Genomic DNA, 288,358 nt, shown 5'->3' with positions numbered 1-288,358 from the left:
GAGGGGGCCAGGGAAGGACCGCAGACGGCCTCGCAGGGGACAATGCGTAATTAGGACAGTGAAACGTTATTACCATCAGCACATTAAGAATAGACAATAGTGACTAGGCTACATGATGAAAGATCATCTGGGATTCAGTCATTGGCATCGAGATCCTCGTTTGCATTGTGAAGTGGTATCTGAGATTCTATGAATTTCACGGCTTCCTCTGGGACCGTGAAGAAGTATAGTTTGTCCTTGAAGGTGATCTTGAGGCGAGCCGGAAAAAGGATTGCATAGGGGACCTTGCGTTCCCGTAGTATTTTCTTGACGCCAAGGAACTGGCGTCTCTCCTGCTGCACCCCAATGGAGAAGTCGGGGAATATCCGGATGGTTTGTGAATCAATGCGAAGGTCTCCCTTCTCGCAGGCCAGGCGGAGGATGAGGTCTCTATCCCTATAATTAAGGATCCTGGCAATTATAGGCCTGGGAGCGTGGTGATAAGGCACGGTGGGCTCGCTCGACCGTAAAGTACGGTGACAGGGCAGGATCACCCAGGAGGTCCTTAAGAAGAGTCTCGACTGCCAGTTCCATAAGCCCTTTGAGGGCGTTCTCAGGAACCCCGATAATGCGAAGGTTATTCCTGCGTGAGCGGGATTCGAGGTCATCACATTTTGCCTTTACAGTTTTCATGTCCCAGGTCAGAGTGGCCACCATATCTTGCAGCGAGTGTAAAGTATCTTTGTTCGCCCCAATGCGATTTTCAGCCTCCGTGATTCCGGTTCCCGCCTGGTCGATACGAGATTTGAGGGATGCTACATTGGCATTAATGTCATCAAGTTTTTCGTGAAAAGAGGCAACATTTTTGGCCATGGATTCCATCATTTCCGTGAGATCCGGAGCAAATGCGCTGGAGGAGGGCACGTGATCAGAATCCTCATGAAGGGGTGCATCCGACCCAGCCTCTGCACGGGGGGTTGTCCTTGCGAATTTGTCCATTGCGCCCACCTTGTTGTTCCCCCTAGACTTATTGGGCATTGCTGATGCGATGGAGGGGGCCTGACCGCTCAGACCTGGCGTTGTGTTGGTCACAGGCGTGTGGTAACAGGTATAGTTCCCAGCTGAGAAGCCAGGAGAAGCAGTTAGCCCACCACTTGCTCTTGATGTAACGGCACCGTGGTGCCTAGGTGCAAGCATGTTGGTTGAGGATGTAGCCCACAGTTCGATTATAGCTGGTAGCAGAGGGTCACGCTATGTAGCAGCCAGGGTAGAGTCAAGGGCCACAGTGTAGGTAGGGCGCCTGCCCGCCAGGCAGCGGAACGCCAGAGGGGTGATGCTGCTGGGGCCCCCCAGCGGAAACAGCAGGGCACTCACAGCCGCCTCAGGTGTCAGGCCGCCTATGGGTAAGTGTTTCCAGGCCAGTGGCAGAGGGGCTGTATGGTGGTTACTGGGCAAGTTAGCTGTGTCCCGGTGCCCCAGACGTCCAGGCAATCCCAGTGGTGGTGCAAGGACCCCACCGTGGGGCTGCGTCCCTGCAGGCGAGGGCGGGCCACGCAGCGGTCAGCACAGTTCAGGGTGGGAGGGGGGGGCATACACAGCAGTGGGGAACCCGCCTGGATGTTCTGACAATTGGATTCGAAGCTGCCCCCCCAACTCCTCACCTGCTTGTGGTGCGCTCGCAGAGTGCAGGGCACGCCTCTAGCTCCGGGGCCACGCACATTAATCACCCGGCCCAGGGCGCCATCCCGGCCCGCACAGGGCAGCCGGCAGGGCGAGGAGTAGCTGCAACCGGGGCCCAGCGCCACAACACACGCGCCGGGGCACACCCGGAGAGCAGCAGCCGAGGTCTAAGTACCCACTCCCCGCGGCCAGGCACAGAAGGGGCCGCGACTCCCGAAGGGAGGGGGGAATCCACTCCCCGGCATGCGCCGCAGCACAGCAACGGGGCGATGAGGGCCAGCAGTCAAGCCCGCTGCAGCTGATGGTCCGGGGCGGAGTCTCTGCCAAGGAGGCCCGCCGTCAAATCCACAGCAGCGCCGGGGAGCACCCGCGCGGCCGGGTCGCGAAGTTGAATGCACTGTTGTGGGTCTCCCGGAGCCCGATTCAGTCCAATATTCGGCCCGGGTAGGCAGTAAGTGTCCCGCAGTAGCCCAGTAAGTTTATACGTTGATGGCAGCAGAATGAACCGCCGATGAGACCAGATTACGTTCCTCGCTTCACGGAGCTCTGCAACTAGGCAGCCATTTTCCAGCTGCTCAACAGCGCCTCCCCAATTTGTCGACATACTCTGATGAAGAATGCTATACTCGAGACAAATTAACTAACCCTTCGACCTCTTTAAGGAACATTGTTATTAATAATACTAGACATATTGAAGATGGAGATATAAAGACTACCCCCAAATTCACAACTGGTACTCTTAGAAATGACTCAAACAATAGAGATGACACTCATTTTGAGACATTGGAACAAAACACAAATGCTGCAATGAAGAAAACAGTATCTTCCCCAAAGCAGATTTCAAGAACGACTGTGGGAAAAAACCAATGAGCAAAAAGTCAAGTTTTAATCTAAACACCAGAATCTACAACCATTGACTGTAACCAATGAGAGATTATTACCCTGTAAAGACAGCCTCATCCTAAATCGTTCTCAAATTTATTGAGATTATTGCACGGTTGTCCAAAATTACGAGAAATTGATTCCAATGACATCCGTATCGTGCAATTTGCTACCGAATCTCGATCGGATTGGGTCGTTTTTACATCTTAACTCTAGATTCATACAAACTACTCTGTTAGCTGCCACAGGGGATTTGCTCCATTTTGTCTTTGAGATAAGTGCACCGACACATCAGACTCGAAATCACTTAGAGATCGACAATGCTCAAACAACATTGCAAACTACACCTAGAGAAAACCCAATAAGAATAAACTTGCACAACGAACCGTGGATCTCAAACAATAGAAAAATACCAAATAAAACAAATAATCATTAAATGAATCCATGTAATGAATGGGAAATAAGTGAAAAGTAACAACAGTCACAGAAGAAATATAATAGATGACCAACTAAAAGATGTGTCAAAGGACCAGGAACAAGACTGGTCCTGGATTTCAGCAGCCCTGACTAATAAATGTATGAAGTAACAACTACAAAAAAAGAACAAAGAGCGCCAAAATTGGGGTCCTGGAACACTAGAGGGTTCACTCACCTCTTTAACGAAGATAAGCTAAATCTCAAAACACTTGATACCATATGCTGCCAAGAGACATGGCTAAAAGAAATTCTCATCTATGACAAATTCAGTGTTTATCTAAAACAATCTCCAAAAGGACCATCAGGGCGAACATACTTGGGATTGCTGACATTAATAAAACTAGGACCAAGTTTGACATTTCTTGATGAGTAAAATCCGAATTCATTTTCACAACGATTAGCATTTGATTGGCAAGATCCCTTTACAGCAATAAAAAGAAACATTGATTACACTTACTCTGATTTCACCAATCCACATATGATTATATGCGGTGACCTTAGCATTAAACCTATAGGCATCAACGGTAAGATAATTCAAATATCTAAATTAAAGTCTAGAGCAGCCTAGTGGGAGCGAGAATTAAGTCTACGTGATTTTTAAATGCTAAACAGTCAGACTAAAGGAGATGTACCTGCCAATATTACATGACTCCTAAAGAACAAAGGGCTCACTTAGACTACTATTATGTTTCCCGAAACATGAGAAAGTTAATAGATACCCTTACAATTAAGTCGACAACGAACAGCGATCACCATCTGCTAACGATAACTTGGAAAAATGCACAATTACATAATGATGTTCGATCACTACCTCCTCTTCAAGTTGTGTATGGAGGTAACAGACTAAGAATTAGCTCATGAGATATTCATCTTTTCACTGAGATCTATCGCACAAATTCAAAGATGACAAACATACTGCTAGGCATCAACATGACGCTGAACAAAAGTTGAAATGCATCTGCTCAAAGAAATCCAGAGACTTATGGGCATTGCTCAATAATAGCACAATCTTTCAATTGGCCTCCTTACGAAATGGAGTATCTGACGGCTACAAGATTCTCTCCGCTCCCAGGGCCAACCGCTCTGAGGGTGGGGGGGTGTAGCCATTTTCCTCAAGATGATTCCTGCCTCTGTCACTCCAACGCAGGCCTACTCCTCCTTCGAATGCCTCGTCTGCAGGCTCTCTCTCTCCCCTAGCCATTCTCTTACTGTGGCTACTATCTATCGGCCACCTGGTCAGATTTCCTCTTTCCTCTCTGAGTGGGCGGACCTCTCCTCTTCCCTCCTGGTCTCGACTACCCAACACCTCCTTCTTGGTGACTTCAACATCCACCTGGATGCCGCCTGTCCTCCCTCTGGACTCTTTCGCGACCTCTGCGACTCTCTCTCACTCACTATTCTCCCCAACTCACTCTGCAGGGCACACTCTGGATGTTCTTATCTCCTCAGACCTTCCCCTCGCTGTCCCTATCACTACTCCTCTCTCCTGGAGTGATCACTTTCTCCTCTCCTCCCACCTCGCCCTCCCTACCCCTCAGGCCAAGCCAATTCCATCACTGCCACCCACCTTCTCGTTCATCCGACCCATGAAGCGCGTGTCAGCTGAGGCTTTCGCTGCCACCGTCTCACCCTCCTCCCCCTTTGGCTGACTCTCATCCTGACACAGCCCTCTCCACGGTCCACTCTGCTATCTCTGATACTCATGATATCCTTGCCCCTGTCATGAGAATCCGCTTGAAGCCCAAAGCCAAGTGCAACTCCTGGTACGATTCCGACCTCGTCACCCTAAAACGCAAGTGTAGGGCGGCCGAGAGGAAATGGCGTGCTTCATGTGCATCCTCTGACAAACTGGCCTGCCGCCTGCTGCAAAGGCAATACCGGCTCTCTATTCTATCCAAGAAGAGAGCGCATATCCAAGCCCGCGTCTCTGTGGCATCTAACAACTCGGCCGAACGCTTTAAAATCTGCAAGGAACTGGCCAATCCTGCCGCAGTCTCTACCTCTCCTGTCCCCTTCCAGGCCCTCTCTACGGCACTGGCTTCACATTTCATCTCTAAAACTCAGGTCATCTTGTCCTCTCTCTCCTCCTTTCCACCCCCTCCCCCATTCCTTGCTTTTCCTCTGGCCACTCTGCAGCCACCTCTCCTCCCTCCTTCTCTGCCTTTCCCCTGTTCTCTGCAGACGAGGTTGCTATACCAGTCCGATCTATGAAAGTCTCATTGAAACAGGTTCACCCCTGTTCCTCCAAAACCATCAAGGACTACATCGACTCCTTTGCTCCTGCCCTGGCTGATTTCTGAAATCACTCCTTCGCCACTGGAGTCTTCCCATCCCCCCTGAAGCACTCCCTTCTGCACCCCCTTCTCAAGAAACCCACTGCCGACTTCTCCTGCCCGAACAACTATCGCCCAATCTCCATCACTCCCTTCCTGGGCAAGCTCCTGGAGAAACTGGCCATCTCTCAACTCAATCTCCACACTGAATCTGTCGGCTGTCTTCATGACCACCAGTCTGGCTTCAGAGCTGCCAGAAGCATGGCTACTGCTCTCCTGAACATCCGTGAAGACCTGCTCTCCAACCTTGACTCTAACACCCCCTGCGTTCTCATCCTGCTTGATCTCTCTTCTACCTTCGACACAGTCAACCATGCCATCCTGCTCAACCGTCTCCGTGATAACCTGGGTATAACCGGTCAGGCTCTGGCATGGCTGACTTCTTTCCTCTCCGACCGACCATACCAGCTCCAACTTAGGTCCTTCCTCTCTGCTATCTTTTTCTCTACCTGCGGTGTCCCCCTGGGGTCTAAGCTCTCTCCCTGGCTGTTCAACCAATACCTGGCACTCCTGGCCCACCGCATCGCCGCTCTCTGCCCCAATTTTCAGTGCTATGCAGATGACACCCAGCTCATCTTCAGGCTTCCCTCTGCCTCCTCCTCCACTTCCCTCATCTCTGACTGTCTGTCTGCTATCCAGGAGTGGTGTGCTGCCAAAGCCTCTCCCTTAATGCCAGTAAGACTGAGATTCTCCTCATCGGCACACCCAATCCCTCCTTCCCTTCAGCTCCCTTGGCCCTCTTCCTGCTCCCACCTGCAAGGCTAAAAACCTCGGGGTCATCTTTGACTCTACACTCTCCTTCTCTCCTCACATCTCTGACATCTCTAAGAAGTCACACTACCAGCTGCACCTCCTCAGAGGTATACTTCCTTTCCTCTCCTTCCCCCAGAAGCTCACTGTCTCCAGAGCCCCGATTCTCTCTAAGCTGGACTATTGCAACAGCCTCTTTCTAAATCTGCCTGCTTCTACTGTCCGCTCTCTGCAACTTATCCAGAACAGGACCGCGAGACTTGTCCTTGGCCTCAAGCCCAGGCATCGTATCTCTCCAGGACTGAAATCTCTGCACTGGCTCCCAGTGGCTGTGAGGATTAAGTTCAAAACCCTCTGCATCGTCCATAAGGCCTTCTGGGGCCTGGGGCCTCAATACCTTCAACTCTCTCTCCCTAAAAACCTTCCTTCTCGAGCTCTTCGCTCATCTACCTCAAACTCCCTCAGAGCCAGTCGCTTTTCCAAGCAACAAGTTGGTGGTAGATCTCTTTCTTCGGCTGGTGCCTCCCTCTGGAACAGCCTCCCCACCTCCCTGAAATTTGAGGAGAATCATCTTCGATTCCGGAAGCACCTCAAAACCTTTCTCTTTGCTTCTGCTTTTTCTCCTCCTCTCCCTTGCTGACTTCCAGGCTGATAGTGAATTTGCACTGGTTACCTGGTCACCCTCTGATCCCGGGCCCAGGTCCCTTCCCCTACCAGTCACACTCCTGCACTGCCTTCCCGGCTTCCCCGGCACTTGGGGACTGGTTCTGTATCCCTACAGTCCCAGCACCGGCACTTGACACCTGATGGCTGCACTTTCCTTGCACTTGCTACCTGTGGACCGTACTTTTACGCACTATATATCTTTATTTATTTATTTATTTTGTTTGGTTCTTGTCCCATGTACTGCACTGTCCCCTCCCCCTTCTCCCTCGCACTTCTCCTCCTTCCCCTTCCCATGCACTTGCGGGATCTGAATGGCACCTGGCCTAGTAGGATCGTTATCTGTCCTCCCTTGTTCCCCCTCCCATGCCTCGTCGCACCTTGAAACACTTGTGTATAGGCACGTTATAAAAGCCATATCATATCATATCAGAAAAGCAATGGCAGTCAAATTTCACCAAACAATTTGCGGCGCCGCAAAACCACAAATTGTCAGAACGGAAGCTGCCAACTAATCCTTGGAATATCAAATTTGATAAGGATGATTGCAAAACAAAGCTAATCGCACGCCCAAGGCCCAGATGGTCTCTCAAACGCCACCTTGAAACAAAACCCAGAAGCATAGGCCGACTTCTGCATCTTGCTGTTTAATGAGATAAAAAAGTGTAAGGTTTAAGTAACCTGGAAAGAGACTGTGCCTAATTTTTGCAAATTTGTTTTATTTCTCAAAAAATGTGCCCTTATAGTTGAAAACACGTGTTTCGGTCCTCCAAGGACCTCTTTTAAATCAGGGCTATTGTAAAACATAAGCAAATAGTCACATTGGTATACATGTGTATATATCCAAAATAAAGTGATGATAAAAAATACTAAGATTAAGTATGCATTGAAAGAAAAATACATAAACACATAGGTGCATGGATGTTAAAAATAAACAGCCAGACAATAATTGGATGGGGAATAGGGGTTGGAGAAAGCAGGGATGAGATTCAGAGAAAAATAAATGCAAAGTCTTTGTTAGTTATGATACATGATGCATTTAGAATAAAAACATTATTATGGTCATTCATATTCTTTCATGTCACAGAATATATGGAGAAGCGTGTTACCTTGTAGTCATGTACGATGCCCCTGTCAGATAAACAAATTCTCATCTTACCCTAATATGAAAACTAGATAGTGAAAAATGCACTTAATATTGGGTTTCCAACTCCAAAATACACGTAACCTGCATATAAAGTGTGCCAAAGTTGCACGTATTCTTAAATATCAAAGTCTGTTAAGTGAAAATTACACGTAAAAAAGTGTTCGCACTCCTAATAACTCAAGGTGCACTTTCGCGTATGAAATTACACGTAGAAAAGCGTTTACACGTACGAAGACTCAAAATGCACTTTCGCATGAAAAAATACACGCATAAACGGAGTTCTGGTCTGATCCGTAAAGGACACGCACATACGCGTGCGAGAAATATGTAATCATTAAAATAACGGGATCCAAATAAGATGCGACTATCTTTCGTCACCCACTAGTTTGTGCACGCGTACGTGCGTTTATTACTTACTCTGTTTCTTATATGCCGACGATCTCGTCCTTTTTGATCAGACAATAATAGGACTGCAACGAAGGATCAACGCTCTAGAAAACTACATGAAAAACGACGACTTGTGACTTAACATTAAGAAAACGAAAATAATGATATTACCAAGTGCATCATGCAAACAAAAATCAAGAGAGAGATGGTATTTACGGGAACAAAGCTTCAATAAAGTAGATTCAATCACTTATATAGAAATTTACATCACCTGTAACATCAACGAAAGTGGATGGACGATGATATTAAGATCTAAATGTAAAAATGTATCTTCACAGGCAATCTTATTGAAGAAGAAATATGGCAAATACACTTCATCCCCATTTGTCACCGTCAACAAACAAAAAGTCATCCCAATTTTAATCTATGGGGCAGAAACAGCACTAAATTTACAGTGACAATCTTGGGATCTTTTAGAAGGTGTCTTCTGGAAAAGGGTCCTACAACTCCCCGAAAGTCTCCCAATAACCCTATTGAGATACGAATGGGGATTACAATCTCTTCAATCAATCGTCCTATGGAAGACCCTTGCTCTATACCGTAAATGCATCATGCAGGACAACCTCCCACCGTTTGCAATCTTGCGACCTGATGAGCCTGCAAGATGCGAATGAGTCCTCACCAAATGGAAACCACATGCCAAAACTGTATTCCGTAGACCCATTCGGCTCTATTTATCCACATTTCTTTGTTCTAAGCTACGAGATCTTTTCATGTGTTTACGCTTAAATATTCTACCTACACGAGAAGTATTAAGCCAACAAGGCCAAATTCGGAAAACCGAAGCATATTGCAGATTCTGTCAAAAGACGACCATTGTTGAATCTGCTAAATGCTTACTTACGGAATGTAAAACCCTAACCCCATTAAAAACTACATTTCTGGTGGCCTACTGTGAAGACTTTGACTCCTTGTCCGCGGATGAATGGTGGAACATTTCTCTTTGATCCTAGCAGGAATGACATTTTTGAAAGAAGTTTGTAAACTATGTGAGTGAATGAACTTTTAGATATGACCAAGAAAATGATTTGTCAATATAGAAACATAACTGAGATCCAATGAAGGAAATAATATGCCAAAAGTTTGTAACAAACTAAATCAAATTAAAAAAAAGAAATAACAAAAAATATGTTGATTCATAAATGACACCACCAATTAAAATTACCAACAACGCAGCCGGAAACTGTTTGAGACAGTGTAAAGCAGATGGCTGCCTTACAACACGATTTGGAAAATAAAGTAAAAACTTTCAGAAATGGTGTTAAAAAACAAAAAAGGATGATCCATCTGACGAGCGTCCATCTCGGAGAAAGACAACCACTTAGATTTACTTAGGGCCTGATTAGGAGTTTGCCATATTTCCAGTGCATATACCACTAAACAGAATTACTGTTACTGCATGCGGTAACTTGAAGGTTCCACATGATTCCGAGTCATGCAGAACTCTTCCGTTATCCCCCATTTTGCAGTCTTATCAGTGGAAAATGTCATACTAACACATAAAATATGACGGCATCAGTCAATACATTTGAGTTTAGGTACTTACCTGCATTCAAAAGCACTCAGAATTGAAGAGTTTTGGGTTTGAAACTCAGAATTTGGCAGAGCCGTAAAGCATCCATTATTTACAAATACTGCCTGTTTTACCGTTAACGCTGAAACTCTTAATCAGGCCATTAGAGCTAGTTGGACCAAAACAAGGGAACCTGAGAAACTGCCCTTTCTGAAACAGACGAGGGCATTTGGGGTGGGATGAGGGGGGTAAAAACTAAACCAAGAAACAGAGGCTGAATGAATACTAGGGATCTCAAGCAAGCATGTGGTACAAGCTTCTGTGTCACTGCACCCACCCTGTGGCATACCCTCCCCAACCACATCAGAAAATCAACCTTCAAAACCTGTCTTCAAAAACCTAGTTATTCAACAACATGCTTTTGTGACACACACAAACACTGGGCCTCATTATGAGTTTGCCTGTCGGGGAACTACGGTATGGGTAAGCTTGCTGGTACCGTAGTTCCCGGACCGACACACTACGAGTTGTGCTCGCGGGGGCCTTTCTGCCTGTCGGGCGGAAAGGCACCCGCGAGCCCAGCATGTCGGATGCACAGGCACCGTTACGAACGGTGCCTGTGCATCCGACCTCCCCATTCCCATTAGGCCCTATGGGGCCGAATGGGAATGGGGAGCATCTTTTTTCCGGCGCCCGTGAATGGGCAATTACCGGGTCTGGCGTTATGGGGCCGAATGGGAATGGGGAGCATCTTTTTTCCGGCGCCCGTGAATGGGCAATTACCGGGTCTGGCGTTATGGGGCCGAATGGGAATGGGGAGCATCTTTTTTCAGGCGCCCGTGAATGGGCAATTACCGGGTCTGGCGTTATGGGGCCGAATGGGAATGGGGAGCATCTTTTTTCCGGCGCCCGCGAATGTGCAATTACTGGGTCCGGCGGGGCTGAAATGCCCTGGTAATTGCCCATTCGCAGGTGCTGGAAAATATTGTAAGTATAAGTTTTTACCGGCAAGGTTCCCGCCAAACTTGTACTGAGGCCCACTGTCTTGATATATCTTTACTTACTGTGTACAAGCACTGTGATACCTCTGGGTTTGGGCACTACATAAATGTAATAAATGAATAAATAAAATAAATAAGTCACAGCCAGCCTCCTGGTGATCACCTGGATACTGGCAAAGTGAGTTCCTAGTCTCCAAGACCATAAGGATTGTATCACGAGGCTGCAATGACCTGTGGAGAAGGTCCTTAGGCAATGAGTCCCTAATCAGTGGGTCCCCAGGATCTGAGTCTGTAGGCAGTGGTGCATAAGGATACAAGTCCATGAGTTCCAAGGCCGAGAGTCTCTGAACTTTGAGCCCTTTAGAAATACCAAAGGGATCCATCATGAGGCGCCAGTGCTGTCATTCTCACTCAGTGATGCAAAGCCAGTCCCCCCACCATGGTTCTTAGTGATTCTTCTTCCATGTATCGTTGCTGCCGGTGTTTTTCCTAACTCCCCAATCACTGACATTTCTTTCCCTTCAGCCGAGGTTCAGAGTGAGATCGAGCGGATATTCGAGCTGGCCCGGACCCTGCAGCTGGTAGCCCTCGATGCGGACACCATTAACCACCCAGCACAGCTGGCCAAGACCTCGCTAGCCCCCATCATCGTCTACATCAAGATCACCTCACCGAAGGTGAGGTACTGCTGGAGGATGGGGCAAGGGTAGCCTTGTGGGAGGGGAGGAAGGGCTGGAAGGGAGTGTAACCACTAATCACCGAGCACAGCTGGCCAAGATGCCACCCACTGTTTACTTCAAGAGCACTTCACGAAGTTCAGAACAATGAGGGTGGTGGGGTTTGAGAGGTTTTTATTTCCCAAAATGAATGTCAGAGGTAGGCGCAAACATTGCACAAGTTAATTGCCTGTAGGGGAATGGACATCATCCAAGATGGCGGTCTGCAGCAGGGGATGCAGGGAGGGGTACTGGGTGGGGTTACCTGAGTTGTGCAGCAAATGCACTTTTGAACATGTATGCAGCACTGCAGTCAATCCAATGACAACTGTGTACTATACAGGACACTATTGACGTTGGCAAGGGGGATGGGTCACCAGTAGCCATTGTCCCTGCTTTGGGATAGATCCACTGAGCATTGATGCCTCTTGCTCACAAGGATGGGTGACATTCTGTGCATCCTTTGTTTGGACATTGCACAGACATTTGAGAGAAATTCACTTATTTTGTCCAATTTCACTTCAGTCAATGATAATATGCATTTTGAATGCAAAATGTGGTGCAATTTTAGTTGTGGGAAACACACAGCTTTGCCAGGGGACCTCAACAGTCAGTGCCTGAACTCAAAGGGAAACATCCATGCAGTGAAACAAAACCTGAACACAGTAAAATTCCAGAAGGCATTTTAAAAGGTCTGTGCCCAAGATGGGCACCAGCGGGGGAGGGTGTGACCAGCAGGGGAGGGTGTGAATGTCATTATCCAAGGTGAGGGAGTGCAAGAAGAGATGAGAATAATATCACCCTTTGTGGGGTAGGGCCACGGGGTAGGGGTTCACCTCACCCAAGGCAGAGGTCTGGAGGTGGGGGATCACATCACTCAAGGATAGAATCTTTCTAAGAGGGCATCCACAACCCCCAATATGAGGGTCAATGGGGGTCGTGTACCCCTGGCATCAGCTCCACTGTCAGCCACTAGCAAGGTCGGCCAAGACCTTTTCCATTCATTCGCTCAAGATGGTGCTTGTCTATGGAGTGGAGTGTCTTTTCAGTTGAGGCAACTCTGGCAGTGAGGATTGTATTCCTCAAAGTGAATCCGTTGCTGTGGGGCTTTGTATATGTGTGTGCGGGTGGTGGTGGGAGGAGAGGGCATCCGTGCATTTCACCATTTGCTGACTGTTTAGTAATGTTGCTTTGTGGCTGACGGTCTGTTCCAAGGGTTGGCACAGCATTTTGCTTTAACTGGGGATAGATAATAGGCGATGAAGGGGGGGGCTTTGGGCATGTAGAGATGCTGTGTGTACTGGTGGTTGGCATGCGAAGGGTCAGGTAGGAAAGAACTAAGATTGGAAGTAGTCTGTATAAACCACAATCACTTTCCACCGGCCTTGAGGAATAAACTGAAGACAGTACTTCGAATGTGCTGTTGCAGCCCTGTGGTATGTGATCCGAAATCCAGCTCTGAGGAGAATAAATTCCAGGGAGAAGAGCATTCCAGTGCAGACCAAGAAGGAGCCATGCGAAAGGGCAAGGATGTTGAGAACTATACATAGTGGGGACTTGTGGGATGGGCGATGCAGAGAGAAGCAAACAGAAGGAGTGGGTGGAACAGGGACAATCGAACCTCTCATGACTCTCATCCCATCTCCGGCAGGTGCTTCACCGACTCGTCAAGTCCAGAGGGAAGTCCCAGGCCAAGCACCTCAATGTCCAGATGGTGGCTGCGGATAAGCTGGCCCAGTGTCCTCCGGTGAGTAGAGCATCAGTGTGTGTGGTGTGAACTAATGCTCCCTAATGTGGTAAGGGCAGAGATGCGTGATGTGATGGTATGAAAGCCTGCCCAGAGAATGCATTGAGTGCGGTGAATCACTGATCCTCTGCAGAGCACAGATGTGTATTGTATTGTATTGTATTGTTTATTTATTTATAGAGCGCACCGGGCCATTAAGCAACTGGGCGCTTGCAGGAAAAGTAGAATCTTAGGTTACAGGTACATAGGTATTATACATTGCTAATGTTATAGTTTCACATATACAAAATTTCTTATGTTACAGTGTCATATAGCTTACAAATAGGATATGTTGCAGTTTCAAGTATTTTACATTAAATATACAGAATATTCGGTACCGTTGAAGCTTTAACAGTCATTGGTGTGAAGCCAGAGTTTGACATTAGCTTTGAACACATGGAAGGCAGGAGTAGCTCTGAGTGAATCTGGGATGGAATTCCAAAGATGAGCTGCTAGTACTGGGAAGCAGGACCTTCCTGTTCTTTCCATTTGAAGTTGGGGACCTTGATACTATTTGATTGAGCCTTTCTGATGGGTCGTTCAGAGGTGTACTTTGTGAATTTCTCTGTGAGGTATGCAGGAGCTTTATTATTCATACAGTTGTGTGTGATATTCAGAGTTTTAAGTTTGATACGGTCATTGATGGCCAACCAGTTGACTGCTCTTCTTTGGTCAGATATCTGTTGCCCTTTAGGAATGCCTAATGCTGTCCTAAGGGCATTGTTTTGCAGGGTTTGGCGTTTGTTAGTATTGTGTTTACTGGTGCCTAGGTACAGTGCATTGCAGTTGTCTAATTTGGAGAGGATGAGGGCTCGCACTATGGTAGTACAGCCGTCTGTGGACAGGTGTGGTTTGCATGCATGAATGAGTTTGCAGGTGTAGCTAGTTGCTGGGGCTGTAGTATTTACTTGCTTGTTGAGGGTGAGAGCTGAATCTAGGTAGAAACCTAAGGTTTTAACTTCCTTGGCTACCTTGATTTTGATGCCATCAATAGTGATGAAATTGTAGAAACAGGATAATTTGTTAAGTTTACTAGTGGACCCGATGATTAAGAGCTCAGTCTTGTCGTCGTTATGACATAGGCTGTGTGTGGCCATCCAGGTTTGGATGATTTGGTAGACTTTATTTATGAGGTTGGTGTCCTTGTCATAGTCTCTTTGGATTGGGATAAGGATCTGGGTGTCGTCGGCGTAGTTGGTATATGAGACCCCTAGTTTGTCCAAGATATCGAACAGAGGCTTTGTAAAAATATTGTACAAAGTGGGGGAAACACATGACCCTTGGGGGACTCCACAGGGGATGGGGACTGGATCAGCTGCTGATGTAGGTGAGAAGACTCTTATAGTTCTCTTATCCAAGAATGAGTTTATCCACGCAGTGGCTTTTGTGGAGAAGTTGGCAGTCGATTTGAGGCGGTTACAGAGAACCTTGTGATCTACCAGATTGAATGCGGCTGAAAGGTCTAGGAGTAGGAGAATAGAAATGTCTCCTCTATCTTTACGCTCATCTAGTTGATTTTTTAGATCAAGGAGAGCCGTTTCGTTTCCCTGTCTCGGTCTAAATCCTGATTGTCTTGTGCCTAGTAGGTTGTTGATCTCCAGGTAGGATTGGATCTGTAGATATGCAGCTTTATCTAGGATTTTGAGGAGGAACGGGACAGTTGTTATGGGCCTATAGTTCGTTGGGACATTAGGGTCCAGGTTTATTTTTTTTCTGAGAGGTAGTATCCAAGCATCTTTAAGGTTGGTTGGCACAGAACATGATTTGAATGATGTGTTGATAAATGATGTGACGAAGGGGGCTAGTTCATGTGCAGCCTCTTTGATAATAGGGGCTGGACAGGTGTCACCAAGACATCGCGAGGGTTTAAGCGACGTAATGATATTCTTAGTTTCCACAATAGAAATGGCTCTAAAGCTGAATTGGTTAAGAGGTTTGGTTTGGTGGGCGGCAAGTTCCTGAAGGATGGTTTCTTGCGTTGAAAGGGCAATGTTGTGGAGGGAGGTTTTGTTTGCTGCTATTTTGTCTTGTTACATTGTGATTTTGTTGCATAAGGCATTTTGAATGTTTGTGCACCAGGCTTTGTCTTTGGTGCTGGAATCTATGGATGCAATAGGGGATTCTAATTCTCTCAGGATGGAGAAGATTTCCCTGCTATTAGAGTTTGCTTTTTTTATTCTGTCGTTGAAGGTCTCTTTTTTTGCCTGAATGATTTGTTTTTTGTAACTGTTGGTGAGGTCAGTAAGGAGGTTTTTGTTGTGGGGAGAAGGGTTTTTTCTCCAGCATGCTTCTGCATGTCGTTTCTCTTTGCATAGGGCTTTTAGCGGAGGCGTGAACCAGTCATTGAGATGGGCAGGAGGTTTAGATTTGGTGAGCTTCAGTGGCGCAATGGCGTCAATCGCTGAGTTGATGGTGTTATTGTACAGGTCAGCTACATCCTTAGGGTTGGTGGTCAAGCTAGAATGATTAGTGTTCGGTTGGATCAGCGGGAGGAGGTTTGATAGTGTTATATTTTTTTTGCAGCGGGTGAAGGCCGGAGGAGCATGTGGTTTAGTAGATTTAGGTTGGGGAAGATCTGAAATGGTCCATGAGATCAGATAGTGATCAGTCCATAAGAAAGGTTCAATTGCCGTTATGAGGGAAACGCAGTTGATGTCTGCGACCCAGTCCAGGGTGCGGCCTTTAGAGTCCGTAGGGCCATTGTCGCGTATGGTGAGGCCTGCCTCCAGGATGGTGTTGACTATGGTGGAAGCATTAGAGTCTTTTAGGTCATTGTAGCCTAAGTTGAAGTCGCCTAATAGAATGATTGGTGTTCCTGGTTTAGCATCAGTGTTTAAGAGGGTAGTTAAGTCTTCTTCAAAAGTGCCTAGTGGGCCAGGGGGTCTGTAGATAAGGTGCACTGTGATGGTGCGTGAAGCTGAGATTTCTACTTTTGAGGAGAGTAGTTCAGCTGACGGCATAGCAATGCTATCTATTTTTTTGATGATAAGGTTGGCTCTGCAGAAAAAAGCTATGCCACCTCCTTTGGAGATTTATCTCTCTTTTCTAAAGATGGTAAAGTTTGGGGGTATGGCTAACATTAGGGCAGGGCCAGCAGCTTTGTGCAGCCAAGTTTCAGTAATTGCTAGGAAGTCGAGTTGATTGCAGGTGATGATGTCAGCAATTTCGGAGGCGTGGGCCATTAGCAATCTAACGTTAATGAGACCACCCTTGAGGTTGTGTGTTACATTTGGATTATTGAGAATGTGGGCTATGTTGGGCAGGGTTTCAGGCCTGGCCTTAATCAGGGCACCTTTGATAAGCGGTACTTTGGGTGGGTTGTTCGATGTTAGTGAGTGTGAGGTGATGCTGCTGCGGTGAAATTGTGGAGATGGAGGGCTATGAAGGGGGTGAGAGGGCCTCTTTGGAGACCGGGTGTGGCGCGGAAGTCTTGAACCCAGTCTTGCATTCCTGATGGTTGCTGAGCAAGGTTGGTTGGGCATAACCCTAGTGGCGAAATGTTCTAGTCTTGAGCCCAGTCTTGCATTCCTGATGGTTGCCGAGCAAGGTTGGTTGAGCATAGGCCTAGTGGCGAAATGCTCTAGCCACAGCACAGGTGAGTTCAAGTAGGGATTGTGTGGGGGCAGGGGATGAGTCGACATGTTGGCAGGGTGTGCCATGAAAAGCATGGGTGTCATGGCTGGTGTGTGTTGGGTTGTGGGGCTGCGTAAATTGGTGATGGCTATGGTGGTGAGTAGGAAAAGGAGCCAAGTGGTGTTATAAGTTGGGAGGGGCAGGCATGTAATGACTGGCGGCTAGGTTTTGGTTATATTTCTAGGTAGTTGCAGGGTGCACGTAGTTGGCAGTCACTAGGTTTGGGTTGGGCACAAGGGCTGCAGATGCTAGGTATTGGTGCCTAGGCTGCAAATACGAGGCAGTACAATGGCTAGGTGTGGGCAGCACAATGGCTAAGTATGGGCAGCACAATGGCCATAATGCACTAACAGGCTACATGCAGCTATCAGATGGCATTTCAACTATCAGATGGCGATGCACTAACAGGCTAAATGCAGCTATCAGGTGGCAATTCAACTATCAATGCACTAACAGGCTAAATGCAGCTATGACATGGCAATTCAACTATCAATGCACTAACAGGCTAAATGCAGCTATGAGATGGCAATGCACTAACAGGCTAAATGCAGCTATCAGGTGGCAATCCAATTATCAATGCACTAACAGGCTAAATGCAGCTATGAGATGGCAATGCACTAACAGGCTAAATGCAGCTATCAGGTGGCAATTCAACTATCAATGCACTAACAGGCTAAATGCAGCTGTGAGAGGGCAATGCACTAACAGGCTAAATGCAGCTATCAGGTGGCAATTCAACTATCAATGCACTAACAGGGTAAATTCAGCTGTGAGGGGGCAATGCACTAACAGGCTAAATGCAGCTATCAGGTGGCATTTCAACTATCAGATGGCGATGCACTAACAGGCTAGATGCAGCTATCAGGTGGCAATCCAATTATCAATGCACTAACAAGCTAAATGCAGCTATCAGATGGTGTGAAAGCCTGCCCAGAGAATGCATGGAGTGTGGTGAATCACTGATCCTCTGCACAGCCGTCAAAACCCAGGTCAGTGCATCCTATAAAGAGGATTTAGTTATGTGGATATCTCTCCCTTTGCCCTGTCACAGGGAAACATTGGTTTGCATTTTAGCCACAGAAAAATAACCTTGAGAAAGGTGTTTCCAAGTGTGTCCTAGCATGCTTCCTCAGGATCTTAGTAAATAAGCAGCTTCTCGGCAGGATAGGAAGATTCCATCTCAGGTTTTTCCATCGAGGGAGAATGTGTCGATTTTTCTCAAATGCATTTTACTGCAAATGTATGTGGGAGGGTGGGTTAGGGTAATAATAAAGGGAGGGGCTTTTGGGGGGTCTCCCCCTGCATACATTGCGGTAAAATGTCCTACAAAATATAAAAATCAATCAATTAATTCTTCCTCGATGAAACAAAACGCTGAAATCGCAAAGAACCCTTCTCAGCAGTACTGTCAGTGATATCACTGTGTCTCGCTGCTCTGCCAGGGTTGCACAAAGAAATGTGTTGAGGTGTTCCTCTTTATTGGAAATCTTCAACAGGACCAGTTCTGACAGTTTGAGTACAATTTTGCAGGAATAATTGGAACCACCCATAGGACAGTGCCCACAATGCACAGCCACTCTCTTTGCTTTGTCAGCTGGATGTGCTGGAGTACGCAGGATGACCTGGAGAACAACATCCCGGATAGTTACTGTAAAGAAGTGCAAGGGGCACTACTATGTTAGTAATATTTAGGTACGCAGTGTAATAGGCACGAAAGCCTGAGCACCGGTCCACAATAGTATGTTGTGTCAATTGAACGTCTACTGACAGTCGTGCGTTCTTTTTTTAGTTATATGTTTCACTTTCCTATTCAATGTTTATTTCCCACTTTTCTTTCCAGTTGGCATAATGCTTTCATTATGTTAGATTCGATTAAGCATTTTAAATGCTGAAGAAGACACTCCGTCACTCAGAGCATTTTGGTTCAATGAAGAACTATCTTGAGGGGAACAAACGCTATGACTAACAAAATTAACATAAAATCAAAGCAGTACCGCATTAATGTGTCTTTGCGACTTCTACTATAGATTATATATTTGAGCCCACCACATTTCTAGCTTACCTTGTGAGTGTCTCCAGATTTGAACATATGAACATCGCTATCTAGTGCGTTGGCATTCTACTAACGCAACATTCCGAACTCTGAACCTAGCCCTTTTATTCTCGTTCATATCCAGGTCACTTTTCCATGCTCGCAATTTAACAAAACTTGTTCTTCACGTTTGTATCTGTTCATAGTTCTGATGTTCACCAACACCCTTCCCCATGCTACAATATCCTATAATTGTATTAGTCTCCTTCTTTTCAATTAGACAACAAACCAAAATAGATTATATATGTTTATGTTGCTGGAAATAGCATTTTATTTTTCCATCACATAATGTTTCTCCATTTATCGTAGTTGGATTTTCTGTGTTTTTGTGGATATGTTGCACAAAAACTTTTATATAATAATCTTCTAAGGTTCTTGAAATAGTATCAACTCTAAGTTTTCCAATATTAATAGTTAAATCGAGCCTTGCATATAATAATCCTTTGGGGATCTTGAGGTTTGTATCTGTTAAACATGTTCTTATCGATAAGATCCGTCCGGGTTGTGGCATGCCATTGCTTCATTAATCCCATTCTTTTTGTATAAGTATTCCTTTAGTGTTAGTATCGATCTCATTTTTAAAAGTATGTTATTGAAATGTATATAACTTTTTCCAGATGGTTCGTTTTACCGCTTAACAAACTGTTGTAGGTTGTTTTGGTTGCTCCTATAAAACAAGGTAGATTGATTTCTTTGTTCATTCCATTGGGCATACGTGAATGTAACCAATCGATCCAAAATGCTGCTATTCATAATAACACATTTTGGGTATCTCCTCCCCTCATCAGCATCTAGGGATCCTCAGCAACCTCTGTACATCTCCTCCGGGTAGACTGTTGCTATCTTCTCCTAGTCGTCAAATCTATCCAAGAACATGCCTACTCCATCTATCTCATCTGCCTAACTCTATTTCTTGCCACTCAGTCCTCCTTTCTGTGATTCTAAGGTCTCATCAACATCTATGTTCCCCACCCTTCCTGTAATATCTTTTGTTTTTGTTCCTTCCTCCTGCTCCTCTGTCCCCACCACTGAAACTACCCCCCAACATCATGTCCATCCGCACTTTGTCAAGCTTCAAAACAGTCATAAAAGTGTATTTATCTTTCTCACCTGAAGGAGTGCCTGAGAAGGCGTCTGGTGTTTCCCCTTCCCCTGATCCATTATCAACCCTTGCATATAAATTTATAAACAGAGTATGGCAACCCATGGCTGTACAAAAATACCCTAGACTGCCAATATTGATCTCTGCATGTCCTAATCGTGTCTTTGCCATCCTCCCTTACTGTTCAATTGCCTTCCCACTGTACCCAGTTAATGTATCTGCCACTGCTACTTTTTTGCTAAAGCTCTTTCCTATCTCAAAAATACAATAAGAATTTTAGAAATATGTCCAGACCAACAACAACATACACAAGATGCAACATGTATTCAGATCAATGAGGGGGAATCGAATCAACACTATTATCAAATGAGACACACTACAAAAGTAATCCTGATGCTGAGGCACTACACACCCTCTTCTGTCCTGCAGATCTCTGCAGCACTTGACAAAATCAGCAATGGAATTCTCCTAAAAAGGTTTTCAGGCAAAGGAATTAGATGTTCGATGACATCTTTCCCTTCGCACAGAATGGAAAAAGGTGCATGTCTCCTTTCAAATCCGTCCCCACGTTATCACCTGTAGGGAACCACTAGGCTCCAGCCTGTCACCTCTACTCTTCACCACCTGTATTGCTGCACTAATAGACGTCATCAGTAACTCGGGTCTCACGGGCTAAAGTTACGCTGATGCCTCACGGATTGTCTACAAACTAAGAGAACACTCAACCGAAACACACACACGTCTGCAAAAGCATCTCACTAACAAGACCCCCTGATGACCGCCAGCTAACTGAAATGCAGCCTGTCAAACCCCTGATCTGGCTTCAAACCATCACACCCTGATGCTATCCATAACCACAAGAAATGGGAGTCAGTCATGAGTCGACTCGTATTTCTCATTGACAATTCCCTCACCCAAGAACCACCTGTTAAAACGACAGTCAAGATCCATTCATCATATTGTCGTTCCCACGCAGAAGCTTGGCCATCATCGTCCTAGTACTCACAGGACTTAACTACAACAGCCTTCACATAAGCCTTCCGGAGAATGTGCTGAACTGTCTACAAAGACTACAGAACTCTGCAGCCTCATTCCTCCGGACACTGGAAAGGAAGAAACGCATCACCTTGGCAATTCCGGATCTTTCACTGGGCCAGAGTGAAAGGCGGGATCCAGTTCAAACCCTCTGCACTGTTCACTGAGCCTTCCAGAAGGCACAGCTAAAATATTTATCACTCACGTACCTGACAGGACGCTAAGATCCAGTAACGTGGCTCTAGTCGCAGTCCCATGCTTCAAGTGGCAAAGCCGTGGAGATACTTTCTTCCCAATCCTATCAAACCGTCCTATAGAATGCCATAGCTTGGCAACTTTGCATACTAGATGACCACCTAACTTTCAGGAAATCCTTCTGGTTATATTATGTTAAACAGGCTTATAACGTGCTTCAGGTCCTGGAGCATTAAAGCACTGTAGTACCGTATTGTAAAATATAGAAGATAGGCCTCAGAATGAACCAGACATTGAAACTAAAAGTGGAAATAATTTTTAAAGAATTTGGTTTTTAGTTGCTCTTGAACAGGGGTAGGTCAGACTGTGATCTTAAAGTGAGGGGTAAGCACTTCCAGATAAGAGCACTTTGGCCTGTGAAAGTTTTCCCTCCATCAAACTTGAGGTTATATTTGGGGACCACCAAGAGATGGGGGTCAGCTGAGCTCAAATTTCTTCTCAAGCTATACATAGTGACCGCTGAGCTCAAAAACAAAGGAACATTGCCAAACAGGCATTTGTGAGTGACGGATGCAATTCAATAACTAATTCTGCGTTGAAGTGGGAGCAACTGCAAGCCATACAGGATAGATGTCATGTGGGCAAACCGAGGGGCGGCACTTATAGCAATCCAACCCACATGCCTGTGCAGTATTTGGAATCTGCAATTTGGAGTTTGGTACGGCTGGATAGAAGTGCCTTACAGTCTTGAGTTAAGATCCAGTAATGGCCAGGGTGATGGGACCTCACTGTTGTTCCTGCAAAAAAAGTCCAGATAGGTATAGATAATAAGAGGAAGAACTAATTAATGAGCTGAAATGTGCATCACAGGATCTAAAAATACTCCTAAAGTTTCTATCTTAGAAAATATAGGGAGATACAGGTTGTCAATGGTGAATTAAGGGTTGAGGCTAATCTAATGTTTTAGGTTTTTTGAAGTACCAGAGATGGTTATTTTAGTTTTTGATGCGTTAAGGCTGAGTCGCTTGCGGCCTATCCAATACTTGATGGTATTCAGCAAAATAGAGACTGGAATAATTTGCAATGTTATCCTGGGATAGTTTCAAATACAATTTCACCAATGTAGCAATGAAAGCCTACATTCAGATCAACCAAAATGTCATGCAGGGGTTAATGTACATGTTACAGAGGAGATGGGACAAAGAAGAGCCCTGGTTTACCCCCGCATAGACACTGTGAAGTTCGGGGGTAACAAAGTCATTTAAAGTGATACAAGTAAATCTGTTTGTTTAAAAAAGAGGCAAGCCAGCGGAGAGCAGAATCCGACACCTTGCCACCTGAAGCAAGTCTACAAGAAATGAGTTGGTGGTCCAACTTGTCAAAAGCCGCTGATGAATCCAACATAACCAGCCAGGTGTTTTCGTGGTCATCTTCACTCCCTATTGTTCACCAGGCCACCAAAAGGAAAATGGCACCCGCCTTCGCGTTTCGATGGCTGGACCGAATCGGATAGAACACGTCCAAGTGTCCTGTACAACAGATCTGAGATAACAAGACTTTCCTGAGAAACCCAGGCCCACACCTAACACTCTACTGTGACCAAGCAACTGCACCCAACGGAAAATCAGGATCTACGAGCCAATTACCTCATCTTATTTTACATATTCTACAACTGCTCACAACTCAAACTATATCACGTTCACCATGATGGGCCAAGAAAAGGCAACTAGAATATGCCCGACATCTCGTCCAATACAAACACCATAAGAATAAACCAAGGAGAGCCAGGACCCTTTGGCCTATTAAACACCCTCCATCCAGGATTCTACATTTCCCTCCACCCCACCAACCTGCTCATCATTATTCATTCTGTCTTACACGATAGACCGAGGCCTGCCACGGATATCGCAGATGAATGCCTGCTCACTATCCCCAGTTTAGCTCTGCATAACTCTGTGCCCCCAAACCAGCCCACCAGCAGTCCCCAGTGCTGTATACTTGCTCAGCAGACTTCATTAGTAGTGTATTGTGCAGGATGCTAACATCTGAGCTTACTCTATTGATACACACATCCCAAGCACCCTCTGCCAACAATCGCCTAGAAACACACCTGCACACAGAACACTGTTCCTGTGATCTGCACTCACCAACAGTTCAGGTTTTGCATGTTCCTTTCCTTCGCCAACCAACTTTACAGTCATCTCCCCTCCTTTTCTTCCAGAACCTAGTGGCAAGGGGCTACCAAAAGGGTACAAATCATGATTCACAAGACCCCTTTACATTACATTAGATTCCTATTACAAAGAGGCACCTCTCCTGGTATACTTATTTTGGGTCACTTAAGCAGTGGTTGTCTTTGGGTGTCTCTTTGGTTGTTTCTGGGACTCTCTCTGGCTGTCTCTTTGTAGGTATGTGTACCTGTTTTAGAGTGGCTTTCTCTGTGTTTGGCTCTTGGTATCTTTAAACATGCCTCTGGGTGTCTCCCCCTGGGCATCATTCTGTGTGCCTGCCTCTGGCTGTCTCCATCTGGACCTGTCTCTTGGTATCAGCCTATCTGCACGTCTCTTCTTGCATCTGGGTGCACCTGTATCTGTGTGTTACTTGCTGTGCATTTCTCCCCCCACCCCCATCATCGTCCTCTGTTTACCTGTATCTGTCTTTGGTTATCTCAGTGTGTGTTTCTCTCTAAGTTCCTCTCTCAGTCTCTATCTGCATGTCTCTCTTTTTCTCTGTGTGTCTGTCTCTTAGGCATCTTTCTTTGCGACTGTCTTCAGGTGAGTCAGTGTCTACCTCTGTCTCAAAGTGTCTGTGTATGTCTATAAGAGCATGTCTACTTCTGTTCATGTCTCTGAAGGTTTCTGCTGGTCTCTGAGTGCCTTTCTTGTTTATCTGTGTCACACTATATGCCTCATCCCTGGGTCTCTCTCTGTCTCTGCCTCTCTCTCTCCCCGCCCACCATCTCCCTCGCTCTCTCTCTCGTATCCCTCTACACTCACTCATTCGGAGTAGTCTGCTCCCTGTTGGACTGAACAGAGGAGGGTCGAAGGGTCTAGCTACTCGATGTCCCATTGGCTTCGACCAAAAACACCCATGAAGAGGTGACAGTCTACAAAATAGAAGGTTTTCTTTGCATTAAGCAAGGGAAACAGAAAGGTAACCGAGGATTTCCAGCCTGGCGGCAGGGAATATTCACAGAATGTGAATGTCTGAAAGATACCAATGCTGGAGAACAGGAGTTACAGGTAAGCAACATACTCCTTCCCAGGACCAACACAGAGGAAAGCAGTGGAGTAATTCTGTAGTCTTTGTCTATGGAGCTCTAATGGGCGTGCCACGGTAGCCGGATGTACATTGTTGACATACGGTCATTCAATGCATGGGTGATTAAAAGTCAACATTAGTCTACTTGCCCTATAATTTGCTCTCATTGCCAGACAGCTCTCTACGTGATGTGCCTCACACATAGCTAAAAATGGCAAAGCAAGGAAAGACAAAATGAGGGAGGGCAAGGCAGCATGAAATGTAAAGAAATAGAAAATGTCAAGATTGGTATCAGAGGGAAAGGAAAAATGGCTCCAAGGAGAAACATATAGATATTGAAATTGATTAAGTTGCTTAAGAAAGTACATTTTCAATGTTTCTGGATGTCTGTAAAAGAACTGATTGTCGATAATTCCTCCCTTAATGTCAGAAAAAGGAAACCGGGATGACCGCTGGATTGCTTGGGTTTCCATAGCCTCTATCAGGCCACGGTCACTGTAAATAGTGGCAAGGATAATATGATACAAAGAATGCAAATAATGAGTGACATGACCCTGTATAAATGACATGCCCTGCCCTGGCAGGGAATTTCCTGTAATGGCGACAGTCACTCTGTCAGTGATATATTAAAGCGCTGATGTATTTTCTTGCTTGCAGGAAATGTTCGACATCATTCTGGACGAAAACCAGTTGGAAGATGCCTGCGAACACCTGGCCGAATACCTGGAAGCCTACTGGAAGGCCACCCACCCCCCCAGCAGCAATCCCCCGAACCCGCTCCTGAACCGCACTATGGCTACGGCCGCCCTGGCCTCCAGCCCCGCCCCCGTCTCCAACCTCCAGGTACAAGTGCTGACCTCTCTCAAGCGCAACCTGGGCTTCTGGAGTGGGCGGGGAGCAGAGGAGCAGGGTAGCGGCTCTAGCCCCAAGGTGGAGGAGCATGCAGTGTGAGCGGGCGATGAAGAGTAAACTGTGTGAGGGGGACGGACATAATAGAGAGAGATTGGGTAGCTGAAGGATCCGGCACACAATCTTGACTGGCTATCTTTGTGTCTACAAGTAACACTGTTCAAAAAAGGACAAGGTCCTGGAATTCTTGGAAGTGCCACTCCTTGAGGTTGGCCAATCAAACAGCCTCCTTCCTTAAGGCTTGCCAATTAAATGGCTCCATTCCTTATTGTAAGACATTCAAACTGTGCCATTAGTGAAGATTGCCCAATCACACGCCTCAGGTCCTTAAGGCTAGCCAATGAAATGGATTGATCCTGCAATGCAAGTCAATCAAATGGCTCAATTCCTAAAGGTTAGCAAATGTAACAACTCGATTCTTTAGAGCTAGCCAATAGAACAGCTATGTTCCTCAACACAACCCACTACTAACGGCTTGTGTCATTAGAACGCAAAGCTGTGCTGATTTACAGCAAAATGGTCAACTTGACGATGCTCCATTTTGATGTAGAGCTATGCTACCAAAGCTGCCAACATTTCCTCAAAAATACAATCATAAAATCCCCAAATAACTCCTCTTGAGTTGTGCTTTGGACTGTACCGGTTGTCAAGTGAAAAAAAGAGAATGTTTTAAAAAATGCTTTCTTTTGTGTTTCTTTTGGTTTTTAAGGAGAGAGTCTTGGTTTAATCTCTTTGCACATAGGATGTGATTCTGGAAATGTCAGCCCTCCACAAGAAGCCTTGTACAAATCTTTGGGAGACCGCACACATACGATGCTTCCCTTTCATGTCATGGAAGTTATCCATATAGTTAGCCGTTATCCCGAAAACCTGGTGCAGTTGGTGCTTTCCAAGACCGGAGTTGGAGGACCCGTACATAGAGTGGTCACCTTTTCCTGAGAAGATTCAGAACACTAGAAAAAAATCTTAAAGTATGTCCAGTAACTATAGTATACTTATAGTTGAAAGATATAAGTGCCTTATCGCGCCCTTTGAGGTATTGCCAAAACAGTTGGCGTTTGCAAAATGCAGCTTGTTTTAGCACCCATCCCATTACAGACATGGGGCCTCATTCTAATTTTTCCGTTCGGGAAACAACGGTGCCGGTAAGTTTACTGGCACTGTTGTTTCTGGACCGGCAAACTTTGGGTTTGCCTGCCGTAGCCGCTGTGCCCGACAGGTCTGACCCTGCTAGGCACAGCGATCATGGCAGGCAAAGCTGTCACGCAAGCACCGACACCATTAACAACGGTGCCGGTGCTTCCTTGTCCCCACTCCCATAGAGTCCTCTGGGACTCTATAGGAATGGGGATTAACGAAATTACAGGAGCCTGACTTCCCGGCTGCCGGACTTGGAATAGCCCGGTGACACTGGGAAGTCAGGCGCTGGTAATTTACTACGGGTCCAGCGGCTACCCGCCGTTAGCCCCGGCACGGTTACACCAGAACAAGTTATTTACCTCAGGGAGTATTCCAAGACAATGAGCCCGGAGTTAAATACTACTATATTTCTAAGTAGAATTTAACTATGAAAATCTGCCTATTTTTATCATCACCCCAGTTGTGGAGGTAAATATTGTGTAAAGCCTGAAAACGTTTTATCCCAAAGTGTTTTACCTGCACCAGAGGAAAGCACATGTTTAACTTAAATAAAGGGAAAAAACATTATGAATGGGCACTTTGGAGGGGGTGAAAAAAGTGGGCATCTCTGGTGCTCCCCCTCTCACCGCCTTTCACATGTAGTGCACAGAAGGGTGAAAGTTCACCCTTTTGTTCATTGCCAATAATGTGTAGTAGTGGTAGGAGCCCCTGCTGTACACTTTCCATGTTCATCTTTACTTTGAGAGTGGATAAGGAAAGGTAAAGAAATACCAGTGGTTTTCCCAGAATACCACCATTGATATTCCTGGAAAACCACGACCATTTCCACCCACTAGTGCTGGGACTGGATCAGATTAGCACTGATGCTAGTGCTTTTTCCTTCCGCTGATTTATTGCAGGGAATACCTCTGAAAGTAAATACAATAATTTCTAGTTCAAAATACCTCTGGGGGCCAATACAATAATTTCTGGTTCAAAATAAGCAATACAACTTTTCAGAATAACCAAGTAAAAGACAGGTTAAAAAATGCAAACACAGGTTATGGATCACAAACTAAAAAACATATATTTTAAGAACCTTTCTAAACTCCAGAAGGGATGGGACAATGCGAATCGCAGGTGGAAGAGCGCTCCAAGTACGTGGGCAGCAGCTGAGAAACCTTCATGTGAAAAACAGGAGTATTTAAATCAGGCAATAGTAAGATGTAGAAGACTGTCAACTTCCCGTTACTCTGGCACTGCCAAAGATGGTCACTTTCTCAGCAAGATAAGGGGGTATTTAAACCTGGAAATATCAAGACGTATAATATTGGCACGTCTCGTTACTCTAGCACCGCCAGAGATGGTCACTTTCTCAGCAAGATAAGGGGGTATTTAAACCTGGGAATATCAAGACGTAGAAGATTGGCACTTTTCGTTACTCTAGCACCGCCAGAGATGGTCACTTACCGAGCATGATAGGAGGGTATTTAAACATGGGACAATCAAGACGTAGAAGATTGGCACGTCTCGTTACTCTAGCACTGCCAGAGATGGTCACTTACCCAGCATGATAGGAGGGTATTTAAACCTGGGCAAATCAAGACGTAGATGATGGGCAATTCTTGTTACTCTAGCACTGCCAGAGATGGTCACTTACCCAGCATGATAGGAGGGTATTTAAACCTGGGAAAATCAAGACATAGAAGATTGGCACGTCTCGTTACTCTAGCACTGCCAGAGGTGGTCACTTTCTGAGCAAGATAGGAGGGTTGGTCAAGCCCTCCCCCTTGTAGCTGATGCAGCAAATCTTGACTAGTGTACGAAGGTGACTAGCAAGCCAGTGAAGGGAAATTAAAAGACGAGTAATGTGCTCAAACCTCTGGACGCCAGAAATCAAACGGGCCAGATAGGCGACCTCCATTATTGTTTCCTAAAATCTTGGATTTGATTAATTCCAATCAGAATAATTTTTTTTAAAATAAGTTTAATTGGCACGCAATCGGTTTAGTCTAGCCGGAATTTTGAATTGCGTGGCCCCATCTGGTCCGCAGGCATAACTCGGTTAGGTTCATGTTACTTTTTCCATTTGGAAACTACAGGAGGCAAAAAAATGTGCTTTAGTACCAGTGGCGGACCATCTGCAGGTAATTTCTAGATGGGCTTCTGCCATAAAATGGGAGTAGGTTCTAGGGCACAGTAAGTTGCATGCCCAAGCCTCTGCGGCCTTTCACGGGTCCGGCCTCTTTGCAGAATTGCTGATTACCCAGCAGGCTGTTCAGGTAGACTTCACTCATCCTGAGGTCTCAGAAGAGGCCAACCTCTTCCATCTTCATTTACATCCTGTGTGCTCTTGGGCTGGTCTACAGTCTTACCTTTGTGGGGCAGACTGCCAGCACTGGTAGGGGTCCATCAAAAACCAGACCACATGCATTCGTGCAGCCATTCAGTGTGCTGTTGAGCAGTTGTGGATTTTCACCTTCAGTGGACGTGCTGCCAGTCCTTCCTTGTGCCCCTAAAGCGTGTAGGACCTCAGATCCTCGTGAAAGAGGCACAGAGAAAGGAACACAATGAAACTCTGCACACACTGGTGAGTGGGTGACTTTAGTGTTTAGTCAAATATAAAAAGGGCAGCTACGAAATGTAGAAAGTTAGAGTTTACACTATGAGGAATCTATGTAAGGATATATATGTGTATGGAAGGGTTGATCTATAGCGCAAACCTCAAGCTGGAGTGAAACGGGTTGTTTTACAATAGAGGATGGGCTAAAATATGCAACAGGGAGTTATACCAAAATCAACAGCTAATGTTTTCTAGAATTTTCTTTAAAAACGTTAAAATGTTGGAGGAAAAAGAAAAGAGGCAGAAAACATAATTAAAACTTGTATACACTGCAGACCTTTCAGTTCACTGCTGCTCTAGAGGGAGAAACCTAGACAAGTAGCTTTTGGCATGTGCATGCCGCATAATCTGGTTTACTCCAACAGCACACTTGTAGGTAGTCACACTCCATTCTCCCTTTGAGTTTAGCCACATTTCACTTGACACATCATCCAGAATCCATTGGCCACTCCCAGTGCAGATTGTAATTCGCTTTGGGTTGCGGTTCATTTGAGTATATGGTTTGATGCAAGCTTTTATATGATAAATGCTCCCAAATAGGTACTGCATGTGGGAATCTGCTGCTCTATGTGTGTGTGAACACTTTTAACCCTGTGATCCTCCAATAGAATTGCTAACAGATTTGTTCTCTGTTTTTGTCTTTGCATGGTGTGTGAAACGCTTGCTTCTACTAACCAGGGGCCTTACTTGGTGCACGGGGACCAGCGGACTGACTACACCCTGGACCAAAGAATGGGGATGCACGATTACCAAGGAGACTTGTGCAAGAGTGCCCATCTGTGCTCCGGCCAAATACATGGCCGCAGTTTGACCCGCGGCTTGATCCGGCAGGAGACCTTCGACTCAGAGACACAAGGCAGTAGGGATTCGGCCTACACTGAGCCCGGCGACTCATGCATGGACATCGAGACGGACCCATATGAGGATCCCGAGCCAGACACAAGAGGTTCTGGAGCTTACCGAGGTGGGCTTGTCCGTCACCAGCGTCAAGGCTCCTGGGATGAGGTGGGGCCTGACCAAGAGAACCACAACCGGCAGCCAAAGGGACGCAGCAAAGCCCGAGACCGGTATTGCCAAAATGAGGAAGACGTCATGGCGAGGAATAAAAACGACATGGATAACTGGGGGCGGGATGTTTACATTCGTTAAGGGGTGCCCTGGTTTCCTTTGGGATTCCCTTTGTACAACCCAACCCCTCAATTGGGGTGAGACCAGCATAGGAAGAACAAAGGAGTTGGAGGAGGCCCCTAAAACATTCTCTCCCATTCCACTCCTCAACTGTTCTACCCAGCAAATCTCTTTCCACTATCCTTCTCCGTTAGCAGTTTCTTCGCCGTCACCTGAGAAGCTCTAGGTATTTCGCAAGCAAAGGATCTTTCATAGATTCATGTGTGTGGAACTCCTGTTGGGGGAACTCAGAACATTCTACTAAATTTCACCCAGATGTTTTACAGCATTTCAGGAACCTCTTTACTTTGCCCATTCTGTTTCCCAGCCCCGGTCCGTTCTTTTGGGGAGACAGGCCTCCTTTGCATGGCTGGTTTGCTTAGTTTTCTAAAACATTTTTTTACAAAAAGTATTATATCCATATCAGCATGCTCGTTTTCATTTTCTGACCTGTATCCGATCCTGTCCTTTGACCTTTTCTACCCAATCGTTTCTACCCTGTCACGTCCCTTGCCAATGAAAATGGAAAAGAACCTACGCATCGCGCTCCCCCCTACTCCGATGCCATGTGACAGCCTTTAATGTAGCGATTTGCAGTTTCACTGTAACTGATTCACCTTGATTTCATCCCCCTGGGATTAGACGTGGCTCTTTGGTGGACAGACAAGCCACGCTTCACTGAATGGGTCATTGGGCGTTGAGACTTTCCCATTGTGGTGAGCTGCATGAAATGAGGACTTAATGAAAGCATTTTTTTCTAAGACCTGGGCACACCTAGTGCTTCAAGAGAAGCCGCCGGTGCCAGGCTGCCACATCAGCAGCAGTGCCAAGGGCCAGGGAGGAGCAGGGCCCCTCGTCTCTCCAGTGCCTGCAGCTTTTTGCTCATCCAGGCAAACAGAGCTGTACATGCCAGACACTTTTTACAAAGAACTTAACAAAAACCCACTACCTTATGAAAAATGAAAGCTATCCATGTGTGCCCAGAGTTACCAGTCTGCCAAGTGGGCACAATCGTAATGGTGCCCTTTATCTCTCTCTCTCCAGTGCCTCACAGCTCCGGATAAATTTCAGTTTTCAGAACCAAGGAAAACAATGAACTGTCAAGGGTGCAAGTGTGTAAAAATTATTAATTATTTGTGTGTGGAGGCCCCCCCAGATGGTTTCATTTTGGTGCGGGTCTATGCTTCTTTTTTGGACGGCGAAACAAAAACATTTTCCTCTTCTGGTGTTCTTAACAATGTATCCGGTGCCGTTAATCTGTATGGGTGTTGATGGCATGTTCCTTTTATCACTCTGTAAGCAAGCACGCCCCATGCCAAATTGGCTAAGGCTAATCCCTTGCCTAGGGTGGCAATGGAATATGTTGGATCGTTGTCAATAAACGAGACAGGCACTCAGCAGAGCGATGCTGGGGCTGCATGTGCCAGCATGCATTGGCCGCATGGAGGTGTGGGGCAGTGCATTCCTTTTCCTGCTTTTCCTTAATCCCATTGATGCCACTGCAGTGATGCTCATGTGTTTCCGGGTTTGCGGCACCATCCACCAAGTTGTACATTGCACGCCGAGTCAGCAGAAGTATGTGCTGGATTGCATTGGTGCAGTGAAAAAGTACTGGTTTTAGAAACATGTACCTGTTGAAACCAAACAAAAGGATTTTTTAACATTGTGTATTGCAATGCAGAACAGCCTTTCTTTGACTAGTCCACTAGGTCAAGGGCCATTTCATCTTTTCCGTTGCTAGGGCCAAGGAGTATATTCAGGGTGGGAGAGATGTGGCCCTTTTGGTGCCACACGTTTGCAAAGCCGTAGGAGTTGGTCTTCTTGTTTGGCCCAAGGTTATGATCATTCTACTTTGCTGCTATTTTCCGATTGACTTTTGTATCCATCTTTCTTTGGGGTCAGGTGGTGAGGGGGGGAGTGGGGGTTTTGTTTCGATCTGTTTAAGGCATTGTAGTTAGTACCCCTTTTGGGGGTAATTTTTTGGTGCTGACATTAAGCAATCCTACTTGAATGTGCCAACAACTGGTCCCAGGGGAGCAGAAGTGGAGTCACAGTCAGTTGGACTGGTGGCACCAACACTGGGAACAGAGGTGCAGCTGGCACAGGAACAGACATTTTGGGAGAGCTGGAAAAAGAGGAAGACAAAAGGGATGTCTGCTGCATGCCCTCAAGAGAAGACTTTTCATGCCAGACCCCAAGGAGTTCATCAAAGCGCGGTTCTGGCTCCATCAGATACGCACACTGTTTGATTTGAATCATGAAGTATGTACCATTGTCATTCATTACATTGTAGCCACAGAATAAGTTTGTCAACACCCTTCAAGCTCCCAGCGCTCTTTCTTTTTGCAACAATGACCGAAGTTTACCCTTGTATGTTATGAAAATCCTGCCCACCGATCTCCCTCTCGCCACCAGTTGTGGGAACTCTGAATTGGAAGACTGGCAGTTAAATATGTTACAAAGCCTGAATTTCTAATAGTAAAGGAAACAAATATTGCTGTTTAGTGCAGAAATGAGCCTTATACATCTATAATTACCATGTGTTATTATTGACATTGACGTCATAGACGGTGAACAATCATAGTATTGTCATGCATTTCAAAGGCGGTGTCACTTCAGAAGAACATGAATGTGGGCCTTTTGGCAAGCTTGCTGTTTTTTTAAAAGGTACGCAAGGTTTCAAATGATGTTAACAGTTAGGGCTGTGGATCAGGAAGGGAAGCGCCAGGGCTTTCAAAATCATCTAGCACACTCGCATTGGCGAGAAGATTTTATGAAGGGGCGAGTACCATCTGCATGGTACTCGACCTTGCTGGTGAGTGTGGGGCTGTTGCAAACATTTAACATTTACTGCAAAGAAACTTTGTTTGCAGTAAATATCAAACAAAAGTTTCACTGTGCAGGCCTGGCCTTTGGGTGTCAGCATTGCACCAACTCTGAAGTGTGCTTATGGTGACATGCACCATTTCACAGATTACACCGGTAAATATGTTGTCACCCGTCACCATGCAGCGAGTGCATTTCTTTTAGGTTGAATATGTAAACTCATGACTCGCCCTGGTGTGGCAATAGGCCTGGAAAGATCTGCATATTATACAGAATGAAATCCCCCAATATGCAGAAGAAAGGTTTTAAATCGCCACACCAGTGATTCCGTAACCTCAAGGCCCTCGTTTTGTGAGATCTTCATCGTCGAGGTCCTGATATCCCTCGGTGACTTCGTTTTGACACTTTCCGTCTGTGACGTCTTGGCATATGTTTCTCTCTGTAAGGCTCCTTAAGGAAATGCACTTCCTCATCTTGGCTTGAATTGCAGCTGAGAAGCTTCATTCTTTGTTAGGGAACTCTCTGAAATATTGTTCTTTATCCCATTTTAAAGGTTCTGACTGCTTGGTTTTGCTCCCTATCTTCCATCTGCACCAGGGCAGGTATCCAAGCCTTAGGGGACCCTTTTGATACTGGAAGCAAACTTCAAAACATGTTCTTTTCTTAAATGTTTATGTGTGACCCAAACTCCCCCGAGGCCTGCTGTGTTTCTGTTCTGTGATGGATTGAAGAGGAATATCCACTCTGATCACACACACTTTGCCATGGACCTTTTAAAGCCTTTCATATGTGGTTTATTTACACCATTCTTTCGGGCCCACCTGTGTGCCCCCGAGCCCTTTCCTCCCATCCAAGTTGGTCAAGAGGAAGTCTGTTTCTGCTTACTCAATGCCAAATCGTGTTACATGTTGTAGTCACTTTCCAAATGCTAGGAGCTTGCTGAAGAAATTATCTTTATTATCTGTTCACAAAAAGCAAAATTGGATGGAACTTTAAAAAAAAATGTATCACTTTGTGTGTGTGTGTGAGTGTGTGGTCCTTTTTCCAGATCATATGATGTTTCGCGGACAGACTGCTCTTTGTAAGACGAGGTCCATTCAGAAGCAAGATTGAGAGTAGTGACCTCATTTTTGGAGGTGCAGGGACATATTTTAGCCACTTGGGATGCTGTGAAGGCACAGGTTAACGTGCAGCTGAACCACGGCTAGTCCTAGCACAGTGGGGTTCCCAGGGATTGGCCCCAGCAGTTTAGACTTGTCAGTGCCAGTCTCTGCTGCACTCGGCTGGCTCTGGGTCCAACCCTAATGTGACATCTATTTCTAAGCAAGTTCCTCCAGTTTGTGGATATTATAATAACACTGATCCTATTTATTTTGCCAACCGTTACCATTTGGCCTGTGCCTTGTGAAACTATTTCCTTTTTTTGTCCAAATATTTTAATTTATTCAATTCTCTTCTGCCTAAAATATGTCCTGCAAGGTTGCTTTCTGACGCCAGGATGAAGGGGCTTTCTCAAGTGTTTCCCAGCCCCATCTGTTTGATAATAACATATTGAAATGCTCTATTTCTTCTTTCGTTGTGTCATTCCCCCGCAGCAAGCCATCGGGACTGTCAAATACATTTCCCCCAGTGATGCTTTATGTAATTGGATAGTGTACGAGCTCTTATAAATTTATTCTGTTTCATAGTTGCAAACTTTCCAAACATACATTTTAATTCTGTATGACAGAAAGCCCGGCCAGAGGTGCACTTGACTGTATTGCGTATGTATGTATATAGGGGTGTATGGGGGTGCAACCCCCATTATAACATTTTGAAAAATGAATGACAATATTCACTCAATCTGAGGCTGGAGTACCTGAGAACGAAATAAGCACACAGATCCGACCGCAAGCAAACAACAGCGAACCCGTACGTTGGAAAGCAGGTTGAAGGGCTTATTTTTGGGGTGGGCTTTGGGCATGACAACAGCAAATGTGTCACTTGGCATGAACACGGCTTGGAAGCTACTACCACTAGATCTGAGCTTACGACCTGCCAAGAAGCTCTTTAACTGCCAGGCCTGCTGTACAAACTCCCAACTGGTTTCGCCCACCAGAGACTTTCATCCCGTTAACCTAACTGTGGGAGTGGGCGGAGCTTACAATGATTCCTTGTGGGAATTCCGGACAAACATACTCTCCCTCAACACTTCAAGGGTTAAGGTCTCTGCCTTCCCAGTAAGGGTTGAAAGTTTAAGATAGCTTCTGGCACTCGTGTCCAGGCACAGTCCCTCTTTTCTTTCTGATCCCAGTCCTCTGCAGGGCTGGTGAAAATTCCCCCGGCCAGCTTGCTTGTGGGAGATTTCAGTGTGATTTTATTACACAACCGCACACTAAAAAATAACTGGTGCCGCTATGCCTCCCACGCTCGAGGTTCAAGGAGGTGTACCACACACACTGTTGCTGCTTTCTTCAAGCTACTCATCCTTTCATGTTATTTTCTCCTATGTCTTCATATTTGGATCATATCTTTAATTTCTGTGTTTTCCTCCAGGTTAACAAATAACCCCACATCAGGCCAACCAAAACCTTTTGTGAGTAAAGAGCTACTCTAGGAGTGGGATCTAGTAATTGACGAAACAGGGGCTGGTGGGCCGTAGAATTCATAGTCATGTCCGGTTTCATGGATAAGGAAACCTTCACATAAGATGCCGGTCCGGGAACTACGGTACCAGTAAGCTTGCCCGTACCATAGTTCCCAGACCGGCAGACTACGAGTTGTGCTCGCGGGTGCCTGTGTGCTGTCGGGCACACTGGCACCCGCTAGCACAACACGTCGGATGCACCGGCACCATTCACGGATGGTGGCGGTGCATCCGGCTTCCCCATTCCCATTGAGCCCTATGGGTCTCAATGGGAATGGGGAAGAAACCCAATCATTTGATTTATTTATCAATACGCTATATTCGGATAAAATACAAATATCCATCAAAGCATATAATACATATGAAACAATATATATGAACCATCACATAATGAAAGCATTATAATAACATTTTTAAAAAAAGTATTAATACATCCCATGAATGAATTTGATATTATTTTTATCAGCCAGCTGAGGAAGAGACTAGAGGAGAAATATTTACCCAATATGGTGATCTACGCGAAAGTATAAACTATGCAGATGAAACCCTTGATCCAAAAATGAGGACGCAGAACAAATATAATGAAAGAATGTATTGCATGAAAGAAGCAGCAATGGTGTGTGTCAAAAACTCAAGCGCGGGAGGGACAAAGCACCAGTTATCAAAAAATACATGCCCCATTTTGTCTAATCAGGAAAAATCATCGGGTGCTACCTCGAGTTGTGATAGCAAAGATCCCCTCCTCCCAGGCCCTTGAGTGCCCAGAGAGGAGCAGGTCTCCACGTGCCTGTGTGATAGTTCAGTGTGCTTTCAGTGCCCCTCCTCCCGGTCCCAGGCTCCTGCATTCTTAGCTCGCTCTTCTGAAAGCGGCTCCAGTTACGGTTTTGTAGACCCCCGGGCACTTCAGTGCCAAGTGCGCAGGTCTCTGCTTGCCTGAGAGTGTTTAATGTTGTTTTCCTGCAGCTCACCCTAATGCCTGGGCCTGTCTCCAGCCGCCACCCGCCCGTCATTTCCCTTGACGTACCACACCGATTTTCTTTCTAACATAATGCTACCAATTTCCTGATTAAACCCTTAGAAATGTGGGCATTCAGCCTTAATCAAACGGCTGTATTTTACTGAGTAGAGCTCTGGCTGCCCCAACAGCTGGACCCCATTGGTTTAGCCTTAGCATTACTGCATGCCAATGGGAGAGGCTCGTAAACTGGTGGAAAACATAGCGGTTTATCGACAGGCAAGTGTCTCTTAAAGTCTGGTAAGAGCCAGACCAGAGTGGGTCACATTACCCACAGGCCTGTTGGAAGGGCTGATGAAGAGTTGGTTTTGTAAAACTCTGCATGACATGTGATTGACTCAACCACGGGCTTCTACTGGTGATTGACTCGTCCACATGCTTCTCCTAGTGATTGACTCATCCTCAGACCTCTGGTGATCGACTCATCCCCATACTTCTTCTAGTGATAGACTCAACCTCAGACTTCTCCTGGTGATTGACTCACCCACAGTCTTTTCCTGGTGATTGATTCATCCTCAGACTTTTCCTAATGATTGACTCACCCACAGACTTCTCCTGGTGATCAATACATCCTCAGCCTTCTAGTGATTGACTCATCCACAGACTTCTCCTGGTGATTGACTCATCTGCAGACCTCTGGTGATCAACTCATCCCCATTCTTCTTCTAGTGATTGACTCATCCACAGATTTCTCCTAGTGATTGACTCGTCCACAGATTTCTCCTGGTGATTGATTCAACCACAGACCTCTCGTGATTGGCTCAGCCACAAACGTCTCCTGGCCTTTGAAGCACCAACCACTCAAGAAAATCCCTTGATTTCCCAGATGGCCAATCCCCCACTAGAACGACTCCCTCAAGGCGCCAAATCTAACGACACAAATCTTGTGCCATTGTTTGCCTTGTTTACTCCTGCCAACGCTTTGCACAGGTTTCCTTTATCAAAACTAGCACATGAAAACCAATTCGATTTAAGCTTAGGTTTGGAATATGACTTTCACCTCCTAGGCAGGGGGCAGACATGGCCGGCAATAGCCCGCCAGTCTGAGCCATGGTAGGCCAGAGCAAAGCAAGGGCCTCGGCTTGGGGTGTGGGCCATTACCGGTCTTGTCCACACACCCACCACGGGGGTGAAAGCCATTCACACCCTGGGATTTAACCGGGGTACAAACCTTTTTTTTCTTCATCAAGAGATGACCTCAGCATGGAGTGCGCAAGCTCATCTCCTGGGGAAAAGACAAAAGAAGTTTAAAAATGGCCACCACCATTAAAATGGAAAAGGGACTAGGTCTCTTTTTGAATGACAGCAGCCATAAAAAAAGTAAAGAAATGGCCACCGCCATTTGAAAATGGATCCAGTCTTTTTTCCGATTTTACGCCGCGGGTGCAGGCGGTGATTACAGAATCGTGCCTGGGAAAGACAGATTCTGATTGGATAATCTGTCTTTCCACGGGTTGCGAATTCTGCATCCTTTTTCTTTATAACTTCAAGTCCTTCCCAATTGTGCAGCGAGGAACTCACATTTTAATAAGCGCAGCCCAAGGAATTGCTTCTGTTCACTCATCGCTTCAGCCTGCTATCCAGCATACCCTGTCTTTTTTCCTGCATTTTGGGGACCACACTGCAATGTGTTCAGAGGGCTTGTGATTTTTTGGGAGTGTTTGGGGGACCCCGCCATGAAATGATACTATCCTCTTTCCTGTGAAGTTCCAGAAGGACTCCCATGTGTCCTTTCCCCACATCCAGCCCAGACCTCACCCCGTGTGGAAGACTTTTTATTGACATGTAGCATCATGAACTCTAAATGCATTTTGCCTAATAACGTCTGTGTTTTTTCCGATGTCTGTGCTAAAGATGTAAGAGAGATTTTCAGAAACAAAATCAAATGTATTTATGTAATTTTAATTAACAAAACAAAAAAATCTGACTTAATGAATGTTAACTGTTCTGCCTTCATTACTCTTGTCCTGGTTTGTGCTGTTAATGTGTAAATGGTGTACGGGTTGACATGTGCAGTATTTCTAGAGTCAAAGGGTGACCCGTCTTTTGGGTACTCTGGAAATGTGAAATGGGCTGGGGCATCTAAAAGGTTGGTAAACCAGTCATGTTTACAAGCCATTTAGGGGCAGTTGTGGTGCCTGGTTGGGACAGGCTCTTTACCAGCTACACAGAATTGTCAGGTAAGATTGGATAAGAATGAAACAAGTGACAAAATTCAGGGCACCGAGAACACTTTCCCCCAGAAGCTCACTGTCTCCAGAGGTCTCGTTCTCTCTAGAATGGACTGCTGCAACAGCCTCTTCTTAAATCTACCTGCCTCTACTCTTCATCCTCTACAATTTATCCAGAACAGGACTGCAAGACTTGTCCTTGGTCTCAAGCCCTGGGATCGTATCTCTCCAGCTCTGCAATCTCTCCACTGGCTCCCAGTGGCAGCAAGGATCAAGTTCAAGGCCCTCTGCATTGTTGCGTCCCAAGCTTTCTGGGGCCTGGTACCGCAATACCTCCAAGTCTCTCTACAGAAATATCTTCCTACTCAAGCTCTTTGCTCTTCCACCTCCAACTCATTGAGGGTCAGTCGCTTCTCCAAGCAACGAGTCGGGGGCAGATCTCTATCTTCGGCTGGTACCTCCCTCTGGAACAGCCTCCCTACCTCTCTGAAACTTGAGCAGAACCATCACTGGTTCCGGAAGCACCTCGAGATCTTCCTCTTTGCTTCTGCCTTCTCTCTTCCCCTTCTGTCCGATACTGCACTGGTCACCTGGCTACCCTCTGAACCCAGGCCCAGGTCCTTGCCTGTCCACCTGCATACCCGCACTGCCTCTCAGTCCCCAACACTTGTGGTCTGTATATGTAACCCTACAGTTCCCTCTCTTGCCCTTATCTGACACTTGCTGTGTGCACTCCTAACACTCGCACTTGCCACCCGTTGGCTGTACTCCTTGTTTTTCTGTTTTTCCTTGTACTGCACTTGTCCATCCTCCCACACCACCCGGCACTTTTCCCCTCCCCTCTCCCCTGCACTTGCGCGATCTGAATGTCACTAGGCCTAGTAAGATCGTTCGTGTCTTCCCTCGGTTCCCCCTCCCTTGCCGCGCCGCGCCTTGAAACCCTTCTGTATAGGCGCATTATAAATGCCATATCATATCACTAAGTGAATTGTTAATAAAAAATAATCATGGCATGGCCTTGTGAGGTATGAGATGGCTTCTTATATTAATGATAAATCAAAGAGACTTTCCATAATGCTCCTTAGAATACTATGGTCTGTGAATGTTCATATAATTGAGCGCCAACAAAGATCAAACTTTCCTGAAGAAGACTCGAACAAGAGATGGTTGAAACATGTTGATGCATTTTACAATCTGTGCTCTATGATGCATATACAACAATGTATGAATGCGTGAATGATAATGATTGTTTAATCTAGCATCAAGTTAGAATACAATGTAACATTTTTCTTTTAAAATTATGCAAGGGCACGCACAACATAGCACTAATGGAGGAAGACTTTGAAAGAAAGGAAAGTTCAGGCAATGACAGTGGCTATTGGAGAAGAAAATAAAGATAATGGCCCCGATTCTCAAAGCTCTCTTTTGTCACAAGTGATGAGATACACTAGCACATTTCATGACTTTCGCCAAAAGAAGGAGCAGTCCAATTCATAAAGGACATCTGAGAATGTGCTCATTCAAATGCCCCCCCCTTGCATATTTGCGCAAATCAGAGGGTGTTTCTACACATTTAAAATCACATCCCGAACGGGATGAACTTTTCAATGCGCAGAAATGAGGGTCACCCCCTGCACCTGTTGGGAACAGGCACAGAGAGTGGGTGGGGGGTGCAAATCGTGACAGGGTTGTGTCTGACCCTGTCGTTTTTTCTTTAAGTGTCACAGACACAGATTAAACTGCGTCTGTCCCTTTTGCAGTTCCATTTTAGTCATACAGAGACTTGACACAGTTACATCAATTATGGGACATCATTAAAATACACTTTCTTATAGAACAGTGCTATTCCCGCTATCTTAACATTGTGAACAAGGAAGATTTGCATTTAAATTTAGATTCCACCTACTCTGCATTGTAGTGGAATTTCTATAAAATGCTGTTCATTTAATAATTTTAAGAGCTCAATAGACAAAAAATGTATTTCCTTCCCAGCTGATAGCCTGTGCCAAAATTCTTGAGTACTGGGCCACCAATGGGCCTCATTACAAGTATGGAGGTAGCCATGCCGCTTTTAGCGGCAAGGCTACCCCCATACCGGGTCCGGGTTCCTGAAATGGGGAATTACCCGGCCATTCCGATCTTGGAGGGCCCAGTAATTCCCTTTCCTGGGACCCGGACCCGGGAAATCCCCATTCCCATTTGAGCCCCCATAGTGCTAAAATGGGAATTGGGAGGATGCTAACAACGAGCTCATTAATGACGGGCCCGTTGTTAGCATCCCGGTCTGCTAGCGGGTCCCGCTAAGGATGCCTGGTTTTACCAGATGTCCTTAGCGGGACCCGCGAGCAGACCTCTTAATGAGGTGGTAGAGGGTTAACGGTGCCGGCAGCTGTACCGCGCCGTTAACCCTCTAACGCCTGGGTCGTAAAGAGGCCCAATGCTATGTACAAATCTAGAAAAATATTTTACAACTCTGTGCTAGTGTGAATGTGCAAGAGATCAAAAGATGTCTTACGTCTTGGGGATACCTTTCTCCGCACAAATTGCATTCTCCTGCAGTATGATCTAGGTTTTGCCAGATTCTTAATGTTTCATTTATTTTGATGACATTTAGGCGAGAACGCAAGAGTTCGGCACGCCAGGTAGGGTTATGAAATGTTCATATATACGGCAGCAGATATTTGCTCGATTTCTCACAAGCACTGACATTTCTAGTACTTTTCATGTCGCAGAATGAAGCTCTGGTTGCAATCCAGTCTGTTCTCATAAAGGCCCATTTTACCGTCTCTGAATTTGCCACCAGAACTTCTGTTGTTACTTAGCAATTTTGAAGGATTTGTTCAACAGCTTTTTGCAGACTTAACAGTAATTCAATCTTTTGTGACTCTTTGTGATCCCTTATGTCCTCGTATAGAGTTCTTACCTGGATCTAAAATAGATCTATATGGGAGGAGGAGTTTCCAGTTGAAATGCGATTGGAGAGATTGCCATCCCAGTTCATATCTTAGTCGGGCAATGGGTAAAGACATTGGTAGAGTCTTTTTCCACACTCAACCTTCTAGACGAGCCCAGTTAAATTTATGGGCACTAGGATTGATTTCCATACCATATAGGATTGCCGGGATCACTTTCCCTTTGTAAAATTGTAACAAGAGTAGGAGCGAGAATCTGCAGAGTGACTTCAATCATTTTTTCGATTGACCTATATAGTGTATTATTTTACTCTCCAATTCTAAAGTCAAATCTTTTAACAACTAGGTTGTGCTTAATTGAAAGCCTAGATATTTTGCTTTCTTTACGACCGGCAAGGTTTGTTTATTCAAGTTCCATTCAGGTTGATGTTTCCTATTGGCGTGCTGACCAAATATTATTATATTAGATTTGGAGAGATTGATTGCTAGGTCATTTTCACATGCATACATTTCCATTGCTTTTATTAGATGTTGTAACCCAAATGGAGTATAGTCGATTAAGGATATATCACCTGCATAGGCAATATAGTGAATTGCACATTTGCCTTTTATTGGACAGACAAGTGTGTGTGCATGTAAATATTCTGCGAGGTCTGCAAGATAAAGATTGAAAAGAAAGGCGCCTTGTCTTACCCCGTTTTCAGTAGGTATCTCTGGGGCTAGATCACCCTTCAAATTCAATCTGACTTGGATTGTAGAGTGTTCGTGCAGAGCAACAATGATTTCCAGCAAGCCCTCAGGGATGTCCCATTTTTTCACTTGCACCATAATTTAGCCCTATTGACTAGATCAAAAGCTTTCGATAAGTCAATAAGGGCTATATAACTAGGCTTTGAATTTGTCTGCATACTGTTCTTTTATGGTGTTCAGGAGTAGTCCATTAAGTATGGCTGATAGCCCCTTTCGGAAGCCGGTCTGTTGTTTAGACAAAATCCCTCTGCACTCGACCAATTTCTGTAGTTCTTGTAGCACTAGGCCTCAGAAAATCTTGCTATCGCAATCTAAGAGGGCAATGGGGCGATAGTTGACTGGCTCCAATCTGTCGCCCTTTGTATTAATGGGGACTATAATAGCCCATTTCCAGGAATCAGGGAGGCGTTGGGTGGGGATAATATTTTCGAAGAGACCGAATAGAACCTCGGACCAGGTTTACGTGTCAGATTTTAAAATCACATTTGTTAGTCCATTAGGGCCAGCAGCCCTGGATCTGGATGATTTGGTGTTGAGTTTCTCTATGTATTCTTTTTCTATACAGAGGTCCTATTTTGCTTGACTCTTTACAATGCCTAGGTCCGAGGTTGACATCTTTGGGGTCTCTGTAAACTATTTTACCCAAGCACTACTAGATATTGTGGATGATTGTTGCGCTCCTTGGAACAATGTTTTACCATTAATTATCAACCAAAATGTTTTTGTATGTGTTGGTAGTAAGGCTTGAAGCATGGTTTCACCATCATGGATATTGCGCATTAGTCTGCTTCCGCGAGACTAATGTCAATATCGTTTACAAAGTTCTTTCTTTTTTGCCTTGTAGGTTTCATTATCAAGACATTCCGCGTTTAGGGCATGCACATTTTTACTGAGCTGCATGTTTTCTAAATAAGTTTCTTCGTCAAATCTATGCAGGTGGATCTTTGATTTTGGAGCATTCTTGAATTTTTCGGGAGCTCGAGGTCCCATAGAAATTCAACAAAAGTTCTAGGAGAACAGAGATTTTGCATTTCAGATTCAAAGCCACATACAACAATGTTATCCAATTTAGTATTTAATTTTGCTCCTCGTTTAGCAAAACAGACGACTCGGTTGCCTTGTGTGTTGACTTGTAATCTGGGGGAGTATAGATTAGGAATTTTAAATCTTTCCAGGAAAAGCAAAGCTTGTAAGGAACTATGTTCACTATGTTTCATTGTAACAACACTAAACTGAGTGCAGCACTAATGCAGTTCAACAACCAAAAAAGTGATGGGTGAAAGGTTTTGAATAAATGCGAACCACTGGCAATGCTCTGGACAACCTTCCACACCACCGTTATTTAGCCCGTCTGCGCCATTGCAAAGGGGTCCAGCCATATGCAAATCAGTCAGGTACTGCCAGCAATGGTAGTAGTCCAGTCCGAAGTGCTAGGCTAGGCCCCCTCTGCATGGAAACACAAGCAACCCCAGACATGTTTCGGCTTTGTTGGGCCTATTCAGTGAGGTGAAGCTTGATCCCTATGGCACAGCGAGCAAAGGACCCACGTCTGGGCATACCCTCTCTCACATAGTGAGACCTCTCTCACATAGTGAGACCAATGACAACCAAATAAGTGATGGGTGGAAGGTTTTGAATAAATCTGAACCACTGGCAATGCTCTGGGCAACCTTCCACACCACCGTTTTTTAGCCTGTCTGCGCCATTGCAAAAGGAGTCCAGCAATATGCAAATCAGTCAGTGAATGCCACCAATGGTAGCAGCCCAGCCTGAACTTCTAGGATAGATCCCCTCTGCATGGAAACACAAGGGACCTCAGACATGTTTCGGCCTTTTTGGGCCTCCTCAGTGAGGTACAGCTTGTTCCCTAAGACACAACGAGGGGCCACGTCTGGGCATACCCTCTCTCACACAGTGAGACAAATGACAACACTGATACAGTTCTGCAGACACTATTTGGTAATCAATTGTGGATTTGACCTTACCATTCGTCCATGTTGGTGCTGGGTCTATGTAGGGTCGGACTGGGCCATAAAATTGTTTCGGGCACCAATGAAAAAGTCGCCCACCATTGCAAATGGCTATTAATTCCTTTTGTGACACGTTTTGAATAGTACTCAAGAGAGAGTTTTCTGATAAATTTGTGATGCAAATTGTGCATTTTAAAGACTATTTATTCAGCATCACTGGTCAAAACTACTAGCCACATAGTGAAGTAACTCATCAAACTGACCCATTGGACCAAAAAAACTGGCTCACACCAGCATTTTGTGTTTTGGTTCGTCCATGGGCCTATTGCCCTATGGGCCAGTCCGAGCCTGGGACTAGGTCACCACGTAGGTTACCATTGATGATCATCAAGCGCCAATCAAGAAACATCTTTTCCCACACAACTCCATAAAACCTGTTGGTGCCAGATTTCGAAAGTTGCTTAACAGTAGGTGAGCAATATGCATTGGCATCGCCGCCTAGTAGGATGAGGTAATCGCTAAAACAGATATTTGTCTCAGTAAGAATTGTAGACAGATCTTCAAGAAATGACAATAGACCCCTGATAGCGACGGTTCAATATATGTTGATCAATATCAGGCCCCTTCTGATATTACCCCACCTTACAACACATCTGACGGAGAGAATACTGTAATGACGAGCAGGAGCCAGGTAAGTAGAAAACAACTTTAATATCTTCAACCTGAACAGCCGTGTCCTAGCCGCTCTCACCACGTCTCCTTTCCACCTCCCAACCGCCAACGACCCCCGCACGAGCGTAGAATTCTCAGGAGAATTCCACGCTCGTGAAGAGAGCACAACCCGGAAAAACCATTATAACACTTCTCCCCCCGTCATACACACACACACACACACACAGGAGAAGAGCGCGAACATGCCTCAAACACCACGTGAAGGAACTGGAAGAACTGGAAGAAAAAAACAAAGGGAACACAAAGAAGGACATTGCTTAGCAGGAATGAGAAGAAGATCGGCCTAAAGGAAGACATAAATAAAATCCTCAATCATCGGCAAACTCTAGGATAAAGTCCTTATACCTAGCTGGCACTTTCTTCACTCTCCTTGGGCAGATACTTGTGTCATTGCTAGCCTCCCCAGAAGAATTATGCTCAGTAGGCCCCACTTCCCTTGGAAACAGCACAGAATCCTGCGAACTACTTTGGAAAACTTCATCAACTTCCCCACCCAGAGGCGCAACACCCTCACATTCCGGGGAAGAAACCCTCATACTCTCACGCACACCTGCACCCATCTGTGCTGGCACTACCACCTTACTATTGGCCCCCGTGGACCCCGGAACGGACGTACTACCATCAGTCGCATCATCACCAGACCTAACCGTTCCCTCGCCACCTGCAACCGTACCAATCACCACTACTGTCATTCGTGGAACCACACGATTCCACACAAGGAGCAGCTGTCCAATTCCCATCAAAACTCCTATCCTGCCCCCCCGCGTAGGGGGTATCTTCTTCCCGCCAGATGCCACCATGATTTTCCACAGGAACCACACGTCTCAAACTCCATCTGGTACCGTCCTGTAACTTTACATAGCCACGACCAACTTTGGTCACCACACATGGCCGCATGATCTTGCTCAAACCCTTGGCCACAAACCTGGGATTCTTCACGACTACATGGTCACCCACTTTCACACGCAAATGCCTCCTCCTTTTAAGTTGACTTTGCCAAAACGCATCCTGCTTGGCGCGAACTCTTTCGAGAACTTCTTGCATGTTCACCCGACTTTGAACACCACCACCCAAGGCAGCAACTCTCAGTTTGGACCCAGGCTTCCTTCCCCTCATTAGCTCAAACGGAGACAAACCCGTAAGGAACGAAGGGCTAAGCTATATGCCTTGAGTGCTTCGGACACCACGCTGCACCACGGCAACCCATTAGCGATCGCCAACTACAAACCTATTCATGCGCTCCACTAACCCATTGGCCTCTGGATTGTACAAAGCCACTTTGTGGTGACGAATCCCTAACTTAGAGAAAAATTCTTGCATGGCACTTGATACAAACTGAGGACCATTGTCGGTGACAACTCCTGCAGGTACACCCTCCCTGTCAAACACTGATGCCAAAAACTCAATTACCTTTTCCGTAGTTGCGGAAGATAAAGCCGTGGCCTCCACCCACCTGGAGGTGTAGTCAACTAATACCACAAAAAATCTCAACCCACCTCCCAAGGCGTCTATGGGCCCCATGATATCCACTGCTACCTTGGCCCACACATCTTGGGGCACCTCCACGGGGTGGATTGGCTGCGCTAGGGTTGTCTTACTTTTATCACTGACGGAACAGGCTCCGCAGTCCTTAACAACCCTTTCAACTTCCTCATCCATCTTGGGCCACCAATACCCCTCTCGGAGCCTCCTTTTCGTCATAGATCTTCCGATGTGACCCTCATGCGCTAACTCCACAAGCCTACCCTTTAGAGACTCTGGCGGAACTAACCTAGAACCTCTAGCGATGCCCCATGGACCTTCCGACAACTCTGACCACACTTGACCAAATGACTTACTCAAATCTTCCTTGCCTGCACCAGTCACGAGAGCTGACTTAATACTGTTCAAAACGGGATCCCGACCACACTCAATATCCCACTCCTGCTCACTGATTGCAGGAAACACTTTGGCCACCAAAGTGCACTCATCCCCTGCTACATTCTGGACCGGATCCCCAGCATACGAATCTTGGCATGGGAAACGAGAGAGACAGTCCGCCACTGCATTTTTCTCACCAGGCACATACTCGACCTTGAAATTGTACTCCCCCATGTCAGCCATCCAACGCATCACCCTGGAAGATGCTTGGGCCAATACTTTTGTTGTTAAAACGTGCACTAACGGTTTGTGATCGGTGCGCAAAGTGTATTCCACACCCCACAAAAACGTCCTAAAGTGCTTCGATGCCCAGACAGCAGCCAGGGCCTCCCTCTCTATCACGGCGTATCTGCGCTCTGTCTCACTGAGTACCCTGGAAGCAAAGGCAACAGGGCGAAAAGCCCCCTCAAACCACTGCTCAAGTACAGCACCCACACCATATTCACTCGCATCTACGGTCAATACCGTCCTCCTAGAGGGACAAAAGGAAACCAAAGAAGGAGCTTGATCGACTAGAGCCTTCAAATGTTCAAACTCGTGCTGGCACAACTCAGACCAGTCAAAACGAACACCCTTTTTGAGTAACGCTCTCATGGCAATAGTCTTGTCAGAGTACGTGGGAATGAACCAGCTGTAATATTCGGCCAACCCTAAGAATGATCTCAGCTGGTCCTTGCTGGCGGGTGGTGACACCTCACACAACACCTTCACCAAATCAGCCTTGGGATGTATCCCCTTAGCATCTAAGGTGTGTCCTAGATAAGTGACGCACTCCACTCCAACTTTACATTTACTCATTTTGACTGTCAAACCACTCTTCTCCAATATGCCAAGAACTTGCAAAAGCCTCTCATCATGCTCCCTGCGCGACCTGCCCCACACCAAAATATCGTCCTGAAAATGCTCTACGCCTCCCACACCGGAGAACAACTTCTGCATCACTCGCTGGAAAACAGCAGAGGCGGAGGCTAAACCAAAAGGCATTCGCCGGAAACGAAAGGCCCCAAACGGGGTGATGAATGAGGTGAGGGGGCGCGATTCGACATGAAGGTCCACCTGGTGGTAGGCAGAGGATAGATCAAGGGTGGAAAAATGAGACGCTCCGCCCACCAGAGAGAGCATTTCGTTGATGTTAGGCAAGGGATGTCTGTCGATCCAGATACTGCAATTCAAATCCCTGAGATCGACACACATCCTCATGCCTCCATCAGATTTGCGCGCCAATACAATAGGAGCCAGCCACTCTGAGGATTCCACCTCTTCAATCACACCAGCCTCCAAGAGTTTGTCCAGTTCTGCCTTGAGTGGCTCCCGTGCGACAATGGGCACCCGTCTGACCTTATGCACCACAGGGATAGCACCCCTCTTCAAAACTATTTTGTGGGAGAAACCACGCAACTTGCCCAAGGTAGAGGAGAACACCGAGGGAAATTTGGCCTGGAGAACATCAGCTGTCAATGGACTAGCATCCTTCCACTCATCCCCACTTTCCTTGCTCACACACAAGACTGGGACCGCCTTACCCGGGCGAACCTCGATATCAAGAGCTGCCTGTTCATCCCAACCAATAACAGGATCCCCCTTGTGAGCCCCATAAAGTTTGCCTCTAGTCCTCCGCCCGTGGAACTCTATGTCAACCCAGTCATAACCAAACACTTTAATGGGGACACGCCCATAAGCACAAGGTTTAATGTCAGGTGGAATCAAGTCGGACACCTTTTTCTGAAACTTAGCCTTATACAACTCGGGAGAGACCATGGTATAAGGAGAGCCAGTGTCAACTAATACACTAAGGGGAACCCCATTCACGCTAAGGGTAGCCCACGCGCTCTTCTTGGTGGGTCCCACACTCAATAGCGCCCCCTCCTTGGCGCGCACACCCGGGACCTGCGAAGGGCTGACGTACCCAACAACAGTTACATCCTCATCGGCCCCGTCGGGGTCCACCATGCGCACACTCTCCCTCTGCGGACCACCCCTGCACATGCGGGCGTAATGCCCTCTCCCCTTGCACTTCCTGCACACAACCGCAGAAACAGGACACTCCTTGGATCCTGCAACATGTCCTCGCCAGCCACACTTCTTGCAAAGTTCTCTGGCGCTAAACGTTCCTCTTTGGTCCTTGTCCCTGGCACGATTATCCTCTGCCTTGCGTGGCTGAACCATGTGTACCACATCCACTTTTTCAGTCATCTCCTTGACGCTCTTCCTGGACTCCTCCAGGGCGCGGGCTATCTCAATCACTTTATCCAACGGAGGGTCCTTTTCCGTCCATAACCTCTCCCTCACCTTGGAATCGCTTGTCCGCATCATGATCTGGTCGCGAATGTACTCCTCTATAAGACCCGTGAACTTGTAGGTCGAAATAAGGGTACGCAAGGCCGTCACGTAGGAGTCAATACTTTCACCAGGACCTTGCGCTCTCGAGAAAAAGTGATACCTCTCCAACACTATGTTGGCTCTCTTGCCGAAATGGGCCTCCAACTTCTTGAGAGCAGTTTCATAAGCCAACACCACCGCCTGGCCCCCTCCCCTTCGCCATCGCCAGTGGACAACGCAAACACGTTATTTCCTGGAAGATGTCTGAAGATCCTTAGGCCCTCCGTGCCGAGACAGTTAAGTAGGGCCGCCTCCTTATCGTCGTCTGACAACCTGGAACCCCCTGAGGCTCTCAGGTACACTTTGAAACTGTCCACCCAAAGCTCCCATGCAATGGGAGGCTCACCCAGGTTAGGTAAAAAGGCGGGGGGAGGACGTGCATTGCTATGCTTCATGACTGAACAATGCTGTAGAAGACAAACTTGCAACGAGGAACTAGTAGAAACTCAGCAGTACAGATGCGGTCCAAGGACACTTGAACTGGGTTAATGGCAATTTCAGCAAAAGTAGTAAGAGGAAGAAAACAAAACTATTCTGCTGATGGAGCGTGGAGAGTTAGTTCAGATGGGCCTGTAGACACTCCTGGGACCTTAGGGGTTAACTGTGGATGGAGACAAGACAAATCCGCCCCTTTGCAGTCAATAGGGTGGAGAGAAGACAAATCCGCCCCTTTGCAGTCAATCCGCCCCTTTCCGGTCAAATCCGCCCCCTTACAGCCGTGGAGGCCGTTTTCTCCTCCTCCAGGAGGCGGGATAGTAAAATCCCTGACGCGGCACAGTCACGCTGGCAAACCGCCAGGAGAAACGGCGAGGAGGGGAACCCACCCGGGCTAGATCCCCACCCGAGCGTGCGCGGCCTCACCTGCGGGGAAAGCTGGAGGCTATCAATGCCACGCTGAATCCAGCTCGGAAGCGCGGCAACAGCAACAATAGCGGTGTCAGGAATGGGCCGCGCTCGACCACGTCCGGGAGCGCGGCACGGAAGGCACCAGTATAGGCACAGGCGACCGTCAGCTGAGGAGAGTGACTAGGCTGCTGGGCTGAAGGAGAGCCTCCACGACAACAGGACACACGGCTTAGTCAGGCGCGTGGGTATCAGGTTGAAGCTCGTCGCCAGTGTAATGGCGAGCAGGAGCCAGGTAAGTAGAAAACAACTTTAATATCTTCAACCTGAACAGCCGTGTCCTAGCCGCTCTCACCACGTCTCCTTTCCACCTCCCAACCGCCAACGACCCCCGCACGAGCGTAGAATTCTCAGGAGAATTCCACACTCGTGAAGAGAGCACAACCCGGAATATATGTTGATCAATATCAGGCCCCTTCTGATATTACCCCACCTTACAACACATCTGACGGAGAGAATACCTGATATTACTTGACGTATACAATCAACATTGTGAACTATGGTGTTTCTGACTGCTATTAAAAGTCCCCCAGATGGCTTGCCCCAATTGGGACAGGTTGCGAGTTGAGTAGCTGTTGTAAACCATTCAACCTTTATATTTTCCATGAGCCACGTCTCTTGAAAAAATACCAGGTCTTGGTCATTGAAAATCATCCAATTGGTGGCCTTGTCTCTAAATGATGATGGTCCTCTCGTGTCCCAACTCAGGACGGTAAGCCCCTCTTTTCCTAAAGCAAGTCCTCATTGGCGTTTAGTCTCCGGAATACCTCTGTTAGAATGTCAGGCGAGAGAGCCCAGAGCTTAGATTACTCTGTATTTGCCCTTCAAGGAACTGCTTCAGTTGTTTCAGATGCTCTTGTCTGTATGGATGCGGTTCTTTGTGCACCATCAATCATATAATTCCTTCCATTTTGCAATGCATCTGGAGCTATGGACGGTAGACCGTCAGATACGTCTACGCCTACACTTTTAGGTTCACTGGCACACATATGGACAGCATTCATTCCTTCATTTTTAGAAGGAGTTCAGAGATATCTGTGCCTCTTTCATAAGGGAAGGCAATACGTTGGATATCTTGGCTGGAAAGGAAATATAGGTTGGACACTTTTTTAGTATATCTTAAAATATCACTTCGACTAAGTGCCTTTTGACCTACTTTTTGATTTAGTTGTCTTAGGCACACTTTGGATGCCGCAAAAGGTTTATTTACTGAAATTGACTGCACAGGATTAGCTGTAATGTGTTGTGTTACTTGAGCTGAGTTTAGGTCATTTCCAAAACGGCCATTGAACTTGGGGTGGGTTTTAGTTTTATTGGCTTCATCTGTCTCTCCAGTTTTCAGTTGTCCTCTCTTACAAAAAATAGGAGCCAACCGTAGAGGTTTACAAGGTGTTTTCACATTGTTCATTGTTTCCATAGTCTGTGTCCCAATACTGATTGTTGATTTGGGGTTGGTTTGCTGTTCAGTAGTTGGGTCCACGTCATTTGGGGCAACTGGTTCATTTATCAGTACCTTTTTCTTTCTTACATCTTTTGTCTGTACTTGAGCAAGAATTTTGGTTTTGGTTTTCTTATCAGTCTGTACCTCTGCTTCTGCAATCTTGTTCAACGCTTTGTACAAATACCTTTTGCCTGATTTCTTCTGTTTCCTAAGTTTATGTTTTCCTCCCATGTTAGTGTTAACAGAGCCTTCTACTATGACGGGGAATCTTTTTTTTTCCTTTTTTCCTGTTTTTTGTGTGTTTTTTTGATTGAGGGAGTCTCATTATCATATTCTTCTAAATTGTGTTTCTTTTGTCCCACTTGCTCCCTGTTCGTGGTTTTGGAGTTAGACGTCGAGGCTAAGGCGGACCTTTGACGATTGTTGTGAGTTACGTCAATTTTGTGCTTTGCCCCTTGCTTGCGTTCTTGGTCATCTACCATTTGTGCTAATCTCATAAATTCTTCCAAGACTGATGTGGATAGCGGGGGTGTCATCTCCATATGAGAATTCATTGTGACCAATGTCTTGTCTGGGTTTCATATTTTGCCTCTTTATGTTGGCTAAGCTGAATTTAATTTCCTTCCTCATTTGTTCCCTTGATTCTTTGTGGGAATAAAAATCCTTTTTTAATTCATTTAAACTTTGTGTTCTTTTCCAATTTTTTTGAGTAGGTCTGTTGGATCCTTTAGTAGGATGTTCAAGGCTGTGCTTAAGCTTACAAGCGAAGATTCACAGCAACCCACTTCTTTTGATAGCTCCATCAGAATTCCTGAGTACGTGTGTACTTCATTTTTTAAGGGTTCAAATACATTTACATGTGAGTTAAGGACGAAGCTCAGTGCTGTCAAGGTCGTGTCTTGGAGTCTATGCACATCCGCTTTGCGATGCAGAGAAACATTACAGTTGCAGGGGTGGCTAAATCGTTCTCTTATATTTGTGCTGCCACATGTTGGTGCAAACTGGTGTTGCCTGGGCGTCTTTGGTATCGGGAGAGCATGGCCCCCTTGCTGCCATAGATGAGCCTCTCATATGGATCTAAGTCAAGTTCCGTTGGAATCTCACCTAATGCGTCCTCTCACACATAGAGATCATTTGTATTTATTTCGTTTTCATGGCATTGATGTATTGTGCTTGCTACGCAGGATACATTTTCGAATGCAGCTAGAATCCGCAATCTTTTTTTCCTTAATGCCAGGTTAGAGATAGTTCGTTTCATGGTGGTTGTGGACACAGTATATTCCAGATGCATGGTGTCTTTGACTAATTGTGTTGGCACAGGAGAAATCTTCAGAAGTAACAATACTTCTATGACTGGATCTTCTTCAGTTACCGTAACAGCTGTAACAATTGAATTTGGTTTCGCAAGTGTTGCGATGGTAGGAGGGATCGTGGACATTTTGCTTTGGATGCTTTGAGTGCCACTGGTGGATATTCTAGTTCTGGTGCTCTTAGATCATCTTTGAATATCGCGCTTCTCAAGTTGGACATGTTAGACATGATTGTGGCTTTGGGTCAGAGATTGGACTATATGTTTTTAGGTGTACAAAAACGCTTGAAGCTGCACTCTGAAAGCGCGCGTGGAAATGCGTATGAATGCTTTATCACACTTATCCACGCAAACAGGCATGGGAATGCTTATGTTTTTTTCGGGCATTTCACAGAGACATGCCCATTAATGCTCTTCTGAAACCATGCTCACCACAATCTATGAAAGGGGGCTGGACAGTGCATATGCATATTTGTGCTAGATCCAGTCCCTCCTGAAATGCTCAGGGCAACTTTGAGAATAAAGTGACCTGTGCCACAAATGAAACAATTGCATTCTCTGTGCTTCTTTCCTTTTCGCTGCTTTTTGAGAATCTGGCCCAATCTCTTTAATGGAAATGCAACACAAAATGAAGGACGTGGCAGAAATTCATTGGACAAGTGTACACTAATCATGAAGAAAGAAATGCATCAATCTTTAAAGAGCAGAAGTTACCCAAATCCAGCTTGGAAGAAAGCATCAAATGTAAGTGCATAATAAGGAGCTAGAGAGACAACTTCCATAGGCAGGAACTAGACTGCATCGGCTAATGGCAGTGTATGGAAATCCTGGTGGCAACAGTAAGGACAGACACAAGTGATCACAGTTCAAGGGTGTTTATTAAACTGTATGCAGGTTGGAAAAACACCTAATCTAAACCTAAATCTAAGATGGGAGCAAGCTTCAACCATCAAAAGAAAATAAGGCAGTCCTTGTGGCGTCCGGTCAAAATAAATGGTCTATACTAAAAATAAAACTATTGCCAAATCATTACAACTAAATACAAAAAGAGTGTGGTATAGGGTTTTCAAAAGAAAGAAGTGTTCATAAATGATAAGTCAGGATGTGGTACCCAGGGGTCTCCCTTCACCACGTTTTGAGCACAGGATAAGGTGGGTCTCCAGAGCATAGCACACACGTGAGCTTTCCCAGCACGTGTCGACAGTTCTGTTTCAGCCATCAAGTTTTCAAGGGCCAAGTCTCTTTACTTACAAAATCCTTTGCCTTCGAGGGCCTGATGTCTCAGCAATAACAAAAATAAAAGTTTGGTTCCTTTTTGTAATTAGGGTACTGATTTCTCATGCTTGGGTCCCCCTCTTACGGGCGGAGACCCCTCTCGAATCTCGGTCTCCCTCGGTCGGGTTCACTATAGCTTTCCTCTCCTTCACAAATCTTAATGTCTTTTTAAACCGTTCTCGTAGACATCCCTCTGCCAGGTTCACTGTTGTCAGCACACTGTTTCTTGGGACTTTTAGACTGTGCCCCTCTTTATCGGCTTCCCTCCTCCGGGTTCACTCTTGCCACGTTTGCTGAAAAGTTCACTGTGGACCACCCTCAATCAGGTTCACTTCTGTCAACACACTGTTCTCAGGGACTTCAAGCTTCACCCCTTTTTGTTAGCATCCATCTGCCGGGCTCACTCTTGCCAACTTCATTAATCATGCCTTTCGTAATCACCTGTCGGTCAAAGACTTTCGAATGTACAGAGGATTTTGAAAAACCCCTGTATGACCACTTTAACCGTTCCTTTACAGCCTTCCCAAGGCCTTGTGGTATTTGCAGTTTCACTGAACACGGGCTAGACCAGAGTCACTCGAGTGAGCACCTATGTGGTGCTGAATCCCTCTGCAGCTGGTCTCTCCTTTATTCTTAACAGTTCTTTGAACTTTTCTCAACTTGCTACATTGTGGCATTCACTCAACACAGTACGGTTTTCATCAGTTCTTCCCTCGACTCACCGGCTGTGATGAACCACTTGGCTGTTCGGAGTATCGGGAGTCAAAGTCAGTACCACGGAGACCAGCATCTCCCCCGGGCTTAGTTGTCAGCGGAGGAGGGTCTCATGTACCGTTGACATCTGCTGCAACACGCGCTGGCTATTGTTTGCGGTCCTAAGGTTTGTTCTGCGGAGGGCTCACAGGCCTTGGTCAGAAAGGGCAATGTCGCTTCTTGCCTTGTCACCCCCTCGGTATGCGCCATATTTCTCCTCCTCTTGAACTGCTGTGCTTAGTTAGTTCTTAGTTTGTGCTGTCTGCCTTGCTCATTGTGTGCTTTCGGGCTCCCCCTTTTATCCCTGTGGGGAAGGGAAAGGGCCGTCAGGTGTGTTTGATTCTGGTCAATTGCCTGCCTTTGCCTGACCCTTGTATTGGGACATAGCAGGTAAACGGCTCTGGTGTTAGTGCGTTGTTTTCCGTGTTGTACATAAGTGTTTGTATCGGAAAAGGGGGGCTGGGCAGTGATTTTGAATGTCCTATGTGGTAGGATGGGTAAAGGGTATTGGAAGAAGGGGATACCACGTCTCACCAATCAGTGTCCCACTCCCACTCCACAAGGACCTCCCATCCAGGTGATCCTCCCTCACTGGTCCACCCCCAGGAACTGGATCCAATGGCAATGGCTGTGTCCTGGCCACCTGGATGACAGATCCACGGGGACTAGCGAGTGAGATACCTTCAGGTTTCTCACAGCAGTTGGAGTAGAAGACTTGCTAGTTACCTGAGCTTGACTTCCTCCCATAGAAATGAGCAACTCTGTGCATGCAAGGCCTGACCCGCAAGGAGTCTACTGGAGGACCTTGCGTAGGCAACGTTACGAACAATGGGTTCAAGGTCAAACCTGATACGTTGTTCCAAAGGCAGCAATACAGGGTTTATGAGGATTGAGTGTTCTTCGTGGAAGCCAGTGGGTTTTATGCTAGTGCCTTGACTATGTGCCTCTCAGTTATGTAATATCCATTTGCACATGTACAGAGGTGCACTCTTTCCGTGCTGCCAAGGTAAATAGTAGCGCCACACTCTACATCAGCACTTGCAATGCTTTCACCAGGCAGCACATTTCTATCACTGCAGTCTCAAAAGTAATGAAGGAACTCCTCACATTGCTCAAACCACAATGCGGTGCTTCATGACTTCAGGCCATACCACAATTGGCACCCGCCCATGTGAGGAGCGGGTAGTCCAGGTTTGCGAGCTTAAGGAGCGGGAATGCAGCTTGCATGAGGGTCGCTGGTTTGGACTACGATTTAGGAATCTGTGAGACAAGCTTGAACTGTGTAACCCTGAGAACGTGTGATTACTAGGCTGGGCTGTGAAGTAGAAAGTGTGTCACAATTATGTTTATGAGACTAAAGATTGTAATGCTCCCCCATGAACACCGTCTTGAGGTGGAACCTTCTTGTATTTCCCTAGAAAGTAGAACAGGCTCACAGAGGGCTAAATAAACAGGCTTGAGGTCTGACAACCTGTACTGATATGTTGAGTAAAAAAGGATGCTATGCAGACACCACCTCACAAGCAGAAAATGGCAGATTCTCTTAGCAAAACTGAAGGTTAGTTTAGGGAGCTCAGTCGGCGTGTCTGGGATCCTCCATCAGCCCCGAGGGCCCTCCCCTGCGTCACTGACATGGTTATGAACAATCTTAATGTAGAATTGGACGCCACTGAAGTTATTTTACAATTTCAAGGATTTAGCGAACCTTGTCAGCAAAATGTGATCCCTCAATATTGAGTTCCAACAGCTTTTAATTTGTCCCATGCATCTACTCCAAACGGTCGCGCGCCCACACATATACACACTTACACTTTCTCTGGGAGCACAAGCATGATATTCTCTGCTTACTAAAGACATAGGGCCTCATTACGACCCTGGCGGTCCGGAAATAACGGTGGCGGTAAACCCGCCGCCACCGTTGTTTCCGGACCGCCTGATCCCGACCCCTGCAGGCGGGAGGTGATGTTCCCGCCAGGTCTGACCTGGCGGGTTTAACACCTCCCGCATGCAGGCGGACGAGGAAACACCGGCAGCATTACGAGATGCTGCCGGTGTTTCCATGATCCCGATTCCCATTGAGTCTCATAGGACTCAATGGGAATGGGGATTTACAACATTCCGCCTCCGTGATTCCCGGAAAACCGGGGTTGTAATGCCCCGGTAATTCCGGGAATCACAGAGGAAGAATGGTAATACGAGTCCGGCGGTAACCAGGCGGTTTTACCGCCGCGGTTACCGCCGGACTCGTAATGAGGCCCGTAGGCCCTGATTCATGGAATTATTTGCGTGTAAAACAGGGATTCACGTGCCATTCTTCCGGCAAATCCCTGTGAGACGAATAGGGATTTGCGGGCAGAATGGCACGCAAACCCCCCTTTTAGATGAAAATAATTCCATGAATCAGGGCCATAGGTTGAACAAAAATTGCGTTCCTTTCATGGGAGACGTGGAATAGAGGGACTGTCTGCCTGCCCCCCTGGGTGAAGATTAAGTGTTTCAGTAGCACATCTAGAGTCCATCTTCCTGGTGATGATAGGGCTCCACCGAGAGGTTCTGTAGAGTGTCTTTCCAGCTGCCTAACCCCCTGTGGTCCAGGATCACAAGAAGGTAGGGGAGACCCATGGAAAGATGAGCCCCTTGATCCGCCGTGGAAGGCATCACACCAGTGACTGCTGAGACATGATGAGGCAATGTCATTGAAGCTCTGCAAAAGATGCCTAAACACTTGGCTATTATGGCTGAATGCAATAGTTCAGCTCCTTCAGTGCCCTTTCCTGTCATTGGTTGGCAGGACTATGCTTTGCTCAACCTCTTGGATCCTACATGCGGCGGCATGCATGGATGGGGCTAGGCTCGCGAGGCGGAACCAACATTGCAGCAATCCAGAGTGTTGGCAGATCTTCATTAATTATTTTCCAGTAAATCGGGCAAGGCCTACCTTGTGACGTGCCCCACTTCAGAGCTGCGGGTTGTGAAGCGGGGTCCGTAGTTGTTCTGTGTGAATGAATACATTTGGAGTCTGTTTGCCAGTGGCTCGGCTCGGAAGACCACTGATATTTCAGTGAGGCCTGTCGACACCGCAGAGCCCTGGGCTTTAAATGCATTTGCGGTCAGTAGGCTGTGATCCCTGAAGGCCGCTGTACGAAAGGTCACGTATTAAAGCTGGTTCTGAGTATCGAACATCAGGTTTTAGGGACTACAGACCGCAAATGAAGGCAGCCGGAGCCTGCTGCATGTAAGTGGTGGGGCCCCCCACCGTGCGGAAGGGACTCGGCCAGAGATAGCCGAGTAACAAAAGACCAATCTTGTGGGTACAGCCTTCTCGGCAAAGAATCTGCAAGGCCAGACTTTTGTTGCTGGCCTTCAGACACAGGTCTGTCTTAAAGAGCTGCAAGGACAGCTTCCACGTGTTGCCATTGATGGGCTCCAGAAAGCAGGATGTCCACTGAGGCAGACGTTCCTTCATCTTGAAATGCCATTCATCCTCCCGGATTCTCTCGCGTCAGGAATGCTTTTGTGGGTTGACCCTAAAGATGGCTTCCTGATGCTCCTACGATTGGAGGACCCTTGAAGAGGCATGAAATCTGGAAGGGGAAGATCTCACTGGTCACTTTTCTCACTCTGCTGCCACTGCAATTTAACTCTCATTCTTTAAGCCTGGGCTGAAAAGGCTTGAATGAGTAGGGGCTATCTATTTTCTTCCTTCTCAAGCTCCCTATTTCATGCGGTTTTTTGAATCCGACCTTTTGCATCTTGGGGGGGGCCAATCAGAGATTCCAGCTTTAGACCAGAGATGTTGCCCTTGACAGAGTGACCCACAGCACTGAGGAGGTGTATGCAAGGAGGGTGTTCAAAAGAACACAAGGCCGACCAGCAACAGTGCCATATCCCTGACGTGGGTGCAGGCCGTGGTAGCTCTCTGATGAGGAGCCCATCCTGCTGATAGCAGATCTCTCTCCTGGCAAAGAGAGGTTGGGTGCACCAGATCCCTTGACGGGGACCTTTTGCTATGAGAGGCGATCCTCCTGCCTGGGACTTCAAGCCTCTGATCCTTGCTCCTGGATCCATAAGAGTGAGGCCGCTCCTGACTGTAGAAACACTTCATTAAAGACCCTTTGGGGATAGAAATCTCTGTGAACAACATTGTGCATGATGTAAAATTAGAACATGATTAAGACCGGATATAAAGTTGATCAAACCACACCAAAAGAGCAATAACCATGACACTTGCACAGCTGCGGCGAGATATTCCTGCTCCGGTGCAGGAGTGCCCTGCTTCCAGAGAAAGCAGCCTACAGGACAGTATTGCTTTGGATTACGTGAATTAGAAGAATTAGAAATGTTCCAGCGAGAAAAAAAACGAAAGTCATTTGAACAAAAATGACTTCCGGTTTTCACTCCCGTGAACATTTCTGAAAACCCGCTTTCCCCCACCCCCTTACTTCCCTGTGGGCGGCACGCCTCCTTGTGTGCGGCGTCTCCTGCATCTCTCTGCGACCCTGGTTCCCGTGCATGGGAACCGGCGCTGCAGCACCCTATTTTTTTTATTTCGTTTTTCATACAGCCGAAATTCGAACAAATGTACCATTCGGTTTTATTCTGCGATCAAATCTCCGGATACCTATAGCTTGGTTACGTGGGACATTCCCGACAAGAAATCAGACATGATGACCCTTGTATGACTTGACTTTGTGCTCCTGAGGAATGGTGACAGATTCTTCCCTGTGGGCATCTGCTCCATCATTCCACTCCAGGTACACCTTTTGACATGACTAGGCCTTGTGCTTCATAAACATGGAGCCCCGCTCCACTTACTTACTGGCCAGAAACCTCATGTGAAAGTACGACCGTCACCTAGAAGTAACACCTTCCCACACGTGTGTCGGCTGCTCAGCAGAATCTGCTTCCCAAGTCATTGTAGACCGCAGTGCATTGGCAATCCTTCAAGACTTTAAGGTTTTTGACGTGTCACAACATGACTAAGGATCACACCACAGCCGGTATTCTTTAAGTTACTAGAGTTTGCTTGCTGATTTCTTACAGTGTTGCCCAAAATAAGAAAATGTTTAAGAGACATATATAAGAAACTCGGGTGAAAATGTAAACAGTGAGGCAATGGTCAGGATGACTGTCCCGGTTCCTACCCCTGTGCTGACGCGCACACACATCTCTCTTAAGAAAGAATCATCTCTCCGGGAACTCTATGCGGCAAGCAGTCAGAAGGATGTCTCTTGAACCAAAACCTAGGGTCTTGTGCTTTGGGTTCCCTTATCAATTTAGAGACCCCGTGGCACCACCCACTAACCCAAAGGCACTGAAGTGCTGTATAGCCAGGCCTCAAGGTCCTTATGGATTTCTGGGTCTTTCCCAAGCATCACTCACAGTCTCAACTTAGGAAAACCAATGTCCCTAGGCTTCTTGCTTGGGCTCTTCCGCTTTGCACATTTCTGCCTCAGGTGGGGAGACCGTCCCCTGTATCACGTCTTCGGCATGGGTTAAATCCACTCTTGAACAAGACAGGTCAACTTCACAGTAAGGCCCACAACAAAGGACCTCTTCACAAACTGGGTTTGAGGCTCCCCACCACTTCCCTGTACAAGGTTCCTGGTTCTGTTGCCCACCAACCCCATTTCATTTTTCTCTGTGACGTCATTCTAGCTGCCTGTTTTTAAGGGTTTTTTCTCTAATCACTTCCATTTACCTTACTCCCACTACTCTCTACTCATACCTCCTCGACGCTTCACCACATGCTCATTCCTTCTTTCCCTCATACACGCCTCATTCACTTAAGGTGTGTGTTCACCTCTCTCCCACCTGTCTTTCCATTTCCACCTCCTTCCCCTGTACCATAGTCACCCCTCCATAGCTATCACTGTCCCCCTTAAATAGCTCCTACACCACCTCTTAACTCAAAACCTCCACCTGCTTAATCTCATCTCCGCCTTACTCCTCAGTCTCCTCATCCACCATCCTCTCAATATCTCCTACAACATTTACTTCCTCCGCCCTATCCTTACCTTAATTGTTCTCCAACCTCCTCTACAAACTGCCCCTCCAACACCTCACTCTGATTTGTCCCTCCTCCAGTCACATTTCTCTAGCCTTTTCTTTCCTCCTACCTCCTGCTCTCTGTCCCCTAACCTAACTCCTTGCCTCTGTCCTCCGGCCTTCTCTCTATCTGCTTCAGCCTACTCATAGTTGCTCCTTCTCCAAACACCCACACCAAACTGAACAGCTACCCTTCTTTTATATGTGCCTGTCCTCGCCTCTGGGTAGGGGGTTCTCCGCTATGATTCAGGTGTAAGAAATCTCTGTGGTTGGCTGTATTCTTTTCTGGGGTCACCACGATCATTCCTGACATCTTGACTTCAATTCTTCCAGTCCCTCGGACCAAGCCTTTAAACACGCTCTCTGCCATTCAGAATGTGCGTATGTGGGAAGGACCCATTGGACCTAAATCTAAGATGAGAGCCGACTACGACCATTAAATAATAAGGCAGTCCTAGAGGCGTTTTGACAAATAAAGGGAACCTATACTAAAAAATAAACTATTTCCAATCCTTACAACTACAAAAAGAGTGTGGGATAAGATTCACAAGAAAAAAAGAAGTGTTCACAAATGATAAGTCAGGATGTGTTAGCCCGGGGTTTCCCTTCCCCACGTTTTGAGCACGGGACAGGGCAGCACTCCTGAGCACAGCACACTCTGAACCTATTCCCAGCACGAGACGTCAGTTTGGTTTTCAGCTATCAAGACCTTCGGCGGTTAAGTCTCTTTTCTACAAAAAGTCTCTTGCCTCTGAGGACCTGATGTGTTCAAAATAACAAACAAAAAGTTCCTTTCCAAATATACGTCGAGTGATGACTGTTCACCCCTGGGTCCCCCTCTTCCAGGCTCAGACCACTCTCGAATATCAACCTCCCTCCGTCGGGTTCACTACATTATTTCCTCAAAACAATTTCACCTATGGCATTCACAAGCCTTAATGTCTTTTTAAACAGTTCACTGTGGACATCCCTCTGTCGGGTTGCCTCCTGTCAACACACTGTTCATTTGGACTTCAGACTTCACACCTTTCCATCGGCATCCCTCCATCGGGTTCACTCGCAAACTCTTGCCAATCACACAGTTCTTTCTCTTTTCTGATTATGCAGGATTCATTTCCCTTAGCTTCCCAATTACGTGCAGGTCAAAGACTTTCAACTGTACAGGATGTTTTGCAAAACCGGTGTATGACCACTTTGACCTTTTCCTTCCGGCTCTCCTAGGGCCTTCTGGTATCGTAAGTTCCAACAAACGTGGGATCAACCAGAGTCTCTCGAATGAGCACCCACGTGGTGCTGGACCCCTCTGCAGCTGGTTTTCCTTTAATGTTAACAGTTCTTTGAACTTTCCTTAATTTGCCATTTGTGACTTTTGTTCAAGAGTTCGGTTTCTTATCGGCTCTCCCCTCGACTCACCGGCTGTGATGAACCCCTTGGCTTTTCTTGTCTCTCTAGTCAAGGCCTGTACCACGGTAGCAAGCGTTTCTCCCTGTTCTGAATATCAGTGTAGGCGTGCTTCATGTACTGTTGACATCTGCTGCAACACACGCTGGCTATTGTTCGCGGTCTTACGATTCCTTCCACGGAGGCTTCCCGGGTCTGGGTCAGAAAGGGCAAGGTTGCTTCTCTCCTTGCCACCCTTTTGGTTCTCGCCACCTTTCTCCTCTTCTTCAACTGCTGTGCTTGGATAGCTGTCTTGTTGTGCAGTCTGCCTTGCTCGTCGTGTGCTCTCGTGCTCCACCTTTTATCCATGTTAGGAAGGGAAAGGGCTGTCATGTGTGTGTGTGGTTCTGTCAATTACCTGACTCTGCCTGACCTTTGTGTTGGACATGTCGGGGTAAACGGCTCTAGTGTTAATCTGTTGTCTTTTGTGGTGTAAGAAAGTGTTTGTGTTGGAAAAGGGAGTGGGGGTAGAGTGTCTGAGTATCCTATGTGGTAGGTTGGGGAAAAGGTGTTGTAAGGGGGATACTGCATCTCACCCATCGGTGTCCTGCTTCCACTGCCTGAGGACCCCCAATCCAGGTGATCCTCCCTCACTGATCCACCCCAGGAACAGGATCCAATAGCGATGGCCGTGTCCTGGCCACCTGGATGACAGATCCCCAGAGACTACTCAGGGAGACACCTTCAGGTTTCTTGCAGTGTGCACCCCACCCCCAGGTGAAAACGGTAATACTGTCTGGCGATATCACTGCCAGCAACGGCCATCAGGAAGAAATACCACCAAAATTACACCGGTATTACGGTTACCGGCGCCACACCAGCCGGTATTACCGATGCCGGAAATAGCGTCACTGCCTGAACGGGAAGCTTGGCGGTAGGCATCTTTAAAAACTCAATCCACTCCGAATCACCAATTTCCTTTTAGCATTCAGTCCCAATACTGGCACCATCATGTCACAGGAGAAAAAGTCACGCCTCCCAGAATCCCGGATGCGGAAGTCCACATTTACAGAGGCAGAACTCCCTGCACTGGCAGATGCAGTAGTGGAACATGCAGAGGAGTTATTTTGGAGAAGACAAAGGAAGACCTGTGCATTGAGGAAGACATCCATATGGGCCGACATCGTGGTAAGGGTGACGGCAGTGGGCACCATACCCCATAGCGCCAAGGATTGCCACAAGCACTGGAATGACGTGAAGGTGAGGGTCTGCATCCTCATTTCCAGACACAGGAGGCAGAGTACTGCCACAGGAGGTGGCACGGTGGAACTCATGCCCTGGGAGAAGATGGCCATCTTCCATATATAGGGCACAAAGGGGGTTGGGAGCATGGAGGCCGGAGCAGGGTCCCACGGCGATGGCAATAAGTCATTCATTCGGACACCATGTACATGTGAATGCAGTGTCCAATAGCATGCGTCCCCCAGCAGAGATGTATAAAATGGGCAGGGGAATGGGCCAACACATGGCAATCACAGCAAATGCGCAGTGAGCACAAACATGTTCCAGGTGAGGCGGGGAACTGTAGCAATGCACATGCATTTTAGGTGAAACATGCATGCCAACATATGGACACATGAGAAGCACCTATGTGTGCCATGCTATTCCATGTCAGCAAGTGGCGCCCCACCGCACCCACAACAAGCCACCTTGGCAGGCCAACAGGCAATGTGCACATGCATGCACTGTGTACACCCTCAGCAGGCTCTACCACCACCTATTAGTAGCAGCACTCATTGGACCAATACCACCCATGCCAATCAGACAAAATGAGTGTCCCTTGAACACACAAAATGTTGCATGAGTGTCGTGCAAACCTGCAGAGATGTCTGCAAGACAACTGACAGCATATCATCCCATTCCCAACAGGTACACAGTCCACAGACTGTGATGAAGCAGGATCCTCCATTGCAGGCACATCATCTGATCCACCCCTGCACAGGCCAGACCCCTTTCCAGCAGGAGCAAGCAGTAGAGCAGGGCTGCAAGGCCACCACCACCACCTACCACCACAGTGCATACACCAGGAAGTCTGGAGGATGTCACCATCCCCATGGCAGAGCTCAGTGCCCTCTCCACCAACCAGGCAGGTGACAAAACTCTGGCAGTCTAGCAGCTTCGAAAATGCAGGTGATCTCTGACTGCCTGCAGGTGTGCCGCCACAGGATGTCCTGATCACTTGGCCATACCATTGTTGCCATGACCTCAGTGGGACAGAAAATGCAGAGCACACAGAGGTAACCTCAGCCTCTACTGAGATCCTGCGCCAATGCATGCAGCTTACTGTGCAGTTCATCCAGGGTCAGCGGTCAGAGACCTCCAACTCTGTGACCCAGGTTGTAGGTGACCTCCTGTGGTGTATGTGGGTCCCTTAGTATTGTAATTTGTCATGGAAGCTGGGGGTATCCAGAATCACCTGCAAAGGCAAAGGTCATAGGAGTGTTATTCACAGTGCATTGTGGATGTGTTGCCTGTTACAACGGCATGTTGATAGTCGGTGCGTGCATTTCACATTGTCACACAACTGTATTTGCCATTCTAGTCCTTGCATACAGAGTCATTTACTCAGGGGGTGCATTTGCTCTGTCGTGGTACATCATGCACACAGCTCACAGCCAGCACTCGTCGCTTTCAGTATCTGTGATTGACAGGGCAGCATGTACTGCTTCAATGTTCTATGATAATCAGTCAACTTCATCCTTTTGCATTCAAAGCACAGTCACCTTGACCCTTTGTTACATGACCGACAGTCATCTTCATCTTTTGTAGCTGACTCTGAGGGCTTCCCTGGACATACTTTAGACACCCCTTGGGGGTCCAGCCCCAGTTTGATCACCATATATATATTGGAATGTGTAAAGTTGCATTGTGGTTCCTATAGTCCAATGTGTGTGTAGGTAGCCTGTTGGTCAAATATGCATTGCCCATTTACCGCAGCATTATGACTCGTGTCTTAGTCCTGTGGGTTATAGTCTGTAGTGTGTGGGGTGTGTGGGCAGATACTGCATGTACAGAGCCTTGACAGGGCATGAAATCTACATTTGTGGTGACCCACGCCTCATAAAGCTTGTCCATTGTGCTGCGGGAATAGTGTGATCAGCGGCGTTGCTGGGGGGGGGGCTGAGGGGGATATAGCCCCGGGTCATTTGGTTGTAGCCGCGGATAGAAGCTCAGGGGCTACAACCAAAAGGCTATAGCTAGCCCCGAGTCCCACCAGTCCTGACATTAGCTTAGCCCTTGATCTTTTCCAGACCTAGCAACACCCCTAATAAATATTAATAATAATTTGGCACTTATATAGCACTACGAACCCTCAGGTATCTGAGCGCTGCTTAATATTACCCACGGTGTGTGGTGCTCATTTATCGACCTCGGAAGGATGAAAGGCTGAGTTTGGCCCTGCCGGGATTCGAACCTGCGTTAGCAAGCTCTGCACGGATGTCAAAGCGAGCGCTCTACTCGCTGTGCCACTTGACCCTGAGTGTGATGGCATTTATACTCACCCAATATCCAGGTCTGTTGCCCTCTGTGCTTCTCCATGTATCCCCACAGCATGCTGTTCCGCAGGACCATGGCATCATGGGTGGAACCAGAGAAGCAGGCACAGCAGTGCGTGATGATGAGGTCTGGATCACAGGTGACCTAGACATTGAGGGAGTGGTACTGCTTCTGGTTGCGGTAGATCTCTTCTGATGCCTGGTGTCCCACCAACTCCACATGGGTGCAGTCCAGAGCTGCAATGACATTGGGCATGTGGGCTAAGGCATAAAAACATGCCTTCATGGCGTTCACCTATGTGTACTGTGGCACATGGCGCAGGAGTGCTTCCAGCACTTGCATGAGCACATGAGAAAATGTGGGCATGCCATGCAGTATGCCCACAGTGTGGTGGAATGTGCGCCAGTTGCCAGGAAGTGCAGGACCGATGCAAGCCTCATTAGCAGTGGTATGGCTGTTCTTATGTTGATCTGCTTCCAATGTCATCCTTGATAAGGGTCAGCAGCTCAGCAATTGTTTCCCTGTTCAACCGGTACAGGGGGAGTGGCTGTCTGTCTGTCAGGCTCCAGGGTGAGGGCTTGACCTGGGGTATGGGCGCTTACCTTCCATGGTGTCTCATCCTCCTCCCCCTTTCCTCTGCCTCCTGTACCATATGTTGCGCTTCCAGCCCCTGCTGCTCAATGCGGAGCCGGAACAGCTACGTGTCCATATGCACAGAAATCAGTGGCAGCATGATGGTGTTGGAAAGTATGTTGGGGGAAGGTGTGGCCCCTATGTACCCTTTCCAAGTCCACTGGGTGCACTTAACTGATTGAATGCACCTGTGGTCTCGTTTCCGTCACCTGTATGCATTTACCCCCACCTTTGTGTTTTTGGCGAAATTACCGGCACCTCGTGATTCGGCAGTACGGTAAAAGTCCTGGTAATACCAGTTACTACCACTTTTACTGCATAACCGGACACTCATAATAACCCACAATGTGTCATACTGCGCTAATGCTTTGCGAGATCCTGATCCTGCCTCCTGTACAGGGATGTCATTTAGGGGTCGCCAGGGGTCACCTGGACGTCTGGTTGCATTCACAGTACTTTGGTAATGTGGGCCTATATGCACTGATATTAACTATACATATAGTGATCCATTCTTGGATGAAATATATATCACTTTAGAGTGATATCGTAACCATATTTTTAGTTGTGTATTTAGAAACAATGCAATGTGATGCCACTTTCTGTTTTGTCATGGGATGAAAGAACGTGTTCCATCACTTCCCGTGGTGTCACTTCGGGGTGTGGTCAAAAGACATCACTTCCTGTGATGTCATCAGCGGGCAAGGGTCGTGTGATGTCTATTCCGCTACCCCTGGCATTTTGGTGAAATGACGTCCCTGCTCCTGTACATGGAATAGTGGGCTTAACCAGGAGATCCTCTCTACCTGCTTGCCCCAGGTCCTGCATCATACAGATGGTGATGGTATCCAGGCCCTTTAGTGACCCCACCTTCCGTATTAAGTGTCTGGCAGGGTTCTTTATCACAGATATGCAACCTGACATGTCAGCAATTTAATTAACATTTCTTATGGTATGTCAAAGCTGGTCTCCAGCTTTATGCACCGTGGCCCTGCACTGAGAAAAGTGGCGGGGCTTAACCTGCCATTTGTAACTTCCTTTGTTTGTGAAACCTCCCAAGTGGGGAAGACAGGGCCAGATTAGCCAGGGCCAGTAACCGAATGGGAGAAGGAGAAGGGAGATAAAAAGGGCACCAGGAAAGAGGAAGATGTGGGTTATTCGGCTGAGGGCAGAGGAACAAGAGGTGGCATATCAAGAGATCAATGGGAGGAAGGACTGTGTACTGGAGTGTGGAGATGAATTGGAGAGAAAGTCAGTTATTGGTTGGTCAGAGGAATGGGTACTGTGTTGTGAGTGTGTATGCATTGTGAGTGATAGGGTTAGAGGCAGTGTGGGGAGTGAATGGAAGGTGGTTAAGAGTAAAGGGAGGGTGATTGAGAAGAAGGTGGGGAGGAGTGGCAGTAGTGTGGAGGAGGGAGTAGCATCATCGAAGGGTGGAGGCAAGTAGTTCTCGGTGACAGGCCTTACCCGAGAAGTGTCTCCAAGAGTAGCAGGGAAGAGGTAAGGCCTGTCTCCCTGAGAAGCCACCTTGCCTCTCTGACTGGAAACAGGGGGCCAGGCGCTTCCCCAGGAATGCAGTCCCAAACAAGGAGGAAAACCAAGTACAGGAAAAAACCTCTTTGAGCGTTTTAGTATTGGAGTTGGAGTGGTTCAGCACACAGGAATTTCCACTAGCTAAGAGGATCCCAATGGCCAGCACAGATGGATCTAACACCATCCTAGGTGAGGAACAGGAGACAGACTGGAAAAGAGCAGCAGGAGCAGGGAGAGGCAGATGTCATGTCAGGTGGAACGAAGTACCAGGAATTGAAGAGCTAGAAACAAAGAAGCGTAGGTAACAAACTCATTCTTCTCGATCTATCAGCTGCTTTCGACACTGTTGACCACTCTTTGCTCTTGGATTCTCTTTCTTCTTTTGGCTTTAGGGGTCCTGTTCTTTCTTGATTTTCCTCTTATCTATCTAATAGAACCTTTTCTGTTTTGTGGGGTGGAAAGACTTCCTCACCTTTCCCTCTCGAGCACGGTGTTCCCCAAGGCTCAGTCTTGGGTCAGTTTCTTTTTTCACTCTATACCTCTCTACTTGCTCCTGTGATTTCTTCATTGGGAATCTCTCATCACTTTTATGCTGATGACACACATCTTCTTCTATCCTTTTCCTCTTTCACGCCTGAAATTCACCATACTCTTACTTCTTGTCTTTCAGCCATTAAATCTTGGATGGCATTTCACTTTTTTACTCTGAATGCTGGGAAAATTGAGGTCCTATTTTTCCCTGCCAACACTCTCCCCCACTGTCTATCTCCTTTCCACTGTCAACTCTTTCCATTTCTCGAACTGCTTGTAATCTCGGTCTCCATTTCAACTCTAATCTTTCCTTTACTCATCACATTTCGCTTACATCCCATTCTTGTTGCTTTCACTTGCCTAATATTCACAAAGTTTGTTCTTCTCTCACTTTCCATGCGACTAAACTGCTTCTTTCTTCTCTTATAATTTTTTTGACTCTTCTATTGTTCTGTTAGGCTCTTTGGTCTCCCTTCTTCACGTCTTGCTCCTCTGAAATCCATTTACCATTCTTCTATTCGCGTACTTTGTCTTCTCTCCTACCGTGATTCCATTTCAGCTTCGCTTGCATCTCTTGGATGGTTACCTTTTCATTCCCAACTTAAATTTCATTTTCTATGTCTAGTCTTTAAATCTCTTATGTGCTAGCTCCAGACTATCTTGCTGTTCTGCTGTCCTTTTATACTCCTTCTCGTTCTCTTTGCTCTTCCTGTCTTTTTAAGTTGACTGTTCCCCGTCCACCCTGTGCCATTTTGTTTTCGTTCTTTCCACCTTCTTGCTCCTCTCCATTGGAACATTCTTCCTCTATCTCTTCGATCTACCACCGTCTATTCCCTCTTGCGGGTCCCTTTGCAAAACCACCTACTTCACTGTCCATGATTGTTTGCTCTCTGGCATGATATCTGAATTACTTTATACTTCATTAATTTTGTACCGTTGCTTTTAACTTTGTACAGCACTTTGGACAAAAGCGCTATATAAGACTCAATAATATACAAAATACAAATACAAAGGGGGGAGCAGAGTTGCGACGTATCGCTTACCCGGAAGTCAATCCTTTATGCTCGTACTCCCAAGACCCCTGCACGGCTCCAACTGATGGTCGCCATCTTGCCGCTATGATGTCATTACGTTACATAAATGAGCATCACTCTGTGAAGAACGCACCGCCAAAGGACAGTGCCATCTTGGAAAGGGTCTTCCACTACACCGTTGCCAGTGTTTCCATAGGATGAGGACGCTGTCAACCTCCAGTCCCAGGCGCGGCAATTACAAATCCTAACAGTAGTAGGAGGAGACAGAGAAACATTGGAGGGACATAACAGGAAGATGTAGAGAGAACGAGAGACAGTGAATGGAGTTGGAGGGAGGAGAGTAGCTGCAGTAGAACAGCAGTTAGAATCAGGGAGAGGAACCCCAGTGCATGAGAGGAAGGAGACCAGGTTCAGGTAGAGGGTCTCAAAGGCACACCGCTATAACCTTTTCAGCCACTAACAACACGGATAGAGTAGGGTCAGTCTAGGAAACTAGATTAGGCAATTGCCTTTAGGCCCTCACTTATAGTAAAGGCAGAATTTAGACATAAGGGGTTAATAAGCTCTAGCTACTAACCAGGGTATTAAGGACTAGTGCTGGGCAAAATTGCTAGGTTCCAATCCGCCAGCCGCAAAAACCAAATCCCTCAGATTTCGATCCACTTCGCCCGTCTATGCTGTTCTACCATGCCCGCCAATTCGCCTGCATGCGCACCACATTTCATTTTTGTTTCGGACGTCTTTTTTCTCTATCGAGTACCTTGCATATTTTGCATGACCCACACAATTCTCTTTCATGTGCACGCGCCCATCAGTCCATTTTGGTTTTGGCCCATTTGAAAGGCTAATTTCGTGAACGTGCGCATGCAGGTCACGAAACGTACCGGTGTGCCGCTGAATGGTTCATGGGAGGAAATCTGCCAATGGCTCCTGAAATTCCCTGCGCAAAATGTCCTTGCTTGCAAAACATGCTGCCTGATGGGGAAAGGCAATGGCACTCAGAATCCCCGAAAACCTGCGCAAAACCACACTGGACAAAATATTCCGCTTTGAGAGTGACATTCCAGTGGCGGCGGAACAGTGATGGTAATGCCGCAGAAGGTGCATAAACCCGTGCAAATGTTGCCAGTTTCGCGGGTGGAGGTTTCACCCCAGCACTAGTAAGGACTCCTGGGAGGGTGGGAACTGAATCTTCTAAATGAGCGAGTGAGGGACTGTCCCTAGCGCCTTAACACATTTTAATGAAAACCTTGAAAAATCTCTGGTATTTGGCATGTTCTTTTGGCCATCTGTCACATGCAGTGTCATCATGGGAATCATAAAGGCCCGATACCTAGGCTATTGTGGTAAATCAGACTCAGGAGGTGGACAAGAGGTCATTTCATGCATTAAGCTATATTATATAAAGAAAATAAGGCCTATTCTATCCTTATCTCTAAGGAGGTTTTTACCTAACGCTGTAAAGAAAATAATAAGGGTGCTTGTTAGGATGCCTGATCAACGCAAAACGGTCCTCTATCCAAAGCCTTATCTACTCTCAATCCTGTCCCTACCACTACCAAAAGGATAATACAAACTCAACCAAACCAGGTCTGGTCGGTGCTATCTACTGAACGTAGGAGGTGGTGTAGTTGTAGACAATGTAGTGTCTCTCACCTGCCTTGGGCTATTTCTTGATTCTCCCGCAAGGGAGGTTTGGAACTCACACCCTGCCTTGGGTCCCTGCTTCTCGCACCCCTCTTTGGAGTTTGGCTTCACACAACCCATTTTAGGATCTCCTTTCTCTCAGCCCGCCTACGGGTCTTGTGTTGCTCACCTTGCCTTGGGCTGTCTTGTCTTTCACCCCAGCTTGGGATATCTTGTCTCTCAACCCGTCTTGGGGTATCTTGTTTCTGGCCCCCTCATGGGTTCTCCGTCCTGCTCCCAGTTCACTGGATGCACCACATACCTTGTTTGCTGCAGTGGCATTCCTTGGGGGAGGCAGTTTCCCTTTGGTCTTCCTCATCGGTTCACTTGGATCGGTTGTTCCCATCAGGCTCAACAAGACTATGGCATTGGTTCCAGCAAGCACCCTGTCGACCGCTTTGTGTGCGGTTGTGCCTCTTCGTTCAGCTGGCCCGAGCTTCTCTAGCTTCCGGCCTTCTCGCAGGCAGCAGCATTGGATATTTTATCGCTCCTCCACTCTCCACACCGTCTGCATGGTGCTGCTTCCTGGCTACATCTCGAAGGGATGTTCCCGTCTCTGTGTTACTCTGCAGGCTTGCGTCTCTCTCTCTCTCTCTCTCTCTCTCTCTCTCTCTCTCTCTCTCTCTCTCTCTCTCTTTCCGTTGGTCTCACTGGACCTTTATGTTCCTCCCTGCAACTAGATGGGGAAATCCATTGGCCCTGTACTTCATGCAAGGATGACAACAGTAAAGCATCAGAAAACCACGCCAGCCACTTCTCTATGGATATTTACACAGTCTCTAGCAATCTCCACACAACAAAGATATTAGCTTCATGATACAAGGAAGGATAACACATATCCCTGTTTAGGGATTTCCTGTCCTCTAAGGGGGAGGGGTCACCACCAGTGTGATCCTGCTTGCCCTGTCCTCTAGAGGAAATTACGCTTAGCAGGCTCAACTTCCTAGTCCCAAAGGGGGTGGGTCCCCCATGGGGATAGGGGACGAATTCCCATGATTTGTCACAATACCCATGCGAGAAGACCAATGGAAAATCAGAGACAGGAGATTGCTAGGTGACTGCAAATACTGAGCCACTCGGCCAAGGGCTATGGGAGTTGATGATAGAATTGGAATTCCTCAGCCTTGATTCCCCTACTGGAGGAATCAGAAAACTCCTGGGAGTCAGCCATATCAGATAGTCCTTCAGCCAGAAACAGCCTCCTGGCGAGTCCACTGACCTGGCAGAAGACAAGTAGAAAAACCTATTGGAAAAATTCTGAGAGGTAAGATAGTGGACCAGTCAACTGAGACAGGCTGAAGCTAACAGGGAGTACATTGTCGAGCCCCTCAAGCAGCTCAGCATTCCAGCAGTGGAGAATACTCACAGAATCCGAAATTGCAAATGCTTCACGTGCAATAAATCCCAACCCAAGAAGGGAAGACACTATCCTGCACCCCATGGAGGGTCTTCTACAGGCCCTTGTGGATTGCCATCTGTTGTCAACACCAGGAGACTCAAACGGCCTTACAGGGGCTATTGCATTAGTATCTTGATGCAGTAGTATCTTGCAGACCTACTTCCTGAGGAAGAAGGCATAGAACCTGGGAAGTAGGCCGTATGTACTACTGAAGAAACAGACCAAATGTTTCATCTGCCCATTATGGTCCAACATCTCCAGGCTAAAGCACTATTCGATTAAGGGAGAAAGAAAACCGTTGTCCGTGCAGACCTTTTCACATTAGAAGACAAGAGCCTGAGATTTTTCGCATCCATGGAAACATGGATCTGTAGCCACAGGGTGACTAAGCCGTTTAGGTATTGCACAGAGAAATAACCCTGTTTTCCCACCCGAGGGGTGCTACAAACAAAGAACGTAACAAATAGTGGGCTAATCCCAGCCCCTTTCTCTACATGGGACAGCTGTACAGCCTCCAGCCATCCTAGGAAAGTTGGACACCAGTTTGGGTCCAGGAGTGTTCTTCATGACGTTTGAGAGGGTGGCCAAAAGTACAAGATGGCATCACGACTGATGGACCCAATATATCACCTCACTGCTAACAGGAAAGCACAGCAGGGCTTCCAAATGCCTGTGAAGGAAAATTGAGAATGTAAATTGTATGTACTGGGAAGGTATCATGAAGTAGATATAGACAACTGAAGTAAATGTTTGGGATAAACACGTTTATTAAATAAAAAATTAGGTTGTAAAAGGCATATCTTGCCCTATGCTAAGGTGGGATTTCTCTACTATGAAGGCATTGTGAAGCAAGCCACAGACAAAAGATTCAAAGTTCAAAACAATCTCATTTATTAAAGTAAACGTAGGCCTAACTTCCTCTATACTAAGGTGGGAATTCCCTACCTGAACGAAAATAAGGAAAGTCTGAGTCAAAGTCTGTCTGTGTCCAAAACCTACCCCTGCCCTCACAACTAAAGCTAATCAACGTTTAGGGATGTCAATAACCAAAGAAACAGTGATCAGCAGAAGGATCTGAGCTTCTTCCAGCTCTAGCCTCTTCTTCAGCTCCCCTTCCCCAAGTTCAAAACAGTTCCATAAAAGTCTTAAGATTACCTTTCTCCAGTCCAGAGGCAATCCAGTTCCACAAAATCCTCTGGATTCCCATCCCCAAGTTCCAAGCAACACAGTTCAAAAGAAAGAGGTATTGAGGCTCCGTCCTCAAGACAATACTTGCAGCTCCTCATGTCTCAGGGTTCCCTTCCCCAAGACTTTAATGTAACAACTAGTATTTGTTCAAGACAATGGTCAACCTGACCCTCCATCTGAATGGAATTACCAGTTCGCTTACAGTGCTTCTCCATGGTTGTATTTTACAAAGTCTTTGGCTGTCACAATTTAGGTCTCAGTGGTCTAGGCGCAGTTGTCAGACCGCACAGTCCACCTATCACAGGTCACACAACCAGGATCCCATGGCTTATGAGTTTGCACAAGTTCTCCTGCTCTGTCCTGTGCAGAGATTTACAGTCACTTAGTTTCTCTTTGTAGGCCTCTTGGATTTATTGGCGGTTTTACTCTCTCCCGGCTTCTCCTGGCTCGCCTCTTGGCCTTACCATACCGTGTCACACACCTCTTGCTAGACCTGGGCTTTGCTACACTGTATCCATTCATAAACATTCACTTTATGGTGATCTGATTCCGGCCCCACCTTGTTGTTACACTTTTTTACACTTGCACCTTTTTTTCATAGGTGGCTTTAACTTGGACGCTCTCCTGTTTTAGCTTTCATCAGTTACCTGCTTTGCCCATAAAGTGTTATTTCCCTTTAGTGTCCAAAATGCTTAATTTCAAGGTTTCGTTCAGTCTGATGTTCAATATGCATAATCCCGCATAGTTATCAATTTTCATTCCATTCGGTACGCAATATGTATTATTCAATTTAATTTTAAGTTTGTATTCGGGTCTGTATTCAATAGGCATAGTTCAGCTTAAATTCAAGTTTGTATTTGGTTTGGTATTCAATAAATATAGTTCAGCTTAAATTCAAGTTTATATTTGGTTTGGTATTACTTTACCCACATGCTGTCTGCTAGGAGCGCTCCGGCTTGTGAGTGTCCTCCTCTGACACCTGCCGGTCCTCTGCGTTCCTTTCCGGCAACTCCTGCTGCTGTCTGCCTCTCTGTGAGCCCCGCTCGCATGCCGGGTGATGTCCTCGTCACGCCGGCAACTCCAGTGCTCCTGCATGGATGCGGATGGCGTCCACTCTCTTTCTATGTGCTCGTAGCTCCGGCTGCTTGCCTTCCAGTCTGGAGGCTCCCAAACATGTAGCAACTGCACAGCTCACTTACATTGGGCTCCACAAGCTTTCTGGGATGTTGGCCGGCGTCCTGGCTCCTTCACAGGTCCCACCATGGATGTCTCCTCAGGATACGGTTCCCTGCTGGTCTCCCTGTTGCTCTCTCTGCTTGTTGCACAGGTCGCGCTTTATACACCTGCAACCACTTGACAGGTTGCAGGTGCGGATTCTCAATTGAATCTGCCTGACTGTTAATAAAGGACATACCCGACCTTGCAAGTACTCTGCAGGCATTTTCTTCGTCCCAGTAATAGAGTGGTAAAAGGCAGGTTTAGTGTTCATTACTCTTAGTCGCCTCTTCCTCGTCCCAGTACTAACAAAGGTTAAATTAGGGGAAATAAGGAGCGTGGTTCTACAATGGCCGATAAAGGCTGGGGGAGGGTTAGGTGTGTCTTCCATAGGGAAAGGGGGATACCATGTCTCATCTGTGGGAAGCCCACTCCCAATCCTCAAATACCCTCCATCCAGGTGATCCTCCCTCACTTCTCCAACCCCAGGGTCAGGATCCAAAAGCGATGGCCTTTCCCTGGCCACCTGAGAAGAGGATCCAAGGGGAGTAGGAGTGATAATACCCTCAGATTTCTGACACTACCTAAATTAAACTAATGATAGTCTGTGTCAGGATGTCCAAAGCAAATGTATGTCTGTTTCCAAAACCTATACCCGCCCTCACATCTAATTCTATACAATGGGTAGATATGTCAGCATCAAATGAAGTGTTCAAAATAAAAGTTCAGAGCTTCTGCCAGCTCTATGGTGGAAAACGGATTTCCATTCCCCAGGTTTCAAATAGTTCACTTTGCAAAAAGAGGGATTCCCTTCCCCAAGCTTTCAATTCTTCCAATGTCTCAAATTAACGCAATTCTTTGAGATATTCAGTGTTCCCAAATAACACAGTTCTATGTTCAATGTTCCAAAATAACCCAGTTCCTTAGGGTCAACCCTAGTTCCTCGGGTTTGGTTCTGTGAGAAACCTCAAGGTGTCCCCCTAGCTAGTCCCCGGGGATCTGTCATCCAGGTGGCCAGGACCTGGCCATCGCAATTGGGTCCAGTTCCTGGGGGTGGACCAGTGCGGGAAGATCAGCTGGATGGGGGGTCCTCAGGAGTGGGAGTGGGACACCGCCGGGTGAGACGCAGTATCCCCCTTCCTTTGACGTCTTTTCCCCCTCCTCTCATGTAGGACATTCTAAACCACTGACCCCATCCCCCTTTCCAACATGAACACTTTCGCACAACACAATGGACAACAGACTAACACTAGAGCTGTTTAGGCAAAGTCAGGCAATTGATCAGAATCACACACACCTGACAGCACTTTCCCTTCTCCAATGGGATAAAAGGAGGAGCCAGAGAGCACAGTTCGAGCACCGCAGATAGCAAGACAAGGCAGCGAATCAGGCCCGGCTGTTCAAGAGAAGGAGAAAGGCAGCAGGAATCGAGAGGGTGGCAAGGAGAGAAGTGACCTTGCCCTTTTCGTCCCAGGCCTGCAGAACCTTTGTGGAGGAGAGCCTACGACCGCAAACAATAGCACAAGTGTCTTGCAGCTGATGTCAGCGGTACACAGGGCAAGCTTATGCTGATAAGCAGGACCGAGGGAAGCTCCTGCGCCTGTGGTACCGGCCTTGACTCCAGGAAAGCCAAAAAGCAAGCTGTTCATCACAGCCGGTGAGTCGAGGTTAGAATCGATAAGAACCGGGCTGTGTTGAATGAGAAGCACAAAAGTGGCAAGTTTTATCCAAGTTTAATGAGCTGTAAACCATGTTAAGGGGAGACCAGCTGCAGAGGGAAAACCATCACCACTTGGGTGCTAATTCAAAGGACTCTGGTTGATCCCCATTTGAGCAAAACTATGGGTACCAGAAGACCATAGGAGAGTCGCTGAACGAGGTCAAGGTGCTCATACAGGAGGTGTAGTAAAATCCCCATACATTCAAAAGACTTTGATCTACAACTAAGTGAAAGAAAGGGAAGTGAATCCTGCAGTGAGAAGAAACAAGGGAAGCAAATCCCAATAGGGGCAAACTCTAAAGTCCCAAGAAACAGTGTGTTTGGAACTGTTTAAAAAGACATTACAATTTATGGAATACGATACAGGAAGGGTCAGCGCCCAGAAGTGGGGGACCCAGGGGTGAAGCCATCAACCTCAGTGAAACTGTGATAAACAATTGAGAAGCTGTGAAAAAGAGATTTAGTAGGCGCACTACCCAATATTTGAGTTAGCTTTCTTATTAGTAGATAGTAATTTAGCTATTATTTTTAGGTGCGGGGGAGGAAAAGTGACCCTAGCACAGGGTCACTACAACAAATATGTAGAGAAAGAAACGAGGATCCAAAGGTAGGAACCCTTCCGTCCCCTGCACTCTATTTCAAGTCTATCAAATGATGGTTCAACAAGGTCAAGTATGATTGTTAACATTCATTCAAACATATATGATTGATATAATAAAACAGGCAATCATTCATTAGATTCATAAAAAGACCTCAAAGAGGTTTTAATAATTAGTCAAAATGGATTCACCATTAAGAATTTAAACTGAAAAAACAAAGTGGATTGTTAGCACAGTGTGTTCATAAAGAATAAAAATCCATGGATACAGTTCAACCGTGGCTGACGCGTTTCGGGATGTCTATCCCTTCTTCTTGAGCCAAATGAAATCAACTGCAAAACATAAATGTATAAAGCTATTTCAATCAACTAGACAGTAGACCTATGAAATTCATATCAACAAAATGCCTTTCCTCAAGTGTATTCAGAACAATTGCAGTTCAAGCATAAATTCGTCAATGTAGCCCTGTTGGCACAATAATCAAGACATTCTAGCATATTGGAAAGGAGCTCTCCTGAGTTTCAAGGATCTCTGTCAAGGCCAGAAAAAGTCAAAAATGACCAATACATGCCAAATGCACGCTACAGTTATGATCAAAAAAATATATATATAAAGAGAATTTGTGACAAATATTGTTAACAAAACGTCATACTCCATCATGTTGTTTAGAGTGAACATACCTTGCATGTATGGTGGGGGAAGTATGAATCTTCCACTATGGATGGTTAACTGAGTGTGTTAAACATCTTCACACACCAGTAAGAAATAACGCTCTTCTCCTGGGACTACAGCACCTATGGTTAGAAATGTAGAGTTTAGCCGTGAGCCATATTAACTATAGTTTTAAGAAGTAGTATTAATTAGCAGATCTGGAAAGAGCACACTTATTGTAAGTCACTGATGTTTACTCTTATCCAAAATGGTACTCAATGTTTTTCAATGTTTTTCAAACGCTAGCAGTAAAAAGAGTCACAACAATATATGACTATTTTATATAAAGGAGACGGCATAGCAAAAAAAGAGGCTTACCTCTCAAAATGAAAGGAAGAAAATGGGTTCATGCGACGAGATTCGTCTAACTCGGGTTTTCTGGCGTGTCAAGCAGTGTCAATGCAGCTAACCCTGTCAATTACTGTGTGTGAGACAAAAATGTAGATAAAAAACCCCAGAGTGCGGGTAAACACTTATAAAGTCCTCATATGACTTTTGTGTACACAAGTACTGCTCAATGTTTCCTAACAAATGCTTACCACTGCAATGTGGATCAGTAAATCCACGTGCGCATGCAGAATTATGCCGCTTAATCGAAATGCTTCGTCCCTCGGCCGCGCTGGAGTGAAACAGCTGGAGGCAGTCCTCTTCCGTGCTGCAGTGGGCTAATCCGTCTCCCTGACAACCCTCAGAGGCTGTCGGCAGACCATCACTTTGATTCTATGTGGGCGTCCACCAAAATAGAGGATGGACTACTACACATGCCTGTGTTAATGGAGCTAGCTGGGTAATGTTTACTTGGGCGCCATCTTTGAATGTCAAACAGGTCCAGTAAAATACTACTGATGAATACTAAACTACGTGATTGCAACAATGGTAGCGAAGGACTCCTACACAGTGAGGATGTAAAGTGATGTGTGCTCCTAAGCACAGAATTGTCGAAAGTAAGGAAAAAAAGGGGAAATGAACTGAAATTAACAGGTGAGAAAGCTAAGGGAGTAATGAACTGTGTGCATTCTGCACGTAAATGGTCAACGCGTTCTGGCCACAACAGTTGAGAAGCGTCAGCGCCCAGACGAAGGGGGCACAGGGATGAACCCATCACCCAGCGAACTTTGGATACAAACTCTTCATTTGTTAAAGGAACCTTCGTTTTTGTTATTTGAACACGTCAGGTCCTCGAAGGCAAGTGACTTTCAAGTGAAACGAGACTTGGCCATCAATGGCCATGACAGCTGAAAGCTTGAGAGTGTGTTCCGAGAGCTGCCATTAGAACCGTCATCTCGTGCTGGAGAAGCCTGAGACTGTAGTCTGCTCCAAGCTCCCATCTTTCCCCATGTCCAAAACGCGGGGAAGGGAGACCCAGGCTACCAATTTTCACATATTATTTGATAATATAGGCATGGCTACCTCCAAACTCGTAATGAGGCCCATTGTCTATAATTGTCTTTTTATGATTATTTTCAGAATCTGTGTATATTTGACAGCCGTAATGAAGAGAATTGTTTCTCGAAACGTGTTGGGTTCAGCTGCTTCTGCTTGAAAGGTAAATATATTTTGTATGACATAGAACTGGAAGTGTGAGGATTTTCTCATCATAACAATTGGATGACTACTTATCAAATATTATCATCACTTATGTACTTACATATACCACCATTGAATCTTTTCAGTATTATTTGGCTTTATTAGGCCACAGATAGTGCGCGAGTTGGGAACTTTTTCTCTTTTGTATGTCATTAAAATCTTGCCACAGTTTCAGCTTCACAACAAGGCTTGACTCAGTATCCTTTCAAGTGCCCTTGAAGCTTTATTATCACTGGCTTTGTCTACATTCACTCGTTTAGTAGCTTTCATTTGCAACAGCAGTACACTCTCCTGCTAGGAAGCACAGTTTCTGTTATGTAGCTCTCTTGCACATCTGTTCTTGGCTCTTGGCAATGCTTGCTTATTTGACTCTTGTCAATGCTTGTTTATTTGATTCTCGGAAATGCTTTCTTACATGGCTTTTCATCATGTTAATTCTTGGTTTCCTTATATTCAATTCAAAATCAAATGTCTCTGCCATTAAACTGCCCATCCGCTGTGTTCGAGGCCCCTTTTCACCCAGGCAGACTCAGCCGACTTCTCACTATCAGATTTCCACTTTTGGCGGCTTTCTGGAGGCCTATCTCCAATCATGGTATGCTTGCGCTGGTTCCCTCTGGCATACAGCATCCTCCACAGCTTCCTCGTTGCTTACTTCGGAGCTCTGATAGTCTGCAGTCAGCGGTCCTGAACCTGTGAGCATTCGGGAGCCTCTCCACCAATCCTGGTACCTTTGCTCCATGCCTCTCTACTTCCTCAGCTTCCCCCTTAGGTGGCCAATGAGCGCCCTCTGGCTCACTGCACCGGACCACACTTATGATACCTCCCAGCGTCTCGGGAAGGGGCTGCCTCGCTGCCACAACTCCTGCCTGGAACTCTCCTTTGCGCTCCCTGTGTCTCTATAAACCTCTCAGCTGACTCCATTTTAAAGTTCCCGGCTCCATAACAACGAGTCCAACAACTAGGGGAGCGGAAGTCGTCACATCGCTAATGCTTTCGTTTGCCTCAAAGCGTATGGGAATCTTGAAGGTGTGTAGGCGCCTTGACTAACTGAGTTACGAAAGGGTGACCTCACTGATAGCACTGGCTTACATGAAAGAGCCAGCTGGTGTCAAAGGCTGATATAATGAGGCTTTGCTCTTTGTTAGCAGGATGAATTTAGTGTGCAACTATGACCCGTTGGGACCACCCCTTACATTGGTGGGTATAAACGCTGGGGGGTTCGGGGGGAAGGGATGCTTGAAACTTTGTGTCTCGTGTTGCTGTTGGGTTTGTCCTGTCACTGCTTTCTACTAATAAAGTGTTCACCAATCTGTCTTTTTTCACGACATGCTTAACCCTGATGGAAGGATGCCATGTGAAGCATTGAAACAAGGCATCCTGAAGATGCTAGGACAAGATAGGGAACACTATGGAATCCGACTGAGACACATTTGTTTAAGACAGGGGAGAAACCCCACGCCAGATGTTGTAATGAATTTGAGACTTGTTAAACAAATGGCTGGAAAACTGATAACAAAGAAGTTAAGGAGACGCTGGTGTTAGAACAATTCATTGTTTCACTATCCTCCTACCTTCATACGGTAAATGGCAGTTACTTGAGCAAGCACATGAAGATGGGATCCAAACTGCCAACACCCATCAAAGAGCCACATATTCCAGAGAATCAAGTGGGGGCCTAAGTGACCAAGTGACATGAAACAGTTGGTGCAACGGAGAGAAGAGAGTCCAACTGAAAGGCCTAACATCTCAACCCCTGAGACCAAGCCGAGAGCCTCTCCACCTACAGACTGGCAGAAACCTGGACCTCCAACCACCCCAAGGTTATTAAGCGTTAAACCTGTGGGAAAACAGGACACCTGACCCAGTTCTGCACTAATATAAATGAAGAAGAACCAATGGAATTTGGTCTTCTCCAAATGGTCACAGACCCAACCCAAGAGGAAGTGAATGGACCAAGCTGGATAGAGTAATCACAACAACCTGAGTACATTGCAGACCTATTTCCTGTGGAAGAAGAAGGCTTACAACCTGGACAGTAGATACTATTGGAGGAGAAACAGACCAAAGGTTTCATCTGCCTATTAGGGTCCAAGGTATCCAGGCTAAAGCTCTACTCGATTCAGGGAGCAAGAAAACTGATCTCTGGGCAGACCTGGTTGCATTAGAAGATGTGAAGCCAGGAAGCCTGTCCCAAATCGTCTGTGTCCAGGGAGACATGGATATGTATCCACAGTCTGACATAAACAACTGGGTATTGCACAGGGAAATAACCATGCCAATGGTTGACATGCCTGGGTGGAAGCCAGAGCCAGACCTACTCAGGAGGGGGAAGGTGGCAGGTGAGATGGCTCCTAATTCCTGTCCCCTCCCCAAGTGCCAGCTTATATGTGTGCAGTACCAACTTGCATCACCCCATGCCTCGTACAGAAAATGCTGACCAAGTTTTCCTTTCCTTTCCTTGAACCAGAGGTAAGAGCTCAGTAGTGTTGTGTGACCCCCTACAAGTTTACAACCCATCAGCGTCAGAGATAAGAGAGCCAGTGAATGGGAACCTGGAATACAAACAAGGACACCGTGCATTGCTCCCCAGCGACAGTGCACACAGCAACTGAACCACTGCACCAAATGCACTTCAACAAAGACTTATCGCAGAACACCAGTTACCTGAAGAAATCTCACTTACCTTGGGGGAAACCGGGCTGAGGCCTCCTAAAATGAATGTGGACACGTTGCAAAACAGGCTGACATTTCTGCTGGAAAGTCGACCTGAGCGAAGAAAGGAGGCTGGGCTTAACCTGCTATTTGTAACTTCTGTTGTTCGTAAAACCTCCTGGCAGGGAAGACAGAGGCAGCTTGGCCAGGGCCAGTAATCTTATAGGATGGGGGAGATAAGAGAGGCAACAAGAAATTGGAATATGTAGGTTGTTTGGGTGAGGTCAGATGAGGAGGTGGCAGACAGAGAACAGCAGGAGAAAGGTCAGTGAATTAGAGCATGGAGTCAAATTGGAGAAAATGTGAGGTATTGGTTGGTGAGAGAAAAGGAGACTGTGTTGTGGCTGTGTGTGTAAGGTAAGTGAGAGTGTTAGCTTCTACCGGGTTCAAAACATTTTGCTATTCTCTGGGAGAGAATCCCAAGATGTTCCGGATATCTTGAAGAAGGTCTAGAAGGGATGAGAAGACCCAAAACAAAGAACATCAGAGTTCGTGAGAACTATTCAAGAGAGGCTCCTGTTGGTATTTAATATGGCACCAAAACATCTGTAGACGAGAAAAGATAGGCAAAAGCACTTAGATGATCAAGATGCCAAACTAAGAAGGTTCAAAGTAGGCTATTTTGTACTTTTCTTACTTTCGATCCCAAAGAAGAAACTGCTGACCACATTGCATGGACTCTACCAAGTCACAGAGGTTCTCCTTAATTGCCAGAAAAGCCAAGTATAATGGTGCTCCTGGAGATGGGGCAGTGAGAGAATCCCCACACCATTAACCAGTTTGATACCAAATTACCTGATTCCAGACCAGACCCAACAACTACTGACCTACTCACAACACTTCACAGATGTCTTTGTAGATCAGCCCAGCTGGGTTCACAAATGTGTGCACCGTATCAAGCCCCCTCCAGGGAATACCTGCGTATCCGAGGCTCTGGAGGTTGTGGTGAAGAAGCTGCTGGACCAAAATGTCATTGAGCCTTCACAAGGCCACTGGTCATCCCTGATAGTCCTTGTGCGCAAGCCTGATGGGAGTGGACAGTTTTTCATGGATTCCAGGAGAGTAAACAAAATCTCTCCTTTGATGCATATCCCATGCCAGGAATCATCAAAATGATCAGGGAGATTAGGACTGACACATTATATTTCCACCCATGACTTAACCACAGGGTCCCCTAGGAAACTGAGGAAGGTGAACCCAGTTGGCTCTGTCTGAAAGCTGAAGAGAAGCTCTACTACCAGCTACAGCTCATGGAGGAGATTAAGCAATGTTTAAAGGAACTAAAAGGTGAACCGGAGTGTTTCTGTCCCTCCAACAACTAGAGACAAGCAGGAAGAAACTTATAGAGCACCCTTGCTGTGGGGGTCATTACGTGTTTGGAGGTAGCCATGCCGATATTTGCGGCATTGGCTGGCTCCAAACTCGGGTCTGGGTCCGGGTTTCTTGAATGAGGAATTATCGGGCCATTCCAACCTTGGAGGACCCGGTAATTCCTCATTCAATTTACCCATCCCCATTCCCATTTGAGCCCCCACAGGGCTCAATGGTAATGGGGAGCGAGCTAACAAAGGGCCTGTTAATAACATGCCCGTTATTAGCTCCCTGGTCCTTTAGCGGCTCCCACTAAGGGTGCCTGGTAAAACTAGCCGCCCTTAGCGGGACCCACTAAGGGACCTCGTAATGCGGCGGTAAGGGGTTAAGGGCACCGGCACCGTTACCGGCGCCGTTAACCCCTTACCGCCAGCCTCTGAATGAGGCCCTGTGAGTGATGGGAAAGTACACCAAACCTTGAGAACTCTATCGGGAAACCTTCATACTGCTGGAACTGTTGAAAAAAGAGAATCCTGACACCTTGTGTTTGAGTTCAACCCAGGAGAGAACCTGTCTGTGTGAAATAAAACTCAGTTTTAACTTAAGAATTGCCTTCAGCATCTTTGTGGATCGCACACATCTATTTGACAGCTTTGAATCACTATCTTAAAACAGAAAACAAAACTATCAAAGGAGCAACATTTTAACATCCAAAGAACAGAGAGGGTACAGCTACAATAACAGGTAATCGGAAAACAAGACAGAGTCCACAGAAAATATTGGAAGAGGGAACAAGCACTACACCATGAGCGTACACCAGCAAACTCTAGGTTGATAAAAAGAGCAGAGACACATACATACAGGTGCATGACATCTGCACTCCAAACAAAAACACACTGGAATAAGGGATGGAAAGGCCACGCAGTTAGGAACTTGAATGAGCAAGAGAGTTAGCGTTGTAAGAGCAATTGGAAGAACAATGATGTGTGGAGTCAGAGGGTTTATAAAGTCAGGCCCAAAGCAAACATGCATGTAATCAGTGAGTCAGGTGAAGCACTTGTGGTATACCTCCTGAACCAAATATTCCCATTGAACGAAGAACAGAAAAACAACAAGGACAAGAAGACATCATTTTGGCTGTTTAAAACCCGGATGTTGGCTGCGGACTGGAGTCAATTCTAGGATTTATCAAGGTGGTTCTAAAGGACTGAAGCCATGACAGTTGTGAGGAACCTGATGGTGTCTCCCTGACTAGTCCCCTGGGATCTGTCATCCATGTGGCCAGGACACGGCCATCACTATTAGATCCAGTTCCTTGGGTTGACCAGGGAGGGAGGATCACCTGGATAGGGGGGTCCTCAGCGAGTGGAAGTGGAACGCCGACTGGTGAGACGCAGTATCCCCCTTCTTATAACACACTTTCCCCATTTTACCCCGTAGGATATTCAAACACTCTATCTTTCCCCCCACCACTTTCCAACTCCAACACTATTCAAAATCATGAAAGACTATGGACAAACACCGGAGCTGTTTACTTGACTTGTCCCAACACAAGGGTCAGGCCAAGTCAGGCAATTGACCTAAATCACACACACACTTGACATCCTTTCCCTTCCCTACAGGGATAAAAGGTGGAGCACGAGAGCGCCATACGAGCAGGGCAGTCTACATAACGAGACAGCTATCCATGAACGGCAGTTCAAGAGGAGGAGAAAGACGGTGCAAACCGAGAGGGTGACAAGGAGCGAGGCGACTTTGCTCTTTCCGACTAAGGCCCATGATGCCCATGAGACCTAAGTTGAACGAATTAAAAGACCGTGAACAATAGCCCAAGTGTGTTGCAGCAGATGTCAACGGTACACGGAGCATGCCTACGCTGATAAGCAGGACCGGCCTTGACTCCCGATACGAAGAAAGCCAATAGGTCCATCACAGCCGGTGAGTCGAGGGGAGGACCGATAAAGAAACTGAACTGTGTTGAACAAAAGTAGCAAACAGCTGATTGCAGAATGTACAAAGAATTGTTAATGTAAAAGGGGAAAGCCAGCTGCAGATGAGCCAGGCACCACTTGGGTGCTCACTCGAGAACCTCTGGCCAATTACCCGATTGTTGAAACTACTATTACCAGAAGGCCTTGGGAAAGGCAAGAAGAGGGTGAAAGTGGTTGTACGGAGGCCTAGTAAAATCCTCTGTATATTCGAAAGTCTTTGACCGGCAGATGACCGTCAATAAGGGAAGTGAATCCCACATCGTAAGAAAGTAAAAGGAACTGTGAGACTGGCAAGAGTGAACCCGAAGGAGGGATGCCGATGAAAAGGGGCAATATCTAAAGTCCCAAAGGAACAGTGTGTTGACTAGAGTGAACCCGGCAGAGGGTGGTCCACAATGAACTGTTTGAAAAGACATTCAGATTTGTGAATACCACAGAGGGGGATGCAAGGGTGAAAAAGCATAACCCAACATGCAAGCAGAAAATAACTTTTGTGTTATTTCGAACGCATCAGGCCCTCAAAGGCAAGAGACTTTTTATAGAGCAAGATACTTGGCCATCGAAGATCCTGATAGCTGAAAACAGAACTGTCGTCCCGTGCTGGGAAAGCTTGAACGTGTGATGTGCTCCAGAATCCTGCCTTGTCCCATGCTCAAAACGTGGGGAAGAGAGACCACGAGTACCGCATCCTGACATATTGTTTGTGAACACTTCTTTGTTTCTTATGCGCCCTATCCCACACTCTTTTGTATTTAGCGTAAAGATTGGCAATAGGTTTTTCTTAGTATAGGCCTTTTTATTTGACAAGACGCCACTAGGACTGCCTTATTTTGATTTGATAGTCGTAGCTTGCTCCGATCTTAGATTTAAGTTTAGATTACGTGTTTTTCCACCCTACCAATACAGTGTAATACACACCCTTGAACTGTGATCACTTGTGTCTGTCTATTCCTGATACCATGCCTTCTTTAGGCAGTGCACAGCCCTTCAAACACAGATTCCCTATGGCCCCAGACAGGTAAAGAAAACAAGGTTTAGAATGCATCATTCTGGCTCTGAAAGATCTATAAATGAATTATGCAATGGAGTTGATTGCATAATTCATCCAGAAAAAATGCATACATCAGAGCCAATATGCTTACAAAGATCAGGAGCATAAGTGTCTGAAGTCATGCCACAGCAGGGACCAGGAAGCAGGATAACAGAACTGGGTCAGGTGCTCTGTTTACTCCTGAAAGGGCTGTCACATGGTTGCCATTGATTGACACACAAATGGCTCGACACAAGGATGTGATTAGGAAATGTTTTATTTTTGGGCTGCCTGCAAATTCAGGACAATATATTAAACATGGAAGCTTTAACTAATCCGAAGTTGTCAGGATTGTGATTTTCATCTTAAAACAAAGGGGTTCTAATGGAAGTTAAAGAGTGTCCTTACAAAATGTTCTCCCCGTTCTCCACAACTTCAGGCCAGGTCTCTCCCAGTAGGTTAACACGATACCCCATATGTTTATAGTCGTTGGTTTAAAGGTTTCCTGAACCCTCCATCTCTGGTCTTCTCAAGATCTCTTCTTGGCTCTCAGTCTCAGGTTTAAGGGGTTAATGAGCACTCTTTTTATGGTCTGCTCTGAGGTCTCTGGCTGCTTGTTTCTCCGGCTTGTATTTAAGTGGTTCCTGCACCCTTCTATTGGCTTTCAAGAGGGAGAGCTTTCTCTTGAGACTCAGTTCCAGGCTAGAGAATTTTGGCAGGTTCTGTGGACGGTGTTGTGGTGGACTTGATTTGATAGCCAATGCCAGGGAGACTGGAGGCTTCCCTAAGGTCTTGAGGTCTTGTCGGGTTACTCCTTAGGTCTCTGACCAACTCCCACCCACCCTGCACCAGGTCATGGTTTTCCAGCCACCTACTCCAATCTCTCTCTTGCCGTCATTGTTTTGCCTCAAGTCATGGCGGGTGCTGCTTTGGACCTTCCTATTTCTCTCTCTTCGCTCTGAGCTTTTCCTGCCCGTCCGGGGTGCCTCACCAGAAGCACATTCCTCAACACCCCTTCTAGGTGTTTCCTTTGGTATCTAATGGTCAATCACCTTCTCCTCCATGCAACTATTTCCTGCCTCCTCCTCCTTCTCTATCAGGTTGTTTCTACACTCCTCCACTGATCTCACTGACTCTACTGCAAACGTGTTATGTCTTTACGCTTTCTCCTTCTCTTTCCTTGTCCACCTCTCATGGTCTGATAACTGTTGCCTTAGGTCTTTCTCTTCCTAGGCCCCTCAGTTTTTATCTTCCCTGCCCTCTTAGGCTTTCTCCTCCCAGCTTTCTGGGTCTTTCTTCATTCACCTTCTGGGTCTTCCTTCACCTAGCCTTCTGAATCTGCCTGCTTCCAGCCCTCAGGGCCTTTCTCCTCCTATGCCTTCTTGCCTTTTTCATCCAGTGGGTTGTTATTTTCAATGCCTCTGGGTCTCCTAATTCCTCAGCTCCTGGACCTGTCTTACCCAGCCTACCCTGCTTCCCCGGCAGCCTTCTGTCTCTTTCATCCCAGCCTTCTGGGCTACCCATCCAGCATCTTGTGTCCTGCACTCCCCAGGCCATATGAGCTCTGTTCCAGTCTCCTGCTCTCCACAGGCTCCATGGACACTCCTGCCATCTCCTGTTACCGTCTCAAGCTGCTTCTATTCACCTACCCATTCTGCTCTGAATGAGCTCTACCTCATCACTCCCACAGCCTCCAGGCACAGGCCCTGCTTTTTATTGGCCTCTCTCTGGTGTGAGGGGACTCAGTTGTGTTTCCTGAGATAGCTTGGGTGGGGACTGGCTGACGGGCTCGCCCATGGGTATCGTTTTCAGGCCTGATGTGGGACTTAGGGTTGGCTCGCCCTGTTGGGTGTCCTGACCCACGTTTGAGCTATCATGCTGCAACATTTGGTGCTGTGGGCTTAGAATATCCAAGATAGCCAAAAAGCCCACATGTGTGCCAGGATCCAGGAGAACCACGCAGTTTGTGCACACTAAAATGGTTGCCTAACTTGCCACCCACCAGTGCGAGCAGGATGGGCCGGGGTGCCATGAGTGAAATGTGTGCCAAAGGAAAAACCGCACTTTAAAATCACCTTTTGTTTCCCTGAATGCCAGCTCAAAATGTCTATTTTCAAACATTGCAACACATCCAAAAATCTCACTGAACACCAGCGGACATCTGGCAGAATGAAGTATGTGTGCATACTAAATCTGGGAAGTTGAAGAGCCCCAAAACAATGTTCATAACAAGACTGGCTGAGCTCTGCAGGTCTGCAGCAGCCTAACTGAAACTGGATTTAAAACTACCAAAAATCAAAAATGTTTAAATTAACTGAGTGACCTACTTTGAGTGTCACATAGTTTGTCACTGTTGAAATGTCATAGTTTTGAACTTAGAATCAGCATTCTAGCTGCATATGTTAAAATTGTCTTGACTTAAACTGGGGAACAAAAAAATTACATTTTATCTGAAACCTGGCTTAATGAAACTGAATTCTGCTTGACATCTACCCCCACATGAGTTAAAACCTGCTCAGCCACTCTTCCCCTTGCCAAAAGGAGTAGTCACCTCTCTGATTAGATTAGGGGTGGAGCAGCTACAGGGAGTTGAACAAAGGCCTGTCCTGGGCCCAGGCAGATGGTTTATTAGGGTGGTCGTAAATGGCTTCCTTTCGAACAAAGCCCTTCCTTGACCCAGGCAGATGGTTTATTGGGGGGAGGCCATAAATGGCTTCCTCTTGAACAATGGGCCTTCCAGGGCCCAGGCAGATGGTTTATTAGGGGGACCGTAAAATAGCTTCCTCTTGGCAGAAGCTGGGAGAGGCAGGGTCTCTGAGCTTGGCAGAAACTGGATAAACTGGTTTCTACACCATGTGACCTGAAAGGACACACCCCTGTTGGCCAGAATATGATTCTAAGAATGATGTATAACTCACAGTGCGGACTTGTCAAAATGATTTAAATGATACCATAATTCTTGTGAATTTTCTGTGCACGTTTTAAGACGAGTTGGGAATTTGTGTGATGTTCTGGGGCAAAACCCCGAGTTTGAACAGAGTATACCTCATGTGATACGCGATGGGTGCATGTAATTTCAAACTACTGTGTATCTATGAAATATGTCTTTAGTCAAATATAGATTTGTGGGCAAGCTGACCAGGGGAGGATCCTCTGACCCATAAAACCTACAGCATCACCATGACACACATCTCCTTCCCCAATCAAAGCAGTGCGGAAAGCTTGACCAATGGGCAGTTGAAAGAGGGGCCGACTAGTGATGCTGCACACACACCCACTTTCAAAACACATAAAAAGAGACTGCTGGGACAGGTAGAGACATTCAAATCCAGTTGCTGCAACACGCTCTGCCGGACCATACAACATCCAGAAGATACCAGATTCAACACTTAGACTTTAAAACTCCAAAGAACTTGATTCAGAACTCAAAGCAAGGGCCTAAACCCACAAACCGAGAACTCTTCTCAATAGGCCTCAGCATCCAGCAAACCTAACAGCGGTAGCAGCATCCAGGAGCCGTGCAGATCAGCGCTGGGTCCAGAGAAAGCTGTGTAGAAAGATCCAGAAGCAGTGCTGTACCCAGAGAAAGCAGAGCAGTATCCAGAACCAGAGGCCAGAGATCCAGAGTGACCCAGGCCGCTGTTAGCAGAACCAGAGAGCTGACCCAGATCACTGTGAAGTGCCGAGACCAGAACCAGAGTCCAGTCCAAAACCTGACCAGATCCGTGGCGAGGCCTATTTCTAAATATATTGTGAGTAGCTAGCAAAACTATTTTAATCTAAGTAGAACTGCCTCCTAACTGTCACTTGTCAATTCTAGCTGCAAAGCTGTCACCTGTCATTTTCTAGCTGCAAGCTGTAACCTGTCGCTTTGAACTTTTAAAATTTCAAATCCGAAAAACAACCTTCACAAAATCGTTCATAACTCCGTAACCGTTTGGGCTAGGAACTTGGTTTAACTTTCCTCTGAAAGCTTAGAATCTCAGCTTCTCAACAGGCCTAGATCCGACTTCTTGCTCCTTACACTCTCTCCGTAATCACGATTCTCGCACCCGCGAATTTTGCTGTGATTTGCGATTTGGCCCGATTTCTTTACTTGTAAAAAGATAGCTGCTTTTGCCTGAACTACTAAATTTTGTTTGCCTCTTAAGAACCATCCCCGAATCATTGCTAGAGTGAGCCTGGACTAATATTAACTAGATACCACTCACCCTGAACCTCCTGAAGGGAATTAAAAGCATTTTCAGCATATTTCTCACTGCATTGTCACCATATTCAAAGCACTTGGGTCTGTGTTTCAAAACTCCTATCTGTTGTATAAGCTGCTGGGGGGGAATTGAACTGAATTCTATTTGATTGCATTCCTAAGAACTGAGTCCCATCCTCTTCATTAACTTACATTGCATAAGGGGGGGAGTGAATTGCCAGAGAAAAGTGATTACATTGTTTTGTTGAAATCATATTGAGTATTTTCTGTATTGCATTTTCATTCAACATTGCATCCATCTGAAACTAGATAAAGCATTCTCTACCACCTTATTCTTCTGTTCCTATTCCCAAGCGTGCTACCTCATCCTTTATACTACTCCTGGGTAATCAAATCAGTTTTTTAGTAGAACATTACCCATTGTTGTTAACTGCTCATGTTCTGAAGTGTTTTATTAATTATTAATTTATTATAAAGTGTGATATATATATATATTGTTTACATTCTCAAATAAACCGTTTAAACTTGCAAAACAGAACTACTTCTTGGCTCAGTGGGGTCAGGGGGGTTCCAAGAGAGGGGTGTTATATAGGGGTAGTCATCCAGAACTCATGAACTGGACATAAAGATATATCAATAAGGGTTTCCATTCAGTATCCCAGGCTAGGCATTGACTTAGCTGTAGTGCTGGATTGAATCCTCTTACAAATTGGGGGCTCGAGCCGGACGTTTGGGTTAGATCTATCACTTGTGCAGATTAATACAGTGTGCCAGCTGACCAGATACACATATCCGGTCGGATCACCACGCTGTGTTACGCTGTAAAGCACTCCTCAAAGGAACGCTCTAAGGAAAAGGTCTGTTTTGCAAAAATAAAATACAAACTTCTGTAAGTCAGGAAGGAACTCAAATTCCAGAATGACGACCTTGGTAGATATGAAAATAGCCAGAGAGCACTTCTTACATAAGCTATTTGTGAGAGGTGAGTGGACTCATCAGGGCCAGACGGTCTGGTTGCAGGCAATCGCACCCCAGATCACTGAAACAGGGTCAGATACATGGAGAGACCAGGGTCCCTTACATGTGGCCCTGAGTGAACTATATATGTCCCCTAAGGCCAAGGATGAGCACAACAAGATTGCCAGGGTAGCGGCATATTTATACTTACATATGGGAGCCATGCAGGACAAATGTGCTGAAGGCCAAGATCTGGCGAGTAGGCAACTGCTGGCATTACAGAAGGCCCAATCTGATCTGGACTCTTCTGAGCAGAGGCTGCAGAGGAGCCAGGAGTCAGAAAATGATAGTAGGCAGTATATCATTAAAATAAAAGAGGACATGGATATACTGCAACAGGAAAAGGCTGATCAGGATACCAGAATTCTGGCCTTGCAGAAGGAACGCCAAGACAGTTTGGACTCCCTACTGCAGAGCCAGAAAAAGCTGGAGCAACAGATCAATTTCAACAGGGCATGCACAGAGCAGGTAGCCACCCTGCAAATCCAACTAGACAGAGAGAAAGAGGAGGGCAATAAACTGATCCTGAAAGACCTGGATACCCAGGCAGAGTTTGATCAGGAGCGCCAGAAAGCTGGTGCCTTCCAAAGGCAAAGGGACGACCTGACGGTACAGATGCAGACTCTTAGTCAGGAAAGGGACACCTTAGGCCAGGAAGTCTGCCACTTAAAAAGAAAAATGGAAGAAAATCACCTGGCCCACCAGGGACTGGGTGACCTCCAAAAAGTACACCAGGACTTGCTAGAGCACACAAGGAGGGTGGAGGAGGCTCTGGCAAGACAGGAGCAGGCCAGTAGGGATGGGACTCAGGAGGTAACCCTCCTGCAGCAAAGACTGGCCCAGTGCTCCAGGACCAATCAGGAAACGCAGAGAGAGAATGAGGCTCTCTGCCAGCACAACGATAGGCTCCAACAACAGGTAGCGATGCAGGAGAGACTGATAGAGTCTAGTAAGGCCTTAACTGAGGAACTGAAGGCGCAGGCTCTTGCATTGCAACAGGGAGCAGGGGCGGATAGAGACCAGGTTCGCTGGGAAAGGGAAACTCCTGAGCATGACCTCAGGAGCCCTAGTACCAGAGGCCTTTATCTCTCTCAGTCCCTGGACTCTGCCACCCCCATGTCCCCTGGCACACATGAGCACCGGGCCACAGGGATGGCAGATTACTATCCAGCCAAAAGCATGGGGCTCATAGGCCAGTACCACCCAGGTATGGAGGGGCGGGCATCTGGGTATGGGCACCCAAGCACAGTGCAATTTAGTGGGGAACCCCAGGAGAGTAGGCCATCCTGAAAACCTTTGCCCAGTTAGGTCAGTGGGGGGGTACCCATCAAATCCTGGCAGCAAGGAGGAATCTGAAGACTCCTCTGAACGGCGCAGGACACAGGAGACCAGGTCCCCACATTCTGCCAGCCATTCCCAGGCTCGCAGAATCCGGGAAAACCTGGAAGATCAGACAGGAACCTCTGAGAGCAGTGCCTCTGAGTCAGAGGATGAATGGACCAGGGTTACGCGAACCAAAAAGGCCAATAAGGCAAAAAGGGCCTTGCTTAAGGACCCATTGAAACAGATTAAGGCAATCAGGAGTGTCATCACGCCTTATCATAAGAACGCCAAGTACTCTGTTTGGGAACACTTAGAGCTCTATGAGCAAATGATGGAGACTTTTCATTTGAAGGACAGCCAAAGCTGTATCCAATATGTAAAGTGGACATTCTCCCCAGAGTACTCCAGTTTCTTTGCGGGGCTGGAGGACCAAAATCATTCAAGGTGGTCCACCTATAGGGCGGCCATATTAAAACATTTTTCTGTTCACAGAAATCCCCAAGAGGCTCGCAAGGCAGCCTACAATTTGCAATGTGGGGAGGATCAGGCCCCACAAGAATTTGTGCAAGAACTGAAACGTGCCTTTGCGCAGACCACCAGAAGGGTGCGCAGAGACAGCAGAGAATTTGTCAATACATTTTTCCATGCCTTGCCCAAATACATCATGACCCAGCTCGTGAGAGATTTTCGCGAGAAAAGATCTTTAGACTGGGTCATTGAACAGGCTACCCGGATCTATGAGGTGCAGAAGCCCATAGAAAATAAAAATAATGCGCCCAAAAACCCCAAAACCAACAGCACCCCTGCTGCTGCCATGGTGGCAGAGGTAAAGGTCACCCCCGTTTTGGATTTGGAGATGGGGGGGCCTAAAAACCTACCTGCACCTAATAATTCACAGCCCAGAAGGCCCTTGGGCCAGTCACAGACAGGGAGTCGAGGAGGTAGTCCCACAAATGGGGTCCCCCGCTCCCCTGACTATGTAAGTCCCCGCTATAAGGGAAACCGACCAATCCTGGGTTATGTGTGGACTCCTCCTGCCCAAGGGGGGGGGGATCCGGCCAAGCACCTAACCCAGGGAACTTCCCTCCCAACTTCCGACAGGAGGGCAGAAATTCTCCAGATCCTGGGCAGAACTTCCACCCAATTTCCAGCCCCAAAATCATCCATCCTTCTTTCCCCAATTCCCTGAGCCCAGACAACCTAATCCGGGAGAGGGGAGGCCAAGGGTGGAGGGGTACCAAAATCTTCCCAACCAGGGGTACTACCAGAGAAGGGATAGCTACCCTTCCCGGGATCAGCCCAGGGGAGAAAATAGAGCCCCGTATCAGCCTGAGCGGGTTTCCCAGTCAGAGCGCCAGGTCCAAAATATGGCACGGGATCTGGGTCACATACTGAGGGCTCAACAGAACCCTCAGATGAACGTGCCACCGCAGAATGCCCCAAACTCTGGACCTGGTGCTCCAGAACAATGACGGGGGCAGCACCCCGATAACACACCGGCTCCCAGGGAGGAGGCACAAGGGGAAGGGGGGTGTAAAACCTTGAAGGAAGCTTCCTTCCCAACTTGTAAACAGCCCCTGGAAAACCAGGAACCGGAAACAAAATCTCCTACCCCTGAAAGTATGCCACCCAAGGAGCAGAGAGGAGGTAGGAGAAACAAAGGACCCAAACAGACCCACTTTGTGGAGGAGGTTCAGGTCTTCCAATTTGAGGGAGAGGGATCCTCAGAAGATCCTGGGAAAACGATCTTCTCCTTCAGAGATGGGGGAACTCCTCCCAAAGAAAAATGGGTCCCAAGGGATGTCAATTCAGACTGGGGAGATATGGAGACTGAGCTACCGCCGCCCATCATCTCATCCCAGAACCCACAATACCGAAATCCCCTGGTTCAAACCCATCCTGGTGACTGCCTCCAAGAAGGGGGGGCGGCCCAGAACCGGAACCAGGGGAACCCACAATGGCTCTGATCTCCAGTTGCCAACTTTTTCTTTCAGATTCCCAAGGCTCCCCACAGAATTCTGCCCAAATCTCTTCGCTAGCAATGTCCAAAACCAGAAAGTTAGCCCACCAGTTGTCCAAAAATGTGCATTATCTGTGCCCCCTTGAGGAGAAGGAGGGAAGATACTATGCCCCGGTACAAGTACAGGGGCAGGGTACAATTTTGGCACTGGTGGACACTGGATCACAAGCTACCCTTCTGTCCAAAAGGGCCTTTGAGGAACTAAATGCAGGAAGGTGGGAGAATTACCGAATTCCTCTCACCTCTCTTCCTGGACAACTGCAGAAATTTGACGGGAAGGAAATTCCTGTTGAGGGGACTGCAGACTTGGACATTAAAATTGGGCGACACAAGGTGAGACACCCAGTCATAGTAGTGACTCCAGAGGGCACCCCTGGTTTACTAGGGAATTACCTCCTGAGAAGGTTGTCACCCCTAATAGATTGTGTAAACAAGGTCCTCTGGACCCAAACTAGCCGACCGATAAAATTAAAACAGAGCGTCAACCATGTTAGTTTAAACGGCACCTGCCACATTATTATTATTATTATTACCTGGACTTGTAGAGCGCACGGTCGCCCGGGGGCATCATGGCGCTGGTGAGGAAGCTATCAAACAAGAAGAACAGTAATAGTCAGAGAGTTAGAATAGAGTAGTTTTGAGGGCTTTCCTAAAAGCCAAATGGTTGGAGATAGACTTGAGTGGCAGTGGGAGGGTGTTCCACAGCCTTGCCGCAGCAATGGAAAAGGCTCTGCCACCGAGTCTTTCCCGGTTATACTTAGGAACCACCAAAAGATTGGTGTTCAGGGAACGAAGGTTGCGTTCTGGGATATACCGAACAAATTTGGTTTGAAGAAACTCAGCACCTAGGCCCTGGATAGCTCGATGGACAATACACAGTGACTTGAACTTAACTCGCTGGGCCACTGGGAGCCAGTGGAGTTGGCGAAGCACTGGCGAGATATGAGCTCCATAGGGGGAACCTGTGGCCAGTCTAGCTGCCAGGTTCTGTATACGTTGGAGGCGTTGGAGAAGGCCCGTCGGCTGAGCGAGGTATAAGGAATTGCAATAGTCCAACCGTGAGAGGACTAATGCAGCTACCACAGGAGGACGCATAGCCTCTGGGATCATAGGGAGGACCTTCTTAAGTACCCTAATCTGGTGATGGGCGGATTGACAGACCGTAGAGACCTGATTAGTCATGGACAGGGAGGTAGAAAGAATGACTCCTAAATTCTTTACTTTGCCCACTGGACAAGGCAGAGGGCCCAGTGAAGTAGGCCAAAAAGCAGGGGTCCATAGTGACGGGCAGGGAGGACAACCCACCAACATCACCTCAGTTTTATCGCCATTAAGCTTGAGCCAGTTTTGGTCCATCCAGACACCAACTGATGTCAAACAGTCATGAAGAGAAGCTGAGACCTTGATATGATCCTGATCCAAACGGATCAGGATTTGAGTATCATCCGCGTAGGAATAACAGTTAAGTCCATACGAGCGGATAAGGCAGACCAGCGCCCATATGTAAATATTGAATAGAATAGGGGAAAGAGAGGATCCCTGGGGAACACCGCAGGTGAGGGCACAAGGGACAGAAAGGAAAGGGGGCATAGCAAGGGTCTGAGTGCGGTCTGCAAGAAAAGAGGTGAACCAGGCCAGGACTGATCCAGAGATCCCGATTTGTGCTAGACGTGAGAGGAGAATAGGATGGTCCACTGTATCAAATGCAGCGGACAGATCCAACAGAATCAAGGCTCCAACTCCACCTGCGTCCGCAAGTCTAGACATGTCATCTTGCACTGAGACAAGCACACTCTCCGTTCCCCTTCCTGGCCCGAAACCTGCCTCGGCAGGATTAAAGATCTTAGAGGATTCCAGAAAGGAGGAGAGGAGGGGTGTGACCAGAGATTCCAAGAGTTTAGACAAGAACGGGAGCAGGGATATGGGGCGAAAATTAGAGGGGATAGTAGGGTCAAGGGACGGCTTCTTAAGCAGGGGAATAACCCTAGCAGATTTGAGTTCCGGCGGAACCAGGCCAGACTGGCATGAGTTATTTATAGCCACTGTGACGTCAGACAGAATGTCTGGGGCAATAGACTTCATCATACTTGCTGGAATGGCATCCTCTGGAGAAGAGGACTTAATTTTAAGAATCGCTGCTAGAACCTCTGCCTCAGTGAATAGAGGAAAGGTGGACCAGCTGGCAGGGGGGTCAGTGAGGGTGAGTGGCACAAAGCTAGTAGTGCCGGAAGGTTGCATAGCGAGAGATTTGGCAATGTTAGATCGTATCACATCGATTTTCGTAATAAAAAACGATGCCAGGTCATTGCATAGCTTTTGTGATGGTTTAACCATCGAGGTGAGGGGTTCAGAAGAGGAGAGTGATTGAACAATAGAGAATAGTGTTTTGGGTTTACATAGAGCACTTTCAATTTGTTGAGCGAAATAAGTGGCTTTAGCTATCTTGACATTGGCTAGGTAGGTGGAGAGACTGAGCTTGTACAAGTCTTTAAGCAAAGGGTCATAACATGGTTGAACAAAAATCTGACCAAGTACAATTTCACTTCCAGAACAACCAAATTCCAGACATGACAGTAATAGCAGTAGGGCAACAGACTGGTGATGGGGGGTCCTCTCTATTTCTGAAAATCATCCTTCCTTCCAGTTTAAAGTGGTATTCCACACTGGAAGGAAACACCCTGAAATTCTTTACTAATCCACAATCAGAAACTCCCACTCCTATAGTCCAGAAAGATGTGAAATCAGCTCAGAGCCTGGCTGATATTCAGCAAATTGGAGAGCAGTTGTTCATCCCTGTTCAGTTAAATGATGGGAAGGACTCTGTTCTCACTCGAGTGTGTGTGAACAACGGTAAGAGCTTCATCAGCGAAGCCATGTTCCGCCAACTCCCAAAAGATCCAGCCATTCCCACATTCAAACTGATAGACAAATGGGAAATGGACCTGGAAGCACCTAATTCCAAACAGCTCCTGCCAAGCAGGTGTATGCTCAAGATCTCCATTGGCAACAAGAGCATAGTCCATAATTGTTGGGTCGTGCGAGACGTCACTGCCGCCTTTTACTTAGGCTGTGACATTCTCAGTCGCTTTGCCATTAGTTTGGACCTAATAAACTTCAAAGCTTGGTCCCGATTAGCGGATAATCCCATGGGCTTTGATGATCCAGAAAAAGCATTTAGGTCAGCTCAATTGCTACCTTATGCAGTTGAAATTCAGATTAAAGAGGAAGTCACTATCCCAGAAAGGACCCGACAATTCTCCCTGGAAGTGAAAGTTAAAAGAGGACAACATTTGAAAAACCCTGATGCTTACATACATCTAAATGCTTCTCTCCAACAGCAAGGGTTAGGGGTAAACCCAACACCATTAGTCAACATAGAACATGACACCATTCTAATAGAGGTGGATAACAGCGACTTAAAAAGTATTACTCTAGCCGCAGGCACCATTATTGGAATGGCGGTTGATGACCGATATTTTTCCATTGATTTAGGAAATTAACTGTTAGGACCAATCCCCAAGGACTGTTTTGACAGTGACAGTGATGACAATACAACACCAGACAGGATTTTTACCTGGCATGGGGGGAACATCCTGGTGTACACTTCCTGCCCTTATGGTAAGGAAGATGTGACTTGTGACTTCAGGAGGGATGAGGTGATTTTCCAGGTCCATGAGGGCTGCCTTTCCCACCTGAAGCCTCCAGTCCAAATCAGCACTCTGACCAGGGACTTCTCCACCCAGCTGGAGGAGGCTGCTGAAATAGCCAAACCAGAAGTCTTTCCAGGCTTCAGACAGATGGTGGAGGAGAGAGTCAACCTAGCTGATGCCTGTGTGACTCTGGAACAGAAGCAAAAGTTGAAACAAGTTTTCTTGGATTTCCAAGATCTCTTTTTGCGGTAGACTCATATGACTGTGGTCGCACCGACATCCACACAACAACAATCCCCACGGACCCTGGAATGACTCCAGTGTTTGTGAAGCAATATTGCTTGCCTCTCGCATCCATGGAGTCCCTTACTGAAATAATTAAAAACCTTGAGTCCCGGGGAATAATCCGTCCAGTCCACAGCACTTTCAATAATCCGGTGCTGGGAATATTGAAGCCAAACGGCCAGTGGAGACTCTGTGCCGACCTCAGGGAGCTCAACAAACGGGTCCATACTTCCCGATGGCCTCTGCCCTACATTGACCAAGGGCTGGCCCAGATCCAGGGGTTACAGGTATTCACTGCAATAGACCTGACCAATGGATACTGGACTGTGCCTGTCAGTAGGGAGGACCAATCCAGGCTGGCTTTTACCTTTTGGGGCCAGCAGTACACATGGACCCGGACTCCCTTCGGATACCTCAACTCCGGCAATGAATTTAACATTTTCCTACACAAGGCCATGTCCGACCTGGGTGCAAGGGGTAACCTGGCTTATGTAGATGATGTCCTCATCAAAAGTTAATCTGTGGAGGAACACATAGCGGAGATCCGTTATGTTCTGACCCAGTTGCGGGCCGACGGAGCAAAACTTTCCTTTCAGAAAGCACAGTGGTGTAGAACCCGTGTAATTTCTTGGGGCATGAGATTACTCCTCAGGGTCTCTGTCCCCAGGAAAAGAAAGTGGAAGCACTTCAGAAGCTGAAAGACCCCACAACTCTGCGGGAACTAAGGAGACTCCTTGGCTGACTAATTACAGCAGAAAGTTCATTGAGGGCTGCGCAGAGATCACCAGACTCCTGATTCATCTCCTGAAGGGGGGGTCAGGTGGGAATGGGGTCCAGAACAAGCCGAGGCAGTAAGACAACTCAAAAGAAGCCTCTCGCAAGCGCCCTGCCTAGCTTACCCTGTCAGAAACAAGGAGTTCTTCCTGGAGACAGGGTTCTCTAATACGTGCTTGACGGCAGTATTATACCAAAAGCATGACATGGTCAATAAAGTAATCTCCTATGCGAGCAAAACTTTATCCTCTGTGGAGGAAAAATTCAACGATTGTGAGAAGGCACTCCTGGCAACGGTGTGGGCATTGAAGAATTACCGCCCGTTTATCCAGGGGGAACACATCATAGTGGAGACTCCACACCAGTCTCTGCAATATCTCCAAAGTGACAGAATCCGGGCCGGAAATGTGAGTAATTCCCGAATTACTTCCTGGATTCTGTCAATGCAAGGCTTTCCTGTGGAGGTCAGATATGGCCAAAACAAGAAGAGTCCCCTCGCGCAAGGTCTGGCTGACTTGCATGATTGTGCCAGAGAAAACTGTCTCGAGGACGAAAGTCTAAAAATCAAGGACAACATGGAGGCATACCTTAATTCCCCACACAAAGTCTTTGAAGAGGACAAGTGTGAGGGAATGCCCACTGTCTATGTGGATGGATGCTCTTACCATGTTGACAACAACGGGGAGAAAGAACTGGTGGCCGGCGTAGGGAATGCATGGGTGAATGAGTCCCCCAAACCCTCCGCTGGATACAAAATTGGTCCCCGAAGTAGTCAGGTGGCAGAATTGATGGCTGTGCATCAAGCCATCCTCACTGCTGTCCAACATCAACTCCACGAACTGGTCATAATCACAGATTCTGATTATGTACGGAACGGGTTCGTGGAGCACCTGGTTAATTGGAAAACCAGAGGCATGTTATGTGCTAATAACAAACCCCTGAAATAATGGGAAGTTGATCCAAAACATTGATGATCTGGTCACATCGAATGGGATGACCATCTACTGGAAAAAGATCAAGGGTCATTCCAAAGTAGAGGGACCAGACAAAACTGGAAATGACTTAGCTGATCAGCTGGCCAAAACCGGGGCCATCCAAGGGGATCTAATAGAAATAGAGTCCCTGTTGGGGGAACTCCAGGTCACTGCTATCACTAGGTCCCAGACAAATGCTCACAATGATCTTTCAATTGCACAATGGAGTAAGGAGACCCCTGATGCTGATTTGATTACAGCTCAGAAGGGGGATCCAATTATTGGTAAGTTTTACCAATACCTTGAGGACCCTGAGAACTTTCCCCTGACGGATACCGAGTACATTGGGAAAGTTGACCTAAGAGTGTTGATGAAATGTCCAAAAATGTTCCGGATCCAAGACGGTTTGTTGGTAAGGAAATCCAAAGCTGGCCACGATCAGTGGGTGGTCCCTACCTCATTCCGAAGCCTTATGCTAAATCACGCCCATGATGCGGCCACCGCCGGTCATAGGGGGTTTCACACAACATTGGAAATCTTAAGAGAGGTTGCATACTGGCCACACATGGGGCAGGACCTCGACCAATACTTGAAGGGGTGTCTTGTGTGTGCACAATTTCAGCCAACATCCCTCACACACCGGGCACCCCTCCAAAAGAGGGGGATGACACTGCCATGGTCAGATTTGCAAATCGACTTTGTAGGCCCTGTGATTGGCTCGTCTAGAGGAAACAAGTAATGTTGACCGTTACATGCTTGTTTACCAAATGGGTGGAATGTCTCCCAGCCCCAAATTGCAAGGCAGAAACTGCAGCTGCCCTGATGATTAACCACATCTTTTCCCGTTTCGGTCTACCTCAAAGGATTGAGTCAGACAGAGGTAGCCACTTCACCAGTGAAGTGATGACAAAGATGTGGGAGATACTGGGGGTCAAGAGAAAGCTACACATTGCTTACAGGCCAGCTTCTTCTGGAGCAGTGGAACGCTACAACCGGACAATTGTGAGCATCTTAAAAAAGTTTGTGGCAGATTCTGGGCCAAGTTGGGATATCCAATTACCTCTGGTCCTAATGGCCATCAGATCTACCCCTTCATCTGCAACCAAAATGTCACCATTCGAGTTGATGACTGGACGCAAGATGGTGCTTCCGCAGCATTTGCTCTACAGGACCCAAGAGCAGACACTAATAAATGCCTCCACAACTCATGAGTATGTGGAGAATTTAAGGAAACACCTTCAACATGCTTTTACCTATGCTCAGCGGAATCTAGAAAGATCAGCTGAGAGTATGAAGACCCACTATGACCTGAAAACTTCCAGGAAGGAATATCAGGTGGGGGACCGGGTCTATCTATACAATTTCCAAAGGAACCAGGCCAAACTGCGAAAATGTTTGCCTACATGGAAGGGATCCTTTGAGATTATAGACAAGATCTCCCCTGTGACCTACAAGATCCACATCCCTAAAGGTCCTTTGGCAGAGGGGGAGGACAAGTGGGTCCACAATAACCAGTTGAAGTGTTGCCATCCCAGGCACACTCTGCAACAACTGGTGGAATCCTCTGGAATCCTAGAGGGTACTGTCTCAGATTAATTCAGTTCTAACTTAAAATATCCTACATATCGCCTATCAAATTCTGAGTTTCTCAATGTGGGTGTTTTGGTTTTGGAATGCAAAAAGAAATGTGCATGTTCATATCTGTTGAGTTCTAAAATATATATGCCACCCCACTATATCAAAGGTGGGGGAGAAATGTTCATGAATAGGTATTGCCGCTCTTCCTTTGTCGTCCTAGGAGAAAGAAAACCTGGAGACTGGCCAAGGAGGACGATCCGGAGACCGGGAGCAGAGACGCAAGGGGCCTGGGGTACCGCCCAATATTCCCATCAGGACCGGCGAGGAGAACCGATCGATCAGTACCGGATGGAGGAAAAGATGCTGAACTGTGCCATCTACCGGAAGAAGATTATGCGGACATACCAGGGCGTGGGTCATCACCTTCTGTGCACCCGACTCCCCATCGACTCAAATTCAAAGTGCAGTCGCGTGGGGGGGCTTTGTTGGGTGTCCTGACCCACGTTTGAGCTATCATGCTGCAACATTTGGTGCTGTGGGCTTAGAAAATCCAAGATGGCCAAAAAGCCCACATGTGCGCCAGAATCCAGGAGAACCACGCAGTTTGTGCACACTAAAATGGTTGCCTAACTTGACACCCACCAGTGCGAGCAGGATGGACCGGGGTGCTATGAGTGAAATGTGTGCCAAAGGAAAAACCGCACTTTAAAATCACCTTTTGTTTCCCTGAATGCCAGCTCAAAATGCCTATTTTCAAACATTGCAACACATCCAAAAATCTCACTGAACACCAGCGGACATCTGGCAGAATGAAGTATGTGTGCATACTAAATCTGGGAAGTTGAAGAGCCCCAAAACAATGTTCATAACAAGACTGGCTGAGCTCTGCAGGTCTGCAGCAGCCTAACTGAAGCTGGATTTAAAACTACCAAAAATCAAAAATGTTTAAATTAACTGAGTGACCTACTTTGAGTGTCACATAGTTTGTCACTGTTGAAATGTCATAGTTTTGAACTTGGAATCAGCATTCTAGCTGCATATGTAAAAATTGTCTTGACTTAAACTGGGGAACAAAAAAATGACATTTTATCTGAAACCTGGCTTAATGAAACTGAATTCTGCTTGACATCTACCCCCACATGAGTTAAAACCTGCTCAGCCACTCTTCCCCTTGCCAAAAGGAGTTGTCACCTCTCTGATTAGATTAGGGGTGGAGCAGCTACAGGGAGTTGAACAAAGGCCTGTCCTGGGCCCAGGCAGATGGTTTATTAGGGTGGTCGTAAATTGCTTCCTTTTGAACAAAGCCCTTCCTTGACCCAGGCAGATGGTTTATTGGGGGGAGGCCATAAATGGCTTCCTCTTGAACAATGGGCCTTCCAGGGCCCAGGCAGATGGTTTATTAGGGGGACCGTAAAATAGCTTCCTCTTGGCAGAAGCTGGGAGGGGCAGGGTCTCTGAGCTTGGCAGAAACTGGATAAACTGGTTTCTACACCATGTGACCTGAAAAGACACACCCCTGTTGGCCAGAATATGATTCTAAGAAAGATGTATAACTCACAGTGCGGACTTGTCAAAATGATTCAAATGATACCATAATTCTTGTGAATTTTCTGTGCACGTTTTAAGACGCATTGGGAATTTGTGTGATGTTCTGGGGCAAAACCCCTAGTTTGAACAGAGTGTACCTCATGTGATACGCGATGGGTGCATGTAATTTCAAACCACTGTGTATCTATGAAATATGTCTTTATGTCAAATATAGATTTGTGGGCAAGCTGACCAGGGGAGGATCCTCTGACCCATAAAACCTACAGCATCACCATGACACACATTTCCTTCCCCAATCAAAGCAGTGCGGAAAGCTTGACCAATGGGCAGTTGAAAGAGGGGCCGGCTAGTGATGCTGCACACACACCCACTCTCAAAACACATAAAAAGAGACTGCTGGGACTGGTGGAGACATTCAAATCCAGTTGCTGCAACGCGCTCTGCCGGACCATACAACATCCAGAAGATACCAGATTCAACACTTAGACTTTAAAACTCCAAAGAACTTGATTCAGAACTCAAAGCAAGGGCCTAAACCCACAAACCGAGAACTCTTCTCAATAGGCCTCAGCATCCAGCAAACCTAACAGCGGTAGCAGCATCCAGGAGCCGTGCAGATCAGCGCTGGGTCCAGAGAAAGCTGTGTAGAAAGATCCAGAAGCAGTGCTCTACCCAGAGAAAGCAGAGCAGTATCCAGAACCAGAGGCCAGAGATCCAGAGTGACCCAGGCCGCTGTTAGCAGAACCAGAGAGCTGACCCAGATCACTGTGAAGTGCCGAGACCAGAACCGGAGTCCAGTCCAAAACCTGACCAGATCCGTGGCGAGGCCTTTTTCTAAATATATTGTGAGTAGCTAGCAAAACTGTGCAGAACCAATCACTTAGTTAAAATAATGTAATCCAAACTATTTTAATCTAAGTAGAACTGCCTCCTAACTGTCACTTGTCAATTCTAGCTGCAAAGCTGTCACCTGTAATTTTCTAGCTGCAAGCTGTAACCTGTCGCTTTGAACTTTTAAAATTTGAAATCCGAAAAACAACCTTCACAAAATCGTTCATAACTCCGTAACCGTTTGGGCTAGGAACTTGGTTTAACTTTCCCCTGAAGGCTTAGAATCTCAGCTTCTCAACAAGCCTAGATCCGACTCCTCCTTATACTTTCTCCGTAATCACGATTCTCGCACCCGCGAATTTTGCCGCGATTTGCGATTTGGCCCGATTTCTTTACTTGTAAAAAGATAGCTGCTTTTGCCTGAACTACTAAATTTCGTTTGCCTCTTAAGAACCATCCCTGAATCATTGCTAGAGTGAGCCTGGACCTGGACCAGAGTGAGCCTGGACTAATATTAACGAGATACCACTCACCCTGAACCTCCTGAAGGGAATTAAAAGCATTTTCAGCATATTTCTCACTGCATTGTCACCATATTCAAAGCACTTGGGTCTGTGTTTCAAAACTCCTATCTGTTGTATAAGCTGCTGGGGGGGAATTGAACTGAATTCTATTTGATTGCATTCCTAAGAACTGAGTCCCATCCTCTTCATTAACTTACATTGCATAAGGGGGGGGAGTGAATTGCCAGAGAAAAGTGATTACATTGTTTTGTTGAAATCATATTGAGTATTTTCTGTATTGCATTTTTATTCAACATTGCATCCATCTGAAACTAGATAAAGCATTCTCTACCACCTTATTCTTCTGTTCCTATTCCCAAGCGTGCTACCTCATCCTTTATACTACTCCTGGGTAATCAAATCAGTTTATTAGTAGAACATTACCCATTGTTGTTAAGTGCTCATGTTCTGAAGTGTGATATTAATTATTAATTTATTATAAAGTGTGATATATATATATATTGTTTACATTCTCAAATAAACCGTTTAAACTTGCAAAACAGAACTACTTCTTGGCTCAGTGGGATCAGGGGGGTTCCAAGAGAGGGGTGTTATATAGGGGTAGTCATCCAGAACTCATGAACTGGACATAAAGATATATCAATAAGGGTTTCCATTCAGTATCCCAGGCTAGGCATTGACTTAGCTGTAGTGCTGGATTGAATCCTCTTACAGCCCCTTCCCTTAGGCCTACCTCCTTGTGCATGGCACACCCTGGCCCTGCACTTGGGGTTGCCTCCCCTAGCCTAACTGGTCTTGGTTTTATGAGAGGGGAACCCTCGGGAGGTGACTGTTGGATTACTTGCGTTCTATCTTCTGGTAGAGTCCTGTTATTTCTCCTTCTTGTACGGTGCAGGATGAGCAGAGCGAGAAGGCATGGCGTGGTCCACGGGATCACTGCTCCTCTTTCCTTAATGGGCAGTAGCGTCTACAGTGGCAACGTGATGAGCCACTGCCTCCCGTGCATGGCATGGTGGGAGTAGCCAAAGTATTCTCCCCATATTGATCCCAGGCCCAGCATCGCGCGGCTGGTGTCGGCACCCAGCCCCGTTGGTGACCCGACCATCCACCGGTAGGGTCAGGCTATGCAGTGGACTTAGTCAGAGGGCCATCACTCAACAAACAGGGTGGACGATGGATATCCAGAGAACCTGCGTGAGGCAGCGAATCGCTGTCATGGCTTCATCTAGGTCAGAGACATAGAGATTGTATAAGAGTCATGCTCATCCACAGCCCTGTTTGAGTCCAATATGTATCTGTAATTCTGCTGAGGTGTCTCCCTCTTGGTTAAACCGGATAGAAACACTAGTGTCATGATACAATGCCATGATAAACCATAACAGGGAGGGATCAAGGCCTCAGTTTCTGACTTTCTCTCCAGAGTTGGGGCCTAGAGATTGCATCAAATGCTCTGGAGAAATCCACACAGCACAGATTTAAGCTTCCAGGAAGCCTGGACTCCCAACATGTAGCGGAAGATACAGGAGGTGCTTTTTCACCAGATTCAGCATTCTGTCAGATGAAAAAACCTTCCTATATAGCTTAAAAAAACAAAATGTAAAAGACCGTCACAGATACAACATGAATGCATTACAAATGTCCCCAATCCATAGAACGATTAATGAAAAACACTAGATGATATATCTCACAGCCATACATAATTCCTGCCACATACCAACTAAAGAAAATGTCTACCATTATCTTTTACTCTTATCCTCATAGCGGTGGTCAACATGTTACTACAGCACAGCACAGCACAGCATTGGCTCAGCTGCAGAGCCAAACACACTAGGGCAGCTCTACTTTGGTTACGTTGTGGGTCTTACATGGACCAGGGCCCTTCGCCTTATGGCACTGCAAACAAACATAAGATGGGGTACTGTCTCGGCAATATCGGAGTTGCATTCACAGCCGTACTGCTATGGAGGTTTTCCATCCCATTTACGAGTCAAAACATTCAGGGGGAGTAAATAGAACTGAAATATTGCCAAAGGACATTGAGAGTCCTATTCAATGGCAGGGGTAGATGCGCAGCCAGGAAATATGCCACCGGATGCAAATCACTTTATTTGAATAAATGGCTGCAAGCTAAATGCAAATGGAAGCTGCAGCTGAACTGGACGCTTACAGCTACATGGAAGCTACAGCCTCCTGGCCACACTGCCTCCAAACACCCTGGAGCAGTGGCCCTCACTCACCTCCCAGTATTAATCCACAGAGTTGCCAACTGTGTGTGCCTTGCCAAACCAATGGGCAAGCGAGCGAACAGGGTGCATCACAGCTGCTATTGCCAGCAAAAATTTGAAAGAACAAGTAACAAGGAATGATGTGTTGCTTACACCTCGATCTACGACGAGCCTGAATGAGTTATGGGGTCTCCCTAAAATTGTGGGCCATCATCCATGTGGGCAGTGTGTATATTGTAAGTACACAGCAAAGAGTACAGAAGTAGACATAGGGTTTAAATCTAAATGGCAACAAAAAGCACATACCAATTGCAATTCCACTCTGGTAGTGTATGCTATCTGGTGTCCATGTGAAGAAATCTACATTGGTAAAACGGACCGGAAGGTGAAACTCTGCATTGGTGAACACAAAAGCTGCATAAAAAATCCGACCAAAAACGCACCCATGGTCGATCAATGGATAGAACATCAACACACATTGGAAGAACTGAGATGGGCAGTACTTTATAAATTGACACCCAGCATGGACTCTAACGGGGATAAAACGATCCTGTTTAAAAAAGAACAACTTATTTTTTTAACTAACAGCTCCAGGATTGGCCTCAATGAGAAAGTGGATTGGAATTTGTAAATTGCTATTCTGTTGCAAAATGAAACGTAATCCAACATCAAAAAAATATATTGGTTCACGTACATTGCGCGTGGTTGACAGCTCTCATTGCAATAGTAATTGTCTCACAGGCGCGGTAGTAACAAGAATGAACATTGACTAATGAAATAAAGGAGGGACTGTTTGTACTCTTGTAATATTAACTGAAGGTACTAGCTTGACGCACGCATCAATCACATGACACGCGAGCGCTCCAATCATAAGAGACGCGAGACGTTTAGAGACATGTTTATTCAGGTATATAAATCATGTGACTTACTAAACACGCCAGCAACAGCACTGCGAGCACGGACGGAATATCGCTGGGGGATATGCATTAATGCGGTAAGATCTAGAACCTGGGGTATAAGCAACACCTACATGGTAATCTTTAGTCCTTTATAGCTAGTCAAATACAGACTTCCATTTGCGCTCAGTGGAGTGCTGTACCCAACGAGTTATATCAGCGACTCTTTGTTTTCTTTCCGCTCACGCATCGCAATCTCGACTCCTTCACCCATTAATTTGAGTTTGATTAAGCTTTGAGTAGGGAATGCGGTTGCTAAATATGGTTCTCCTGCACGTCTCGTGGTCATCTAAACGCATCTCGTGCTCTCACTGTTCACAGGCCACTAACCGGCACCTGCAGCACCTTAGTAGCTATTTGCTAGCAAAGGAAACGTCACAGGACACCGATCCAGAATGCGGTTCAGGGAACACAGTTTAAGCAACAACTATTCCAATATGACGTAAAAAAAACAGTATATAGTTTCATCTACTGTGTAACTGTGACTACACAAGGAATGGTAAGCAGCTCATTCCACCACGAAATTCTTACACTTGATATGTCTTCGGCATATATTTACAGAAATGCGTTTCGTTGTGTCTCCCCGTTTTACCTTTCTGATGCAGATCAGGCAATGGTGTGCTGTGTAACTCCCGATTACGGCCACATGGGATTTAAGACCGTTTAACTCGGATAACCTTTGTTGTATTTCATCGTGAACCTCCACTTTTGATGTAAGTGATGATCCTTTTGTCTAGCTCCATTACTTCACTGCATAAATGTATCCTGATGAGTTTTCTTTTCACCTACTCCTGTTCAAAGCTAACACACTGAGCAGAATATTCTTTTTTTACTCAGTGCTACCCTGCACTAGTTGGTGTTGCAACTTGACTATCACGAGTATTTTTCATCTACTCTGAGTGCCACTGTTTAACTTTTCTTTTAAGACCACTAAAAATGATGTACTTACCAATTTAGGAAGCTATATCATGTGTTGACCAGTATTTACGAACTAGGTCAACTTCTAATGTTCATTCCTTCCTATTTACTAGAGAATGAATAAACAGGGCATTACTTATTTTTACCCTGATCTGTTCCCTTTCAGATATGGAGTCCCTCTCTTGCTGTTGATTTTCAAACTCTTCTTGGACCATTCATAGGACGAGTAGAGTCTGGACTACCAATTCATATGAATATGTGCCCTAAGCAATTATAATTGATATTTTGTTTTTTATCTATTTTCTCGTGTTTAACCCTGCAATAATCAGATTGTAGTTGTTACTAAATTAATTGTACCCTAAGCTACACCACAAGTGGGTTATTTTGGTTTTAGTAGATGGCAGACTACCCCTGAAGAATTTCTGTTTAGTTTGTTTACACACACGTTCAGAAAGAAACATGTTGGGAAAGTGATGAATGAATGAGTTTGTCTGAACTTGAATTAGAATGAATGTAGTGAGTGATTAAGTTGATTTTTGGTGACACTTGCACAACACTACCCTGGAGCGACTTCAATCTTTATTCACTCCTGGTTTCACACGGCTTATTATTGTTTGGTATTTGTTGTGATTACTTTATATTTTTTTCTGTTTATTCTGCTGCTTTACCCCCAATTGTGAAAGGGTACCTGCTATTAGCATTTGCACTTTACACCAGTTGTCTGGTTATTGAAGTTTTTAATGTTGATGACGAATACATTCTAAGCTTTTTAATGATGATGAAAACTAATAAATGAGATGTATATTTTGTAAATTTGTTTGGAATCTAGTCAATTTCTGGTGATTAATGTGGCAAGCATTGGGACACTAATTGAAAAGGGAATGCAATAAGCCCCTTGGCACTGTTTTGTTTGTTGTTCTAGGCTTCGCCTAATAAAATTAAAGAGGATGTGCCAAGTAGAGGGCTCATAATCCGCTTACCTCCCCAAAGGTGTTTGTTTGCATCACAGCTGCAGACTGCCACACATGTGAAGCCACTGAGGCAAACCTAGGGAAGTGTGATGAGCTCTGCAAGATGCACAAGATGTGGCTGGAATCACAGAATGAATGTGCACATGCAAGGAGGGGATGCCGAACCTGGAGTTACGGAAGTAGCCTTTCCCGCAGGAGCACTCTCGGAAATCGCAAAGAGATGAGTAGTAGCCATCTCTGTGCATCGCCTTGCAGTAGACGGTGGTGCAGCTTGTTTTCTGGTGAGTTGGCTTCTTGAAGTGGTGTTGGTAACGTGGTTGCCTTCAAGTGGACCCTCACTAACCAGCTTCAAAGGCTTTTCTCTTCCATGCAGTCTGAGAGCCCCTGAGGAGCAGCAGCATCATGGTGCCTATTCTGCACTCTCTTCAGTGAACCTTGTACTAGGACAGGCGTCTCCAGATGTTTTGGACTACGACTCCCATGATGCCCAATTATTGACAATACAGGCTAGGACTGATGGGAGTTGTCGTCCAATCCCTCTTGGGAGCTAAATGTTGCCGATCCCTGTCTTGGGAAATGTTCTCTCCACCAGCCTTTTATAGTAGCTGGTGAAAACAAATGTACCAAACTGGAGCCGGTTAGAACTTGTTTTTCCAACGCTCCAAGGTGATCTGTGGACAACAAGAGAAGGCTTCTTGTTAATGGACATTTGTACCGCGCACTATCACCACCGGAGTGGTCCCCTGATGCTCTGGCAGATCTGAAAGAGGAGAGGAGGTTGAGTTAGTGGGAGGAAGCAGGAAAAGTGCAAGAGAGCAGTGATGTGCTGTTGGCGGCCTCAGCCCGGTGGATCCGTTGGCTGAGCCTGGGGTGTTTGCGGCCGGTAGTCGTCGTGTAATGTTGTGCAAGACTATGCGTGTTTTTGTTTTGTTGTTGCAATGTAGTGAAGTTTGTGCGGTTTGTTGTGCTATAGATTTTGGTTGTGTTTGGTTTGGAGTTTGAGAGGTGTATGCAGAAAGGGAAATTGTTAGTAGGGTTGGTTAGGTTGTGTCTCTATGCTGAATTCAGGCGCTCGGCTTGCGCAGTCTCCCCTGGTGCGGCTCTGTCCTGGTCTGTGTCTGACTGGCATACAAGGTTCCTTACTCCTCCGGCCCCCACCTCTAACATGCTCTTTCATAGCTCCCCTTATCCTCCCTTCATACTCCTGTGGCCAGTGCACCTGCCAATGTCAACCTCTCAGGTAGAGTGGTGATTTCCAATATCGCGACAATTCCACACCACTGTGGTACCTGGCGGTAACTAAGGGACGAGCGAAAGTGTTGGTGGGATTGTCTGGGGGAGTTGGATCAGTCTTCATGCGTGCCGCCTGTGTTCCAGTCTATCCGGTGTCACCCGTCCAGGTGCTGTGGCAGCTACCCTCTCGGGTCGGCGATGTCCATGTCCTTTCCGGATTAGTCATCTTTTTTACAGTTTCGGTTTCCAGATTTAGTCTGGTGTTGAAGAGCCAGGTTTTTAGTGATTTCCTGAATTTTAGGTGATCTTCAGTGTTTCTTATTTCTTTTGGGATGTTGTTCCAGGTTTTTGCGGCTAAGTGGTAGAAGGAGGTGCCTCCAAGTTTTTTCTTAAGGTATGGTTTGAGTTCCAGGCGGATTTTGTTGCTTAATCGGAGGGGTCTCGTTGGTTGTAGACTGTTATTTTCTTTTGTAGGAATTCTGCTCCTTGTCCGCTGATTACCCTGTGCGTTAGAAAAGAGAAGGGATTCACCCACTGGAACTCCATTGGCTGCAGGAAACCTGTAAGGGCCCTTTACCTAAAGGGGCATAACATGGAAACAAAAAGAAGCAATGCAATTGACAAGTTGTTAACATTTGGCATTCCCATCCTCCATGTTTGTGGTTTTCCCCAACATATCACGTATGTATAATGATTCTCACTACCATGGCTCTATCATGGACACACCTGGCTGGAATGGCTTCTCTCTCTTCCGTCAGTATAGTTCATTCAAACACAACACAGAGGGCGAGAGCACACCGTTCCAACATGGCTGCAACACGTTTAGCATTCTCCATACGCGGGACAGGCTGATTTCCACAGTCACATGCGTTATGTGGGCTATAGGTCATCACAGCAGCTTTAAGGCCCTTACCTCCTCCAGTATCTCGATAAAGACAGCAACACTTGGGGATCACATTGCCGTTCACATGGCCAGTGCACGCATGGCCATAAACCATCTTTATTTATGGGGTCAGATTAACTGCTATGCAAATCCCTGCCCCCTAAAAAAGACCAGGAGGAATAGTGATTCATGCTGAGTGAAAGCGCTGATGCTGTGGCCCGAGGGCGTCAGGGATGCTTTCTCTAGGACACTGCTAGGTGGGTTTCTGCTGCATACTTGCCAACATTCTGGGACCAAAAGATGTAGGATTCTTCAAGTTTCAAAAATAATACTTCGCATTACAATGACATCTCAGGAAAATACAAAACATACATTGTTGGCACCACTGGAACATTCTAAAATGCACAACCCATCAAACAGCACAACAAATAAAGATGTTCAAATGTTTAAAAGGTATAATTCTGAATGGTAAGTTAACACCGAATTCAATTACCTGACTTCACAGAAGGTAATCACACAGAGCTGGTAGGCAACGTTTGCCACTGCTTTGTAGCAGCAGCCTGGGCAATACATATCTATTCCTGCAGTGCAAGATGAACCCTGAGCAACATGGAGATGGATACCCTCCTCACTCTGATAGGCAGATGCTGTGTGATGGCAGTACGCTCTGCCACTTGCCTTCTCTGGTGGTTCCCCTACGGCCTGCCTGGCCAGAGTGCAGGGCAGAGTCATGTAGCTGTCAGGTCAGTGGATTGATCTGAGCCCATCACTCAAATGTATCACCTACCCGCCCACCGCACAGACAGATGAATCGCCTTAGAGTCACATAAATTACCTGCCACTGTAAAAAGCAGAAGGATCTGTCACCCAAATCTGAAGGCGGTAGGACTGCTTAAAAAGCAGTAGCCTACTGCCTAAATTGGTAGGATTGGCAAGTATGATGCTGTGCACCAACACTTGCATACATGATTAAATAAAGGGCAGAACAGAGCTGTAGACTTCCGGTTCAAGGGGAAAAGGCTCTTGCCTCCATCAATGGCTAAGACTGATGCCAGGCATAGAGGGTCATTTTAGCCCACTCGAGCCTACAAAATATATCCAGCCTGTCACGTCTGTGATGGGGTCAAATGACCGGACAACCTCAGAAACTTAAGTTTAAAGTGTTTTATTATAGGACCTCTAGAGTGTGGGGGACAATACTAAACATGGTAGGAATAAAGTGCAGTGAAAATGATTAAGCCGATGGATTTGACTAACTTTCGGGGAAACTAAAAGTAAAAAAATGCCTCCTCTCCAGCCTCAGGTGGTTCCCAGGGTTCCCTTCGAAGGAAGCGTTTTTTTTAACAAGGGATCATTTGAGCACAAAATCTCTGGGTTCCAGATTTGCCTTCTTCTGGGTTCCCTGGTGAATTCAAGCAAGTGCAGGTTTCACTGGGATGTCTACCCTCTCTTTCTCCTTCTCCTCTGTGACTTGTCTAATTATCAGTTGACTTTCTCCAGGATCCCCACTGTCTGCACGTTGAGACTGATGATCTCAGTGGTAGCATAAGTCTTCCATAGAAAAGGAATGAGGGGGCTGGGTAGTAAGCGTGGCACCTCCCACAGTCATGGATGTGGCCAGGGGGAGCTTGGCAGGATAAGAGGGTGGAAAGCTCCTCTGCTTAGAGTTGTTCTTCCGAAGGATTCAGCCCCTCGGCTCTGCGGGTTAATCCCACTTCCCTCCTTCCCCATGCTCCTGCTGCCTTATTAACCACCTTGCATCATCTACCTGCGTGTACTTCTCTGTTCAAAGTGTTAATTTCCTCCATTAATCCTTCTATAAACTCTTGGTCTCTCTCATGCAGGTATCCCTCCTACCTTAACCATCTCTGATCTGTACGCTCTTCTGTCCACTGCCCACTCTCTTTGTCACCGTCTTTAGCCCTTTGGGCATCATTCTCCCACAAAGTCTCTACATTCTCTGCCACCGTCCTCACCCCTTTGGGTGCTAGTCACAGCCCTCTGCAGATCTCACCTCTTTCTCTCACCTCCTTACTCCTCTTGCAGCCCCATGGGTAGTACATCATTACTCTTCAAACCTCTCTTCTCTCTCCCACCTCCACCACTTCGGGTACTGCTGTCACTATTCTCCCAGTTTATCCCTCTCCCACCGTCTTCACCCCTTCTTCACTCCCCATGGGCAGCACTCTCCCCCTTTTTAGTCTTAACCTTAGTAGCTTCAATGTTTCTCTCACCCTTGTCAGCTCTTTGGGCACTATGGTACTGCTCCCCAAAGCTCATTTCCTTCTCACACCGCCTTCACTCCTTGGGTATTACTGTTAGTACTCATCACGTCTCTCTTCACTTTCCCAAGTTCTCCACCCCTGAGGGTACATTCTTCACTCATCTAAGCACCATGCTTACTCTTTCTATTTGCACCCTTAATAACCATTATACCTCTTTACAGTTCTTCACCCCTTTGGGACCTTCCTTCATTTCACCGAGGACCACCCTCCTTCTTACTACTGTCACCTTCTACCTTTTCAGTGCTTTTGGTATCACTCTTCTCCTGGCTATTTCCAATCTCAACATTTTCACCCCTTAGGTCATCACTCCTGCACTCTACTTTCCCATTCCAGGGGTTCTAGGTCCCTCCCAGCTGCTTCCCTGGGTGCCTTATTTCCCTCTGTGAGTACCACCTTGTTTCCCTCTACTTTCCAGCTCAATGGTCACAAGATGTCTCCCATCTTCTCCAACCCACATGGACACCTTCTCCACCCCCTGGGCATCGCCTTCTTTCTCAAAATGTTCACTCTTTTTGGCCACCACCTTCGCCCCACTGGGCTCTTCCTCCAGCTCTCTCGACTCCTTGCTCTGGTCTCCTGGGTCTCTGCTGCATCCTCTAGGTTCCACTACCACACAGCCTCCTGGACTTCTCCAATCTCCCAGATCTTGCTTAAACTCTTTCCCTTTCCTCCACCCTTCTCCACTATCTGGTCTCCAGCTGCTACTCAAAACACCTATACTGCCAGACTGAGCCTGTGGACTTTTACAAGGCTTTGGCACCGCCATCAAGTCTCTCTCTGGTGAAAAGGGACTGAGGCATGTTAAATGGGATGGGAACTGGCAGCTGGTGTAGGGATTGGTTGGAGGGCCCCACCCCTGAGGATGGCTTCCTGTTCTGATGTGGGACTTGGGGCTGGATAGTCCCTCCTCTTGGGCAGACCTCTGTCTGTTTGTCATGCCCCGACTCTGCCCCTGGGGTGGACTTCCTTAGCCTATCTGTTTTTAACTGTATGAGATCAGAGGTTGTGTCCAATGCATGGCTGGCTGACTGTCAGGTTTCCCATCCTAATTCACCTCCCTCTCTTTCCCTCTTTAGAATTATAAGGGACTCCTGCAAAAGCGCAAGGGGGGGGGCATCAAGCAGTCATTGCCGGTTCTGCAGGACACCGTTCATTGATTCCTTTAAAGGGGCAGAGGTGTCTGTGGTGACAATGTGACTGTCCCCTGTCCTGAGACATGGGTTCCAGTGGATCCTATGGACCAGGAGATCCTCCCCATAACCCTCTACAGGCCCATCGTCTTCTAGCTAGGGGAAGCACCTGGACTCCTCGGTCACCCCACTGGAAGTCCTCACAGTAAGACAGTAAACTTTGTCAAAGGCCAGAAAACCTTATTTGCCTAACTCTACCTAGGACCAATCATTTAAATCTTTTATCAGGAAATGGTGATTCTGTGGAAAGCGTAAGCCCACATGGGCCTTTTCTGGAAAGGCAAATGTACCAAATGTGTCAATAGCTAGGGAAGACCTCTCTAGATCCCAAAAAGCCTCTGCAGCATGCTTCCTGTGTAGAAGTAAGGATTTGATCATTTGGTTTCCAATCATTTTGGATTACTAGACATCTGGGTGTTCTTGATCCCAAAAAAAGTTAACGCCCTTGTCTTCCTCAATCTAAACCTGTTACGTTTGCGCGCCATGTCAAGCTTGATACCTGGGATCATCGTGATCATCAGGATGCCAGTGTTATCATGGTGGCTAGAGTGTCAGATTTTGTATGGTGAAGTTGTGCTTTCTGTAAAGCTTAGTTTTCCGGGCAGAGGAACCAGCTTTGCAATGCAGGGCTGCTATATTGTTCTGGCACTGGTAGCCTGGATCAAATTTCAGGGTATGAGGGTAGGCTAAGCATGGAAAGAAGTTTAAGCGTTCTTTCCTTTATGACCTGCTTGTATGTGTTCTTCTGTTTCCAGATAGTCGCTGCTGTGGACACACTCTTCCCGTCACATGGCTTCAGCCAAATAATTGAGCGGTCAGTGACAGGATGGGTGCACGTTGCAACTCGGCACGTTTCTATGGTTGCTGCAGAACTCGCTTTACTTGGCTTCTTGTATTCTTGTCTCTGGAGCAGCGTTCAGATTACATCATGTTGCTGGGGGATCTTGATGCCTCTTTCTTGCTGCCAATGTCCTGTTATAGTGCAGTGCAGGCGGTATGACGACAGGGAATGGTCGTCCTTTTCTCCGGGCCAAAAGTCCAATATGTGGTTGGTACATCTTTATCAGAGGTTGTGACAATCTAATTTGATGAATGGATCAGTTGCATGTGCCTTTGTCTGCTGTGCACAGTATGATGGCTAAGGACCAGACCCTCAAAATCCTGAATGACCTTTTTTTAAGGCAGCAGTTTTCACTTCTCTTTATTGGATGTTCAGAGACCTTACGGCTTTATCTCATTAGGGCCAGGCTTGGTGGGGGAACCTGCGATGGCCAACGGGTTCCTTAACGCCCGCTTGATTTAATGATCTTTTAAGGCCTGTGAATTAGATCCATGTTGATCTGATATGGGGTTTTGAGAGGGAATTTGACAGGACATGCAGGTCCTGAGCAATGCCATTGATGGCATCCACTGACACCTTCCTTGATAATTTTCTGGTCTTTATAGTGACATTTTGTTAGATGCTTAATCAACCGAGTACTCCATCTTCAGTTTTCATATCTTGATTGCCGGAAAGGTCCCATTGAAGTTCTTTAATAAGCCAAAAGGTTTAAACAGCTTGTGCTGAGATCAAGTGGGTAGAAACAGTTCCAGATTAAACCCTGTGGAGGTCCCAAGGCAGTCAACATGGCATGCCCCCCCATATAAATGATCTCCTAATACGTTTTTCATTTTCTGGACCGCTCTATTTTGATCTGTTGTCGCGGGGCCCTTAAAAGGAGTGGGGCCCATAGGCACTAATGGATAATACAGCACTGGGTAGAAAGAGCTTAACATTTAGTGTTGCAAATGAGACTCTAGTCTAGGAGGAGATGAATTGGGAAGAGGGATACTTCTCCCCAACTTTCCACGGTTTGATTGGAGGAGGGAGTATTTAAAGGACAGGGTACTGAAACATCTTTTTCTCCTTGATGAGTTCCTGTTTAAAGGGCAAGTATGGCCATAGCCAGTCCATCCTCCGGTCCGTATGAGCCAATGGAGAGTACATCAGTTCAGGGCGCTCTCTCTGAATAGAAGAGAGGGTGCCAGAGAAGGCTAAGATTATATTTGTATTTTTGCCAAAAATCTGGGGTTAATAAAGGACTGGTCAACCCATCCTGTTAGGTTATCGGGAAAGAAGAGCACCCACCTCTTATACGGAAGGAGTACTGGAGAGGTTGGAAGGTCGTGCTTGTCTCTCTGTTGGTCAGTTGGGTGACATGTTTAAATTCTGCTGCAGTGCAGTCTTTGTTGATGTTGCAAAGCTTATTTGTTATGAGGTTTAAGATTTCCTTGACTCAGGAGCCTTTGGGGTATACATCAGTCCTACCAGCTAAGCAATTGGCGGTCTAAAGGGCCTGTGCAAATGGTCCGTGCTGTGGATGGATAGTTTTGTCTCCTCAGCCTTTTGATACTCAAACAAAGACTCAGGGAGCATGGTTGGTTAATTATAAAAAGATACCAGGCCTCATTCCAGGTTTGGTGGTAGTTTTGCAGTATTTCTGTGGAATTACCATCAAACTCGTTTACCGTTGCCACCATTGCGTCCGTCCAAATTACTGCCAGATTGCGAGTGGTGATTAGGCAGTGTTAATTTCGGTTTCTGAAGTGGTTAGGACTCCATGGGGATGTTTTAAGATTTGCCACAATCAGTGAATCCGGCAGGTTAAATATGTCAATTTTTGGCTTTGTAGGGGACGATTCACCCTCACCATCTTGGCAAAACATTCTCACCTTCAAGGCCAAATCTACAATTTAGCGATTTGGTAAAAGTGGCAGTAATGGCACCAAACTTGAAATAAGGTCCACTGTCTTTAGACTAGTTTGGGCCAGATTCTCAAAAACGAACATTTCACAGCAACAAGCCCTTAAATAAAAAGACCTTGGGCCGCATTACGGGTCCGGCGGTAACCCTGCCAATGCTACCAGCGGGTTGCCACCGGACCCCTAATAATTTACCAGCGCCTGACTTCCCGGTGCCACTAGCTCATTACGAGTCCGGCCTTCAAACCTTGGAGGACACCGTAATTTCTCATTCAATTTACCCATCCCCATTCCCATTTGAGCCCCCATAGGGCTCAATGGGAATGGGGAGCGAGCTAACAAAGGGCCCGTTAATAACAGGCCCGTTATTAGCTCCCTGGTCCTTTAGCGGCTCCCACTAAGGGTGCCTGGTAAAACTAGCTGCCCTTAGCCGGACCCGCTAAAGGACCTCGTAATGCGGCGGTAAGGGGTTAAGGGCACCGGCACCGTTACCGGCGCCGTTAACCCCTTGCCGCCAGCCTCAGAATGAGGCCCTGTGAGTGATGGGAAAGTACACCAAACCTTGAGAACTCTATCGAGAAACTTCACACTGCTGGAACTGTTGAAAAAAGAGAATCCTGGCACCTTGTGTTTGAGTTCAACCCAGGAGAGAACCGTTCTGTGTGAAATAAAACTCAGTTTTAACTTAAGAATTGCATTCAGCATCTTTGTGGATCGCACACATCTATTTGACAGCTTTGAATCACTATCTTAAAAGAGAAAACAAAAATATCAAAGGAGCAACATTTTAATATCCAAAGAACAGAGAGGGTACAGCTACAATAACAGGTAATCACAAAACAAGACACAGTCCACAGAAAATATTGGAAGAGGGAACAAGCACTACACCATGAGCGTACACCAGCAAACTCTAGGTTGATAAAAAGAGCAGAGACACATACATACAGGTGGATGACATCTGCACTCCAAACAAAAACACACTGGAATAAGGGATGGAAAGGCCACGCAGTTAGGAACTTGAATGAGCAAGAGAGTTAGCGTTGTAAGAGCAATTGGAAGAACAATGATGTGTGGAGTCAGAGGGTTTATAAAGTCAGGCCCAAAGCAATCACGCATTTAATCAGCAAGTCAGGTGAAGCACTTGTGGTATACCTCCTGAACCAAATATTCCCATTGAACGAAGAACAGAAAAACAACAAGGACAAGAAGACATCATTTTGGCTGTTTAAAACCCAGATGTTGGCTGCGGACTGGAGTCAATTCTAGGATTTATCAAGGAGGTTCTAAAGGACTGAAGCCATGACAGTTGTGAGGAACTTGACAGTGTCTCCCTGACTAGTCCCCTGGGATCTGTCATCCATGTGGCCAGGACACGGCCATCACTATTAGATCCAGTTCCTTGGGTTGGACCAGGGAGGGAGGATCACCTGGATAGGGGGGTCCTCAGCGAGTGGAAGTGGAACGCCGACTGGTGAGACGCAGTATCCCCCTTCTTATAACACACTTTCCCCATCTTAACCCGTAGGATATTCAAACACTCTACCACTCCCCCCTTTCCAACTCCAACACTATTCAAAATCATGAAAGACGATGGACAAACACCAGAGCTGTTTACTTGACGTGTCCCAACACAAGGGTCAGGCCAAGTCAGGCAATTGACCTGAATCACACACACACTTGACATTCTTTCCCTTCCCTACAGGGATAAAAGGTAGAGCACGAGAGCACCATACGAGCAGGGCAGTCTAAACGACGAGACAGCTATCCATGAACGGCAGTTCAAAAGGAGGAGAAAGACGGTGCAAACCAAGAGGGTGACAAGGAGCGAGGCGGCTTTGCTCTTTCTGACTAAGGCCCATGATGCCCATGAGACCTCAGTGGAACGAATTAAAAGACTGCGAACAATAGCCCAAGTGTGTTGCAGCAGATGTCAACGCTACACGGAGCATGCCTACGCTGATAAGCAGGACAGAGTGAGACGCCTGCTACCGTGGTACTGGCCTTGACTCTCGATACGAAGAAAGCCAATAGGTCCATCACAGCCGGTGAGTCGAGGGGAGGACCGATAAAGAAACTGAACTGTGTTGAACAAAAGTAGCAAACGGCTGATTGCAGAATGTACAAAGAATTGTTTATGTAAAATGGGAAAGCCAGCTGCAGATGAGCCAGGCACCACGTGGGTGCTCACTCGAGAAATTCTGGCCAATTACCCGATTGTTGAAACTACTATTACCAGAAGGCCTTGGGAAAGGCAAGAAGAGGGTCAAAGTGGTTATACGGAGGTCTAGTAAAATCCTCTGTGTATTCGAAAGTCTTTGACCGGCAGATGATCGTGAATAAGGGAAGTGAATCCCACACTGTAAGAAAGTAAAAGGAACTGTGAGACTGGCAAGAGTGAACCCGAAGGAGGGATGCCGATGAAAAGGGGCAATATCTAAAGTCCCAAAGGAACAGTGTGTTGACTAGAGTGAACCCGGCAGAGGGTGGTCCACAATGAACTGTTTGAAAAGACATTCAGATTTGTGAATACCACAGAGGGGGATGCAAGGGTGAAAAAGCATAACCCAACATGCAAGCAGAAAATAACTTTTGTTGTTATTTCGAACGCATCAGGCCCTCAAAGGCAAGAGACATTTTATAGAGCAAGATACTTGGCCATCGAAGATCCTGATAGCTGAAAACAGAACTGTCGTCTCGTGCTGGGAAAGCTTGAAGTGTGATGTGCTCCAGAATCCTGCCTTGTCCCGTGCTCAAAAGGTGGGGAAGAGAGACCACGAGTACTGCATCCTGACATATTGTTTGTGAACACTTCTTTGTTTCTTATGAGCCCTATCCCACACTCTTTTGTATTTAGCGTAAGGATTGGCAATAGGTTTTTCTTAGTATAGGCCTTTTAATTTGACAAGACACCACTAGGATTGCCTTATTTTGATTTGATAGTCGTAGCTTGCTCCGATCTTAGATTTAGGTTTAGTTTACGTGTTTTTCCACCCTACCAATATACAGTGTAATACACACCCTTGAACTATGATCACTTGTGTCTGTCTATTCCTGATACCATGCCTTCCTTAGGCAGTGCACAGCCCTTAAAGCACAGATTCCCCATGGCCCAGACAGGTAAAGAAAACAAGGTTTAGAATGCATCATTCTGGTTCTGAAAGATCTATAAATGAATTATGTAATGGAGTTGAAAATTCAGGACAATATATTAAACATGGAAGCTTTTAACTAATCCAAAGTTGTCAGGATTGTGATTTTCATCTTAAAACAAAGGGGCTCTAATGGAAGTTAAAGAGTGTCCTAACAAAATGTTCTCCCAGTTCTCCACAACTTCAGGCAAGGTCTCTCCCAGTAGGTTAACACGATACCCCATATGTTTATAGTCGTTGGTTTAAGGGTTTCCTGAACCCTCCATCTCTGGTCTTCTCAAGATCTCTTCTCGGCTCTCATTCTCAGGTTTAAGGGGTTAATGGGCACTCTTTTTATGGTCTACTCAGAGGTCTCTGGCTGCTTGTTTCTCCGGCTTGAGTTTAAGTGGTTCCTGCACCCTTCTATTGGCTTTCAAGAGGGAGAGCTTTCTCATGAGACTCAGTTCCAGGCTGGAGACTTTTGGCAGGTTCTGTGGACGGTGTGTGGTGGACTTGCCCTTCAGCCAATGCCAGGGAGACTGGAGGCTTCCCTAAGGTCTTGAGGTCTTGTCAGTGTACTCCTTAGGTCTCTGACCACCTCCCACCCACCCTGCACCAGGCCATGGTTTTCGAGCCACCTACTCCAATCTCTCTCTTGCCGTCATTGTTTTGCCTCAAGTCATGGAGGGTGCTGCTTTGGGCCTTCCTCTTTCTCTCTCTTCGCTCTGAGCTTTTCCTGCCCGTCCGGGATGCCTCACCAGTAGCTCATTCCTCCCCACCCATTCTAGGTGTTGCCTTTGGTATCTAATGGTCAATCACCTTCTCCTCCATGCTACTATACCCTGCTTCCTCCTCCTCCTTCTCTATCAGGCTGTTTCTACACTCCTCCACTGATCTCACTGACTCTTCTGTAAGCTGTTATGTCTTTACGCTTTCTCCTTCTCTTTCCTTGTCCACCTCTCATGGTCTGATAATTGTTGCCTTAGGTCTTTCTCTTCCCAGGCCCCTCAGTTTTGATCTTCCCTGCCCTCTTAGGCTTTCTCCTCCCAGCTTTCTGGGTCTTTCTTCTTTCACTTTCTGGGTCTTCCTTCACCTAGCCTTCTGAATCTGCCTGCTTCCAGCCCTATGGGCCTTTCTCCTCCTATGCTTTCCTGCCTTTTCCATCCCTGTGGGTCGTTATTTTCCACTGCCTCTGGGTCTCCTAATTCCCCAGCTCCTGGACCTGTCTTACCCAGCCTACTCTGCTTCCCCTGCAGCCTTCTGTCTCTTTCATCCCAGCCTTCTGGGCTACCCATCCAGCATCTTGTGTCCTGAACTCCCCAGGCCATATGAGCTCTGTTCCAGTCTCCTGCTCTCCCCAGGCTCCATGGACACTCCTGCCATCTCCTGTTACCATCTCAAGCTGCTTCTATTCCCCTAGTCATCCTGCTCTGAATGAGCTCTACCTCATCACTCCCACAGCCTCCAGGCACAGGCCCTGCTTTTTATTGGCCTCTCTCTGGTGTGAGGGGACTCAGTTGTGTTTCCTGAGATAGCTTGGCTGGGGATTGGCTGACGGGCTCACCCATGGGTATCGTTTTCATGCCTGATGTGGGACTTAGGGTTGGCTCGCCCCTTCCCTTAGGCCTACCTCCTTGTGCATGGCACACCCTGGCCCTGCACTTGGGGTTGCCTCCCCTAGCCTAACTGGTCTTAGTTTTATGAGAGGGGAACCCTTGGGAGGTGACTGTTGGATTACTTGCGTTCTATCTTCTGGTAGAGTCCCGTTATTTCTCTTTCTTGTACCGTGCAGGATGAGCAGAGCGAGAAGGCATGACATGGTCCACGGGATCACTGCTCCTCTTTCCTTAATGGCCAGTAGCGTCTACAGTGGCAACGTGATGAGCCACTGCCTCCCGTGCATGGCATGGTGGGAGTAGCCAAAGTATTCTCCCCATATTGATCCCAGGCCCAGCATTGCGCGGCTTGTGTCGGTACCCAGCCCCGTTGGTGACCCGACCATCCACCAGCAAGGTCAGGCTACGCAATGGACTTAGTCAGAGGGCCATCACTCAACAAACAGGGTGGACGATGGATATCCAGAGAACCTGTGTGAGGCAGCGAATCGCTGTCACGGCTTCATCTAGGTCAGAGACATAGAGATTGTATAAGAGTCATGCTCATCCACAGCCCTGTTTGAGTCCAATATTTATCTGTAATTCCGCTGAGGTGTCTCCCTCTTGGTTAAACCGGATAGACACACTAGTGTCATGGTACAATGCCATGATAAACCATAACAGGGAGGGATCAAGGCCCCAGTTTCTGAGTGTTTCTCCAGAGCTGGGGCCTAGAGATTGCATCAAATGCTCTGGAGAAATCCACACAGCACAGATATAAGCTTCCAGGAAGCCTGGACTCCCAACCTGTAGCGGAAGATACAGGAGGTGCTTTTTCACCAGATTCAGCATTCTGTCAGATGAAAAAGCCTTCCTATATAGCTTAAAAAAACAAAATGTAAAAGACCGTCACAGATACAACATGAATGCATTACAAATGTCCCCAATCCATAGAACGATTAATGAAAAACACTAGATGATATATCTCACAGCCATACATAATTCCTGCCACATATCAACTAAAGAAAATGTCTACCATTATCTTTTACTCTTACCCTCATAGCGGTGGTCAACATGTTACTACAGCACAGCACAGCACAGCACAGCATTGGCTCAGCTGCAGAGCCAAACACACTAGGGCAGCTCTACTTTGGTTATGTTGTGGGTCTTACATGGACCAGAGCCCCTTCGCCTTATGGCACTGCAAACAAACATAAAATGGGGTACTATCTCGGCAATATCGGGGTTGCATTCACAGCCACACTGCTATGGAGGTTTTCCATCCCATTTACGAGTCAAAACATTCAGGGGGAGTAAATAGAATTGAAATATTGCCAAAGGACATTGAGAGTCTATTCAATGGCAGGGGTAGATGCGCAGCCAGGAAATATACCACCGGATGCAAATCACTTTATTTGAATAAATGGCTGCAAGCTAAATGCAAATGGAAGCTGCAGCTGAACTGGACGCTTACATCTACATGGAAGTACAGCCTCCTGGCCACACTGCCTCCAAACACCCTGGAGCAGTGGCCCTCACTCACCTTCCAGTATTCATCTGGAGGGTTGCCGCACAGAGATCTGGAAGTGTGTGTGCCTTGCCAAACCAATGAGCAAGCGAGCAAACAGGGTGCATCACAGCTGCAGACTGCCACACATGGGAAGCCACTGCGGCAAACCTAGGAAAGTCTGATGAGCTCTGCAAGATGCACAAGATGTGGCTGGAATCACAGAATGAATGTGCACATGCAAGGAGGGGATGCCGAACCTGGAGTTACGGAAGTAGCCTTTCCCGCAGGAGCACTCTGGGAAATCGCAAAGAGATGAGTAGTAGCCATCTCTGTGCATCGCCTTGCAGTAGACGGTGGTGCAGCTTGTTTTCTGGTGAGTTGGCTTCTTGAAGTGGTGCTGGTAACGTGGTTGCCTTCAAGTGGACCCTCACTAACCAGCTTCAACGGCTTCTCTTTTCCATGCAGGCTGAGAGCCCCTGAGGAGCAGCAGCATCATGGTGCCTGTTCTGCACTCTCTTCAGTGAACCTTGTATTAGGACAGGGGTCTCCAGATGTTTTGGACTACGACTCCCATGATGCCCAATTATTGACAATACAGGCTAGGACTGATGGGAGTTGTCGTCCAATCCCTCTTGGGAGCTAAATGTTGCCGATCCCTGTCTTGGGAAATGTTCTCTCCACCAGCCTTTTATAGTAGCTGGTGAAAAGAAATGTACCAAATTGGAGCCGGTTAGAACTTGTTTTTCCAATGCTCCAAGGTGATCTGTGGACAACAAGAGAAGGCTTCTTGAAGGGGTGAAGTTATTTGTACCCATCTGTTGGAACTTTCTAGTGCTTTTGGCTTCCACAAAACAAGGTGTGTCGTTTACACACACACACACACACCCTTTTGCATGGAAGAAAGGACAAGGGATTCACCCACTGGAACTCCATTGGCTGCAGGAAAAGGTATGCAAGGAATTCCATCCTGTAAGGGCCCTTTACCTAAAGGGGCATAACATGGAAACAAAAAGAAGCCATGAAATTGACAAGTCGTTAACATTTGGCATTCCCATCCTCCATGTTTGTGGTTTTCCCCAACATATCACGTATGTATAATGATTCTCACTACCATGGCTCTATCATGGACACACCTGCCTGGAATGGCTTCTCTCTCTTCCGTCAGTATAGTTCATTCAAACACAACACAGAGGGCGAGAGCACACCGTTCCAACATGGCTGCAACACGTTTAGCATTCTCCATACGCGAGACAGGCTGATTTCCACAGTCACATGTGTTATGTGGGCTATAGGTCATCACAGCAGCTTTAAGGCCCTTACCTCCTCCAGTATCTCGATAAAGACAGCAACACTTGGGGATCGCATTGCCGTTCACATGGCCAGTGCACGCATGGCCATAAACCATCTTTATTTATGGGGTCAGATTAACTGCTATGCAAATCCCTGCCCCCTAAAAAAGACCAGGAGGAACAGTGATTCATGCTGAGTGAAAGCGCTGATGCTGTGGCCGGAGGGCGTCAGGGATGCTTTCTCTAGGACACTGCTAGGTGGGTTTCTGCTGCATACTTGCCAACATTCTGGGACCAATAGATGTAGGATTCTTCAAGTTTCAAAAATAATACTTCGCATTACAATGACATCACAGGAAATTACAAAACATACATTGTTGGCACCACTGGAACATTCTAAAATACACAACCCATCAAACAGCACAACAAATAAAGATGTTCATATGTTGAATGGTAAGGTAACACCGAATTCAATTACCTGACTTCACAGAAGGTAATCTCACAGAGCTGGTAGGCAACGTTTGCCACTGCTTTGTAGCAGCAGCCTGGGCAATACATATCTATTCCTGCAGTGCAAGATGAACCCTGAGCAACATGGAGATGGATACCCTCCTCACTCTGATAGGCAGATGCTGTGTGATGGTGGTACGCTCTGCCACTTGCCTTCTCAGGTGGTTCGCCTACGGCCTGCCTGGCCAGATTGCAGGGCAGAGTCATGTAGCTGTCAGTGGATTGATCTGAGCCCATCACTCAAATGTATCACCTACCCGCCCACCGCACAGACAGATGAATCGCCTTAGAGTCACCACTGTAAAAAGCAGAAGGATCTGTCACCCAAATCTGAAGGCGGTAGGACTGCTTAAAAAGCAGTAGCCTACTGCCTAAATCGGTAGGATTGGCAAGTATGATGCTGTGCAGCAACACTTGCATACATGATTAAATAAAGGGCAGAACAGAGCTGTAGACTTCCGGTTCAAGGGGAAAAGGCTCTTGCCTCCATCAATGGCTAAGACTGATGCCAGGCATAGAGGGTCATTTTAGCCCACTCGAGCCTACAAAATAAATCAAGCCTGTCACGTCTGTGATGGGGTCAAATGACCGGACAACCTCAGAAACTTAAGTTTAAAGTGTTTTATTATAGGACCTCTAGAGTGTGGGGGACAATACTAAACATGGTAGGAATAAAGTGCAGTGAAAATGATCAGGCCGATGGATTTGACTAACTTTCAGGGAAACTAAAAGTAAAAAAATGCCTCCTCTCCAGCCTCAGGTGGTTCCCAGCGTTCCCTTCGAAGGAAGTGTTTTTTTAACAAGGGATAATTTGAGCACAAAATCTCTGGGTTCCAGATTTGCCCTCTTCTGGGTTCTCTGGTGAATTCAAGCAAGTGCAGGTTTCACTGGGAAGTCTATCCTCTCTTTCTCCTTCTCCTCTGTGACTTGGTTTTATTATCAGTTGACTTTCTCCAGGATCCCCACTGTCTGCACGTTGAGACTGATGATCTCAGTGGTAGCATAAGTCTTCCATAGAAAAGGAATGAGGGGGCTGGGTAGTAAGCGTGGCACCTCCCACAGTCATGGATGTGGCCAGGGGAAGCTTGGCAGGATAAGAGGGTGGAAAACTCCTCTGCTTAGAGTTGTTCTTCCGAAGGATTCAGCCCCTCGGCTCTGCAGGTTAATCCCACTTCCCTCCTTTCCCATGCTCCTGCTGCCTTATTAACCACCTTCCATCATCTACCTGCTCGTACCTCTCTGTTCAAAGTGTTAATTTCCTCCATTAATCCTTCTATAAACTCTTGGTCTCTCTCATGCAGGTATCCCTCCTACCTTAACCATCTCTGATCTGTACGCTCTTCTGTCCACTGCCCACTCTCTTTGTCACCGTCTTTAGCCCTTTGGGCATCATTCTCCCACAAAGTCTCTACATTCTCTGCCACCGTCCTCACCCCTTTGGGTGCTAGTCACAGCCCTCTGCAGATCTCACCTCTTTCTCTCACCTCCTTACTCCTCTTGCAGCCCCCTGGGTACTACATCATTACTCTTCAAACCTCTCTTCTCTCTCCCACCTCTACCACTTTGGGTACTACTGTCACTCTTCTCCCAGTTTATCCCTCTCCCACCGTCTTCACCCCTTCTTCACTCCCTATGGGCAGCACTCTCCCCCTTTTTAGTCTCAGCCTTAGTAGCTTCAATGTTTCTCTCACCCTCGTCAGCTCTTTGGGCACTATGGTACTGCTCCCCAAAGCTCATTTCTTTCTCACACATCCTTCACTCCTTGGGGTATTACTGTTAGTACTCATCACGTCTCTCTTCACTTTCCCAAGTTCTCCACCCCTGAGGGTACATTCTTCACTCATCTAAGCACCATGCTTACTCTTTCTATTTGCACCCTTAATAACCATTATACCTCTTTACTGTTCTTCACCCCTTTGGGACCTTCCTTCATTTCACAGAGGACCACCCTCCTTCTTACTACTGTCACCTTCTACCTTTTCAGTGCTTTTGGTATCGCTCTTCTCCTGGCTATTTCCAATTTCAACATTTTCACCCCTTAGATCATCACTCCTGCACTCTACTTTCCCATTCCAGGGGTTCTAGGTCCCTCCCAGCTGCTTCCCTGGGTGCCTTATTTCCCTCTGTGAGTACCACCTTGTTTCCCTCTACTTTTCTTTAGCTCAATGGTGACAAGATGTCTCCCATCTTCTCCAACCCATATGGACACCTTCTTCACCCCCTGGGCATCGCCTTCTTTCTCAAAATGTTCACTCTTTTTGGCCACCACCCTCGCCCCACTGGGCTCTTCCTCCAGCTCTCTCGACTCCTTGCTCTGGTCTCCTGGGTCTCTGCTGCATCCTCTAGGTTCCACTACCACACAGCCTCCTGGACTTCTCCAATCTCCCGGATCTTGCTTAAACTCTTTCCCCTTCCTCCACCCTTCTCCACTATCTGGTCTCCAGCTGCTACTCAAAACACCTATACTGCCTGACTGAGCCTGTGAACTTTTACAAGGCTTTGGCCCCGGCATCAAGCCTCTCTCTGGTGAAAAGGGACTCAGGCATGTTAAATGTGATGAGAACTGGCAGCAGGTGTAGGGATTGGTTGGAGGGCCCCACCCCTGAGGATGGCTTCCTGTTCTGATGTGGGACTTGGGGCTGGATAGTCCCTCCTCTTGGGCAGACCTCTCTCTGTTTGTCATGCCCCGACTCTGCCCCTGGGGTGGACTTCCTTAGCCTATCTGTTTTCAACTGTAGGAGATCAGAGGTTGTGTCCAATGTATGGCTGGCTGACTGTCAGGTTTCCCATCCTAATTCACCTCCCTCTCTTTCCCTCTTTAGAATTATAAGGGACTCCTGCAAAAGCGCAAGGGGGGGGGCATCAAGCAGCCGTTGCCGGTTCTGCGGGACACCGTTCATTGTTTCCTTTAAAGGGGCAGAGGTGTCTGTGGTGACAATGTGACTGTCCCCTGTCCTGAGACATGGGTTCCAGTGGATCCTATGGACCAGGAGATCCTCCCCATAACCCTCTACAGGCCCATCGTCTTCTAGCTAGGGGAAGCACCTGGACTCCTCGGTCACCCCACTGGAAGTCCTCATAGTAAGGCAGTAAACTTTGTCAAAGGCCGGAAAACCTTATTTGCCAAACTCTACCTAGGACCAATCATTTAAATCTTTTATCAGGAAATGGTGATTCTGTGGAAAGCGTAAGCCCACATAGGCCTTTTCTGGAAAGGCAAATGTACCAAATGTGTCAATAGCTAGGGAAGACCTCTCTAGATCCCAAAAAGCCTCTGCAGCATGCTTCCTGTGTAGAAGTAAGGATTTGATCATTTGGTTTCCAATCATTTTGGATTACCAGACATCTGGGTGTTCTTGATCCCAAAAAAAGTTAACGCCCTTGTCTTCCTCAATCTAAACCTGTTACGTTTGCGCGCCATGTCAAGCTTGATACCTGGGATCATCGTGATCATCAGGATGCCAGTGTTATCATGGTGGCTAGAGTGTCAGATTTTGTATGGTGAAGTTGTGCTTTCTGTAAAGCTTAGTTTTCCGGGCAGAGGAACCAGCTTTGCAATGCAGGGCTGCTGTATTGTTCTGGCACTGGTAGCCTGGATCAAATTTCAGGGTATGAGGGTAGGCTAAGCATGGAAAGAAGTTTAAGCGTTGTTTCCTTTATGACCTGCTTGTATGTGTTCTTCTGTTTCCAGATAGTCGCTGCTGTGGACATACTCTTCCCGTCACATGGCTTCAGCCAAATAATTGAGCGGTCAGTGACAGGATGGGTGCACGTTGCAACTCGGCACGTTTCTATGGTTGCTGCAGAACTCGCTTTACTTGGCTTCTTGTATTCTTGTCTCTGGAGCAGCGTTCAGATTACATCATGTTGCTGGGGGATCTTGATGCCTCTTTCTTGCTGCCAATGTCCTGTTATAGTGCAGTGCAGGCGGTATGACGACAGGGAATGGTCGTCCTTTTCTCCGGGCCAAAAGTCCAATATGTGGTTGGTACATCTTTATCAGAGGTTGTGAAAATCTAATTTGATGAATGGATCAGTTGCACGTGCATTTGTCTGCTGTGCACAGTATGATGGCTAAGGACCAGACCCTCAAAATCCTGAATGACCTTTTTTGAAGGCAGGAGTTTTCACTTCTCCTTATTGGATGTTCAGAGACCTTACGGCTTTATCTCATTAGGGCCAGGCTTGGTGGGGGAACCTGCGATGGCCAACGGGTTCCTTAACGCCCGCTTGATTTAATGATCTTTTAAGGCCTGTGAATTAGATCCATGTTGATCTGATATGGGGTTTTGAGAGGGAATTTGACAGGACATGCAGGTCCTGAGCAATGCCATTGATGGCATCCACTGACACTGTCCTTGATAATTTTCTGGTCTTTATAGTGACATTTTGTTAGATGCTTAATCAGCCGAGTACTCCATCTTCAGTTTTCATATCTTGATTGCCGGAAAGGTCCCATTGAAGTTCTTTAATAAGCCAAAAGGTTTAAACAGCTTGTGCTGAGATCAAGTGGGTAGAAACAGTTCCAGATTAAACCCTGTGGAGGTCCCAAGGCAGTCAACATGATCTGTTGGCGCGGGGCCCTTAAAAGGAGTGGGGCCCATAGGCACTAATGGATAATACAGCACTGGGTAGAAAGAGCTTAACATTTAGTGTTGCAAATGAGACTCTAGTCTAGGAGGAGATGAATTGGGAAGAGGGATACTTCTCCCCAACTTTCCACGGTTTGATTGGAGGAGGGAGTATTTAAAGGACAGGGTACTGAAACATCTTTTTCTCCTTGATGAGTTCCTGTTTAAAGGGCAAGTATGGCCATAGCCAGTCCATCTTCCGGTCCGTATGAGCCAATGGAGAGTACATCAGTTCAGGGCGCTCTCTCTGAATAGAAGAGAGGGTGCCAGAGAAGGCTAAGATTACATTTGTATTTTTGCCAAAAATCTTGGGTTAATAAAGGACTGGTCAACCCATCCTGTTAGGTTATCGGGAAAGAAGAGCACCCACCTCTTATACGGAAGGAGTACTGGAGAGGTTGGAAGGTCGTGCTTGTCTCTCTGTTGGTCAGTTGGGTGACATGTTTAAATTCTGCTGCAGTGCAGTCTTTGTTGATGTTGCAAAGCTTATTTGTTATGAGGTTTAAGATTTCCTTGACTCAGGAGCCTTTGGGGTATACATCAGTCCTACCAGCTAAGCAATTGGCGGTCTAAAGGGCCTGTGCAAATGGTCCGTGCTGTGGATGGATAGTTTTGTCTCCTCAGCCTTTTGATACTCAAACAAAGACTCAGGGAGCATGGTTGGTTAATTATAAAAAGATACCAGGCCTCATTCCAGGTTTGGTGGTAGTTTTGCAGTATTTCTGTGGAATTACCATCAAACTCGTTTACCGTTGCCACCATTGCGTCCGTCCAAATTACTGCCAGATTGCGAGTGGTGATTAGGCAGTGTTAATTTCGGTTTCTGAAGTGGTTAGGACTCCATGGGGATGTTTTAAGATTTGCCACAATCAGTGAATCTGGCAGGTTAAATATGTCAATTTTTGGCTTTGTAGGGGACGATTCACCCTCACCATCTTGGCAAAACATTCTCACCTTCAAGGCCAAATCTACAATTTGAGCGATTTGGTAAAAGTGGCAGTAATGGCACCAAACTTGAAATAAGGTCCACTGTCTTTAGACTAGTTTGGGCCAGATTCTCAAAAACGAACATTTCACAGCAACAAGCCCTTAAATAAAAAGACCTTGGGCCGCATTACGGGTCCGGCGGTAACCCTGCCAGTGCTACCAGCGGGTTGCCACCGGACCCCTAATAATTTACCAGCGCCTGACTTCCCGGTGCCACTAGCTCATTACGAGTCCGGCCTTCAAACCTTGGAGGACACCGTAATTTCTCATTCAATTTACCCATCCCCATTTGAGCCCCCATAGGGCTCAATGGGAATGGGGAGCGAGCTAACAAAGGGCCCGTTAATAACAGGCCCGTTATTAGCTCACTGGTCCTTTAGCGGCTCCCACTAAGGGTGCCTGGTAAAACTAGCTGCCCTTAGCGGGACCCGCTAAAGGACCTCGTAATGTGGCGGTAAGGGGTTAAGGGCACCGGCACCGTTACCGGCGCCGTTAACCCCTTGCCGCCAGCCTCAGAATGAGGCCCTGTGAGTGATGGGAAAGTACACCAAACCTTGAGAACTCTATCGAGAACCTTCACACTGCTGGAACTGTTGAAAAAAGAGAATCCTGACACCTTGTGTTTGAGTTCAACCCAGGAGAGAACCGTTCTGTGTGAAATAAAACTCAGTTTTAACTTAAGAATTGCATTCAGCATCTTTGTGGATCGCACACATCTATTTGACAGCTTTGAATCACGAGAAAAACAAAAATATCAAAGGAGCAACATTTTAACATCCAAAGAACAGAGAGGGTACAGCTACAATAACAGGTAATCACAAAACAAGACAGAGTCCACAGAAAATATTGGAAGAGGGAACAAGCACTACACCATGAGCGTACACCAGCAAACTCTAGGTTGATAAAAAGAGCAGAGACACATACATACAGGTGGATGACATCTGCACTCCAAACAAAAACACACTGGAATAAGGGATGGAAAGGCCACGCAGTTAGGAACTTGAATGAGCAAGAGAGTTAGCGTTGTAAGAGCAATTGGAAGAACAATGATGTGTGGAGTCAGAGGGTTTATAAAGTCAGGCCCAAAGCAATCACGCATGTAATCAGCGAGTCAGGTGAAGCACTTGTGGTATACCTCCTGAACCAAATATTCCCATTGAACGAAGAACAGAAAAACAACAAGGACAAGAAGACATCATTTTGGCTGTTTAAAACCCAGATGTTGGCTGCGGACTGGAGTCAATTCTAGGATTTATCAAGGAGGTTCTAAAGGACTGAAGCCATGACAGTTGTGAGGAACTTGACAGTGTCTCCCTGACTAGTCCCCTGGGATCTGTCATCCATGTGGCCAGGACACGGCCATCACTATTAGATCCAGTTCCTTGGGTTGGACCAGGGAGGGAGGATCACCTGGATAGGGGGGTCCTCAGCGAGTGGAAGTGGAACGCCGACTGGTGAGACGCAGTATCCCCCTTCTTATAACACACTTTCCCCAACTTAACCCGTAGGATATTCAAACACTCTACCACTCCCCCCTTTCCAACTCCAACACTATTCAAAATCATGAAAGACGATGGACAAACACCAGAGCTGTTTACTTGACGTGTCCCAACACAAGGGTCAGGCCAAGTCAGGCAATTGACCTGAATCACACACACACTTGACATTCTTTCCCTTCCCTACAGGGATAAAAAGTAGAGCACGAGAGCACCATACGAGCAGGGCAGTCTAAACGACGAGACAGCTATCCATGAACGGCAGTTCAAGAGGAGGAGAAAGACGGTGCAAACCAAGAGGGTGACAAGGAGCGAGGCGACTTTGCTCTTTCCGACTAAGGCCCATGATGCCCATGAGACCTCAGTGGAACGAATTAAAAGACTGCGAACAATAGCCCAAGTGTGTTGCAGCAGATGTCAACGCTACACGGAGCATGCCTACGCTGATAAGCAGGACAGAGTGAGACGCCTGCTACCGTGGTACTGGCCTTGACTCTCGATACGAAGAAAGCCAATAGGTCCATCACAGCCGGTGAGTCGAGGGGAGGACCGATAAAGAAACTGAACTGTGTTGAACAAAAGTAGCAAACGGCTGATTGCAGAATGTACAAAGAATTGTTTATGTAAAATGGGAAAGCCAGCTGCAGATGAGCCAGGCACCACGTGGGTGCTCACTCGAGAAATTCTGGCCAATTACCCGATTGTTGAAACTACTATTACCAGAAGGCCTTGGGAAAGGCAAGAAGAGGGTCAAAGTGGTTATACGGAGGTCTAGTAAAATCCTCTGTGTATTCGAAAGTCTTTGACCGGCAGATGATCGTGAATAAGGGAAGTGAATCCCACACTGTAAGAAAGTAAAAGGAACTGTGAGACTGGCAAGAGTGAACCCGAAGGAGGGATGCCGATGAAAAGGGGCAATATCTAAAGTCCCAAAGGAACAGTGTGTTGACTAGAGTGAACCCGGCAGAGGGTGGTCCACAATGAACTGTTTGAAAAGACATTCAGATTTGTGAATACCACAGAGGGGGATGCAAGGGTGAAAAAGCATAACCCAACATGCAAGCAGAAAATAACTTTTGTTGTTATTTCGAACGCATCAGGCCCTCAAAGGCAAGAGACATTTTATAGAGCAAGATACTTGGCCATCGAAGATCCTGATAGCTGAAAACAGAACTGTCATCTCGTGCTGGGAAAGCTTGAAGTGTGATGTGCTCCAGAATCCTGCCTTGTCCCGTGCTCAAAAGGTGGGGAAGAGAGACCACGAGTACTGCATCCTGACATATTGTTTGTGAACACTTCTTTGTTTCTTATGAGCCCTATCCCACACTCTTTTGTATTTAGCGTAAGGATTGGCAATAGGTTTTTCTTAGTATAGGCCTTTTAATTTGACAAGACACCACTAGGATTGCCTTATTTTGATTTGATAGTCGTAGCTTGCTCCGATCTTAGATTTAGGTTTAGTTTACGTGTTTTTCCACCCTACCAATATACAGTGTAATACACACCCTTGAACTATGATCACTTGTGTCTGTCTATTCCTGATACCATGCCTTCCTTAGGCAGTGCACAGCCCTTAAAGCACAGATTCGCCATGGCCCAGACAGGTAAAGAAAACAAGGTTTAGAATGCATCATTCTGGTTCTGAAAGATCTATAAATGAATTATGTAATGGAGTTGAAAATTCAGGACAATATATTAAACATGGAAGCTTTTAACTAATCCAAAGTTGTCAGGATTGTGATTTTCATCTTAAAACAAAGGGGCTCTAATGGAAGTTAAAGAGTGTCCTAACAAAATGTTCTCCCAGTTCTCCACAACTTCAGGCAAGGTCTCTCCCAGTAGGTTAACACGATACCCCATATGTTTATAGTCGTTGGTTTAAGGGTTTCCTGAACCCTCCATCTCTGGTCTTCTCAAGATCTCTTCTCGGCTCTCATTCTCAGGTTTAAGGGGTTAATGGGCACTCTTTTTATGGTCTACTCAGAGGTCTCTGGCTGCTTGTTTCTCCGGCTTGAGTTTAAGTGGTTCCTGCACCCTTCTATTGGCTTTCAAGAGGGAGAGCTTTCTCATGAGACTCAGTTCCAGGCTGGAGACTTTTGGCAGGTTCTGTGGACGGTGTGTGGTGGACTTGCCCTTCAGCCAATGCCAGGGAGACTGGAGGCTTCCCTAAGGTCTTGAGGTTTTGTCAGTGTACTCCTTAGGTCTCTGACCACCTCCCACCCACCCTGCACCAGGCCATGGTTTTCGAGCCACCTACTCCAATCTCTCTCTTGCCGTCATTGTTTTGCCTCAAGTCATGGAGGGTGCTGCTTTGGGCCTTCCTCTTTCTCTCTCTTCGCTCTGAGCTTTTCCTGCCCGTCCGGGATGCCTCACCAGTAGCTCATTCCTCCCCACCCATTCTAGGTGTTGCCTTTGGTATCTAATGGTCAATCACCTTCTCCTCCATGCTACTATACCCTGCTTCCTCCTCCTCCTTCTCTATCAGGCTGTTTCTACACTCCTCCACTGATCTCACTGACTCTTCTGTAAGCTGTTATGTCTTTACGCTTTCTCCTTCTCTTTCCTTGTCCACCTCTCATGGTCTGATAACTGTTGCCTTAGGTCTTTCTCTTCCCAGGCCCCTCAGTTTTGATCTTCCCTGCCCTCTTAGGCTTTCTCCTCCCAGCTTTCTGGGTCTTTCTTCTTTCACTTTCTGGGTCTTCCTTCACCTAGCCTTCTGAATCTGCCTGCTTCCAGCCCTATGGGCCTTTCTCCTCCTATGCTTTCCTGCCTTTTCCATCCCTGTGGGTCGTTATTTTCCACTGCCTCTGGGTCTCCTAATTCCCCAGCTCCTGGACCTGTCTTACCCAGCCTACTCTGCTTCCCCTGCAGCCTTCTGTCTCTTTCATCCCAGCCTTCTGGGCTACCCATCCAGCATCTTGTGTCCTGAACTCCCCAGGCCATATGAGCTCTGTTCCAGTCTCCTGCTCTCCCCAGGCTCCATGGACACTCCTGCCATCTCCTGTTACCATCTCAAGCTGCTTCTATTCCCCTAGTCATCCTGCTCTGAATGAGCTCTACCTCATCACTCCCACAGCCTCCAGGCACAGGCCCTGCTTTTTATTGGCCTCTCTCTGGTGTGAGGGGACTCAGTTGTGTTTCCTGAGATAGCTTGGCTGGGGATTGGCTGACGGGCTCACCCATGGGTATCGTTTTCATGCCTGATGTGGGACTTAGGGTTGGCTCGCCCCTTCCCTTAGGCCTACCTCCTTGTGCATGGCACACCCTGGCCCTGCACTTGGGGTTGCCTCCCCTAGCCTAACTGGTCTTAGTTTTATGAGAGGGGAACCCTTGGGAGGTGACTGTTGGATTACTTGCGTTCTATCTTCTGGTAGAGTCCCGTTATTTCTCTTTCTTGTACCGTGCAGGATGAGCAGAGCGAGAAGGCATGACATGGTCCACGGGATCACTGCTCCTCTTTCCTTAATGGCCAGTAGCGTCTACAGTGGCAACGTGATGAGCCACTGCCTCCCGTGCATGGCATGGTGGGAGTAGCCAAAGTATTCTCCCCATATTGATCCCAGGCCCAGCATTGCGCGGCTTGTGTCGGTACCCAGCCCCGTTGGTGACCCGACCATCCACCAGCAAGGTCAGGCTACGCAATGGACTTAGTCAGAGGGCCATCACTCAACAAACAGGGTGGACGATGGATATCCAGAGAACCTGTGTGAGGCAGCGAATCGCTGTCACGGCTTCATCTAGGTCAGAGACATAGAGATTGTATAAGAGTCATGCTCATCCACAGCCCTGTTTGAGTCCAATATTTATCTGTAATTCCGCTGAGGTGTCTCCCTCTTGGTTAAACCGGATAGACACACTAGTGTCATGGTACAATGCCATGATAAACCATAACAGGGAGGGATCAAGGCCCCAGTTTCTGAGTGTTTCTCCAGAGCTGGGGCCTAGAGATTGCATCAAATGCTCTGGAGAAATCCACACAGCACAGATATAAGCTTCCAGGAAGCCTGGACTCCCAACCTGTAGCGGAAGATACAGGAGGTGCTTTTTCACCAGATTCAGCATTCTGTCAGATGAAAAAGCCTTCCTATATAGCTTAAAAAAAACAAAATGTAAAAGACCGTCACAGATACAACATGAATGCATTACAAATGTCCCCAATCCATAGAACGATTAATGAAAAACACTAGATGATATATCTCACAGCCATACATAATTCCTGCCACATATCAACTAAAGAAAATGTCTACCATTATCTTTTACTCTTACCCTCATAGCGGTGGTCAACATGTTACTACAGCACAGCACAGCACAGCACAGCATTGGCTCAGCTGCAGAGCCAAACACACTAGGGCAGCTCTACTTTGGTTATGTTGTGGGTCTTACATGGACCAGAGCCCCTTCGCCTTATGGCACTGCAAACAAACATAAAATGGGGTACTATCTCGGCAATATCGGGGTTGCATTCACAGCCACACTGCTATGGAGGTTTTCCATCCCATTTACGAGTCAAAACATTCAGGGGGAGTAAATAGAATTGAAATATTGCCAAAGGACATTGAGAGTCTATTCAATGGCAGGGGTAGATGCGCAGCCAGGAAATATACCACCGGATGCAAATCACTTTATTTGAATAAATGGCTGCAAGCTAAATGCAAATGGAAGCTGCAGCTGAACTGGACGCTTACATCTACATGGAAGTACAGCCTCCTGGCCACACTGCCTCCAAACACCCTGGAGCAGTGGCCCTCACTCACCTCCCAGTATTCATCTGGAGGGTTGCCGCACAGAGATCTGGAAGTGTGTGTGCCTTGCCAAACCAATGAGCAAGCGAGCAAACAGGGTGCATCACAGCTGCAGACTGCCACACATGGGAAGCCACTGCGGCAAACCTAGGAAAGTCTGATGAGCTCTGCAAGATGCACAAGATGTGGCTGGAATCACAGAATGAATGTGCACATGCAAGGAGGGGATGCCGAACCTGGAGTTACGGAAGTAGCCTTTCCCGCAGGAGCACTCTGGGAAATCGCAAAGAGATGAGTAGTAGCCATCTCTGTGCATCGCCTTGCAGTAGACGGTGGTGCAGCTTGTTTTCTGGTGAGTTGGCTTCTTGAAGTGGTGCTGGTAACGTGGTTGCCTTCAAGTGGACCCTCACTAACCAGCTTCAACGGCTTCTCTTTTCCATGCAGGCTGAGAGCCCCTGAGGAGCAGCAGCATCATGGTGCCTGTTCTGCACTCTCTTCAGTGAACCTTGTATTAGGACAGGGGTCTCCAGATGTTTTGGACTACGACTCCCATGATGCCCAATTATTGACAATACAGGCTAGGACTGATGGGAGTTGTCGTCCAATCCCTCTTGGGAGCTAAATGTTGCCGATCCCTGTCTTGGGAAATGTTCTCTCCACCAGCCTTTTATAGTAGCTGGTGAAAAGAAATGTACCAAATTGGAGCCGGTTAGAACTTGTTTTTCCAATGCTCCAAGGTGATCTGTGGACAACAAGAGAAGGCTTCTTGAAGGGGTGAAGTTATTTGTACCCATCTGTTGGAACTTTCTAGTGCTTTTGGCTTCCACAAAACAAGGTGTGTCGTTTACACACACACACACACACCCTTTTGCATGGAAGAAAGGACAAGGGATTCACCCACTGGAACTCCATTGGCTGCAGGAAAAGGTATGCAAGGAATTCCATCCTGTAAGGGCCCTTTACCTAAAGGGGCATAACATGGAAACAAAAAGAAGCCATGAAATTGACAAGTCGTTAACATTTGGCATTCCCATCCTCCATGTTTGTGGTTTTCCCCAACATATCACGTATGTATAATGATTCTCACTACCATGGCTCTATCATGGACACACCTGCCTGGAATGGCTTCTCTCTCTTCCGTCAGTATAGTTCATTCAAACACAACACAGAGGGCGAGAGCACACCGTTCCAACATGGCTGCAACACGTTTAGCATTCTCCATACGCGAGACAGGCTGATTTCCACAGTCACATGTGTTATGTGGGCTATAGGTCATCACAGCAGCTTTAAGGCCCTTACCTCCTCCAGTATCTCGATAAAGACAGCAACACTTGGGGATCGCATTGCCGTTCACATGGCCAGTGCACGCATGGCCATAAACCATCTTTATTTATGGGGTCAGATTAACTGCTATGCAAATCCCTGCCCCCTAAAAAAGACCAGGAGGAATAGTGATTCATGCTGAGTGAAAGCGCTGATGCTGTGGCCGGAGGGCGTCAGGGATGCTTTCTCTAGGACACTGCTAGGTGGGTTTCTGCTGCATACTTGCCAACATTCTGGGACCAATAGATGTAGGATTCTTCAAGTTTCAAAAATAATACTTCGCATTACAATGACATCACAGGAAATTACAAAACATACATTGTTGGCACCACTGGAACATTCTAAAATACACAACCCATCAAACAGCACAACAAATAAAGATGTTCATATGTTGAATGGTAAGGTAACACCGAATTCAATTACCTGACTTCACAGAAGGTAATCTCACAGAGCTGGTAGGCAACGTTTGCCACTGCTTTGTAGCAGCAGCCTGGGCAATACATATCTATTCCTGCAGTGCAAGATGAACCCTGAGCAACATGGAGATGGATACCCTCCTCACTCTGATAGGCAGATGCTGTGTGATGGTGGTACGCTCTGCCACTTGCCTTCTCAGGTGGTTCGCCTACGGCCTGCCTGGCCAGATTGCAGGGCAGAGTCATGTAGCTGTCAGTGGATTGATCTGAGCCCATCACTCAAATGTATCACCTACCCGCCCACCGCACAGACAGATGAATCGCCTTAGAGTCACCACTGTAAAAAGCAGAAGGATCTGTCACCCAAATCTGAAGGCGGTAGGACTGCTTAAAAAGCAGTAGCCTACTGCCTAAATCGGTAGGATTGGCAAGTATGATGCTGTGCAGCAACACTTGCATACATGATTAAATAAAGGGCAGAACAGAGCTGTAGACTTCCGGTTCAAGGGGAAAAGGCTCTTGCCTCCATCAATGGCTAAGACTGATGCCAGGCATAGAGGGTCATTTTAGCCCACTCGAGCCTACAAAATAAATCAAGCCTGTCACGTCTGTGATGGGGTCAAATGACCGGACAACCTCAGAAACTTAAGTTTAAAGTGTTTTATTATAGGACCTCTAGAGTGTGGGGGACAATACTAAACATGGTAGGAATAAAGTGCAGTGAAAATGATCAGGCCGATGGATTTGACTAACTTTCAGGGAAACTAAAAGTAAAAAAATGCCTCCTCTCCAGCCTCAGGTGGTTCCCAGCGTTCCCTTCGAAGGAAGTGTTTTTTTAACAAGGGATAATTTGAGCACAAAATCTCTGGGTTCCAGATTTGCCCTCTTCTGGGTTCTCTGGTGAATTCAAGCAAGTGCAGGTTTCACTGGGAAGTCTATCCTCTCTTTCTCCTTCTCCTCTGTGACTTGGTTTTATTATCAGTTGACTTTCTCCAGGATCCCCACTGTCTGCACGTTGAGACTGATGATCTCAGTGGTAGCATAAGTCTTCCATAGAAAAGGAATGAGGGGGCTGGGTAGTAAGCGTGGCACCTCCCACAGTCATGGATGTGGCCAGGGGAAGCTTGGCAGGATAAGAGGGTGGAAAACTCCTCTGCTTAGAGTTGTTCTTCCGAAGGATTCAGCCCCTCGGCTCTGCAGGTTAATCCCACTTCCCTCCTTTCCCATGCTCCTGCTGCCTTATTAACCACCTTCCATCATCTACCTGCTCGTACCTCTCTGTTCAAAGTGTTAATTTCCTCCATTAATCCTTCTATAAACTCTTGGTCTCTCTCATGCAGGTATCCCTCCTACCTTAACCATCTCTGATCTGTACGCTCTTCTGTCCACTGCCCACTCTCTTTGTCACCGTCTTTAGCCCTTTGGGCATCATTCTCCCACAAAGTCTCTACATTCTCTGCCACCGTCCTCACCCCTTTGGGTGCTAGTCACAGCCCTCTGCAGATCTCACCTCTTTCTCTCACCTCCTTACTCCTCTTGCAGCCCCCTGGGTACTACATCATTACTCTTCAAACCTCTCTTCTCTCTCCCACCTCTACCACTTTGGGTACTACTGTCACTCTTCTCCCAGTTTATCCCTCTCCCACCGTCTTCACCCCTTCTTCACTCCCTATGGGCAGCACTCTCCCCCTTTTTAGTCTCAGCCTTAGTAGCTTCAATGTTTCTCTCACCCTCGTCAGCTCTTTGGGCACTATGGTACTGCTCCCCAAAGCTCATTTCTTTCTCACACATCCTTCACTCCTTGGGGTATTACTGTTAGTACTCATCACGTCTCTCTTCACTTTCCCAAGTTCTCCACCCCTGAGGGTACATTCTTCACTCATCTAAGCACCATGCTTACTCTTTCTATTTGCACCCTTAATAACCATTATACCTCTTTACTGTTCTTCACCCCTTTGGGACCTTCCTTCATTTCACAGAGGACCACCCTCCTTCTTACTACTGTCACCTTCTACCTTTTCAGTGCTTTTGGTATCGCTCTTCTCCTGGCTATTTCCAATTTCAACATTTTCACCCCTTAGATCATCACTCCTGCACTCTACTTTCCCATTCCAGGGGTTCTAGGTCCCTCCCAGCTGCTTCCCTGGGTGCCTTATTTCCCTCTGTGAGTACCACCTTGTTTCCCTCTACTTTTCTTTAGCTCAATGGTGACAAGATGTCTCCCATCTTCTCCAACCCATATGGACACCTTCTTCACCCCCTGGGCATCGCCTTCTTTCTCAAAATGTTCACTCTTTTTGGCCACCACCCTCGCCCCACTGGGCTCTTCCTCCAGCTCTCTCGACTCCTTGCTCTGGTCTCCTGGGTCTCTGCTGCATCCTCTAGGTTCAACTACCACACAGCCTCCTGGACTTCTCCAATCTCCCGGATCTTGCTTAAACTCTTTCCCCTTCCTCCACCCTTCTCCACTATCTGGTCTCCAGCTGCTACTCAAAACACCTATACTGCCTGACTGAGCCTGTGAACTTTTACAAGGCTTTGGCCCCGGCATCAAGCCTCTCTCTGGTGAAAAGGGACTCAGGCATGTTAAATGTGATGAGAACTGGCAGCAGGTGTAGGGATTGGTTGGAGGGCCCCACCCCTGAGGATGGCTTCCTGTTCTGATGTGGGACTTGGGGCTGGATAGTCCCTCCTCTTGGGCAGACCTCTCTCTGTTTGTCATGCCCCGACTCTGCCCCTGGGGTGGACTTCCTTAGCCTATCTGTTTTCAACTGTAGGAGATCAGAGGTTGTGTCCAATGTATGGCTGGCTGACTGTCAGGTTTCCCATCCTAATTCACCTCCCTCTCTTTCCCTCTTTAGAATTATAAGGGACTCCTGCAAAAGCGCAAGGGGGGGGGCATCAAGCAGCCGTTGCCGGTTCTGCGGGACACCGTTCATTGTTTCCTTTAAAGGGGCAGAGGTGTCTGTGGTGACAATGTGACTGTCCCCTGTCCTGAGACATGGGTTCCAGTGGATCCTATGGACCAGGAGATCCTCCCCATAACCCTCTACAGGCCCATCGTCTTCTAGCTAGGGGAAGCACCTGGACTCCTCGGTCACCCCACTGGAAGTCCTCATAGTAAGGCAGTAAACTTTGTCAAAGGCCGGAAAACCTTATTTGCCAAACTCTACCTAGGACCAATCATTTAAATCTTTTATCAGGAAATGGTGATTCTGTGGAAAGCGTAAGCCCACATAGGCCTTTTCTGGAAAGGCAAATGTACCAAATGTGTCAATAGCTAGGGAAGACCTCTCTAGATCCCAAAAAGCCTCTGCAGCATGCTTCCTGTGTAGAAGTAAGGATTTGATCATTTGGTTTCCAATCATTTTGGATTACCAGACATCTGGGTGTTCTTGATCCCAAAAAAAGTTAACGCCCTTGTCTTCCTCAATCTAAACCTGTTACGTTTGCGCGCCATGTCAAGCTTGATACCTGGGATCATCGTGATCATCAGGATGCCAGTGTTATCATGGTGGCTAGAGTGTCAGATTTTGTATGGTGAAGTTGTGCTTTCTGTAAAGCTTAGTTTTCAGTTTTCCGGGCAGAGGAACCAGCTTTGCAATGCAGGGCTGCTGTATTGTTCTGGCACTGGTAGCCTGGATCAAATTTCAGGGTATGAGGGTAGGCTAAGCATGGAAAGAAGTTTAAGCGTTGTTTCCTTTATGACCTGCTTGTATGTGTTCTTCTGTTTCCAGATAGTCGCTGCTGTGGACATACTCTTCCCGTCACATGGCTTCAGCCAAATAATTGAGCGGTCAGTGACAGGATGGGTGCACGTTGCAACTCGGCACGTTTCTATGGTTGCTGCAGAACTCGCTTTACTTGGCTTCTTGTATTCTTGTCTCTGGAGCAGCGTTCAGATTACATCATGTTGCTGGGGGATCTTGATGCCTCTTTCTTGCTGCCAATGTCCTGTTATAGTGCAGTGCAGGCGGTATGACGACAGGGAATGGTCGTCCTTTTCTCCGGGCCAAAAGTCCAATATGTGGTTGGTACATCTTTATCAGAGGTTGTGAAAATCTAATTTGATGAATGGATCAGTTGCACGTGCATTTGTCTGCTGTGCACAGTATGATGGCTAAGGACCAGACCCTCAAAATCCTGAATGACCTTTTTTGAAGGCAGGAGTTGTCACTTCTCCTTATTGGATGTTCAGAGACCTTACGGCTTTATCTCATTAGGGCCAGGCTTGGTGGGGGAACCTGCGATGGCCAACGGGTTCCTTAACGCCCGCTTGATTTAATGATCTTTTAAGGCCTGTGAATTAGATCCATGTTGATCTGATATGGGGTTTTGAGAGGGAATTTGACAGGACATGCAGGTCCTGAGCAATGCCATTGATGGCATCCACTGACACTGTCCTTGATAATTTTCTGGTCTTTATAGTGACATTTTGTTAGATGCTTAATCAGCCGAGTACTCCATCTTCAGTTTTCATATCTTGATTGCCGGAAAGGTCCCATTGAAGTTCTTTAATAAGCCAAAAGGTTTAAACAGCTTGTGCTGAGATCAAGTGGGTAGAAACAGTTCCAGATTAAACCCTGTGGAGGTCCCAAGGCAGTCAACATGATCTGTTGGCGCGGGGCCCTTAAAAGGAGTGGGGCCCATAGGCACTAATGGATAATACAGCACTGGGTAGAAAGAGCTTAACATTTAGTGTTGCAAATGAGACTCTAGTCTAGGAGGAGATGAATTGGGAAGAGGGATACTTCTCCCCAACTTTCCACGGTTTGATTGGAGGAGGGAGTATTTAAAGGACAGGGTACTGAAACATCTTTTTCTCCTTGATGAGTTCCTGTTTAAAGGGCAAGTATGGCCATAGCCAGTCCATCTTCCGGTCCGTATGAGCCAATGGAGAGTACATCAGTTCAGGGCGCTCTCTCTGAATAGAAGAGAGGGTGCCAGAGAAGGCTAAGATTACATTTGTATTTTTGCCAAAAATCTTGGGTTAATAAAGGACTGGTCAACCCATCCTGTTAGGTTATCGGGAAAGAAGAGCACCCACCTCTTATACGGAAGGAGTACTGGAGAGGTTGGAAGGTCGTGCTTGTCTCTCTGTTGGTCAGTTGGGTGACATGTTTAAATTCTGCTGCAGTGCAGTCTTTGTTGATGTTGCAAAGCTTATTTGTTATGAGGTTTAAGATTTCCTTGACTCAGGAGCCTTTGGGGTATACATCAGTCCTACCAGCTAAGCAATTGGCGGTCTAAAGGGCCTGTGCAAATGGTCCGTGCTGTGGATGGATAGTTTTGTCTCCTCAGCCTTTTGATACTCAAACAAAGACTCAGGGAGCATGGTTGGTTAATTATAAAAAGATACCAGGCCTCATTCCAGGTTTGGTGGTAGTTTTGCAGTATTTCTGTGGAATTACCATCAAACTCGTTTACCGTTGCCACCATTGCGTCCGTCCAAATTACTGCCAGATTGCGAGTGGTGATTAGGCAGTGTTAATTTCGGTTTCTGAAGTGGTTAGGACTCCATGGGGATGTTTTAAGATTTGCCACAATCAGTGAATCTGGCAGGTTAAATATGTCAATTTTTGGCTTTGTAGGGGACGATTCACCCTCACCATCTTGGCAAAACATTCTCACCTTCAAGGCCAAATCTACAATTTGAGCGATTTGGTAAAAGTGGCAGTAATGGCACCAAACTTGAAATAAGGTCCACTGTCTTTAGACTAGTTTGGGCCAGATTCTCAAAAACGAACATTTCACAGCAACAAGCCCTTAAATAAAAAGACCTTGGGCCGCATTACGGGTCCGGCGGTAACCCTGCCAGTGCTACCAGCGGGTTGCCACCGGACCCCTAATAATTTACCAGCGCCTGACTTCCCGGTGCCACTAGCTCATTACGAGTCCGGCCTTCAAACCTTGGAGGACACCGTAATTTCTCATTCAATTTACCCATCCCCATTTGAGCCCCCATAGGGCTCAATGGGAATGGGGAGCGAGCTAACAAAGGGCCCGTTAATAACAGGCCCGTTATTAGCTCACTGGTCCTTTAGCGGCTCCCACTAAGGGTGCCTGGTAAAACTAGCTGCCCTTAGCGGGACCCGCTAAAGGACCTCGTAATGTGGCGGTAAGGGGTTAAGGGCACCGGCACCGTTACCGGCGCCGTTAACCCCTTGCCGCCAGCCTCAGAATGAGGCCCTGTGAGTGATGGGAAAGTACACCAAACCTTGAGAACTCTATCGAGAACCTTCACACTGCTGGAACTGTTGAAAAAAGAGAATCCTGACACCTTGTGTTTGAGTTCAACCCAGGAGAGAACCGTTCTGTGTGAAATAAAACTCAGTTTTAACTTAAGAATTGCATTCAGCATCTTTGTGGATCGCACACATCTATTTGACAGCTTTGAATCACTATCTTAAAAGAGAAAAACAAAAATATCAAAGGAGCAACATTTTAACATCCAAAGAACAGAGAGGGTACAGCTACAATAACAGGTAATCACAAAACAAGACAGAGTCCACAGAAAATATTGGAAGAGGGAACAAGCACTACACCATGAGCGTACACCAGCAAACTCTAGGTTGATAAAAAGAGCAGAGACACATACATACAGGTGGATGACATCTGCACTCCAAACAAAAACACACTGGAATAAGGGATGGAAAGGCCACGCAGTTAGGAACTTGAATGAGCAAGAGAGTTAGCGTTGTAAGAGCAATTGGAAGAACAATGATGTGTGGAGTCAGAGGGTTTATAAAGTCAGGCCCAAAGCAATCACGCATGTAATCAGCGAGTCAGGTGAAGCACTTGTGGTATACCTCCTGAACCAAATATTCCCATTGAACGAAGAACAGAAAAACAACAAGGACAAGAAGACATCATTTTGGCTGTTTAAAACCCAGATGTTGGCTGCGGACTGGAGTCAATTCTAGGATTTATCAAGGAGGTTCTAAAGGACTGAAGCCATGACAGTTGTGAGGAACTTGACAGTGTCTCCCTGACTAGTCCCCTGGGATCTGTCATCCATGTGGCCAGGACACGGCCATCACTATTAGATCCAGTTCCTTGGGTTGGACCAGGGAGGGAGGATCACCTGGATAGGGGGGTCCTCAGCGAGTGGAAGTGGAACGCCGACTGGTGAGACGCAGTATCCCCCTTCTTATAACACACTTTCCCCAACTTAACCCGTAGGATATTCAAACACTCTACCACTCCCCCCTTTCCAACTCCAACACTATTCAAAATCATGAAAGACGATGGACAAACACCAGAGCTGTTTACTTGACGTGTCCCAACACAAGGGTCAGGCCAAGTAAGGCAATTGACCTGAATCACACACACACTTGACATTCTTTCCCTTCCCTACAGGGATAAAAAGTAGAGCACGAGAGCACCATACGAGCAGGGCAGTCTAAACGACGAGACAGCTATCCATGAACGGCAGTTCAAGAGGAGGAGAAAGACGGTGCAAACCAAGAGGGTGACAAGGAGCGAGGCGACTTTGCTCTTTCCGACTAAGGCCCATGATGCCCATGAGACCTCAGTGGAACGAATTAAAAGACTGCGAACAATAGCCCAAGTGTGTTGCAGCAGATGTCAACGCTACACGGAGCATGCCTACGCTGATAAGCAGGACAGAGTGAGACGCCTGCTACCGTGGTACTGGCCTTGACTCTCGATACGAAGAAAGCCAATAGGTCCATCACAGCCGGTGAGTCGAGGGGAGGACCGATAAAGAAACTGAACTGTGTTGAACAAAAGTAGCAAACGGCTGATTGCAGAATGTACAAAGAATTGTTTATGTAAAATGGGAAAGCCAGCTGCAGATGAGCCAGGCACCACGTGGGTGCTCACTCGAGAAATTCTGGCCAATTACCCGATTGTTGAAACTACTATTACCAGAAGGCCTTGGGAAAGGCAAGAAGAGGGTCAAAGTGGTTATACGGAGGTCTAGTAAAATCCTCTGTGTATTCGAAAGTCTTTGACCGGCAGATGATCGTGAATAAGGGAAGTGAATCCCACACTGTAAGAAAGTAAAAGGAACTGTGAGACTGGCAAGAGTGAACCCGAAGGAGGGATGCCGATGAAAAGGGGCAATATCTAAAGTCCCAAAGGAACAGTGTGTTGACTAGAGTGAACCCGGCAGAGGGTGGTCCACAATGAACTGTTTGAAAAGACATTCAGATTTGTGAATACCACAGAGGGGGATGCAAGGGTGAAAAAGCATAACCCAACATGCAAGCAGAAAATAACTTTTGTTGTTATTTCGAACGCATCAGGCCCTCAAAGGCAAGAGACATTTTATAGAGCAAGATACTTGGCCATCGAAGATCCTGATAGCTGAAAACAGAACTGTCATCTCGTGCTGGGAAAGCTTGAAGTGTGATGTGCTCCAGAATCCTGCCTTGTCCCGTGCTCAAAAGGTGGGGAAGAGAGACCACGAGTACTGCATCCTGACATATTGTTTGTGAACACTTCTTTGTTTCTTATGAGCCCTATCCCACACTCTTTTGTATTTAGCGTAAGGATTGGCAATAGGTTTTTCTTAGTATAGGCCTTTTAATTTGACAAGACACCACTAGGATTGCCTTATTTTGATTTGATAGTCGTAACTTGCTCCGATCTTAGATTTAGGTTTAGTTTACGTGTTTTTCCACCCTACCAATATACAGTGTAATACACACCCTTGAACTATGATCACTTGTGTCTGTCTATTCCTGATACCATGCCTTCCTTAGGCAGTGCACAGCCCTTAAAGCACAGATTCGCCATGGCCCAGACAGGTAAAGAAAACAAGGTTTAGAATGCATCATTCTGGTTCTGAAAGATCTATAAATGAATTATGTAATGGAGTTGAAAATTCAGGACAATATATTAAACATGGAAGCTTTTAACTAATCCAAAGTTGTCAGGATTGTGATTTTCATCTTAAAACAAAGGGGCTCTAATGGAAGTTAAAGAGTGCCCTAACAAAATGTTCTCCCAGTTCTCCACAACTTCAGGCAAGGTCTCTCCCAGTAGGTTAACACGATACCCCATATGTTTATAGTCGTTGGTTTAAGGGTTTCCTGAACCCTCCATCTCTGGTCTTCTCAAGATCTCTTCTCGGCTCTCATTCTCAGGTTTAAGGGGTTAATGGGCACTCTTTTTATGGTCTACTCAGAGGTCTCTGGCTGCTTGTTTCTCCGGCTTGAGTTTAAGTGGTTCCTGCACCCTTCTATTGGCTTTCAAGAGGGAGAGCTTTCTCATGAGACTCAGTTCCAGGCTGGAGACTTTTGGCAGGTTCTGTGGACGGTGTGTGGTGGACTTGCCCTTCAGCCAATGCCAGGGAGACTGGAGGCTTCCCTAAGGTCTTGAGGTCTTGTCAGTGTACTCCTTAGGTCTCTGACCACCTCCCACCCACCCTGCACCAGGCCATGGTTTTCGAGCCACCTACTCCAATCTCTCTCTTGCCGTCATTGTTTTGCCTCAAGTCATGGAGGGTGCTGCTTTGGGCCTTCCTCTTTCTCTCTCTTCGCTCTGAGCTTTTCCTGCCCGTCCGGGATGCCTCACCAGTAGCTCATTCCTCCCCACCCATTCTAGGTGTTGCCTTTGGTATCTAATGGTCAATCACCTTCTCCTCCATGCTACTATACCCTGCTTCCTCCTCCTCCTTCTCTATCAGGCTGTTTCTACACTCCTCCACTGATCTCACTGACTCTTCTGTAAGCTGTTATGTCTTTACGCTTTCTCCTTCTCTTTCCTTGTCCACCTCTCATGGTCTGATAACTGTTGCCTTAGGTCTTTCTTTTCCCAGGCCCCTCGGTTTTGATCTTCCCTGCCCTCTTAGGCTTTCTTCTCCCAGCTTTCTGGGTCTTTCTTCTTTCACTTTCTGGGTCTTCCTTCACCTAGCCTTCTGAATCTGCCTGCTTCCAGCCCTATGGGCCTTTCTCCTCCTATGCTTTCCTGTCTTTTCCATCCCTGTGGGTCGTTATCTTCCACTGCCTCTGGGTCTCCTAATTCCTCAGCTCCTGGACCTGTCTTACCCAGCCTACTCTGCTTCCCCTGCAGCCTTCTGTCTCTTTCATCCCAGCCTTCTGGGCTACCCATCCAGCATCTTGTGTCCTGAACTCCCCAGGCCATATGAGCTCTGTTCCAGTCTCCTGCTCTCCCCAGGCTCCATGGACACTCCTGCCATCTCCTGTTACCATCTCAAGCTGCTTCTATTCACCTAGTCATCCTGCTCTGAATGAGCTCTACCTCATCACTCCCACAGCCTCCAGGCACAGGCCCTGCTTTTTATTGGCCTCTCTCTGGTGTGAGGGGACTCAGTTGTGTTTCCTGAGATAGCTTGGCTGGGGATTGGCTGACGGGCTCACCCATGGGTATCGTTTTCATGCCTGATGTGGGACTTAGGGTTGGCTCGCCCCTTCCCTTAGGCCTACCTCCTTGTGCATGGCACACCCTGGCCCTGCACTTGGGGTTGCCTCCCCTAGCCTAACTGGTCTTAGTTTTATGAGAGGGGAACCCTTGGGAGGTGACTGTTGGATTACTTGTGTTCTATCTTCTGGTAGAGTCCCGTTATTTCTCTTTCTTGTACCGTGCAGGATGAGCAGAGCGAGAAGGCATGACATGGTCCACGGGATCACTGCTCCTCTTTCCTTAATGGGCAGTAGCGTCTACAGTGGCAACGTGATGAGCCACTGCCTCCCGTGCATGGCATGGTGGGAGTAGCCAAAGTATTCTCCCCATATTGATCCCAGGCCCAGCATCGCGCGGCTTGTGTCGGTACCCAGCCCCGTTGGTGACCCGACCATCCACCGGCAAGGTCAGGCTACGCAATGGACTTAGTCAGAGGGCCATCACTCAACAAACAGGGTGGAAGATGGATATCCAGAGGACCTGTGTGAGGCAGCGAATCGCTGTCACGGCTTCATCTAGGTCAGAGACATAGAGATTGTATAAGAGTCATGCTCATCCACAGCCCTGTTTGAGTCCAATATTTATCTGTAATTCCGCTGAGGTGTCTCCCTCTTGGTTAAACCGGATAGACACACTAGTGTCATGGTACAATGCCATGATAAACCATAACAGGGAGGGATCAAGGCCCCAGTTTCTGAGTGTTTCTCCAGAGCTGGGGCCTAGAGATTGCATCAAATGCTCTGGAGAAATCCACACAGCACAGATTTAAGCTTCCAGGAAGCCTGGACTCCCAACATGTAGCGGAAGATACAGGAGGTGCTTTTTCACCAGATTCAGCATTCTGTCAGATGAAAAATCCTTCTTATATAGCTTAAAAAAACAAAATGTAAAAGACCTTCACAGATACAACATGAATGCATTACAAATGTCCCCAATCCATAGAACGATTAATGAAAAACACTAGATGATATATCTCACAGCCATACATAATTCCTGCCACATATCAACTAAAGAAAATGTCTACCATTATCTTTTACTCTTACCCTCATAGCGGTGGTCAACATGTTACTACAGCACAGCACAGCACAGCACAGCATTGGCTCAGCTGCAGAGCCAAACACACTAGGGCAGCTCTACTTTGGTTATGTTGTGGGTCTTACATGGACCAGAGCCCCTTCGCCTTATGGCACTGCAAACAAACATAAAATGGGGTACTATCTCGGCAATATCGGGGTTGCATTCACAGCCACACTGCTATGGAGGTTTTCCATCCCATGTACGAGTCAAAACATTCAGGGGGAGTAAATAGAATTGAAATATTGCCAAAGGACATTGAGAGTCCTATTCAATGGCAGGGGTAGATGCGCAGCCAGGAAATATACCACCGGATGCAAATCACTTTATTTGAATAAATGGCTGCAAGCTAAATGCAAATGGAAGCTGCAGCTGAACTGGACGCTTACATCTACATGGAAGCTACAGCCTCCTGGCCACACTGCCTCCAAACACCCTGGAGCAGTGGCCCTCACTCACCTCCCAGTATTCATCTGGAGGGTTGCCGCACAGAGATCTGGAAGTGTGTGTGCCTTGCCAAACCAATGAGCAAGCGAGCAAACAGGGTGCATCACAGCTGCAGACTGCCACACATGGGAAGCCACTGCGGCAAACCTAGGAAAGTCTGATGAGCTCTGCAAGATGCACAAGATGTGGCTGGAATCACAGAATGAATGTGCACATGCAAGGAGGGGATGCCGAACCTGGAGTTACGGAAGTAGCCTTTCCCGCAGGAGCACTCGGGGAAATCGCAAAGAGATGAGTAGTAGCCATCTCTGTGCATCGCCTTGCAGTAGACAGTGATGCAGCTTGTTTTCTGGTGAGTTGGCTTCTTGAAGTGGTGCTGGTAACGTGGTTGCCTTCAAGTGGACCCTCACTAACCAGCTTCAACGGCTTCTCTTTTCCATGCAGGCTGAGAGCCCCTGAGGAGCAGCAGCATCATGGTGCCTGTTCTGCACTCTCTTCAGTGAACCTTGTATTAGGACAGGGGTCTCCAGATGTTTTGGACTACGACTCCCATGATGCCCAATTATTGACAATGCAGGCTAGGACTGATGGGAGTTGTCGTCCAATCCCTCTTGGGAGCTAAATGTTGCCGATCCCTGTCTTGGGAAATGTTCTCTCCACCAGCCTTTTATAGTAGCTGGTGAAAAGAAATGTACCAAATTGGAGCCGGTTAGAACTTGTTTTTCCAATGCTCCAAGGTGATCTGTGGACAACAAGAGAACGCTTCTTGAAGGGGTGAAGTTATTTGTACCCATCTGTTGGAACTTTCTAGTGCTTTTGGCTTCCACAAAACAAGGTGTGTCGTTTACACACACACACACACACACACCCTTTTGCATGGAAGAAAGGACAAGGGATTCACCCACTGGAACTCCATTGGCTGCAGGAAAAGGTATGCAAGGAATTCCATCCTGTAAGGGCCCTTTACCTAAAGGGGCATAACATGGAAACAAAAAGAAGCAATGCAATTGACAAGTCGTTAACATTTGGCATTCCCATCCTCCATGTTTGTGGTTTTCCCCAACATATCACGTATGTATAATGATTCTCACTACCATGGCTCTATCATGGACACACCTGGCTGGAATGGCTTCTCTCTCTTCCGTCAGTATAGTTCATTCAAACACAACACAGAGGGCGAGAGCACACCGTTCCAACATGGCTGCAACACGTTTAGCATTCTCCATACACGGGACAGGCTGATTTCCACAGTCACATGCGTTATGTGGGCTATAGGTCATCACAGCAGCTTTAAGGCCCTTACCTCCTCCAGTATCTCGATAAAGACAGCAACACTTGGGGATCGCATTGCCGTTCACATGGCCAGTGCACGCATGGCCATAAACCATCTTTATTTATGGGGTCAGATTAACTGCTATGCAAATCCCTGCCCCCTAAAAAAGACCAGGAGGAATAGTGATTCATGCTGAGTGAAAGCGCCGATGCTGTGGCCCGAGGGCGTCAGGGATGCTTTCTCTAGGACACTGCTAGGTGGGTTTCTGCTGCATACTTGCCAACATTCTGGGACCAATAGATGTAGGATTCTTCAAGTTTCAAAAATAATACTTCGCATTACAATGACATCACAGGAAATTACAAAACATACATTGTTGGCACCACTGGAACATTCTAAAATACACAACCCATCAAACAGCACAACAAATAAAGATGTTCATATGTTGAATGGTAAGGTAACACCGAATTCAATTACCTGACTTCACAGAAGGTAATCTCACAGAGCTGGTAGGCAACGTTTGCCACTGCTTTGTAGCAGCAGCCTGGGCAATACATATCTATTCCTGCAGTGCAAGATGAACCCTGAGCAACATGGAGATGGATACCCTCCTCACTCTGATAGGCAGATGCTGTGTGATGGTGGTACGCTCTGCCACTTGCCTTCTCTGGTGGTTCCCCTACGGCCTGCCTGGCCAGAGTGCAGGGCAGAGTCATGTAGCTGTCAGTGGATTGATCTGAGCCCATCACTCAAATGTATCACCTACCCGCCTACCGCACAGACAGATGAATCGCCTTAGAGTCACATAAATTACCTGCCACTGTAAAAAGCAGAAGGATCTGTCACCCAAATCTGAAGGCGGTAGGACTGCTTAAAAAGCAGTAGCCTACTGCCTAAATCGGTAGGATTGGCAAGTATGATGCTGTGCAGCAACACTTGCATACATGATTAAATAAAGGGCAGAACAGAGCTGTAGACTTCCGGTTCAAGGGGAAAAGGCTCTTGCCTCCATCAATGGCTAAGACTGATGCCAGGCATAGAGGGTCATTTTAGCCCACTCGAGCCTACAAAATATATCAAGCCTGTCACGTCTGTGATGGGGTCAAATGACCGGACAACCTCAGAAACTTAAGTTTAAAGTGTTTTATTATAGGACCTCTAGAGTGTGGGGGACAATACTAAACATGGTAGGAATAAAGTGCAGTGAAAATGATCAGGCCGATGGATTTGACTAACTTTCGGGGAAACTAAAAGTAAAAAAATGCCTCCTCTCCAGCCTCAGGTGGTTCCCAGGGTTCCCTTCGAAGGAAGTGTTTTTTTAACAAGGGATACTTTGAGCACAAAATCTCTGGGTTCCAGATTTGCCCTCTTCTGGGTTCTCTGGTGAATTCAAGCAAGTGCAGGTTTCACTGGGAAGTCTATCCTCTCTTTCTCCTTCTCCTCTGTGACTTGGTTTTATTATCAGTTGACTTTCTCCAGGATCCCCACTGTCTGCACGTTGAGACTGATGATCTCAGTAGTAGCATAAGTCTTCCATAGAAAAGGAATGAGGGGGCTGGGTAGTAAGCGTGGCACCTCCCACAGTCATGGATGTGGCCAGGGGAAGCTTGGCAGGATAAGAGGGTGGAAAACTCCTCTGCTTAGAGTTGTTCTTCCGAAGGATTCAGCCCCTCGGCTCTGCAGGTTAATCCCACTTCCCTCCTTTCCCATGCTCCTGCTGCCTTATTAACCACCTTCCATCATCTACCTGCTCGTACCTCTCTGTTCAAAGTGTTAATTTCCTCCATTAATCCTTCTATAAACTCTTGGTCTCTCTCATGCAGGTATCCCTCCTACCTTAACCATCTCTGATCTGTACGCTCTTCTGTCCACTGCCCACTCTCTTTGTCACCGTCTTTAGCCCTTTGGGCATCATTCTCCCACAAAGTCTCTACATTCTCTGCCACCGTCCTCACCCCTTTGGGTGCTAGTCACAGCCCTCTGCAGATCTCACCTCTTTCTCTCACCTCCTTACTCCTCTTGCAGCCCCCTGGGTACTACATCATTACTCTTCAAACCTCTCTTCTCTCTCCCACCTCTACCACTTTGGGTACTGCTGTCACTCTTCTCCCAGTTTATCCCTCTCCCACCGTCTTCACCCCTTCTTCACTCCCTATGGGCAGCACTCTCCCCCTTTTTAGTCTCAGCCTTAGTAGCTTCAATGTTTCTCTCACCCTCGTCAGCTCTTTGGGCACTATGGTACTGCTCCCCAAAGCTCATTTCTTTCTCACACATCCTTCACTCCTTGGGGTATTACTGTTAGTACTCATCATGTCTCTCTTCACTTTCCCAAGTTCTCCACCCCTGAGGGTACATTCTTCACTCATCTAAGCACCATGCTTACTCTTTCTATTTGCACCCTTAATAACCATTATACCTCTTTACTGTTCTTCACCCCTTTGGGACCTTCCTTCATTTCACAGAGGACCACCCTCCTTCTTACTACTGTCACCTTCTACCTTTTCAGTGCTTTTGGTATCGCTCTTCTCCTGGCTATTTCCAATTTCAACATTTTCACCCCTTAGATCATCACTCCTGCACTCTACTTTCCCATTCCAGGGGTTCTAGGTCCCTCCCAGCTGCTTCCCTGGGTGCCTTATTTCCCTCTGTGAGTACCACCTTTTTTCCCTCTACTTTCCAGCTCAATGGTCACAAGATGTCTCCCATCTTCTCCAACCAACATGGACACCTTCTCCACCCCCTGGGCATCGCCTTCTTTCTCAAAATGTTCACTCTTTTTGGCCACCACCCTCGCCCCACTGGGCTCTTCCTCCAGCTCTCTCGACTCCTTGCTCTGGTCTCCTGGGTCTCTGCTGCATCCTCTAGGTTCCACTACCACACAGCCTCCTGGACTTCTCCAATCTCCCAGATCTTGCTTAAACTCTTTCCCTTTCCTCCACCCTTCTCCACTATCTGGTCTCCAGCTGCTACTCAAAACACCTATACTGCCTGACTGAGCCTGTGGACTTTTACAAGGCTTTGGCCCCGGCATCAAGCCTCTCTCTGGTGAAAAGGGACTCAGGCATGTTAAATGGGATGGGAACTGGCAGCAGGTGTAGGGATTGGTTGGAGGGCCCCACCCCTGAGGATGGCTTCCTGTTCTGATGTGGGACTTGGGGCTGGATAGTCCCTCCTCTTGGGCAGAGCTCTCTCTGTTTGTCATGCCCCGACTCTGCCCCTGGGGTGGACTTCCTTAGCCTATCTGTTTTCAACTGTAGGAGATCAGAGGTTGTGTCCAATGTATGGCTGGCTGACTGTCAGGTTTCCCATCCTAATTCACGTCCCTCTCTTTCCCGCTTTAGAATTATAAGGGACTCCTGCAAAAGCGCAAGGGGGGGGGGGCATCAAGCAGCCGTTGCCGGTTCTGCGGGACACCGTTCATTGATTCCTTTAAAGGGGCAGAGGTGTCTGTGGTGACAATGTGACTGTCCCCTGTCCTGAGACATGGGTTCCAGTGGATCCTATGGACCAGGAGATCCTCCCCATAACCCTCTACAGGCCCATCGTCTTCTAGCTAGGGGAAGAACCTGGACTCCTCGGTCACCCCACTGGAAGTCCTCACAGTAAGGCAGTAAACTTTGTCAAAGGCCAGAAAACCTTATTTGCCAAACTCTACCTAGGACCAATCATTTAAATCTTTTATCAGGAAATGGTGATTCTGTGGAAAGCGTAAGCCCACATAGGCCTTTTCTGGAAAATGTACCAAATGTGTCAATAGCTAGGGAAGACCTCTCTAGATCCCAAAAAGCCTCTGCAGCATGCTTCCTGTGTAGAAGTAAGGATTTGATCATTTGGTTTACAATCATTTTGGATTACCAGACATCTGGGTGTTCTTGATCCCAAAAAAAGTTAATGCCCTTGTCTTCCTCAATCTAAACCTGTTACGTTTGCGCGCCATGTCAAGCTTGATACCTGGGATCATCGCGATCATCAGGATGCCAGTGCTATCATGGTGGCTAGAGTGTCAGATTTTGCCTGGTGAAGTTGTGCTTTGTGAAAAGCTTGGTTTTCTGGGCAGAGGAACCAGCTTTGCAATGCAGGGCTGCTGTATTGTTCTGGCACTGGTAGCCTGGATCACATTTCAGGGTATGAGGGTAGGCTAAGCATGGAAAGAAGTTTAAGCGTTCTTTCCTTTATGACCTGCTTGTATGTGTTCTTCTGTTTCCAGATAGTCGCTGCTGTTGACACACTGTTCCCGTCACATGGCTTCAGCCAAATAATTGAGCGGTCAGTGACAGGATGGGTGCACGTTGCAACTCGGCACGTTTCTATGGTTGCTGCAGACCTCGCTTTACTTGGCTTCTTGTATTCTTGTCTCTGGAGCAGCGTTCAGAATACATCATGTTGCTGGGGGATCTTGATGCCTCTTTCTTGCTGCCAATGTCCTGTTATAGTGCAGTGTAGGCGGTATGACGACAGGGAATGGTCGTCCTTTTCTCCGGGCCAAAAGTCCAATGTGTGGTCGGTACATCTTTATCAGAGGTTGTGACACTTACAGAATCTAATTTGATGAATGGATCAGTTGCACGTGCCTTTGTCTGCTGTGCACAGTATGATGGCTAAGGAACAGACCCTCAAAATCCTGAATGACCTTTTTTGAAGGCAGCAGTTTTCACCTGTCCTTATTGGGTGTTCAGAGACCTTACGGCTTTATCTCATTAAGGCCAGGCTTGGTGGGGGAACCTGTGATGGCCAACGGGTTCCTTAACGCCCGCTTGATTTAATGATCTTTTAAGGCCTGTGAATTAGATCCATGTTGGTCTGATATGGGGTTTTGAGAGGGAATTTGACAGGACATGCAGGTCCTGGGCAATGCTATTGATGGCATCCACTGACACCGTCCTTGATAATTTTCCGGTCTTTATAGTGACATTTTGTTAGATGCTTAATCAGCCGAGTACTCCATCTTCAGTTTTCCTATCTTGATTTCCGGAAAGGTCCCATTGAAGTTCTTTAATAAGCCAAAAGGTTTAAACAGCTTGTGCTGAGATCAAGTGGGTAGAAACAGTTCCAGATTAAACCCTGTGGAGGTCCCAAGGCAGTCAACATGGCATGCCCCCCATGTAAATGATCTCCTAATAAGTTTTTAATTTTCTGGACCGCTCTATTTTGATCTGTTGTCACGGGGCCCATAAAAGGAGTGGGGGCCTATAGGCACTAATGGAGAGTAGATCAGTTCAGGGCGCTCTCTCTGAATAGAAGAGAGGGTGCCAGAGAAGGCTAAGATTACATTTGTATTTTTGCCAAAAATCTGGGGTTAATAAAGGACTGGTCAACCCATCCTGTTAGGTTATCGGGAAAGAAGAGCACCCACCTCTTATACGGAAGGAGTACTGGAGAGGTTGGAAGGTCGTGCTTGTCTCTCTGTTGGTCAGTCGGGTGACATGTTTAAATTCTGCTGCACTGCAGTCTTTGTTGATGTTGCAAAGCTTATATGTTATGAGGTTTAAGATTTCCTTGACTCAGGAGCCTTTGGGGTATACATCAGTCCTACCAGCTAAGCAATTGGCGGTCTAAAGGGCCTGTGCAAATGGTCCGTGCTGTGGATGGATAGTTTTGTCTCCTCAGCCTTTTGATACTCAAGCAAAGACTCAGGGAGCATGGTCATTATAAAAAGATACCAGGCCTCATTCCAGGTTTGGTGGTAGTTTTGCAGTATTTCTGTGGAATTACCATCAAACTCGTTTACCGTTGCCACCATTGCATCCGTCCAAATTACTGCCAGATTGCGAGTGGTGATTAGGCAGTGTTAATTTCGGTTCTGAAATGGTTATGACTCCATGGGGATGTTTTAAGATTTGCCACAATCAGTGAATCCGGCAGGTTAAATATGTCAATTTTTGGCTTTGTAGGGGATGATTCACCTTCACCATCTTGGCAAAACATTCTCAACTTCAAGGCCAAATCTACAATTTAGCGATGTGGTAAAAGTGGCAGTAATGGCACCAAACTTGAAATAAGGTCCACTGTCTTTAGACTAGATTGGGCCAGATTCTCAAAAACTAACATTTCACAGCAACAAGCCCTTAAATGAAAAGACCTTGGACCGCATTACGGGTCCAGAGGTAACCTTGCCAGTGCTACCAGCGGGTTGCCATCGGACCCCTAATAATTTACCAGCGCCTGACTTCCCGGTGCCACTAGCTCATTACGAGTCCGGCGGCCCGGGAAGTGAGGCGACGGCAAAGTGTTAGTCCCCATTCCTATGGAGTCCTATGGGACTCTATGGAGTGGGGACACGGGAGCACCGGGACCGTTAGCAATGGTGCCGGTGCTCCCATGAACAGTCTACCTACTGTGGCCGCTGGGCCCGGTACAGCGGCCACGGCAGGCGGACAGAGTTTGCAGATCGGGAAACAAGGGTGTCAGTGAGCTTACCAGCATCCTTGTTTCCGGACTGACAAACTCCTAATGAGGCCTCTTGTCACTATGAAATGAAACCAAAAAAAAAGAGCACTTCTTCTGTGTTTAGAGAATGGAAATGCAAGTATGACTGCGTGGTTTCAACCGCGGCTGTCACACTTCAAGAAAAATGCATGACGGGTTGATGCTTTGAGCATCCCCCCTGCTCCTGCTCCCAACAGGTGCAGGAGAATGCACCTAATTTCGGTCCATTGAAATGCTCATCACATTTGAGGATTCAGGATGTGCTTTCAAATGTGCAGAAACATCCCCTGATTTGTGAAAATGAGCAAATGTGCAAAGGAGTGAAAAAGGGAACCAGAATGAGCGCATCTGAGATATTCACAATCAGATGCGCTTTATGACTTGACTGTTCTCGCTCTGCCTCCTTGCCTCGCCAAAACCCATTGGTGCTCTATTGAGCACCTTCAACACATCCTAGCAGCTGCAAGGGAACTGCTAGAGTCATTTTAGACCTAGACACTCGAACGCCTCTGCAACCCGGAGTTTTGCTTGTGCTGATGGATAAGCTCCACTGTCTACGGAGCTGACACCCACGGAGTCTCCAAGCATTCCCAGCTTCTTTGAACTCCAATGATGCTGTGTTGAGCCAGTTGAGCCCACTCGCTGCCAAAGGCAAGTTGCCACTTGTCCGCACCCAAGGCCACGGAGTCTTCCAGTGCCATCCAAATTTCCAACGGCATCTCAGTATTTACCAATACTCACACAGTGAGATTAACGGTCCCCATGAAGCCTCGTCTGTTTCCTGGGTCTGTAAACAAGGACAGGGAAGTGACGCGGAAATTCAAAGTTCCTTTCTTCACATTCTACTTTTCATAAAATATCTGGAAAACACCACAAGTATTCCAGAGCTCACCAGGGCCACAAAGTAAGAAACAAAATGGTGTCTCAGCCATACGCAACCTTGCTCCAGGTCCCAGTTCCCAAAGCAGGGAACAGGCGAATCAATCACAACCAACCAATCACAGACTCTCATTCATGTACTCTCACATCTGCGGATACTCACGGAACGCCCAACCATAAGAAGGGAATAAAGGGCTATATAAGGCAAGAGAGCCACTCAGAGAGAGTGGGTGTTTGGGGAGTGTTTGAAAGAGGTTGCAGAGAGTGAGTGGGTTGGCGAAGTGGGAGAGAAAAGAATGATTGGAAAGGAGGTTATACAGCAAAGGCGAGAAGAGGTGGCACGGAGAGCATAAGGACAAGGCTGGTGAACATCAGAAAGAGGTGGCAGGAGAGTAAAAGGTGGTGGTGGATCCAAAGAGGGGTAATAAAGTGAACATCCAGAGGAGGCCAGCCGGATCTTAGCTAGGGAGTGGACAAAAAAGAGACCCTGGCATGGCTTTACATCAAGGAGGAGCAGGAGATACACATAACTATCGAGGAGCTGTAAAGAAGAGAGGTCAGTGTGAGGAACTTGAGGGTGTCCTCACTTACTTTCCCCCAGCACCCTCTGCTCAGGTAACCAGGGAAAGTCCAACGATCTTCGATCCTGACCCTGGGGGTGGATATGCGAGGGAGGATCACCTGGGTGGAGGAGACTTGGGGGGTGGGGAGAGGACATCCTGGGGTGACACATGGTATCCCCCATTCCCTTTTCACAAGGCACCTTCGGTCCCAAAAGCATTTGTAGGGTACTGTCAACCCTTCCCCTTTTCCTCCTTTCAAAGTGACCCTCAGAAATGCCATTGTTATACGGGGACAAGGAAGAGACCAACTAGGAGGGCAGCGATCATTTGGGTAGGTTAAACACACATTAGCATCCTCTTGTTAATACAGAGAAATACCAGATCAATACCAAAACAAGGAAGAAACAACTGGGAGTTATGCACTCTTCCATTCATTCACACCACTTTGGTACTGAGACGAGGAAGAGGGCTGTGGAGGAGTACCATTGTAACAGCCAGGCATGTCCAGGTAATAGGTTTAACTATGGTTTAGACAATTAAAGTAAAGGACCTACACCTGCAACCATTTAACAAGCCACTGGTGTATACAATGAGAGACCGCCCAGCAGAGAGAAGAAACTGGCCTAGAGAGAAGGACGCGGCTTGCAGAAGTGGAGCGAGCTGGAGAGGAACCACCTGGAAGGACGCTGTGCTGAGAAGGAGTGTGAAAGAGTAGTTGGGGCCACAGCTGGCCGAGATAGGGTCGAGAAGCCTGCAATCCTCCTTGCCCCGTGTCCACAGCAGAAGCTGTGGGGCACCAAAGTCTCCTGATCACCCCATGCTGCTGGCAGCTTCCGCTAAGGAAGAGCAGAGCTGTGTGCGGCAAGATTCGAGGATGGTGAGCGCTGCTCGCTGGGACTTCCGTGAGGCAAAAGCAGAGCAAAAGGAAGCTGGAAAGGAGAAACGAGACGCCCGGAGGAGCAGCAACAAACCGGTGAGTGTAAAGAAGGGAACACTCATATCGGGGCGCACCAGGGGCTGGAAGCAGGCATGTCAAAATGGCGAACAAACTGAAAACTATTACAGTCACTCTGCGAAATCCAATTATGCGGTTTGAATGGCAGCCAAGCCGCAAAATGTTAGAAGTACCTTTGAAAGTGCAACAAGTATTATTGAATACCAAACTAAAGGAAAGATACGGTGAACATATTTGAATACAGCAAGAGCTAAAAGTAAGGGATGAGCACTTATGAATAATGTGAAAGTAAGGTGGTGGAAAAGGGTGAACACCCAGGAGTAATTGTGTGAGATACCAGTTACAGCAAAGCCAAAAGATTGTCAATGAAATTCGGATTGTGTGAAATGCCAGTTGTGGCAAAGCAAAAAAGACTGCCAATGAGAATATGGTTGAATGAGATACAAGTTGTATCACAGCCAAAAGCCTGCAAAGAAGAATCTGAAATAAGTGTGGGTCAAAGATACATAGGTGTGAGGTATACATGGTGGCAAAGCCAAGACAAGGTCCAGAAGATTCTGAGATGAGTGGGGACCAATGACTCAAGTTCAGAGAAAGAGAAGACATGTGTTGGCAAAGGCCTGAAGTGATATAGAAGCATAACAAAGTACCCAGGGTTATCGGTTGCGTGGGGTGAGACCGAGTGACCCCTGCTTGGAAAGAGCCACGGAAAGTAAAGGTAACCAAGCTGAATTTTTATAACAGTTGCTGAAGTGAATGAGAAACCCAGAAGGAGAGCAATCTATGTGAAATATTGAAAAGCCTGGATGATTCAGAAGTTGAAATTGAACTATTTAGAAAGCCAAAATATTTGAACTGATTGTAGTTTTGAAGTTCGAAGAGCTGACTTCTTGGGGAAGGGATCCCCGAGACTTTGTGAACTGTGTTGAACTCTTGGGGAAGGGAACCCCGAGACTTTGTGAACTGTGTTGAACTCTTGTGGAAGGGAGCCCCAAAGCCTTTTTAGAACTGTTTTAACTTGGGGAAGGGGAAGTGGAAAAAAAGCCAGGAGCTGGAAGAAGCTCAGAACCTTATTTGGAACACTGTTTGTTTGGTTGCTGACATCCCTACACATTATATATATTTAGTTGTGGGGGCAAGTATAGGTTTTGGACATAGACAGACTTTTGAATTGAGCTTACTGGCCCAGACTATCCGCAGTTTTCTTTAGGTAGGGAAATCCCACCTTAGTCTTGGCAGGTTAGGCCTTATTCCATCCTGACCTTCAAGAAAATAAAACCTTTATTTAGAAAGTTAATCTGTTGTCTGTGTCTTACTTCATGATGCCTTTACATCAGGCACCCACGGAGGTGACAGGGCCCTCTCAATCTCGCCTGCAAAACTTGGGAAAGGACCATCCGAGGCCCCTAACTCCTCAGTGACAGGAGTACAAACAGTGCTTCTGACCTCTGGAAAAGACCAGCATCAGCTGCCAACAGGCTCGTCCTAAGGCCACAGGGCAACCCGGGAAAGAGAGACCCCACAAGAGATTGTGCACAGGGTGCAGGAATCCCTTTAAACCGGGGAGAGACAGTCTCCAAGAAGCAGGGTGCAAGAAAACATTAAACTGAACTGTAGAGAACAGAAGGGTGCATGAAACCTTAAAACCGACAGTGACAATATAGAGCCTGGTCTTTTGTGAGGAGAAGAAATCTGGCAATAGACAGGCATTTTTCCTTGCACTGTGAGCCCTAAACAGGCAAGGAAGGATATGAAAAAGGCATAGAGCGAGGAGTTACACCCCTGTTCTTTCCTTAATACTTTTGCCTGTTCTGTGTCATTTTCACCAATAGAGTATTCTTTCTGGGTTGCTTTGGTGATCCCTGTCTCCATCTTGCAGCAGGCTCTAAGATGTCAATTCTCACATTTTGCAAAGGGCTCAAAGGAGTGGGCAATGGCCTTAATGGTTATGGTTGTGTAATGTGGTACTTGTTGTTATTCGGCATGCATGACATCTCACACTGCTGTTTCTGCCATCAAATCCAATCTGGGCACCAATAATGGTCCTGCTCACACACCCTTCATGAGTGAGGGTCAAAACCTTCCCACTCAAACCTTTTGCTTGTATGAACTTTATGTCTTCCATCAACATACCCTATGAAGACGTGTATGAAGGAAAAACCTGTATGTGTTGTTGTCAAATGGAAACTGTAAATGTTTCTTTAAATGAAACATCACATTTAACTGAGACAAAGAGGATAATATGTGGAGGAGGAGATAAGTCGTCTGACAGAGAGACTTGGACGTACACCCGGGGGAAGTCCCTGCACTATGTCACACATGAGAGGGGAGGAGATTGGAGAAGAGAGAAAAACCGTGAATTACAGACCAGCAGGGAAGTTAGTGCAGAGGCAAAGTCAGACGTGCGGCATCCTGTGACCAAAGGAGAATGAGAAACAGAAGTAGACGTGCTGCGTCTTACCGAGAGGCGAACGAGAGACGTAAAGTCGGATGCAGGGTGTCCTGACAACCCAAGATAGAGAGAAAAGGAAGGTGGTGGTGTGACCACGAAAAGCTTGTGGTGGACCAGGTGTTCCAGAAACAACGCTGAGACCATTCCACAAGTGAAGACGCGGATCCGAACGGTATCAGAATATGACAAATCGTGGGATTCAGTCACTTTTCCCCAGGGGCGAAGACTTTCCTTGTGAGGCTAGGGAGGTGGACCATTACACTCCCTCCGTAGGGTGTAGAGGTAAGCGGGACCTCAATGGCGAAAGACTGCCTCCTTGGGGACAAAGCCTCCTGTTCTGCAGATGAACTTCTTGAGTTACTTACTCACAAACCATCAGTGGCAACTAAGCTTCAGAAAGACCAAGAAGATAAAGCTACTGGTTGTCACTGTGCTTTAAAGCCATTATGATAATACTGTGAAGAGGATGAATGCTTGAGCAATACAGATTACCCAAGCATCAAAAACTGGTAATACTGTGGGGAGGAAGACTGCTCAAGTAATACAGAACACTCAGGCATCCAATACTATGAAGAAGAAGAGTGATTGAGTAATACAGATCACTCAACTGCCAGAAAATGGCAAATCCGATGAAGAACGAACAAACAAACAAACAAACAAAAAACGAACGAACGAATGGACTAATGGAGAGCATGCAACTGAAAGAGATAGAGGACTATAATCTTCTGCTGGGGAGGGCCCAGCCATGTGTCATAAAAAGAGAAGAATGTTATCAAAGAGAAGAGAAGCCTCAGAGTTTCAAACTAGTGGTGTTGTGGAAGCTGATAGAAACCAGGAAGTCCTGCGTGCTGAGGAGGCAACCAGCTGGCATACAAGGGAAGCATCGGGAGTGCTGGAAGCAGGAGAGAACAGAGGAAGGAAGCCCCAAAGAAGAGAGCCAGTTGTGAGTGGTGGCATGACCCGGGAGTGGTGGACTGTGCAGTCTTTTAACTACGCTAAGACCACTACGACTCTGGCACCGCAGAGCCGATGCCGAGAAGCTGAGAGAGTCAGAGAGAAGGTAGAGCCTTCCTGACAGAAGGAAGAACAGCCCCCATCCTTCCAGCAGGCCCGGAGATTCTAACCCATAGCAGAGAAGGTAACAGGGACGTCAGGAGATCCATGAGGGAACGCGAATGTAACGAGTACCAGAATCATACTCGTCCCAGTAACATTGATGTAAGAAAGTCAAGTACAGATAATTACAGGCACAATCATACTTGTCTGAGTAGATGAATGATGTGACAAAATTCACGAGAGTGCGAGGAACGAATATAACGATTCACCCACACATTCTCCTCGTCCCAGTGAGAGACCTAATTACTTGGTACATCCTACTCATCCCAGTAATATAAGAAGTAACCAAGAGAGTAAGAATCATTACTGGGATCATCCTACTTGTCCCAGTATTTCAAGAGGTAACCAATAGAGTGAGACTCATTACTGGGCTCATGCTACTCGTCCCAGTAATACAAGAGATAACCAGGAGAGTGAGAATAATTACTGGGTTTATTTGTACTCGACCCAGTGAGAGAACAAGTGAACAAGAGATTGAGAATCATTACTTAGAGCATCAAACTTGTCCGTGTGAGGGGTCAAATAACCAGAGGAAGACTGAGAACTGGAAAAATAAGAAGATTGGCTCTATTTTCCAGAAGATAAAGTTGATACTAGAGAAAGAGAGACTTTCAAAGACATTTGAGAAAGGCAAGGTGAAGGATACAGGATCTCATAAAGCCAGGGGAAAGGGGAAAAGAGGAGTTCGAAATGTCCCTTGTGTGAACTGAATGAGTTAATGCAACGGATAGGCAAGAACTATCTGAAGATTCTATATTAAGGCTGAGAAAGCCAAGGGAGTCATTCTCCTGGACTTTATTTGTTTTGTCTTAGTGGTGGGGTTAGCACAGTTTAGCTTTGGACGGAGGACAGACTAAAAACAAGCACCCTAGTAAGTTTTGTTAGGCATGGAAATCAACAGATTAGGTATAGTGCGGCCTTTTACTTATTTCAATAAAGTACCAGTAAGGATGACAAAATCTGGTCTGGCTCGTCGTTCTGACCCACCACAGGAAATACTGAATGACCATCCTATATGACAGCATGAAGGAAGAAGCAGTCGAGACAGTCAGGCGAAAGAGAGATCCGACCTCGAGTGAGCAGAAGCCCTAGTGACGTTATCTCTAAGAGCAACAGGTAATAGGGAAAACAGGAGACCCGGGAGGGGGATGAAAAATCCTTATGGGACTAATCATACCCGTTCCAGTCAAGATAAAGAGACTGTAAACCCAGAGGAGTGAATGAGAATCGTTATGAGACCAATCATGCTCGTCCCCGTCAAGTTAAAGGGATTGTAATATTGAAACCTCAAGAAGTAAATGAAGATCATAATTTGAAAGCTCATACTCACATCAGTCAAGACCAAGAAAGTATAGTGAAAGAAGACAGTAAAGCAACTAGCGAAAAGCACTAGGATAAGGCTGGATAAGAATATATGTCAAAAGACAGATATCAAAAAGGGATCAAATATCATGAACTGTACAAAAAGGAAGATAATACAAAAGAAGAGAGTTATAAAGGTTGTATAACTTTGCCATGGGAAGAGAGGAGAACAACTCTCTGTAGAGAGGCTCAAGAGGAGGGTAATAAAGTAGCAGAGAACACTATCCTAAGAGGAAAGAAACAAAAGCTCAGTAAAGTATTGAACGAATTGTGTGAGCCAATCAAAGCAGTCACCAGAGGATATCTGAGGATCAGTTGTTGAACGTTGAACAGAAGTTGGTGAAAGCCAAAGTCTAGGAGAAGTGAGTCAATCTCCTGTCTTTATTTGTTATCGTAGTGGTAGGGTCAGTTAAGAGTAGTTTTGGAAAGTGGACAGATTCTGTTAAGACATTCACTGATGACTGATGAGCACCTTAGCTAGTTTTGTTAGGTAGGGATGCTGTAAGGGTGCATAAGGAAGTCTCAGACACAGGTGATGTATTTATTGTCATCAATGTTTATTAAAGTAAAAGTGAGCGTTTGGAAAAATGCCTCTCTGTCCGTAAGTACTAATAGGGTTTCCCTGCCTTGAAGGTAACTAGTGAAACTGTCAGGATGTCAACATAAAACATCAGTCACCGGCCTGTCGCAAAACCCTACTTCTGACCCTAACACTAATAACGTAAATCTAAAGTGCAGGGGTTCTTTGTTCTCAAAAAGGTGCTGATGAAACTCCTTCATCAAAGGAAAAGTTCTATATGTCAGTGTTGATATTCATTAAAAGAAATGTCCTCTTACAAGGATGAGGTGTTCCAATATCTGGGAATGACACCTTTCCCCTGGTGCTTGGCTTGTTCCACTTCACAAACCCAGAAGTTGACTCATGAGAAAGAACAAAAATGTTTGCTTTACTCCTGATTTCTAATATGGGTGCAGGTCCCAGACTTGCGGTATTGGTTACAACCAACTTGGTTTACTCTCCTGCCAAGTATGGTCCTTTTCTTCTCTCGCTCTCTTTTTCTCTCTGATAAGTATTGTCCAGGGGAATATAACAGTCTCTAGGTGTTGGGTCCTAAACCCGCTGTGCTGTTTGCTACGTTTGGTCCCACACCTGCTGTGCTGTCTATAGCTAGGTGGATTTATTCTCTCACCAAGGGTTCTGCTCAGTATCCCCTTTTGTCTCTTTCAGTGCCCCTGACGCGCCTTACTTGGTCAAGATAGGGGTGTGAACCCTTGTCTCACTGTTGGTTCAATTGATAGCTTGGTTTCCTCTCCTGCTAAGCTTGTATTTCTTTTGTGTCTCTCTTTCTTCTTTTTGGAGTCCCTGATCCTCTTGTTCTCAGTTGTGGGTGCGAGTACCAGACTCGCAATACGGTGCTTTGACAGCCTGGTTCGCTCTCCTGTCAAGGCTATATTTCTTCTGCATTTCTGTCTCTTCCTTTTAAGAACTGCGACCCTCTTATTCTCTGTTTTATATGTGGGTGATAGTCCCAGACTCGACACTGTCGATCAACATATTTCACTGGCCCGCCTGCCTATGGCAGGTCAGGCCCAGTTCATGCCTTTTTCACATCTTTTTTTGGCTGAAAGATTTCAAATTCTTTCTCAGTCTCGTTTTTCTTCTAGTTCTGAAATCCTCACTTGTGGTGCTCCTCAGGGGTCCGCCTTGTCTCTGATTCTGTTTAATATCTACATTTAGCCTCTTGTCAACCTCACCCATGCCCGCGGTTCCGTTGCTACTCCTATGCTGATGATACTGAGATTATTGTTCAGCTTAATATGAGGGATACTAGCTATCCTTCTCAGTTTAGGGGTTGTCTGGAGGCTGTTGGGCGCTGGATAGGTGACAACTGACTGAAGCTGAACGGCGACAAGACAGAAATCAGGTGGTAGGTTCTTCTTTTTCTGCGTCTCTTTTGTCATCCTTGTTTTGGCCCCTTCACTAGGTCCTCTCCCTGCACCTGTATCTGTGGTTAAGCATTTGGGGGTCAAGATTGCCTCCTCTCTTTCAATGGAGACTCAGATCAGCACTGTCTGCCAATCTGGCCCATGACCAGGTGGTGGCGGCCTTGGTGATATGATATGATATGGTATTTATAACGCGCCTATACACAAGTGTTTCAAGGTGCTGAGCAGAATCGATTATTGCAATTCACTCTACCTTGCTCATCCTAAATATCTGCTACATCGTCTTCAACTCCTACAGAATGTGGCTGCCAGGATTGCCACTAGCACTCCTTTTCAGTGTCATAGTTCCCCGGTGCTTCGCTAGCTTCATTGACTTGCTGTGGAGAAACGGGTGACCTTTAAGTCACTCTGTATTGTGCACCAAGCTTTTTACAAGCTAGATAATGAGTATCTGCAGTTGAAATGTTTACGGTATGTTCGGTGTTTAAGCACCAATATGCCTCTGGTGATAGTTTGCTTTATCAGTACGTTTCAATCAATCAATCAATCAATCCTGCCAAGCAAACCTTTCTCTTGCCGTTCTTTCACTGTTAACTAGGGTGTCTGACACTGTTTCTATCCATAAATCTCTCAGGGTGTCAACCTGTGGTACTCCCTGAATTCCAGGCTTCCCAACCCTCTCACTCAGTCCTCCTCATGCTTCTCCTGGCTTCCCCAGGCTTCCTCTCTCTTCCCACAAGCCCACATACCTTTGCTTTAAGTTCTCGTATTCCCCCTAGCAACGCCCCTGGTTACTAGGCCAGTGCAGGTCTGTTCTGTCAGTGGAAAAACATTGCAAAAGAGTGACCAACTATGGAGAGCAAAACCTTTGCATTATGTAAATCCAGGGTATCTCGCAAGTGTCCCTATAAACGACCCCAACTCCATCTCTGTGCTGCAGGCTGCCAGGTCTGTGGACCCAGAATGGCGCCATGATAGCTACGCCTAACACTCTCAATCTGGTATATACACACAGGGTGGAATTGTGGTGTTATTGTCAAGCATCAGCCCAGTGCACATGATTTCATTAGCACAATTGCAGATGCAGTGCAAACAGATTAGCAGGAGCGCGAATGTAAAAGGCGTTAATGGGTGCAATGTGGCACCATAATTATGCACCTGATTTACAAAGCGTTTTTCAAAGAGATTTCCTCTTTGCAAGCAAAGGGCTTTTGCAAATCAGGGGTATTTCGCCTAGGCACCATTTATGCCCTGGTAGCAAAGCTCGAAACTGTTTCCATGTATAGATTGTGTGCACCTGCTGTTACATATTTTACATTTGGCGTGTTTTGCGCCACACGTGCACACTTCAGAACCTGTGTTTTGTGAACACTCAAGTGAAAAGGAATAGGGTCATTTCCGATCCCTTTCGTCCACTCTCCGTTGTGACACAGAGGCACACACGTGCACACTGGACACAACGCCATCAGGTGAGCGCTTAACTGGCTAAGCTTATGCTGGCCAGATCTGATGCCTTTACCCCTCTGGGTTTTCTGCGTGTCGCATAATAGGCAATTTGAAGCACAAGGGGGTTTATTTGAATAAAAAGGCCCCTGAGAGGAGCTATTCCCCTTCTTGTCACTCATCTGAATGATACTAATTTGAAGCAAAACCAGGAGGTTTCTCTGCGTGTTCCCGCAGTGCTTCCCTCCTTCAGATTGTTTATCCCCTTCCACGGCACTCGCTGTGGCTCATTACGGGTTGCCGCTGGACCCGTAAATACTTACCGGTGCATGACTTCCCGGTGCCACCGGGGGATTATAACCCTGGCAGCCAGAAAGTCGAGCGCCTGTAAAATGTTGTTCCCAATTCCCATAAAGCGGTCTGCCTACTGTGGCTGTTGCACCCGGCAGGGTCAGACCTGTCAGGCACGGCGGCTCCGGCAGCCAGATCTGTTGGATTTCCAGTCCGGAAACAGCGTTGTTTCCGGAGCAGCATACTTGTAATGAGCCCCACTGTCTCTCTCGCGAGAACAATGGAGCTATCTTCAGGTATTTACAGAGATGTATGTTAAGGTGGAAAAACTCACAAGTGTTAACATTCACTGGTTAAGGTAGCCGAAAAGCATTAGTCTCTTCACCCCCATTAATGTAGCTCAGCAGAGACGGACGGAACGTGGTGGATGGAGTCTGGGGGGAGTTATGGTAGCCTAATAGTTTTACACTTTGACACTTTTGTTGTTTATACAACTAGCACTCCTGTGTGTATTTTCAGTAAATCTCAATGTTTTTAGCCGTGCTATATTTTCTGTTTGTTGTACACTGCAATGCTGCCATCTTGTCGATTCAATATAGGTAGGGTTTCGGGGGAAGGGGGGAATACCGTTTTAGAGAACATTACTTGGACAAGCACACTGTAAAGTGGGGATTTGTCTGCCCTTTTCGTAAAACAGAAGTGGTCACAAAAGCACACAATAGTTTCCTCGCTGCCCATTCATTATATTACATTTTCTTTTACATTTCTATTTTAAACTTGTGCGCATTGTGAGAGACCTGAAGGTGTCTTAATTGCTAGTCCCCGGGGATCTGTCATCCAGGTGGCCAGGACCCGGCCATTGCTATTGGATTCAGTTCCTGGGGGTGGACCAGTGCGGGAGGATTACCTGGATGGGGGGTCTTCGGGGAGTGGAAGTGAGACACTGATGGGTGAGACGTGGTACCCCCTTCCTTATAATACCTTTTCCCCATCCTACCCCGTAGGATATTCAAAAGCTCTACCCCCAACCCGATTTTCCTACATGAACACTTTCTCACACCGTGACAGACAACGGACTAACACCAGAGTTGTTTACCTGACATGTCCCAACACAAGGGTCAGGCAGAGTCAGGCAATTGCAGATTAACTACGCACACCTGACAGCCCTTTTCCCTTCCCCATAAGGATAAAAGGTGGAGCACAAGAGCACACTTTGAGCAAGGCCAAAAGCAAGAGAAAGCAGCTGTTCTGGGACAGCAGATCAAACGAAGGAGGAAGGCGAAGGAAATCAAAAAGACAAGGAGGGAATTACCCTTGCCCTTTTCAACTCAGACCCGCAAAGCCTTTGATAAAGGAACACTAAGACTGGGAATTGCAGCTGGCGATTGGTGTCGCAGATGTCAACGGTACACAGGGCCCTCCCGCACTGATAGCCAGGGTGGGGAAAAGAGCTTGCCACCGTGGTACAGTCCTTGACTCCAGCGGAAGAAAAGCCAACAAGCTCAGCACAGCCGGTGAGTCACAAGAAACTGATAGTAGACCGGACTGTGCTAATCTCAAGGTTGCAGATGCAACATTTACTTAAAAGAAAGAAGATAATAGACAAAAGTCTTTTGTGAACAACCGAGGTATTAGGGTTAGAGTGGTCTGGCGCCGCGTAGTCGTGGACGCTCATTCGAAAGACTCTAACGAATACCCCGCTCCGGAACAAGGAGAATATGATGAGTTGAGAGAACTATAAGAACCATTGTGAATGAACCGTGTAACTGAGGGGAAGACTGCATAGAATATGATAAAGTGAAACCTACACATGCCATAGAAACACAAAGTGACCTAGCGAGACATACTGGCTCTTTGGAAGTCTCTGTGTAAAGTGACAAGTGTTTTGGAAAGCACATAAAGGAGGTCTGAGCCTGGGTGATGGGGACCTAAGTAAAGGGGACACCAGTAACCCTGTGAATTGTTTAAAAAGACATTGGGCCTCATTATACGTTTGCCGGTCCGTAAACAACGGTACCAGTAGGCTTGACGATACTGTTGTTTCCGGACCAGCAAACTAGGAGTTCTGCGAGCGGGTGCCTTTCAGCCGGCCATGTCTGACCTGGCGGGCGGACCGGCACCCAGGCGCAGACCTCGACGGATGCACCGGCACCATTCAAAAATGGTGCCGGTGCATCCGGCCTCCCCATTCCCATTGAGTCCAATGGGACTAAAATGGGAATGGGGAGTAATAATTACCAGCACCCGGCAATGAGGATTTACCGGGAATGCCAGGGCTGCAATTCCTCGGTAAGTCCCCACTGCCGGGTGCCGGTAAATTCGTGACTCCGGCAGCAGCTGTGCCAGTATTTACCGGCGCGGCTACCGCCAGGGTCATAATTACCCCCATTGAGATTCCTGAATATTGCAAGACGATGATGAATTGAAAAATGAAGTGAACTGCATTGTGGTAACAAACGTGAACCCGACTGAGGGATGTCCACAGTGAGTTATTGGTCTGAGTACGATTAAGGGAGGCTGACATACTGAAAGGGATCAGAGCCCGGCGGAGGGGTATCCCTGGGTGAAGAGTAATCGCCCGATGTGAAGAAACAGAAGGAACTTTTGTTTGTTGTGTATGATACATCAGGCCCTCCGGTGCCATTTACTTTGCACAAAGAGACTTGGGCACAGAAGGCCCTGATAGGAGAAAAGGAACTGTAAACTCGGGCCAGAGAAGCCCCAGAAGTGTGCTGTGCTCAGGAGTCCTGCCTTGTCCTGTGCTTCAAATGTGGGAAAGGGAGACCCCGGCTACAACATCCTGACTTATTCTTTTGAGAACACTTCTTTCTTTCTTTGTGAACATTATCCAACACTATTTTGTATTTAGAAGTAAGAACTGGCAATAGGTTTGTGCACTAGGACTCCAACTCGCCCATAGAGCTGGGGGTTTCCCAATAGCACTTTAAGATGAGGCAGCAGCACCCGTGAGATGGATGGGGATGCAGATTAATACTCTCGCATCAAATCAATAATAACAACTCAATAGTTTGGCAAAGGGAGTCTGTTTAATGACAAGTACAAAAAAACGGGGAGTTCATGAATATCAGCAATCGCTCGATCTTCCTTCTCGCTTCAACAACTCCAATTAACTTCAGAAAAAACACATAATTTATAGTAAAAACTTGTCATCATTGATGTGTAACTCTTAATATCGGCATGCAATTCTATTGGTTCTAGGGAGGTAACTTTAATATAGGTACTATATCTGTATATGGTAACGGAGTGAGGGGATTGGACAAACACTGTCAGGTGGGTCATCTAAGCCCTACCTTCAAAATGGCTACTGTAAACGTCACTAAAAGTACAACGTCTCATCGGTTCTACTCACTATAGGACCCTAGATTACTTGGTCCACTATGATTGGGTTGGCAACAACCCTTCTCATACTTTTCCACTTGCCTAGCAGCGTGCAGAATAGCCGGCCAGGTGCAGGGAGCTCGTCTGCACCCCCAGCTTCCCTCCAATTATTGCTACAATCAATCATCACCTTAGTGGTCATGTGCCAATTATTTCTTTGTGGTTGGCCTCAAGACTGTTTCTTGGTCCAGAAAATTAAGATATTAGTGCATGGCACAAGGCCATGCGTAGGTGTGAATGTTTCATCCCGTCTCGCTTGGCTGGTCACATGATTCCGACACATTGAAATAGTCTTATTCTTCATTTCATTTGTGTATTTGATTTAATTTTGCCAGCCATCTGCCTTCTGTGGCTTATCTTGACCTTTCTGAAGAGGATACTCTGTTCTTCTTTCATAAACTGTATCCACTGTTGGTCTATTTCAGGCAATACGACCGTGGCTTCCGGACATGATTTGCATGCGTCTGAGTTTCTCTCTGTCTTTAATTTTCAATTTGTTCGCTGCAAAGCTCTTCTCTTGAGAACTTTAGTAACCTTTGGTTGATTCTCCTCTTGTGCATAGTGGAAGTATACTTATATAAAGTGCTCCTTTTGAGGTAGATTTGTATATGTGGCGCTTGCCGCAATCTATTTTACTACTAAGCATAAGCAAGCCTCACAAATTCTTGCTTCTTGCGGTTCCTTGCATATGTACACGTGTAAACTAACTGGATATCTTCATTGCACATGTGGCATTATTTCTCACATCTTTGACATTGATTATTTCACTTTAGTATCAGGATGTCACTTATCCATGGTGTTCCGTCTCTTTTCATCCTTCACAGGTCGTCATATCTTCTATATGTGAGTCAGTCCAAGTTTGTGTGACATTTGTCTTCCTTCAGTATCTTTTTAGCTTCTTCAGGGATTGTGTTCTGACAATCTTTTTTCTGTTTCATTTGTCGATAGGGTTTTCTCAATGGGTACCTTACTGTTCAGGATTTCGTAGGTGTTGGTACTTCAACAGGTGCTGTTCTTCTGCTAGATAGTGGACAGAGCCCAACTGCAGCTCTCTGCTGGTTTATTTGCTCATCATACGTCACATATTTCGGCGTGAACGTTCCTGGTACTTCAAAATGGACAGCTGGAGTAGGGGTCATGCTTAGGACCTCCTCTACAGGTTTGTCTTAGTATAGGCCCTTTTTATTTGACTAGACTCCGTTAGGACTGTATTATTATTATTTGATGGTCATAACTTGCACCCATCTTAGATCTAGGTTTAGATTAGGCGTTTATCTCACCCATTTTTACAGTTTAATAAACACCCTTGAACTGTAATCACTTGTGTCTGTCTTGCTTTGATACCATGCCTTCCTAAGAGCATAAATCTATCCCGTGCAGTCGACAGCCGCAATGCAAGTCATTTCTCCTGCCAGACAAAACATCACATAAAGAAGCTGAGATACAGAGGAGCTGGCAGGATAGCTCAGGGGCAACGGATTTGTCTTGGATGCAAGAAAACGTAGAACAACACTGTTTCAAATCCTGCTACTGTACCATTAATTAATAAATTATATAAAATATTAGGGTTTATCAGAGTCCCTCGAGGAATATAAAAACAATAGCGGGGGGTCAATTAATGGATTTTTCCAGTACTCCCCAAAAACTGTAAACCCAAATAATGTTGTACAAATAATACCCACAGCCCTGCCAACGATGCTATTTGCCTTGCTCACTCTGCCTTATCCTATTATCACCCCTGCCGCAAATGTTGCCTGCCCCCTCCTGAATGCTCAAAACCCAGATGAGATTGCTACCTGCCTGACAAACCTTGCCTTAGGCATCTGTGCTGATACCTTGAGCCCCATGAATAATGCTGCTGGCCCTGTTACTGAGGCGCAAAACTCTGCGCACATGGCCTCATGCACCAGGTTTAAATATCTACACCCCTCAGTCAATGTAATTAGCCCACATACATGCCAGCCTTCTCTTAACCTTGCCTTGGTCAACGCCCGCTCCCTTCCATGAACGGTGCCGGTGCAACCATGCCACCGACCCCCATTCTGCCCTATGGGGCAGAATGGGGATCGGGAGGCCAGCCATACCAGCACCCGCGATGGGGCAATTACCGGCCCATTCATCTCGTAATGGGCCGGTAATGGCCCATTCGTGGGTGCGGGGCTGGTAGCGAGTTAATAAGGGCACGGCAACCACCAAACTCGTAATGAGGCCCTATCTATTATGCACAGATGCATCTCCAAGTCCGCCCCCACCCCACCTCTCCCAAAAAATCTCCAAGGTTCATTACTACAGGCCCACTAGAACACCTTATTCCTGCTGTCTTGTTCAGCCCAAGTTCAAACGCATAAAAGCGGGTGGGTCCAGCTTCCCATCCATAGCTGCTAAACAATGGAACTCCCTTCCACCTGCATTGAGGGCAGAGATTCCTCTTGGATCTTCCGAAAGAGCTCTCAAAACCTGGCTGTTCTCCTAAATATGGATCCGACACTAGATCTCACAGATCATTTCTGCACTGCATGCAACTGCTATATGATCTGTATGAAACTGTAATACCAATGTCTGCATGGTCTCTGTAACAGCGCCCCAATGCTTTCAGGTTGTTTGCGCTTTAATAATGAAGAAATAAATAGTTGCTCACATAACGATGCCTCACGTAGACAAGGCCTGTACAATGGAATAGTAGGCGTTTAATTGTTTTCACCAGATCGATGCTATTTCACATTCTGCAAATCCGACCCTGATGAGGCACCTTCAACCAAGCCCCCCATACTTCAAGTGTGGGCAAAAGATTACATTTCAACAACAAATAATCCTGCTTTATTAACAGGCAAGGAAAGCTACTTCTGCATCTGCCAAAGCAACTCTGGAGCAGAAACAGAGAGAGAAGTCTAAACAGGGAATATAAAGCCCCACCAGCACCAGTCCATGAACCTAAAAAGAGACACTTGTGTCCGCCAAGTGTGAATGCAGGTGGGGGAGCAGTGATAAAGGGAAGCACAGAGGCCTGTGCAGTGGTGGAGAGTCTGAAAACCCATGGGAGACACTGAGCAGAGGAAACAGGGGTCCAGTGTAGGGTCTTACCGCCTGGATTAAAAATGGCTGCTGGACATTATTTATCAGGTCAAAAGAGTGTGAGAAGAAGGGAGGAGAAATATACTGCTTAGTCAGTACAAGTGAGCATTACTAAGATTTGTGGTGAGTCCTGCAGCCCCTTTCATTGGACTATTTTTTCTGACTCGTGTATGAATGGGAATCTTTTTCCTCACTCACCCATTCTTGCTTTGTACTGTGGGCACCCCTTTTTTGGCTTATTTTGATGGAGTCTACATCTCTCCATCTTTTTCTATGACATCTGTAATTTCCTACTCTAGCACACAGCCCCTTATGTGCAGTGTTACTTCCCTCTTTGGTTTAATTTTATTTCCTTGCAAGAACTACTGTTCCCAAGGATAGGAGCGTACCTTTGATCCTACCTACACTTTCCGTGTGAAACCAGCACCCCCACCCTTATGTGGAGTACTCAGGGTACACTTTGTGTCTCTTTTTCCATTCTACTGTAAATTTCTAGTTACAGTAACAATTCCATCTGAGTGGCTGGTGCCGGTGGATACTTTTTCTACCAATTCTGTGAAACTTACAACGCAGACTGCATTCGCAGCTCTGGTAAGACACACAAGACACCATTGATTAAATTTGTTTGTACCATCTCACAATGGTTTGTTCTTTCTAGGTCCTTCTTCTGCCATGCTGGAAGGGGGAGGTCCTTGTTTGTCTTTTGTCTTCGCCGGGATACCTGTGTGAAGCCCATCAAAAGGCGCCATTGTGTCTAGGGGGACAGGAAAATGGGACTACTCTAAAACACCACAGGTATTTGTCCTCCAGTGTGCCTGCTTAGATCCAGTTCTAACCTGGAACCTAGCTGTCCCGAAAGGACAGCCCCAACCTCAAGTTTGATTGACAGCATGCAGGTTAAATGGCTGTGTTTCTGCATAAAGGGCTAGGGTCTTGATGCTGAAGCCAGTGTAGACCACTGGAAGATCCATTCCGAAGAGGAGAAGAAGAAGGACATCTGCAGCCACCCCCAGAGACCACCCGAGCCATCTGAGGGATCGCTGATGCTCCAGCCCTCTTTTCCATGTGACAGGGAAGTTCCGTTCCAGACGTCTGTGACCTTCACCGGCTGCAAACCGCTAAAACTCTGGGACATGTGGCCAATGTGAAGTGCATCACCTTCCGAAGATCGAATCCTCCCAAAACATAGGTGGACTCCTTCTGGACCCCCAGAGGCAAGCTTACGCTCCTCGAAGGCCCCTCATCCAAAGGCTGGGTGGAGAGAGCAGGCTGAATCGACCAGGCAGTAACCGCTCTTCACTGGTGCTTTGAATAGGGCCCCAAGCCCCGGAACCATGAAGAATCCTTTGCTGAAGGCCTCTCCACTCAACCGCTGCTGTGAAGATCCATCCAGTGTCCCTTCTTTTTTTAATTATTTCTTTTTATTGATTTTCATCAGGTAAAAAACAGTAACAGTAACACCCCCCCACCCCTCCTCCCCTCCTTCCCTCTGCTCCCTCCCCCCTCACCCCCACCTCCCCTCCCTCCCCCCAGGCTAGTACCAGTGACTGTTGGGGGGCGTTTATTGCATAGCGGTTCAGTTAACATAGGTTCAACAGCTTTAATCTTTGGGGGCACCATTGGGCACTGTGCTCCTCCTTTAGGAAGGTCTGCACCTTCCTCCAGTCTCTGGCAAAGTGTGATAGTTGACTGTACATCACATAGGCGCCCCATTCTAGAGCTACAAAGTCCCATACTTTTCAAACCAGTCCTGGATAGTGGGAATAGAAGTTCCTTTCCACTGCTGCGCGATGAGCAACATTGCAGCGATTGTAAGCATAGTTCAAGCTTTTTGTTGCCCTCCAGATCCTCCCTCCTCACCCCCCCAATCCCAACAGTATATCCATCGGGTGGGCCCCTGCCTCCTCTCCAAAAGACCAGGGCTTGGGCATCTCGAAACCTCCTTCCAAAAGGGCTTGATTTTCAGGCAGTGCCACCAGATGTGAGACCAAGTATCCCCTGCAGCACTCCTTCGAGGACCCGGGATATATCCTGTGAAGGCGCTCCGGGTGATACTGCCATTTAAATACCAATTTATACCAACATTCCTGCACTTGCGATGCTTTGGCAACCTTTGCAATCCTCCTCCATAGCCTCTCCCAATCTTCCCTTTCCAACCCTCTCCCCAACGTCTTCTCCCAACTCCCCATGTATGACCAGGGCAGTCGAGACATGGCCTTGTCCAAGATTTTATAAAGGCTTGATATCATACCCTTCGGCCCGGCGTGTGTCGTCAAAAACCTTTGAATCGGAAGAGTTGGCGTGTTGCCGCTGTTTTCATTTCCGGGTTCTGAAGCCAGTGCCTTAGGTGAAAAGTACTGTATCCTTTCCTTCTCTCCTGCTTCAAATGATTGTTTACATTCCACAAATGATCTGATGAAGGGCCACTGGAACATATACCTCAACTTCCGACACCCCCCCTCCCAGTGTGCGAACCAGTGTCCCTTCTTCAATCTACCTGACCAAGAATCCAGTGACGGGGTCTGCTGCTGCTGTATCGTGGAAGCATTGTGCTGCATCTTCTTCTTCACGTTTAAGGTACTGTGAGACTCTTTCTAGAACGTACCTAGAGTTGCCTAGTTGCTCCTGTGTTGCTGGAGTGTTTATTTGTGCATTTGGGAGTTTGCCCATACACATTCACCCATGCAAAACACCTGGTGCCTACAGGGAGCCTTCTCTGGAGCCCCTGAACCTTTTTCCCAAAAAAGAAAGTGTACTTACTTGCTACCAGTCTTCTTCTGAAACTCTTGACTTTCTACAGCTGTTGCCTTACCTCTTTGCCCCCCAATCTGACTCTGATACTCTCATAGATTGGAATGGACTACTAAGCCTAAGGCCTCTGTGAATTGAATGCAAGTTTTACCACTCTGTGTTTGTATTGATTCATTCATTCTTTCCTGAAACAGCGATTCCAAGTAATAATAGTCAAAGTTCTTTACACATTAATTGCTTCCAACTATTCTACAAGTCTGCATTCTTACCAGTATCATCATTCTGTGAATGTTGGATGATGGACACTTTTGTTAACCTGAAGTAACTCTTTCCCTTACCTGCATTCCAACTTAATATTTACCACTGACTTGAGTTACTTCTGCAGAAGTCCTACTGTATCTATGTATAAATGTTTCTCTTACTTACCTGAATTGAAAAGTGAACTTAACCTTGCCTAGTATGTTTAATAAATAATAATATGTATATATAACTACAAGTGTGTGTCTTCTTGACTGTTTGTGTGCTCTGTAAGGAACTCATGATGGCAACAGTAAAGACAGACACAACTAATTACAGTTCAAGGGTGTTTATTGAACTGTATAATGGGTGAGCTAAAATGCCTAATCTAAACCTAAATCTAAAATGGGAGCAACTTACGACCATCATATTATAATAAGGCAGTCCTAGTGGAATCTTGTCAAATAAAAAGTGCATATACTAAAAGAAAAAAATGATTGCCAATCATTACAACTAAATTACAAAGTAGTGTGGGATAATATTCACAAGAAAAGAAAGAAGTCTTCGCCAAATGATAAATCAGGATGGTAGGGCTGGGGTCTCGATTCCACGCGTTTTTAGCAAGGGACAAGGCAGGAGCCTTGAGCACAGCACACTCCTGGGCCTCGCCAGCACGAGTTTACAGTTCCTTTCAACGATGCCAGGATCTTCTGCGGCAAAGTCTCTTTCATGCAAAGTCTCATTCCTCAGAAGGCTGGCTGAACCAAAAACAATAAACAAACAAAAGTTCCTTTGATACTCTTCCACGTTGGGGGATTGCTCTTTGCCCCTTTGGAACCCTCTCAGCTGGGCTCTGATGCCTCTTGCAATGTTGACCTCCCTCAACCAGGTTCACTACGGTCTTTTCCACAGATCATTCAGTTTGGCATCCCTCTATCGGGTGTACGTTTGCCATTTTCACCGTTCATTCACCTTTTTCCAAAATGTCAAAGACTTTCAAGTGTATGAGGGTTTTTGCTCAACCCTCGTAGGACCACTTTGATGCTTCTCTCCATCCTCTCTTAAGGCCTTTTGGCTTCCGTAGCAACAAAACCAAACCATAACCCAAAAAAGGCTTCAGTTAGAGTCCTCCGAATGAGCGCCCCGCAGCAGACGCTTAAACACCCTGTTTTTGAACATTTTACTGGGTTTTCATTCAAATTAATTACGCAAGCTCTTTGTTCAACAAGGTCACTGCTTGCAACCGTGGGCACAGCACTATCTTCTTTGACTCACGGGCTGTGCTGAACTGTCAGAGTTTTCTTGTCTTGTGAGTCAAGGACAGCACTGTGAGAAACCCAAGGGTGTCTCACTTACTAGTCCCCGGGGATCTGTCGTCCAGATGGCCAGGACACAGCCATCGCTATTGGATCCAGTTCTTGGGAGTGGACCAGTGGGGAAGGATCACCTGGGCGAAGAGTCGTCTGGGAGTGGAAGTGGGACACTGTGGGTTGAGACGCGGTATCCCCTTCCATTTAACACTTTTTCCCCATCCTACCCTGTACGATATTTAGAAGCTCTACCCCCACCCCCATTCCCGCACAAGCACTTTCTTACACTTTAACATACAATGGGCTAACACCAGAGCTGTTTATCTGACATGTCCCAACACACGGGTCAGGCAGAGTCAGGCAATTGACAATAATCACGCACACGTGACCGCCCTTTACTTTCCCCATAGGGCTATTGCCCTTGCCCTTTTCAACTAAGACCATCGGAGCCTCTGAAAGAGAAAGCAAAAGCCTGGGAGTTACAGCTGGTGTGCAAAGCAGCAGATGTCAATGGTACACAGGGGCCTCTCGCATTGATATTGCAGGCAGAGAGGCAAGCTGGCTACCATGGTACTATCCTTGATTTCAAAGAACAAAGAAGCCAACGGGTTCAGCACAGCCAGTTAGTCGGAGGAAGCTGATAGCAAACTGAACTGTATTGGATCCAAGGTTGCAAGCAGCAATATTTTGAACGCAAGGAATTTAGAAGAGGAAGAACTTGTGTATGTGTTTGAACTTTAAAGAAAGCCAGTGGAGGTCCAGGTGCATAGAGGTCGGATGCAACGTGGGTGTTCATTCGAAAGACTCTGACCAGGAACTGTTTTTGATGCTACAAGAACCAGAAGGCCCTAGAAAAGGGTGGCGTAAGGTGTCAGAGTGGTCCTACAAGGGGCACGTCAAATCCTTTGTACAATCAAAAGTATCTGACCCATTGCCGATGGAAAGGGGCGAAGCCTAAAGTCCCAATGAACACTGTGTTGACAAAGGTGAACCCGACAGAGGGATGTCCACAATGAATTGTTTAAAGGACCATTAAGATTTGTGAGTGGCAGAAGTGAAATTGAGTTGAGAAAAGCCATGGTGAACCCGACGGAGGGAGGCAAATATTCGAGAAGGGAAGAGTGGGATCCAGGGGTGAACCATTACTGTACCGACATGCAAATGCAACAGAGAAATCTTTTTGAATAAAGGCCAGTGTGAGCCTCACTGGGGGATACCAGAAGAAAGCTAGGGGAACGGAACCCTGCTTTCAGAATAGATGGTGAACTGTGAAAAAAGGCAAGTGTGAACCCGACAGAGGGATGCCGAAAGAAACCTAGAAGAAATAAAACCCTGCATTCTGATAAGAATGAGCAATATATGAACTGTATTAGAAATACATGAACTGTGTTAAAGAAAGGCCGCAGTGAACCCAACGGAGGGAGGCCGAAAGACTGTGAGGATGATCTGAGCCTGGCAGAGGGAGATCCTGGGGGTGAAGAACAATCGCCCAAGGTGCAAGATCACCAAGAGAACTTTTGTTTGTTTGTCTTTGTGAAACGCCACAGGCCTTCTAAGGCAAGAGACTTTTGCAAGAAGGAGACTTAGCCTCTGAAGGTTTTTGATATCATTGAACTGAACTGTGAGCCTTATGCTGACGAGACCAAGAGGTATGCTGTGCTTGAGAGTCCGGCCTTGTCCCGTGCTTCAAACGTTGGGAAGGGAGACCCATCCTTACCATCCTGACTTATCATTTTTGTGAACACTACTATCTTTTCTGGTGAACATTATCCCACACTCTTTTTGTAATTTAGTAGTAAGACTTGGCAATAGGTTTTTTAGAATAGGACCTTTTTATAGCTTGCTCCCATCATATCTCCCTTTACTGTCCCTCGAGGTCTCTCAGCCTTTCTGGTGTAGCTGTTTCCTTGTGCATTCGGCCATGCTCAAAGTGTGCTCTCTTGCTCTGCCTTTTATCCCTGTGGGAGAGGGAAAGGGCTGTCAGGTGTGCGTAGTTATTGTCAATTGCCTGACTCTGCCTGACCCTTGTGTTGGGACATGTCAGGTAAACGGCTCTCGTGTTAGTCCGTTGTCTGTCATAGTGTAGGAAAGTATTCATGTTGGAAAGGGGGGTAGAGCTTCTAGGTATCCTACTGAGTAGGATGAGGAAAAGGGGTTAGAAGGAAGGGGGCACTGCATCTTGCCCGCTAGTGTCCCACTTATACTCCCCGAAGACACCCCATCCAGGTGATCTTACCCCACTGGTCCACCCAATAGCGATGGCAGTGTCCTGGCCACCTGGATGACAGATTTTCAGGAACTAGCGGGTGAGACACTGTCAGGTTTCTCACAGCTCAAAGGTCTTTGTACTCTACTGTAGCCCTTCTCCCTCCTTGACTAAGCCTGGCTGCTCAGCCATAGCCACCAAACCTCTTTGGTAGTTTAGGCCTATACTAAGAGTTGGAGCCCTGCACACTAAAAGGAGAGTCTTCTATAGTCCTACCATAGACCATTAACATTAGTAAACTCCCTAACACCACTACATGTACCTCCACGTACCTTCACTCACAGGGGTTGGCTTCTGCCAGCCCACCTATCAGCATTTGGCAATTTAAAACAAAGGTGTTGGTGGCCAGGCAATCAGACTGGCCCCAAGAATCAGCAAACACCAGGCCCACCACCACAGGAAGGGTAGTGGGCTGCTCACGGCCACAAACTCTTCTAAACCAGTTCAACCCTCTATGGAGGCTGTCCTCTTGGGCTCAAAGAGAGCCCATGCGAGCAGAACGCTAATGTTAGGCCTGCCTCATGGTCATAGGATTTAAAAACCAATTAGGGCCCTAATGACTACCACAAAGGTGCATTGGGCTACTAATGCGGTAAATCGGCTTGCCTCCCTAGGGGAGCCAAAATTAAATATTAGCTGCCACCTAACTACCCCCTAAAACCACAGTAGGGGAAATAATCAACCTAGTGTACAAAGGGGGTGCATAGGAAGGACCCATTGGCCTATGAGCCTTATGGGCGACTCAGGACCATATCCTCTTATGGAGTAAAAAAGAGATGTAGAGGTAGGGGGCACTTCTGCAGAAGTCCCACTGACTATTAAAAAAGAAATAAGACCCCAATAAATAATTGGGGAAATGCAAAAAGAGTAGGGGCCCAATAAAATGAAACCGTAGGACTCCCAAAAATGGAATTCTGCCTTAACACCGATGAAGAGGACTTGTGGTGTAGAAATGGCTTGGTCCAATATACCTGGGAATGTAACCTGTTGTAAAGTAGCAGGTGAGTGTGATATCCCTAAGACTGTAACCTGTGGTAAAGCATTGGCTAATCGCTATATTCCTGAGACTCTATCTAAGCTGTGCAAAATAGCAACTGAGTGCTGTATCCTTGAGAGTGCAACCTGTGGTAAAGAAGGGTCTGAGAGCTATATTCCTGAGACTGTAAAGAAGTGGCTGACAGCTATATTTCTGAGACTGTAACCAGTGGTAAAGAAGTGGCTGACAGCTATATTTCTGAGACTGTAACCAGTGGTAAAGAAGTGGCCGACAGCTATATTTCTGAGACTGTAACCAGTGGTAAAGAAGTGGCTGACAGCTATATTTCTGGGACTAACCAGTGGTAAAGAAGTGGCTGAGAGCTATATTTCTGAGACTGTAACCAGTGGTAAAGAAGTGGCTGACAGCTATATTTCTGAGACTGTAACCAGTGGTAAAGAAGTGGCTGACAGCTATATTTCTGAGACTAACCAGTGGTAAAGAAGTGGCTGAGAGCTATATTTCTGAGACTGTAACCAGTGGTAAAGGAGTGGCTGAGAGCTATATTTCTGAGACTGTAACCAGTGGTAAAGAAGTGGCTGAGAGCTATATTCCTGAGACTGTAACCCGTGGTAAAGAAGTGGCTGACGGCTATATTTCTGAGACTGTAACCAGTGGTAAAGAAGTGGCTGACGGCTATATTCCTGAGACTGTAACCAGTGGTAAAGAAGTGGCTGAGGGCTATATTCCTGAGACTGTAACCAGCGGTAAAGAAGTGGCTGAGAGCTATATTTCTGAGACTGTAACCAGCGGTAAAGAAGGGGCTGAGAGCTATATTCCTGAGACTGTAACCCGCGGTAAAGAAGGGGCTGAGAGCTATATTCCTGAGACTGTAACCCGTGGTAAAGAAGTGGCTGAGAGCTATATTTCTGAGACTGTAACCAGTGGTAAAGAAGTGGCTGAGAGCTATATTCCTGAGACTGTAACCAGTGGTAAAGAAGTGGCTGAGAGCTATATTTCTGAGACTGTAACCCGTGGTAAAGAAGGGGCTGAGAGCTATATTTCTGAGACTGTAACCAGTGGTAAAGAAGGGGCTGAGAGCTATATTCCTGAGACTGTAACCAGTGGTAAAGAAGTGGCTGAGAGCTATATTCCTGAGACTGTAACCAGTGGTAAAGAAGTGGCTGAGAGCTATATTCCTGAGACTGTAACCAGTGGTAAAGAAGTGGCTGAGAGCTATATTTCTGAGACTGTAACCAGTGGTAAAGAAGTGGCTGAGAGCTATATTCCTGAGACTGTAACCAGTGGTAAAGAAGTGGCTGAGAGCTATATTTCTGAGACTGTAACCAGTGGTAAAGAAGTGGCTGAGAGCTATATTCCTGAGACTGTAACCAGTGGTAAAGAAGGGGCTGAGAGCTATATTCCTGAGACTGTAACCCGTGGTAAAGAAGGGGCTGAGAGCTATATTCCTGAGACTGTAACCCGTGGTAAAGAAGTGGCTGAGAGCTATATTTCTGAGACTGTAACCCGTGGTAAAGAAGTGGCTGAGAGCTATATTTCTGAGACTGTAACCAGTGGTTAAGAAGTGGCTGAGAGCTATATTCCTGAGACTGTAACCAGTGGTAAAGAAGTGGCTGAGAGCTATATTTCTGAGACTGTAACCAGTGGCAAAGAAGTGGCTGAGAGCTATATTTCTGAGACTAACCAGTGGCAAAGAAGTGGCTGAGAGCTATATTTCTGAGACTGTAACCAGTGGTAAAGAAGTGGCTGAGAGCTATATTTCTGAGACTGTAAGCAGTGGTAAAGAAGTGGCTGAGAGCTATATTTCTGAGACTGTAACCAGTGGTAAAGAAGTGGCCGAGAGCTATATTCCTGAGACTGTAACCAGTGGTAAAGAAGTGGCCGGGAGCTATATTTCTGAGACTGTAACCAGTGGCAAAGAAGTGGCCGAGAGCTATGTTTCTGAGACTGTAAGCAGTGGTAAAGAAGTGGCCGAGAGCTATGTTTCTGAGACTGTAACCAGTGGTAAAGAAGTGGCCGAGAGCTATATTCCTGAGACTGTAACCCGTGGTAAAGAAGTGGCCGAGAGCTATGTTTCTGAGACTGTAACCAGTGGTAAAGAAGGGACTGAGAGCTATATTCCTGAGACTGTAACCCGTGGTAAAGAAGGGGCTGAGAGCTATATTCCTGAGACTGTAACCCGTGGTAAAGAAGTGGCTGAGAGCTATATTTCTGAGACTGTAACCAGTGGTAAAGAAGTGGCTGAGAGCTATATTTCTGAGACTGTAACCAGTGGCAAAGAAGTGGCTGAGAGCTATATTCCTGAGACTGTAACCCGTGGTAAAGAAGTGGCTGAGAGCTATATTTCTGAGACTGTAACCCGTGGTAAAGAAGTGGCTGAGAGCTATATTTCTGAGACTGTAACCAGTGGTAAAGAAGTGGCTGAGAGCTATATTCCTGAGACTGTAACCAGTGGCAAAGAAGTGGCTGAGAGCTATATTTCTGAGACTAACCAGTGGCAAAGAAGTGGCTGAGAGCTATATTTCTGAGACTGTAACCAGTGGTAAAGAAGTGGCTGAGAGCTATATTTCTGAGACTGTAAGCAGTGGTAAAGAAGTGGCTGAGAGCTATATTTCTGAGACTGTATATATTTCTGAGACTGTAACCAGTGGTAAAGAAGGGACTGAGAGCTATATTCCTGAGACTGTAATCCATGGTAAAGAAGGGGCTGAGAGCTATATTCCTGAGACTGTAACCCGTGGTAAAGAAGTGACTGAGAGCTATATTTCTGAGACTGTAACCAGTGGTAAAGAAGGGACTGAGAGCTATATTTCTGAGACTGTAACCAGTGGTAAAGAAGGTGCTGAGAGCTATATTCCTGAGACTTTAACCTAGGGCCAGCTTTAGGTCGGGCCGTCCGGAGACTGCCCAGGGTGCCAGATTTTGTTGACTCGTCCTGAGCAGTGACAAAGCTAAGGCAGTCCCTGCTAAAATCTGTGGTAATGAAATGGCTGAGTGCTATATCCCCGAGACTGTAAACTGTGTGGAAACAGCAGATGACTGCTATATCCCTGGGACCGTAACCTGTGGTAAAGTGGCAGCTGAGTGCTATATCCCCGAGACTGTACCTTGTGGTAAAACAGCAGATGAGTGCTATATCCCTGGGACCGTAACCTGTGGCAAAGTGGCAGCTGAGCGACCTGTGGTAAAAAAAACTGCAGATGAGGGCTATATCCGTGGGACCTTAACCTGTGGTAAAGTATCAGGCGAGTGATAGCCCCTATATGCCTGCCGGAACCTATGTATGAGAACAAAACGGGAGGGGAATTGCACTTTAGAGTCGCGTGGTTTGTCAATCCGTCCCATCTATTTGCTATATTTGCGTCATGAAATGCTCCCAGAAAGAAACACATCACGTGATATAAGTCAAAGTTGTCTTTGTTGGGACTCCAGCACTCCTTGCCTTAGGCTCTCCCCTGTTACCAGTACCCACCTTTAAGCCCCCAACCCGAGACCCACCTACTCACACCCCCCCCCCCACACACACAGACACAGACACTGGGTCAACCATATCCCCACAACAGAGCAGTTCATGAAGTAAGCGCATCATATGCGCAGCTTGCCTAGGAGTGGGCGTAGCTATGGGCGTGTTTAAGGGTACACATGTGCATGCAAACTGCACGTAGCTTTGGTTTTTAAAGGTTTTGGAGTGGTGTCCTGTCTCTCCACACTGGGGGAGAGTCTAGGGCTAGTAGGTTAGGGGTTAGAGGGGGAGAGTCTACGGCTAGGAGGCTAGGGTTTAGCTTGACGCAGGACACTGCAATGACAGGCCACACTTGGGAGTCAGGGGGAGAGTCTAGGGCTAGGAGGCTAGGGGTAGGCTTGACACAGAACAATGCAATGACAGGCCACACTTGGGAGTCAGGGGGAGAGTCTAGGGCTAGGAGGTTAGGGGTTAGAGGGGGAGAGTTTAGGACTAGGAGGCTAGGGGTTGGCTTGATGCAGGACACTGCAATGACAGGCCACACTTGGGAGTCAGGGGGAGAGTCTAGGGCTAGGAGGCTAGGGGTTAGAGGGGGAGAGTCTAGGGCTAGGAGGCTAGGGGTTGGCTTGGCACAGAACAATGCAATGACAGGCCACACTTGGGAGTCAGGGGGAGAGTCTAGGGCTAGGAGGTTAGGGGTTAGAGGGGGAGAGTCTACGGCTAGGAGGCTAGGGTTTAGCTTGACGCAGGACACTGCAATGACAGGCCACACTTGGGAGTCAGGGGGAGAGTCTAGGGCTAGGAGGCTAGGGGTAGGCTTGACACAGAACAATGCAATGACAGGCCACACTTGGGAGTCAGGGGGAGAGTCTAGGGCTAGGAGGTTAGGGGTTAGAGGGGGAGAGTCTAGGGCTAGGAGGCTAGGGGTTGGCTTGACACAGAACAATGCAATGACAGGCCACACTTGGGAGTCAGGGGGAGAGTCTAGGGCTAGGAGGTTAGGGGTTAGAGGGGGAGGGTCTACGGCTAGGAGGCTAGGGTTTAGCTTGACGCAGGACACTGCAATGACAGGCCACACTTGGGAGTCAGGGGGAGAGTCTAGGGCTAGGAGGCTAGGGGTAGGCTTGACACAGAACAATGCAATGACAGGCCACACTTGGGAGTCAGGGGGAGAGTCTAGGGCTAGGAGGTTAGGGGTTAGAGGGGGAGAGTCTAGGGCTAGGAGGCTAGGGGTTGGCTTGATGCAGGACACTGCAATGACAGGCCACACTTGGGAGTCAGGGGGAGAGTCTAGGGCTAGGAGGCTAGGGGTTAGAGGGGGAGAGTCTAGGGCTAGGAGGCTAGGGGTTGGCTTGGCACAGAACAATGCAATGACAGGCCACACTTGGGAGTCAGGGGGAGAGTTGGGCTAGGAGGCTAGGGGTTAGAGGGGGAGAGTCTAGGGCTAGGAGCTAGGGGTTAGAGGGGGAGAGTCTAGGGCTAGGAGGCTAGGGGTTGGCTTGGCACAGAACAATGCAATGACAGGCCACACTTGGGAGTCAGGGGGAGAGTTGGGCTAGGAGGCTAGGGGTTAGAGGGGGAGAGTCTAGGGCTAGGAGCTAGGGGTTGGCTTGACGCAGGACACTGCAATGACTGACGTGCACGTGTACGCTGAGAACAGCAAACTGTAGTTTTCATCCTTAAATTTCCTAGAGAATGGTGTGTTCAGTAATTATATGCGAGCACAATCCGGGTGCTTGTGAATCCCTAAGGCTTCGGTGTCAGAGTCCATGATGTTGCATAAGATTCTGTGAATGAAGGCCTGTGGTATTCCCAAAGGTACACAATGTATAGCATGCTCCCTCCAGGATGTCATCGGATGTTCCATAATGTCCTGGGCATTCCATGGAGCACCGTGTCATTTATTCCGGGATGCTGTGTGCCTTTCCCAGAACACCTGGCTGGGATGGAGGCCAATGATATGACTGGCTGCGCTTCTGCGCTCTCTTGGGAGATCTGGTTGGTGTGCAATGGGCCTAGGCTGGGCCGGCAGGGCCTGTGACTCACACATTTCCGCCCATAAGGCACCTGATGTTGATGAGCTGCACGCTGCGTGTGCTGCCGCGCAGGTGTTGCACACTCCCAAGCACCTCATTCATAATGCAAGGTTATCCCTTCGGTGTATGACACATAGAAGGGAATCTCCTGCCATTAAAGGTATTAGATCAACTTCCGCCTCATTAGTGTAGCCTCGTTCTGAGATGCAGGAGACAAGGCTTATGTAATGACAAAAGGAGAGTATAATGAAAGGACATCCTGGAGGGACACATTACATGGGCCACCAGAGGAGTGAGTGGGAGCAGGGCGCAGCCAGCCTCAAATTCGAGGGGTGGGGGAGGCTGGAGGACAGTTTTGAAAGCTGGTCTTGACTGGAACCATTAACCCATAGGTCTATCAGCTCCCCACCCACTCCCTCTGAGCCCAAGAGGCTGAAGGGCTATGATGCCTTTCTTTCACCCCCTAGAAGCATCTTTCACCCCAAGTAAAAAGCTATGTAGTGTCCCATCCAGTGACGTGTCCACACTCTTGACTGGGGTGGCCCAAGTGGGGCACTGATTTATGCAGGGGTGGCAAGAAGTACGAGCGTGCACACACACTCTTCTGAATAGCATGAATGTACTATTTGTCTCCACTACCCAGGTCTATTTTAATTGCTAACATGAGTGTGTTACATTCCTGTGTATAAAGATCAGAGTTGAGGGTAATGCAGTGGCACCTGGGGTGGCCAATCAGATTCCAGGTGTAGCACGTGCCACCCCAGGTGCCACTCCATGGACATGCCTACGACAATGCCATGCTAAGCATTGGAGGCGTGGGCAGCCTAAAATCTAACCCCAGAGCTTAGGGGGTGCATTGACATTGCCTGGGCAGTTTTCTGTCCTCTGCCTGTGTACGTTTGCTGCTGCTGCCATGTTAATAATTGTTTAAATGTAAATCTGCTCTCCCAGGTGAGAAATGTGACAGGATGTTGCCTTCACAAATGTGGTGTGTGCCTTCGCACCACTCGTATGGTGTTTGTAGAGAACATCGGCACAGAGCCGGCGTAGTATATGACCTTCTTTATTCGCTGCGCGCCAGCAATGCCTCATGCGCGGCCTACGTCGTCTGCACATGTGCAAAACTTTGTGGGATCATTGTACGCCGCATCATGATAGGGGTGCACAGAATTCGCTCATCCTGCATGAACCGTGTAGCCTCCGGGACATGACAACAACCTTGGCCATCAGAGTCCGAGCTGGGAGTCACAGCAGAGTTCTACATTCTGCCTCAAAGTGGGAGTGCTTAAGCCCTCCCGAAGCCAGGTGCTGGCACCACCCAGGAGTGAGGAATCAGACGTTACACCAAGAAGCTACCAGAGCAATAGCAATGAGGCAAGCTATTACAGGTGCCACCTGGGACCATCAAAAGCCACCAAGGAAAGCATTGACGCACCATGGCCTTTTAGAGGTTGCTACAGACCCGCTTACATTTCAAAATCCAAAACGCTGAGATTACTGTAGACTGCGCTGCACCTATTAGTAATATAAACTCTGCACTTGCTTCACCCTGGATTTGAAAATTAGATATGTACACACAACTGAACATTTCTAAGAATCTGAAAAAATAACACGAAGCATACCAGCGCAGCCGGGACTGCATTGTTCAGCCCCAGGCATTATTCAAGACCCAAAACTGGGAAATAATCCGAACATTCAAGCCTCAAGGGGCTCGACAAGGGGCAACAACCCCCCATCCTACAACTTAAGATCTTGCCTTGATAAAGATCCTCGAGGTCGAAACACGTGTTGGCTGACCACCATGAGACTATGTGTCTATATTGCAATAAAAACGTCACTATAAAACACTGCAACTAGCGTGGGAACTAATTTATACAAAGGTTTCCCAAAAGTGGATTTGCGAGGTACCCAGGACTATTTCCCTCAATTTTTCCAGGGATGTGGGTTCACCCCACCTACCTGTGACCTTGCACATAAAAATCAGGACTACAAAACCCTCAAATAGAACTTAGCACAGGAGAGTTCCAAAACTAGAACCCGGCTTCTCTCTAACCTAGATATATACACACAATTGAACATTTCTAAGAATCTGAAAAAATAACGCTGTGATTGCAACTTAGTATCAGCATTTCTGATCTGTTTCCATCTGAATAAATCTAAATATTTCTGTTTTGTTATTAATTAAAAAAAAACTGCACACATTTGTTCTGTTTAATTGTTAGATCGCCTATTTGGGGCAAAAGCAGGACCTGCATCATTTTGATTAAAACTCTGTAGATAAGACAGAGTGAGATAAAACTATTTGCCCAGGGTCGCACATTCAGAGAAGTGGTAAAGCCAGGATTTGAGACTGGTCTTCAGCTTAAGCACTTGACCACATATTTTTTATTTCATTTATTGAGTATTTGTAAGACACCTATACAACAAAAAGTGTTTCCAGGCACCACAAGACAAAAAAGGGGAGGGAACAGGGGAAATAACAATAACGGTCCTACTAGGCCTTGTGGCATTCAGATTGTGCAAGTGCAGTAACCAGAAGTGCAAGAAAGGGGGTAGGGTTGGCCCTGGGGCGGAGCAAGTTCAGAGGTGAGCCCAGTGGGGGGGTAAGGGCATGGGTTGCCGGAGGTCAGGGCCACTGACTAAGTGTGAGGTCGGGGGTGGATCAGACTCAGGGGGGATGCTAAGCAGGGAGGTGGCCCGAAGGGCAGTGCTGATAAGAGAGTGCTGGTATAGACTGGTTAGGGAGGGCCTGGTAGCCTATAAGACTCATGGGGGACCAGGCTGCCAGTCGCAGCGGCAGAAGTGGAATTAGCAAGGAAGGGAGAGAGGGAAAGAGGCAGAGAATAGGAGGGTCTTGAGAAGTTTCCAGAACTTAAGGAGGTCCGGCTTAAGTCTGAGAGGAGCATGGGAGGCTATTCCAGAGGGAAGCACCAGCCGAAGAGAGAGATCTACCCCCACTCTCTGTGTCAAAACTAACAATTTCCCCTTTCTTTATGCCCAACTCCTCCTCACCTGAACCTCCAGGGGAGCCTGTAGAAGACGACCAACCCGGTATTCTTCGATGTTCCCTTAATGCAGTCTTCTTCTTGGTCTTCTTTTGACGTAAATAAGGACGTGGCTCCTCGGAGGCCACCTTGACCGGATGGGAACCAAATCCGGTGATCTCCCAGGAGCCAGTCCCAAAACTCCAGGGAAAAAGCCGTTTAGGCAAAAAACCCTGTGTAACAGATCTTCTCTTCTGTCGGAAAGGGTATTAGATCCACCAATTGTGTCTCCACTATGCTGAACAAGGATCCTTAGTCGTAAGTAGAATGAAGCCTTTTACATAAGTCAAGGGCAAAAACCGAACTGTTGTTTGTAGAAACTACAAGTTCCAGAAGGCACCGCAGGAGATCAGGTAATGTTCGGAGAGTTTTGCGATCCAGAAGGCGCCGCAGGAAATCAGGTAAGGTTCGGAGAGTATTGCGATCCAGAAGGCACCGCAGGAGATCAGGTAATGTTCGGAGAGTACTACGAAGGCACTGTAGAAGGTAGAAGATACGTGGGACTAGCAGCTCTGTGGGAATTACGGTAACGAGAGCTCCGGCACAGAAGTATGATTGCCGTGGAGAGAGAGAACAGTGGAAAGGGAGTGCTGAAAAATACTCGGAAAGGTAGAAGAAGTAGATTAAGAAGATATAGGGAAGATAGGTAAACAGAACAATAAAGATAGATGACTACCAGCGTAGGGACAGAAAACCGAAGAGAAAAAGAAAAGAAACTCCCGTGAACTTACCAGTAGAACCCGCTGCTGGATATACACTAGAGGAATACACCGCGAGTGAAAACAAAAGAGTAGAAAACGTCCAAGGTAAGAGGGAAGGGGTAAGGTCTTTCTGCGAAACAGAATATCAAAGAGCAAGGGCAATGAACAAAGTTGAGAATAACGATGATACAACGCACCGTTGTTACTGTGAGTGATGCGTATATACGTTCCGGACGCCATCTTGGTAGAAGGCTAGACCGCGTTCACTTTAGGTGTGTCTCCACCGATACCATAGCTTCCATGGCCGGTGCATAACAGTATGCCCCCTTCGATGCCGGGTCCCTCCCGGTTTACCGGGATACAATCTGTGGAACTTCTTGATTAGTTCTGAGGCATGTAGATGCGATCTGGGCTCCCAAGTTCTTTCGGAATCTGGGTAACCCTTCCAATGAACTAGGTATTGTAATGTTCCTTGTTTGTAACGTGAATCCATTAATCTGGCTACCTCATATTCTTCAGGTATCGGGGTCATCTTGATCTCTTTCTTCCTGGTTTTTCTGTGAAAAGGATCCTCGATATGTTCCTTTAACAAGGAAGTGTGGAATACCGGGTGTATTCTACTGAAACGAGCAGGTAGCTTGAGTTTGTATGCCACAGGATTGATCTTAGTCTCTATCCTAAAAGGACCGATGTATCTTGGGGTAAATTTGCCTAGCCTTGCCCATCTGGGTAAGTACCTGGTGGATAGCCAGACTAGTGAACCTGGACCCCACTGAGGAACTGGTCTTCTTTTCATGTCCGCGTACTTCTTGGAGTTCCTTCTGCTCTCTTCCAAGGTATGTAGGGCAGAGGCATGTAATTGTTTAATCTCAGCCAGTGTCTTGTCTACAGATGGCGCCTTGGTTTCGTTAAGGCCGATCTTGGGGAAGGAGTGAGGGTGATAGCCGTAAGTACATAAGAACGGACTCATACCGATAGATGTGTGGAAAGTGTTATTGTAGACAAATTCTGCCATGGGGATCAAGGAATCCCAATCGTCCTGTTCTTTATTGCAGAAACAACGGAGATACTCTTCGAGAGTGGCATTGAGCCTCTCCGTCTGTCCATTTGACTGCGGGTGATAACCCGACGACATGGCTCTATGAATTCCTAACTCCTTACAAAGTAAGGACCAGAACCTTGAAGTGAACTGTACGCCCCTATCGGAGATGATCACTCGAGGTAGTCCATGTAGTCTTACTATGTCTCTAAGAAACACCGAAGCAGTATCTGCTGCTGAAGGTACTCCTTTCAGAGAAGTAAAATGTGCTTGTTTAGAAAACGAATCAATTGTTACCATTATTGCTGTCTTTCCCTGAGAGGAAGGCAGATCCACAATGAAATCCATAGAGATGTTCTCCCAGGGGCGAGTGGGAAGCTCAGGTTGTTGTAGTAACCCGATGGGTTTCTGCCTAGACACCTTAGCGCTGGCACAAATTGAACAAGACCGGACATATGACTTGACGTCAGAATTAACTGAAGGCCACCAAAAACTTCGTGTGATTAGCTCATGTGTGGCCTTTTGGCCTCTATGTCCAGCCAGAGGGAGGTCATGACATAAACTGAGTGCTTGTTGTTGAAGCTCCGGAGTGGGTAGAAAAAGAGCTGATTTGTAGAACCATAGTCCTTTTCTCTCTTGTAGATCCTTGGAGATAGGTGTCTGTTTAGTGCAGTGTTTATATCCTTCCTGTATCTTTTGGAGATAGAGATTGATCATGGCTATGAATCGTTGTTTGGGTAACAACTTCTCTACATTGACCAACCCAGTCTTCTCCTGTCCGGGTTCGGGCCAGCTTCTGGAAAGAGCATCCGCTACTCCGTTTAACGTACCTGGTATGTAGGTAATCTGAAAATCAAAAGTCGAGAAGTAATAGGCCCAGCGAGCATGACGTGAGTTATGGCATTCCATCTGCTGAAGGACCTTTAGGTTTCTATGGTCGGTACGTATGAGGAATGGATTGGTTGCTCCTTGTAAGAGATGTCTCCACTCTTTGCAAGCCATTCTCATGGCCAACAACTCTCGTTCGAGCACAGAATAATTTCGCTCACTGATGGTAAGTGTTCGTGAATAATATGCGATAGGGTGTTCCTGTCCTTCCTTGTCTTGCTGTAAAAGTACAGCTCCCAGAGCACCGCCGGAGGCATCAGTCTCAACAATAAAAGGCTTTGACTGGTCAGGTTGTATTAGAACAGGTGCTGTAGTAAACAATTCCTTTAGTGTGGAAAACGCCTTCTGGGCTGCTGGATTCCAGGAAAAAAGTACTCCCTTCTTAAGGAGTGAGGTAAGAGGTAACACCATCTCAGAGAAATGGGGTATAAAGCGGCGATAGAAATTCGCCAGCCCGAGAAAGCGCTGTACCTCCTTGACGGATGATAGATCAGGCCATCTGAGAATGGCCTTAACTTTATCTGGATCCATCCGTATGCCTGTAGACGAGAGTATGAACCCAAGATAAGCTATTTCTGAAACCTCAAATGAACACTTCTCAGGTTTGGCGAACAGAGCGTTCTTTCTTAGCCTGCGAAGAACCTCTTTAACCTGGGTACGGTGTTCATGTAGTGAGCTGGAGAATACCAGGATATCATCTAGATACACTACAACAGATATGTTGAGTAAGTCTGAAAATATCCGGTCCATGAATCTCTGGAACACCGCTGGGGCATTAACAAGACCAAAGGGCATTACGCAATACTCGAACAACCCCAACGGTGTCCGAAAGGCGGTCTTCCATTCATCGCCATGACGTATCCTTAGCAAATGATAGGCTCCTCGTAAGTCAATCTTAGTGAAGAATTGTGAGTCCTTAACAGCCTCTAGGATATCCCTGATAAGAGGCATAGGATATCTGTCCCGAACAGTAATACTGTTCAATCCACGGTAATCTATACAGGGACGGAGTTCCTTGGTACCCTTCTTGGCTACAAAAAACAAAGATGCTCCACCTGATGATTTCGAACTTCTTATCAGTCCATTGCTGAGGTTGGAATCAAGATATTCCTTAAGCACCGTCCGTTCCAGTTGGGACAACGGATACATTCTTCCAAAGGGCAGGGGCACGTCTTCCTTAAGTTCGATGCTGCAGTCCTCAGGGCGATGAGGTGGGAGGAGTTTGGGCAGGACGTCTTCAAATACATCCTCGTATTCCTTATATTGCAACGGAATAGCTGATATTGTCAATTTAGATTGAACTGCCAGGTCGGCGGGTTGTACCTCTAAGTGTGGATCCTTGATACAGTGTTTGCTGCAGAACTCGGAATCAAAACTCAATCGGTTGGTACTCCAGTTAATGTACGGATTGTGAAGTCTTAACCAAGGTATTCCCATTATGAGAGGGAAGTGTGCTGCTCTAATTACATCAAAGATAGCTTCTTCATGGTGGTTACCCATAGACACTCGCATAGGTAGGGTTTCCATGATGATAGGACCAGAGGACAAGGGACAGCCGTCTACTCCTTCTACTGGTATTGCCGTCTTCTTATGTTGTAGAACGATCCTATTGTTCTTAGCCCAGTTAATGTCAATAAAGTTGCCTGCTGCTCCGCAGTCCAACATGGCTAGAACCGGAATACTATTTCCAGTGGTAGTGGTTAGTGATACTTGCAAAACCATTAGATTGTTGTCCTCTACTCGTCTTCCGGCTCCTGTGGGGTTGCAAGGACTTGTGCTACTCTCCCCGTTACCTCCCTTGCAGAGGGACGAGGTTGAGCGTTTCCCGAACGTCGGGAAGGAATCTCGGTACAATCCTTCAAATGATGTTTGGAGGAACCACAGTACATACATAAGTTCTGTTCTCGCCGACGTCTTCTTTCGTCTGACGTCAAAGGTGCACGCGTAGCACCTATCTGCATTGGTTCCTCGGGTGAGGACCTTTCCTTTAGGATTGAAGGAGGGTTATAGTTCGGCTGGATTCCTCGGACTCTCTTCCTCTCATGGCGTCTCTCATGTATTCTGTATTCGATCCGTAGAACCAAGGTTACTAATTCCGCAAAAGTGTCTGGTCTGGCTACTCGAGCTAGTTCATCTTTTATCTCCTCATGGAGACCTCTACGGAATATCGTCTGCTGAGCCGTATCCGGCCATCCGGCCAAGGTAGCCAACCCTTGGAATTGAGACACATAGGATTGTACATCTTGATTCCCTTGTCTAATATCCAGTAGTGCCTCATACGTCGAGTACTGAATTTCTGGTCTCTCAAAACGTATCTGCAAATTGCGAACAAATAGGGCATAGTCGTTCACTGACGGATCGTCAGCCGTTACCAGAGGTGTTGCCCATCTTAAAGCGTTGCCAGTCAGGTTGGAAATCAAGAACCCTACCCGGGCTCTTCCGGACTCGAAGGTTCTTTTTCTAAAAGAAAAATACACTGAGCAGGAATCCAGGAAATCCTTTATACACTTTGGGTTTCCGTCGTACTTGGGCATGGAAAACGGCATTGGTGGTAGTTCACCTCTTCCTTCATCCCTGATAGCGGCTTGGTTACGCAAAGTCTGGTTCTCGGCCTGAAGTGCTTGCATATCAACTCGTAGACCTTGGATGGCGTTACACATCTCCTGTATTTGTTCAGGAGTAGCCATCGAAATCTTCTCTGGGCGTTGTATACTGTCAAAACTAACAATTTCCCCTTTCTTTATGCCCAACTCCTCCTCACCTGAACCTCCAGGGGAGCCTGTAGAAGACGACCAACCCGGTATTCTTCGATGTTCCCTTAATGCAGTCTTCTTCTTGGTCTTCTTTTGACGTAAATAAGGACGTGGCTCCTCGGAGGCCACCTTGACCGGATGGGAACCAAATCCGGTGATCTCCCAGGAGCCAGTCCCAAAACTCCAGGGAAAAAGCCGTTTAGGCAAAAAACCCTGTGTAACAGATCTTCTCTTCTGTCGGAAAGGGTATTAGATCCACCAATTGTGTCTCCACTATGCTGAACAAGGATCCTTAGTCGTAAGTAGAATGAAGCCTTTTACATAAGTCAAGGGCAAAAACCGAACTGTTGTTTGTAGAAACTACAAGTTCCAGAAGGCACCGCAGGAGATCAGGTAATGTTCGGAGAGTTTTGCGATCCAGAAGGCGCCGCAGGAAATCAGGTAAGGTTCGGAGAGTATTGCGATCCAGAAGGCACCGCAGGAGATCAGGTAATGTTCGGAGAGTACTACGAAGGCACTGTAGAAGGTAGAAGATACGTGGGACTAGCAGCTCTGTGGGAATTACGGTAACGAGAGCTCCGGCACAGAAGTATGATTGCCGTGGAGAGAGAGAACAGTGGAAAGGGAGTGCTGAAAAATACTCGGAAAGGTAGAAGAAGTAGATTAAGAAGATATAAGGAAGATAGGTAAACAGAACAATAAAGATAGATGACTACCAGCGTAGGGACAGAAAACCGAAGAGAAAAAGAAAAGAAACTCCCGTGAACTTACCAGTAGAACCCGCTGCTGGATATACACTAGAGGAATACACCGCGAGTGAAAACAAAAGAGTAGAAAACGTCCAAGGTAAGAGGGAAGGGGTAAGGTCTTTCTGCGAAACAGAATATCAAAGAGCAAGGGCAATGAACAAAGTTGAGAATAACGATGATACAACGCACCGTTGTTACTGTGAGTGATGCGTATATACGTTCCGGACGCCATCTTGGTAGAAGGCTAGACCGCGTTCACTTTAGGTGTGTCTCCACCGATACCATAGCTTCCATGGCCGGTGCATAACACTCTGCTTGGAAAAACGTCTCTGCAGAGAGTTGGAGCTAGAGAACCAAAGGGCTCTAGCAGGGGTTCCTTAGGGAGATAGAGCTGTATAAAGTGGGGTCCCAGGCCCCAGAAAGCCTTCTGCATGATGCAGAGGGACTTGATTGTGATCCTCACGGCCAAAGTAGCCAGTGGAGAGATTTTAGAGCTGGAGAGATGCGGTCCCTGGGCTTGAGGCCAAGGATAAGTCTTGCAGTCCTTTTCTGGATTAGTTGAAGGGGGTGAAAAAAGGAAAGAGGCAGATTGCAGAAGAGTCTATTGCAGTAGTCCAGCTTCTCAGGTCTGGCTGCTGGGAGTATGTGTTGTTTGGCTTTCAAAAACACACTGTTTTATAATGTTACCTTGAACACTACATAAATCCTAATGAAACAACTTCACATGTATATAAATGCTTATAAAAAAATATGGTAAATAAAAGTAGTATAATTTTAACAATGGAATGAAGGAAAACAAGTTCAAGAATGCAAAGTGATGTGAGCCTAAAAAGGGAACTTTCGTTTTTACAAATGTTGTTTCAAGATTTAAAGCCACATTACAAAAGATACTGTGATAAGATCCCCTTCTTATTGCTTCACATAGGCATCCTGCTTATTTACATATAGTGTGAAGAAAATGTTAAAATCTGTATGGAACATATATTGCAAATAATGCAGTCACTTTTTTGTCTTAAAATAAGGCACATAATATGATACTTAACTGGAGCTTTGGAGGCTTTCGGAAGCAAAATCGCAAATGCCCCCTCATTCTCAGCAGCAAGCATTAACAAAGAGGTGTTAAGTATTTAAACACTCCATTGGGGGAGCTGTAGAATTTGCTGCCAGAGCTGTGTTGTGTACCACTGTGTCTACCACAGGTATCCTCTAATAACTGCTGATGGAAGACAACTAATTCAGGCTGGTGCAATATATTTTATTGCAGGCCCCCACAATCCTGGAGGTTTCAAGATCTTCCACAGAGACCCAGAGGGTAGCATGAAAACCCTGTGTCTCCCTTCCAATCCTGCAGGTTAGGCAGATCTGAGCTACTAGCATAAAAACAATATAATCACACAATAGAGAGATTTTGGGTCAGAAAGAATCATAATTGTGTTTAGCTATTGACCTACGTTGATGTTAATGGTTTTTGATTGGGAGAAAGTCAAAAAGAGAAAAAGCAACATTTGAACAAAAAACATTAAGTGTCTCTCCTAAATGGAGAGGAACTATGATATGACGTATGGTCTAAAGGCAGCAGAGTCCATTATGGTCCAATGAGGACCACCAGATGCTACGAGATGGACCCAGAATGCTAAGAAACATGATTTGTTTTTGTTTTTTTAACAGAAATGCTACTTTCCAAAGAGTCTTCCTTTCTCCCTCTTAAAATATCTCTCACTGCAATGCAAGTCAATGGGTAACTTTATTTCTTCCAATGTCCTTCTCAACTCCTGTGTACGAGCTTAAATGTGCATTCTGGATATTGTTGGACAATACTTATCCATTTGTTTTTAAACAGACTGTAATGTACCGGTATCTGAGCACTAATATAGTGCTTACTGCGCACTAATATCGGAGTGTTCTTTGAGCAATAATGTATCCATTTTTATCAGCAGGGCCCGCTTGAGCACCTCTCAAGTCCATCACACAACCAGATATCAACCTTATTTAGCGCCAGGTCTAGATGCTGTCCTCATAGTACTGTCTTGCTTGTAGGAACAGACTGCATATTCTTTAAACTTTCTCTCATGCCTACCAATAACTAATCACAGCTAAGAAACATGCATCCCAGCTAACATAATCGCGATCTCTCCTCATAGCCTCATGTGTTTCTCCCCCCACTAAGATGTTTGTCCACTAAATAATCCCCTTTTAGTATCACCTCCTATAGCCCCAACCCTTCTTTTATATCCACAGAAACAGTGTGACGACAGCCTGGCGGGGTCACAATACACTGCTTCTCAGACAAGGTTAGTAAGACCACTATAGTGGTGATGGGCAAAGTATAAATACTGAATAACATACCTCACAACCCTTTTAGTCCCTTGGGCGGGTGAAAACAACAGATTACATTTTGGGCGAGTGAGAGCCCATTAAAGTGAATGGACGTGTAAGGAGCTTGGCGGCTGACAGAACTGTTTCCAAAAGCGTGAGCGTTGAGAGTTATGTTTATAGAACACTAGCAGTACCCCCCCCCCGCCCCAGCGTTATCCGGGTCTGTAGCTGACATGCACATGGGGGTCTGCTATAGCCTTGTGTGTCTTAAGTTTATATTTTTGAAAAAACGCAAAATCCTCTATCTCCCAAAATTGCCTATACTGATAGCACAGGGCCGGACCCCGCTCCACCCCTATGCAGGGCACAATGGTTGGGGTTGGTCAAATTTCATTATCGCCTGCAGACCCCAGACTGCTATGCCGACCTTGTCTTAACTTCCTATTTTTTTTTAAAGTCTCAAAATTGACAATCTCCCGAAATCGCATATGCTGATAGCACTGATATGCTGTGCAGGGTAAAAGGGTGAGGTTGGGCAGATTTCACTATCGCCAGTACATCACAGATTGGTATGCCGACCTTGAGCCAAAACTTCAGCCCACCACATAGCTCCCAACCTTTTTTGTCACCAAGGCGGGTGAAAACACCCGATTTTCTTTTTGGCGGGTGAGAGGCCCATAGAACTGAATGGGCGTTTGAGGGACTTGGCGGGTGATTCATCTGCTTTCAAGGCGGGTGACACCCGCCAAAAGCGGGTCAGTTGAGAGCTATGCCACCAAATGTTGTGGGGCTGGAGTCAACAATCACAAAATCAACAATCTCCCGAAATCACCCCTACTGGTAGCACAAGACCGGACCCAGCACTGTGCAGGGCGAATGGGTGGGGTTGGTCAAATTTCACTACCACCACTACACCCCAGACTGGAGGTATGCAGACCATGGGACAACATTTCAGTCCACCAACTGTTATGGGGCTGAAACGAACCCCGAACATACAAACGCATTTTCACACGCACATCGCTTATTTAGCTGTAGCTCCCCCGAAATTTCCCAGCTAATAGGCATGCAGAGTTATTGTTATGAAGTAATTTCCCACGGTGTTCATTGTGCACAAATCCTCTTCTCTGGCAGTGCATTGGTAAACAGACTCGGGGTTTATTGCACCAGTATTGCACCAGTAGCGAGTTCTCATGAGATAACAAACTCTCATGGAGTTTTTACGTTTCAAAATAGAAGACGGACTCACCCGGACCTGTGTATACTTTCTTCGCTTTTGTCCCCCTTCTCTTCCGCCTCGGGACCCGCCTTCTCTGACGTAATCGTGAGTTGCGGGAACACTCTCCTATGGCTGGCCGGGTGGGCGGTGTCTTGCCGGCCAGCCTGAATGCCAAAAAAGGCCCGGGGGTGGGACTGTGCTCTGACGTCGGGGAGCTCCCCGCCGTGGGCGGGCTCGAAAGTGACGTCAGAGGGAAGGCTTTAAAGGGGCCGTGGCCAAGAAGTAAGCAGCGGCAGCAACAGCTGTACGAGGCCTGCCTGTGATAGCGGAGTCGGAATGGGGCAGCTTTTCAGTCGGCTTATGGCCATCTTCGGGAACCAGGGTGAGTACCGGGGTGAACCATATGCGCAGCATCCCTCCTCCGGACTCCAGCACGTATGCTTTATTATGAATCCCTCCTTCCAGTACCCTACTCCTCAGCCAACTCTAGCCCACCCATCAGCTCCGTCCACACTAGCTTCCCCTCGTTTATTGTTCCTACTTCTCTTGCCCTCCCGATTCACTCGCTTCGTCAGTTCCTCTGCTCTGTATCTTCTTTCATTCCATCTCACCCTCCCCGTTCGATCTGTCCTGAGCTTACCACTTATCTAATTATGCTCAACTTTTTCGGCCTGCTTTATGTTCGTAGGCTGAAGTTGAGACGAATCTGACCGAATAAGAATCTGTACACCTCCCCATACTACGCCCCTTCCCCATGTTTATCCCACCACAGCACCCACATTTCTATATCGTACTCCACTGGCCCTTACCCCAAACACCTAATCACCTTCTGGCTACCACTTCAGCCCCCTTCCTTCTTTTGGCTCCCCCCTCGCACCCTTGCACCCTCCCCCTCCTTTTGGCTTCCACTTCAATGTAGCTCCTGGCGTGCCCTTGTTCTTGGTGCCCCATTACTCTTGGCTTTCTTCTTCAGCTTGTGCCCACCTCCTGGCTATAATGTGTCCCCCTCCCCTTGCCACTTTTCCTACTCCTCCATATTTTAGTTGATCTTTCAGCCCCTCCTCCCACCCCGGCTATCCCTTTGGCCGCTCCCCATTCCCCTTGCCCCGGCTATCCCTTTGGCTGCTCCTTTGCCCCCGGCTATCCCCTTGGCCGCTCCCCCCGCTATCCCTTCTGCTGCTGCCCCCGACTATCCCTTCAGCCCCTCCCACCAGCTCTCCTGCCTACGATTTAAGCCCTCCACCCTTCCCACGGCTACCCTTTCAGCCCACTCCTGCTCCTGGATCACCCTCCCACCCCAGAAACCCGTCAACCTTCCCCCCCTCTCCTGGCTCTTCCTTCAGCCTCCTCCTGGCTCTAACCCTTTAGTCCTTCATGTTACCACTCTTAAGGCCCCGTCCCCCTTCCTAGCCCTTTCAGTGCCCCTCCCCCAGTCTTGGCTAGCCCTTTCAGCGCCCCCTCTTCCATTTCAACCTGCTCCCCTTCAGGTCCCCGCTCGCCCCAGGTACTCTTCAGCCCCCCTGCCTAGCACTTCGCCGTTCCTCCTCCTTCCTACCCCTTCAGCCCTCCACCTCTGCTCTTCCTCCATTCGCCTGCAGCTCTTTCGCCCTGTGCCTCCTGCTCCTCTTCACCACACCTCCACAGCCCTGCCTCTCCCCTTGCCTAACTCCAGAGCCCTAACTCTCCTACAGCCCTCATCCTCCTCCTGCCTACCCGCTTCTTCTTCTTGATAGATTTTTATCCATCAGCGGTGATTTTTGGATACCGAGGCTTGAGCCTCATTACTCCATCTTCTCGGGTTGAGTATGTAGTCGTGGGTTAGGATTCTTCTTGAGGCCTACCCCGCCAGCCACTGCTTTCTGCATTCTGCGCTTCCCCCATCCCAGTGCATGTTCCCCGCCCTTTTTCTTTATAGGCCCCCTGCATGCATGTCCCCTTCTGCTTATTTCTGGGCTCCCCCCCTTCTTTTGTCCAGGCTTCCTCTTCCTTTCTGGACCTCTCCTCGGCGTACACCACCCTTTCTGGGCTTCCCACCCTACAGCACTCCTTCCCAGCTTCCCCACCACATTTATGTGTAACTCCCCTCCCCAGTTATGCTGTGCCTGCTACTCATGCCCCTCTGCAGCCAGATACTGTGATTGTGTGGTTTTTTCTCTGCTGCCACCCAAAGTGCCACGCGCAGGCTGGCATGTGTGCTCTCTGGGGGAACACGTCAGAGGCTGGAGCGCCACATAATGCCCCATGACAGTGGCGACCTGTCTAAATAGCTCACTTGCCATGTTATCACTTAAGTTGGTGCGCTGAAAGTAAATTCTTGTCACTTTGTATACAGTTTCCCATCTCATTTTGTTTGAGAATTCCCCATTGATATGTTTGTGGTGAAAGCCTAAACCATGCATTTTCTGAAGGACTTTACTACTTTATTGTATTGTTATGTTATGTTACTTTGCATTTATATAGAGCCTTATGTACCATTGGCATGGTCTGAAGGCGCTGGTAGGTTGAATGTCCTTGGGAACCGAAGTTCAAGTCAGTAGAGAGGTAGTAATGCACAGAACAGTCGGAGTACATGGAGCAGATGAAGTTCATGGAACTATTGGAGTGGGCGCCATCTCATAAAACCACCATATTCACATCTCCACGCTTACTCTCTTCTTTACACCACCACTCAAATATATCACAGCGATACTATGGCACCATTCAGTATAGCTGTTCTCATACCAACATCTGCCTCAAACCCCCCATCGCCCTAACTAAACACTGCTGGTTACACACCCCCCAGCCAGGCGTTCTCCTCAGGCCCAACGCAGCCACAATCGGTCTGGATCAATCCTGTCAGCAAGAACATACTATTGACCTCTCAACCACCACACCTACCGCTAAGAAGCGGCTATTTCACAAATGCCACAACAGCTGCACACACATCCGGTGCTCACACGCACCTTTGACAATTGTAGCAGTCCTTTATATGGATGTATACCTTTGGCTATGGCACAATTGTTCGTGGCCGAATTGACTGGTCGCAAAGCCAATTTTGCTGCAGCCAAAACGGCCATTAAAAAAAAACACCCCATACTTAACTTGTTGCTGTCTGTGCATGTTTTCCCCTGCTGCATTGGATCTGTCCCTCCTACGCGGGTCGGATCTGACACCGCAGGGTCTGCCTTTTATTTTTGTCCCCACCTCCGGAAGCGAATGCCACCCCTGCTTCCCATGTTTGGTAGTGATTACCCAAATTGGTCGTTTCAAAACGACCAAATGGTACTAGCCAGTTGTACCAAGGGTCCATTTGAAACAACCAATTTGGGTAATACCCTTTAATATGGCACCTTTCCCATTTGTATGGCCTCAATGCGCTTTGTGTTAGGCGCACCCTCAGGGACCGAAGTCCAGGTATGGGAAAGTTCTAAGAGGAGGCTTAAGGTACGTGTGGGCATTTGGCCGGGATTAGGACATAGGAGGGCTGGCTGGGCCCCGTTAAGGTACCCAAGAGGTCGGACATGTGGGCGGGAGCTGAGGGAGGGCAGGATAGAGCAGTAGTCTCGATATGAACCCAGATAGACCGAATGTGTAGTTGGAGCTGCATTCTAAAGTGCGTGGTTGGGTAGCCTGTGGCAGGTGTCCACCGAAGTGGTGCGTTTATACATTAAGCTCAGATGGAGCCTTGGAGTCACCTTCAACTCATCTCTCCCCCGCCCGCCCCCTCACACTCGGGACATTGCCAAGAAGTCCCATTCTCAGCTCTTCCTTCCCAAAGGAATTCTACCTTTTCTCACCCCCTCCCCCCAAAGCTCAATGTTACCCAGCCCTGGTTCTCTCTAGGCTAAACTACTGCAATAGCCTCCTCCCGAATCAACCTTCCACTCTGCAACTCCTCCAGCTAATCCAGAATAGGGCAGTAAGACTTATCCTTGGCCTCAAGCCCAGGGACTGCGTCTCTCCTGCCCTAGTCTTCACTAGCGCCTGCACTGCTTCCTAACACATTAGTCCATGTTAGCAAGTGTCACGTCTGGAGGGAACTGTGGATGCTAGCCTGCGCCACATCTAGATAGATTTGCAATAGTCTGCACCTGCCTACTTAGACGGAATTAGGAAGACTAGCATACACCACGCTTGATTGAACTCTGATAGAAAAGTGCTTGTTGGCATGCCCCGCATCCAGCTAGAACCCTTAGCTTTGGCCTGCCTCACATCTAGATTGGATTATGAATGTTAGCACATGCCACACATAGATGGAACTTGAATATTAGCATGGATCCAAACATAGAATTGAGAACATTAGCCAGGATTGTGAATGTTGGCATACGCCACACTTAGATGGAATTCTTAACTTTAGCCTGCGTTGCATGTAGACAGGATTGTGAATGTTAGCATGTGCCACACTTGGATGAAATCATGATCACTAGCCTGCGTCCCATCTAGAAAGAATATTGAAAATTAGCAAGTGCTGCACCCAGATGAAATAGTGAATGTTAGCAAGCATCACACCTAGACATAATTGAAAAGGCAGTATGCCAACTAACCAATCCACTAACAATTTAATCCCTCTGCATACACCTCTCAAACTCTAACCAAACACAACCACACGCCTAAAACACATGCCGCACAAACTTCACTACATTGCAACAACAAAACAAACCACACATAAACTTGCACAACAGCACACGACTACCGACCGTAAAATACCCCAAGCCCAGCCAACTGACCCACTGGGCTGAGGCTGCCAACAGCACATCACTGCTCTCTTGCACTTTTCCAGCTTATTCCCACTAACCCACCCCCTCTGCCTTTTTCAGAGCCACCAGAGCGCCAGGGGACTAGAGCGCGGTACAAATATCCTTTAACATTAAATTCAAATCCCTCTGTATCAACCACAAGGCTGTCTGGGGCTGGGACCACACTATCTGCAATTCTCTTACTAACTATTCCCCCTCTAGACCTCTGCACTCCTCTGGCACCAACTCATTGTGTGTAAAGTTTTTGCTAAACAAAGGCAGGAGGTTGATCACTTTCCTCAGCTGGCTCCCTTCTTTGGAACAGCCTCCCTCTTCATCTTGAGCAGGACTTTTCTTAAATTCCGAAGCTCCTGAACACTTTCCTCTTTACCTCCTCCTTCCCACCCACTCTCCTCTAGTAATCTCACAGTTGCTTGTTTGGTGTTCAGGGCCCTTTTGCATCCTCTGGGCCGTGACCTCCCACATCGACCCCCCAGCTTCTATCCTCAGCACTTGCCTCGGCTCCCCCTCTCCCTTAGAGGTTCGCACTTATCTTACATTGCACTTCACCTGATGCTCACTGAGCACCCCAGCACTTATCCCAGTCCCCCTCCCTTTTGCACTTGCATGTTCTGAACACTTGCACGGCCTAGTGGGTTCGTTGCCCCTCCCCCCCTCCGACCCTCTGCGGATTATTTTTTTATGTATTTTAATTTTCTCGCCCCTTTGTCCCCTCCATTTTGCCCTCTGTGCGCTTTGAAAGATATGTACTTCCTGTATAGCTCCCAACAAGCGAACAATAAAATAAAATAAATGGAGCTTATCTTTGATGGCCCTACATCATCCGGTCTTCTGCGATATGTGTTTACACTTTCCATAGTTAACATTTGGCTTTCTTTTGGGCTATCAAAAACTCTGATGCGCCAAGCCTGCCCCTTCCCCGAGCCCCCTCCGCCCGCATAGAAGGTACTAGTATTAAACGTGCTCGTGCTGCTCTGCTGACCTTCCACGTGTATCATCCAGAGCTGGACACTTGCTTTTGGCGCCGTGTCGCGTGCCAGGCTGAAGTCTCGGACCTCTGCATTGCTGTGTGGTCAGCGCTCTGCACGTGTTTACTTCCCGCCACCACCACTCTACTACCTGCTCTGAAACCATGTAACCCCCGATGCTTCGTAGACTGTGTGCGCGTCGGGGAGCAAGTTGAGCCTCCCAGGCAGAGGCGTCGCGGGGGGGGGGAGGGCAGGGTGGGGGCTCTGCACTCTGTGGCCCCCGTGCTGGAGAAGGCGACAGTGAAACCAGAGGCCCTGCCCGCACGGCTGCGCGGACTCTGCTGACCCCCGCCCCGGGATGGCGTGCGCAAAGGCAGGGCACCGGTGAGCTCACAGGGGCAGCCCTGGGCGCGATGCAGCGCCGGCCGGCAGTGAGTCACCCGCTGGGCTGGCAACGCCGGGCGCCGGTTTCTAGTGGTAATTACTCTGCACAGTGACGCCGGGAAGGTTATTCTTCGAAGTCGGGGGCGAGCCCCAGCCGCCAGGCAATTGCCCAGGCTCCTGCCTGCCATGCCTTGGTGATGTCGGGCAAGGGAAGGGAAGGGAAGGGGGGGGGGGTGGCGGCAAGATCCCTTCATGGCTTCCGTGTGGTGGGTGCGCGGGGGGAGCCTTTCAAAAGGATCCTGGTTTAGGGTGCTGCTGGGAGGCGGAGTAAGTGGGGCCTGGCTCCATGGGAAGAGCGAGAGTCGGGCTAAGAGTGGCCTTTGTGATATGGGAGTCCAGTTTGGGAAACGGTGGCCATTTTCACCCTTACCATGCGCACTATTCATGCGTTCGTTATCTGGAAGGAATACGTGTCTCAAAGGGCTTCCTGCGGGTGTTGTAAACCCCGCGGTCTCCCCCGGTGTCTGTGCCCTTCAGGGGCTGCTTACGCATACACCCACTCCCCTTGCAGTGAGTACAAGTGGACTTTACAGGCCAGGACTTGTATGCACACTGCGTACTCTTGGCATGTTGTGTGCCGTTCAGATTCTGTGCCTGTGTGGACCCTGTGCACAGCGATCTGCACTGAGTCTGCATTCGGACCAGCAACCCGGCACACTATGCAATGCACAGCAAAGCTGTATTTTCTCAGACATTCTCCCCTCCACGATGTGCATTTTCCGCTGGTGGCACATGCTCTAGGCCACCAGCCTCCCAGTCCTGCCAGCCAGCGTCTTAGTCGGAGCCGAGCTCGCACAGTGCTCGGCCCAGACAGGCCTTGGCTCGCAGTGCTGCAGCTCCGGCTTGCGAACCCAGGGACGTCGGAAAGCAGGGAAGGGGGAAGTGGTGGTAGGGTGAGCTATGGAAAGTCCTTTTCTGTGTTTTTGGGGTGCTGGAAATCTTGTTCTACTCATGTGTGGTCAAAGATGGCTACCATCTTGGTGGACTACCATGCCCCATGTCCCAATCAGATTACGCCTCTGCAGTCTATAGCAGCTGCAATGAGCGCTGTTATGTTAAGTTGTCTTATACCGTGCACCGTTGCCATTGTCCTAGTCTCCAGGTGCTCTGTGTGCAAGTGTTTTCCCTGGATTGAACCAAGGAAAGACACCCAAACTAACACAGCAAGTACGGCCAAGGCTTTGGCCTGGGCCTCCCCTTAGAATTTAGTTTGAAATAATGGATTGCAACTGTGAATTCCACAGCAATTCTGGAACATTGGGCAAAAATGTAGTTTAGGACAACACACGAAACAGTCTTAAAACATTCCATCAATGCACAGGAGCATTCCGTAACCAGTGTTGATGCATACTTTGTTGGGTAAGTCCAACTGGTGTTAGACTTCTTCATAAGACCAATCTCTTGGTATTGGTGCCGCAACTCTTAATATAGGCCTGTACTACACAAGTTGGTATAGAGTGACTGAGCAGCCAGGCTCATTTTAGGAGGGAGTTATGAGCCGCAGAGCAGTACTCTGAAATCCGTACATACATACCCAAGAAAACACTTACATACTTAGTTATTAAGATATATTTATATATACACAAGCAAATCTAAAATGGAAGCAACTACTGATTACATTCAATTAAAAATGGCATAAAATTATAAAAGGAACAATAATGCAGGTTAGTAACTTTTCAGATCCAGCACAGAGTGACTTAAGTAAGGTCAGTAAAAGCACTTATATGTATCACCTTCCTGTAATTCAGGATTGGTGTGCCTCCAACAATCTTTGCCTTATTGCCAGTAAGACTGAGATCCTTCTCATTGGAACCCCTGTTCCCGCTTGCCCCCTCTCCCTGGGCCCTCCGCCTTCCTGTGAGGCAAAGAACCTTGGTGTCAACTTCTCTCCTTCTCCCCTCATATCACAGACCTTGCCAAGAAGGCCCACTACCAGCTACACCTCCTAAGAGGTATTCTTCCTTTTGTCACTTTCCCCCAGAAACTCAGTCTCTAGAGCCCTGGTTCCCTCCAGGCTGGACTACTGCAACAGCCTCTTTCTAAATCTGCATGCCTCTACACTTCACCCTTTGCAACTAATCCAGACCAGGACTGCGGGACTTGTCCTTGGCCTCAAGCCTAGGGACAGTATCTCTCCAGCCCTTAAACTCTCCACTGGCTCCCGGTGGCTGCAAGGACCAAGTTCAACACCCTCTGCATCGTCCATAAGACTTTCTAGGGCCAGCACTACCTCCAGCTCTCTTCCAAAACACCTTCATCCGCGAGCCCATCACTCAGCCACCTCTAACTCTCAGAGGCTGTTGCAGTAGTCCAATTAAAGTGTTTGCTGGACTCACAAAAGAGAAGGTACGATATGTTATCCTACTACTCTTGAGAACTGTAGTTCACACAAGAAGGAAATACAATATAAAAAGGGGTCCAAGGCCCCTTCAGAATATTCAGCACAAACTGATTCAAATCAGTCCTCACCCCCCTGACAAACCAGTTTGGCATCATATCTGATGGCTGTATTTACCCAGTTCTGGAGGTGCTTCAAGAGTAGAGCTGCAAATGGCTTGCCCAAAACATCCAAGAGGGCAATAGGACAGTAGTTAGCAGGGTCCACCCTATTGCCTCTCTTGAATATGGGAACTATTCTAGCAGATCTCCAGGTGTTGGGCACATCCCCTAATTTCATCACCATTTGGATCCAGGCATCTGATGCCTCTTATGTTAGTGAGGCTGTCAGTGCCTGCCGCTTGAGGATTATCCTTCTTAGTAACTCTATGTAGAGGATCCAAAGGGACGGCCCATGCCGGAATAGCCTTTTTTAAAAGGCTGTAGGTCCACTTCTAGCCCCGGGCCAAATCATTTCTCATAAAATTCCATCCAGGTTTCCTCTGTAACCACATTTGACAACAAGGCAGGCTGCAAGGAAGACCGATAGTTACTCATTTGCCGGGTCTTTTTTTCGCTAGGGCCATTAACATTTCTTTGGCATCCATCTGCAACATTTGGGCCTTATGAAGAGCTAACGCATTTTTATATTTTCCGCTTTCTAAGGATAAAGAACTGGCAGCCACCGTTAATACAATTATCCACACATCTTTGCAAAGCTGTTTTTTTTTTGCCACAATCCTCTGATCAACTCTGTGCCTAGGCGAAAAGACTAGTGTCTTCCCTTTTTATATTACTAATACTAAATTCCAGCAGGAGCGAAGCATAGTTTTTCAGGGTGTTCCAGCTGTTTCCTGTAATTAGACAGCAGTACCGACACAAACGGACAATTCATATGCAAACGATTTCGACCCTGCGAGATTTCTAGATTTACTGGCCAGTAATCACCCCTTGACCTTTTTCTCAGAACCCAAATCAGTTTTAGGAGATGGTGATCACTGGTTTTCTTTCCCCAAACTTCTAAACGTATTATTGTTGATCATGGGTCCCAAGACAAAGAAATAGTCCCTGGTTCTAGACTGCAGACCATTCAACCAAGTCGACTTATAATATCCCCTTTAATTTGGCCATTAAGCATATGGAGAACTCTCGACCTCATTACATTTAACCACCTCACTGCTCTCTCATGCCCTTTACCAATGGAACTATCATCTTCATTTGTTTTTCCCCATTCTATCTATACAGGGACTATTTAAATCCCCACAAACAATGACAAATTGGACATTATGTTGAATGTAGTTGGTGTCAATAAGGTCAGTTACAGATCATTTTCCAACAGGTATTGCCACCAGATTCCAATACACATTAACAATTAAATCCGTTTGAGGATTCAGGAGAGACTTAACGATTTCCACAGTGCTTGTTCAAAGAGGATTAGGATTCCATGTATCGACTACAGTAAGCCCCTTCCCATTTCTCACAAATGTCAGTAAACCCAAGGATGGGTGGCCCGTGGCGCCTGTGTAAGCCGGGTTAAGGCAGGAGCTGCAACCATCGCAATTGGGGGTCGTTTGCATCCATGTTTCCTGTAGGCACAGTATATCAAAATTCTGAAGGTGCAGGTCAGAGGCTGCAACAGATGGACAAAAACCCCTATTGTTCCGGGAGCTCATAACCCAGTCCTCTCTATTGGTTACCTCTTGTTATGGTTTCACGTTGTGTGGCTGGAGCCACATCCCAGGCCCATTGGATAGGGGTGGAAGGGGGGGGGACTAGGGACTAGAATGGTGCGACAAATCAAAATTTCTCTAAGCTTACGGTAGTCCTTGGAAGACAAAATTAAATGTGACCTTTAGGGGGTGTTCTTTGTTAGCTCACCTGCCGCTCCCTGTCGGTATAGGGCTGGGTTGGGTTGGCTGTACATTTTGGAGAATTGTTTCCCGTAAAAGCTTTTTTTCCATCATCCAACCTACAACTCACCCCATTTCTTTTAGATCAGGGTTCACCCAATTCAAAACCCAACTGCAGAAGCAAGTGGGCTACCTCAAGTACTTGAGCACATTCGATTTTAAATGAATGAAACGTTGTCAAATTGTAATTGGTTCACAAATTCCACAATATCATGTCCACAAATCGCAGTAGTGGGATATGGTGGAGTAAACTCATTATGTTGGAGCGATTTTAAAATCAGACCGTCTTCAGCTGACATTGACGCTCCAAACACAAAATATGGAGCCCTCCTACCTCTAACTTCATTAAACAAAATGTTGCATGAAAATTCAGGTTGTCCTGAGACGCTTTTTTAGTATTAGCCAGCTTTGTAATAGATGGCTTACAACCTGCCTTGGGAAGGTCAACCGGCTGACTGCTGTTCGACCCCCCCCCTCCTCCCCTCACTTTCAAGGTAGCAGCCAACCGTTGTCCGCCAATGTAAAAAAAGGGATGTTTATCATCAGAGCTGCAACCTTTAAGAGGCGGTCCAGGTGGCCTTGGGTGTCTGTCATTCATTTCCCCCTCAGACCTCAGCAACCTCAAATTCAAGAAGTCCCTATCCGCAGAAGAATTCATGACCACACTCTCCGAGACATATCCCTGACTGTCGGATACCTTCAGGGGAAGTGTGGAAACTTTTGCACAGGCAGACTCCATTTGTTAGGGGCTGATATTAAAGGTGCTGATGGCATAGTTGAATTCCGCCAAAAAATTATCGCCCCATTTGTCTTCCTTGTTTTAAGTGATTTGGCCTTCTCCCTTCCAGAGGCTCGTTGGACCCTCCATTAAATGATTACTTTTTTTTTCTTTTTTGAAAAATCGGAAAGGGGAGAGCTGAAGAGATGGGGGCATCATCTTTATCTACTGGTATCATTATGGGCCGGCTACTTCCTTTGCCACATTCAGTTGTATCATTTGGGGCTGGCTCTATGGCAGTTACTGGCATATTACAAATATCCTTTTCACAGCTTGAAGGGTCTTTGTTCTTCACTCGCCCATCTTCTGTTACAGAGATGGAGGGCTGTGGGTTAGCCCTCGAGGTCCTGGAAACTAGTTTTACTATTGGGGGTAAGGGGGTTTGACCTCTTTTTTGCAGATTATATTTACATTAACGTCCCATCGGTAAGGGCTCCCCTTAGCCCATATGGCCGTTTTCTTTTCGAGTAAAATGTCGAGCAATGAACCCAATATGCTTCGCTCTAATTCCAAAGCTTGTTTTTTTTTTTGCATTTGCAAAGATGTTTCTGCTTCATGATCCACTCTCATTTGCAATGATGTTATGAAGGAATATATATATATATATATAATATATTCCTTCATATTTTTTTTTTTGTTTGTATATGGTTTTATCAAGCTTTAGAAAGGATATGGTTAGAGCAGACATCCCACTACAGTGTTTGAAATGCCATAGAATTTAGTGGGTTCGAAGATCCAGGACTTGTTTGGGGAGGAAAAATAGATTCATCCAACGAGGAAGCTGAAGAGGATGAAATTAGGTGTGGCTTAACTGGTAGTTATCTCGGGAAGCTCCACGACTAATCACCCAGACTTCTCAACACCTGACAAAGGTTCACGCTTCATTGTATCTTGACCTTGAAGCCCATCATTATTGTATTGGAAAATACGTAAAACTGTTGCCTCTAACATGGGGTTCAATTTAGTGAGCTTAGCCTTTTGGTCCAATTGCAATTTCCTTCGGATAATGCTGATGCCTCTAGCACGGCGAGGTGCCTTTTCAACAGGCTCTAATGAGTCTGGTGTGAAAAGGCTGTTGTAGGGGTCGTTTGAGCTGTAGTTATCCAATCCGCACGCAATGGTATGCAGAAAATATGGCGTCTGAATCGGGTAAGGCTGGTTTTAACGCCATAGCAAGTGGAGGAGAGGAAAAGCTCTCTGCACATTATCTTGCCTTACCAGTCTGATTTAAGATAGGAGTCTCCTGAACAGAAAGGGATTTCGTGTTGTCAACCCTTTAAGGAGCCACCATCGTTGTTTGCACTGACGGGGGAGTGAGGGGGTGGGGGGTGGCTTACACCGCTTCCAGAAGTTGTCAGGTCATGAGTGTTCATCGATGGTGCCTGTTTTTTAAGGACCGGTGGAAATATAGGATACTCCTTCCAAGCTGTTAAAGGGACCTCATTCGAAGCTTTGCAAGGGCACGTGCTCCCCTACACTTTTTAAGTCTTTAAAAAGCTGTGTGCATTCAGGCCCCCTGCCCGCCGAATAGTCTCTCCACTGTTCAGCGTCTTTAACACCCACACGTGAAGAGCAATGCTTGGAATCCAGCAACACTGCTGGATCTACAGCTGCCTTCGTCGCCGCTCGACGAAGGCAGCTGTAGAGTCTATTGACTTAGATTTGGTCAATAAAGTTCCCTCTTGGCATCTGGCTTAATTTCTAGTCCTTGGGGGTAACAAGGTCGGGACCCTAGGCATTTTCATGTAGTGCACAAGCCTCGAAGTGCGGATAGAGATTTGGAATGTTTGTCCGACCCTCTCAGTGTAATGCTGCGAAGGTGGGGGGGCGTCACCGTACAGCCCAAGCAACTGTTCCTCCCCTGCAGCAAGCAGAATTTATCAGTGTCCTATCCTTTATGGTTTCTGAGTAGTCGTGAAGTATGTAGAGCCTCTCACTGCAAGCTCTGAGCTCTCGGGAACACAGGAAGCACTCTGTGACACTCTGCTGAAAATAAGTAGTTGTAATTATGTCCAGAATATTTGTTAGCGCAAAAAACGAAAAAAACTAATTAACGTGCCCCACTTAAAAATCAGGCATGCAGCTATTTAAACACAGACCCAGCCCTGCAAAACCCAGGAATGCCTCCTTTTAGCAACTTGTCCCCACCACGGCCTGGTACTGGATGCACTCACTCCCGCAATCCAAGTTAGGGAGTTTACCTTAAGCAACTCCATAAACACGGCAGCGCAGCGCTGCTGCCGATAGCACATAGCTACCCCATCTCCCATCCACTGTGGAGTCCCACAAGGGTTATGCACCTCCTCGAACCTCTGCAATATTTTTACCCTAGCCTTGTTCAATGACCTAGATGATCATGGCATAGCATTTACGAACTATGCCAACGACACCCAAATAATTCTCCCCCCTCTCCGGCTCCTATGAGCAAGACTCAAACACCCTTAAGAGACCTATGCCCTCATCCAGGCCTGAATGGCATCCAACGGTTTCTCAATGGGGACAACCAAAATCCTACTGGCAGGTCCCAACAAAATTCTGAAAAGGCTAGACAATCGAGGTACTACTTTCAGCCTTGAAGATACTGTAATCACGGTCTCTCCTGCAGTAAAAACCCCAGGTGTATATCTGGACTCCACCCTCTCTATGAAGCGACAAGTCAATGCAATCGCATCCTCAGTGGCGCTCACCACCAAAATCATTAATGCTGTAAAACCGTACCTCTCAGCTACAAACTGCCTTAACATAGCCAGCGCCACCATCGGAGCCAAGCCTGGACTATTGTAATGTCCTGCTTCTAGGCACTTCAAATAAAAACCTCCTTAAACTGCAAATCACAAAGAATAATGCCCTCAGAGCAGCACTAAGCATGCCTAGGAGGGAACATATCTCTCAGGCCAGAAGGGATGCTCACTGGCTCCCAGTGAAAGGGCGCATCATTTTCAAAACACTTGCCATCACACACAAATGTCTCTCCTTCGCAGCACACCCGCACTTGGAAGAAGGAATTCACCTTGCAAATGCAATCGGGCCTGAACTGCGTCATTAGGCACGCCAACTCAGTCCCTGCATATAAACGTGCAAAACCTGGAGGGGCAAGTTTCACTGTACTAGCACCAAAACACTGGAACGCACTGCCTCTCACACTCCGAAATGAAACGTCTTCACGGTGTTCAGAAGAGCCCTAAAAACAAGTCTCTTTAACTAGACTTACCTGAGGTAGTTCCCATGTAACCACGGAACGTACCTACTGTAACGTTATGAATCAGTGACTGTCTGTACCGCATTCTTCTGACTATGTAATGCCTTGTCCATATATGTATCCAAGTGAACCTGCTGTAACAGCGCCACAATGCCCCAGGGCCATTGTGCGCTTTATAAATAAATAGCAGGGCTAACATCTACTGCCTCCCCCTACACATTGGAATATATTACAATACACATTGTTTCCTCAAAATAATTTTGACACCATTTTTTGATTGGAAAACAGTCACTTTTTTGGATTCATCCTAACGAGCGATCCTAGCCCAGCTCAGGCCATTGGAATGCCTGGCCTCTGCCATGCCTGTTAAATTTTAAAAAATCAGTGAGCTGTCCACACTTCGGTTTCCGCTCTTGCGAGAACAGCCCGCCCTGGTATCCGACTGCCAGTTCAGTCGCTCCCATATTATTTAAATGGAGCGAACATGGCCACTGCATTCAGTTGTGTCCCAACTGTCCCTAGTGGTGCCAGCGCCTGTCTCACTGCATCCTGGCTCATGCAGCCAGCAGGTATAGCTCACGGGAAGCCCGCAGCTTGCCTCCTTCTCTAGGACCGCCCTTGTAACGCCACCTGTGACAGAAAAACAAATGATAAACTTTGCAAAATTCACCTAAAAAAACCAGGGAAATGTTAATACGTGGCACAAATCCTTATCCAGATCAACGTCCTGTTGAGTCTGGGAGGTGGGTGGCGGCTGGTACCTGTGCTGCGAAAGAGGACTCGCTCTCTTGGCCCAGGCCATTTATGTGCCTGCCTGGGGCAGGCTGTTTCTGGGGGCACGCCCCTTCCGCCCCCCTCAGGCAAAGGGAGGCAGGCCTGATGCAGGGTGGGCCAGAGGTGTGCCCTGCTATGCCAGCTGCCCCTTTAGCGCCCCCAGCATGGGCTGGGGCATCTGCTCAGCACGCGGTCTGGTGAATTCACCCGTTGAGCCAATGCTCACGTCCCCCACCACAGCACCTTCTGCAGCAGCAGAAACATGACCAGGAGCAGTCTTACCTGTTACGCTTTGGGGGCTCACAAGCAGGGGGCTGTGTCTTAAACATCAGTAGCCGGCAAAAGCTGATTCTCACAGCTTTCTACCAAGCCACCTAACAAAAGTTGGAGGGAAGAACGTATTTTCAGGCTGCACTGCCACATCTCACAATGCACACAGGAGCTGCTTCTGACACACTTTCTGCAGAGATAACGAACAAATAAATGCGACCATGTGGTGATTCCAAAGTGAAGGCTGTTTCGGTAATTGGGTGTTTTTGTGTGATATTTGAGACATGATAGTAATAGCCACCTCAGTCATTCTACCTCCACCCTAACAGATAAAACAACTCGAGACCCAACCCCTACACTAAATTTCCCTATTCACCACACTGACTGCAGATAAACCAATTCAACTCTCCACACTCCTTAATCGACCACTCTTGAGACACCACAGATAACTACACAAATTTCAGTTAGTATCTTGGAGTGCATGTTACTTTTGCTCCAGTCGACTCACAACTGTACACACCACAAAAAGAACTATATTCTTATCTGCACATATCAACATTGTGACAATCAACCTTGCCCTACTCACCCTTACTCTTACACCAATGCTCTTCCCGACAACTTGCAGATCATGAAACACCAAGGACCCATGAGAATAGGTGTGCAATGCAAAATTAAATAACCTACAAGGCATAAAATATGCAGTGTCGCATAGCAACTTGCTATGCAATTATTGGTAATTAAATGGACACTTGTGTAGCAGAGCTAGCTAGTCGTTTCCATGTACAAGGAAAACAAAGCTCACCCGGAATTCCTCTTGCCCTTAAGGCTCTCCACCCTCTTTTCTCTGTTCAGTGCAAGTTCAAAGGGGCTAATGGACAGAGTGCAGCAGTACTAATCTGCTCCACTCTTAGTGCCAAATGCCTTTTTCTTCTTTTTCACATTATTTCAAACCAGAAGTAATCGGGATAATTGTATTAAGCTAATATTCTGTCTGACAAAGACCAGTATGTGTCATCTTTATTTTTTTTAGTCGTGCAATTCCATTCCTAAAAATGTAAGTTGTTACATAATGCATAATTCCGGTATTGCTACTGTAAAAAACTGTCTCCATGCTTTATAGTAAAGGTTAATGTATCTAAATCTCAGTGTGACTAGATTTCATTTTTACCCTCATAGGCTAGATTTCATTTGTTGGGTGAAGGTGCATCATATTGACTCATGAACTTTTTTGAAAATGCACATGATCATATGCCCAAATGCTTTTAATGGCAAACCTAGTTCTGTAACCTGCTGGTTGCATAAATCCGTGAAACTGATGCTCCACCCATGAGCTGATTTTCCCCTCTCTCTCTCCCCCCCCCCCTCCCCAACTCCTTGACATCTTATCTTCTCATTCTGCTGCTTTATACCAGCTACCCTGAAAGGGAGATGGCTGCAAACTTGAATTTTCCACCTAGTTTGCCCAGTTCTCCTCATGCTATGCGATCCACTCTGCTTAGTTTTTTACTTTCTTTCCTGTTACATAATGAATACACAAAGCTCACTAGATGTTTCTGCAAAGTAGTGATCAATACTTCAATCCACTCTGTACATCTACAGATCTACTGCAATATAGTACACTGCAGTTGGCATCCAGAGCTCGCTTTGCGTTGATTGCATTATATATTAGCACCTACGGACATCTGGCAAGACTGAGTCTTTTTTTTTATATATCCATTTCTGTCCATTCATGCAGCTAAACTTTTACATTTTACGTACTCATTCATGGATCACAAAGTCTAATCGCCCACTCACAAAGTTGAGTAAATTAAATGAAGGGCGAGTACCGTTTGCAGAGAATGTTTGACACTAAGTTAACATTTACTTTGTTTTCAGTAAATGTCAAATACAGGTTTCACTGTGCATGGCTAGCCTATGGGTGGCAGCAGTGTTTCTAGCGACGTGCACCATTTTACTGAAAGCGCATTTCAATCTCGTCAACCATTGCCATGGGTCGAGTGCATTTCTCTTGGGTCGAATAGGTCTAGTGGAATTTTGTTTCAAGCCCAGATTCATCTTGCTATGTCTTACTTCAGCAGTACACAAACCTGCTGTATTGCTATTGCTGCTCCTTTTATGTCTTGGGTGCAAATAACTTCTGGTGGCATTAAACATTAGTACAGCATTGCTAATCAAATGGGCTTGCTTGCTAATCAAGAACATTTTAATTTGCAAACTCTGCTAATCAATTTAACTAATTTATGCCTTCACATAGCATTACGAGGCATATTACAGTTTCACCAGTTCGCCTGTGCTCAAGAAATTGACAGCCCAAGCAACTTCGGTGATTAGTAGCAACGGGGGAGGAAGTTAACTTGGCTTCTACCTCAGTCCGCTCTATTAGAATTCTGGTGTACTGATCAGCTAGTAAGACTATATATCTGCCTGACCAATCCGTTATGGGATGGAGGGAGAGTCAGTACAACAAGAACACAATTCTAAGTGATGGTTTCAGGGGCCACTAAACGAGGTGTATGAAGGGAAACAACGTCCTTAGAATGAAATCTGCCCCTATTTAAGAGGTTTTTTAATAGTGTGAACTTAATCACTTTTAAGGACTCAATAAAGCACAGGGAGATTACGTTTTCCCCAGATCACCTACTTTGGTGAAGCATTGAGGCCAGGATTTTAGCCTGCACTGCAAATTATGTACTTGGCTGCCTAATTTCTGATGGTACAATTAGTTTTGGCTTTTAAGGACTACCGTAATACTGTCTTAGTGTGATTACTTGCAAAATATACAAATCATAGTAAAGTAATCTGACAATATGTAAGTCTACAAACCTATTAAGCCAAAACATAATGGTGGCTTCATTTCCAGGCCCTGAATGGAAAGTCCCAGAAGGCAAAACTGTGCAAGTTCAAACATTTCCTGTTTTACATCACTTTCATTTTAGCACTTTAGTGCACATGCTAAAATGGTATAGTAAAGTCACAAGCATGGATTGTCACAAAATGCCAGCTTGCCGTGGCACGTGATGCTAAGAACATTTAACTGTCCACATAAAAGCGAACCCTTTTTTTGCATGTTAAGCCAGTAGACCTAATGCATATAAATGAATCTTTATAAGGTGCTTTATTGTGTTACTCAATTAAATTCTCTTGGTTGCAGACAGATATGGTAGGTAACTGCAGTGGTGTAGGGTCTTTTACATGGAAATATCCCAACAGTGCTTGCTGATTGACTGAACACTCATGCCTAAGAAGGGCGCTGCTAACAAAAATGTTTTACAGCAAGTTTGAGGTCATTGGTAAGATGCCTTTTAGTGTCTGCATTTTGTGCTGCTCATGACAGCTGCGAGGTTGAGCCGTCTCTTACACAACAGCCGGAAGTGGGATGGATGCAACCCATTAGCAGGGCATTGGTTGAGACAAAGGCCATTGTGAAAACTGCTGGCAAGGATACCAGAGAATGTGGCTGGGACCCTTTCTCCCAGCACATGATTCTTCTGCTCCCGCATACTCACTCCCCAGACTACTTCCGCATTCACCACTCTAAGACACAGTGCAGACAGAACACCTCTGCCATAGGAATGCATCTATCCCCCACAATAAATAAGTCGGTCTAGCTGCGCACATAATGAGTCTCCTGCACTCGCATACCCCCCAGACCCCCTGTCAGCACCCATCCACATGCCAGCAGGGACCTGGCCACCCCTACCCAATTTCGCTTAGGCCAAAATGCGCACAGGCATTCTAAAACGCCCATGAGCAACTTCCCAAGCCTTGGACAGCGCTTTGAGGCCCTACCAATGGGATAACGGTGCATCGCATTACTTGCACACAGAACCATGAATACCAACAGGACGGTTTATCCACCCGTGTCATCTTGGTTTTGTCTGCATTGCCCGATTTGCTAAAGTGTGTAAATCATCCGTGTGAAGTAACAAAAATGGGGCTAGCCTGTAGCCGGCCGTGTCCCCTGAAAAGAGCTGGATAACCTTAAAAGGAGCGAGCCTAGAGCCTGCCTCATCACATCGTTGCAGGAGCATTTCACGACGTGGACGTTAAAGTTGCTGCATGCTGGGTACCGTCCCCTGCCCCCCCCCCCCCCCAGGTAGCGCCTGATTGCTGGGTGATTGACAAACAGGAGCTGCTTTTCGCGCCGCCTCTGCACATTCTTATTTCGGGCCCTGCATGGGGATGCATCCGGTCCTGATTGTTCTGTTTTTTTCCACAACACCCCAGGGCCCATCCTGTCAATGACCAACACGCAATCCCCCCGCCGCCCCCCTCCCCACCCGGTGGCTTATGGGTTCCGCCTTTCGTAAACTGCTAAACACCACCTGTTGTCCTTGGGCAGTGTTTTTGTTTTGTCTCCGATCGGTGCACTTCTGTTATGTGCCCGCCCGCCCGGCCGTGAACCCCACTGTGCCTCACTTTTTGAAATCTGCCCTGAATATTGACGTCTTACCCGCAGTCTGAGTCCAGCACCCATACTTTCGGAGTGTGACATTTTACGAGTGGGCTACGCTTTGTGCAGCAGCAGAGTCTGACATTACGCGTCGGTGGTGGTGGGGGAGGGTTGTGTGTGTAGGGCGCTTTTGTTCATGGCCGATGCGTGAGCTGCGCCATTGTTGCTCGGGCCCAGTCGCCAGCAGCCGGCGTGACCCCTGCTGACCTCTGCCTCTCTCCTTTGTCCCCCCACAGAGCACAAAGTCATCATCGTGGGCCTGGACAATGCCGGCAAGACTACCATCCTGTACCAGTTGTGAGTACCCTCTCGCTGTGCATTCCTGTTCCGCGCGCGGCAGATGGCTTTATGGGCGAGTAGGGAGGGCGCGGGGGCGTTGGCTGTAAATCTTTAAGGGGCTTTTAGTGGCACAAACATGCTGGGAAGCGGCCCTTGGGTGCTGAAAGTTGCCCCATGCAAGGGTTTTGTAGTTTCTTGTATGGGCCGGAATTGGCCTATACAGCCCGGCTTGCGCCTGCATGCCAGCTGTGAGTGAGCGTGCCCCTTGGCAGCTGTGCTGTGCCAGTGTTGTGTGCGTATGTGTGGTATGTCCATTGAGCTGTGACGGCCTTTCTTCTCCCTCCCGCACGCCAGCCTGATGAACGAGGTGGTCCACACGTCGCCCACGATAGGCAGCAACGTGGAGGAGATCATACTGAAGAACACGCACTTCCTGATGTGGGACATCGGTGGCCAGGAGGCCCTGCGCTCAACCTGGACAACCTACTACTCCAACACGGAGGTAATTGGGTGGCGGCCTCCTATGGGAACCGCGCGCGGGGCGGGGGGGGGGGGGCATTTGGTGCCAGAAGGTACTGGACAGCATGCTTTATTTGTACCACACGAGGGTCCTCCTGCGAACTGCAGAGGTGGGTGGGGCTGGCAAAGGCCTGGGGCCCAGGCGGTGCGTGTGGCCTAATAGCAAGAGGGGCAGGGTCCTAGGCACTACTCCACATACTAAATCACCAAAGAAGGAGTGCACTGGAGTAAAACCTGTCCTTGCATGTCAATCATTTCACCATCCCCATCTGCCACATACTTTGGGGGTGTCCGGGGCCAACGATTAGGACTAGAGTACATAGCATTTGGAAACCTCGGCACGTGCCCAGGCCGTCTTGTGACACGGTGGTCGTGCACTTGCTCCCCCTGTCGCATGTCTTTGGGTTGTTGTAGTTGGAGAGGTTATTCCCAGCCGAGTGTCCCGCCCCATGTTTCTTGTATGCTTCGGTGCCGCCTTTTCCCCCGCTTTCCAGAATGGTCTTCCCACTTCACCCTCACACATCACGGTTTCTTCCTCGCATGCGCTCAGCAGTGGCGGGGCTTTCCATGCACACTCAGCAATTCTCTCAATGCATAGAATTGGTTTCTCTGGTGACCCGGTGTCTTGAGATTTCTACTACCCCCGGGGTTCCAGGAATTCAACGCAAGCGCCCGCGTAACCTAGGAGAAGTAAACCTTTTGTTTTCACTTGTGCCGCACTGCAGGGCTTTTTATGGTGAGACCCCCCCACCCCCCGTGCGGGTGGACAGCATACATTGTTATGCCGCTTACAATGTCACTAGCAGCGGGTGAAGCGAGGATAATTAGGTTGAGGCTGTCCGGAAAAAAGCCCAGTTATTCCGCCACTGATTTGAATCAGCTCTACGCAGTATACCCCCGCCCCCCCGTCTCCCAGCCTCCCTTCCCCCACCACCTCAGAACCTTCATGTCCAAAGCTTGTATGCCTGCCTGTGACCGGACTGTCTTGAGATTCAGCCATGCCATCCAGGGCATCTTGGGTCTCCCCCACACATGCCAACTGTCTTCAATTTACCGAAGCTCACTTCAAGGTGCCACTGGCTTAAATTCAGCAGAGCTTTCTCCAAGGCACCCTCAGACCCAGGTCAACTGGGAGCTTTCCCAGGTTGCTTCCATATCCTAATATTGGGAACGTTACCAAGATGGCCACAATCTATTCCTACTCTGCACCCGCTCCAGGTGGTCGAGTGAGCCTAATGCTGGCGTATTTGCAGAGCTATTTTCCTGTAAAAGAAAAGGCCTCTGGGCAGACATGTATGTATTGCCTGTGCTAGTAGGGGACCAGTGGGTGTCTAGTAACGGAGCCTGCAGTTCAGAGCTGACCGTTTGGCCAGCAGCACAGAGACCATGTTGACATAAAGGCAGCAAGGGATAAAGGTGGATGCATTGGTCCATCAGGAGCTGTTCAAGGTCTCTGAAACATGTGGCAATGTTGAGGGGTTACGATTCACAGAGCCCGATCTTCACTGGTCTGCGGGTGTCCTCTGCCGCAGCGCAATGGCCGTCTGGACCCAAGTGGTCTTGGATGGCACATTTCTGCCATTTTGTTAGACTCACGACATAGGGCCCTATGAGAAGAAAAGCACAGCAGAGGCTGGTGTGGGAGACACCACTGCGCCCCAGCTCTCGCAGGCAGCCCTTTCATTCAAAGGACTTCAGGGTTGACTGTGGACCCCCGAAGGCAACACTCTAACCATGTGACTCCTTGTGTGAAAGGGCTTCATGCTGCGTTTTGTGTCTGTGCTCAGAAACAAGAGGCAGCCAGGAGTGCCCAGCTCTCCTTTTGTTTTGAGTAAAGTGTCCTCACGCAGCATAAAGCCCTTTCTCTGCATGGTGAATGCAGAGAAAGGGCTTTATGCTGCGTGATTACTCTTTACTCAGAAACAAAAGTAGAGTCGGGCACTGGAGCCCTCCAACTCGAGTACAAAGACATCAGGTAGCTATTTAGCCGAAAGCTACATGGTTAAAAGGCTGACTGCAGGTGTGAGTACTTCGGATTGGAAAAAGACAAGGCAACTGAAGTGCTGACACCTACAGGCAGCCCTTTAACCACCCAGCCCTTTGGCTACACAGGCCACCTATGGTGTCAGCGTGGCTGGGGCTAGTTTGGGTGAGCCCTGGCAGGGCCTCAGCTCATGAGACATTTTGGTACCCCCAGCCCACTTAAAGCCCTGCATCTAAGTGTTAGGGGGACCAACCCGAATGAGTCAGTTTTTGTATATATTTGCTTGTGTTGTGTGCATCCTCCTTGATGATTGTGTGGGTACTATGAGAGGGTTGTCTAGTTGTTAACAAGAATGGGTTTGCCTGAGGTATTTGGTTATGCTCCCAGCACTTACTCATGTGGTATTTGGTGGTAGTCTCTGAGGGGGCTTGCTAGCCTGTTACCCTCGAGCAGTGCAGGGACAGACTCTTGGCTGCTGCATTGTACTGTCTTCGTGCACGGGAAATGCTGAGTCTGCTACATCTCAGGAGTTCTGTTGATTCGAATTGCTTAGGTTTGCTCCGTTATTGGTATCAATTGAATAGCTGTGCTTTGAGTGACTTTCTGAATTCTAGGTGGTTTTTGTCTGGGAATAGAATTCAACAGCTGGCTGGCGGGGAAGGAAGGTTATCTTTTTGGTGTAATGCTTGGCACCATTAGTAAGGCCTCATTGCTGGATCCTTCTGGTGACGTGTAGTGGATTCTGGACCCCTGCTGGGGGAGGCTCAATGATCAGGAGCCAGTGGGGTGTGCGGAGGGCTTGGGTGATTTTCTTGTCTTTTCAGGGCGTAGAAGCAGTCCAGCTGCTGCATTTTGGACTCTGTTCAGTACCTATCGCACTTGCATAATCTGAATGACACAAGGCCTAGTAAAATCGCTTTTGTCCTCCGTCGTCTTGTGGCTCCTAGAAACACGTGTAAAGGTGCGTTATGAATGACTTATGTCCTAGTCAGTGAGCCCAAGGTAGAGGCTGCTGTTGGCTTAATCTGGCCGCGAGCATATTAGTGCAGTGGCTGCCGTGGCCAGTGCATGAAGATAAGGTACAGCATTATGTGCAGGGCTGTTGAGTTGAAAGTAGCAGCTTTATCTGTTGACTTTAACCTGAGCTTTGTACAAGGGCGCTGCCCATCCCAGGTTTTGGGCTCATGCTGCCAGTTATCTGGGCCAGCGGATAGGTGTGGGGTTGGATGGTGTGGAGGCGCAAGCTAGAAAGTTTGGTTTTGATTTGGTGAACTTTCTTGATCGGCCACAATTCGACTTGTCAAAGGCATGTGCGAAGATCTTTGAAGTAGCGGTTTCCTGCTTGCAGAATCGGGATTTTTTTCTGTTTGAAACCTGCTAGGCCTGAGTTATTCACGTTCCAAGAATGGGGTCGTATGTAGATATTGGAAAGAAGAGACCAGATCTTTGGGGTACAGGTGAAGCTGCAAGGAGCCCTGCGTGTTTCAGTGCAGATGGTGAGGTGGGAGGTCACCTGTTCTGGCTCCTTTTACTCCTGTGTAGGCAAATCTTTGTGGCAGATCTTTGTGGCAGAATCTATGACTCGGGCTGTCTAGTGCAGTGGAGATGGGCAGTAGGATGAGGGCACCAGGTCAGTTGGTGCCCCATTATCTGTTATTGTTGGTCCGAGCCTGTTAAGGTGGTTGAATTCCAGGCGTTTGTGGAGCTGTTTGTATATATAAACGTCTCGGATATATTGTCAGTGAAGTGTGTGCGCAAGATTAGTTTTATGGGGTGGTGGGTCCATTTCCCCTGAACTTGTGGGTGCCTTTGAGGTGCCTGTCTCGCTGTGCAGCGGGAACCCCAGTTCCCAGCTGGCTTGGTTTATTTTAGCATGCTCTTGCCTGCAAGCATTTGGCCGCCAGGCTGTGGGTCCGATTGTTGGGGCCGGTTCTGCCCTGCCCGGAAGCTGATGAAAAGGCCACATTATCTTCATGCAGCTTTTTGTAGGAAGCCAGGCCTGGCTGCTCTACCCCACCAGACAAACTCCCATGACGGCCAGTCGGGCGAAGGTATGCTGCTGGGTAGAGGCGTATGGGGCACCCCATATGCCCTGCTTGAGCTGCCACCCTGTGTGGCTCTTGAGTTCATCCAAAAGGCATACGCCTGGTAGCTGGGTGTCTGCGGGCTAAAAAGCAAAAACATGACAGGAACGCAGGAGATTACAACAGTGTAGGGGTCTCTGTCACTGCCAGTCTCCCCTACATGTGTGCAGTTCAGGGATCAAGTCGTAAAATAAAAGTGAGGGGACTCATTAACATACCAATTGAATGTGGTGTCACCAGAAATTAGCATATTAAGGTGCCCTCTGAAAAAAGTGGGGGACTCCGTCCATCCACGTGTACCCTTGACTTGAGACCTGTGCAGTTCTGACTATTCTTATTGACTTTTTAGCCTTGTGAAAAATATGGTATTTTTACAGGAGCTGAACTGCTACAAAATAGTGCACTAGTTTTACTTAATCATCTGCAATGAGTGTCCCAGACTTCGAGGTTTCTGTGAGAAAGTTGCATGCTTAATTTTGGGGGTTGGGGTGCTGGATGGAGACTATCCAACCATTGTCCCCAAGTACTGTTTTAGCCAAAGTTGGCCCTGGCCCTTCTAAGGTCCTTCGCCTAGCCCCCATGCCCCTCCTCCCTCGCCTTTCACTGGCACTTTACCTTTCACCTCCGTTCCCACCCTACCAATTAGCATTCCTTTAAGACCGGCCGTGTCACACCCCCACCCCCCAACCCTCTCCCTCTCCCTCGCACTTCCTGTTACTGCACTTGTACGATCCAAATGTCACAAGGTCTAGTAGGACAGTTATCTTTCTCCCTTTGTCGAGCCCCCCCCCCCCACACCCCTTTGTCTTATGGCGCCTTGAAACACTATTTGTTTTATAGGTGCCTTACCCATGTAAAATACATTTGTAAATTACCCACATGCCAGATTGCTCTGCTTTGCTTATGTGAAAGACCACCGCTGTTTAAATGGGCATTACTATTGGTCTTGGGTCTGTTCTTCCTTTTTTGTGGCATGGCATTAAAATCCTGTTACTTTAAAACCTTTCCTTTGCGGTTTTATCGTGCACGCCCTCTTCAGTGGAGAGTTGCCTTTCGATTGCATAGGATGTGACCTGCCTTCACTGGGCCATTGCTTCCTCTGTGCCGGACTCCCAGTCTTCTTCCTGGTGAAGGGTGGCTTAGGAAGGGCTCTGCAACATTTGGCTTTGCAGGGGTTTTGGACTACAATTCCCATCACCCCATCACATTCACTGTGCTGGATAGGAATGAGGGCAGTTGTAGTCCAAAAAAAGTTCCAAAGGTTAGACCAGCCCCCTGGGCCAGTTCTTTCCAGAACAAAGCAACCCCCCCACCCACTAAAGGCAAAGATTTGATCAGAGACCCCTTTTGGCCATACTTGACCTTTTTTTTTTTCTTCTTTCTAGTTTGTGATCCTGGTGGTTGACAGCACAGACCGGGAGCGGCTGACGGTGACCCGGGAGGAACTGTATAGAATGCTGGCCCACGAAGTAAGCACCCCCATTAACTGCGCCCTGCGCTTCTCTCATACTGGGACTTTATTCAAATCCCTGATTGAGTGCCACCTGCTTGAAAGGAGCAGTCTCTTCTGATCAAGTTTTTCCACCCCTCTTTTCCCCAAACTCTATGGGACCTACTTTTCCAAAAATTCCACAAGGCATTGAATTCTACTCTTGCTTTCACCAGGATCTGCAGAACGCAGCTGTGCTCATATTTGCCAACAAGCAGGATGTGAAGAACTCCATGTCCACATCCGAGATCTCCAAATACCTCACGTTGAGCGGCATCAAGGACCATCCTTGGCACATCCAGGCCTGCTGCGCCCTGACTGGGGAAGGGTAAGTGGGGGGGAGACTGCCTGCTGTCGCAGGAGACTAGTGGTGCCTAGAGGGGCGTCTAATTTCACTGGGGCAGATCACATGAGCTCCCGCAGAGCGGCATGCATGGATCATGATGTCAAGGGTCTCATGTTAGGGAAGGTGTTAATACTATGTACATGGTCACACTTGGTATTTTTGGGTGGGGAAGTGGTGCTCAGAGTAGGGAAAATGACTGGTGTGGACATTGGGAGGTTCTGCGGGTGCTGGGTATGTTGGGGTAGTTGGCAAAGGGAGTGGCCTGTACTGTGGCAAGCAGCCATTTGCTCACTTTTGCTTTGTTTCTTATTCTCACCATGCTTTAAGCACATAGACTAGAGGTGCCACATCAGACACTCATTCCCTGCAACTAATTTCTCCTTCATGTCATCCTGAGGCTTCTGTCCCGTGTGTCTGGAGTTTCTCTGCCACTTACCTGTGAGTTTTCTCTTTTCCATCCGAGATTATTCTGTACCATGCCAGTTTTCTGTCCTTGCTCAGCTCTGGGAAGCCCTTTACTTCCCTCTGCAACCACGGGTTTGGAGATGGCAGAGTTCCATACTATGCCAATGTGGCACTCCTCTTCATGTTTTGGACTGCACCCTATAAGCCCTCACCACTGACTTTGCTACCCAGGGCGGATGGAAGTTGCAGTTAAAAAAAAAAGGGGCACCCAGAGAGCCAAAAATTGCAGGCTCCTGAGTTACATGGTGTAGGTGAGGCCCTCCCTTCTTTCAAAGGGGCTTGTTCGTCCCTTTATCCTGATCGGGCTGCATGGGAAGACGGGCCCAATCTTTGACAGAGCCAATCTCTTGTTGCTTTCTTCAGATGCCGAAAGGGAGGCAATCATTATCAACTCAGATGCGCCTGATGCTACAGCCCACCCTGCCTTATGTTGGAGTTATCGTTGCAGCTCAAAACGCTTGTCTGATGCGGACAGGGTGCTGTCAGAAACGTGTTTTTCTGCACTGAAAGAAATCATGTAAAACGTAATGTAGTGGGGTTATCTTCCAACACACCTTATCGGGACTCCGGTGTAGGCGGTCACACAATATACAGCATTAACCTTCACTCATAACTTGACCTGCCTCTTACCTGTCTCCAAATCCCGCTCTCCTGGGTTCAAGATTACCCCGGTGTACCTCGCTAGGAAGATGGTAAGAGTAGAGAAGATCAAGAGATTAGGGCAGGCAGGTTCCCCATATACCCCTAAGGAAAAATCAGATCACGAAGACCAAGGCAGCTGAGACTCTGATTCAGAGCTTGAAGACATAACTGAGCAACAATCCAGTTCCTGCATGCCTTTCCCCAGCCTCAAAGGGCAGTTGCAATGTGCTGCTACGAGGAAGGATGGCGGCGTACATGCACACACCCCAAAGCTGTTCCTCGACGGAGCAGTCGGTGGAGGCCACACGCCGGCGGTAGGTGTTCCTCGACCTACAGATCCATCGCAGACTAAGCCCGCTGTGGTTCCACCTACCACAAGGCGGTCATGATGGGTGAGCATAAACATTGTTCCACGGATGAGGCGGAGCGGTCGAAGAGAACAAAAATCTATTCTCCATCAAATAAACATCTCAAGGAGCCTCATGCTCTAGTAAACAGACCTCTGGTGCCTCTGAAGGCTGTGAGAGGAAGGATCATCCTCCGTCTTCTACCCTTACAAACGAGTCCAAGGGAAAGCCCCAATGATACACCCAAGGCCAAGGATACACCCAAGGCTGACTGTCCTGTAGTAGGCCCATCAAAGACCCACATGGTAGGCCTAAGGTGGCAAAGGTCACCCCCCCGGCAGGAACTCCAATTACTGGTGCATGGACACAGGCAAAATTTGAGGAAACCAAGTGCAACATCTCCTTTGTCAACTTCATGAGCAAGTTGCCTACTCCACAAAAACCTGTGGAGCAACCCCCAGGACCACTGGGACCTACACAGCCCCAATGCCCCTTCGCCCATGACTCATCGTACCATCACGCCCTGGGAGGCTTCTCAAGGTTCTAGGCAGGGTGACCTGCAATTGGACCAAGCAGACCAGGACATTTGGGTAGTTAGGATGATCCACCAAAGATGCCAACGGCACCTACTTACAGGTCCAGAATGACCCGGATCTTTCCTTTATAGATCCAAATGACACCTCAGCAGTCGAGAGCAGTCATACTTCACCCATAGTGGAGCAACTGCTACATGAGCTGCTTAAGAAGGCAGCTCACCATTTTGGAATACAGACTGATGAGACAAGTGCTGAGGGAACTGACTTTGTTGACGACATCCTCAATGAGAAAAAGCCCATCAGTTAGGCCAGTTCCCTACTTGAATCCATCGAAAAGAGGGTATCTCATCCCTTTCGAACCCCTCACTCACTAGTTCGAACCACTCACTCACTAGGACAGTTCACCCAAGGGTGGAAAATATCTTTAAACCATCGCCGTCTGATCTTCTGTCGGAGGACATGCAAAGCCGGATTCTGTAGTGTTCAATAACACCATGAAGAGAAACCGGTGTTCCACTCTCCACCTCAGAGGTGCCTCCGAACAAAGAATGCAAGAGGCTCTACCTGCTAGGCTAGTGCAGCACTACTTCTGGCACATTCATGACTAAAATAGCTAACCATACTACGCTGCTCGCCAGCTATAACAGCACCCAGTGGGATGTCGTCATTAAACATCTAGACTGCATACCTGAGCCTACACAATCACACCGGCTTAAAGTGGCCACAGAAAGGAAAAGTGTCAAATATTCTAAAACTTTTTCTAGATTCTGCGGACACCCCGGGAAGAGTCTTCGCAGAGGGAACACTCCTAAAAAGGCACTAGTGGCTCTGACACTTGGGCTTCAAGCTGGAAACAGACAGCCCTCATTAACATGCCTGTTGAAGATGCAGTCATTTTTGCTAAAGCTGTGGATGAACAGCTGGAGACTACCAAGAAAGAACATAAGACCATTAAAACACGGTCAGATTTCAAGCAAGCCCTTTATACAAAAAGGAGGGTTCAATACCTGCTGAAATGTTCGTATGCAACGCTTCAGCAGATTGAACCAATCTGGCATTGGAACACCTGGTGCCTCCTTCTCCAGCCCCTAGGGTCAATTGTCCTAACAATACCAGCAGTGAGGGTTTTGTCGTGGAAAAGGGCGAGGCAGAGTTGTGGCCTCTACAGTCACAGCAATCCCTCCCGCCAAATGACGGGCCGATGCACATTCCTTCCCATGCGTCCCCAGTCGTGGTTCGCATAACCCTCTTTGCCAGCAATGGAAGAGAATAACTTCAGACCACTGGGTACTCGACAGTGGCCAAGAGATACTACGTGGAATTCTAGAAACGCCTCGCCGGAACATTTAAGATCCTGCGAGAAGAAATGGAAGTACTGCTCCAAAAGGGAGCAATCGAACTGGTGCCATTGTACTTCCTTGTTCCAAAGAAAGCTATAACAATGCGCCCAGTGCTGGACCTGTTCCCTGCAAACATGTATTTCAAGCCCCATAAATTCCGGATGACAATGTTGCAGGAAGTGATCCCACTACGGAAACTTGGGATTACATGCAAACATTGGACATGAAAGATGCATACTTTCATATTTCAGTGTTGCCAACGCACAAAAAATACCTAGGGTTCAATTTGGGGCACAAGCACTACCATTTGGCATTATATCCGCACCCAGCGTGTTCACAAAGGTCCGAGCAGTGGTAGCCACCCACTTGCTCAGGCAGTCCATTCCAGTGTACCCATTTAGACTGGCTAATTACTGGGGAGAAACCCCAGAGGTACCAAAAAAAAACATGCAACATACTATCAATTTTTGTGGTTCTAATTGGGCTTCTCCATAAATGAAAGTCGAGCCTGGTGCCCAGCCAAGTAAAGCAGTTTGAGGGCAACAATCAAAACAAACAATGGGCTAGTCTTCAAGACATGCAGTTTCAAACCCCCCTGTATGTAGCCGGTTGTCAGGTGATGGTACGAAAGGCAATGCGCCTGCTAGGAATGATGGCTTCCTGCATCTACCCATTGACACACCAGATTGTGCATGTGTCCAATACAGGAGTGACTAGCGAAACAATGGTCACAATCAAGCTGGCTGTGGGACAATCTAGCGGTGGTTTCGGAACGTCTGGTTCAATTGCTGCAATGGTGGACCAGAAGCAATCTGCTAAAGGGAAAGCCTTTCAACACTCCAGCGATCAAGGCCTCTCTTAAAACAGACACGTCAATGACAGGGTGCCAGGCTCACTTACTCCACCACACTGCCCACTGGGTGTGGACACGGGCACTAGCCAGAAAATGCATGCTTCTGAACTGCTAGCAGTCCTCAAAGCACTTCAAGACTCAATTAGCACACAACAGTTCTAGTCCTCACAGTGCCACCACCATGTTTTATACAAATGAACTGGGGGGGGGGCTCCAGGGCTGACCAAACTAGCCCAGAACATCTGGCTGTGGGCATTACATCACATGTTTCTGGTGTCAAAACATGTTCCAGGGGAACTCAGTTCTCTAGCAGATGTGCTAAGCAGGAGTACAATGCTACCCTCTGATCACGACAGACATGAGACAACATCTTCTCAAGCTGGGGTTTCCCAGAAATAGCCCTCTTTGCAACCCTGGAGAACGCCCAATGCTATGATTGTGCACCAAGGTTTCCCCAGAAAGGGTACAAAGGGAATGCTCTTCTGATAATGGTTCACAAGCTACACAAGGAACTCTCCTAATAGCTCTGATGTGGGTGCGGCAGACCTGCTTCTCCCACCTTCAAATTATGTCTGTGTCCTCCCATGAAACTACCTTGTCCAGACAATCTGTTAACTCGGCATCAAGGGACAACGCTTCAACCATGCCCTCAAATGCTGAACTTGGCAGCGTGGCTCCTGAGGTCATAGAACTTGGTCACCGAAACCTAGATCAAAAGTGCATGGAAATACTCGAAGCATATAAACCTCACACATGGCACTGCTACTTTAAAAAGAGGAAAATATTTGTATTATGGTGCCAAACACGGTCTCTCAATCCAACTGACTGTTCACCATCTAACATATTCAACTACCTCCTATATCTACTTGACTCAGGATTACTGTTTAACTCACTTAAGGTTCACCTGGGGGCCCTATCCGCTTACACCACATCTCAAAGCAAAGTTTTGTGTTGGAAGGTGCCAGCTGTGAAACCCTTCATGGAGGGTGTTAAACGATTACCCCACAACCCCCCCACCCCCGGGTTCTAAACCTACTCCTGGCTGGGACCTCAATAGCCTCAATTTTCACCAAATTCATATGTACATTTTATGTGAATCAAACTATAGAACTACCTGTGTTTTTCCAAAACCCAACAAATGCAGCATCAACATTTTCATAAACTAGATTACGTAAAGCTCATGTTCTACCTTCAAAAGACGAAGCTGATCAGAAAAACAGTTCTTTTTTGTATCTATAGCCACCCGAAGAGAGGGACCCAATCTCTAAGGCAGCAATTTCTAAATGGATTGTGAACTGGATCCAACTTTATTTTCTTGTTAAGAGAATGTTGCCATTTAAGCCTAGAGCACACAGCTTGAGGTACAGGAGCAACTCCAGCCTTCATTGTAGCTGTGCCCCTAGATGCCATTTGCAAGGCTGCCACTTGGAGTTCATTACACGCTTTCGACCAATAATACTGTCTAGACGCCCATTCCAAGGGTGATACACAGGTGGCCCCATCAATGCTCCAGTGGAATTTCCTGCTAGTTCTATTTCCTTGGTATAAAAGGCTTTTTTTTTTTTTTTTAAGATTCAAGAATGGCAGCCGTTATGGGCGGGTGGATATCAGGGGAAGGCAATTGGATATTAAAGGGAGATTGCTACGAGGGAGGGGCAGTCGTCGGTAATGCCTCTGAACTAGATTAATTGGTTTCTTCATTGGAGGCGGTGCAGAGTAAAAATAGCCTCCTTTCATGCCATCCTCTGTGCGCATGGATTGTGGCGTTCCTCCTGTTTGTCCCAAGTCCTCTTCAACACTTTAAAACCTTTGTGAGGTGCCAGCAAGAGTACAGATGACTGATTGTCTTTTAATTTGGCAATGGATGGAAAATGGCTGCCGTAGCCTCAGTCAGCCCAACACGGAGGTACTGCTGTTACGCGCTAACTTCCAATGATCTAAAACTGATTTGTAAGATCAGTCCTCATCTTGTGATAGCTCCCACCCTCACAGGCTGACACTAGCAGATGTATTGCACTTGCCACTGTCTGTAACGGTAGCATTGGGCTGTAGTTGCATACTGAGTACTTGCCAAATGTGCCCTCTCCTATCCTAGGACAACTGTGCCACCATTGCGCATGCCATTATCATCAGGGTAATTATTGCAATGTTTTTCAGTGGTGTGGGGGAGGGGGAAGACTTTTCAAGCCCCCCCACCCTCCCCATACTGCTGCTACAGTTGTCCCACATCTTCTGTATGCTGAGAGCCCTACACCAGCTCCCAGTACACACAGAGCAAAATTCAAGGTGCTAGTACCAGCCCACAAAGCTCGACAGATCAGCCCCTGTCCACCATAGGAACAGGCAAGTGGTGCGCCACGCTCTTTTGAGGTAGACCGTAAATCTGTGGAATGTCTTACTGGAGCTTGTTGATGGAATTATGGAATTGAGCATCCACTGCTGTTCAGACACAGAAAAAAGTGCTTCTGCTTTAGAAGTCTGATTTATAATTCAGACTATCTCCCTCCTCCGCTGCGCCCCCCCACCACCCACCTTCTGATTTCAGGAAATCAATGAGTTGCCTGTTCAGCTGATTGCACCATATGTGTGATGTAGATCGGTTGTTTGCAACCTTTGGCAAGTCTTTTATATTTTGAACTAAAATTCCCATCCGCTCTTGAGAACCTAGTCGATGGTTAAGGATTATGGGAAGGCACTGGAACAAGCTGAGCTTTTGAATTGTGAACTCTGATCCATGCCACAAAACTGCTGTGCCTGGTAAGAGCGCAGTAATATCACAGCCATGCCAAACCCATCTGGAGACACTGGTGCAGGGCCCCTGTCGAGCAATCTGTTATAACCGGTTTGCCTAGCACAGGGCGATGCCCGGAGAAAGGTAGTGATTCCGCACTCAAGCGCTTGGACAGGCTTTTGACCATTGGAGCTGAGCGTGTGCATGACCATTCTAGATGTCCACCGAGTCCTACATCCCCCATGGGGTGGGGGCAAAGGTTACCACAACAAGTACAATGGGCATAATTTGCTCAGTTTCCAGGGTCTCCTTCACACAATTGTCTTCTAGCACCCACACACTTCTCTGTACTGCCTCACACTAGCATGCATAATCGCATCACGCCCATTGCTCCTTTCCTTTAGTTGGACAGTGAAGCCGAGGGACCTCCGTTCACCCCCCCCAATCATTGGTGAAAATGCTGACTTGTCAATCTGCAACGAGCTGTGTGTGTGTGTGTGCACACACTGTAACACTGATGCCTTTCTTTGTTTGACAGGTTGCCTGCTGGGCTGGAGTGGATGAAATCAAGACTGATGACCACAAACTGAGGACCTCTCAAGTCGATGCCAACTGTGAACCACATGGACACTAATGGGGGGTTCTCAATCGTCCACTAAGGCCCCACTCCATCCCAATGCCAGCTGTGGCCCTCTGCGTCTTCGCCAATTGAGAATTTCTGACCCTGGAAATCCCTGAACATTTTCCGACGGCGTATATTTATTTATTATTTTTTATGTAAGATGCTAGTCTTTAGGAGGCTACAACTTTTGTATTTTAAGACTTGGAATCTTGGGTTTTTATACAAATATATTTTTACTTAAGGTCGTTGGAGGCGCATGTCTTTCAAATTTCAAGAACAAACCTTTTGGAAAGGGACCAGGAGACGAAACCCCAGTGTTCTTGATGAATGTGTACGCACAGGTCAGTCCTGATGTGGCTGCACAGCAGACGTTGGTGCCTGGGCTCCTTGCCTGGTCGTAGAGGGACACTACCGAGGACTAGTGCCATGCAGAATGCTCCTTAAGATGGTTTTAATAAGCTTCACAAGTGGACATTTTTGTGTGGATACTTGGCTTCATTTTTGATACCTCCAACTATGGAACTCTGCAAGTCAGGACAGTTGGTTTCTAAAAGTCTTATTGTAGCCTCTATCCGGGTATGACCAGCCCTGGGCATGACATGGGTATGTGCAGAGGGATTCTGGATTCCATATACCGGGAGGGTATGCATGGCTTGGATGCAACCGATCATGAGGACGTGCAGAGGACCTGGAAGCCTCCGATCGTGGGATGCGTCAACGGTTGGAATGGTTCAGTGCATGCATCCATCAGGAGGGCTTGCAGGGGATTGATGATGTTGTTCAAGCCTGGGTTTCTTTCCCAGAAACGCGTTCATACAAATGGTGCTCTGGCTCTTTGGCTGCCTGTTGTATTTTGGATTGCTCCTCGTGGTCCATTTGAGTCATATGGAGAAGTCTGTCTACAAGAAGAGAGCCCCCTCTGCTAGGAGTTGGGGCCTTGTTACAAATCCCACCTTGCGGCGTGGCCTTGAGATACTGGTACACACTTTGGGCTCATTGCTAACCTTCTGCCTCAAGCACATAAACAAAGATCATGAACTTTTGAGTGATGTCATTGTTGCTGCTACCAATCGGAATTAGTTTCTGGGGATGTGCTGCCTTGTTTTTGAAGCTCTTCCGTGTAGCATGGTTCCTACTAAATATAAGTAGCCCTCATTTGTTAATACCTTCCGTGACCAGCATTAATGGTCCAATAGTCCCCCCCCCCCCCCTCTCCCTTTTCTGGGTGCGGACCACTGTAGAAGGGCGGCATCCATCCACTCTTCAGGCTGGAATCCAGTATCTGCATGGAGCTATAACCTGTCAGGGATTGCAGTTTGCACACCTCATTCCTGTACTCACTGTAAGACCTAAACGCACACCGGTCTGTTTTAGGGCTTGTCATTTAATTCCATAAGGTTCCGGTTGTGTCCATTGCAAACTCATCCCATCTTTCCTCCATCTACCCCCTTACACCCATGGCAACAAATTGAGACACTATTGCCATGCACCCTAGAGTGGAAGGGAAGTAGGTCATTGCCTCTGCTTTCAGTCGACGCCCTAAACACTGAGACATAACCTTCACGAGCACTCGATAACATTGAGTGAGATCATCGATCAAGATCGATCAAGGCTTTGTAGAAAAGAATTGGAACCCAGGTTTATATCGATATACACTGAATCAGTGAGAGATCCTGTGATATTCACACTGCTGCAGCAATAGCTAGCAATGTAGCGAACACATACTTCACACCATAGCATTAGTATAGCCACGTCTGCCAATGTAGGCACACTGTAGTCTTAATGAGATGAGGAACATATGCACACACTATTTTATCGAGTGGCGTCTCCCCAGATTGACACACAGTAGCATTTATGAATGAGATGTTCTAGGTTCTACTCCATGCAGCATGGAGTGTGCTGCCATGGGGATATACACACAGCCGTTGCAACAATTCTGCGCTACTCAGACTGCCATATAAACTAATTCTACCACGGACAGTCCTGTATTTTTGAGGGTTATAATATCTTGGTCCATGTAGTGTAATCAGGACCTCTCGGGATACCCTTGGGTATAGTCTCGGGTTTTACAATGGTGCTTTTGTTCTGTTCATCCCATATTAGCTTTAGGGGAAACGTAGGAAGGCATCTGCTTGACTGCATAAACTGCCTGTCCTCCAATAAGGAGATTGATGGAAAATGTCGATTTCTGGTATTACTTTATTCCTGCCAAGCTCTTGGCACAACACCGCCTGCATATGCCGCCAAAAATTGCCAGTCTTCTTCACAGGAGGTTGACTCCCTTACTCTGCAGGCGTCACGCCCTTTCTGCCCTCTTGCCTTTGCTTCCCTAAATGGGGCTCTCGGGCCTGCGTGGAGCAGGTGGTGACTGGAGTAGGGGCTGGCGGTGAGTGCACGTAGCTCCTTGCAGAGCTCCAAAAACCTGTCCGGTTTTGCCTTGCCTCATTGGTTGACACAAACTGAAATGCAAACTCGTTTTTCATAGCTGAAAGATGGAACTGTTTTACTTCTAAAATGTGATCAAAATAAAGAGCTGTGATACTTTTTTGTAAATGTAAAGTGCTGGAAATTGACTTTGTTTGGTTTGTTCCCTGCTACATGTTTGCCAAAGCTCTATTGCTCCCAATACTGGGACCTTCTGGCTATCTGGGCCAAGGACAGAGAATCTTGGAGGAAGGCTTTCCAGCCTGTCCTTCCCTCCAGGTAATCTCTACTTGGCATCTATGCCCCTGAACTGCAGTATCTTCTTTCACTTTGCAACTAGAAGCTGTCCTTGGCTCAAGTGGTGCTACTTTGTGCACAGGACACCTTTCTGCTTGGCAAAAGAAATGACTTGCAGGCAAAGCGCAAGCCGTTTCTCCTGTAAAAAGCATAAATAAAATTCCATCCAAAATGGCCTCCATCAAAATTGCCTGGGTGGCTCCAAGTGGTAGACCTTTTCTTCTTCCATGGCTGTCGTGTAGCACAGAGGGTAGATTCAGGCAGGGTGCCTGGTAAGTGGGGGACTTTGGGGCCGGTGGGTGGATGTTGGCGCCAATGGGAGAAGGACCAGAGCAGGCACCCCCCCCCCCTACCCTCCTCATCAGTTATCTGGAGCTTTGTTTGCACATATTGAGAGAGCATTTTTAGAGTAGACCTTGAACGGGTACTTCCAAGGATTGTTTGCTAATCAGAAGTATTGTGCCATCAAGTTATGGTAGAATGTAATCTCGAAGAAGCCTGGTGGTGGGGTAAAGAAAGCTGCACTGCACACATGTCTTGTGGAATCGAACAAGCACATTACTGTCTAGAAGCAGTGGCGGTCGCCTATGTGATGGGCTGCTCCCATGAAAGTCTTTCTGCTTGCTAGAGGGAGGTCTCGGGCTACGTTTCCAGCACATGCAGTCTTGAATTGGTTTCAGTTAATAAGCTTTATTGTTGCCTCTACTTGGATGCTATGGTACTGGGGTGCTTTGGCGATCTTCTGGCAGTTTTGTGGGAGGAAGCAAGGCCTCTGCCAGGAGCTTTACAGAGGGGCACATGCGATGTGGTGGGTGCTTTTGGGGATTGCAGGCCTCTACTCGGTGCTTCAGGAAGGGAGGTGGGCTTTGGTACCTTTACCAGGTGGAGGGTGTGGTAAGAGGATTGTTAGTTTGCTGGGTGCTTTGGGGGTGGAGTAGGTTATGGGTTCATCCATTGGCTGCTTCGGTGGTTGCACTGGGACTTCCCTTACACTCTCCTCACGGGGGTTACATGGGGGCTTGTCTTGCGCACTTCTCACAGATCTTGGCACTGCTAGGAGCAATATGAAAAGTGTGACATTTTGGTACGTTGATTTTGCTGTAGTTGGCATTACTGTTGGGAATCGTCAATGCTAGACAATGCACCCCACCGCCATTTTCTTGTTTTCCCTTCAGTCAATATCAGCAAAAAACAGTAAAGTAGATTACTGCACCCACCTCGATTGGCACTGTGGAAAGTCGGCTAGGTGGCCCTTAGTTTTACATTCATTGTGATTTTGTAGGAAGTGTGATTTCTGTACTAATTCGTTGGTGGGGACATGGAGAGGAATCAAACTGGTGAAGATAGATGGAAGAGAATGAAAGGGGGGGGTGGCATGCATTGTGTGAGAGCAGATCTTAAATAACTGGTGCTCATAACGAGGATTGGCCATTCAGAGTTATCTGCCACCTGGTTGTGGTAGAATGCCCTCTGCAGGATGCCTGGTGGCAGGATACATTTGCATTTCACTTGTGTCTTGCTGCATATAAAAGCAAACAGTCCCTTAATGTAACTTAAGGCAGTAGGAGGGCTGTTTGATGGGGTGCTCGTGTAAATCTATCGGCTTGCTAGAGGGAGGCCCCCACTTGGTCTTGAGAGAGGCATACTAAGTTGTTCGCTATAGAGCTGTTCAAATGTACTGTATGGCAAAGCTCTGCCTATTGTTCGTGTGCTGAGAATTGCGTTTCGAGTAGTCAAACTCATTCAGTTTGTGTAGAACCTGGACTTTTGGGGGATCATGGGGTCTAGATATGCCCTGCAATGCAGAAACGAGGGCTGGAGGAACCTGTGCCTGATTTGGGACAAGTTGGGAGCAATGGATTTGCACAGATCTCTCTATTTCCTATTGTAATGCACAAAACAGTGTCCTGTGTAGACACTCCTGTCCCCTGCACACCTAAAATACTGTCAAAAAGGTAATTCTATATCGGGAGTAGCAGTGGTACTCTTAAGTACATTCTTTAGGCATAGTGTTTATAAAAATTCAAAACTATTTTTAATGTCAATCAATGGTAATCACATTAACACAAATTTCAATAGCTTAATAATATAAAAACAGTTCAACGTGTTTCGCAGAATCCCTTGAGGAGTTTGTTAATCTATCAATTTTCAGAAATATCTAGAGGCTAACGTAGACCGTTTTCAAATAGTGTTCAAATATTCACGTTTTTAGACCGTACATAGTATGTTTTAAGATTGAAAAGTTTTCCACCTGGCTAGACTGTGCCAACGTCAGGTAAATCTTTGCAAATTTGCGATCTGTGGGTCCTCACTGTCCACTCCCTATGGTACAAGTATAATATCTGGTGACAATCATGTAGTTAAATTTCCTTGTGATTCACTATTTAACTTTTTAATGAACTTGCTTACCTGTACTGTGTTGTCTCCACTATAGTTATTTTCAAATGCTTATTGGAGAGGCATTCGTCATTTACATCTCGGGCATTCCCCTATAGAGAAGGGTACAGATCATTGTGTTTTTCAGAAATCCCAGTAAATTATAGCCCACTTACATGGGTGTGTCTTCCAAGTTGTACTTCATGGAGGTAGTATTATCAGTGCCCTCAAGTCTTCAGAGTAGGTTGAAAATAGTGTATCTAGTTCTAAAAAATAGGTTAGATATCCTTCGTTTCATAGTTATGGGCTTAATGGCTTTCTCAGTTATAGAAAAGGGGAGGGGTCTACCCTCGATTGAAGTTGATTTCCCATGTTCACCGTGTTGGTGTTATCTGTGGTCCAAAATGGCTGCTTTTTGAGTATAACGTCATGTTTTAATGTGATATCTCGTTCGTATGTGGTGGACGTCATGTGTGTGTTTTGTAATGGCGCGGAAGGACTTCCTTGTTAGAAATAATGTAAAGCTGATATTAGTTTTGAGTGTGTACAAAAACACTTAGAAACAATGTAAGTGGAGATGAAGGATATGTAGATGTATATTCTTTCATAATTTGACAGTGTTGCGAGGTGTTATTATATCTAATTCTTTTTAAATGTCTAAATTGCATGCCTGGGTCCTATCCCTGTTTCATATCTGTGGCAACATGGCACTCGCCTGTACAGCAGCCAAATTGATCTAGATTTCCACAATTTATCATGTGTGATGTTGCAGTTCGCTAAAATGCATTTCTAACATCTGTTTCTTCCCTAATACATTCCTGTCTAAGCGCACTGTTATGCTTACAGAAATGATGCTAATGAGAATTCTTTTTTCATTCCCTTGGGGGCTAGTGTGTCCTATGTATGTATCTAAAACATCTTTTGGACATCAAACTATTGAGATTTCCCCCTCACGGTGGCGCTTTGTTTCCAAAATTACAAATCGTGATTGTGATATCGAATGTCTCAATGCTGTGAAGTGTCTGGCCGCTGGGAATTTGAAATTCTTTGTACGGATGTTCGATTTGTGCTCCGTAATTCGTTTTTACTTTGCGCGATGTTTGGCCTATGTACATTTTCACACATAGGCACATTAATCCATATATTACATTTTTGGAATCACATGTTGCAAAATCTCTTAGCATTATCTTTTTACCCATGTTCAGCTGCCTGAAGTGATCTCTTAATTTCTGGATATTAGTACAATGTCCACAATGCAGACTTGGGGAAAATCCTTGGTTTTGGGTTTTGATAAGAACGATTGATCTGACTTTGTTCTTTCTGCCTTCACTAGGCTGTCTTTCAGTTTCCTACCTCTAGTGTACGCTACCATTGGAGGTTTTGGGAAGAGTTTGTTGAGTTGAGGATCCAGTTTTACTTTCCAATTTTTATCAATCGATTTATCTGATTACCGTCTTGAGAGCTTCATAATATGAATTAACTCAGAGCATTAGTGTGTTCCCTCAGTTCTAGTAAGCTTTCCCTATTTTGAATCAAGCATCTGTTGGTTGCTGTGGCTAATACTTCGTCTGGGTATCCTCTTTTGAATCTGTCAGATATCTGTTGCTGCTTTTGTCTTGTTCTTGTCAGATCTAATTCTCTTGATCCTCAAGTATTGGCTCAAAGGAAGGTTATCCTTTAGGTGTTACGACGACCTTTGTAATGCAATGTGTTTACATCTGTGGGCTTACAATATACTGTAGTTTCAAACTTGTTGTTTTCAAACGTGATGACTACATCTAAGAAATTGATGCCTGGGTTGCTTATTTCCACCGTGAATTTAATTGTGACCTGTATTCAAATATTCGAAAAACTGTTCTGTTCTTGTCCCAATCCAAATTCCAAAGATGTCATCTATGAATCTCTTCTAAGTTGGTTGTTTTTTAGACCAAGGTATGCGTTCCAGCACAAATGTTTGTTCAAATACGTGCATGGATAAATTAGCATACACTGGGGCCATTGCTGAGCCCATTGAGGTGCCAGAGATTTGTAAATAGTGTTCCTTTCCAAACCTAAAGTAAATGTACAAAATAATCTTAGTTAACTCTAAAGTAAAGCGTTTATCTGCTTGAAAATACTCCCCTCCCCCCCCCAGAAATGCCCATTCCAGAGCCTCAAATCCCTCTCCATATGGATTCGATGTATATAGACTTTGCACATCTAGTGTGAATAGAATTGTGTTTTGTAGTGGAAGGTCAGATTCTTGAATATATTAAGGATATGTGTTGTACCTCAAGTAGTGTGTGTTTCTTTTTTACCTCTGGTTGGGGTAATTTATCAACCTATTTTGCCAATCTGTCAAAAATGCTGTCCGTTGCGGCTACTATGGGTCATAGAGGAGGATTTATGAGATTAGGTAAGCCATAGAATACTGGCATGATTATGAATTTGTTGGTGAGAAATTGTCTGGTTTTATTTGTTATCCATTCTTCACCATGGGCTTTCTCTAGGGAGGAATCTGAGTTTACAAATCTCATTTGTTGGATCTTGGTCTAAGACCATGTAGGTATTCTCATACTTGAGTAACTCTAGGCAGTTTGTTTTGTAAAATGAGGTGTCCATGATGAATGGCACCTCCTTTGTCTGCCTGTTTGACACTAGTGTCTTCAGCCAGCTGCTGTAATAACTTTATTTGTTTCCTGATGTTTAGATTTTTTTTGCCAACATTTGATTGTTTTCAGTTCTTTAATCATTTTCATCTTGAATAGTTTGAGAGCAGGATTGTTAACTGAAGGATTAAAGGTGCTGTTAGATTTCATTTCTAAGTAATCAAAGGTACTGGACCTTTCAGCCATCAGTGGTTGTAAGTCAAAAAATACCCTGAGTCTCTTCTTTCTCATTAGTTTGCCTAAGTTAATGTGTTCATCAAATAATGTCGAGTTGGTGATTGGGACAAAGGATAAGCCTATTCTCATAAATCTAGGGGTTGCTTGGTAAAGATTTATTTTCAAAATGTTGACCAATTCCTGTTTTTTTTCTTCACTCTTCTTTCTTGTGTCCTCTTCTGGTCTTGCGACTTCTAAAAAAGAACGATTGTTCGTAGATGTTGTGTCAGATGCTTTTTCTAGTTCAACATCAATTGTCTGACGTTTGTATAGGATTGCTGGGAATTGTCAACTGGTATTCATGATGGTGGTCTGGGTATTAATTCACTCATGCTATGGGAATTGTCACTTGTCTTGGGTGTATTTTCTGGTCTACTAGGTCTGGGTTGTGGTTTTCTAGTCTGATAACATTCCTGCCAGGTGTAAACTATGTCTCTGGAACAGTCCAGGGTATCTCCTGTATTCTTTGTTCAATGTCCTTTTTTATAGGAATCCAGTTTCCGATTGGTGTCTTCTAATATCTTCACTAGTTCCTTCTTGGGACAGCGTGCTGCACAATTCTTTTAAATTTTATTTCTGAGTCCATTTTCGTCACGGATTTCAAGAATTCTTCTATGGTCAGTAAAATGAGGTCTAGAGAGCTATTTGTTCCCACCTCGTCACAAATTCTGTGTTTTCTTTAGGTGGTTTCAAATAAACTTGAGTGATCTTGGTATGCGTTTCAGTTTAACATATTGTGCTAGAGTAGATGCATGTGATTTTTTTTTTGGGAAATTTCCCTCTGTGTTGACTTCTCTAAATTGTTAATCTCGCTGGATTTTCAGTTGTACGGTTCAATCTCTGTCTCCACAAAGGAAATAATTGTATCTGCCTCTTTACTAAATTCTAAAAGTTGTTGGATGTTTCGTAGTCAGTAAGTTGATCTTTGAAAACATTGTTCTAAATGTCTCTTGAGTGGTGTGAGTGCAGCTAATGTATTGTCACTCCACCAAGGGGAAATGGACTACAGATTTTAGCCAGTGGTTGAGCTGCACACCTTGTTTTTCGATTAAGTTCAAGATGATTTTCTTTGGTTTCTTTCAAGAATTTTAGGGTGCTGGGGAGAAAACCACTGGCCGGACACAAGTGAGCTGTTACAATTATTAATAGACAAATCATTGCCCTGTGTTGATGGACGCTCCCAGCTACTGCACACCTATGATACTGTCAAACGGGCAGTCAAAATTATGATAATTCTATATCTGGAGTAGTAGTTGTAACTACATTATTTAGGCATAGTTTTTATAGAAATTCAAAAATATTTTTCCTGACAAATGTTGATTACATTAACACTTAAACTTCAATATCTTATGACATAACAAAAATAGCTCAACCCGTTTTGGGGAGAATAAGCTCATTAATCTTCTATGAATTTTCAGGAATATCTAGAGGATAAATTAGAATGTTACAAATCACATTTTTAGACTGTACATAGTATATTATGCTTTTTTTTTTCACCTGCCAGACTGTTGTGCCAACTTCAGGTAAATCCTTGCGCATTCACAACCTCTGGATCCTCACTGTCCGCTCCCTATAGTACAAGTATAATGTAATCTGGTGACAATCATGTAGACAAATTTCCCTGTGGTTCACTGTGTTCGTCTAATTTTTTCAAAATGAACTTGCTTACCTATACTGTGGTGTCTCCACCATTGTACACAGCTTTGTACATGCATGTGATACTGTGCACCCCTAATCCCCAACAGAACCTCATGTAGTGGCGCATTTAGAACGGCCTTGCTCGTATTTATCAGTACAGACCTGATCAAGAGTCGTTTGGTTGTGCAAGGGCATGCTTGGAGTCCCATTTTTCTCGAGCTTTTATGTCCTCCTGCCTCCTGAGCTGCCCCCTTTCTGAACTAGAGGTTTGTATCATATTTTGGTTGTCTGGTGCTATTAATATGGGCCTTTGTGTCTTACAAAACCTAAATGCATGTGCAATTGCCGTCTTCAGTGTCAAAGTAGGAAAGATTTATTTTATATGTAAAATTATCAGATTAACCCTCCCTCTGATCCTCTGCCCCAGATCTCTGGGAAGAGAGGGTGTGGCGCCTGTTTTGTAAAAGGCATATGAACACACTGCATAATGTTATCTTGAAGCACTAACTATTGTAAAGTATGCCAAGCCACATGGCTGGAGACAGAGCCAATTGGAGAAAGCTTCAGATCCCTGGCAGAGGGGAGAGGTAGGGGTTGCTTCTAATGTTAGCTTATGTTAAATGTTCTTCTACTGTGCACTATTGCCACCTGTGTGGTTTCTTGGCACTCTGCTGGATCTGTAAAGCAAGGGGGTGGGGAGAGTAAGTTAGTAGGACTGAGTGGTAGAAAATAGTAAGAGTGCTGTGATGTGTTGTCAGCTTCAGCTCGGTTGACACTGTTCACTAAACAAAGGTGCTTTTTAATTTTTTGGATAGCCACATGTGCTGCTGGACAAGGCTATGCGGTTTGTTGTCTAGTGAAGTGCTTGCGGTTGGGTGTGTAGAGGTATAGTTGTGCTTAGAGTTTGAGAGGTGTATGCAGAAGGGTGAGATTTTAGTAGTGTTGGTTAGTGGCTGTGACCTTTCCTACCCCTGCTGTTCTGACTGTGGCCCATAAGGCTTCCCCTGACGTACGGTCTGATGAGCAACAATTACCAACCCCACGGGTTCCTCCAGGGGTGATGTGTTCCCTGCGATCTGTCCATGCTAGATATGATGTTGCTCCCTAACACAGATAATCTAAGTGAGAGATATGGCTCACTAACACGGCTCGACTACACCATGGAGAAATGCCTAAATACGAGACGCAGCAGTAAATGCAGAACCACCTTGAAACTGGGGCACAGCAGTAAATGGAGAACCCCCCTGAAACTGGGACAGCAGTAAATGGAGACCCATCCCCCCCCCCCCCCCCCCCCCCCTCTGAAATTGGGACACAGCAGTAAATAGAGAGCCACCTGAAAGAAGGGTAAATGGAGAAACACAGCAGTCGATGGAGAACTACTTGCGAGCCAGCGAACATGGGTGTGCTGTGCTATGTAAGGTAATAAGACTGGAAGGGCTTTACTGGAATACAGTAATTGTTATATTCCCACCCAGACGACACTTAACAGTTGTTGCTGGTTGACGGCTAGTTTAACAGGTGTACACAGGCAAAGTGGACTGGAGTTACCTCTGGCCTTTAGCCGAGGGCTTCCCAGGCAGACACTGTTAATGGGCTGCTCCCTCTGAGGAGGACCGAATAAGGGGAGGCGGGCAGGAAAGAGGGCAGGGCAGGGGGTGCCAAAGCAAAACGGGTATAGGAGAGGTTTGGCAAGGTGAACAAAGGAGGATGAAATGAGAAAGATGGGGGGGGGGGGGGGGACTGCAGTAAAGCAGTGAAAATGGAGGCAGAGGGCACAGAGCATGAAGGGGGACATCCACCTCACAGGGGCCAGGAAGCTTTGGCTTTGGAGTGGTGTGCAGTTGTTTATTGTGTTTTTACCAATGCTATTTTAAACATGGGCATTTTGATTGTGGCGTTGTAGCACCGGTTTTTGTCTGTGAACATTTTTAAAGCAATACATTTAATTGATGTGAAGTGTGTGACTGCAGTAGACTGAGTGTTTCTCTTGCTTGGAAGCCTTGTCTGCTCTTGCTCCTGTGCTGAAAGCTCTGCCCATTAAGGCTTGAGGACATGCGAAGTTTGCGACTGCAGTTCAAGTAGCTTAATTTACTTCTTACTTCTGTGCGATTTCTTTACACTCGGAATGTATGATCTAAGAAGTCTGTCAGTTCTGGTTCAGTGCCCACCAAAATGCCAGTGGTAGTGATATCACAATGCCACGCCCCAAGAGTGGCATCACAGGAAGTGATGTCATTTGACAATGCCCCATGTGACATCACAGGAAGTGATTCCATTTTACCACCCATGCTGCCACATGACATCACAGGAAGTGGCATCATGAAGCATTATCCCTCAGTACACTAAGAAAAATATGATTGCGATATCGCTGTATTGTGACATTTCATACAAAAATGTTCATCATATGTAGCAGTGTGTCAAGGCCCATGTTGCCGTGGGAAAGTGTATGAACCCAAATCCCCTCTTTGTGTGAATCTGCCCTGTTATTTAAATAGGTCTACAGAGCGAAATTGCATTCTGTGGGGACAGGGGTGGGTAGGCGGCTATGGGGATAGGGGAAAGCCAGGATAAAAGGGGAGAGGGAGATTATTTCACCATCTTCCTGTATCTCTTCAAAGTGCTTGCATAACTCAAGAGAAAAACCATTTCAAGTACTTGTTTCTATACATTACTACCATCACACTTTCAAAACAAGTATAAGTTGTTTGTTTCAGGTACACTTCCTAACATACAAGGTCTGCAGAAGCTTGGTGTGTTACAAAACCTGATTACCAACATTGAAACCTATTATTCCACTTATGCAGTGCTTCTGTAGGGACTCGCGAGATTTCCCCAGAGACTCCAGATTTTTAGCCTCTTCTCCGGGGAAGACCCTGTAGTCTCTGGGTTTTCAGGTCCTATCCAATCCTCCATCCGATTGGCTACAAAAGACAGCTGCCGGTAGCCAAATTGGCTGGAGGTGTGGGCGGGACCTGGGAGGGACTAAGAATGCAGACTGGAGCAAAGCAGGAGTACTGCTGGATTGAAAACAGTATTACCACGTTTATTTTGCTTAAGATTTCATTCTTTTTGGCCAGTTTGCCTTATGTTTTAGTCGCAACATAAGGCAAACTGGCCAAAAAGAATGAAAGCTTAAGCAAAACTAACGCAGTAATACTGCTTTCAATCTGGTGTCATTGCGTTCAATCCGGTGTCATTAATGACACTGGATTAAAGCAGTATTTAGTGTTCCTGATTTTTTTCCAGCTTCCATTCTTTTGGACAGTTTGCATGGGGTTAAGTCGAGGGTACACGCGGGTGGACTGAGTCGACCCACTCCCCCTTTACCCTCCAGCTAAAGTCAGAAACATTGAAGGTCCGCTTTGAATTCATGCATTAAATCCTACCTCGGGGATTGAACCGCAGTCGTCGGGTTTGCAGGCTGGACACCTCACCACTGCACGGTATAACCTAATGAAAAATAACAAACAACTAAGGTGAAATGTCCAATTTCGGTACTGCAAGTTCCAGGGAAAACCTTTGTATTGGTTAAAAATATCCTCTTGGTTTTGTGTCTGTATTGACTTTATGGCAGGCGTATGCTATTAGCCCTATGCAATTTGGGTGGTTATGAATAGCCAATTTAATTAAATGTATTGCATTCCACTGTAAAGTGCAAACTGCAAACGTGTTTCTAATTAGAGCTACAACAACCGAGTTTAGCTTATTGGCGTGTTTGGGTATAGGGGTGTGCATACATCTCAGGGTTTTTTCTTTTCAAATGTAGGCAGGTATGCACTGGGGTTGAAAATACAGCACAGTCCTGGTATTCTTAACTTGGAACACTGGGCCTGATTCAGAGAGTGTTTTTCGTTTTTCATTGGGACTGCACCACAATGAAAGGCTTCTTCGAATCAGCCCTTCAGTCTCACGAAAAGGCAAACGATAGATACTGACGGCCCTTAACTACCGTATATTTTCCTTTGCTGCACGCGGAAGGTACACATTTACGTGCTATCTATCTTCGAGGCATTCTTCTCGAATAGCTCCCAAAATGGAATGTTGTTTGTGTTGCATTGTTTCCCTCCCTATCGCCTAGAAAACATTAATAGCACTATTTTTTTTTTTCCTCATTCTGTCAAATGCTTTTGGAAAGTTTGCTTTACGCCAAAATGATTCTTAAAAAACAAAAAGCGGAAGCCAATTTGCCCTTCATGCAAAAAGCGGCTGGAATGCCTCCAGGGCATGATGCGAACAGGGGATATGTGCGTGAGCTGCTGGGATAAGAACAGGCAGGAGCCGCTCAGGTGACGGCCTGAAGTGGTCCTGCTTGGAACTCGCAGGCATGCAGCCAACCAGCCAGAGCACGACAACTACTACTGGGCAGATTGGACTTTTTTTTTTGGTTATGTTGACTTGGCCTGCCCTACAGAGCCATAACAGGACACAGATGATAAACGGTGCCCATTCAGCACACGCATGCTCCAGCAACGCGACTGCCGCAGGCGAGTTCTGTTGCGTTTAAATCCGTGAGAGCCTTGAAGGCGAAGCACACACACCCGACCTCGCGGCCACAGGCAAGGGCACCGTGACTGACTACACATGCTGCAGAAACCCACCCAGCAGCGCACACACTCGCCCCCCTCCTTTTTTCTATTGTGCATTAGCCAAAGTATATGACTTTTTACACTTTTCTTTAAATATAAAACATTTCACAAGGAAAAAAAAAATTAAGAACACCGAGAACAATACATATTTCATCTAAATGCATTTAGACAAATATCAAAGAAACAAACAAAAAAGGTTAAAACTAAAATATTAGTAAAATTTCAACTCTCATCCCAGTTCCCTTTGGTAATTATCTAACTTTAGATCTCTCATTAATTTTACCATTTCAGCTGTTAGAAAAGTTTCAGACCCAGAGGAAGCTCTGGACCAAAATTCCTCCATGTCTAACCAGCTGATATCGTGTACAAATCTTCTCAATCTCAGAATTCTCATCTCCCTTGTACCAGCACACTTAATTACCAGATGCTTTAGTGTTTGACATTCGTTGACATCACATTTTGTACAACAGTTCCCAAATTGAATCAAATCTCTGGCCGATTTAATTTCCAGGGTAGGTAGTAAATTAAGTTTAAACCTCAGAAAGATATCCCTGGAACATGGATCCGGATATTTTTCCAAGTATGGGGGAAAACTTGTCCTTTTTCTACCCATACAGGAAAATGATTGTGATAATTTTGTCATCCTCATCCTCTCTCCGGTGGTCACCCAATCCCACCTTTTCAGGCTATCTTTCACTTTCATTGGGTTTTGGATCAGCATATCTGTTGTACAGTCTAAACTGTCTAGTAGCTCTTGACATTTCAGCCTTAGTTTTTTCAAGAAATATTTTAGTATTACCCTGGAGCAGGATGGACGGATCCTCGTATAGAGAATCCTTTATAGGAAGCAGAAGGGACCTATACAGGGAAATCTATTTCCACTCCAGCCATGATCTTAGAGGATAGCCCCAGTTCAAGCCTCAGAGGCAATTGGAACACAATTCGGAAGAAATAATGTTGTTTTCCAGAGTTTTGATTCAATCAAGTCCCAATTCACATCCAGTGCGAGCAGGGGCGTTGCTAGGGGGGGAGCTAAGGAGGCTATAGCCCCTGATCCTTTGGTTGTAGTCCCGGATAGAATCTCAGGAGCTACAGCCAAAAGACTAGCTAGCCCCCAGTCCCAACAGTTCCGACATCAGCTTAGCCCCGGGTCTTTTCCAGATCTAGCAACTCCCCTGAGTGCGAGTAAATTTGTATCCATACTATATAGAATGATAGGGACCACCTTTCCTATATAGAATTTTATCAAAGCGAGTGTAGAAAATTCACAATTTCATTTTTATTCTGTTCATCTGTGCCCCCAACGTAAGGGTTTTTAAATTAATCCTTTCTAATAGATGACTCTTAGTCGGGTAGGATTTGATTAAGGCTCCCAAATAAGTTAGCTCAGAGACGATCTCGATTTTTCTATAGTCAAATTCCCAAGAATAGTTCTTGACTATTTTCTTTGGATGCTTAAATAGAAGGATCCTCGATTTCTCCAGATTAATCTTAAGATCGTTCTTTTGGGCATATAGGTCAAGTGTATGAAGCAATCTCTGAAGGCTGACCTGTGAGTGGTCCAGTACCACCACGTCATCGGCATAGGCCAGCCAATTAATTTTAGTTGAACCTATCCGTGGTGGTATTAGCCCACTATCATTCAAGTCCATTCCTAAATCAGCCATAAAGAGAATAAATAAGAGAGGCGCTATCAAGCAACCCTGGCGTGCCCCTCTCTCTACTCGTATTGGGGTTGTTAATTGACAACTTTTAGAGATTCTTACTCTCATTCTAGTATTTTGATGGAGTTCAACTAGAATAGAGAGCAAGTGTGATGGAACTCCCCAAGCATGCAATTTCTTCCACATAAGTGACTGATTAACCACATCAAAGGCTTGGGTGAGATCAATCCAAGCTCCAAAGAGGGGTTTACCATGTTTGTTTCCCACATCTCCATTCAAACAACAAAGAATCAGACCATTCAAGGAGGTGGATAGTCCCTTTCTGAAGCCGGTTTGTTGTTTCAGAATTATACCATTGGATTTGGCCCAATGTTCTAGCTCCCTTAGGATTAAGCCGACAAAGATTTTACTATCAGCATCTAGTAACAAGATTGGCCTATAATTCACCGCTAGGAGTCTGTCCCCTTTTTTAAAGATGGGAATTGTAACTTAATTTTTCCAAGACTCCGGGATCTGTTTTGTTCTAATAATTTGATCAAACAGTAATTTGAGCAGATGGGTCCACAGTGAAGGATTCATTTTCAGTGTCCAATTACTCAGCCCATTTGGCCCAGCCGCTCTCGATGTAGAAGAGCTCCTTATAGAGCTTTTAATATCAGCTTTAGTATATGAGTGACCAGTGAGCTGATTCCCACTTGTTATCTATATCAGAGCCTACAACCCCATATACCATCGAAAAATGATCCATCCATGAGTGTTCTTATATTACAGAGAATTGGTCTCCCACCTGCTGATCTTGTTTAGCCCCTAAAATAGCCCAGACATTTCTTGAGTTTCTCTGACTCCTTACCCTTAACATAACTTCACCATCTTGCTGGAAAATAGATTTGAATGATATTTCCAATTTCTATATTCATTATTAATGGAGATTAGCGCACTCTCAAACGATTTTCTTTCAAGATTCGCTCTTCTTAACTCAGTTTTTTTAGATCTTATATATCTCTTCTGTTGCAATATCTGGTCGTTGAATGCATGCTTATGAAACCATTTGAGTTTGGTTATTTTGTTTCTGATGATCCAAATCCGTTAAAACGGATGAAAATTAGATTGACGACATGTATCATACATTCGCAAGCCGGAAACATTAGCTACCGTATTTTGCAATTTGTTGGTCAAACTTTTCCCACCTCTATCAAATTTTTGAATACAGTTACCAGCCAAATTCACAGTCAATTTATCTGTATATGTGGAAACAGTTGTGGACAGATTGACATCTATTATTAATTTAAGCATAGTGTGGTCATTAACATTTCCTTCCTCTACTAGTAAAGTAGCACAGTTTTCATAGATATTATTAGAGGCATGAAAATAATCAATTGTAGAGAAAGCTGAACCCCTATGCCAAGTTGGATTACTCAGGATATCTCCCGTAATATTTCCATTAAGCATCCAGAAATCCCAGCCCTTCATAAAATTTACCCACATTATTCCATTCTGAGTCTGGTGATGAGTTTTTCCTGTGGCTTGATCTTTTGTTGTTAAACATTGAGAATTCAAATCTCCAGCTATTAATATATCGTCCATAGGAAATCGGGATAGCATCTCAACCAAAAGATCAGAGAGTTGTGATAGAACATCCAAGAGGCCAACCTGACTAGGATTCCAATATAAATTTACCAAAATCCATTTCTGGCCCATATTTAAGGATTTCAATTCCAGTCTCACTATCAAAATGCCCCGTTTCACATTTGATAATATTCTGATTTCATAGTGAGCATTATTTTTACAGTTTATCAAACCCCTGAGGGTCTCCCTCCTTCTGACATTGATGCTAATTGATGGTGCGTGGTAAATTCATCTATTCCCATTTCACAAGTCAACCAGGTTTCCTGAAGAAAGATCAAATCAAAGGAACCAAAGATAAAGGATTTTCTCGGTTCTAAAATGAATGAGTTGTAGCCTCTCGAATTCCATAATACCTTCAATTTTATTTTTTTTTCTAAAGGATTTTTTGGTGGACACCCATTCTAAGGAGGGCTTGTGTAATTATCTCAGGAACCATATCCCATGCTGCCGTTGATGCTATTCCCATGCTGTTACTGTTTTTCTGGATTTAATACCCAGATAACTCCGTCTACACAATGGCAAGGAAATTATCAACCTCGGCATACCTTAGAGACTTTGAATCCCCTTAATCCCCAGGCTTCCTCCTCCCCCACAATGGATTCCAAACCCAAATTTGATTTTAATAATAGTTCTACAGTGTTTGTATCGGGAGAGAAGGGAAATTTTACTGCATCAATATCATCAGAGGAAAAATATTTCAGACCCGGAATATATCATTTCTAATAGAATCCTGGAGCGATTCAACGGGTCCCTCACTTGAGGGTTTGGAGTCATTCTTGAAATATACACTCTGAGATCTCTCTGCTGATTTACGTGATTAGAGGATTTATCACATATAGTTTGTTTGGGCTCCCTCTGAGGCGGATTTAACGTATTTTCTTTTGACTCAGAGCCCTTATCACCACAAAGAGGGCTTTGGAAAACTTCTTTGGCGCCTCCAGTCACCGGATTCGCCAGGGATGTAGATTGTATGCCTACATTAGTCCCTATTTTGTAGTTCTTGCCACTTGCTATCGGCGCCGGACTTGCTCCCTCCGGGCACATCGCCTGCAATTTCTTCTTTAAAAAAATTGGGGCTATCTTTATTGCTGGATCCATCTTCATTTTTTACTTTGCAGGAAGAAAAATTGGCGCAATACGCTTTGGCGGTTCAACTATATCTGTTTGAATGCCCACTGTCGTTTTTCTTTTGGTCCGCCTTCATAACTTCTTTTATTTGATTCTTGTCCCTTTCTTTAATATTTTTTTTTTAGATTTTTTTTCCCTTTTTTTTTTTCTTGCGGATTCCTTTTTTCTGCTATTACCACCTCTCCAGCCTTTGCTTTCAAAAGCTTCATAAAGCGATTAGTATCCGTTGTCAGATGCTTCCTTTTTTTTTTTTTTACACTTCCCTTTCACCTCCTCTGATATTGCTGACGCATCCTCCATTGCCATTTTTTTCATCTTTTTATTTTTCACTTTGCCAAACTTAGTCTTCTTTTTTCCCCTCTACGCTCTGTTCCTTCAGATTTATAATAACCTTACCAGGGGACTCCAAATCAGGCATTCTAGATGTTGCATCTAAATCTATCACCTGTGCCATTCAGATAAATTCCTACATCACTGATTCTGACCATGGCGAATCATCTGGCAAAGGCTCAGGAATTATAAGTGTTTGCTCACGATTGCCCCTCTCATCATTCAATATTAAAGGTGACTTCGAGTTCCTCAACAGATTACCTAAGTCTCTTCATCAGATCATATTGGACCAAGAGTTGATCCAGTTTTGACGCTTGCACTCTAGACATTTCTCGAATTTCTTTTTGGGTAGCTCCCATACCTTCATTGACGGCTGTTTTCAAAGCCATTACCATTATGTCATTAACTTCCAAATCCTTTATTTCCAGCAATAACCCTGTATGTTGCTGTACCTCCAATTTAATTGACTCAAAAACTTTCACTAGTGAGCTTAGTACAAAGTTCAAAGCAGTAATTGTTGGAGGAATTAGTGGGGGATTTAGATCGATTTGACCTTCTTGCTGGATATTTCTAGACGAATCCCCTAACCTACTAGGTTCATGTGAAAATGCCTCCTTTCCCCTATTCACTTCTTGTTCTTCCGGTATTTCATTCAGTTCATAAGATACATTAGTTGATATTGGTATTTCTAGTTCCAATAACTCTTCGTCACAAGGGTCCGTCTCAATCGTAGGCACTGGTGCATTTACCTCCTTCAATGACAGACTCACTCTGGAGCAAATAATTGTTCGATGTGGATCTTGCGAGAAATGGGATAATATCGTATTTTTCATTGTAGTCGTCCTCAAAGTATAGTCTAGGTTAGCGGGCAGTGAATCACGAATAAGATGATTGACTGGAGTCGAAATTCCCACTTCCTGGCCTTGCAATGCTCGCGGGTCTACAGATACGTTCAAGAACCCAGAGGTTGAGGGAGTTTGATTGTCCAGAGAGAACAAACTGGGCGGAGGGCGCAGTATGCCCCCACCTGTCTTATAATGCTTAAGAAAGGAGCTGCTTTGCACATTTTGTACACTCGCCCCTTGTTCCTTATCAACACCTTCTCTAATGATTTTTTCCAGGTGGAAATCTGGGTTAGCGGAACTCCACAGATTATACATAGCAGTCATCTCACAAATATTAATTAAATTAGCACCTATACTCTATCTTTTGGGTCAAAGGATCAATGGCCCACAGTCCCCAGAAAAGGAAAGAGACAAAGAGTTTGTACTCAAAATCACCGTTTTGAGCAATCAACACAAAAACAAAGAAACGCACAGATTTAAACAGAAATATTGGCTGACATGAGAATCAGTGTCAGTCATGTGTGTGTATGATTCCACAGAGACTCCTCTATGAATAAGTAGCATAGTGGTGCTCCGAGCTCAAAGGTATTTCACCCACAGTCGCCCTAGCACACAGAATACATTACACCTTCAACCTGCAAGCAAACCCAGCAATCAATTGCAGCATTTAGCTGGTCAAGAACGGTTGCCTGCGCCTACGCCCGTGTACTCCCGTGTATTCCTTACTGGAAGCCCAGCCGTTGTAAACCGTTTTACTTCAACGGCTTATACAGCTTGCACGGCTTACTCCCACAGTATGTTACGATCTGCAATCAGCAATACTCCGGACCTCCGTGTGCTCCGTAGGCTCTGAAGCTCCTCAGGGGCTCCGCGGGAGTCACAGGAGTCGCAGACAGGAGTCGTGAACAAAAGTCGCGGGCTTAAGTCCCCGTCTCTCCGCGCAGGCCAAATTCCAAGAGGCGCTCCAAGGGGAGCTCTCAAAAATAACAATAACAAAAAAGAGACCGAGCACCCCCGGCACTTGTACTCGCACTGCACTACACAGGCTCTGCACAGACTCGAGCCTCACCCCCAGGGAAAACCGAAACCGCAACAGGAAATATCAACGCTTCAACGTCAACAAGGGGCCGCTTCCAATTCCACTTGTGGAGTCTACCCCCACTTCAGAAGACACACAGACACCTGACTTACCGTGTTAAGAAGACGTTGGCCTTTCTCACAGGATGCACGCAAGTCATCCTCCTTGCAAGAGAAGAGAAACACACACCACACGTGCAAAATAGAGGACCACAAGCATGTAACGGCATGGCTGTTGCCACACCCTCTCTGATTGGACGATGCCAGAGGTTGCATGAGATTGACAGGTCGCTGGCCAATCACCAGTGGTTGCTCTTGCGACCTCTGGTGACCCCTAAATGAAGTCCATGTGAGTGCCTCTTAGTAGCAAGTGCTAAAATTTCCAGTTGCAGGCAACGCTTCCACTTCAAGAGGGGGGCGAGTGCCGTAAGGTCTGTGATTTGCAGACATATGTTAAAGACACTGATGTTTAGAAAGCCAAGTAAAACGTACTGCTCCTTCAATAGCTGCCCTAACTATTGTGTTCAGCTCTTTCATGTCACTATATGATAACATCAAGATATCTCTCGAATCTCTGCAAAGGGTACTATATGCTATGGGAAGATGTGAAAATGGTTCCCTGTGCCACAGATTTAAGTATAGGGTCTGTTCCACAGATGCCCACTGGCAAAATCCAGCAGCCAGACTGTCTCAAAATATTTACATTGAAAGCCAATCCTGTCTCTATCAAGGCAACTAAAAAATGTAAAAATGGTCGGTGGGGGTAATCAAAACAACCAGAGCTCCGGCAGAATGTTCATGCTACTGAAACTGCAGCGACTGAGGCACGATCTACTGCCGATAAGCACTGGTAAACCAGCTCCAAAGTCTCCCCTTTGCCTGGCAAAAGATCGGGTGGAAACTGGGCTGGTCACAAACTGAAGAGGTGGCACCTGGATTACTACCTACTAGTAATGGGTGGTCTGATAGAGCGGAGATTTGCCCCTCAGGAGTGAAGGTTGCCCTGTGGTACCCTGGGGGGAGCCTGTGAATGCCATTGCTTTACCTACCTCTAAAACATAGAATTTCTAACGCACCTTTTAAACGTGCTTACATTAAACCAAGAAGCCCAATCTTCAGGGCCTTTGCTCACAGGACACGCGCATACCACACCACACCGATTAAATTGAGGGTCCTCCACTTCCAACTACTCTTAACCATCATGAGTACAACCCATCACTGTTAAAACATAGACATACAGATTGCTTCAGATGATTACCCATCCCAAGGCCAGGCATTTACTAATCTACTAATTTTGGAATTACTTGTCCATTCAGTAGCAGAGGTGGTTCTGAATAGATTGAATGTTTTACAGCTATTTCACAAAGTATCGCGACTATGACTTTTGACATCAAAATATATTGAGTCCGTGTATTTTTAGACGAAAGGAGAGCTGACATAGTTGAACTTACAGCATTGGATCTTTAATGGGTTCACATGCTGTGAATATTTCCTGTCGCCAGGCTGGGAAACCTCAGTAACTTTAATATAGCAGTTTTCCTTTGGAAAACGTGGACACTGACAGGCCGATTCATGGAATAATTAGCGTGGCGCAAGTGGGCAAAAACGTGCGAATCGCAGTGGAATAGCGAAAATCGCAGTGCAATTGCGAAAATCGCACGAAAAGCAGCGCACGTCGATGCATGGAAGGCCGTGCGCGAGAAAACCAGCGGATGTGCGATAAAAAGTGCGCGGCGCACGTTGGCGCACAGGCCATCTAACAGCGTGCGCCAGGTCACTGCGAAAATCGCACAGGCCACAGCGAAAATCGCACATAGCGCGGCGCACGCAACAAAAGTAGGCGGAACACGGGCGTAACACTCGGAATGGGGAACAACTTGCCAAAACGTGGGCGTCACGGGGGAAGTACAGGGCACAAGTGCGCGGAACGCCCACACGCTCGCCTACAACACGTATTCATGGAATAGAATAGGGGAAAAAAGCGCACGCTCAAACCAGCGCACAGGCACAAACACGACCGCCACAAGAAAGCAGGCGGTAGCGTCTCTGCGGCTGTAAGAAATGTGCGCCAAAAGGTGCGCCAACAAATCGCACCTATATACTGCCATGATGAATGTCCCATACTGTGGCCCTCCAGGAAAAAAGACGTGCAAAGGGGTACCCACAAACACGGACACCCGCTGACAAAAAATACGTGTGCGTGTATACCGGGGTGCGCGGGAAGTCTAACACGCGATTTCAGCAGGGTACGTGCATCACAGGGGTTCGCGTGAAGTTTCACACGCGATCGGGTCTGGGGGAGCGGGCTACGTGTATTTCAGGGGTGCGCGGGAAGTTCCACACGCGAATAGCCTGGGCGCGTGTATTCCAGGGGTGCGCGGGAAGTTCCACACGCGAATAGCCTGGGCGCGTGTATTTCAGGGGTGCGCGGGAAGTTCCACACGCGAATAGCCTGGGCGCGTGTATTCCAGGGGTGCGCGGGAAGTTCCACACGCGAATAGCCTGGGCGCGTGTATTCCAGGGGTGCGCGGGAAGTTCCACACGCGAATAGCCTGGGCGCGTGTATTTCAGGGGTGCGCGGGAAGTTCCACACGCGAATAGCCTGGGCGCGTGTATTTCAGGGGTGCGCGGGAAGTTCCACACGCGAATAGCCTGGGCGCGTGTATTCCAGGGGTGCGCGGGAAGTTCCACACGCGAATAGCCTGGGTGCGTGTATTCCAGGGGTGCGCGGGAAGTTCCACACGCGAATAGCCTGGGCGCGTGTATTTCAGGGGTGCGCGGGAAGTTCCACACGCGAATAGCCTGGGCGCGTGTATTTCAGGGGTGCGCGGGAAGTTCCACACGCGAACAGCCTGGGCGCGTGTATTTCAGGGGTGCGCGGGAAGTTCCACACGCGAACAGCCTGGGCGCGTGTATTTCAGGGGTGCGCGGGAAGTTCCACACGCGAACAGCCTGGGCGCGTGTATTCCAGGGGTGCGCGGGAAGTTCCACACGCGAACAGCCTGGGCGCGTGTATTCCAGGGGTGCGCGGGAAGTTCCACACGCGAACAGCCTGGGCGCGTGTATTTCAGGGGTGCGCGGGAAGTTCCACATGTGATTTGACAGTGTGGGTCCTCCCAGGTGTACCCTGTACACCCTCCACGGCCCCTGCAGGCAGCCCACACCACAGGGGACTACCCTGCATCCCTGGTCATGTCCCGCAGGCAGCCCACCCACCATGGGCATGCCCCCCAGCAAAGGCACATGTCTCCTTGAACTAATGAACACCAACTCATGTCCCCTTGCACCCCCACCCCCCAGCACTGTGGGGCACCTGCCAGCAGGCCCCCACCCATGTCCAACTCATGTCTCCCACCACCCCCACCCCCCAGCCACCAGGGTCACCCTCCACCAGGCCCCCACTCATGTCACCCACCACCCCCACACCCCAGCACTGTGGGGCACCTGCCAGCAGGCCCCCACCCATGTCCAACTCATGTCCCCCACCCCCCCCACCCCCCAGCACTGTGGGGCACCTGCCAGCAGGCCCCCACCCATGTCCAACTCATGTCCCCCACCACCCCCACCCCCCAGCACTGTGGGGCACCTGCCAGCAGGCCCCCACCCATGTCCAACTCATGTCCCCCACCACCCCCACCCCCCAGCACTGTGGGGCACCTGCCAGCAGGCCCCCACCCATGTCCAACTCATGTCTCCCACCACCCCCACCCCCCAGCCACCAGGGTCACCCTCCACCAGGCCCCCACTCATGTCTCCCACCACCCCCAGCCACCAGGGTCACCCTCCACCAGGCCCCCACTCATGTCACCCACCACCCCCACCCCCCAGGGTCACCCTCCACCAGGCCCCCACTCATGTCTCCCACCACCCCCACCCCCCAGCCACCAGGGTCACCCTCCACCAGGCCCCCACTCATGTCACCCACCACCCCCACACCCCAGCAGTGCAGGGTCACCCTCCACCAGGCCCCCACTCATGTCACCCACCACCCCCACCCCCCAGCCACCAGGGTCACCCTCCACCAGGCCCCCACTCATGTCTCCCACCACCCCCACCCCCCAGCCACCAGGGTCACCCTCCACCAGGCCCCCACTCATGTCACCCACCACCCCCACACCCCAGCAGTGCAGGGTCACCCTCCACCAGGCCCCCACTCATGTCACCCACCACCCCCACCCCCCAGCAGTGCAGGGTCACCCTCCACCAGGCCCCCACTCATGTCTCCCACCACCCCCACCCCCCAGCACTGTGTGGGACCTGCCAGCAGGCCCCCACCCATGTCCAATCCATGCCCCCCTGCACCTGGGTCCCAACATTCCCCAATCATGTCCGTAATGCCCATCCTCCCCTGCCAAAAGGCCCAACCAACTATCACACCCACCCACATATCAAAGGCAATTACATGTTACACCCCCAATGTAAATAATGCAATTTAACACATGTCTGTCACACACAATGGCTGCAAGTGAATGACAAAACACCCAACATGACATGCCTGAAAGCAATGAGATGATACGACACATTGAAGATTAAAAAAATAATATGTATTGAACAGCAAATAAGAAAAAACACAAAGCAAATCAAACAAAACAAGATGAATGTCCAAGAAAAAATTCTGAAAAATTAAAATAAGCCAATTAAGAAGATCATCCTGGGTCCATGAGCCCTACCAAATTAAACCTAACTGACTACTAACTAAAAAGTGAACTATATACAAAAAAGTGGTGCATTGTCCAATCGCAACCAAAAAAAAATCAAAAAAACAAAGGAAACCTAACCCTAAATATACAACTATATACAAAGGCAGCGGGCTATTCGGACGGCTCACTGGTTGTTGTCATGGGCCAGGGCATCATCGAACTCCTGGTCAATGGCTTGGAGGCGGGCATGTTCCCTGGCCCCGAGGTCCCGCAGGGATAACGCAGTGTCCCGCTCAAACTCCCTGCGAAGACCCTCGAGGCACTCAGCCCGCCTCAGCGCCCTCCGCATGGAGTCCTCCGCCCTGACCATCGTGAGCCGTTCCTCCTCTGCCCGCTGCCGCTCCGCACCTATCCGCTGGCACAACCTCTCCCACACGGAAGCCACTCCCATTCCAGGGTTCTCCTGCCCTCCGACCGATGCCTGCACCCCTGATGTTGATGGCCCCGAGCCATGATGCCTCCCACGTTGAGCCTGCTGCTGCCTCCGACGCAACTGCCTGTGCCAGCACGACGGCATCCAGGCTGATGGAAACCACCGACGCCGTCGTGCACGTGCCCTGCCCGATGATGCCGTCACATCCTCCATCTGCTGGGGTCCAGTTGGTCTGGTGTCCACCCCTGCTGGATCTCTGACTCCCGACTGTGGCAGGGATGGGATCCCCACCGAGCTGGCTGCATTGGTCGGGGCAGGTCCACAGGGGGCCCTGGTGGCATCTGGGCTGGAAGATGGCAAGGAGAACGACTGGTGGATAGCCTGCACAGAGGAGGAGAGGGCCGCCACATTGGCCAACACATGCAGGAAACCCCCGAACATGGCCGATCCCAATTGGGCCACGTCGGCACGGTGCACTTCGTGATGACGTGCGTGCTCCTCCCGGGAAGCACGCACGGCATCACGAATCACAGCCGTGCGCATCGCGACCCCAATCAGGACCTTCTCCGCACGGCCAGGGGTTCCCACGTCCGCAGGTGGAGGGGAGTCAGGTGACATGGACATCCCCTCTACCTGCGGACAGGCCTGGGACGGGGCATCCCTGCTGGTGCATGGTGGTGCACTCACAGGGTCAGGGACAGCGACATGCACAGGCCCCTCCACGGTGACCTGTGCTGCCTCCTGCCCCTGGCCCTGGACTGCACCACTTGCACCAGCAGGGATGCCCCCACCAGGCCCCATGTGTGCCCCAGTGGCGGCCTCTTCCTCCTCTGTGCAAACCACCAACCTGGATGGCTCCTCACCGTCTCCCACCGTAGCAGGCCCCTGTGGGGGCTCACCCACCCCTTCCGCTGCAGCCGTGGGGGCATCCCCGCCGCCTTGCTCCACAGCGCCGTCTCCGCCCTCTTCTTCACTAGCCGCTGCGTAGAGGGAGACAAAGAACACAAGCATCAGGGCACTGTACAATGGTCCCCTAGACAGGAAGCAATAGCAGATGAGCACCACTGTCAAAGTACACTTCCATCATGTCCCTCCACAACACATGGGTCAGTCCAGGCAAAACACACACAGTAACAGGCATGGTGCATGCCATGGACATTTCCATGCATGTCCAATGGACTCTTGAAACATTCAATGATATGTAACTCACATGCATCATGCCCATCACATGCACACACTTCACCTCAGTCACATCCATCTGGCCCCAAACACACCAAACACAGCGGTTACAAGGGTAATTTGGCTGCTTTACTGAATCTGTGCATTGTCACACACATGTGTCCTGCATCCATGGCATGCACAAGTCACAGACACGCAGGTCAGGCACACAGACATGGCTACCATATATGTACCTGGCATCAGCACCCATCCCTCACCCCCACCCATGTCCAGGTACAGAGACTGGCATGCTCTCATGTTCAAAATCTGAATAGGGCTCCCCATGCGGCATTTCAACACATGCAACAACCATGTGCATCACACATCACTGGTCGCACATGCATTACCATGATGTTCCTGCACACATACATGCATACATGGCCTATGGCACACATACAGGCAAGTATCATAGGACCAGCACACCGCAACATGCCCTGTCTCACACAGTAATGCATGGACACTTACCGCTCAACTCCAGACGGGCCTCCCTCTCAAGGATCTGGGCGTGGAGCGCTGGGCGTACGCGTTCCAGGACCCTCATCTGGATGGAACTCATGCGGCCCCGGCCCCCCTCCACGAGGCGCCGGGCCTTCACAAGGGTCCTGGACCTCAAGTCCTCCCAGCGCTTCTTGATCTTCAGGACGTCGCGGGTTGCCACCCCCTCCGCGTTGATGGCAACCACACAGTCGGCCCAGATCCTCTGCCGTCCTTCCTTGCTGGCGCGGGACGATCCAAAGAGGGCATCATACTGCCCCAGGACATGCTCCACCAGGACACCAACTTCGGTGACAGTGAAGCTGGTGCCCCTCTGCCCCTCTGGCCTGGGGTTGCCACTGGTGCCAGATGTGGAAGTGCCTGACATGGCAACCCCAGAGGCAGGTGTGGGTGGGCAACTGGGTCCTGGGGCTGGGCTGTGGAGCGATGTAATACCAGTCGGGAGTCTTCAGTTCCAGCAGGGGTGGACACAGCAACTGGACCCCTGCAGATGGCTGATGTGCAGGCACCAAATGGCAGGGCACGGTGGCAGCAGGCAGGCAGGCAGGCAGGCAGCAGCAGATGGCACGTGGGAGGCTGCTCGGGGCACTGGGGGGCAGTAACTCGGCCTTCTGGGCAGGAGCGTGGGCTTCCGTGTGTTTTCGCGTGGCCAGCTTGATACGGAGTGATTTGGCACGTGAAAATCCTGCACGTCAGCGTGAAATCCGAGGAAAGGCCCTTAGCGCGTAAGCGCGTCAGCACGCATACGCGATTCTATTGGACCAGAGTCCCTCAGCGCGTAAGCGCGTCTGTGACGTGACCCGCACGGGTGTTCCCCACTCAGCACGTGATGACGGGGCACACGTGGAGATACTGCACGTCAGAGTGTCATCGCGTGTAATTGGACAAAAGTGCGCGTACACGCGATTGGCCTATGTACGTGTATTTAATGGGTGCGCGGCCACTTACACACGCAAGTACGTCAGCGAACCTGTATCCCGTGGTGCGTGTGAATTTCCACACGCTATTGGACTGGGAACTGGATTCCAGGGGTGCGCGGGTCACACGCTCGCCTAGAACACGCGCTAAGCATAAATTGCGGACTTTAACAATAACAAGCTCAGACGCCAGGATGAACATACCGTTCCTAGCAGCAGTGGCAGTGGGCTACCAAAGGAGGAGGAGGAGGATAGTCAGGGCCAGAATATTCACACCCAGAACCAGCCTTTTCGGGATGCCTGATGACCAGGTGTATGGGAGGTACAGGTTTCCACCACACATCATACTGGACCTGGTGAGTGAGTGGGAGGATGACCTCACATCACCCACCCTGTGCTCCCAAGCACTCAGCCCCCTGGAGAAGGTCCTCAATGTACTGCACTTCTTAGCCACTGGATCATTTCAGCGGACAAGTGCCATAGTGGGTGGGGTGTCACAGGCCACCCAGTCACGCTGCCTACACCAGGTCTTGAACATCATGACTGCACGCCCATCAGTCCGCAGGCACATATACCTGCCCAGAACACCTGCAGAAAGGCATGCTGCCGCCCTGGATTTTTACGCAGTGGCACGATTCCCCAAAGTGCTAGGTGCCATCGACTGCACCCATGTGGCTCTACGTCCCCCCAGGGCATCTGAGCACATCTATAGGAACCGCAAGCACTGGCATTCCATCAACGTGCAGGTAGCATGTAATGCCAAGGGAATCATCACCTCAGTATATGCAAACTATCCCGGCTCCACCCACGACAGCTTCATTTACCGAATGTCCACCCTAAGCCGGGACCTAGAAGCTGGGCGGCATGGCGATACATGGCTGCTTGGTGAGTATGTATGCCACTGCACATGCATGCATGTTGGATACTGAGCAAGGTCACAACCTCACCAATGATACCAATCCCCACCTCCACAGGGGACAGTGCCTACCCTCTCAGCCCCCACATGATGACGCCAATTCGGAACCCCACCACGCCACCCCAGGTAAGATTTAACACAGCCCACATTACAACCAGGGGCATAGTGGAGCGCACATTCGGAGTGCTGAAGTCACGCTTTCGCTCCCTTGACCGTTCCGGCGGGCAGCTGTTATACGCTCCCCCAGTAGTGTGCAGGATCATAGTGGCAGCATGTGTCCTGCACAACGTTGCAACACGCCGGGGCCTGGCCGTGGACATGGTGGTGGCCCCACATCCCCAACCACATGCACAGCCGCTACGCATGGGAGGGGAAAGGGCACGGGGGGAGGCAGCCCGTACACAGCTAGTGGCTAATTACTTCACATAGAAATCACACCCCTGTGGAGTGCACACTGCCCTGGCACATTCCATCTGACAATCAATGATGACTCAACCTGACACTGATCCTGAATGTCTGGAGAATGAACCGTGAATACCATATCAGCCTGAGATTGTTCACCTGGAAGTGTCACAATGTGTGCATCCCTACCCACACAGACACCACCAATGCAGTTTTGTGAAGTTACACATTGAAGCAGCTAAAATGAATACCCACTTGCAAAATGCAACAAGAGGACAGTGCCATGTCAGCCAACCCAACCCCAGCACTGCCACACGACACACCGTGCCATGTCATGCTAATTGCAGGTAAACAAAGTAATCCCCACAACATGACATCACTCTCACTATGTACAGTGGCACTATTAGAAACCTGCAACACCTGAAATGCTCACAGCAATGCCGGACCAACAACATACTTGAGCACGTAGTACCATTAACATGACATCAAAAATGTTACATATTAGTAGTCTCACCACCTGGAAATGCCTGCACTCCCACCACTACCAACTGTGCAGTGTTGGCGCCATGTAGAGTTGTAGGTGCACTGCTGCCAACATGGTCCCCATCGCCAGACTAGAGGTCCTTGTGTGGACTTGAGGAAGGGACCTGCAAATTGGGAGGTAGACACAGAAGAAGAGTTACACATCAATGCAACATGCAGTGTACAACACAACAGCAATATGCACTATGAATGTATACACAGTATTGACTACAGACTGGCCACACAGCTCATGGGAGTCCAACGTCACTGTGTAATTCACTGTCACTTGGGCACACCCTTTGCAAGCCCATGGAAACGGGAAGCAGGAGGGGTGTGTGTGACTCAAACCCAAGCATCTGAACCAAATACATTACAAGCCTGCATGTGCCCAGCCACAATGCAGCGTATGCCCACAGGAACCACGGAAGCCAACACATCGAAGCCAACAGATCGGAGCCAACAGATCGGAGCCAACAGATCAGAGCCAACAGATCGGAGCCAACAGATCGTCCCAAAAAAATTGGGAATAAAAGAAATCAAAATAAAAATATAAAAAAGAAACAATCAAAAATGGCCATTGATGGGCCCGGGGGGGTTGGGGAGGCCACCCAGGAGGTCCGAGGACAGGATGCACACCAGAACCCACCTGCGTGGATCCTGGGAAGATAAAACACCTCCATGGGCTCATGGCCCACACGGCTACCCTATTGTGGGAGTATCACTGCTGTCGCTATTATCACCCTGTGCAGCTGCATCCGGAGGTGGTTGCACTATGGGAGGCAGCCCACGCAAGGCCCTAGTCTGCTCCTCCATGGCTGCAAGCATGCGGGTGTGGTAGGTCTGGTTCTGGAGGATGAGTGTGCGGAGGTCCCCATGCAACAACTCACGGGATGCCCGGACCTCCGCCCTCGTTGCCTGCATCTCAGCTGAGAGCGTACGGGTGAGACGCTCCAGCTGCTGTTCTGTCCTTTGGTGTGTTGAAGCCTCAAGCTCAACAAGAGTCGTCCTGAGGTGTAGGAGCTCCTGCCTCAGGGCTTCCCTGTGGCCCTGGGACTCAATGGAGATGGCCTCCTGCAGAGTCGCCAGTGCCGCCCGCCTGTCCCTGTTGGACCCCAACATGTCCTCCCTGTGTGACTGGCAGATGGAGTCGGTTGCCTGCTCTAGTCGCTCCATCAGCCTTTCTGGGGGGACAATGGAAGTGGCCACCCTATCCATGGCCTGAGCCATCATCTCGGATGATGCAGCCTGTTGGGTAGCCATACCGTAAATGGATTGCTCCCATGCGGTATTGCCGGGTGGCGTACGGCCACCACGTCGGCGGGCACCACACCTGTCTGGGGCAAGGCGAACTGCGCCTTGCTGTGCCGGCACTGCCTGAGGCTGCAGGACTGCATTCCCCCTCTGATCTGCTGGCCCAGGAACAGGATCAGATGTCGCGGAGTGTGACCCTGCATCCGTAACCACCGAAGGCGTAGCTGCCAACACTGACATCCCCATGGAGGGTACTGACCCTGGTGCAGGTGGGTGAGACAGAACAGAATCCCTCCCTGGAACACTCACCAGCGACGGCACGTAGGTCTCATCCGAATCAACACCTGAGTACAGCTCGGGGGAGGTGCAGCCAGAGACACCCCTTCAGAGCACGACCTGCAGCACTTGTGGGTTCTCCCCCACCACCACACCACGTCCCTCACTGGTGGTTGGTCGGCCCTGGGACACCTCCTGGGTCTGCACCATCTCCACAACCCCAGCAGTATCAGGTGCGTCTTCCCCTGCAAAGACATGAAAACAAAGTAATGTAAACAGGCATTAGCACCATGGCACACATTGAGGGCTGAGAAGCAAGAGAACCAGTACTTGATTGACACATGTCCCACATGACTAAAACCCTCCCATGCATGCACCCTCACTGCGTATGAAGTGCAGGCAAATGGCACACACTGATGACACCAAGATGGAAGATGAACAAATTTTCTGCATGCTGCCTGGCAGTGGCATCACACTTTGGCCTGTGATTGGCAGGTGAAACACACATGCCATCACACAGATGGCATGTACCATTGCTATTGAGTGAAGATGGAGAGGAGGGCAGCACCTATTCATTCAGTCCAGTTCCCGCATGTAATGGCTTTTCTGATTCTAACAGGTCAGATTTTTCACCTGGAGCTGCCAGTCTGAAATGGTCAAATTGCACAGGGACATGTGTGTACAAATGATATCCAGGTAACAAAGTCACTCCACTTTACCATACCCATGTCAGACATGTGACTAGTGGACAGCGACATGCCCAGTGAAAGTGGTGGAATGCAAACAAACTGACTGAATGAACAGTGAAAAATAAGCAAATATGTTGTGTCAAGGTGACACTTCAAGGGCAACTGGCGTGCAGTTGTGCTAGATGTCTACTGTTGGCAGAAGGGATACTGCTATGGCCAAATGCAGCTGCGCAGGAAGTATTGCATGAAGCACATGGCTGACCCATACGACTGAGGCGCACACACTCTCACCTGGCACCCAAACAGAAGCCCTCACACACACACCATGCACATGGATGACACACACATGCATGTGCACTCACCGGACAATGCCTCGTAATCAGCCAGATCTCCCACGCCTTGGATCTGTTCCTCCGTGACGTAGGTCCCAGCGACTGACTCATGTGGAGTGAGTTCCATGTCTACTACTGGAGACCCACCTCCAGTCACTAGAGTTGCGGCATGACTTGAGGCCAGCTTACTCTTTGCCCTGCGCTTTAGGTCATTCCAGCGCTTATAGCAATCATTGGCTGTGCGCCTCACGATTCCAAGGGCACTTACGATGTCCGCAACGGTCTGCCAGTGTGCCTGGCGTTGTGCAGGTGTGATCTTGGATCCTGCAACAATGACCATCTCGTTGTCATGTCCGGACACATACTCGACAAGTGCATTCAGTTCGTCATCCGTGAAGCTGGGCTTCCTGGACGGGCCGGACTGTGTAGCCGTGTCTGGGGCATCAGCCTGTGCCGGACGAGCACTCTTCCTCTTCCGCTTGGAAGGTGGTGGTGATCCTGAGTGTCCTGCGCCGCTCTGGACACTAGGGGCAGGAGCCCTGGTGGACTCTGTATCAGGAGTGTGGGATTGCACACTCAGCATGGGAGTTGGTGCAGGCATTGGCTCTAGTGTGATGGTGTCAGGGGGAATGTCAGCAGCATGGACTAGGACCGACACTGTCCTGGCTGGGTGTGTGAGGGCTGGGGTGGATGGAGCCGCAGCTGCCCCTGCAGCCACTCCGCCCTGCCTCCTTGGTGCAGCAGATGACCTTGCTGCCCCAGATCCACGTGGCATGATGGCATCAACGTGCACCAGCGCACGTGTCGTAGCCCTGCTGACCTGGAAGTCAGCCATGGAGTCAGCCAGGTCTGGTGCCACAATGGGCTGGTCCAACAAGGGCTGAGCATGGATGGTGTCAGCCACTTCAGCCTCAACGGGAGGGGGGGGATGATGGGTGCCCTTGACTGGTCCTCCACACATGGGGGGACAGGCTCACCCTGCAAGTTACGACCACGTCCCCTACCGGATCCACCACGGCCACCACTTGTGGCTCTTCCACCTTTGCCACCCTTACGGAATCCTCGCCTCCCAGCCATGGCACTGATATTAATGTGCGTATGGGAGTGGCTGTAGACAATTGTCCTGGGCAATTGGGGGTCAAAGGGGTTGGGTACCAGATGGTAATTGTACCCTAGTGCTCTAGCACGGCTGATTGTAACCCCTGGGGAAAGATGACGGGTCACGCAACGCACAGGAGGCCCAAAAAAGGGAGATGACGTGCACGCAACCCCTCCTAGACCACGTGTGCAGAAAGAAAAACCTGCACTACGCTGTGGCACCCAGTAACACAAGAATGAACGTATGCGTGTCACACGCAGCCTAGAATGACCTCTGAAGGGGTAGGCTACACACGGGGCAAGCACAGAAGTTGGATACGTGCGTGACTCACCGTCTGCCAGGTAAAAGAGCGTGAAGAATGAGCGCGTTTGGCTGGCTAAACCCCCGCCAAAAGAAGATGTGTACGCTGTCTGAGAAGACAGGACAACAGTAGAAGGGGACACTGTTTGAGGGAACAGGCCCAGGTAAACCAGTAAAAGAGAAAAAAGAGAAAAAGCTGTCAGAGGTAACAGGGAATACGAACTGGAAACGCCGTGAAGTAAATCGCGTGTGAAACGACAAGAAGTACAGAATTCACCCACTCGCTCTCCACGAAAAGCACGTACAAGGAAATGGTGTTCTACATGTACCTTATATACAGGCCCACACGTACAGCGTCACTTACGCGGCGTGTACGTTCACCAATCACACGCTTTGTCACTCCTGCGTGTAGATCCATTTTCACCAATCACACGCTTTGTCACTTCTGCGTGTAGATCCATTTTCACCATTCACACGCTTTGTCACTTCTGCGTGTAGATCCATTTTCACCAATCACACGCTTTGTCACTTCTACGTGTACATCCATTTTCACCAATCACACGCTTTGACACTGGGACGTGTCACGCAACAATTTCCTGCACGTGCAGGTGACTATAGGCGCGCATATGCTGTTGACGGGTTTACGCGCTAAGGGCCTTTGCTGACGTGTGGGATTTCACTCCCTATCAGGCTGTCCACGCGTTCACACACGAGAGACCACGCTCCTGGCCAGGAGGCCAAATTACTGCCCCCCAGAGCCCTGAGCACGCTCCCACCTGCCATCTGCTGCTGCCTGACTGCCTGCTGGCCACGTGCCCCACAGTGCTGGTGGGTGGGGGTGTTGGGAGACATGGGTGGGGGCCTGGTGGAGGGTGCCCCTGCACTGGTGGGGGTGGTGGGAGACATGGGTGGGGGCTTGGTGGAGAGTGCCCCTGGTGGCGGGGGGGTGGGGGTGGTGGGAGACATGGGTGGGGGCCTGGTGGAGGCTGCCCCTGGTGGCGGGAGGGTGGGGGTGGTGGGAGACATGAGTGGGGGCCTGGTGGAGGCTGCCCCTGCACTGCTGGGGGGTGGGGGTGCAGGGGGACATGAGCAGGTGTGCAGGGTAGTCCCCTGTTTTGTAGGCTGCCTGCAGGGGCCGTGGAGGGTGTACAGGGAACACCTGTGAGGACCCACCCAGCCTAATCGCGTGTGATGATTCCCACGCACCCCTGTAATACACGTACCTTGGCCAATCGCGTGTATAACTTCACGCGTACCCCTGTAATACACGTACCCTGGCCAATCGCGTGTTGAACTTCCCGCGTACCCCTGTAATACACGTACCCTGGCCAATCGCGTGTTAAACTTCCCGCGTACCCCTGTAATACACGTACCCTGGCTAATCGCGTGTTAAACTTCCCGCGTACCCCTGTAATACACTTACCCTGGCTAATCGCGTGTTAAACTTCCCGTGTACCCCTGTAATACACGTACCCTGGCCAATCGCGTGTTAAACTTCCCGCGTACCCCTGTAATACACGTACCCTGGCTAATCGCGTGTTAAACTTCCCGCGTACCCCTGTAATACACTTACCCTGGCTAATCGCGTGTTAAACTTCCCGCGTACCCCTGTAATACACGTACCCTGGCCAATCGCGTGTTAAACTTCCCGCATACCCCTGTAATACACGTACCCTGCCTAATCGCGTGTTAAACTTCCCGCGTACCCCTGTAATACACGTACCCTGGCCAATCGCGTGTTAAACTTCCCGCGTACCCCTGTAATACACGTACCCTGGCTAATCGCGTGTATAACTTCCCGCGTACCCCTGTAATACACGTACCCTGGCCAATCGCGTGTTAAACTTCCCGCGTACCCCTGTAATACACGTACCCTGGCTAATCGCGTGTTAAACTTCCCGCGTACCCCTGTAATACACTTACCCTGGCTAATCGCGTGTTAAACTTCCCACGTACCCCTGTAATACACGTACCCTGGCCAATCGCGTGTTGAACTTCCCGCTTACCCCTGTAATACACGTACCCTGGCTAATCGCGTGTATGACTTCACGCGTACCCCTGATATGCACGTTACCCGCTTTGCGTTCCTTGTTTGGCAGCCCTGTAAACTGGTCCAGGGTTAGCGCAGCCCTTTGCGATGATTTAGCGATTTTGATGGCTTTTCCTTGCGCGAGGGCGTTCTTGGGGGCGTTACTGGCGCTGCTGCAGGGTCGCTGCGATACTCTGCGCCACGGCTGGTTTGGGAGCATGAAATCCATGAATACGCTGTGCGCGGAAATCGGTTTTAGCGCACGTGCCTGGCGCAGTCAATCGCACGCGGACACTCTGCGCCAGCCGCTTGCGACACTTTTCAGCGAAATTCTATGAATTACCCTGTGAGTGTCATATCGCCGTATTTATGGGTGCTTTAGGCTGCACCAATAGGATGTCCAGTATAAATAGCCCTGCCCCTGCGGCTTCCCTCACACTTCTACCGTCTCCAAACAGTTGGAATCTCCTTGTGTTCTCTCTTGAGAATAGCTTTTTGCTCTTCCGATTTTTCTACGCCTTCATTGCTATGGTGTGTTCCAGGCCCATCATGTCATCTGTGGGCCCGAAGAAATCATTGTTCCGGCCATGCGAAACCTGCATCCTCAAGAGCGTTTATGAAGGGGATGGTCATGCGGACTGTCTGTATTGCCTGTACCCCAAACACTCCGTGGAGAACTGCGAGATTTGCCAGGGGTTCGCCCAGAAGATGCTCAAAGACCGTAACCGGCGGCCCATTTGCTGGTTGAACGAATGTGCCTCGCTGGGATCGGAGGTTGGATCGGCCCGTGGGGGCAAGTCTTCCACTTCTTTGGCGAAGAGGTCGCCTCCATGCCAGAGGGTGCAGTCAGTGGAGCCGGTGCCACAGAAAACACACCCGGGGGCAGACCTGGCTTCGGGTTTCGGAAAAGGCAGTGAGTCTACAGTGACAAGGCTGGTGCAGACAGGCACAGGGTCTGGAGGCCTCGCTCCAGGCACGCAGGCACCACAGCCTGAGAAGCCGAAGGATTTCAATGACCGGCCCGAGAAGCCTGGGGATCCATCGCGCAGACCCTCGTCTTCGCACAAGAAGTCAGTCATTCGTCATCCTCGTTGACAAAGTCGTTGTCAAAGGACCAGCATCATTCGCCGTCTGGCAAAGAGTCTTCCAGATGCCATTCCGGCTCTGCATCCAGGTGGTCATCATTGCTGGCGAAGCCCAGGCTGCTGAGTGGGGACTTGATTCCGCGGTCCACGAGCTCGTCGGCGATAGTGCCCCCGTCGATGATCGCTGTGATGCCCTCAATCCCTTCATCCACCTTGCTGACGACTATCTCGGCTATGGCATTGCTGGTGACCACGACATTGACTGCCTCGACGACGGCTGTTTCAGCGGGTGTGGGACTTCTGAGTTCTGCGGGTCCGCTGAGGTCTGATGGAGATCCATTGCCTTCTGGGGTGGTGCCATGGCAGTCTGGGGACTGGCTTTGCGCCTTTGCTCCCGATGGAGATTCTACAGCAAGATCCCTCCACCTACGATTTGGCCTCGAGTCTGCAGGAGTCTCATCCGTTCCTGGACCCCTTGGTGTTGGACCTACAGCCGACGGTTCCATTCATGTCGGACGGCCTCAGGGCTGTTCCGCCTCAGTATCAGTTGGTAAACCTGCACTCCCTGCTCTCCATGCAGGTGCTGACTACGCTGCAGTCACTCCTCGAACAGTTGGTCTGGCTCCTAGTGCCCCAAACCCCTGTGGAGCGCTTGGGGCAGGAGGTGCCAGCCATTCCCTGACTGAAGGATGTGGTGGGTACCCCCTCACCAGGGTCCACCAAGGAAATCTCCCCAGGTTTGGCCTCCGGTTCCTTCTCCTAGGGGATACACCCCTCCTTGTAGGCATCAGGAAGAATGGGAGCTGGTGGAGTCTGAACCCAATAGCGCCCTGCAAGACATGCTCTTGACAGTGTCGTCCTTGCCCAGGCAGGCAGATACTTGGGATACAGACCCAGAGATGGATCCCCCGAGCATTCCAGCGCAGCCTTCACCCCTGGACGATGTCCACGCTTTTCATGCCATGATGGCCGAGGCTTGCCACAAGTTTGGCCTTACTCCGGAGGAGGAGAGAACTTTTTTGTATTCGATTATATGGGGAAAAGGCAGAAGGTGGTCTTCTCTATGCCCATCTTGGACCACGTGTGGCAGGAAGGGCTCTGCACGATGCGCCATCCTTTCACGGAGCCTGCAGTCAAGGGCTGCTTGGAGAAAGTTTAAGGTGCCTAAGTCCACGCCGAAGTGCCTCATGTTGCAGCCCACGCCGATTCGGTGTTGTCGGTGGCTGCCAGTACGAAGGCGCATAGCCAGCATCAGTGTGTGGGACTCCCCTGGACAATGAGGGCTGTAAACTGGATGCTCTTGGCAAGAAGGTGCCGACTGTGTGGGCGACGACGGTGAAGGCGACCAAATCGTTGGCCATTATGGCTCGCTATGACAGGGAAATGTGGCATAGGTTGGCACCGCTGCTGGACCATCTGCCTGAGCAGCGTATGGAGGCGATGCTTCTGGTTTTTGAGGGGGAGGAAGCCTCCAATCATAGCATTAATATTGCAGTGGACCTGGCAAACTCTGAGTTTAAACAGATAAATAATGGGGTTGTCCTCCGGCAGCAGGCATGGTTGGGCAGTACCGATTTCCGACGTGAAGTGCAGCATAAAGTGGTGGACATGCCTTGTGAGGGGCAGCATCTGTTTGGAGATAAAATTGACGAGGCTCTAAAGAATATGGAGGAGGATTGGGATGCGGCAAGGTCCCTCGAGACGCTACAGGGTAGGCGTTTGTTTCGTCACTTTTGCTCATCTAGGGAACCCTCTGGGAACGCCAGGCTTGTGGGATCGTGCGACAAAGGCTACAGTCGCTCCAGCTATTCCTCTCGGGGGTTTTGTCGATCTTACGAGTCAGCTCAGCGAGCCAAGGACGATCAAAGTCAGTGGAAGAGAGCGCCCTCCTCCTCCTCCTCTACTAGAGGCCGCCAGTCCAAGCCTCAACATTGACTGCCACAAGGGCAGTTGACTTGGAGGGAGAGTGGCGCAACATGTCAACAAGTGGCGTATGATTACGATGGACCGATGGGTGCTGGAGGCAGTCAAATACGGCCACTCGAGTTCCGTCGTGCGCCACTCCCTATTCCACTGGTGAAGGTCTCAAAGCCGCGTATGCAAGTCTTGCGGCAGGAAGTTGCCTGATGCTGTAGAAAGGGGCTATAGAAAAGGTCTGATGTCGGAAAGAGGACAAAGAACCTACTCCCAGTTTTTAGTCATCAAAAAACCGAATGGAAAGAGGTGCCCCATTCTGGACTTAAGCCGCTAAACAAACATGTGAAACAGAAAGTTCAGGATGCTAACGTTGCAGGACATTATTCAGGCGTGCAGCCTGGGGAGTTGCTGGCGTCCTTGGATCTAGAAGATGCTTATTTCCGCATCCCAATGCACCCCAAACATTGCAAGTTTCTACGGTTTGTGGTTGGCGACAAGCATTACCAATTTTGGGTCCTCCCCTTTGGCCTCAAGTCGGCTCCCAGGACATTCACAAAGTGCCTGGCTCCGGTGGCGGCTTACCTCCACAGGGAAGGTCACCATGTTTATCCGTACCTGGATGACTGGTTGGTCAGGAGGATGACTCGTCAGCGGGCGTCAGTCTCTCCAGGCATCTATGATCCTGTTGCGGCGTATGGGCTTTGCGGTCAACTTTGCCAAATCTTGTCTCACTCCCTCCAGCGACTTGGTTTTTCTGGGGGCTCATTTTCATACGCATTTCAATCTGGTGAAGCCATCTATAGAAAGGATAGAGAAGCTGTTGTCCATGGCAGGTTCCTTGGGGCCTGGAACGTCGATCACTGTCTGAATATACATGTCTCTTCTAGGCTCCATGGCATCCTGCATCCCACTCATTCCGAATTGTCGGCTTTTCATGCGGCCAGTGCAGGAGTTTCTCGCTTCAAGATGGTCATAGGTTCTTGGTTCCTGGTCTGACACGATTCTCATTTCCCGGGTGCTTGCAGGCGCCCTGCAATGGTGGACTTGCTCAGGCAACATAGTACGGGGTATGCCCCTGGTGGAGCCAGACTTTCAGTATACAATTGTAACAGATGCTTCCAAGGTGGGTTTGGGAGCTCACCTTGACAGGTTTCAGGTCCAAGACCTATGGTCCCTCAAGGATGCTTTGTTGCACATCAACGATCTGGAGTTGAGGGCAGTACACTGGGTGCTGAAGTCTTTTCTTTTTTTTGTGTGCTTTTTTTTGCCCCTCATTTAGGGCTCAGTTGTCCGGGTTCTGACAGACAACATCGCAACTATGTTTAATTTCCACAAACAGGGAAGCACGCATTCACAGCCCCTATCCAAGGAGGCTCGGGTGGTCTGGCACTGGACCATAGCGCACAAGATTCAACTGGTGGCTTACTATTTGCTGGGGGTTCAAAACGAGCAGGCATATGCACGAATGGTGACTGAAGGACAGCCAGGTGGCAAGGATATTCATGAATTGGGGGACTTGCGCCCCCCCCCCCCCCAAACCCCTTCCCCCTTGCTGGACTTATTCACCAGCCCAGACAACAGGCAGTGCAGTCTCTTCACGAGCAGGGTGGCTCATCCGGACTCAAGGGGGATACATGCTCATTCCTGTATATGGGCCTGTGCGGATACGCGTTCACTCCGTTTCCTCTGATCTGGAAAACGATCCAGATGGTACACATGGTTCCGTGCAAGTTGATCCTGGTAGCCCCATTCTGGCCCTGACAGATCTGGTTCTTGGACCTTCTTCACCCAGCAGGGGACGACCCTCTTCATCTGGGGTCACAGCCGGATCTTCTGTCACAGAAGGAAGGAAAGGTGTGGCATCACAATCCTAGCTCCCTCAGCCTTGCAGCGTGGCTCCTGACCACTCCAAATTTGGACACCTAAGCATTCCACCGGAAAGTCTCTGCATCTTGGTGACTTCAAGGACGTCGTCTACCAACGTGTTTTACAGCCGAAGGTGGAAAAGGTTCTGTGCCTGGTGCTTCCAGCAGCCAAACTTGCAGCCATTGCAGGTTTCACCTCCACAACTCCTGGCTTATCTTCTGCTGTTGGTGAAGTTGGGGGGGGGGGGGAGAGAGAGTGTGGGTGTTGTCCTCGATCAAGGTCCACTTGGTTGCCATCTCCAGGTTCACGAGGCAGCACAACTCTACACTGCTGTTCAGTGACAGGCTGATTAAACATTTCCTCAAAGGCCTTTTCAGGACGTTCCCCCCCCCCCCCCTCTCCATCCCAAAGAACTTTTCTCTGGTCTGGTGTCTCAACTTGGTACTCTTGGCCCTCGTGAAACCACTGTTTCAACCCATGTCCATGACGGCGGTGAAGTTTCTCGCGTGGAAGATGTCTTTTCTGGTGACCATCACATCTGCCAGGAGGGTTTCCGAACTTCAGGCTCTGGTTATCGACTCGCCGTAGCTATGTTTCATGAGGGACAAGGTTCTCCTATCTCTGAATCCTCACTTTATTCCGAAGATTCCATCGGAGCGCCATAAGAACGCTACATTAGCCTTGCCCACCTTTTTCTAAAGGCGTCCACTCCAGCGGAGAAAGTGCTACATTCCCTGGATGTCAAGAGGGCATTGAAGTTTTACCTGGACAGGACTCAGTCCTTCAGAACGTCGAGACAGCTATTTGTGGCTTTCGGCCCCTCCAACAAGGGGATTCCGATTTCAAAGCAGGGTCTTTCCCGTTGGGTATCGTCTACGATTTCCTTTTGCTATGACGAGGCAGGCAAGCCATTGCAGTCGACTGCCAGGGCCCATTCTACGAGGTCTACGGCATCCTTGGCGGTGCTGTGGGCCGGCATAATGCTCAGCAACATTTGCCAAGCAGCAGTGCCACACACCTTCACCAGACACTACTGTCTGGGTCGACAACATGCAAAGGATATGCAGGTGGGGTGTGTGGTCCTGCAACGCCTGTTCCAATACGGTAAACCCTGGAGCTTCTGGGGTTTGGTTTTACTGATGTTTTCGGTCTTTATAACTGAAAACGTATGCTTGGCTATTGTTGGTTCATGATTGCATGGGGCATCGGTCTTGTTTGCCTGTTATGCACCTCCAGGTTATCTTACTGCTCTGTAGTCTTTTCACAGCTTTTGAATCCATGAAGGATCCAATGCAGGAGAAGGGCGTAGTTTCTTACCTGTAACTCCATTTCTCCAGCGTTGGTATCTTTCATGGATTCCCATGCTCCCTCCGGCCTTCCCCCTTCGGGCAAACATGCGTTTCGAGTTCCTCCATTTTGGTGAGGTTAAAATCTGCAGGGAAGCCGCAGGAGCGGGGCTAATTATACTGGAGGTCCTATTGGTGCAGCCTAAAGCACCCATAAAGACATTAATAGGACACTGAGTCCAAGTTTTCCATAGGAAAACTGCTATATTAAAGTTAGCAAGGTTTCCCAGCCTGGCGACGGGAAATATTCACAGCATGTGAATCCATGAAAGATGCCAACACTTGAGAAATGGAGTTACAGTTAAGAAACTACTCCCATACTGTCGAAGCTGGTCATTCAAATGCTGATGGATGAGGTTGATGTCATCTGCCAAAACGGATATGATCTACTGCCAGGTCAATTGACCAGTAATTACAATAAGAAACAAATAACTGGGTGCAAAAATTGGCAGGTGACAGTGGCCAACTGTAAGGAGAACAGTGAGGCTTCCTAAGGCCTGGCAAGAAAAGTTTTTAGCAAGCTAGTGGATAAATACACTGGACATTAACAACTATGGGATTATTGAGAAATGTACGCTGATGAGGTGCAACCCGAGGCATTGTAATAGTGTCTTTAATAAAGAAGAGATGCAAAGAAATATGGGGAGTGCATAGTATCGTATGTTTGAAGTTTGGCCGATGTCCCAAATTGTCTTTGATGGATATACAACTGTCCAACAATTACCAATGCCATCCAGAGGTGTTGCCCTAAATTGAACTGTTGTCAGACATACCAGGGATATTGGCAGTCAAGATCTCCCTAAAAGGGGACAATGCCTTCAAATCTTTCCTCCTAATAAACATACACTGGAACCCCTCCATTTCAAAACTTGACGATTTCCTGGATGCCCTGAAAATGCTGTTTGAAAAATATCTGGGGGAATTGTGTGGGAATTACTTTATCTTAATTGGTGATTTTAATTCTGAATGAGTGCGCAAGGAGGTGGTAAGGTTGATTGGGCCCCCGCTATAAATATGGTAAACGCTGGAAGAACTTCTTTAAAGAATGGGACCTCAAGATTGCAAACAGTAACATTAAGGGTGATTTGGATTGCCATTATACCCGGAAGTCAGGCAATATGAAGTCAACGATTGTTTTTTAAAAATAATCTTGACCCCAATTTTGTTTGATTTATTTGTGCAACCTTTAGGGTCTGTGATAAATTTAAGTGATCACAACGTCTTAAGTTAACAGCCGAATTTAACATAAAACATGAGGTGAGGCGTTCATTGGTCCACTCAAACTTAAAAGAACAGAATGACTAAGCATTAAGAACAGAATGTCTAAGCATTATGGAGGTGGTATGGCCTTTATAAAGCAGCTGACCTGGTTTTATGCGAATTCCCACATTAGTGACTAAAATAGAGTCTATTACTACTTTTAACTTCATCTGCTTTTTATTGTCTGAGGGGATTCCCTTTGAGCATATCAGTCAGCGGAGATCTCGACATAGACATAGTCAGGAATTGATCATAGAAGAAAAGAAAAAGAAATTGAGGTGCACACTGGAAGAGTAACGGTTTAGAGCAAGCTTATATCTTGGAAGCGAAACTTATCAAGCAACAGTATAAAGTCGCTCACAGCATATTGCATTATATAGCTCAGCAAGATGGGGAGCGTATGTTGAGAGCAGTCATGACAAAAAATGAGCAGAATGTTTGGTCCCTTTTATAAATTAGCTCTCTCGGACACAGATATACTACACAGTAATCCAGTCATGGTTGACTCTTGGAAGGCTCACTTTTGGGAATTATACAAGATTCATGAAGGAACATACATTCTAGCGTCAATACAGAGTGATATCTCGACCTTGATAGTCAGGATATTGAAAGATTGATCCAAATATCCTAGCAATCAAGAGCTTGTGTGCTGAATGGCTTGTGCAATTGCATTCTAAAACGCAATACTAAATTATGGGCAACCATTCTGTATTGCTTAATGACATTTTACTTACAAAAACACTCAGAGCATTTGGAAGTTATCAACCATAATCCACATTTTTAAAAAGGCTGATAGATATAATCCTTTTAATTATACGCCGAACACCCATTTTTGTGTCAATGCTATTGAAAGAGCTGGAAGCTTGTCCGAATTCAATATGGAGACTGCAAAAACATCAAACTGCTTCAGAAAAGGTACTGGTACTTGCCTCAATGGGCTCATTATGAGCGGTTTACAAGTGAAGGCCTGGGGTCAGGACTCTCTCCCTTTTACATGTGGCTGCAGTTGATTTTCCCCAGACCTTCGACATGGTCATTTGCTCTTTGCTTTGATCTGGTGGATTTTGGGTTCTTTACTGGTGATTTTAGTATACCTCCATGAAGATGCATCCCTCCAAGTAAGATTGAATGGACAGGGTTGCTTCACTAAGCCATTCGCGCACCATGTCTGTTTAATCAGTATATTTCAGGCCTAGGAGAATGCTTATTGCCCATGGACTTTGCTACCCCCAGGCTTCAGAACCTTTGTGTGCCCTGCTTGGCAAAGGAATAGGATAAGGCCTTTTAATTTTAGATGGATAATAAATGGAATCGATCTTGCCCCGGTTTCACAGATAAAATATTTGGGGTTTGGCTTAGATGTAACCCCAAATAAAGTCGTTATTTTGAAACAGCTGAAACATAGATCCAATCTCGTCGCCTACTTGAGTATTATAAACTAAAAGCTGTCCCAACTATCCTATATGGATTGGACATTTTCCATTTGGTAAGGAAGTTTGATTGGGACGGTATAGAAGGCTGTATATGGAAGAAAGCTCTCAATTTATCCTTGAACCTGCCCATATCAGCCTTGAGATTTGAATTGGGCTTAGTTTCACTTAAAGGGTGGAACCGTTGGAAGGTGCTTCACTGTACATAATGTTATTGGTTCCCTTCCCCTGCAAGGCTCCATTTTCAAGGATCCCATGAATGTAATATCAATTGGTGAATTGGGCTTGTTAATTTTAAGAAATCTGTAGATGATTCTGCACATCCTGATTAGCAATTCAATCCTGTTAAAAAAAATACACTTTCAGTCTGATTGGATCCACACTACTGATGGGATACATGCTTACTCCCTCTACAAAAGTTTTTCAAAGGGTGATCAGCCTTTGGGGGTTGTACCTCTAAACTGACTTAATTTCCTAACTGGCACTGGAGATATATCTTCTTGCAACTTAAGCTCAATTTGCTCCCCACCAAATGGTATTGGCAATATGATCCAAAACAAAGAAGATATCTAATAGTTGCAGCTTTTGTGGCTCAAAATAGGTTGTACAAAGCTTAGAACATATATTAATTACTTGTCCAGCAGTAGCTAATTTTAAGACTTTTGTTGTTTGCAGGTTTTACTTGCAACGCTCTAGGGCTAATGACTGAAGAATTTTGGAATTGTCTTTCGAGTGGTCATTAAATCCCTTTGACTTTGTTTGTACTCAAGCTTTTAAGTCTAATCTGTGTGTATTAAGGTAAGAGGTAGGAGTATGTGAGATTTATTTCAGGACCTTTCCTCTCTCTAGATTTTTTAACTAATGTACTTTTTTTAGATTACGTTGATAATGGTGTAGGTATATATTTGTGAAATATGTTTATGCTTTTTGTGGAGGTTTGATATTTCCAAATATTGTGAGTGTTACCATGTTGTTCATACTATGCTTTTTTCAGCAATAACTAGGTGCCCTTTTCTTTTTATTCTCTGTATTTTTGTGGAAGGTTAACTTGTGTAACCATAAATCAATAAATAAAAAAAAATGGGGGCCCCCCACCCTGCCCCCAATCTCCTACCCCAAACATACATATACAATATCTATATCTTTAAAAAAAATTGGCTAAACAGGGATTGTAAAAATTACACGTTTAAAATAGCTGTGCTAAAAACACTGCAAGCGTTGGTTACACTAGTGCATGTTTTCCTTCACCAAATGGAGGCTGTTGGATATTTAAATTGGTAGAGGCATACTGTGCTGCCTGAACATTCCTGAAGGATGCACTGCCGCAGCCCACCTATATCAAGAACTGGGTTCAAAATCCAATTTCATTGCAATGTGGAACCATCCTGCTGAGGAAGTCCTGCCTTCAGGAAGTAACCCTGCTAAAATTTACGGACTCTTTAACTTTGTTATTAAAGGCCATCTCAGGGGTTATGTTGACCAGTGATTGCTAGACAACCAAATTTCACATACAGGCATAGGTTCAAAGTATTGTCTGTAGACATTGCACACATTTTCTTTGAGCCATTCTTACAGAATTGTGTACGTATTGACTAGATGCGCGCAGTTCTGTGTTTTGATTTGTGGATACCTTAGCCTGGAAACATATGGTGGTGAAGGGGTGCAGGTACATCTGCTTCGGAGTGGGGGGGTGGGTGATGCATGTCTTCCAGCTTTGTGCGCGGAACAAAGGATTATCTATTTGGCTTGGGATCAAGGTGTGGGGTGAAATAGTCCCTGGATGCCATAAATAAATGACCAGAGTCATTGGGGGACATGCCATAAGTAAAAAGGCCTGTCTGGAAATAATGTGGAAAATGAGGCTATGAGATCAAAGCGAAGAGGAGTGAGATGGGGCCACAAAACATCAATATTTAAGGATGCCAAGGAGACATGTGGCAAGGTTTGCCAAATTATTGCAGAGCTGAAGTAACATTCTCAGAAACAGCCGTGCCCAGAATACTAAATGAAAATAATGTCTAGTTTGTGTTTCAAGCCTTTGCAGCAAAATTAAGCATTTTTACTGTGAAAGAAACTAATGCATGAATATTTGTTTTTCCCCTTTAAACTAAAGTAATGTTCATCAAAGTGTCAGCAAGACTTTCCAAACATGAACTTGATTTCTGTCATACTGGGATGCTGAACTAGGTTTAAAATGATGCAGTAAAAGGAAGGCCTTTCATGGTTGAAATGAACCAAAATGACAATTTGTTTTTGCCTCCAACGTGACAAGCTTCAAAGCCAAATGTGCACCACAGCCTTTAAAAATGTAATTATGATGCCCTTGTTTAACCCCTGTATGCAGGGAACAACTTTGCAGGGACACTGTGTGCTTTTCAAGAGTTCAGTTTAATGTGAAGTGGGAGTTGAAAGGCAATTTTGGCTGCGTGGGGGAAGGCCATGGGTTTTTCTTTGCTTGTGATTTCTTCAAATGTGAAACTGAATTCCTTCCTTGGTTGTCGGGGAAACCTAGAAAAGCCTGTAACCTAAATATACAAAGAATAGGAGGCCTAGAGATCGAATTCACGGTATGGACAGGATAAAGGCATGTCTGCATTCCAGCTTTTATGACCCAGGTCACTCAGGCTGGTATTGCTCAGTGAATCATCCACAGAGCATGGAGACGCCTGATGCGTAGTAAACACTACTTCAAAAAGTGAGTCTTGAATGGTTAAAGAGTACAATCGCTCTCACAAGTCAACCTAATTAGATTGACAAAATGATAGGCTCCATATCAATTCCAACTTGAAATGAGTGCAAAAATGGTTTTATTCAAAGTTTTTTAGCAGAGGCCCCTACCGATGCATTTCGGACTTTTGGTCCTTCTTCAGGGTGGGCTTTAAAACACATTAGCAAAAAATGAGGTTATTGTTACCTCCGTTCTCCAAATTCGCAATATTATGTTACATCAATCAATTGAAAACAACAATTTGTTTAAGCCATCAACTAAACATACCTCTCAAATAATCAAAAGCACTGTTCCAATACACTTAAATCAACTCCATTGCAGACACAATGTTGGCTACCTGGGCAGACCTTCCTGTAAGGTTGTTCTTGTGTGTGACCCAAACACTGCAAGCAAAATGAAATGTTTCATTTGTGGCGGTCGTACAACTATACATACATTACAATTACGTCAACGTCATTTTTCATCTGCTATACAGTAATTACCTTGCTTGCTGTTACAGTTTCAAATCAAGCAAACTGTTGCGTGTGTGTTTGAAAGTAACAGGGCTGTGGTTACCAGACTGCACTTTTAAGGTCTCAGAATGACTCCTAAAATAAAGAAGCGTCATGTTCTAAACACTTGCTAAATTAGAATTATTCAACTGCATAGTGCTGGCTGTCCCTATGTAGATGCATTAACTGTGCTAAAGTTACCATGTTGGCAGGCGCTTACCTGCATGAGCGTGCAAGTCACTTCAATGATGTGAAAAAATATTGCGGCTGTGAGTGATGTGATCTCGTGTTGCCAATGCGTGTAAGAAGTCCTCTGTCAAGAAGAGGCTCAGATTAGGTATTTTAAAAGCTGAAAAACTCAAACTGTTTGTCTATTACAGACCCGAATACAAACTCTTACCTTATGAACTAATCTCATAATACATATGGCGAGGGTCCGGCGGCGTCACCGCGTCTCCAGCAACGGGTGTTGCCATTGTGACAGGACTCCGGGACCCTCAACCATCTTATGTATATGCACATCATCGCGTGTCAACGCTTTGACGGCGGAGCTCGAGGGCAATTGGTGTCGGGAATTGTAAAATTAAAATGACAAGTGTCGTGAATCAATACTACCAATGCAGTTACCCGATTGCTGCTGTGAGGTTTATGCAGCGGTACACATTTATTGTGACATTACCCACAACTTATGATCGTCCTCTATAGATAATTAGCTATTCTCAAAAAGCACACGTATGTCCTTTTACCTCAAAAAGCCAAAATTGCTTTCCATAAACGCTTGGTAGAGTATCCGTTCTCAACAATTAATAAAGCAAGTGTATGGACTTATGACTGAGCAAATTTCTGTATGGTTGGTTTGATTCTTGTATTACAGAGAATGCCCGTCCACTCTATTGTAACGTGTGTGAATCGGCTCTGATTCATCTTAAAAACACAAGAAATAAACCATTATGCCAATCGATGTGGGTTGTCAGGTAATGCGTGCACTGTCTGATAAATGAACTGGAACATCATAAGACACGAGGGTGAATGTAGGGGGGGGAAACTGATTACATTGTGCTGATACTGCCATAAAACCCAATAATCTATTATTGCAATCATTGTAAGTTAACTGATTGTTATTCTTCCCTTCTATTCTACATGCTCTACGCATTGTAAACACACTAAATAAGCAAATTGGGTACTAAATCTATTAACACTGCAAATAACAGTTGATTTTAACACTAGAGTCCGGTTATCATTCAGATTTAGAAACAACATATTGAGTATATGCTTTCTGCATCTCTTGGTACAATCTCATACATGAACAAGAACATTGTATTACTTGAGGGTGAATGTAGGAAAAAGGAAAAGCTCATTGCGTTGTGCTAGGTGTACTATAAATGTAAGTAAATTACTTGTTATTCTTCCATTCTATTCTGCTTACTCCGTGCATTATAAACCTTCTAGTTAAACATGTTAGGTACTGGATGTTCTAACACTGCATATCCAAGTCAATGTAACCCTAGAGTCCTGATTCTGTTCATATTACGAGTCAACGTTTTAGGTGTAAGGGTTGTACATCTCTAGGTACAATTGTGAAGTGGTTTCTTATGCATGCAGTGTTAGTATATAAGCAGGTTATACCCTATGACGTGGAGTTCTATCCGAAAATCATCTAGTGCTAAATGTTGATTATAAAAAACAGTGTAAATCAAGTTCTTCATTGAGGCCTGACGGGGCAACAGTTTCGAGTCT

At 47.1% G+C, this 288,358-nt stretch overlaps 2 protein-coding genes and 1 long non-coding RNA gene across 8 annotated transcripts in view; 2 read left to right on the top strand and 1 right to left on the bottom strand.

Moving 5' to 3' along the window:
* The window catches only part of CACNB1 (calcium voltage-gated channel auxiliary subunit beta 1), a 557,229-nt gene extending 518,296 nt beyond the window's left edge, over positions 1-38,933 (top strand). For 4 of the 6 annotated variants that reach the window (XM_069634705.1, XM_069634704.1, XM_069634706.1 and 1 more), the window contains 4 exons: positions 11,398-11,549; positions 13,240-13,335; positions 25,350-25,535; positions 30,022-38,933. In XM_069634705.1, coding sequence (XP_069490806.1) covers positions 11,398-11,549; positions 13,240-13,335; positions 25,350-25,535; positions 30,022-30,492 — 905 coding nt within the window. In that variant the 3' untranslated portion in view covers positions 30,493-38,933. Of the gene's footprint in view, positions 1-11,397; positions 11,550-13,239; positions 13,336-25,349; positions 26,281-30,021 lie in introns of those variants that run through there. The other 2 variants (XM_069634708.1, XM_069634709.1) reach the window with 1 other exon arrangement.
* A 39,220-nt stretch (positions 38,934-78,153) lies between these two features.
* Positions 78,154-204,064, bottom strand: LOC138521695 (uncharacterized). The gene is made up of 3 exons (XR_011283099.1): positions 204,007-204,064; positions 78,694-78,807; positions 78,154-78,345 (listed from the first exon to the last, which is right to left on the bottom strand). It is a non-coding gene; the product is annotated as an uncharacterized lncRNA (long non-coding RNA).
* A 117-nt stretch (positions 204,065-204,181) lies between these two features.
* Positions 204,182-240,680, top strand: ARL5C (ARF like GTPase 5C). Its single transcript, XM_069634710.1, has 6 exons — positions 204,182-204,358; positions 224,121-224,181; positions 224,518-224,665; positions 230,136-230,219; positions 230,416-230,567; positions 238,038-240,680. Exons 1-6 carry the CDS (start codon positions 204,313-204,315, stop codon positions 238,087-238,089), a joined length of 543 nt encoding a protein of 180 aa, XP_069490811.1. The 5' UTR covers positions 204,182-204,312; the 3' UTR covers positions 238,090-240,680.
* Positions 240,681-288,358: the final 47,678 nt, after the last annotated feature.

The sequence above is a fragment of the Ambystoma mexicanum genome, chromosome 13, assembly GCF_040938575.1.
Source record: "Ambystoma mexicanum isolate Mex_15411 chromosome 13, UKY_AmexF1_1, whole genome shotgun sequence".
Taxonomy (NCBI): Eukaryota; Metazoa; Chordata; class Amphibia; order Caudata; family Ambystomatidae; genus Ambystoma; species Ambystoma mexicanum.
This window is presented reverse-complemented; position numbering and strand designations above follow the sequence as displayed.

What these genes read in the sequence shown, in the direction of transcription:
- ARL5C (XM_069634710.1), top strand. Translation starts at nt 204,313, where the DNA reads ATGGGGCAGCTTTTCAGTCGGCTTATGGCCATCTTCGGGAACCAGG. An exon ending in GGCCATCTTCGGGAACCAGG is followed by an intron (nt 204,359 to 224,120) that starts GTGAGTACCGGG and finishes GTCCCCCCACAG; the next exon opens with AGCACAAAGTCATCATCGTG. An exon ending in CCTACTACTCCAACACGGAG is followed by an intron (nt 224,666 to 230,135) that starts GTAATTGGGTGG and finishes TCTTCTTTCTAG; the next exon opens with TTTGTGATCCTGGTGGTTGA.